The sequence below is a fragment of the Salmo salar genome, chromosome ssa10 (assembly GCF_905237065.1).
Source record: "Salmo salar chromosome ssa10, Ssal_v3.1, whole genome shotgun sequence".
Classification (NCBI taxonomy): Eukaryota; Metazoa; Chordata; class Actinopteri; order Salmoniformes; family Salmonidae; genus Salmo; species Salmo salar.
Genome location: NC_059451.1, coordinates 112,234,855 through 112,502,760, shown reverse-complemented (window position 1 = coordinate 112,502,760; position 267,906 = coordinate 112,234,855). Strand labels below are relative to the sequence as shown.

The 267,906-nt window shown below is 44.4% G+C and overlaps 6 protein-coding genes across 12 annotated transcripts; 2 read left to right on the top strand and 4 right to left on the bottom strand.

Annotated features, from left to right (window-relative positions):
* Positions 1-85,927: 85,927 nt before the first annotated feature.
* dusp6 (dual specificity phosphatase 6) lies at positions 85,928-90,641 on the bottom strand. The gene is made up of 3 exons (NM_001165367.1): positions 89,658-90,641; positions 89,014-89,448; positions 85,928-87,710 (listed from the first exon to the last, which is right to left on the bottom strand). The coding sequence occupies exons 1-3, from the start codon at positions 90,055-90,057 to the stop codon at positions 87,397-87,399; spliced, it is 1,149 nt and encodes a 382-aa protein (NP_001158839.1). The 5' UTR covers positions 90,058-90,641; the 3' UTR covers positions 85,928-87,396.
* Positions 90,642-129,210: 38,569 nt separating this feature from the next.
* On the bottom strand, positions 129,211-199,071 carry poc1b (POC1 centriolar protein B). Of its 2 annotated transcripts, XM_014125651.2 has the most exons (12): positions 198,789-199,071; positions 198,250-198,334; positions 197,846-198,017; positions 197,290-197,469; positions 195,727-195,834; positions 195,350-195,465; positions 195,046-195,179; positions 194,682-194,750; positions 194,043-194,195; positions 193,420-193,500; positions 129,944-130,189; positions 129,211-129,697 (listed from the first exon to the last, which is right to left on the bottom strand). In XM_014125651.2, the coding sequence occupies exons 1-12, from the start codon at positions 198,801-198,803 to the stop codon at positions 129,524-129,526; spliced, it is 1,533 nt and encodes a 510-aa protein (XP_013981126.2). In that variant the 5' UTR covers positions 198,804-199,071; the 3' UTR covers positions 129,211-129,523. The 2 variants fall into 2 exon arrangements, with proteins under 2 accessions (XP_013981126.2, XP_013981127.2); XM_014125652.2 differs by lacking the exon at positions 194,043-194,195.
* Positions 199,072-199,136: 65 nt separating this feature from the next.
* On the top strand, positions 199,137-207,066 carry cep41 (centrosomal protein 41). 2 transcript variants are annotated; one of them, XM_014125656.2, is made up of 11 exons: positions 199,137-199,403; positions 200,038-200,101; positions 200,262-200,309; positions 202,186-202,247; positions 202,384-202,453; positions 203,167-203,293; positions 203,889-204,058; positions 204,437-204,504; positions 204,675-204,789; positions 204,878-205,093; positions 205,935-207,066. In XM_014125656.2, exons 1-11 carry the CDS (start codon positions 199,371-199,373, stop codon positions 206,060-206,062), a joined length of 1,101 nt encoding a protein of 366 aa, XP_013981131.1. In that variant the 5' UTR covers positions 199,137-199,370; the 3' UTR covers positions 206,063-207,066. The 2 variants fall into 2 exon arrangements, with proteins under 2 accessions (XP_013981131.1, XP_013981132.1); XM_014125657.2 differs by having other exon boundaries at positions 199,232-199,392.
* On the bottom strand, positions 207,067-212,337 carry LOC106561558 (carboxypeptidase A1). 2 transcript variants are annotated; one of them, XM_014125653.2, is made up of 13 exons: positions 212,171-212,337; positions 211,590-211,654; positions 210,903-210,972; positions 210,545-210,626; positions 210,015-210,149; positions 209,718-209,822; positions 209,456-209,557; positions 209,256-209,357; positions 208,741-208,851; positions 208,487-208,577; positions 207,915-208,114; positions 207,578-207,662; positions 207,067-207,476 (listed from the first exon to the last, which is right to left on the bottom strand). In XM_014125653.2, exons 3-13 carry the CDS (start codon positions 210,965-210,967, stop codon positions 207,289-207,291), a joined length of 1,266 nt encoding a protein of 421 aa, XP_013981128.2. In that variant the 5' UTR covers positions 210,968-210,972; positions 211,590-211,654; positions 212,171-212,337; the 3' UTR covers positions 207,067-207,288. The 2 variants fall into 2 exon arrangements, with proteins under 2 accessions (XP_013981128.2, XP_013981129.2); XM_014125654.2 differs by lacking the exons at positions 211,590-211,654; positions 212,171-212,337 and adding an exon at positions 210,749-210,768.
* Positions 212,338-212,611: 274 nt separating this feature from the next.
* LOC106561560 (carboxypeptidase A1) lies at positions 212,612-228,388 on the bottom strand. Of its 2 annotated transcripts, XM_045688445.1 has the most exons (9): positions 228,286-228,388; positions 226,948-227,571; positions 219,160-219,294; positions 216,795-216,896; positions 213,946-214,047; positions 213,742-213,852; positions 213,279-213,356; positions 212,866-213,065; positions 212,612-212,696 (listed from the first exon to the last, which is right to left on the bottom strand). In XM_045688445.1, exons 3-7 carry the CDS (start codon positions 219,280-219,282, stop codon positions 213,282-213,284), a joined length of 513 nt encoding a protein of 170 aa, XP_045544401.1. In that variant the 5' UTR covers positions 219,283-219,294; positions 226,948-227,571; positions 228,286-228,388; the 3' UTR covers positions 212,612-212,696; positions 212,866-213,065; positions 213,279-213,281. The 2 variants fall into 2 exon arrangements, 1 of the variants encoding a protein (XP_045544401.1); XR_006757094.1 differs by lacking the exons at positions 212,612-212,696; positions 212,866-213,065; positions 216,795-216,896; positions 219,160-219,294 and having other exon boundaries at positions 213,946-214,392.
* Positions 228,389-230,656: 2,268 nt separating this feature from the next.
* Positions 230,657-246,690, top strand: tes (testis derived transcript (3 LIM domains)). Of its 3 annotated transcripts, XM_045688444.1 has the most exons (8): positions 230,657-230,915; positions 238,581-238,666; positions 239,867-240,246; positions 240,283-240,467; positions 241,082-241,921; positions 243,117-243,332; positions 243,592-243,750; positions 245,448-246,690. In XM_045688444.1, exons 1-8 carry the CDS (start codon positions 230,889-230,891, stop codon positions 245,637-245,639), a joined length of 2,085 nt encoding a protein of 694 aa, XP_045544400.1. In that variant the 5' UTR covers positions 230,657-230,888; the 3' UTR covers positions 245,640-246,690. The 3 variants fall into 3 exon arrangements, with proteins under 3 accessions (XP_045544400.1, XP_013981124.2, XP_045544399.1); XM_014125649.2 differs by having other exon boundaries at positions 239,867-240,467; XM_045688443.1 differs by having other exon boundaries at positions 230,695-230,808; positions 239,867-240,467.
* Positions 246,691-267,906: the final 21,216 nt, after the last annotated feature.

Below are 267,906 nucleotides of genomic sequence, written 5' to 3'. Positions count from 1 at the left end.
TCAGGAGATATGGGAGTTGATCAAAATCGGGTTTGTTTTCGAATCCTTTGTGGATCTGTGTAATCTGAGGGAAATATGTGTCCCTAATATGGTCATACATTGGGCAGGAGGTTAGGAAGTGCAGCTCAGTTTCCACCTAATTTTGTGGGCAGTGTGCACATAGCCTGTCTTCTCTTGAGAGCCAGGTCTGCCTATGGTGGCCTCTCTCAATAGCAAGGCCATGCTCACTGAGTCTGTACATAGTCAAAGCTTTCCTTAAGTTTGGGTCAGTCACAGTGGTCAGGTATTCTGCCACTGTGTACTCTCTGTTTAGGGCCAAATAGCATTCTAGTTTGCTCAGTTTTTTGGTTAATTCTTTCTAATGTGTCAAGTAATTATCTTTTGGTTTTCTTGTGATTTGGTTGGATCTAATTGTGTTGCTGTCCTGGGGCTCTGTGACGTGTGTTTGTGTTTGTGAACAGAGCCCCAGGACCAGCTTGCTTAGGGGACTCTTCTCCAGGTTCATCTCTCTGTAGGTGATGGCTTTGTTATGGAAGGTTTGGGAATCGCTTCCTTTTAGGTGGTTGTAGAATTGAACGGCTCTTTTCTGGATTTTGATAATTAGCAGGTATTGGCCTAATTCTGCTCTGCATGCATTATTTGGTGTTCTATGTTGTACACAGAAGATATGTTTTGCAGAATTCTGCATGTCTCTCTCTCTCTCTCTCTCCACAGTTTTATGACTTAATGACAGGTTGTAAATTCCTTACAGAAACTCTCTTCACTGGACATGCAGTATTGAGAGAGGATTTACTCTGTAGAACAAAGTCATTCCACCCACCAAAACTTTAAAATTAAGAGGTTGAATAATGAACAATATTTCTGTATTCCAACCAGTTGGAGTGGTCCGTGGATATTTGAAGATCAATCCTCTCGAATTTGTTTATAATTTGTGATGTAACTAAAGACGATAGGACAACATAACTGTATCTCTGAATGTATATATTTCCCAGTTGTCAGGGTCACATCCAAATGTGGGGGAACATATTTGATTAAATATGAAACTATTTGTGAGAAGATGTAATGTGATGTTAGCCTTCTAAATGAGATAATTGTTTTTCATATGAAGTTTTAACCAAGTCAATGGCCACGCCCACGTGAGCACAGACATTACGTTGGCGTCATGGAATGCCCCTTTTCCCAGAAGTGCATAAAACCCACTTCTGACAAAATGTACATTAAACCAGAAAGCATGGAACTGTGGCTACAGTTCAATATAACAGTCTTCACATTAATGAGACAATGCACACCTGTATCTGGTGTGGCCACCAGCTGCATTAAGGGCCTTTGCTTGAGACAATGTACCACTGTTAATTGAAATGCATTCCAGGTGACTACCTCATGAAGCTGGTTGAGAGAATGGCAAGAGTGTGCAAAGCTGTCATCAAGGCGAAGGGTGGCAACTTTGAAAAATCTCAAATATAAAATGTACTTTGATTTGTTTAACACTTTTTTGGTTACTACATGATTCCATATGTGTTATTTCATAGTTTTGATGTCTTCACTATTTAATTTTTTTTTTTACCTTTGTTTAACCAGGTAGGCCAGTTGAGAACAAGTTCTCATTTCCAACTGCGACCTGGCCAAGATAAAGCAAAGCAGTGCGACAAAAACAACACGGAGCTACACATGGGATAAACAAGCGTACAGTCAATAACACAATAGAAACATTTGTAAACAGTGTGTGCAAATTAAGTAAGGAGGTAAGGCAATAAATAGGCCAATAGTGGCGAAGTAATTACAATTTAGCAATTTACACTGGAGTGATATATGTGCAGATGAGGATGTGCAAGTAGAAATACTGGTGTGCAAAAAAGCAGAAAAACAAACACAACTATGGGGATGAGGTAGGTAGTTGGTTGGATGGGCTATTTACAGAAGGGCTGTGTACAGCTGCAGCGATCAGTAAGCTGCTCTGACAGATGACGCTTAAAGTTAGTGAGGGAGATATAAGTCTCCAATTTCTGTGATTTTTGCAATTCGTTCCAGTCATTGGCAGCAGAGAACTGGAAGGAAAGGCGGCCAAAGGCTTTGGGGATGACCAGCAAAATATACCTGCTGGAACGCGTGCTACAGTTGGGTGTTGCTATGGTGACCAGTGAGCTGAGATAAGGCGGAGCTTTACCTAGTAAAGACTTTTAGATGACCTGGAGCAGTGGGTTTGGCGACGAAAATAGTCAAAATAAAGAAAAAAAATTGAGAAAAACCCTTGAATGAGTAGGTATGTCCAAGCTTTTGACTGGTACTAAACTCAGCAAAAAAAAGAAACATTCCTTTTTCAGGACCCTGTCTTTCAAAGATAATTCGTATATAATCCAAATATCTTCACAGATCTTCATTGTAAAGGGTTTAAATACTGTTTCCCATGCTTGTTCAATGAACCATAAACAATTAATGAACATGCACCTGTGGAATGGTCGTTAAGGCACTAACAGCTTACAGACGGTAGGCAATTAAGGTCACAGTTATGAAAACTTAGGACACTAAAGAGGCCTTTCTACCTACTCTGAAATACAAAGGAAAGATGCCCAGGGTCCCTGCTCATCTGCGTAAACGTGCCTTAGGCATGCTGCAAGGATGCATGAGGACTGCAGATGTGGCCAGGGCAATAAATTGCAATGTCTGTACTGTGAGACGCCTAAGACAGCGCTACAGGGAGACAGAACGGACAGCTGATCGTCCTCGCAGTGGCAGACCACGTGTAACAACACCTGCACAGGATTGGTACATCAGAACATCAAACCTGCGGGACAGGTACAGGAGGGCAACAACAACTGCCTGAGTTACACCAGGAACGCACAATCCCTCCATCAGTTCCCAGACTGTCCGCAATAGGCTGAGAGAGGCTGGACTGAGGGCTTGTAGGCCTGTTGTAAGGCAGGTCCTCACCAGAAACAACGTCGCCTAAGGGCACAAACCCACCATCGCTGGCCCAGAGGACTGGCAAAAAGTGCTCTTCACTGACGAGTCGCAGTTTTGTCTCACCAGGGGTGATGGTCGGATTCGCGTTTATTGTCGAGGGAATGAGCGTTACACCGAGGCCTGTACTCTGGAGCGGGATCGATTTGGAGGTGCAGGGTCCGTCATGGTCTGGGATGGTGTGTCACAGCATCATCGGACTGAGCTTGTTGTCATTGCAGGCAATCTCAACTCTGTGCGTTACAGGGAAGACATCCTCCTCCCTCATGTGGTACCATTCCTGCAGGCTCATCCTGACACAACCCTCCAGCATGACAATGCCACCAGCCATACTGCTCGTTCTGTGTGTGATTTCCTGCAAGACAGGAATGTCAGTGTTCTGCCATGTCCAGCGAAGAGCCCGGACCTCAATCCCATTGAGCACGTCTGGGACCTGTTGGATTGCAGGGTGAAGGCTAGGGCCATTAGCCCCAGAAATGTCCGGGAACTTGCAGGTGCCTTGGTGGAAGAGTGGGGTAACATCTCACAGCAAGAGCTGGCAAATCTGGTGCAGTCCATGAGGAGGAGATACACTGCAGTACTTAATGCAGCTGGTGGCCACACCAGATACTTACTGTTACTTTTGACCCCCCACTTTGTTCAGGGACACATTATTCCATTTCTGTTAGGCACATGTCTGTGGAAGTTGTTCAGTTTATGTCTTCTATTTTTAAACTGTGCTGTGATGTTTCACAAAATTTCTGAAACTTTCTATTCTCATAGATTCTACATATTGTAATTTAAAGATAAACCTTTTTGCTAAGAGTATTATTATATTATTGATCGATTGACTATGACTTTCTAAATCACCTAGCAGTGCTTTTTGTAGAGTTAGCTCCAGGTAAATGTTGGGCGTGTTACTTTCGGCATGTGTTACTTTGGTCCAGGTTCTCCCCTACTAGTGTGACTTTGTCCTCGTGATTCTTGGCCAGTTGTATTGTTTTGTTCACACGCTAGGTTGTTTTTCAATGTTTTTCAACTGTCTGCTGCTAGGATGACATCGCAATCTGAGATTTTTTTTCATCACTGACAAGCAAGTGCCCAAGTTACCACAGTATTGGCCAGTCCCTTAAAGGGGCAGCTGAACATTTTTGTCTCACGTAATTATTGCGCTTGATTGAGCATGGATCACTCCTAAAATATTTTATTCATTAACTTTTAGTAATTTATTATCATTAAGACACTCAAATACTTTAATTGTTATTCTAGATTTATGTGTGCTCCTACATTTCCACTTAGAAGCACTTCATGTAGGCCTACTCTTTATAAAAAATGTCAGTATAGAGCTCTGAACTACTATAATTAAAAAATACTACACGGGGGGGTGTGGTATATGGCCAATATTTACCTGCCACGGTGGCTGGTGGACGAAAAAGTACATTTCCCAAACTGAACTCCATGGTTGTGGGTTTTGATTCCCACAGGGGAAACATACAAAAATGTATGAACTCACTACTGAGTTCGCTCTGGGTTAGAGCATCTGCTAAATAAATTCTAAACAAGTTATGAAAGCAAACAAATTCCAGGCATTCTACAGGTCACAATAAAACAGAATGTTAATACTTATCCAATCAGATAACCTGCCAGTGCAATAAAGACCCTTTCCCAAGCCCCATCCCTCAGCTTTATACCAAACCAAGCGGTGGGGCTGCTGTTTGGCTGAACCACAAACTCAGGATTAGCTTTACTGACCATCAATGAACTAAAATCATCTGATTTCCCAAGCATAACACTTCCCACACACGATGTGTGTGAACAGTGCGTACCTTACTGTACAGTGTTCTTGCCTGGCTGGTGTTGAACCTGAAAGTACTCACACAGTCTGTATCAGGGGTCTCCAACCTTTTCTAGCATGAGAGCTACTTTTAAAAAACAAAACATGTCGTGAGCTACACATTTTTTTCTAGCTTGTCAAATAGACACATTCTTCTCTTCTCCTCTCCTCTGCAACTCTTCCCCATTGGAGGAAAAGTAAACTTATACGAACAACAACTTACAGACACACAAGCAATGATTACATCTCATCTGCCCAGACCCGCATGCTCACACCCCCATCCCTAGTCTGCGTTATTTTTGGCCACTTGGTCTTAAATTGTACCAATTTGTTTTTCTCGGTCTCCCATGCTATTTTAATAATAAACCATTAGATTTTTAAATTGTTTCAATGATGGTGGATTGATTGACTTCCAAGTTTTTAGTATAGGTTTTATCAAGAAAATAATCATCCAGCCCACATGCCATGTCTTGAAATGTGCAAACAGGCGGATTAAAAGTACATTTACATTGTAATACTTTTGACAGCTGACTTTCTAGCTCCGCCCACAACTTCTGGACTTCTAGGGGAGCTCCCAAATGGCTCAGTGGTCTAAGGCCCTGCATCGTAGTGCTAGCTGTGCCACTAGAGATCCTGGTTTGAGTCCAGGCTCTGTCTCGGTGGTCTAAGGCCCTGCATCGCAGTGCTAGCTGTGTCACTAGAGATCCTGGTTTGAGTCCAGGCTCTGTCTCGGTGGTCTAAGGCCCTGCATCGCAGTGCTAGCTGTGCCACTAGAGATCCTGGTTTGAGTCCAGGCTCTGTCTCGGTGGTCTAAGGCCCTGCATCGCAGTGCTAGCTGTGCCACTAGAGATCCTGGTTTGAGTCCAGGCTCTGTCTCGGTGGTCTAAGGCCCTGCATCGCAGTGCTAGCTGTGTCACTAGAGATCCTGGTTTGAGTCCAGGCTCTGTCTCGGTGGTCTAAGGCCCTGCATCGTAGTGCTAGCTGTGCCACTAGTGATCCTGGTTTGAGTCCAGGCTCTGTCTCGGTGGTCTAAGGCCCTGCATCGTAGTGCTAGCTGTGCCACTAGTGATCCTGGTTTGAGTCCAGGCTCTGTCTCGGTGGTCTAAGGCCCTGCATCGTAGTGCTAGCTGTGCCACTAGAGATCCTGGTTTGAGTCCAGGCTCTGTCTCGGTGGTCTAAGGCCCTGCATCGTAGTGCTAGCTGTGCCACTAGTGATCCTGGTTTGAGTCCAGGCTCTGTCTCGGTGGTCTAAGGCCCTGCATCGCAGTGCTAGCTGTGCCACTAGAGATCCTGGTTTGAGTCCAGGCTCTGTCTCGGTGGTCTAAGGCCCTGCATCGCAGTGCTAGCTGTGTCACTAGAGATCCTGGTTTGAGTCCAGGCTCTGTCTCGGTGGTCTAAGGCACTGCATTGCAGTGCTAGCTGTGTCACTAGAGATCCTGGTTTGAGTCCAGGCTCTGTCTCGGTGGTCTAAGGCACTGCATTGCAGTGCTAGCTGTGCCACTAGAGATCCTGGTTTGAGTCCAGGCTGTGTCGCAGCCGGCCACGATCAGAAGACCCATGGGGTGGTGCACAATTGGCCCAGCGTTGTCCGGGTTAGGGGAGGGTTTGGCTGACAGGGAAGTTCTTGTCTCACCGTACTCTAGCGACTCCTGTGGTGGGCCAGGTGCAACGCACGCTGACAAGGTCGCCAGGTGTACAGTGTTTCCTCTGACACATTGGTGCGGCTGGCTTCCAGGTTAAGCGGGCATTGCAGCTTGGCTGGGTTGTGTTTCGGAGGACACACGGCTCTCGACCTTCGCCTTTCCTGAGTCCATACGGGAGTTGCTGCGATGAGACAAGACTGTAACTACCAATTGGATACCATGAAAAAGGGGTAAAAGTATACAAAAATAAACTTCTGGACTTCTTAAGCATTCCCAGAAAGCATGGATTATTGAGTCATCATTAGTTTTACACTACAGACATAACTTTACCGTTGTACTGTAGAATTTGTGAATTTTGTCTCTTGTATAAGAAATTCTATACATTAGTTTATACTGGATTAAGCGTACATTTTAGTTAACTGTAATTTTGTTAGTTATGCTCCAACTTTCCCTCCATCTTGTGCCAATATCAGTTCATTTTAAATATTGGTTTCAATAGCTTATATTTGCTTATATTTGCTCTCTGCAAGGTCTTTAGTGTACAGGGAAAAGTAGTGCACTATGTTTTCTGTGAATATACCTGGTAAAATAATGGTTAATAAACAACTCTAAGGGGGCTCTATAAAATCAGTGATTTTTTTCTCCAAAATTATGTTTTATATTTTCCAAAATTATTTATTTTTCCTGGTTTTAGATTTTGTTGTTTTTCACTCTCAAAATTACAATTGTTCATAGATACAAAACACAATTGGATGTTCTGAGCCCATGTCAAAGATTCATTCACATCAGAAGACCATTTGTTTTATGTCTGGAACAAAAATGGTGTAATTCCCCTTTAATTGCGCATCTGTACCTTTAATTATGTGTCTATTAAGTGAGGAATGTAAATGATGAATGTGCCGTCTAACGTGCCGGTCTAGCAACTGTTCTGTCCAGCTGCTGCTCATTTCATGTCAAAGTTAGCAAATAACAGATGCAAATGATATACTTACTCACAGTGCTTGACTTGGGCTGAAGCTGTCCAGAACACCTTACTGGCGCTTCAAATGGGGAATGGTGTACCAGCTCCTCTATCGCTGGCCCAGATTCACATACCGAGGCAAAAAAGGTTGATCAAAGCAGAATAAAGGCAGATTCTTCATTGAATCGCAAGGAGAGTGGGCATTAATTTGCTGATTCTGCTTTGTTCAAATGTATTTGCCGCTAGTCTGTGAATCTGTAAATGACAGTAGGAAAGTGTGACAGCCTGAATGGCATGATGCACTGTTCCAAGTTGTCAAATGAGGGTTTGTAAGTTCATGAAAAGTCATGAGATTTGTTTCATAATTGTTGTTAATGTAATTCATGAAAGCAGACTTTTAAAGATGATCAATCAATTCAAAAACTACATGTCAGCCAATATCGGAATGACCCTTCAGTGTATGTCTGTGGTGCTGTGTGTGTACCAGTGCGAGTGGGCCATTGCCCAAGGAGAGAGAGCAACATTTATGCAGCATGTATAAAATAATGACAGACACGACTAACCAGGGGCGGAGCCAGAGGGGTGTCCGGGGTGGCACTGGACACCCCTGACATCTGATTGGCCACCCCAGGTGCCACCCAAAAATGTAATTTGCTATTGGCAGTTTGATGCTGATCTCATTTCACCTCTTGTTGAAAGAAGCATTTATTTTGACGTTTTCAAATCGAGGATGAGGAAGAGAGAATATTAACGTTGGTTGCAAGATACAGAAGAATAAGAAGAACATACAGAAGAAGAAGAGAGAATATTTCCACAGCTCCACGAGCTCTTTTCGCGATTGGCGAAAGCATCATATTTTGAAGTAAGTTTTAAGGTTTAGCATCGGGTTTAGGTTTCCTGAACAACTTTTATGAAAGTTGAGTCGCTGTGTAAGTTAACGTTAGACCTTTGGCTTCATTAACAGACAGTTCATCAGATAAGAGAGATGGGTTCCCAATTTAGCCTAACATTATGTTTACATCTGTGCTAGCAATACACGCATATACAGTGCAGTGTCGTAAGTTACAGGATACAAATGTTTAGCTAATGTGGGGTAACTAGTAGGCTACAGCTGTCAGTGTTCAGCAAGTTAACATTCAGCAATTTGAAATCTATTAACTCAGTTAGATTTTCGTACTTGAACTCAAAACGAACAATTGTTATTATCAATCCATTAACGTTACTCAAAATACAATTTGCAGATAGCCTGTTTGCTATGGTAAAGGTGTAAGAAATTATAGCAAGCTAAGTTACTTACTGCAGAGTAGGGCTAGCCATGATCTAACGAGTAACTTAGGCTGGTAGATGATTTTAAGGTACAGTTATGATAATGGAGATTTGTAATCAAGATTGAGATTGGACTAAAATGTGGGTAATTGGATGCTTAGATGTAACCATAGACTGTCTTATTTTTGCTTAGTGTCAATTAAACATGAAAAGAAAGGGAGAGATATCAGACTTATTTTTAAAGAAGCACAAACAGGCAGATCAGGTGCAAACAGACCCCAGCCCTTGCATCACCACCGGACCCCAGAGCAGCTCCCTACCTGAGGCTAGTCAGAGTCTGTGTGGTCAGACTCTGACTAGCATTATGGCCTTTCTCTTGCATTTCAAAGATGAAGATACAAAACAATACAAAAAAAATACAAAAAATTGTATTATCTTTTACCATATCTAATGTGTTATATTCTCCTACATTAATTTCACAATACCACAAACTTCAAAGTGTAGCCTTTCAAATGGTATCAAGAGTATGCATATCCTTGCTTCAGGTGCTGAGCTACAGGCAGTTAGATTTGGGTATGTCATTTCAGGCGACAATTGAAAAAAAGGGGCGGATCTTAAAGAAACAGTAGCCATGTAATTGCAACAGTGTAAAAAATATTCTAAGAATAGCCTAATTGACAAATAACTTGCTGTGCATAGATCTCCCCAGAAACATGAATAGTTGGGCCTTCTATATTAACATGTCTAGTTAGATACCTTGCTTTGAAGTAGCCCACCTCATCCATTTGATCCCTGATTTATTGAAGGAGGGAATAATTGTATGTTGACAACATGTGACTAACACTTTAGTTCTATGTGGGGGGCTAAGTGCCTTGATCAAGGGCACAACGGCAGGAGATGGTAGCAATTTTCCAGTGTCAATAATGGTTACTTTTCGTGTAAGCTATAATAATAGTCATGAAAATTTGGTTAAAAGTCATGAAGAAGTAATGGAATAAGTGTATAAATCATAAACCGTGAATAATCAGAGGTCTCTATTTTATAATGTCATTTGTGAATTTTGGTTAACATAATGTAGTCTAATGGACCGACTTGGAAAAAGACAGCTCCTGCTTTTCTTCCATCCCAAGTCAAGCACTGCTCGTTATATACTTCTGTCAGGTAAGTCTACTCTGCGGTTAACATTTAATTAAGAAGGTTTAAGGGAAAGTATTTCAGTCAACCCAGAAGTCGTTTATAACATCAACTGGCTACACACAGAGTGATAGACAAACACACGTGCCACATACAGACAGGGGCAATACTGCTGGAAATGAATTGCTAGATTTTGTGTTATGTTTGGCTTTTTAAACCAATTGTGGCTAACCAGGGTTGGGATAATGTGAACGTTGCGTTGATTAGATAGTAGCTGTGAGCTTGCGGAATCTGATGCCTGTGAGATTTGTTTATGGCAGTTTGTGGTAGAACATGTGAAAATTGCATGTACTTTCAGAATTGTTTGGCGAGCTACTCATAGGTGGGCTGTGAGCTACTGGTAGCTGGCGATCGACCTGTTGGAGACCCTTGGTCTATATAAACCCCATCTTCAAGGAAAATAAACACGCAAAATGCTTCGAAAGTAGTGAGCTGTTTAATCATTTAATCAGGCCAAGGACGGTCCATTGACATATATACAAAAAATGGCCAAAAGTATGTGAACACCTGCTCATTGAACATCTCATTCCAAAATCATGGGCATTAATATGGAGTTGGTCCCCCCCTTTGCTGCAATAACAGCCTCCACTCTTCTGGGAAGACTTTCCACTAGATGTTGGAACATTGCTGCGGGGACTTGCTTCCATTCAGCCTCAAGAGCATTAGCGAGGTTGGGCACTGATGTTGGGCGATTAGGCCTGGCTCACTGTCGGCATTCCAATTCATCCCAAAGGTGTTCCATGGGGTTGAGGTCAGGGCTCTGTGCAGGCCAGTCAAGTTCTTCCACACCGATCTCGACAAATCATTTCTGTATGGACCTTGCTTTGAGCACCGGGGCATTGTCATGCTGAAACAGAAAAGGCCTTCCCCAAACTGTTGCCACAAAGTTGGAAGCACAGAATCGTCTAGAATGTCATTGTATGCTGAAGCGTTAAGATTTCCCTTCACTGAAACTAAGGGACCTATCCCGAATAATGAAAAGCAGCCCAAGACCATTAATCCTCTTCCACTAAACTTTACAGTTGGCACTATGCATTGAGGCAGATAGCATTCTTCTGGCATCCGTCAAAGCCAGATTAGTCCGTCGGACTGCCAGATGGTGAAGCGTGATTCATCACTCCAGAGAACACATTTACATTACATTTACATTACATTTAAGTCATTTAGCAGACGCTCTTATCCAGAGCGACTTACAAAATGGTGCATTCACCTTATGATATCCAGTGGAACAACCACTTTACAATAGTGCATCTAAATCTTTTAAGGGGGGGGGTTAGAAGGATTACTTTATCCTATCCTAGGTATTCCTTGAAGAGGTGTGGTTTCAGGTGTCTCCGGAAGGTGGTGATTGACTCCGCTGTCCTGGCGTCGTGAGGGAGCTTGTTCCACCATTGGGGTGCCAGAGCAGCGAACAGTTTTGACTGGGCTGAGCGGGAACTGTGCTTCCTCAGAGTTAGGGGGGCCAGCAGGCCAGTGGTGGATGAACGCAGTGCCCTTGTTTGGGTGTAGGGCCTGATCAGAGCCTGAAGGTATGGAGGTGCCGTTCCCTTCACAGCTCCGTAGGCAATCACCATGGTCTTGTAGCGGATGCGAGCTTCAACTGGAAGCCAGTGGAGAGAGCGGAGGAGCGGGGTGACGTGAGAGAACTTGGGAAGGTTGAACACCAGACGGGCTGCGGCGTTCTGGATGAGTTGTAGGGGTTTAATGGCACAGGCAGGGAGCCCAGCCAACAGCGAGTTGCAGTAATCCAGACGGGAGATGACAAGTGCCTGGATTAGGACCTGCGCCGCTTCCTGTGTGAGGCAGGGTCGTACTCTGCGAATGTTGTAGAGCATGAACCTACAGGATCGGGTCACTGCCTTGATGTTAGTGGAGAACGACAGGGTGTTGTCCAGGATCACGCCAAGGTTCTTAGCACTCTGGGAGGAGGACACAAGGGAGTTGCACGTTTGCACTACTCCAGAGTCCAATGGCGGCGAGCTTTACACCACTCCAGCCGACGCTTGGCATTGGCTCCTCAGTAAGGCCATTCTACTGCCAATGTTTGTCTATGGAGATTACATGGCTTTGTGCTCAATTTTGTACACCTGTCAGTAACGGGTATGGCTGAAGTAGCCGAATCCACTAATTTGAAAGAGTGTCCACATACTTTTGAATATTCAGTGTATCAAAGAAAAAAGGAATGTCCGCAACTCTGCCATGCTCCCATGGTGATTTAATCAGATGCACAAAAAAGACAACGATCTTCATCAGGTCAAAATCACAAAGGGACTATATTTAGGTTTTAAACACACATGCTCACTTACTGCTGAAAAAGCCACTAGTTTCTACAGAACCTCTGAGGACCACTAGTATCACCATAGAATAATAAAATAAGGTGCTACCATATCTCCATTCCTCTAGATGGCAACATAGCCTAAATCCTGAAGTGAAACGTGGACTCAGTCTTCTATTTTTCACACCAGTGATGAGAAACCAGCTCATATAGAGGACGGCCATTTATAACAAATGCTATGTTTCTGTGGGTGAAATCACACAAAACATGTACAAAACTCACTTTCAGTTATGTCATTGTTTGCTCATTAGACTACTTGATTCCTGTTAGTGAAGGTTTCAGAACAAATTAATTTTTAAGAAGAAGATGACTGTATTTAAATGTTATATTCATGACACGCACTTTATAGAGAGAATACACTCTGACCTGTTAATTCTCCATGTCTATGACATTGGAGGAAGGCCAATAAGGTTGTGACAGACCAATTATGCCACACTAAAGGAACAGATAAGGACAAGTTTCAGATTGACGCTTACATTCTGTCTGGTTCCCAAATGGCACCCTGTTCCCTATTTAGAGCACTACTTTTGACCATGGCCCATAGGATTTAGGGTGCCATTTGGAATTGAGCCTTTCTACGCCTTTCATCAGCAGAGATGAACATAGTGTCCAAGCCTGGCCCTCTGTTGGAAAGTGGGTGGTATTGATTAGAAACTCAGTTCAGGGCTGGTCCTGTCTGCTTGAGCAGCTGAGGTCTGTCTCCTGTCTGGTCTCCTAGTGGACAACGTTATTAATAGCCATAGCACTCATCAGAAAGATGGATGTTCTTGAACGCTATGGGTATGGGTGAAAACACACAAACTGTCCACAGTCAATGATTTGTGTCACGAATGTTGTTGAAAAGACAAAGAAACATGCGTGCAGTACACACACACACACACACACACACACACACACACACACACAAGATTCTGAAAACAGAATATCCTCAGCTGTACACTATGCACTCAGAAAACACCCACACAAACTGGAAAGAGTTACTAATTTCGCAAGACACTTAGCTACAATTGCTATCACTAGAAATGTTATTTTCCAATATTTAGGATCTTTGAAATCATGTCTTAGATGGATATTGTTAACAAGGAACCTTATAGACTCATGTTTGTCTTGGCCCATGATGTGAAATGTAGTAATGTAATTGAATTAATCTTTAACATCACATTTCTCACTGCTGGACATTACAGACATGTTGTTAAAGACCTTATTGGACTAGCTAAAAACCCTAATCCATAAGAGTAAGAATGTAAAGTAAAACTCTTTCAACAAATATCTCTGTATGTGACATGCTATTGCAGTACTTAGGCCTAACTCAATGTAATCCACCCCTAGTCTACCAGATTTACTGTACAGATTTACTGGCCCCCAGATAATTATGTTATGTCATTGAGAAAAGTAGGGTACCACTTTCACAGTGGCCCTTGTACATGATTCCTCCACGTGGGTACACTCTTAGAATTTGTTTTGCTATCTAGAACCTAAAAGGGTTCTTCGGTTGTCACCATAGGATAACCCTTTGAATAACTATATTGGGCTCCAGGTAGAACCCTTTTGAGTTCCATGTAGAACCCTTTCCACAGAGGGATCTACCTTGAACCCTAAAAAAGAATTCTCACATGGAGACAGCCAAACAACCCTTTTGGAACCCTTTTTTCTACAAGTGTCACTAGGCAAACATGCGCAGTGATGAATTGTAAAAGAAATATGAGGAGAGGAAGACGGAGGAGGCAGCAGAAGGAGGGGGGAGAAGGAAGATGGGAATAAGGTGGGCTGATAATGGAAATAGCAGATTGTTTCTGAAGGATTATGTGGTAGGACTGTGAGAGGATATAGAAAGGCAGAAAGGGTTCTATGGTAAATCACGGATAGACCAGGTTTTACCATCTTGGGTTTTACCAATTTTTTGATGGGATTGATGCCATACTGTCCCAATTCAGTCAATTACAGGAGATGAAATGATACCCTAACCCTTACCTTTGCTTCATGTCCACACCCCGGTTAAATCCTAACCCAAGCCTTAGCCCTAACCTTAATCCTAACCCTAACCCTAATCCAATGAAAAACTTGAAAGGGTCTATTTACAGGACGACTCTCAAGGGTACACCTGCATACCAATGAAACAGAACAGATAACAAAGAGACATGTACACTTTTGATTTATGAAGAGGACAATAATCCTGCAGCAACAGGAAAAATGAATTATTATGTGGATTATAATTAATGGACATTATTGCTGTGGATGATACATATTTCTCTAGGGCAAATCAAGTCGGAAATACGCTACAATTTGCATTTCCTGCTGCAAAAATTGTATGCTTCAAGAGAGTGATCAAATTAAGATAGCAGATCTGTACCATAAAGATTCTGCAAATATCAAACCTTTAAATCATTCTACCTCCACATGCACCTGCTACCCATTTGAAAACGGGTTCTATGTAGCATAGTACTACATAGAACCGAGACAGACACTCAGCATGATAGAAAAAGTAAACAGGCCAAATATATGTCCAGTAAATATCAAACAGATGTAGCTTACTAAGGCTATGTTTACACAGGCAGACCAATTCTAATCTTTTTTCCACTAAATGGTCCTTGACCAATCACATCAGATCTTTTTCAGAGCTGATTTGATTGGTCAATAGACCAATTAGTGAAAATAAGATCAGAATTTGGCTGCCTGTGTAAAACACCCATATTAAGTATGTGTGTGTTATTTGAGCTTTTCTCAGGCTCCACAAGCACAGGAAGTAAAGAGGTGATTGAATGTCAGATCCCCTGTGGACATGCAGTCTTACAGGCATCATGGTGCGTGACTGTTTTGGTTTGTAATTTCGTAATTTTGACAGCTGTCACGAATCCCACCGAAGGTGGCTCCCCTGCCTGCTCAGGCGGCGCTCGGCGGTTGTCGTCGCCGGCCTACTAGCCGCCGCTGATCCCTTTTTCCTTTTCGGTTGGTATGTCTTATTGTTTGCACCTGTTCCTTATTTGTGTATCTTGATTTGTGGTTATTTAAGCCTGTTTAGCCCGCCCAGGTTTGTGCGGGATTATTTTCGTCAGTGTGCTTTTTTTGGATGTGCTGGCGATCTGCTTGAGTTATTTTCTTTCCGAACTGTGGACCCGTTGTGTATGGGTTGGGCACTTAGTTCTCACGCCTGTTGTGTTGGCGTCGACCGTTGTCAAACCAGAGAAAAATAAAACTCATTTTTCTTACCTCTGCTCTCTGCGCCTGACTCCTACCACCACTCCTAGCAATCGTGACAGAATCCCGCACCCGATTATGGAGTCAGCAGAAGCAGCCGCACCTCCTCTCCCATCAATGGAGAAAAGGGTCCTCCATCATACCAGCATTCTCCACCGGATCGGTTCAGCGATGGATCAGATGATGGAGAGGATGGACCGATGGGAGAGGAGTGGCCTCCCTACCGCATCCCCAGCACCTCTTCCCCCTCCACCTGCTACCCCTCCTCCGGCGTCCGGACCCGGGGCCCTACGCCTGGCTCTCCCCAGGGAGTACGATGGAGCGGCGGCTGGGTGCCAGGGGTTCCTGCTGCAGCTGGAGTTGTACCTGGCTACCGTTCGTCCGACTCCCTCGGGAGAGGAGAGCGTGAGCATCCTCGTCTCTTGCTTAACGGGTCGTGCCCTGGAGTGGGCCAACGCAGTGTGGTATGGCCCAGACTCAGCAAGGGATCACTACCCCGAGTTCACCCGCCGTTTCCGGGCCGTGTTCGACCACCCACCAGAAGGCCGGGCGGCGGGTGAACGGCTGTTCCACCTGCGGCAGGAGACGAGGAGCGCACAGGACTTTGCTCTGGAGTTCCGGACCTTGGCTGCTGGAGCGGGGTGGAACGACAGGGCCCTGATGGACCACTATCGGTGTAGTCTCCGGGAGGACGTCCGCCGGGAGCTAGCCTGTCGGGACACTACCCTCTCCCTGGATGAACTTATCAACATGTCCATTTGTCTCGACAACCTGCTGGCTGCCCGCAGGCGTCCAGACCGGGCCCTGTTGGTTCCACCTCCAGGCCCTCCAGCTCCCATCCCTATGGAGCTAAGGGGGGCCGCATCGAGGGGAACCGGAGGAGGAGGCTCCTCCTGTACCCGGTGTGGTCGGAGAGGACACACTGCCGACCGGTGCTGGAGTAGCCCCTTCGGGAAATCGGGATGGCAGGCAGGGCACTCCTCGTTCACCCCAGGTGAGTAAGCACCAACCTCACCCAGAGCTCCCTGTTGGTCATATGTTTGTACTTGTAACTTTCCCTAAGTTTTCTCCCTCTTTCCAGCATAAGGCGCTAGTCGATTCAGGCGCAGCTGGAAACTTTATGGATCGTGGGCTCGTCTTAAGGCTAGGGATTCCCCTGGTGTCGTTGGACCAACCTTTCCCCTTGCACTCCTTAGATAGCCGACCATTAGGGTCAGGGCTGGTCAGGGAGGCCACGGTGCCACTGGACATGGTAACGCAGGGGGATCATGGGGAACGGATTAGTCTCTTCCTCATTGATTCGCCAGCGTTTCCGGTGGTGCTGGGGATTCCCTGGCTGGCCAATCACAATCCTGATATTTCGTGGAAACAGGGGGCTCTCAGAGGGTGGTCAGAGGAGTGTTCAGGCAGGTGTAAAGGAGTTTCCATCGGTGCGACGACGGTGGAGAGTCCAGACCAGGTTTCCACTGTGCGCATTCCCTCTGAATATGCCGATTTGGCTATCGCCTTCTGTAAAAAGAGGGCGACCCGATTACCACCTCATCGACGAGGGGATTGCGTGATAAACCTCCAGGTAAACGCTACACTTCCCAGGAGTCACGTGTACCCATTGTCACAAGAGGAAACGCTGGCTATGGAGACATATGTCACGGAATCTCTGAGACAGGGATACATTCGGCCCTCCATGTCACCCGTCTCCTCGAGTTTCTTTTTCGTTAAGAAAAAGGATGGAGGTCTGCGTCCGTGCATTGATTATCGAGGTCTAAATTCCATCACAGTAGGGTTTAGTTACCCGCTACCTCTCATCGCTACGGCGGTGGAATCATTTCACGGAGCGCGTTTTTTCACGAAACTGGATCTCAGGAGCACGTACAATTTGGTGCGTATCTGGGGAGGAGACGAGTGGAAAACCGCGTTTAGTACCACATCGGGCCACTATGAGTACCTCGTCATGCCGTATGGGTTAAAGAATGCTCCAGCCGTGTTTCAATTCTTTGTCGACGAGATTCTCAGGGACCTGCACGGGCAAGGTGTGGTGGTGTATATTGATGACATCCTGATCTATTCTGCCTCATGCGCCGCGCATGTCTCCCTGGTGCGCAAGGTGCTTGGGCGACTGCTGGAGCATGACCTGTACGTTAAGGCTGAGAAATGTGTGTTTTCCAAACGAGCCGTTTCCTTCCTGGGGTATCGCATTTCCACCTCGGGGGTGGTGATGGAGTGTGACCGCGTTAAAGCCGTGCGTAATTGGCCGACTCCGACCACAGTAAAGGAGGTGCAGCGGTTCTTAGGGTTTGCCAATTACTACCGGAGGTTTATCCGGGGCTTTGGTCAGGTGGCTGCTCCCATTACCTCACTGCTGAAGGGGGGTCCGGCGCGCTTGCGCTGGTCAGCAGAGGCGAACAGAGCGTTCAGTCGTCTGAAGGAGCTGTTTACCGACGCTCCCGTGCTGGCTCATCCGGACCCCTCTTTGGCATTCATAGTGGAGGTGGACGCGTCCAAGATGGGGTGGGGGCCGTGCTATCACAGCGCTCGGGCACGCCACTCAAACTCCGCCCCTGCACTTTCTTTTCGAGGAAGCTCGGTCCGGCGGAGCAGAACTATGACGTGGGGGACCGGGAGTTGTTAGCTGTAGTCAGGGCTCTGAAAGTGTAGAGACATTGACTTGAGGGGGCTAAGCACCCTTTCCTCATCTGGACTGACCACCGTAATCTCGAGTACATCCGGGCAGCTAGGAGACTGAATCCACGTCAGGCTAGGTGGGCCATGTTCTTTACCCGTTTCCGGTTCACAATCTCCTATCGGCCAGGTTCACTTAACACGAAGGCCGACGCACTGTCCCGCCTATATGACACCGAGGAGAGGGCCATCGATCCAACTCCCATCCTCCCAGCATCGTGCTTGGTAGCACCGGTGGTATGGGAGGTGGACGCGGAGATTGAGCGGGCGTTACGGTTGGAACCTACACCATCTCAGTGTCCAGCAGGTGTTCAGTACGTGCCGCTTGGTGTCCGTGATCGATTGATTCGATGGGCCCATAATCTCCCCTCTTCGGGTCACCCTGGGATCGAGAGGACAGTGCGGAACCTGAGGGGAAAGTACTGGTGGCCCACCTTGGAAAAGGACGTGCGGTTTTATGTCTCCTCCTGCTCGGTGTGCACTCAGAGCAAGGCTCCTCGACACCTGCCTAGAGGGAAATTACAGCCCCTCCCCGTTCCACAGCGGCCATGGTCGCACTTGTCAGTGGACTTCCTCACCGACCTTCCCTTATCTCAGGGGAACACCACAATCCTGGTCGTTGTGGATCGGTTCTCGAAGTCCTGCCGTCTCATCCCTTTGCCCGGTCTCCCTACGGCTCTGCAGACTGCGGAGGCCCTGTTTACCCATGTCTTTCGGCACTACGGGGTGCCCGAGGACATAGTTTCTGATCGGGGTCCCCAGTTCACGTCCAGAGTTTGGAGGGCGTTCATGGAATGGTTGGGGGTCTCGGTCAGCCTGACCTCGGGTTTCCACCCCGAAAGGAATGGGCAGGTGGAGAGAGTGAACCAAGAAGTGGGTAGGTTTCTAAGGACGTATTGCCGGGACCGGCCCAGGGAGTGAGCGAGATACGTCCCATGGGCAGAGGTAGCCCAAAACTCCCTCTGTCACTCATCAACCAATATGTCACCGTTTCAGTGCGTGTTGGGCTACCAGCCGGTCCTGGCTCCATGGCACCAGAGCCAGACCGAGGCTCCTGCGGTGGAGGAGTGGGTGCAGCGCTCGAAGGACACTTGGAGAGGCGTCCAAGACGCACTCACTAAGGCGAGTGGACGGCAGAAGAAGAGCGCTGACCAGCACCGTAGTGAGACCCCTGTGTTTGCACCAGGGGATCGAGTCTGGCTCTCGGCTCGAAACCTACCCCTCTGCTTGCCCTGCCGGAAGCTGGGCCCGCAGTGTGTAGGGCCGTTTAAAGTCCTGAGGAGGATAAACGAGGTGTGTTACCGGTTACAACTTCCATCTTACTACCGTATTAACCCCTCGTTTCATGTGTCTCTCCTCAGGCCGGTGGTGGCTGGTCCCATGCAGGAAGGTGAGGTGCCGGAGGTCCCTCCACCCCCTCTGGACATTGGGGGGTCCCGGGCGTATACGATACGCGTCATTCTGGACTCCAGACGTCGGGTGGGGGGCCTACAGTACCTCGTCGACTGGGAGGGGTACGGAGCGGAGGAGAGGTGCTGGGTACCAAGGAAGGACATTTTGAACCCCTCACTACTGAGGGATTTCCACCGCCTTCATGGGGATCGCCCTGCGCCTCGTCCTCCGGGTCGCCCTCGAGGCCGGTGGCGGCGCGCTGCGGGAGCCGCGCGTCAGGAGGGGGGTACTGTCACGAATCCCACCGAAGGTGGCTCCCCTGCCTGCTCGGGCGGCGCTCGGCGGTCGTCGTAGCTGGCCTACTAGCCGCCGCTGATCCCTTTTTCCTTTTCGGTTGGTATGTCTTATTGTTTGCACCTGTAACTTATTTGTGTATCTTGATTTGTGGTTATTTAAGCCTGTTTAGCCCGCCCAGGTTTGTGCGGGATTATTTTCGTCAGTGTGCTTTTTTTGGATGTGCTGGCGATCTGCTTGAGTTATTTTCTTTCCGAACTGTGGACCCGTTGTGTATGGGTTGGGCACTTAGTTGTCACGCCTGTTGTGTTGGCGTCGACCGTTGTCAAACCAGAGAAAAATAAAACTCATTTTTCTTACCTCTGCTCTCTGCGCCTGACTCCTACCACCACTCCTAGCAATCGTGACAACAGCCTTATTTTCAGAAAATTGTGTAGAAAGCCAGGCATTGTGTAGACCTACTGCGTAGACATACTTTGAAGACTTTGTAGACCAGTGCTGACATGTTCACTCTAACAAACCAGGTCGATCAGCTTCCTGCAGAGCCCAGTCAATAGACACACAAAGACAGACAGACAGACAGACAGACAGACAGACAGACAGACAGACAGACAGACAGACACGCAGACACGCTGACACGCTGACACGCTGACATAGACACACAATCAATGCCCACTGTGCTCTGACAATCTCTCTCTCGCAATTCATTTACATTACATTTTACATTTACGTAATTTAGCAGACGCTCTTATCCAGAGTGACTTACAAATTGGTGCATTCACCTTCTGATATCCAGTGGAACAATTCAATTCAATTCATATCAGTTCAATTCAATGGGCTTTATTGGCATGGGAAACATATGTTTACATTGCCAAAGCAAGTGAAATGGATAAACAAAAGTGAGAAAAAAATATATTACACTCACACAAGTTCCAAAATAATGTCTATATACAGTGCATGCAATGTGCAAATAAAAGGGAAAGCAAATAAATATGGGTTGTATTTACAATGGTCTTTGTTCTTCACTGGTTGCCCTTTTCTTGTCACAAATCCTGCTGTTGTGATTGCACACTGTGGTATTTCACCCAATAGATATTGGAGTTTATTAAAATTGAATTTGTTTTCGAATTACTTGTGGGTCTGTGTAAGCTGAGGGAAATATGTGTCTCTAATATGGCAGGAGGTTAGGAAGTGCAGCTCAGTTTCCACCTCATTTTGTGGGCAGTGTGCACATAACCTGTCTTCTCTTGAGAGCCAGGTCTGCTTACAGCAACCTTTCTCAATAGTAAGGCTATGCTCACTGAGTCTGTACATAGTCAAAGCTTTCCTTCATTTTGGGTCAGTCACAGTGGTCAGGTATTTTGCCACTGTGTACTTTCTGTTTAGGGCCAAGTAGCATTCTAGTTTCCTACATTTTTTGGTTAATTCTTTCTAATGTGTCAAGTAATTATCTTTTTGTTTTCTCGTGATTTGGTTGGATCTAATTGTGTTGCTGTCCTAGGGCTCTGTGGGGTCCGTTTTTGTTTGCATGCAGAGCAGAATTAGGCCGATACCCGCTAATGATCAAAATCTAGAAAAGAGACGTTAAATTTTACAACCACCTAAAAGGAAAAGATTCCCAAATCTTCCATAACCAAGCCATCACCTACAGAGAGATGAACCTGGAGAAGAGTCCCCTAAGCAAGCTGGTCCTGGGGCTCTGTTCACATTATTTTGTACACAAAGGATATTTTTGCAGAATTCTGCATGCAGAGTCTAAATTTGGTGTGTTTCCCATTTTGTGAATTCTTGGTTGGTAAGCGGACCCCAGACCTCACAACCATAAAAGGCAATGGGTTCCATAAGTGATTCAAGTTATCAGGAATCAAGGTAAGACCCAGATGCAGACCGTGTCGAAGTAACAATGTTTATTACAGCAACAGGGGCAAAGGAACAGGGCAGCAGGCAGGCTCAGGGTCAGGTCAGGCAGAGGTTGGTATCCAGAGGTGGGGCAAAGGTACAGGACGACAGGCAGGCTCAGGGTCAGGTCAGGCAGAGGTTGGTATCCAGAGGTGGGGCAAAGGTACAGGACGACAGGCAGGCTCAGGGGCAGGCAGAGTGGTCAGGCGGGTGGGTACAGGGTCAGGACAGGCAAGGGTCAAAAACCAGGAGGACGAGAAAAGAAAGACTGGGGAAAAAGCAGAGCTGACACAAAAACCCTGGTTGGCTTAACAAACAAGAAGAACTGGCAACAGACAAACAGAGAACACAGGTATGAATACACAGGGGATGATGGGGAAGATGGGCGACACCTCGAGGGGGGTGGAGACAATCACAAAGACAGGTAAAACAGATCAGGGTGTAACACAAGTCACAATTAGTCAGATCCTAATTGGTATGTCCAGTTTTATGTTCCTTAGATGGCATAGAAGGCCCTTCTCGCCTTGTTTGTCAGACCGTTCACAGCTTTATGGAAGTTACCTGTGGTGCTCATGTTTAGGCCAAGGTATGTATCGTTTTTTGTGTGCTCTAGGGCAACTGTGTCTAGATGGAATTTGTAATTGTGGTCCTGGCAATTTTTGTCTTACTGAGATTTAGTGTCAGGGCCCAGGTCTGACTAAATCTATGCAGAAGATCTAGGTGCTGCTGTAGGGCCTCCTTGGTTGGGGAGAGAAGCACCAGATCATCTGCAAACAGTAGACATTTGATTTCAGATTCTAGTAGGGTGAAGCCGGGTGCTGAAGGCTGTTCTTGTGCCCTCGCTAATTCGTTGATATATACATTACCAGCTAAATGTTTGGACACACCTACTCATTCAAGGGTTTTTCTTTATTTTACGATTTTCTACATTGTAGAACACATCTACATTGTTCATTAGTGAAGACATCAAAACTGTTAAATAAAACTGTTAAATAGACATCAAAACTGTTAAATAACACAAAAAAGTGTTAAACAAATCAAAATATATTTTATATTTTAGAATCTTCAAAGTAGCTACCCTTTGCCTTGACAAAAGCTTTGCACACTCTTGGCATTCTCTCAACCAGCTCCATGAGGTAGTCACCTGGAATGCATTTCAATTAACAGGTGTGCCTTAAAAGTGAATTTGTCGAATTTCTTTCCTTCTTAATGCGTTTGAGTTGTGACAAGGTAGGGATGGTATACAGAAGATAGCCCTATTTGGTAAAAGACCAAGTCCATATTATGGCAAGAACAGCTCAAATAAGCAAAGAGAAACGACAGTCCATCATTACTTGAAGACATGAAGGTCAACCAATACAGAACATTTCAAGAACTTTGAAAGTTTCTTCAAGTGCAGTCGCAAAAAAAATCAAGCGCTATGATGAAACTGCCTCTCACGATGACCACCACAGGAAAGGAAGACCCAGTGTACCTCTGCTGCACAGGATTAGCTCATTAGAGTTACCAGCCTCAGACATTTCAGCCCAAATAAATGCTTCATGGAGTTCAAGTAACAGACACATCTCAACATCAACTGTTCAGAGGAGACTGTATGAATCAGGCCTTCATGGTCGAATTGCTACAAAGAAACCACTACTAAATGACACCAATAATAAGAAGAGACTTTCTTAGAAACATGAGCAATGGACATTAGACCTGTCCTTTGGTCTGATGAGTCCAAATTTGAGATTTTTGGTTCCAACAGCCATGTCTTTGTGAGATGCAGAGTATGTTCCCACCGTGAAGCATGGAGGAGGAGATGTGATGGTGTCGGGGTGCTTTGCTAGTGACACTGTCAGTGATGTATTTCGAATTCAAGGCACACTTAACCAGCATGGATACCACAGCATTCTGCAGCAATATGCCATCCCATCTGATTTGCGCCTAGTGGGACTATCATTTGTTTCTACACCAATTTCCCTCCAGCTATAGCATTTTTTTATATTGTGCAGTTTCTTTGGCTTTGATGCCTCATGATTGAGTATTTCACTGTTCAGGTAGACTGACTTTGCTGTGATCTGATAGGGGTGTTAATGGGCTGCCTGTGAACGCTCTGAGAGACTCTGGATTGAGGTCAGTGATAAAGTAATCTACAGTACTACTGCCAAGTGATTCTCACTCACCCACCCACTCACTCACTCACTCACTCACTCACTCACTCACTCACTCACTCACTCACTCACTCACTCACTCACTCACTCACTCACTCACTCACTCACTCACTCACTCACTCACTCACTCACTCACTCTCACACTTACCCACTTTCAGTGACCTACTATTACCGTGGGTATGTGACAAAGAAAACAACAAAAACTAAATCCTATCCATCCAAATTGCTCTAATAAGATCCGGTAGTATTCAAACTTTTTCCACAGGGACCCCATTTATTCCACCAGAATTTCTGAGGACTTTTTGTTATTTGTTTATTTTTTATTTGCCTATCGCACTGCAAGAACAAAAGAGTGATCAAATTAAGATCCTACATCTGTAAGAAAACAGGCCACTGGAAGATACCATTATATTATAGGGGAATCCTTCCTCTAATAGTTTACTGGTAGAAATCATTATTTCAGTGCTGTGTGCTATACGAAGTGTATATTATATTTATATCCACAAATATTCCACATTTTGGTTCAGTCATTTGGTCTGTGTTCTCCCAGTTTCACACTCCTCCGAGCCATTTATTGTACTGTATAGCTATTGTGTATTTCTAGACCATATTGCACAGGAAGTGATGATAAGGATGAAAGTCTATTTCCCTCTAGTTCTACAGATTCTCTCTTCTCATTTCCATCTTGCAACCCGCATAGTCTTTTCATAACAAGCAACTGCAAAGGAAAAATGCATTGCATCCACTTATTCAAGCATATTGCCATAAATGTGCAAGCCTCTTTCTCTCTCTATGATGACTGATTTTTTAATGAGCGTATGAGCACATTAACTCAGACAAAGCATTTCTCTGTTTATCCTGAGTCCTGGTGTCGCTCTTACTCTTTCCCGTCTGGTTTTTCGTCAATGAACACGTGAGTCCATTCATTTTAATAGCATAGAAGAGAATGGCATTTCATTTGAATATCATAGAAGAGACTGACAATCTATTTCTGCCCTCTTCTACATCTCCCTCTCCTTTCTCCTCCTTCGCTCCTCCTTTTGTCACCTCTTTCTCAGTTGATATGAACACCTTCAAATGCATTTCACAGACATAAGAAATATTTATCCTCTGCACATCTCTGTGCATGTACCTTTGCAACTTGTTTACAGAAAATGATCTCCCTCTCTTTCTCTGTCTATATACTCTATATTTCTCTCCCTCTTTCTCTCCCTCTTTCTTTCCCTCTCGCTCTCTTCGGTCATCCTTCCTCCCACCCGGCTGATGTTTTGCTGAATGAACGCTGACATCGTGTGAATCCTGACCTTACCCGGTGGTGCCACAGCTGTATCCCTCACTCCCCTGATAGAGGGATGATGATGTTATGGAGGGGAAGTTGGGAGGATGACAGAGGAGAGAGAGGTGGGGTGAGGGGGGTTTGGTCATTACCGTTGTCATGTCATGAGCCAGCCAGAAACATCCGGATCGCTCTGTCTCACACACACACACACACTCACGCACACACACTACCAAGGGATTACAGCCCATAATCTGCACGGCAACAGCCCCCGCACCGCTCCATACTGATCTGATGGGAGAAAAGAGGGGAGGGGGAGGTAAAGAGAGAGCGAACATGGGGGAGGGAGTGAGGAGAGGCAGAGAGAGACAACATTAAGAATGGCTGCAGATTCATTCAGATCCCCTGTCAGCCAGCGGGCAGCAAGATCACCCTGTTACGTGAGTGAGGGTATGAATGAACGAGGGAGGGAGAAGAAATACGCTATGGTCTCCGCTAGCCTTCTTCCGTCCATCATCACACAGTACAGCCAGTCACTGTGGTCACTTTACACTGTGCCCGATGATGATGGTGATGATGGTGTCATGGGATGCAGAGAGGGATGCAGGGAGGCAGGAGGCTGGAGATGAGAGTGTGGTGCGCTGCGTTGCGTTGCAGAAAAAGAACGCCATGTCCATTTTGACTCAGACTTACACAGCCATACCATGATAGAACGCAGTAGTCCAAATGGGTAACACTGCTAAAATATATCTCTATATTTGTATTAGGCATTCAGTTAAACACAGAATCAATCATTTGATATTGTAATGCACACTATATTATTTTATTATGCATTCGAAATAGAATAACAATAATAATGCTAATATTAATAATAAATAATTCTGATTGTGGACCTGCATTCTGCCATCAATGGTAGTCATATTCATTATCAGTAGAGGTTTTCCAGGAAATACCCCTTTTTACCCGTTTCTTTGTTTTAAAGATGCAATCCGGCAATTTATTTACTTTTCCGGTTGAAAAACAATATCCAAAGTATAAATACAATAATGTACACACACGAAAGAGTTAAACAAATACATATTGAGAAAAATAGTAGGCCATTAATAGTAGGCCATTCAAGGAGTTGGTCTGGAGGTCTGATGTCATCGGCCTCCCTGCTTGCTTGCGGGAAACAATAGAGGCACAATATAATGTCAATAGAGGAACTGTCACGCTCTGACCTAGGAGAGCTGTGTTCTCTGTTTAGCTAGGACAGGGTGTGATAGGTGGGTGGGCATTCTATGTTTTGGCCGGGTATGGTTTCCAATCAGAGGCAGGTGTCTATCGTTGTCTCTGATTGGAAGCCATACTTAGGCAGCCTGTTTTTTGTGGGTAGTTGTTTTCCGTTTAGTTTGTCAGAGTGTACCTTACGGAACTGTTGTCAGTCGTTTTATTGTTTTGGTTCAAGTGTCTTCATTAAAAGTTTAAAGATGAGCACTATACACGCTGCGCCTTGGTCTACTCATTTTGACGCCTGTGACAGAACTACCCACCACAAGAGGACCAAGCAGCGTGCACTCTCCAGGAGGAGGAGCGGGACCAAGCAGTATGGCTCAGAGGAGTGGACCTGGGAGGAGATCCTAGATGGGGCAGGACCCTGGATAAGGCCTGGGGAGTATCGCCGTCCGCAATGGGAGATAGAGGCAGCAAAGGTGGAATGACGATACTGGGAGGAACGGCGAGGCAAGCAACAGGAGGCCGAGAGGCAGCGAGTGACCAAGCAAGCACCGTGTCATGCGGTGATACGCACTGTGTCGCCAGTGCGTACTCACATGCCGGTGCGCTCGGTGCAAGCTCCTCACCGCTGCCGTGCTAAAGTTGGCCAGCAGCCAGGGAGAAGTGCACCGGCTAAACGTATCTGGTCTCCAGTGCGTCTCTTCGGCCCAGGTTATCCTGCGCCTGCTCTACGCACGGTACCCCTCATTCACCAGCACAACCCAGTTCGTCCTGTACAAGCACTCCGCCCTTGCCGGGCTAAAGTCAACATCGAGCCAGGACGGGTTGTGCCAGCCCTGAGCTCCAGACCTCTGGTGCGCCTCCACGGCCCAGTGTGCCCTGTGCCTGCTCTACGCACCCAGTCTCCTGTGTGTCTCCCCAGTCTGGTGAGACCGGTTCCAGCTCCCCGTAGGAAGCCTCCAGTGATGATCAATGGTCCGAAGCCTCCAGTGATAATCCATGGCACGAAGCCTCCAGTGATGATCCATGGCCCGGAACCTGTAGTGATAATCCATGGCCCGGAGCCTGTAGGGATGATCCATGGCACGAAGCCTCCAGTGATGATCCATGGCCCGGAGCCTGTAAGGATGATCCATGGCACAAAGCCTCCAGTAATAATCCATGGCCCGGAGCCTCCAGTGATGATCCATGGCACAAAGCCTCCAGTGATGATCCATGGCGCGGAACCAGTAGTGATGATCCATGGCACGGAGCCTGCAGCGAAGGTCCCCAGTCCAGAACCTACAGAGACGCTCTCCAGTCCGGAGCCTCCAGCGACGCTCTCTAGTCCAGAGTCTTCAGCGTCGGTCTGCAGCGACGGTCTGCAGCCCAGAGTCTTCAGCGACGGTCTGCAGCCCCGAGTCTTCAGCGACGGTCTGCAGCCCCGAGTCTTCAGCGACGGTCTGCAGCCCGGAGTCTTCAGCGACGCTCCTCAGCCCGGAGCCTCCAGCGACGCTCCTCAGCCCGGAGCCCCCAGCGACGATCCCCAGCCCGGAGCCCCCAGCGACGCTCCCCAGTCCGGAGCCTCCAGCGACGCTCCGCAGCCCAGAGTCTTCAGCGACGGTCCGCAGCCCAGTCTTCAGCGACGGTCCGCAGCCCAGAGTCTTCAGCGACGGTCCGCAGCCCAGAGTCTTCAGTGACCGTCCGCAGCCCAGAGTCTTCAGCGACCGTCCGCAGCCCAGAGTCTTCAGCGACCGTCCCCAGCCCAGAGTCTTCAGCGACCGTCCCCAGCCCAGAGCCTCCAGCGACGGTCCGCAGCCCAGAGTCTTCAGCGACGGTCCGCAGCCCAGAGTCTTCAGCGACGGTCCGCAGCCCAGAGTCTTCAGCGACGGTCCGCAGCCCAGAGTCTTCAGTGACCGTCCGCAGCCCAGAGTCTTCAGCGACCGTCCGCAGCCCAGAGTCTTCAGCGACCGTCCCCAGCCCAGAGTCTTCAGCGACCGTCCCCAGCCCAGAGTCTTCAGCGACGGTCCGCAGCCCCGAGTCTTCAGCGACGGTCCGCAGCCCCGAGTCTTCAGCGACGGTCCGCAGCCCAGAGTCTTCAGTGACGGTCTGCAGCCCAGAGTCTTCAGCGACAGTCTGCAGCCCAGAGTCTTCAGCAGCGGCCTGCAGCCCAGAGTCTTCAGCAGCGGTCGGCAGTTCAGAGCCTCCGGCGCTGATGCATGGTCTGGTTCCTCCGGCGACACAGAAGTGGGGGGATCAGCGGGTGGTGTGGGGGCTACACCCCGAACCAGAGCCACCGCCAATTATAGATGCCCACCCAGACCCTTTTTTGTGGGTAGTTGTTTTCCGTTTAGTTTGTCAGAGTGTACCTTATGGAACTGTTGTCTGTCGTTTTATTGTTTTGGTTCAAGTGTCTTCATTAAAAGTTTAAAGATGAGCACTATACACGCTGCGCCTTGGTCTACTCATTTTGACGCCTGTGACAGGAACAATATAATGACAATAGAGGAACAATATAATGACAATAGAGGAACAATGTAATGTCAATAGAGGAAAATAGAGGAACAATATAATGTCAACAGAGGAACAATATAATGTCAACAGAGGAACAATATAATGTCAACAGAGGAACAATATAATGTCAACAGAGGAACAATATAATGTCAATAGAGGAACAATATAATGTCAATAGAGGAACAATATAATGACAATAGAGGAACAGTATAATGACAATAGAGGAACAGTATAATGACAATAGAGGAACAATATAATGACAATAGAGGAACAATATAATGACAATAGAGGAACAATAGAGGAACTATAGAATAACAATAGAGGAACAATATAAAGACAATAGAGGAACAATATAAAGACAATAGAGGAACAATATAAAGACAATAGAGGAACAATATAATGACAATAGAGGAACAATATAATGACAATAGAGGAACAATATAACGACAATAGAGGAACAATATAACGACAATAGAGGAACAATATAACGACAATAGAGGAACAATAGAGGAACAATATAATAACAATAGAGGAACAATATAAAGACAACAGAGGAACAATAGAGGAACAATATAATAACAATAGAGGAACAATATAATGACAATAGAGGAATAATATAATGACAATAGAGGAACAATATAATAACAATAGAGGAACAATATAATGACAATAGAGGAATAATATAATGACAATAGAGTAGTAATAGAGGAACAATATAATGACAATAGAGGAGTAATAGAGGAACAATATAATAACAATAGAGGAGTAATAGAGGAATAATAGAGGCCAAAATTGATTGCCCTGCCTTCTCCAGCATATCATCCCCACAGATATACTTGCACTGACGTCATGAGAGATGTGTGTGTGTGTGTGTGTGTGTGTGTGTGTGTGTGTGTGTGTGTGTTTTGACTGTTCCTAGGCCTAGCGGGTTCAATCCCTGCTCTACATGTACAGGAAGTAAAGTGAGCCCCATTTTCTAACTGGGCCATCAGAGAGGAACATGACAGGAGTGTCACCGTTGAGAGAATAGGGGGTGACACTTGTGACGTGTGTGTCAAATCAAATCAAAATACAATTGTATTTGTCACATGCTTCGTAAATAACAAGTGTGGACTAACAGTGAAATGCTTACTTATGGGCCCTTCCCGACAACTCAGAGAGAAAAAAGAGAAATAATAGAAAAATGATAACACAAGCAATAATTACACAATGAGCAGTGATAACTTGTCTATATACACGGGTACCAGTACAGAGTTGATGTGCAGGTGATTGAGGTAATTGAGGTAGATATGAACATATACTGTAGGTAGGGGTAAAGTGACTAGTCAACAGGAGAGATAGTAAACAGTAGCAGCAGCGTATATGATGAGTCAAAAGAGTTATTGCAAAAAGGGGCAATGCGGATAATCCGGGTAGCTATTTGGTTAACTATTTACTGTAGCTTGGGGGTAGAAACTGTTCAGGGTCCTGTTCCAGACTTGGTGCATTGGTACCGCTTGCTGTGTGGTAACAGAGAGAACAGTCTATGACTAGGGTGGCTGGAGTCTTTGACAATTTTTAGGGCCTTCGTCTGACACCGCCTGGTATAGAGATCCTGGACGGCAAGGAGCTTGGCCCCAGTGATGTACTGGGCTGTACGCACTACCCTCTGTAGCGCCTTGCGGTCAGATGCCAAACAGTTGCTGTACCAAGTGGTGATGCAGCCAGTCAAGATGCTCTCAATGGTGCAGCTGTAGAACTTTTTGAAGATCTGAGGTGCCAATTTTTTCAGCCTCCTAAGGGGGAAGAGGCGTTGTCGTGTCTTTCTCATGACTGTGTTGGTCTGTGTGGACCATGATAGATCCTAAGTGATGTGGACACCGAGGAACTTGAAGCTCTCGACCCGCTCCACTACAACCCCGTAGATGTGAATAGGGGCATGCTCGGCCCTCTGTTTCCTGTAGTACATGATCAGCTCCTTCGTCTTGCTGATGTTGAGGGAGGGTGTGTGTATGTGTGTGTGTGTGTGTGTGTGTGTGTGTGTGTGAGTGTGTGTTTGTGTTCGTGTGTGTACAGTATGTGTGTGTGTGTGTAGGTGTGTGTGTTTGTGTGTGTGTTTGTGTGTGTGTCTCTAGGTCGAGAGGAATGCCTACCTGTTTTTGCTTTGAGGCGATGATGGGGAATCTGAATGTCAGCGTTCGCCCACTCTGTGTGTGAGTGTGTGTGTGCGTGCGTGCGTGCGTGCCTGTGTGTGTGTGTGTGAGAGAGTGTTCCTCTATTGATTGGGTTCAATCCCTGCTCTACATGTACAGGAAGTAAAGTGAGCCCCATTTTCTAACTGGGCCATCAGAGAGGAATATGACAGGGGTGTCACCATTGAGAGAATAGGGGATGACACTTGTGACGTGTGTGTGTGTGGGCGGTGGGACGGGGGGGGGTGTTTCCTTGAGTGTTGCAATACATTGCAGGGTTCCGTCCTATTTCGGGCTGGCATCCTACTTGCCTTTCGTGATTCCTCTTCTTACTTTCCTCTCTCTTTTTTTTCCTGCGTCATCAGGAGGACTCTGCTCGTGTTCCAATGTTCCCTGCTGATGCATTGAGTTGTTTCCATCCCCCATCATCCACCAAAATACATTGTCTCAGTACTTCCCTTCACCTCATCCCTCCATCCTCCACCAAAATACATTGTCTCAGTACTCCCCTCCACCTCATCCCCCATCCCAATACATTGTCTCAGTACTCCCCTCCAACTCGTCCCCCATCCTCCAACCCAATACATTGCCTCAGTACTCCCCTCCACCTCATCCCTCCATATTCCTCCCCCGTATCACTTGCGCACTATTACATCTTTCAAATGGTGTCTCTTATCTTCTTTCTTAAATGTTCTTATTTATTTAGGGCATTTCTTCCTCCGCGTATGGCTTGTCCTCGTTCTCTCTCCTGTGCTCCCTTTATCTCTCACTCTCGTTCTGAGATTGTTTTGCACGTTCTGTACTTTTCCAGTCCCTGTGAGTTCTATTCAGGCTGCATGGGACAATGAAAATGTCTCTCAAGGTCTGAATTTGTATCGGTTATAGAATTTATACAAACTAATGAAACTAGACGGAACTGAATGTACACAGTGATCCACAAAACCTTAATTAGTATTTCAACAAAACGGCAACCCCATTTGGTTTGCTGTGGTTTTTCCAGGAGACAGAAAATATATATATATATATCTTCACCTTTATTTAACCAGGTAGGCCAGTTGAGAACATGTTCTCATTTATATCTGCGACCTGGCCAAGATAAAGCAAAGCAGTGTGACACAAACAACACAGAGTTACACATGGAATAAACAAATGTACAGTCAATAACACAATAGAGAAAGTCTATATACAGTGTGTGCAAATGGCGTGAAGAGGTAAGGCAATAAATAGGCCATAGTAGCAAAGTAATTACAATTTAGCAAATTAACACTGGAGTGATAGATGGGCAGATGATGATGTGCAACTAGAAATACTGGTGTGCAAAAGAGCAAAAAAGTAAATAAAAACAATATGGGGATGAGGTAGGTAGAGTGGGTGGGCTATTTACAGATGGGCTGTGTACAGATGGGCTGTGTACTTCAGCGATTTTTGCAATTCGTTCCAGTCATTGGCAGCAGAGAACTGGAAGGAATGGTGGCCAAAGGAGGTGTTGGCTTTGGGGATGACCAGTGAGATATACCTGCTGGAGCGCGTGCTATTGGCGGGTGTTATCGTGACCAGTGAGCTGAGATAAGGCGGAGCTTTACCTTGCAAAGACTTATAGATGACCTGGAGCCAGTGGGTCTGGCGACGAATATGTAGCGAGGGCCAGCCGACGAGACCATACAGGTCGCAGATGATGGGTGGTATATAGGGCTTTGATGACAAAAGGATGGCACTGTGATAGGCTGCATCCAATTTGTTGAGTAGAGTGTTGGAGGCTATTTTGTAAATGACATAGCCGAAGTCGAGGATCGGTAGGATAGTCAGTTTTACGAGGGTATGTTTGGCAGCGTGAGTGAAGGAGGCTTTGTTGACAAATAGGAAGCCGATTCTAGATTTAATTTTGGATTGAAGATGCTTAATATGAGTGGAAGGAGAGTTTACAATCTAGCCAGACACCTAGGTATTTGTAGTTGTTCACATATTCTAAGTCAGAACCGTCCAGAGTAGTGATGCTGGACGGGCGGGCGGGTGAGAGCAGCTATCGGTTGAAAAGCATGCATTTGGTTTTACTAGCATTTAAGAGCAGTTGGAGGCCACGGAAGGAGTGTTGTATGGCATTGAAGCTCGTTTGGAGGTAGATGTATATAAAGTTATGTTCTTCAAGAATAAATGCATATCTCCAATGCACCTGCAAACAACCTACTTGGAATGTGCCACTGCATTTCTCTTGCGTCTGTACCTGTAGAGACCTATGGGCCCTGGTCAAAAGTAGTGCACCATATAGGGAATAGGGTGCAATTTAGGACACAACTAGTCTGTTTCTTGCTCAGGAAGCTTCTCAGCACACACAGTGGAATGTGTTTGATATAACTGCTGGTGTGCTACAGAGACAGATTTTTCTTAGGTACAACTAGGTGCAACTGGCAGAGGATACATTTTTTCAGAAAGCAAGAGGAAAATGAGTCACTGATATGGTATGCTGGTCTTCTGAGATGAGGTCTCACGAGACACTGATATGATATGCTGGTCTTCTGAGATGAGGTCTCACTAGTCACTGATATGGTATGCTGGTCTTCTGAGATGAGGTCTCACGAGTCACTGATATGGTATGCTGGTCTTCTCAGATGAGGTCTCACGAGTCACTGATATGGTATGCTGGTCTTCTGAGATGAGGTCTCACGAGTCACTGATATGGTATGCTGGTCTTCTCAGATGAGGTCTCACGAGTCACTGATATGGTATGCTGGTCTTCTGAGATGAGGTCTCACGAGTCACTGATATGGTATGCTGGTCTTCTGAGATGAGGTCTCACGAGTCACTGATATGGTATGTTGGTCGTCTGAGATGAGGTCTCACGAGTCACTGGTATAGTTTGTTGGTCGTCTGAGATGAGCGTGCACTGCTATTAATGGAGAGACGAGCGTCAATCTATGGTAAATTACCTCATGTGATCCCATAGTCTTGGCCTGAATTCCATCGTTATAGGTACTTACAGTATGTAGAAAGGATGTTTAGTATTAACAACCCAGTAAGAGTAAACCATTGTCCACCAAAACTGAATCTGAGGACTTTAGCCTACCTATAACGCTAACAAAACTTGCCACAATCATATTTATGCTTTAAAAGTATCCCAACCCCCAGTACATTTCCACAGCTTGTTTTTGCCCGTCCTTTTAACAGAACCCCAAACACTCTCAAATGTACAGCCATGTTGTCCACACACAATAAAGTGGCAGCATTCTCACCCCCGCCCCCACTTTTCATGCCCCACCACCAGAAATCACATGTATGGGCGAAGTGACTGGCAGGCAGGCGGCGGGCGGCGGGCTCCGCTCAGAGACCCTGCCAGAAAAACTGCAGGAACACTGACAGGGGAGCTAAGAATAACGCTTCGCTCCTCCAGTGCCATCTCACACCCAACCCCCGGAGTTACTGGGAGCTGGGAGAAGAATGCCGCTCAGAGTGTTGGGAAACGAGCGCTGCATCCCATATGATACCCTATTCTCTAAATAGTGCACTACTTTTGACCAGATCCATATGGGCCCTGGGCGAAAGTAGTGCACTATACAGGGTTTAGGGCGCTATTTGGGGACGCAACCTGAGAGTGTTGGTTGAATAAAGAAACAACTGAGCTCCTGCTCCCTCAATTAAATTCAAAGGGCTTTATTGGCATGAGAAACATATGTTTACATTGCCAAAGCAAGTGTAATAGATCATTAAAAAAGGTGGAATAAACAACCAGAAATGAATATTAAATGTTACACTCACAAAAGTTTCCAAAGAATAGTGACATTTCAAGTGTTATATTATCTCACTCAGAAAGTGTTCTGGCTTCCTGTTTTTTTACCCTGGAGGTGCCGTTTTGGACAGCTCTGAGGCTCAGCGGCCCACTTACCGGCAGCTTTGGGCCTCACAGGTCACACTGATACAAATTCTGGTTGGAAGGCATGTTATTGTTTCACACAATGAGGGATTGGCACTTCACCCACTCTTGAATGTTACACCTCTTTCGCTTGTGGGATTTAATATGTGGACTGATGAAGATCACTGAACACACTTGAGAATGTCTTACAAATTAAATATTGCTATTTCCTGTGTCATAATATGCAATGTTAGCAGAATTACAAATGACTTGTGGTTGACTTCCAATGAAGTCACCTTTTCATGCTCAATAGATCCTCATCAAATCAAGTCAAATTTTATTGGTTACATACACATATTTAGCAGATGTTATTGTGGGTGTAATGCTTGTGTTCCTAGCTCCAACAGCGCAGTAGTATCTAACAATTCACAACAATACACACAAATCTAGTGTAAAAGAATGGAGTAGATGGAATAGATAGAGCAATGTCGGAGTGGCAATGCCTAAAATACAGTAGAATAGAATATAGTATATACATACGAGATGAGTAAAGCAGTGTGTAAACATTATTTAAACATTATTAAAGTGGCCAGTGATTCCATGTCTATGTATATAGGGTAGCAGCCTCTAAGATGCAGGATTGTAAACGGGAGCTGGCTAGTGACGGCTGTTTAACAGTCTGATGGCCTTGAGATTGAAGCTGTTTTTCAGTCTCTTGGTCCCAGCTTTAATGCACCTGTACTGACCTTGCCTTCTGGATGGTAGCGTGGTGAACAGGCCATAGCTCGGGTGGTTGATGTCCTTGGGCAGACCGCACCACCCTCTGGAGAGCCCTGCGGTTGCGGGTGGTGCAGTTGCTGTCAGATCGTCAGTGATGTGTACACCGAGGAACTTGAAGCTTCACACTTTCTCCACTGTGGTCCCGTCGATATGGATAGGGGCTCTGCTGTTTCCTGAAGTCCACGATCAGCTCCTTTGTTTTGTTGACGTTGAGTGAGAGGTTATCTTCCTGGCACTACTCTCCCAGGGCCCTCACCTCCTCCCTGTAGGCTGTTTCATAATTGTTGGTAATCAGGTCTACTACTGTTGTGTTGTCTGCAAACTTGATGATTGAGTTAGAGGTGTGTGTGGCCACGCAGTCATGGGTGAACAGGGAATACGTGAGGGGGCTGAGCATGCACCCTTGTGGGGCCCCTGTGTTGAGGTTCTTTCAGTGTGTTCATATCATTAAAGATGCCGTCTCTGTGAGGCTTTGAACACACGTTTGTCTCTGTGGACACTATATAAATAATTAATTAAATATGTTATTGTACGTATCTGCAGTATAGTATGATTAGTATTCATGTGGTCATGGTTATTATTGGCATTGGCCTTGACCGTGACCTTTCCCCTTTGATGATGTCTATCACAGTGCCATCCGTTTTGTCACCAAAGCCCCATATACTACCCACCACTGCGACCTGTACGCTCTCGTTGGCTGGCCCTCGCTTCATACTCGTCGCCAAACCACTGGCTCCAGGTCATGTACATGTCTTTGCTAGGTAAAGCCCCGCCTTATCTCAGCTCACTGGTCACCATAGCAGAACCCACCCGTAGCACGCGCTCCAGCAGGTATATCTCTCTGGTCACCCCCAAAGTCAATTTCCCCTTTGGCCGCCTTTCCTTCCAGTTCTCTGCTGCCAATGACTGGAACGAACTGAAAAAAAAAAATCACTGAAGCTGGAGATACATATCTCCCTCACTAGCTTTAAGCACCAGCTGTCACAGCAGCTCACAGATTACTGCACCTGTACATAGCCCATCTGTAAATAGCCCATCCAACTACCTCATCCCCATACTGTATTTATGTATTCATCTTGCTCTTTTGTACCACAGTATCTCTACTTGCACATCTACGATTCCAGTGTTTACTTGCTATATTGTAATTACTTCGCCACCATGGCCTATTTATTGCCTTACCTCCCTTATCTTACCTCACTTGCACACAATGTATATAGACTTATTTTTCTACTGTATTACTGACTGTATGTTTGTTTATTCCATGTGTAACTCTGTTGTTGTATGTGTCAAACTTCTTTGCTTTATCTTGGCCAGGTCGCAGTTGTAAATGAGAACTTGTTCTCAACTAGCCTACCTGATTAAATAAAGATGAAATATATACATATTTTTAAATGTCATCACCCAGAGTTGTACCTGTTCAATGCGACTACCACAGGTTGAGTGGGCTGTATCACTTTGCTGTGTTTGTACTGTTTGTACATAGCTGTTCACATTTTATTTGTTAGGTTGAAAGTAAAGGAAAGTAATATTGAATTGCATGTAGGCATTCCTTGTCAAGTTACTACAGTCTCCAATGCCAATGAGCTCAGACTGTGGAATGGAAGGAAGCTACCTTACACAAGACCCTCAAGAAAACTCTCATAATGTGTAGCTAATTAGGCTATACTTAGAACCACACACACACACAAACACACATGTGCACGCCACACACACAGTACTGGTAAAGTATTTATGAGAAAATGAGTAAATATTGATATACAAACTGAGTCACGTTGAAAGTGCAGCCGACCAAAGCCAGAACATTACTTATTTACAACATTGTTTGCTTATTCTGAAGGCTTATGTCAACCTGAATGATGTAATGACAACCTATTTACTTCCTGTATGAAGGTAATATGCTAACCAATGTTCTGCTCAAAGGAAGAGGATTATTTCTCATGTGAACAGGAACCAAATCCTACATTAAAGTACCTTTGGGCGACAGAACCATCAACCCACGGAACCCACGGATTCCATCTCCATAGATCTTGACTGACAGTCAATAATATGAGCTCTGGGAAATCCTTTGAGGGTGTGTTGCCAGACCTCTCTGCAGGAGGCTCGGTCCTTTATGTGGGCTACTGAGAATGGTCTCCAACAAGCTGGTCTCCACCCTTTCCCTCTACACCACACCAAACCAAACCACACCGAAGGACTGACACATCTGCTCTGTCTGTGATGCGGGTTCAGTGTGAAGTATTGGCAACTTCCTATCTAATCAGCGAACATCCTACACCATTGTGGTGAGATATTTACCATGATGTATCCACTTATCCCTCACCAACACACCATACCCTCATCATACAGGTATACCATACTTTACTGGACACTCTCATAAGCTGGAATCATCAAGGTAATAATTATGTTATATCAACTTGTGATGTTTAAAGATGATCAAATGTTTAATTCAAAGATAACTGTTGTGACATTGTGACACTGTATATCAGTTTTCTAGTGTTCAGAATGATGACTTTCTTATGTCCGTTGGGAAATTCTTTGTCTCATACAAATATGACATCTGTCAAGGTAAATAAAATGTTGGCATAGACAGATGGACATTAGAGCAAGGCTTTATGATGAAGATCTATAACACAGTGTCCTCCTGCCAGGTCCTGATCCCCCAGGAATCCCCTCTGTTTGCACTCACTTTACTGAACAGGATAGGAAGCTGTTTACACAGCCTATGCCGAGCTATCATATCAGTCAAACCAATGATGTCAGGTTAGACTCAATGGTACATGAATACATACAATATACATGAATACATACAATATCTTCCTATTGGATCCCTCTAAGACCTGACCTTCCCATGGGTGAAGCCTTTGACAAATTTGAAATGTATCTGTCTACTGGTTAATCTTCATCAGGATTGGTTGAATGATAGTTATGAAGTTTGGGTTATGTAGATGATAGTTATGAAGGGTGGGTCATGTAGATGATAGTTATGAAGGGTGGGTCATGTAGATGATAGTTATGAAGGGTGGGTCATGAAGATGATAGTTATGAAGGGTGGGTCATGAAGATGATAGTTATGAAGGGTGGGTCATGAAGATGATAGTTATGAAGGGTGGGTCATGAAGATGATAGTTATGAAGGGTGGGTCATGAAGATGATAGTTATGAAGGGTGGGTCATGAAGATGATAGTTATGAAGGGTGGGTAATGAAGATGATAGTTATGAAGGGTGGGTTATGAAGGGTGGGTTATGCAGATCATAGTTATGAAGGGTGGGTTATGCAGATCATAGTTATGAAGGGTGGGTTATGCAGATCATAGTTATGAAGGGTGGGTTATGGGCGGGTTATGAAGATGCTGGTGACCCAGATAATACAGGGTCCTGTTCAGTGGGGAGTACATGTTTCAAAACAGGGAACATGTCAACAAAAAAAACAAAGACTTTCATTGTCTGTTGCAAAATGGACAATGGTTTCGAAAACAAGTTAGGGGGTTTGCAGTTGATGTCATTTGGATATTGCAGGGATTTTGGAGTTACTGGAGTTACTGTCAATGATAGACCAATGACTCTTCAACTATAACACTTTAAAGTGGTTAGGGTTACTGTCAATGATAGTTGAAGGGTCATTGGTCTATAACCTTTCTGAGCTGACAACAAAAGGCATCTTAAGTTTAAGCTTTTGAGTGGCTGAGGAAACCCTACAATGTTAGAGGGAAACGCCCATGACTAAACTGATATTGGAATCTGAAGTAGTAGCAAAACAACTACAGAGGATTAACACCGCATGCACACACACACACACGCACACACACACAGAGTGAACTTAACGCCGCTAAGTCTTACAACTGAGAACACAGCAGGCAACAGACACACACAGTATGTTAGCTCATCTCGAAGTCTTACTGCTGACTGCTGAAGCAGCAGAACAACAAGCAGCATCACGTCAGCTCTCGTTCTTTGTGCTCTCTGTTCTCCAACTAAGCACTCCGGAGGAGACACACTCACAGTGAACACTCACAAACCGCACACCTAGACACACAATCACACACACCTCTACATGCACACACACGTACACACTACTCAATAAAACATCAAGCTCATTAAGTAACCAGCCTAGCACAGCATGTAGCCACAGCACCTCCGCTCTGAAACAAAGCACCGGATCATTAAAGATCCATGAGAGCTTTTGACGGTAGTTAGAGAATGACTGGCAGACCTTTCCTTCCCTTGGCAACCAGGGTTAATATAGCATGTCTCCGTGGGTGCCTGAAGATGACATGATCCAGGGGAGTCCTTGGGAAGAAGCCCTTGGACATGCTGCTAATGTGTTCATGTCCCATACTGGGAGAGTTCTGTCTGTGCTACAATGGTCTTCTACCATTAGTTTAGTTATATTTTCATTTGTTTAACACTTTTTGGTTACTACATGATTCCATAGGTGTTATTTCATAGTTTTGATGTCTTCCCTATTATTCTGCAATGTTGAAAATAGTAAAAAAGAAAAACCCTTGAATGAGTAGGTGTCCAAACTTTTGACTGGTACTGTATATATGTGTCACTGTCCCAATACTTTGATAGACGGAAGGTTGTAGGCCAAGCAGAGATTGGATATTGTGAGTAATTGGGGACTCGTAAAACTAGTTAGTTTTTTTCCAACTGCTTACATGTTTTCAAAACTGGTCTCCTTTTTTCAAAACTCTACACACAATTCCCAAAACTGCACACAAAATGCAAAATGCCTCACATCTCATTCAAAATGTTATACTGCATTCAAAATGCCATAAACATGTCAGAATGAAGCATTTGCATCAAATGGCAAACACTGATTTCATAATAGTACATTTTTGGATATACCATGTAAACACTGTTCTAAATCTAAAGCTCTTTGGTCTTTCATAGGCTTATATCTACATTTCAATACAATGTTCTACAGTGAAAGTAATCTGCTGAGAGGGGTAACAAGCACTGTAAACACCAATGCAATGTAGAAACAGAAAATATTTATTAGGACAAACATTAATGTTGTATACAACAAAACCATAAACATATGTAAACCAAAAGTATATTCTTTAGAATACAGTAAAGAACACAATTGTGTGTGTTGGGGTCCCGGGGGGGGCAGTCCAGGAATTGGTGGGGGGAGGGGGGGGGGGGCAGTCACCAGTGCTAAGCTACGCTTCATCTCTTCTCCGGGCTAGGTCTGGCCACAATACTTAGTCCACGTCACAAGATATGTTTTCTCTTGCCAAACATCAAGGGAAGCATCTCCTAGCATGGCGTATCCAACCTTGGACAGAGGCAACCTCTATGTCCCCACATGCATCCTCCATTGCCTGGAGAAGCGGCATGCGGGCATAGGGTTGGCGATCATACACTTTCCAGCGCCAGGCTGAGAAGAATTCCTCTATGGGATTTAGAAAAGGTGAATATGGGGGTAGGTACAAAACTACAAATTGTGGATGGGTGGCAAACTCGTTTTGGAGCAGAACAGCCCGGTGAAAACTAACATTGTCCCATAAAACCACAAATCTAGCAGACTCCTGATCTGGATCAGGGACAAGCATTGTGTAAATTGCATCCAGAAAAGTGAGCATATGGCCGGTGTTGTACGGACCCAGTGTGGCATTGTGATGAGGACCCCGTTTTGAGTGATGGCAGCACACATAGTTATATTACCCCTACGCTGTCCAGGGACATTGGTAATTTCCCTCTGTCCTATTACATTTCTTCCACGGTGCCTGGTTTTGGTGAGGTTGACGCCAACCTCATCCACATAAATAAATTCATGGCGAATTACATGGGCATCCACTCTAACAGACAAAAGTATATACAGATGAGTAAGTATGGTATGTCTGAAGTACTGGAAGTAGTGTTGCATACATACCGCTACAAAGTAATGTCGCATATTCTTGACTCTGTCAGAGTTTCTCTCAAATGGCACCTTGTAAAGTTGTTTCATCGTCACTTGGTGCCGTTGGAGGATGCGTTGTATGGTCGACAGGCTTACAGCATTGATGTTGTTAAATATGGTGTCATTATTCAAGATATGCTCTCTTACCTCTCGAATCCTAATTGCATTGTTGGCCAAAACCATATTATAATTGCAGTCTCTTGTACATCTGTAAACAAGCGTCCACGTCCTCCATGATTTCTTTGCCTTTCCACTCTGTACAGAATTCAAACACAGTATGTGTTCAGCATAGGAACTGTAAACAATGTGCAAAAAAAGGTAGTACAGCATGATAACCAACCTCATTCATTCAATGCAGTGCAGTATATGGATGGCTTAGAGTTACAAATGTTTATGGAATACTATGCAGTCACACATATTTTACAGTACATTACTGTAATGCTAAAATAGTCAGTTGCATACCTGTTCTCATTTCTGAAGGTTCAAATTATGGGTGCCACTGTAAATCGACTCAAGTTGGGCTGGACTCTCAGTCCAGCCTCTCATGGTCAAACCGTGGTTGATCACATGATCAACAAGTGTTGCCGTAATCTCATCAGAGATGGCTCTCCTTCCTTCTCTTCTTTGCCCTCGTCCTATTCTTCCTCTTACTCCTCCAACTCTTCGTCTTTGAATGTGTCCTCGTTGTTGTCCCCTGCCTCTCCCTCCTACTCCTCTTGCTCTCTGTCCATTGTTGGCATCCATTGTTCAAAACAGGTAATCTGACCTTTGACCTATTTATAGGCCTATACTACAGTAAAGCAGTGATTGGTTAGTGATCAGTTAAGCAATTAGTGTTTGCACATGTGAGGAGTGTGTGTGTGACTTGGTGAATTAGTGTAGCATTTTGATTGGTTGTGTTTGGAAAAGGAAAGCAAGTCACTTCCTGTTAGATTTTTGTGTTTTAGGTAGAGAATTGTGTGTAGTGTTTTGAAAAAGTGTTTTATGCAATTGACAACTGAGTCAAAGGCTGAGAAATAGCTTCTGGTTTTGGATATGTGGTGTGTAGTTTTGCACTTTGAGTGAGAGGTTTCAAAAATCGTGTGACATGAAAAGATTTTGTGTGTAAGCAGTTGGAAAAACTGTAAGAAGGAAAGAAATTCCACAAATTAACTTTCATATTTTGATTTGTTTAACACTTTTTTGGTTACTACATGATTCCATATGTGCTATTTCATAGTTTTGATGTCTTCACTATTATTCTACAATGCAAATTTATTTTTTTTAAATAAAGAAAAACCCTGGAATGAGTAGGTGTGTACAAACTTTTGACTGGTACTGTATCTTTTTTGGCTCTGTACTCCAGCACTTTGAATTTTAAATGGAGCAATTCAAAATAATAATAATTGAACCTTTATTTAACTAGGTGTGTCAGTTAAAACAAATTATTATTTACAATGACAGCCTACCCCAGCTACACCTGGGACTCCCAATTACAGCCAGATGTGATACAGGCTGGATTTGAACCAGGGACTGTAGTGATGACTCTTGTGGTGAGTTGCAGCGCCTTAGACCACTGCGCCACTCGGAAGCCCATGGCTATAAGATTAAAGTGCAGCTGTCAGCTTTAATGTGGGGTATTTTCATCCATATCGGGTGAAGCGTTTAGTAATTACAGCGCTCTTTGTCATTTTTTTGTAACCCCCAATTTTATGAGACAAATGCACTTATATGTCTATTAAAGTAGTCCTTTGCTGTTTGTTTTGTTTGTGTTTCAGGGTATTTTGTGCCCAATTGAAATTATTGGTAAATAATGTATTGTGTCATTTTGGAGTCACTTTTATAGTAAATAAGAATAGAATATGTTTCTAAACACTTCTACATTAATGTGGATGCTAGCATGATTAAGGATGAGTGAGAAAGTTACAGACGTACAAATATTGTAATGCTGAGAGGTTAGCATTTCTTGGGGGTATAATATGTGTGCTTCTGTAACTTCCTCACTCATCCTTATTCACGATTCTTTCAGGATTATCTGTAATCATGCTAGCATCTACATTAATGTAGAAGTGTTAAGAAACATATTCTATTCTTATTTACTATAAAAGTGACTGGGATGTACTATAGACAGAGAGTGGCAAAACTAGGCAAAACTAGGCCCCTTCTCTAGAGGGGTGTTTGTTGTGTTTGAGTTAAATGAATGGGGGACAAATGTTTCCTGACAGACAATACCATGATGCTGCCACATGGTGTCATGAATTAAGTGAGAGTTCCTCCGTCCCTTTGGGTGTCATCCCTCTCTGTCAGGCTGTCATCCTCAGTCTGACCCCTGGTCCAACAACATGACCTCCTCACTGTCATGTTCTCCTACTACAGATATCAATGGAAGTATCAAGAGACCGGGCAGGTGAGCATTCTCAACCAAACCCATTAAGGCAGGCTAGTTTGTGTGACTCCACATCTGTCATCGCTTCAATTTGAGTGATTTTAGTGGATATGGTGCCTGGCGAATAAATACCATTTAGTTTATGTGAAACGAATTGGGGTGAATAAAGCTGAACACACACACACATGCTCTCTCTCTCGCACACACACACACACACACACATGCTCTCTCTCTCGCACACACACACACACACACACACACACACACACACACACACACACTCTCTCTCTCTCTCTGTCTCTCTCTCTTTTCCTCTACACAAGAAAATGTGCTGTTAAAGAGGTCATGCCTATTTTCAAAGCATCAATATTTAACTCCCTCTCTTTCCTCCTGACTGTGTATGTTCTAGTACTGTACGTTGTAGCTTCGGAGGTGATGTTAGCATACTGTAGCAGTAGGTTGTTCAACTTTAATAAAGTCTTCCATCATTCATTCTACATGGGGGAAATAAGGAATACGTTAGCTGTAATGCTAACTCATGCTCAACACAAAACAAATGAGCTCATATGAACTCCAGGAAGTAGCGTTTGATGACACAGCAGTGACAGATTGCATGGTTTTCTTGCTCGTAAAAAGGAACACAGATGAATTCTCCCTCCGGGTATATAGAGTGACGAGATATACTGTAGCTCAGTTGGTAGAGCATGGTGTTTGCAACACCAGGGTTGTGGGTTCGATTCCCACGGGGGGCCAGCACAGAAAAAAAAAAAAAAAATGTATGAAATTGTATGAATTGTATGAAATGTATGCATTCACTACTGTAAGTCGCTCTGGATAAGAGCGTCTGCTAAATGACTAAAAATGTAAAATGTAAATGTCTGTAAAACCTATGTATGGTATCCTGTCATCACAGAGTCATATCCTTTATCTTACAGCCCTCATCAAAGTCCACATGGCGAGTGATAATATTACCACATAGAGTGGCCACCATTTTGTTTCCTCCTGCCTCATGCTTGGACGAAAGGTTAAAAGGGAATTCAGTATAGCCTGCAATACCCCCGGGGATGAGGCAATGGGGTAATCTACTCCTTATCATGTGTGTGAAAGTCGAGTGCTCCCACCCTACCCATGGCAACCTTTTGAACTTCCTGTGGGAGAGGGTTGGAAGTACCATAAACACACACTCACTCAGACATGCACACACACACACACATTCCAGTGTTTGTCAGGATGCTCTGGAATCTTTACAACATGGCAGGTCTGGTCTGTTGGGAGTTCCACAAGTGGTCCTCTTCAAATAGGATGCTGTTCTGCGCTAAAGCGCCAAATAGGCTGCTGACCTCTTGCCCAGGGTTCAAGTAAATAAAGCTTAACGACAGGCACGCAGGACAACAGAGCCCTGCGACCAAAGGAAAAGGATGACCAATGATGATTGAGGCCTTTGACCCCTTTTCAATGAAAGTGCATTTAGTTCAAATGAATTAAGTCTTTCATCTTGTTATTTTGGTTTAATGAAATTTGTAGTGATTGAAATTAACCGAAATAAATGTTTAGTGTGGTCACATCAGGTGTATTTAAATAAAGCTTAAATCAGGACTAATATCAGAAGACACTAACAAATCAAAAACAAAAAACATGTATTGATTATATGATGAGGATAAAAACGTGCAGATAATTTTCCTCTTTCATTAACCTTCAGATACAGGGGTGAATGCGATGAGTCACGAAACAATGCCATATAAGGGCAAATGGCCAGATGGGTTGCCTTCACTAGTGACCAAAATACACCAGAGGGGTATAGCCTACTACAAAGCAGGATCAAGGAGTTGGCTAGCTAACTTGCCTTAACATTTAACTTTTTTAGAAAGAAAAGTTTGGAACAGGCATGGTCTAAATGACTCAACAACTAAAACCACATATGTAAGTTTAGCTTTCTTAATTAGCCGAAAAAGGAAAGTAATTTCTGGTTGTTTATCAAAGTTAGCTGGCTAAATCATTGAACCTCCTTTTTAGTATATCCCTCTGATGTATCTTCTAGGCTGGAGGTCAACTAGACAGATTCATCTGTTTCCCAACACTTAACCTTTTGTCAAAACTTCTGACATTTCAATGAGAAGATTTTAAAAGGTAAGATGAGACAAGGCACACGCACACACAATTATGAGTGATACGGTCTGGTATTGCCTTCCGTTTGGGAGTGCATGAATGAATGGCGGCGTTTGTTTAGTGGTCATGTGAACTGTCGTGGTTATATTTGTTTTCCTTTTAGCATCCCATGACATCCTTTGAGGGCAGCGATGCGAGGGGGGAGATGGGGAGGGCGGGAGGAAGGGATGGATGGAGGAGGCCGGAGGGGGGAAAGAGGGAGGGAGGGAGGTAGAAGAGGAGAGGAGAGGGAGCGGAAAACTGAAGTGCTACAGGGCAGGCCTGATGATAGCAGGGAGGGAGGTACTGGACATCTGGTTGAGTGCAAATTGCTGCTAGCTGAACCCAGAGAGTATGGGACTAGTTGAGTTGACGGGAGTTCAGATATCCTGTTGGGGATCCATATAGACACTCGAACAACATGGACAGGAAATAACTATTCACAACGGACACAAACGAGTTCTCCTCTGACACAAACAAGAAAATGCACACTGCTATCCTCACACAGACATTAACATGCAGACACACACATGCTGACAAACGACCACCAGGCCCTACACACACACTCGCCCAATCAGAATGCCAAATGCCCTAACGTGCACACACACATCGCCAAATACCCTGATACATACACACACAACCCCATACACACTGATACATACATATCCCCATACACACTCATACACAGTGATACACACACACACACACACATCCCCAAACACACTGATACACACACAAATTAATAAAGTAGACAGACAACAAATGAAAATATTTGCACTGCCAAAACTACTCTCCCAGCTTCTCTCTATTTTCTTGCTCTCTCTTTCTCTCACTATCTGTCTCTCTCTCTCTATTGCACTCTCTCTCTCTGACTTCCTGTGTTTTTGTTCATAGCAGATGACTCAGTGTCATAGGACTGAGGTCATGCTGTTCGTTACCTGTAAAGAAGCTCTATGTGCAATGTGACACCAGCAGCCGGGGGGGGGGGAGTAATGAAAGTGCAATGGTATGTAACAATGGATTAGTAAAAGGCAGAAAGCTTAAATTATTGTTAATCTAACCACACTGTCCAGTTTACAATAGCTTTTACAGTGGAAAAAAAATACAATTGTATTGTTTGAGGAGAGTGCACAACAACAAAACCTTTCATGGGAACTGGTTTGATACATTCACCTCCGAAGGTAAATAATGTACTTACATTCAGTAATCTTGCTCTGATTTGTCATCCTGAGGGTCCCAGAGATCAAATGTAGCATAGTTTTGTTTGATAAAATCCATTTTTATATTAAAATGTAGGAACTTGGTTCTACAGTTTGAACCCCTGCTGTGCCTGAAAAAAAGGGTCCGATCCTTAATAGGATAAAGTGTTATCTAAATATTGATGATTCCTTATGAATCAAACTATTGTGTGTCACTTTTGGACAAATGCAAGAGGTCAATGATCAGATTCAGATTTGGAGCACCTTGACTAAAAGAGACTTTTCAGTTTAACATACCCAACTGTTGTTATTGATACCTAAACTACGTTGCTAAGTTATTTAACACGTATACATACAGTACCGTGTGTTCCATCCTGTGTGGTTGCAGATGAGTGGTTAGGCTCCCTTGGCCCAGCCCTGGCATTCTCTAGTTACCCAGTCTGTGGGGTCGTGGATAGGGTAACTGGGCCTTGTCTGGCATATCTCTTACTTTGTGCTGAGGCAGGCAGAGACAGGCAGGAAGTTCCAGTCGACATTAATTAACCCGCCCTTTAATGATGCAGGAGACATGAACGAACCTGCCCTTTAATGATGCAGGAGAGACAAATCGTTCTCTCTCTCTCTCTCTCTCTCTCTCTCTCTCTCTCTCTCTCAATTCGATTCAATTTAATTCAAAGAGGCTTTATTGGCATGGGAAACATGTAAAGATTGCCAAAGCAAGTGAAATAAACAATCACAAATTAACAGTTAGCATTAAACACAAAAGTTTCAGAAGTGAAAGAAATGTTAAATTATTAACTATGTAAGAAAACAAACACCAAAACAAGTGTATCAATACGAACCTGTACAGGCCATCGGTCAATACGCTCTAAATAAAACATCTTATATAAAATTGCCTATAATAAAATAGCTCACAGACTAATTGAACTAATCGCACCTTACACAACTTGTCTCCACTAGGGCCCGCTAAGCAAGCTGGTGAGTGTGCAAAAAGTAGAAGTACAAATGGTAAATGGCAAGGGAAATGAAATAAACAAATAAAAATAGTCTTAGGTTTTATTTACTTTGGTGTTTGTTTTCCACTGGTCACCATTTTCGATAGCAAGTCTATGCTCACTGAGTCTGTACAGTGTCAAAAGAAAATCTCTCTCTCTCTCTCTCTCTCTCTCTCTCTCTCTCTCTCTCTCTCTCTCTCTCTCTCTCTCTCTCTCTCTCTCTCTCTCTCTCTCTCTCTCTCTCTCTCTCTCTCTCTCTCTCTCTCTCTCTCTCTCTCTCTCTCTCTGGACCATTACCTCAGCACCTGTCTGTTTAGACTTGTCTGTTGTGAGTGTGTAGATAAATGATAACACTTAAAACATGGTGCCTTTCTTTTTTCCCCTGTAGGGTCTCTTTTTCATTACCCCAAATGCATCCCTGCCACACCAGGCCATTCCAGTTAGTCTTGTAGAACTTATAAGCGCTGAAAATCCCTCATTAAACAGTAGACAACACCTCTGACAGTACCACCAACATTCCAGTTAAGCCATAAAAGAAAAAAGAAAAAACAAGTTGTTTGGGACCACTCTCTTTGAAGTCCTCTTCCTCCGCAGCTCTCAACCATTATCCAACCTCACACACACACACATCTGGCGCACCCAGGCCCCACCACTTCATTACCCCCACTCCACGCCACGACCGTCATATCTGAGGACAGAAAGTGTGTGTGTGTTATGGGAGGGGAGAGGGAATGGGGAGGCACACCAACACAGCCTCCCTCGCCTGGATTAGCCAGCCTCCTCTGATCGTGACTGGCTGTATCGCCGCCTGGTATGGCAACTACAGCCATCCAGGACATTTACACCAGGTGGTGTCTGTGGAAGGGATGGAAAATATCATTGATTTTGTGCTCTTTTTTTAGATTCTATTCTGGATTTTATACTTCTTTACTTTGATATTGAATAATTGTTGAGGAAGAGCTTGCAAGTAAGCAATTCACTGTACTGTTAACACCAGTTGTATCCTGTTGTCACGCCCTGACCTTGGAGAGCCTTTCTATTTCTCTATTTTGTTAGGTCAGGGTGTGATTTGGGTGGGCAATCTAGTTTTCTTATTTCTTTGTTGGGAACCATACCAGGCCAAATCAGAGGCAGCTGTTTATCGTTGTCTCTGATTGGGGATCATACTTAGGCAGCCTTTTCCCCACCTGTGTTTGTGGGTAATGATTTATTTCTGTGAGTGCCACGGTTGCGTCACGGTCTGATTCTGTTTGTCTGTGTAAGGTTTCACTTCGTTTAAAGGATGTGGAATTACATGCACGCTGTGCCTTGGCTTATTTATGATAGGGAGTTTGAAGACAGTGAACGTGACACCTGTGCACGTGACAAATAAACTTTGATTTGATGTTCTCTCTTTTAAATGTCTTTGTCACACAAACGTATAGAAATGAGTAAGGTGGATTAGGAAGGATTTCATGCACACATCAACTGAATAGCCATTAATTCACATCCAATACACATTCAACTTGTTTTGACAAGATGTTTTGGGGAATTTTTTTTACTTATTGTTCTTGTTGGCTTATAAACAAACAAACAAAAATGTATAATTGAAAAATGTGAGCCTCATGCAAAATAAAATTTTCTGTCGGATGCCAATTCGAAAGACAGTAAAGCTTTTAGAACTTTTAATATAAACTCCTAACAAACCTAAATTCCCCGTTTACAGTAAATAGATTACCACTTCAGGAAGTCAGGGTTCTGCTGTTCTGTATGACACCTTTACAGTAAATAGATTACCACTTCAGGAAGTCAGGGTGCTGCTGTTCTGTATGACACCTTTACAGTAAATAGATAACCACTTCAGGAAGTCAGGGTGCTGCTGTTCTGTATGACACCTTTACAGTAAATAGATGACCACTTCAGGAAGTCAGGGTGCTGCTGTTCTGTATGACACCTTTACAGTAAATAGATTACCACTTCAGGAAGTCAGGGTGCTGCTGTTCTGTATGACACCTTTACAGTAAATAGATTACCACTTCAGGAAGTCAGGGTGCTGCTGTTCTGTATGACACCTTTACAGTAAATAGAGTACCACTTCAGGAAGTCAGGGTGCTGCTGTTCTGTATGACACCTTTACAGTAAATAGAGTACCACTTCAGGAAGTCAGGGTGCTGCTGTTCTGTATGACACCTTTACAGTAAATAGATTACCACTTCAGGAAGTCAGGGTGCTGCTGGTCTATTTACAGAACAGCAGTACCCTGACTTCCTGAAGTGGTCATCTATTTACTGTAAAGGTGTCATACAGAACAGCAGCACCCTTACTTCCTGAAGTGGTTATCTATTTACTGTGAGGCTGTCATTCAGAACAGCAGCACCCTGACTTCCTGAAGTGGTAATCTATTACTGTAAGGCTGTCATACATAGCAGAGCCTTGACCCTCAACTGACCCTTAGGTCCTATTCCCACTACGCGATATGAAGGAGAGTCTGAGGAACAGAGTGGCGAAAGAGATTTCTACCTTTCGTTGTGGCTGGCAACATAACATTCTTGGCCCGCAGCTCAAAGTGACCATAAATATCACAGTAGCCACTAGCCAGTAAGCACAAGCTATTCAACAATGACAAAAACATTTATTCTAAACCATATTACACTAGGCTATTGAATAATGCAACCAAACCATATTACACTCTTGAATAATGCAACCAAACCATATTATACTCTTGAATAATGCAACCAAACCATATTATACTCTTGAATAATGCAACCAAACCATATTATACTCTTGAATAATGCAACAATTTACAAGCATGTGCTGACTGTTAAAGGAATAATTTTCTCGTCTTAAAGGAATTATTTTCTCGTCTGTAGTCTACACTTATTACATTTTAGCTTCAAGACAGAAGCACAGCGTTGCTAAAAGCATGTCTTCATCAAGTAACGTTATCCAATCAAAAATGTACGATTAACCCTCTCATTTAACCCTCTCATACCAATATATAAAGTAGGGAGGGCGACTCTGGCTGCGCCCGGCTGGCGGGCGACTCTGGCTGCGCCCGGCTGGCGGGCGACTCTGGCTGCGCCCGGCTGGCGGGCGACTCTGGCTGCGCCCGGCTGGCGGGCGACTCTGGCTGCGCCCGGCTGGCGGGCGACTCTGGCTGCGCCGGGCGACTCTGGCAGCCAGCCGGGCGCAGCCAGAGTCGCCCTCCAGTCCGGGGCCCGCTGCGAGGGTCCCCAGTCCGTGGTCGGCGGCAAGAGACCACGCTCTAGGGGAGCCATTAAAGTGGGGTGAGCCAGCGGTAGAGCGGGGTCTGCATCCTGCTCCTGAGCCGCCACCATGGGTAGATGCCCACCCGGACCCTCCCCTATAGGTTTAGGTTTTGCGGCCGGAGTCCACACCTTTGGTCACGCCCTGACCTTAGAGATCCTTTTATGTCTCTATTTTGGTTGGTCAGGGCGTGAGTTGGGGTGGGCATTCTATGTCCTTTTTTCTATGTTTGGTATTTCTTTGTTTTGGCCGGGTATGGCTCTCAATCAGGGACAGCTGTATATCGTTGTTGCTGATTGGCAGCCATACTTAGGCAGCCTGTTTTCCTTTGGGTTTTGTGGGTGGTTATTTTCTGTTTAGTCATTTGTTACCTGACAGAACTGTTTGGCTGTTGTCTTTTGTTTATTTGTAAAGTGTTCTCTTTTTCCATTAAATTACAAAGATGAGCACTAACCACACTTTGCCTTGGTCTACTCCATTCAACAGCCGTTACAGTGTAAAGGCTTTTAATGTTTTCATCCTCCCTGGGGCCAGGAGGTTTCCAGGAGTTTTCTTTTTAAACCAAATGACCTGATTAGAAAAATAATGGGGTCCCATCGTAGCCCACATCATAGCCATATTGTAGCCCACATCATAGCCATATCATAGCCCACATAATAGCTCATATGTCTTTTTTAATAATTTTTTTACAGCTGATATATTAATTTGACAAATGCTACAACTAGGGTCCGGAGTTGGTTCGTTTAGCTTACTACCAGATCAAAAAAAAAAATCTCCCCATCACTCTGGGACTTCTGCTACCTCTGAAATCTCAATATTAGAAAACATGTCGTATTTGAATGATCTACATTTGACGTTTTTGGTGGTGGAGATGGACTTCCATAGTTTTGTGATTCGGGGCAGCTATTGAGTCAATTTCAGAATGTAACAGGCTGTTACTGCAATTTCAGGTAAAAACTATAAAACAAGCCTCAAATATTAGGAAAATGTCTATACATTTCAGCTGTTTCAAAAACATTGCTCTACTACTCCAATATATACTGTAAGAGTGTTGGCTCAACGAGACAATTCTGTTTACACTGCCCTGCTTCAAGGGGGGGTAACTGTCAGGCGAGCCTCGTGCTCAACCTCAGAACGTAGCGGTGGAGACGTAACAAGTATGCACATTTACATTTGAGTAATCTGTGTAGCCAAAGTGTGACGAGGCTCTTACAAAAGGAATTGTTGGTTGGCTGCTGCCCTAAACAAACAAACTGTGTGTATGTCTCTGTCATACGGAGGGTGTACTCTCTACTCCACGTCAGGATGGAGTGTCTCCGCATGCGTGCCTGTGTGTCAGTCAGGGTGAGAGCCAGGGAGTGGCGGGGTGGGGAGGGTGTACTCTCTACTCCACTCTTCAACACCTCTAAACTCTGCCCTAGGAGTGAACTCCAGATAGTGAGATATGATTCTTGGCAGCTGGCATACCTTTCAGCAGAGCATCAACAACCTGTCTGTCCACCTACGCTCTGAACATTCCTTCTCCTAACCCCCATCAACCTCCTCTTCACCACTTTTTCATCTTCTCTTCCCCTCTTCCCCCTCCTCCGCCTTTCCCCCTCTATCACTCATAGATATGTCTGTACTCACACAAAACCTGTTTAAGCAGAGAAAGCACAAGTCACACAAACATACTAGCACATTGACATACTGTACATTAGCTGACTTCTGACCCCACATCACCCCATAACTTCCCTATCCTCTTAGAATTTTTTCTCGGCCTCACCTAGCCACCTTAGCATCCTCATTTGATCTTTATAATTGCACATTGTACATAATATATAGAAATATAGAGTGAGTTAATCCTGAATATGATGTGCCAGATGATCTTGTTCAATCGAAAGGACAACCTTAATATTTGCTGTTAGTGTGTTGTTTTCCTCCGGCCTCGACACACATTCACAGTAGCACTAATCTAACTCTAGACTCTACAACATGTGTGTTATGCAAGGGAAAGCTTTCCCCTGTCGGCTAATCCGGTCAAGAATGCAGACAGAGGAAAAGATTGTACTCGTCTGAGGAGTTATAGATATGCTGAATGAGGACAGAGGTTGGGCATGGTTTATGTAAAACACAGACACAGTGTAGGCCTTTAGCGTGGGGGGACGGGTTGGGCACGAAATGGCTGGAGGGCTGAGTCAAAAATGGCGCCGACAGAGAGGGCTGCCATGCTTCTAGCGCTTAGGAAACTTTGCAGTATTTTGTTTTTTTATGTATTATTTCTTACATTATTAGCCCAGAAAAATGTGTGTGCTATTACATACAGCCAGGAAGAACTATTGGATATCAGAGCGGCGGTAACTCACCAGCACTACCACTATTACGACCAGGAATATGACTTTCCCGAAGCGGATCCTTTGTTCGCCCCCCCGGGCAATTGAACGGATTCCAGAGGCCGACCCAAAACACAGCCGGCGGAGGAGAGGTACTCTGAGTGCTCTTCTTGTCCGACTTAGGAGGCGAGTACACCACCCACCGCTTCCAAGTATATTACTCGCTAATGTTCAGTCTCTGGATATTAAAGTTGACGAGCTCAGGGCGAGGGTTTCTTTCCAGAGAGACATCAGGGATTGTAACATACTCTTTTTCACGGAAACATGGCTCTCTCGGGATATACTGTCTGAGTCCATCCAGCCAGCTGGTTTCACAGTAATAAATATCGGGGGTGTATGTTTCATGATTAACGACTCATGGTGTGATTGTGATAACATACAGGAACTCAAGTCCTAGAATACCTCACAATCAAATGTTGACCGTATTATCTCCCAAGATAATTCTCTTTGGTTATAGTCACAGCCGTGTATAACCCCCCTCAAGCCGATACCATGACGGCCCTCAAAGAACTTCACTGGACTTTATGCAAACTGGAAACCACATATCCTGAGGCCGCATGTATTGTAGCTAGGGATTTTAACAAAGAACATTTGAGGAAAAGGCTGCCGAAGTTCTATCAACACATTGACTGAAGTACTCGCGCTATTAAAACACTCGACCACTGCTACTCCAACTTCTGGAATGCTTACAAGGCCCTCCCCCGCCCTCCTTTCGGCAAATCTGACCACAACTGCATTTTGCTCCTCCCTTCCTATAGGCAGAAACTCAAACAGGAAGTACCCGTGCTAAGGATTAGTCATCGCTGGTCTGACCAATCGGAATCCACGCTTCAAAATGTTTTTGATCACGCGGACTGGGATATGGTCCGAGTAGCTTCCGAGAATAATATTGACAAATAAACTGATACGTTGACTGAGTTTATCAGGAAGTGTATAGGAGATGTTGTACCCACTGTGACTATTAAAACCGACCCTAACCAAAAACCGTGGATAGATGGCACCATTTGCTTAAACTGAAAGCGAGGAACCCCTGCATTTAACCATGGTAAGGTGACTGGGAATATGGCAGAATACAAACAGTGTAGATATTCCCTCCGCAAGGCATTCTAACAGGCAAAACGTCAGTATAGAGGCAAAGTGGAGTCGCAATTCATCGGCTCAGACATGAGACAAATGTGGCAGGGTCTACAGACAATCACGGACTACAAAGGGAAACCAGCCACATCGCGGACACCGACATATTGCTTCCGGACAAGCCAAACACCTTCTTCACCCGCTTTCAGGATAACACAGTGCCACTGACTCGGCCCGCTACCAAGGACTGTGGGCTCTCCTTCTCCATGGCCGATGTGGGTAAGACATTTAATTAAGCGTGTTAACACTCGCAAGGCTGCCGGCCCAGACGACAGCCCTAGCCGTGTCCTCAGAGCATGCCCAGACCAGCTGGCTGGTGTGTTTATGGACATTTTCAATCTCTCCCTATCCCAGTCTGCTGTCCCCACATGCTTCAAGATGGCCACCAATGTTCCTGTACCCAAGAAAGCAAAGGTGACTGAACTAAATGACTATCGCCCCATAGCACTCACTTCTGTCATTATGAAGTGCTTTGAGAGACTAGTCAAGGATCATATCACCTCTACCTTACCTGTCACACTAGACCCACTTCAACTTGCTTACCGCCCCAATAGATCCATAGACAATGCAATCGCCATTGCACTGCACACTGTCCTATCCAATCTGGACAAGAGGAATACCTATGTAAGAATGCTCTTCATTGACTATAGCTCAGCATTCAACACCATAGTACCCTCCAAGCTCATCATTAAGCTCGAGGCCCTGGGTCTGAACCCCGCCCTCTGCAACTGGGTCCTGGACTTCCTGACGGGCCGCCCCCAGGTGATGAAGGTAGGAAACAACACCTCCACTTCACTGATCCTCAACACTGGGGCCCCACAAGGGTTCGTGCTCCGCACCCTCCTGTAATCCCTGTTCACCCATGACTGTGTGGCCACGCACGCCTCCAACTCAATCATCAGGTTTGCAGACAACACAACAGTAGTAGGCTTGATTACCAACAATGACGAGACAGCCTACAGGGAGGAGGTGAGGGCTCTCGGAGTGTGGTGCCAGGAAAATAACCTTGGCACCTAAAACCCTCACAAACTTTTACAGATGCACAATTGAGAGCATCCTGTCGGGCTGTATCACCACCTGGTACTTTAACTGCACCGCCTGTAACCGCAAGGCTCTCCAGAAGGAGGTGCGGTCTGCCCAACACATCTCCGGTGGCAAACTACTTTCCCTCCAGGACACCTACAGCATCCGATATAACAGGAGGGCCAAAAAGATCATCAAGGACAACAACCACCCGAGCCACTGCGTGATCACTCCGCTATCATCCAGAAGGCGAGGTCAGTACAGGTGCATCAAAGCTGGGACCGAGAGACTGAAAAACAGCTTCTATCTCAAGGCCATCAGACTGTTAAATAGCCATCTCTAGCACATTAGAGGCTGCTATATACATAGACGTGAAATCACTAGTCACTTTAATGAATGGAACACTAGTCACTTTAATAATGTTTACATATTTTGCATTACTCATCTCATACATATATACTGTATTCTATCCTATTCTACTGTATCTTAGTCTATGTCGCTCTGACATTGCTCATCCAAATATTTATATATTCTTAATTCCATTCCTTTACTTAGATTTGTGTGTATTGGGTATATGTTGTGAAATTGTTAGATATTACTTGTTAGGTATTACTGCACTGTCGGAGCTAGAAACACAAGCATTTCCCTAAACCTGCACTAACATCTGCTATACACGTGTACTGTATGTGACCAATAAAATTTGATTTGAAGCCTGAGGTTGAGAGGGTTGGATCAGGGGTGGGGGGAGGGCACAGAAGGGTTGGGGCTAAGGCGTAAGGGGCAGGACGTTTGGACCTGTGTGTGGCGTGGTGTGCATGCATTGGTGTGTGTGCATGTGCGTCTGCATGTGTTGAGGAAAGTTTAGATAAAAGTTTCAAAGGTGTCCATTTCCTCCGTGTCATAAACTGCTCTTGACTGGCCACCGTCCTCTTTTCCAATTACGTTATCCTTCCCTGTAGCTCAGTTGGTAGAGCATGGTGTTTGCAACGCAAGAGTTGTGGGTTCGATTCCCACGGGGGGCCAGCACAGAAAAAAAAAATTGTATGAAATGTATGCATTCACTACTGTAAGTCGCTCTGGATAAGAGCATCTGCTAAAATATAAATGTATTTGTTTCAAGGCTATCAACAACAACAGAGGGTTGACCACATTTATCTTTCCCTCCTCTCTCTCTTTCTTTCACACACTCCACAACTTTCCCCACTCTATCTCTCTCTCTCTGTCTGTCACATTAAAGGTGGTGACCACTCTGTTCCACCAGCAGCAGGGTGAATGGGGACGAGAGCAGAAACACCCTTTACATCCTGCAGGAATCCCTTACCCCTGACCCCCACGTCCTTTTATGACCCCTCCACAGCCACCCAGCTTTCCACACCTTTTCCCACACACGCAGAAGCAGACGAGCATGCACACACACACACACACACACACACACACACACACACACACACACACACACACACACAAACACTCCACCATCCTTATATACTGTATTGGCCGTAACCCAGGCCTAGTGGCCTATCAGATCGGAACTGAGGGTAACCCCATACTTTCCCCATGAGCACCCTACATGATAGTCCTAGAGGGCCACTACAATACATTTAATACCCTTTATATTGTTCTCCACTTAGCCCTCCATACACCCACTTTCCAGGGCTTAAACACACATCACCCCATAACTTCCCTACCCTTGTCCTGCTCTCTAGCCCTCTATCTATTATCTACATCCACCTAACATACAGTTACATATGACAAACAGGACAAATAGGTAGGAGAAAGCAACAGCCCCCTTAGGGAATAGGATTTTGGTGGTGGGAAAGTGAGAGAAGGGGGATGGAAAAAAGGGATTACTGCCCCCTTTGTCCACCACTAATCCCACCACCGCCTCAACACCACCATCACCTCACCACCATCACCGCCTCACTGCCAACACCGCCTCACCACCAACACCGCCTCACCACCAACACCAACACATTTCAATGACGGGTCCACCCCCTCCTATACCCCTCAGACACATTCAATGTACTCCCTCCCTCCTTCCCTTCCCATCTCAGACAGCGTGAAATCTGCCCCCTAAAACGAGATGCGGGCACTCGTCCGTTACTACCCCCCACTCCTCTCTTCCTCCTTTCATCCATTCTCTCCATTCTCCATGGGTCCGAACTGTTCCTGGGCCCCATAAACCCTTTGTGCAGATCGATAGCCTGCGGCTGGAGCCTAGCCAGACCTAAGAGCAGCAAGGGTGGGTTAGTGAGAGTGAACCAACCACCAACCCCCCCCCTCTGATGACAAAATGAACCCAGGTTGCTCCGTTCCTGTTACCCAACATGCCCAAGTTCATAGAAGCCAAGTTCCCATCCCGAACTGACTTACTCTAGATGGCCCCTAGTATTAGTCATTGAATGTTTTTACTCAAGCAGATACTGTATGTTCTGTTTAATTGGCTAGTAAGCCATCTACACAAACACATCAGTATGTTCTTGTGCCTTGTGACATGGCTGTGTCCAGGACTGGATGGTTGGGGGGGCTGACTTGTCCTCCGGCCACAGGTACAACAACATTGACCTGCTGACCTCTCTCACAAACTGTCCCCTGTGCTCATTTGGAAGGAATTGATCTTCTCCTCCTTCCTTTCGTCATCCCTTTCTCCATTGGCACAATCCAACCTCCAGGGGCAGTTAAAATGCAGCTGTCTCTCACAGTTCAGTGTTACCCGCCGCGAGGGGAAGGAGGGAGGGATTTACGGTGCTGCAGGCGAGAGGAGTGAAACAAGGAATGTATAGGGCAATATAATTTCTTTTTGGGGAAAGGGCGTCGTTGGATCCCTAAAACAGGTGTTTTCCATACCTCTATCCCTCCCTCCCTCTCTCTCTATCCCTCACTCCCTCCTTCTCTATCCCTCACTCCCTCCCTGTCTCTCTATCCCTCTCTCTCTGTCTCTCTATCCCTCGCTCCCTCTCTCTCTGTCTCTCTATCCCTCCCTCCCCCTCACTCTCTGTCTCTCTATCCCTCCCTCCCACCCTCTTTATCCCTCCCTCCCCCCTCCCCCCTCTTTCTCTGTCTCTCCCTCCCTCTCTCTCTATCCCTTCCTCCCTACCCCTCTCTCTCTGTCTCTCTATCCCTCCCTCCCTGCTTCTCTTTCTCTCTCTCTATCATTCTCTCCTTCACTCTCTCTCTGTCTCTCTATCCCTCCCTCCCTTTCTGTCTCTCTATCCCTTCTTCCCCTCCCTCCCTCCCTCCCCTCCCTCCCTCCCTCCCTCCCTCCCTCCCTCCCTCCCTCCCTCCCTCCCTCCCTCTCTCTCTATCTGTATCCAATTTGTAAAACCCTATGGATGGAGTTGATCAAATGCATTTGAAAAAGACATTAAAAACCCAAATAGAACTGATAAAAAGGTAATTTAAAGAAAATGTACAAGCTCTTGGTGATAGTTGTAGCAGTTCCAAGACATCACAACAGGGGCATTATAAAAAGGATGACTTTGGAAGTGGTTTCAAATATATATATTTTTCCTAAAGGCCATTGTCACAGCAGTGCAGCACGGCAGGAGTGAGAGAACAGCCCCCCACAGCAAGATAGAGCACCACAGACCCCGCAGTGACCTCAAACGAGCACAACCAAAAAGTGGAGAGCAAAATAAATAAATAAGAGGGAGGGAGAAATTACATTTGTACTATGTCTTGCAAGCAAATCAATTTTCAGGCTCAGCTTGAGGTCTGGTTCTCTCTCATTGTTTTCCTTTCTTGGAGGAAGCAGGTTTGAATGTGAAAGCTGAGGAGGCCAGCCCACCATAAAGCATCAGCAGGCTAATGTGGCAAATGCTAGGCTAATACTAGCTCCTCTAAGGCCAGCCGACCATAAAGCAACAGCAGGCTAACATGGCTAGTGCTAGGCTAATGCTAGCTCCACTGAGGCGAGCCCACCATTTTATTTTTAATTTTACCTTTATTTAACTAGGCAAGTCAGTGAAGAACATATTCTTATTTTACAATGACGGCCTCCCATAAAGCAGAAACAGCAAGCTAACGTAGTTAACACTGCTAGGCCCTTTGCTTCTTCACCTCTCCCGCCGGGAAAACAATGGAAACTCAACTCTATCCATCGCCACCATATCCAGCTAACTCCTCAGAGTCCATTTGGGGTGGGTTGAACAAAGCGTCAAGGCAATTTAACACCAATGTATTGTGAGAGGGTGGGGATGGAAGGGGTGGTGGGCAGGGGTCATGACTGTGCAGGTGGTGGTCAATTTAGCAGGGGCCGTCTGCATTCCAGGGGTGAAAGAGGACATGGGAAAGGGGGGGGCAGAGTATGTCACTGGTCAAAATCAGCACAAAGAGGGATGAAAGGTATGGCGAGAGGTAAGGGTAGATGAAGGAGTGAGGGAGTCTACACAGGCATTACTTTCAGTCTCCAGGGCCAAAGGAGGGGAAGTGGGGGAGAGGGCGTAAAGAGGGCGTAGAAAGGATTGGGAAATAATATGGCCTAGGTTGGGTTTCATGGTGACCAGAACAGCAATACCCAGGGATTGTTTTGTGCAGCGATCCTAGAGCCTACAGCATGGAGTTTGTTCGTCCCTTAGTTTGAGTGGTTCTCTTCGGAAACACTGACTGTAGCAAGATTTTTGACTCCATTAACTTCACTGAAAAACAGTTTGATAATAGCAGGTGGCATTTTAGTAGTTGAACAGAAAATCATCAGTTATAAAAGTTAAATTCAATCAGGATATTGTATTATCCATCCAGCACATAAAAAAAATAAGTAAATAAAATCTTGCTTAGAGCAACAGATGGATCAGCCCACATATTTCCTTTTACCGGATGTGATTTGATAGTGTCATCTGGAAAATATGTACTAGCATTTAACTCTATTTCAATATCCCCCTGACTCGATCTATAGTGAAATGAAACGTTTCTTCACACAATACAGGCTTGGACATGTACCCTGGCATCAATAATCCCTGTCAAAAAGAGATCCCTATGAATAAACCAATGCTTCTCTTTCATGTCACTGTAACCCACATGTTATCCGAGAGAGAACTTTTTCTGTCTGTCAGCGTTTAGCCGTTGGATGCAAAACCTTCGCTAGCAGTTTAACATGTCTGGATTCAGGCGGAAGAGAGAGAGAGGCGAACGCTTGACACAATGGCGATATTGATTTCAGGACGCTTCCTGTTCTTAGCTTTCACCTCTGTGTCAATCCCATACAGAGAACCCAGAGGACCACAGAGGAGTTGAGTCTGAAATTGCATCCTATTCCATGTACACCTTCCTAATATTGAGTTGCACCCCCCCCCCCCTTGCCCTCAGAATAGCCTCAATTCATCAAGACATGCTCTAGCGTTTCACAAGGATGCTGGCCCATGTTGACTCCAATGCTTCCCAAAGTTGTGTCAAGTTGGATGGATGTCCTTTGGGTGGTGGATCATTTTTGATACACACAGGAAACTGTTGAGCGTGAAAAACCCAGCAGCATTGCAGTTCTTGACACAAACTGGTACACCTGGCTCCTACTACCATACACATTTCAAAGGCACTTAAATCTGTTGGCTTGCCCATTCAGCCTCTGAATGGCATACACACACCATCCATGTCTCAATTGTCACAAGGCTTAAAAATCCTTATTTAACCTGTCTCCACTGATTGAAGTGGATCTAACAAGTGACATCAATAAGGAATCAAAGCTTTCATCTGGATTCACCTGGTCAGTCTATGTCATGGAAAGGTGTTCTTAATGTTTTGTATACTCATTGGGCTCTGGTCAGTGCACTGTATAGGAAATTGGATGCCATTTGCCATTAGGGATGCACACAGGAATTCCAAGCCTAACTTTCACATGTCACACCATACCCTTTTTACTTTACATTGCAAATATGTTGTTCAAAGTTTATTTGTTTTTCCCAAAGTTGTTTCCGTTCTGTAGGAGGAACAGCATCTCGCCATCTACGAATCTAGTGCTAAGGAATTTTGGAAGTGAATATTGGATGGGTGAAATGCTGCTTTTTGAGCATAAGTCATCCATTTTTTTTCCTCAACTTCCTTTGCGAAGTACCCTCCATCCTTCATCCATCGCTTGGTGGACTGGAGTGGACTAGAAAGTATCAAGGCTTTGGTTAAACCAAACTTTGCTTTCACAGCCTTTTCTCTACTGATCTAAAACTTTGCTTTCATAAACAAAACAAAACACGACGTGTCAGAGCAGGAGGGGAATGAGAGTGAGAAAGAGAGAGAATTAAATCATGCACCACCACGCTCATGCGTACCAGCCTGTAAGAAAAAAACTGACATTTGAGAGGATAAAAAAAATACAAAATAAAAGAGAGAGAGAATGAGAGAGAGAGAAAGGGTAAAAGTATGAGAGAGGTGAGAGGGCGTCTGTTCTCAGACCCAGCTCTACAGAGAAAGTGAGAAAACATTACATTACAGACACTGAAATATTTAAAAGGCTCCATCAGCTCCCTGTCCTTATCAACCTCCTCTGTCCAGCATCCAGAGTGGCCCCACTATTCATTAACGGGACTTCATATAACTGAGGCTGCCTTTCCTCAGCTCTCAGCTCTCGCCTTACAGGGAATTGTACTGTGTAAGGCAGCCTTATTCATGTGAGTACATGTGAGGATATGTGGGGGTGGAAGGAGGGCTAAGGATGTTACTGTGTTGTAACTTGAGAGCAGATATTCATCAGAAAAACATAGGTAATCATCAAATCCCTGGTGTGCACACATTAAGAATTCTAATTTGATGTTTGTTTCTTTACTGTTGGCATAGCAACTACACAGTGTGGTGAGTCAAAATATTGCAGCAAAACATATTATTTTCCTAAGGCTGCGCTCCAAACGTGAAGTAGACAGCCCTCAGCCCTAAACCATCAGCCCTTGAATTACGTTTTACATCGTCACATCTGAGTGTACCTTAAATGTCCCTTGTCAAAGCGAGGGATAGTGAGCCTAATTTGAGCCTAAAAACAACCAACCTAAAGCTATTGATGTACCTAGCAAGGTAACATAGCTAGCTCTCCTGTCAGATAGCTAGCTACAGTTACCCATATCTGGCTAGCTAGTTTTATAGTTTGGTCATTTATTCCAATACATTTCAGAATTATAAAAAATATGTTTATGAAGCTAGCTAGCTACATTTTATAGGCTCCTCACTATGAGTCTGAGCGTCATTCCTATTTGCCAATGGTAAAATCAACGTCATCTATACATATTGTTTAGCTAACTAGAAAGCAAGTGTCGTAATTTTGCCTCAAATGCCAAAAATGCAGCCTTGTTGATTAAATTTGACACTTCGCAGCCACCGGAGTTGGACACGTGACTACAGTTTGAATTGTTCACTCGTTCCCTCTAAATAAATCAAGGGCTGAGGTGGCAATGTTTGTGAATTGGACCACCACTTAAGATGGCAATCAAACTGCATCCGGTTTCGACTGGGATTCCCCCGACGGAAAGTGGCTAGCGTGAGGGCTAGGGGTGTAAAAATATTGCATTTAGACCGCACCTGAGTCTGACTGCCCTAACCACTTACTTCCTGTTCCTGTTCATCACCATGCCAACGGCCTGGAGTGGGCAGACTGAGATGACAGATAGACACACAGAAAGAAAGACAGACTGACAAAGACAGACAAATTATGACACTGAAATTGGCACCAGCATGGATTTCTATCAAAATAGCATATGAAGAGATAAAGAAAGAGAAAGATGGAGGAAAGGATAGAAAGATTGAGGGTGGGAAAGATAAATGGATTGCTGAAGACGGAGAAAATATGGGAAGACATATATGGCACTGTAGATGGAAACAGAGAGGCATTGGAAGAGACAAGATAAGACAGAAACGCAGAGAGAGATACACACACACACACACACACACATGGAGGGAGAGAGACAGACAGAGAGAGACAGACAGCGAGAGAGAGAAGTGAAAATAAAAAAGGAGAGAATGAGAGCGTTAGTTACATTGGTGACTAAGAGGCCGGTCTAACACCAGATTTGTTGAAGGGTGTGTGGGCGCTACTTCGCTGTGATGTTTTCTCATCACTTCTTCTCCACAGTGTTATTTATAACCCACTTTTAAAATGGAGATGATAATGGCTATTTAAACTCCTGTTCAGCCAAGCTCTCCGCGTGGGACTAATAGAGACACAGGAGGTGATTCACAATCACATCACAGGCGTTGGACCACCGCTACCTCTCTTCCCTGCCTCTTTCTCCACTTCTCTCCAAATCTGTTCTCTTCCCCTGCCTCTCTCCATGTAAAAAAAAAAAGGATTGTCCTAGGCAGCTCAGGGATGCTTCATAGTGACTCAGGTAGAGATGTTAATCCAAGGTGTTTGCAGGCTGTTTCTTTGAGCCAAAATTAAGTATTGTTTTGTTAATCATAGTAGATTACTAACCTTTACATTTTAATCATTTAGCAGATGCTCTTATCCAGAGCGACTTACAGTTAGTGCATTCCAGTGGTGACCCGTCATTCAGGGCAGGTGGGGAAGAGCCGTGTTACATATCAGTTTGCAAACAATGTATATTTATATATATAAAAATATAAAATACATTTGTATGAGTTAATAAAGCCACATACAAACATGGTCTCTTTTTTGCTTTCTTGAGTAAGGCAGCTCCAAAATGCAGGTGTTTCAGCCTAGCTCAGTGCTTTTTGTGGTGGTGGGGCTAGCCAGCAGAAAATACAGAGCGTTGCGCCTGATTGGCTCAGTTTTCTGTCATGATTGGCTGTTTTCTGTCACTCATGGGACAGTACGTCAACCCTAATTTTAAGGTTAGAGACTGAAAAATGTTGTCCCTTGGGTTCTGCCATAGAGTTATATTAGAAGTGTCCATCCAGGAAGGCTCAAGGTCATTGTCCACAGATAGAATGACAAGTTATCACGTTATATCTACAGTAGCTTTGATTGGACTGGTCATGTCAACATCTTACTTTCAAAGTCTTAGCTAGCAGTCGTTATCATAAATCAAGTCGACAATCTATTGGCAAATTATTTTTAATCCTTGTCATATGAAGAGAAGTAATGAAGAGAAATTATAGATAAAACGTAACGGTGCTCATTGTCCATTGGACATAAAGATTACACAACAAGTTGGAAATCGCAAATTCAACAATGAGTCTTTTGGAAGGAATCAGTGGCTAACTGCAAGCAGTGCAAAGAAATCCGTAACAGTAGCCTGCTATTCAATCGAGCGGCTTGGTGTTTTTTTCCGAGTTCCCACCATAAATCCAGAGAATCCCAAACTTTGATGACAAAGTTTGATGACAAAACCGCTGCACCACCTTCATGTTTAAGTAAGCACATCACAAGCCAAGGTGAGTCCAAAAATGTACTGTATGCCACTGCATAAATGATGTAATAAGCAAGGGAGATATGTATACTGTAGCTGAGAAAGTAATACTAAGTGTATGTTGTGTAATAAGCTGTTAGTAGCCCATGTGCCTCACCCTAATAATTTAGTCTATTTCCACCAACGCGATATTGTAAACACATTGTTCATGGCCGGAGTGTGCTTGTTTGCCTTTAACCTGTTTTAGAGAAATGTAATCATTTAATATTGTAAGAGCTTTCATTGTCTGTTTATATGTAATGGCCCCTGTTCTGAATTCTGCCGCTGTACATTTCAAGGGTGCTGAACAAATAGTTATACTGACTATGTGGCGGCAGGTAGCCTAGTGGTTAGAGTGATGGGCCAGTAACCGAAAGGTTGCTGGATTGAATCCCCGAGCTGAGAAGGTAAACATCTGTCATTTTGCCCCTGAGCAAGGCACTTAACCCACTGTTCCCGGGCACCGAAGACGTGGATGTCGATTATGGCAGCCCCCCGCACCTCTCTTACTCTGGTTTCAGTTGAATGCATTCAGTTGTACAACTGACTAGGTATCCCCCTTTCCCTTACGTCCATCGTCTCTTGCTCATTAATGTCTTAATCGAAATTACGGATGACCTCTTATCCACTTCTCGTCCCTTTATGCCATAGTATGTACATCTCAATTGTCAGGAGGAAACACATTTGTTTAAGCACGTCAATCATATCAGCTATGTTTTTTTTAAAGGCAGTAAATGAGGCTGAATTAACAGTAGCAGTGGTAAGGTGTTGTGACTGCTGTTGGGACTCTGCTGTTGGGATTGATTTATGTAGGCCCTAACAGTTTGTGGGCACCGTTTGTCACCGATATAGTGCAGTTAATGTATTGTTTAGTGTTGTGTTGTGGCTTTGCTGGCATGCATCCCACATTTTTTGGGTTTGCCCCACCAAGATTTACATGCTACAATCGCAACTGGTGCATTCATCTTAAGCTAGCTAAGTGGGACGACCCCATATCACAGGCATAGAAGGTACATTTGTCCTCAATATCATAGCTATCAGTACCGTCAGAGCTAAAAGAGAGACCTGAGGTGGCAGAACGGAGTGCTCGGGTTGGGTTGTAGGGTTTGAGCATAGCCTGAAGGTAGAGAGGGGCAGTTCCTCTTGCTGTTCCGTAGTTAACTATCCACGGTCTTGTAGTGGATGCAAGGTTTGACTGGAAGCCAGCTGAGTGTGCAGAGGAGCAGGGTGACATGAGAGAACTTGGGAAGGTTGAAAACCAGGTGGGCTGCAGCATTCTGGATAAGTTGCATGAGTTTGATGGCACAAGCGGGCAGCCCAGCCAACAGCGAGTTGCAATAGTCCAGACACGAGAAGAAAAAGTGCCTGGATTTGGACCTGCGCCGCTTTCTGTGTGAGGTATAGTTCTGCTCCTCAATGTTGTAGAGATTGAACCTGCAGGACCGGGTCACTGCTTCGATGTTTGCAGAGAACAACAGGGTGATGCAAAGGTTCTTTGCACTCTGGGAAGGCAACACTGTGGAGTTCACAACCATGATGGGGAGGTCTTTGAGCGGGCAGGCCTTGCCTGAGAGGAAGATTAGTTCCATCTTGTTGAGGTTGAGCTTGAGGTGGTGGGCCAACATGCAAGTTGAGATATCTCCCAGGCACACAGCGATGCTTGTTGCCACTTGGGTGTCAGAAGGGGGGAAGGATAAAAGTAGTTGAGTGTCATCCACATAGCAATGATAGGAGAGACCATGTGAGGATATGACAGAGCCGAGTGACTTGGTGTATAGGGAGAAGAGGAGAGGACCTAGAACCGAGCCCTGGGGGACACCAGTAGTGAGAGTATGTGGTGCAGACACAGATCCTCTTCACATCACCTGGTAGGAGCCGCCTGCCAGGTAGAATGCAATCCATGAGTGTGCAGAGCCTGAAACGCCCAGCCCTGAAAGGATGGAAAGGAGGATCTGATGGTTCACGGTGTCGAAGGCAGCAGATAGATCTAGGAGGATGAGAACAGAGGGGAGAGAGTCAGCTTTGGCAGTGCAAAGAGCCTCCGTGACACAGAGAAGAGCAGTCTCGGTTGAGTGACCCATCTTGAAGCCTGACTAGTTAGGATCATGAAGATTGTTCTGTGAGAGATTGAAAGGGGACAGTGCGAGTCATAGGAAAGGGGGGAGAGTAGGGATGAAGAGGCAGAATCAGGAGACAGGGGGGAGAAGGATTTAGCAGAATGGAGAGATGGTAGTATAGAAGAGGAGAGAGTAGTGGGAGAGAGAGAGTGAACATTGCGACATTGGACAACCATCTGGGTAGGGGCTGAGTGGTTAGGGTTGGAGGAAAGGGAGACAGAAAAAGACACAAAGTAGTGATCAGAGACCTGGAGGGGTGTTGCAGTGATATTAGTAGGCGAGCAACCTCTAGTAAAGATGAGGTCAAGCGTATTGCCTGCCTTGTAAATTGGAGGAGATTGGGAAAGGGTGAGGTCAAAAGAGACAAGGAGGGGAAAGAGAGAGTTGGAAAGAAATTAATCGAAGGCAGATGTCGGGAGGTTGAAGTTGCCAAGTACAAAGAGCGGTGAGCCATCGTCAGGAAATTAGCTTATCAAGGTGTCAAGCACATTGAGGAACTCTCCAAGGGCACCTGGTCAGCGATAGATGACAATAATGTTAAGCTGGAGTGGACAAGTGACAGTGACACAATGGAATTCTATTGAGGAGAAATTAGTAGACCTGTGCCACCACCGCGACAACCAAATGCTCTCTGACTATGAAAGAAAACATATTCAGATGAAGAAAGAGCAGCTGGAGTAGCAGTGTTCTCTGGGGTGATCCATGTCTCTGTCAGTGCCAAAAAGTCAAGGGACTGAAGGGCAGCATAGGCTGAGATGAACTTGGCGTTCTTGACTTCAGATCGGTAGTTCCATACACTGCCAGAGACCCGGAATTCCATATGGGTTGTGCGCACAGGGTACACTAAATTAGAAGGATTACAGCCAAGGGGTGGGGAGCATCTGTAAGGGCTACAGGGAGAGGTGCGAACAGGTATAGAAAGCACACACATACTTGACAAAGCTACAAAAGAGGAAAATAATATAATCTGTAAATAACTAGGTAAGATACTCAAGTGAGAGAGTGATGTGGAGCCTTCCTCGCCTTCCTTCCTCGAACAACTTTGCAGAACAACTTCGGCGACAATATTAGTTTTGTGACAAAACTGCCACTGACACGACTGCCACTTACAGCTGTCATTAAGAAACCTGGAGAGGCTAAAGAACTAACACTAGTTGCTAATTGCCTAGCAGAGGTGGAGAGCACACCTCCCTGTAATAATTGCCGGGAAGACAGGCAGCACTTGAAGTACAGTCGGAAGTTCACATACACTTAGGTTGGAGTCATTAAAACTCGTTTTTCAACCACTCCACACATTTCTTGTTAACAAACTATTGTTTTGGCAAGTCGGTTAGGAGATCTACTTTGTAGGCATGACACAAGACAGACAGATTATTTCACTTATAATTCACTGTATGACAATTCCAGTGGATCAGAAATTTACATACACTAAGTTGACTGTGCTTTTAAATACCTTGGAAAATTCCAGAAAATGTTGTCATGACTTTAGACATTTCAGATAGGCTAATTGACATCATTTGAGTCAATTGGAGGCGTACCTGTGGATGTATTTAAAGGCCTACCTTCAAACTCATTGTAGACCTCCACAAGTCTGGTTCATCCTTGGGAGCAATTTCCAAACGCTTGAAGTTACCACATTCATCTGTACAAACAATAGTACACAAGTATAAACACCATGGGACCACGCAGCCGTCATACCACTCAGAAAGGAGACACGTTCTGTCTCCTAGAGATGAACGTACTTTGGTGCGAAAAGTGCAAATCAAACCCAGAACAACAGCAAAGGACCTTGTGACGATGCTGGAGGAAACAGGTACAAAAATATCTATATCCACAGTAAAACGAGTCCTATATCGACATAACCTGAAAGACCGCTCAGCAAGGAAGAAGCCACTGCTCCAGAACAGCCATAAAAAAGCCAGACTACGGTTTGCAACTGCACATGGGGACAAAGATCGTACTTTTTGGAGAAATGTCCTCTGGTCTGATGAAACAAAAATAGAACTGTTTGACCATCGTTATGTTTGTAGGAAAAAGGGGGATGCTTGAAAGCTGAAGAACACCCTCCCAACCGTGAAGCATGGGGGTGGCAGCATCTTGTTGTGGGGGTGCTTTGCTGCAGGAGGGACTGGTGCACTTCATAAAATATATGGCATTATGAGGAAGGAAAATTATGTGGATATATTGAAGCAACATCTCAAGACATCAGTCAGGAAGTTAAAGCTTGGTCGCAAATGGGTCATCCAAATAGACAATGACCCCAAGCATACTTCCAAAGTTGTGGCAAAATGGCCTTAAACCTCTGGGCTAGGCGTGCCTCAAGCGACCGACCTCGACAACACCATGCCGTCGCCGTAAAGACTTTTTGAAATGTGACAACGCAGCTGGATTAACAAGAAGTTGATATTTGAAATGATGTATGACACTTGTATTTTCATGAAAGTTTAATACTACGATTTCTGTCATTTTAATTTGGCGCTCTGCAATTTCACCAGATGTTGTCGAGGTGGGTCGCTTGAGGCACGCCTAGCCCAGAGGTTTAAGGCCATCTGAGGACAGCGCCTCGCATACAAAAGCATTAAAAACATTTTCGAGCCAAGCAGATGCATCGTGAAAGTCAGAAATAGCGATAAAATAAATCCCGTACCTTTGAAGATCTTCATCTGGTTGCAATCACAAGAGTCCCTGTTACATAACAAAGGGTCCTTTTGTTCGATGATGTCCTTCTTTATATCCCAAAAAAGTATGTTTCTTTGGCACGCTTCATTCAATAATCCACCGGTTTGCCCTCATTCAAAATACATACAAAATGAATCCCAAACGTTACCAATAAACTTGGTCCAAACATTACATTTACGTCATTTAGCAGATGCTCTTATCCAGAGCGACTTACAAATTGGTGCATTCACCTTATGATATCCAGTGGAACAACCACTTTACAATAGTACATCTATATATTTTTGGGGGGGAGGGTAGGGGGGGGAGTGTTAGAAGGATTACTTTATCCTATCCCAGGTATTCCTTAAAGAGGTGGGGTTTCAGGTGTCTCCGGAAGGTGGTGATTGACACCGCTGTCCTGGCGTCGTGAGGGAGCTTGTTCCACCATGTCAGAGCAGCGAACAGTTTTGACTGGGCTGAGCGGGAACTGTGCTTCCGCAGAGGTAGGGAGGCGAGCAGGCCAGAGGTGGATGAACGCAGTGCCCTTCTTTGGGTGTAGGGACTGATCAGAGCCTGAAGGTCGTTCCCCTCCCAGCTCCGTAGGCAAGCACCATGGTCTTGTAGCAGATGCGAGCTTCAACTGGAAGCCAGTGGAGTGTGCGGAGGAGCGGGGTGACGTGAGAGAACTTGGGAAGGTTGAACACCAGACGGGCTGCGGCGTTCTGGATGAGTTGTAGGTGTTTAATGGCACAGGCAGGGAGCCCTGCCAACAGCGAGTTGCAGTAATCCAGACGGGAGATGACAAGTGCCTGGATTAGGACCTGTGCCGCTTCCTGTGTAAGGCAGGGTCGTACTCTGCGAATGTTGTAGAGCATGAACCTACAGGATCGGGTCACCGCCTTAATGTTAGCGGAGAACGACAAGGTGTTGTCCAGGGTCACGCCAAGGCTCTTAGCACTCTGGGAGGAGGACACAATGGACTTGTCAACCGTGATGGCGAGATCATGGAACGGGCAGTCCTTCCCCGGGAGGAAGAGCAGCTCCGTCTTGCTGAGGTTCAGCTTGAGGTGGTGATCCGTCATCCACACTGATATGTCTGCCAGACATGCAGAGATGCGATTCGCCACCTGGTTATCAGAAGGGGGAAAGGAGAAGATTAATTGTGTGTCATCTGCGTAGCAATGATAGGAGAGACCATGTGAGGATATGACAGAGCCAAGTGACTTGGTGTATAGCGAGAATAGGAGAGGGCCTAGAACTGAGCCCTGGGGGACACCAGTGGTGAGAGCACGTGGTGCGGAGACGGATTCTCGCCACGCCACCTGATAGGAGCGACCTGTCAGGAAGGACGCAATCCAAGAGTGAGCCGCGCCGGAGATGCCCAACTTGGAGAGGGTGGAGAGGAGGATCTGATGGTTCACAGTATCAAAGGCAGCAGATAGGTCTAGAAGGATGAGAGCAGAGGAGAGAGAGTTAGCTTTAGCAGTGCGGAGAGCCTCCGTGACACAGAGAAGAGCAGTCTCAGTTGAATGACCAGTCTTGAAACCTGACTGATTTGGATCAAGAAGGTCATTCTGAGAGAGATAGCAAGAGAGCTGGCCAAGGACGGCATGCTCAAGAGTTTTGGAGAGAAAAGAAAGAAGGGATACTGGTTTGTAGTTGTTGACATCGGAGGGATCGAGTGTAGGTTTTTTGAGAAGGGGTGCAACTCTCGCTCTCTCGCTCTCATGTTAAACAACGTTCCTAATCAATCCTCAGGTACCCTAATATGTAAATAAACTATAAAAATGTAAGATGAAAAATAGTATATTCAATACCGGAGATAAATAGCCAAGTGCGCGTCCTCACCGGAGCGCGTCACAATCATTTTCCAACCAAGCAGATGCATCACGAAAGTCAGAAATAGCGATAAAATAAATCGCTTACTTTTGAATATATTCATCTTTTTGCAATCCCAAATGTCCCAGTTACACAATGAATGGTCGTTTTGTTCGATAAAATCCTTCTTTATATCCTAACAATGTCTGTTTATTTGGCGCATTTGATTCAGAAATACACCTGTTCCAACATGCCTACAAAGCAATATAAAAGGTAACCTGTAAACTTGGTCCAAACATTTCAAACAACGTTTCTAATCCAACCTCGGGTACCTTAATATGTAAATAATCAATCAAATGTAAGACGGAATAAACTGTTTCCAATACCGGAGAAAAACAACGAGCAGCGCGCCGTCATTCACGCGCACCAAAATACTAGAGTCCTTCTGAGTGACACTTAGAAAGAATACGAATACAAAACAAAACATTGAACAATTTCTCAAGACTGTTGGCATCTAGTGGAAGCCATAGGAACTGCAATCTGGGTCCTAATAATTCGGCTTTCCCATAGAAAATCATTGGAAAGTCGAATGACCTCAACAACAACAAAAATTTCTGGATGGATTGTCCTCAGGGCTTCGCCTGCCAAATCAGTTCTGTTATACTCACAAACATTATTTTAACAGTTTTAGAAACTTTAGCGTGTTTTCTATACAATACTTCCATGCATATGCATATCCTAGCTTCTGGGCCTGAGTAACAGGCAGTTTACTTTGGGCACCTCAGTCATCCAAACTTCCGAATACTGCCCCCATCCCTAAAAAGTTAAGGACAACAAAGTCAAGTTATTGGAGTGGCCATCACAAAGCCCTGACCTCAATCCCATAGAAAATTTGTGGGCAGAACTGAAAAGCATGTGCGAGCAAGAAGGCCTACAAACCTGACCCAGAACCTGACACCAGCTCTTTCAGGAGGAATGGACCAAAATGTACCCAAATTATTGTGCAAAGCTTGTGGAAGGCTAACCGACACTTTTGACCCATGTTAAACAATTTAAAGGCAATGCTGCCAAATACTAATTGAGTGTATGTAAACTTCTGACCCACTGGGAATTTGATGAAAGAAATAAAAGCTGAAATAAATCATTCTCTCTACTATTATTCTGACATTTTACATTCTTAAAATAAAGTGGTGATCCTAACTGACCTAAGACAGGGAATTTTTACTAGGATTAAATGTCAGAAATGGTGAAAAACTGAGTTTAAATGTATTTGGCGCCGGAAGAAATGGCAGCAGTTTTACGGGCGCCCAACCAATTGTGCTATTATGTGGGGGTTTTTCGCATTATTTGTAACTTATTTTGTACATAATGTTTCTGCAACCATATCTTACGGGAAAAAAATAGCTTCTGGATATCAGGACAGCGATGACTCACCTCGGATTAGACAAAGATTTTTTCTTCAACAAACAAGACGCACAAGACATTCTCCAAACACCCGGCAGGGCGAACATCCCCGTTATTTGCAAGAGGAAGCGACCCAGGTACAGAGTGTTAAAGTTGCGTCAATTCGTTTCTGGTATCAGAACAAAATAGTCAGCACATAGTAACTTCAGATTTATGTGTACTTTAATTAATGCAAACACGTGTGTGGTAAATGGGTGGTTCGTATATATACGGTCTCGCTGTTATACCTCGCAGGGCAAACAGAGAAGAGAACGACACATCCTATTGTTCTCGCTTTTATACTCTGACAGAGAAAGTTCCCGCTCAATGCTGGCCTGTCAGAGGGAGGAGGAGCGTGGTTTAAACTTGCTCCTCCTAACGTCGGCGTGCAGGCAGGTCCCAGCCTAGTGACGCACTTCCTGTCGCAGGGTGTCGTTCTTCCTGTCTTCAGCAGTTGATTTATCCGTAGTTTATATACTTAATATTGTAGCATAGCTTCCCCGGTATAATATAAAGTTATGCAAACAAATAGCCAGTTCAACCCTAACAAGAGGACAAAGAGCCGGATGCCTGGTCAGGACCCGGAAAAGGCGAGTGGGAAAGCTGCAGTTACCGTCAATACTACTCGCCAACGTGTAATCATTGGACAATAAACTAGACGAGCTACGATCACGAATATCGTACCAACGATACATCAAAAACTGTAATATCCTGTTTCACGGAATCGTGGCTGAATGACGACATGGATATTCAGCTAGTGGGATTCACGCTGCACCGGCAAGATAGAACAGCCACTCCGGTAAGACGAGGGGGGCGGTCTGTGCATATCTGTAAACAACAGCTGGTGCATGAAATCTAAGGAAGTTTTTAGATTTTGCTCGCCTGAAGTAGAGTATATTGTGATAAATTGCAGGCCACACTACTTGCCTAGAGAGTTTTCAGCTATACTTTCGTGGCTGTTTATTTACCACCACAGACAGATGCTGGCACTAAGACCGCACTCAGTCAGCTGTATAAGGAAATAAGCAAACAGGAAACCACTCACCCAGAGACGAAGCTCCTAGTGGCAGGGGACTTTAATGCAGGGAAACTGAAATCAGTTCTACCAAATTTCCATCAACACGTTAAATGTGCAACCAGAAGGAAAAAAAATCTAGATCACCTGTACTTCACACACAGAGACTCGTACAAAGCTCTCCCTCGCCCTCCATTTGGTAAATCCGACCACAACTCTATCCTCCTGATTCCTGCTTACAAGCAAAAATTAAAGTAGGAAGCACCAGTGACTCGGTCTATAAAAAAGTGGTCAGATGAAGCAGATGCTAAACTACAGGATTGTTTTGCTATCACAGACTGGAACATGTTCCGCGATTCTTCCGATGGCATTGAGGAGTACACCACATCAGTCACTGGCTTTATCAATAAGTGCATCGGGGACGTCGTCCCCACAGTGACTGTACGTACATACCCCAACCAGAAGCCATGGATTACAGGCAACTTTCGCACTGAGCTAAAGGATAGAGCTGCTGCTTTCAAGGTGCTGGACTCTAACCCGGAAGCTTACAAGAAATCCTGCGATGCCCTGCGACGAACCATCAAACAGGCAAAGCATCAATACAGGGCTAAGATTGAATCATACTACACCGGCTCTGACGCTCGTCTTATGTGGCAGGGCTTGCAAACAATTGCAGACTACAAAGGGAAGCACAGCCGCGAGCTGCCCAGTGACACGAGCCTACCAGACGAGCTAAGTGAGGCATACATGAGAGCATCAGCTGTTTCGGACGACTGTGTGATCACGCTCTCCGTAGCCGACATGAGTAAGACCTTTAAACAGGTCAACATTCACAAGGCTGCAGGGCCAGACGGATTACCAGGACGTGTGCTCCGGGCATGTGCTGACCAACTGGCAGGTGTCTTCACCAACATTTTCAGCATGTCCCTGATTAAGTCTGTAATACCAACATGTTTCAAGCAGACCACCATAGTCCCTGTGCCCAAGAACACAAAGGCAACCTGCCTAAATGACAACAGACCCGTAGCACTCACGTCCGTAGCCATGAAGTGCTTTGAAATGTTGGTAATGTCTCACATCAACACCATTATCCCAGAAACCCTAGACCCACTCCAATTTGCATACCGCGCAAACAGATCCACAGATGATGCAATCTCTATTGCACTCCACACTGCCCTTTCCCACCTGGACAAAAGGAACACTTATGTGAGAATACTATTCATTGACTACAGCTCAGCTTTCAACACCATAGTACCCTCAAAGCTCATCACTAAGCTAAGGATCCTGGGACTAAACACCTCCCTCTGCAACTGGATCCTGGACTTCCTGATGGGCCGCCCCCAGGTGGTGACGGTAGGTAGCAACACATCTGCCACGCTGATCCTCAACACTGGAGCACCACAAGTGTGCGTGCTCAGTCCCCTCCTGTACTTCCTGTTCACCCACGACTGCATGGCCAGGCATGACTCCAACACCATCATTAAGTTTGCAGACGACACAACAGTGGTAGGCCTGATCACCGACAATGACGAGATAGCCTATAGGGAGGAGGTCAGAGACCTGGCCGGGGGGTGCCAGAATAACAACCTATCCTTCACCGTAACCAACACTAAGTAGATGATTGTGGACTACAGGAAAAGGAGGACCGAGCACGCCCCCATTCTCATCGACGGGGCTATAGTGGAGCAGGTTGAGAGCTTCAAGTTCCTTGGTGTCCACATCAACAACAAACTAGAATCGTCCAAACACACCAAGACAGTCGTGAAGAGGGCACGACAAAGCCTATTCCCCCTCAGGAAACTAAAAAGATTTGGCATGGGTCCTGAGATCCTCAAAAGGTTCTACAGCTGCAACATCGAAAGCATCCTGACTGGTTGCATCACTGCCTGGTACGGCAATTGCTCGGTCTCTGACTGCAAGGCACTACAGAGGGTAGTGCGTATGGCCCAGTACATCACTGGGGCTAAGCTGCCTGCCATCCAGGACCTCTACACCAGGCGGTGTCAGAGGAAGGCCCTAAAAATTGTAAAGACCCCAGCCACCCCAGTCATAGACTGTTCTCTCTACTACCGCATGGCAAGCAGTACTTCAGTGCCAAGTCTAGGACAAAAAGGCTTCTCAACAGTTTTTACCCCCCAAGCCATAAGACTCCTGAACAGATAATCAAATGGCTACCCGGACTATTAGCATTGTGTGCCCCCCCCCAACCCCCCTTTTTTACGCTGCTGCTACTCTCTGTTTACAATACATGCATAGTCACTTTAACTATACATTCATGTACATACTACCTCAATTGGGCTGACCAAGCAGTGCTCCCCCACATTGGCTAACCGGGCTATCTGCATTGTATCCCATGCACCACCCGCCAACCCCTCTTTTACGCTACTGCTACTCTCTGTTCATCATATATGCAAAGTCACTTTAACCATATCTACATGTACATACTACCTCAATCAGCCTGACTAACCGGTGTCTGTATGTAGCCTCACTACTTTTATAGCCTCGCTACTGTATATAGCCTGTCTTTTTACTGTTGTTTTATTTCTTTACCTACCTATTGTTCACCTAATACCTTTTTTGCACTATTAGTTAGAGCCTGTAAGTAAGCACTTCACTGTAAGGTCTACACCTGTTGTATTCAGCGCACGTGACAAATAAACTTTGATTTGATTTGATGTAAACTTCCAACTTCAACTGTAGATGGCCCTAGCTAACAAAAAGACAGTGCTAGACCACAACAGATAAAGAGAAAAAATATTTTTTTATCACTCCTGGAGATGTCAGGAGTCCTCGGGCTATAGAATGAAGCACTAACATGAATCATGTGTATGTAGACTTATGTAATGTTCCAATAGACTCCATTTCCTTAATTTTCTTTCCTTCACGAAACCTGATCTGAAAGGAAAGGAGGGTGCTGAGAGAAATGGGACAGCCCTTAGGTAGGGTAAATCCCAATACCCGACATTACCTCCTTCTGTGAAGAAAGTGTGAAATTGTCTTTCCACAGGTGTATATATTTCTGTCACAAGAGCAAACCCAGAGTCAGTCAGTCAGTCAGACAGACAGACAGACAGACAGGTTGAGTCTGTTCATCTGTCAGACAGCCAAGTGACAGGGGACATCTCTGTACCACAGAGTCTCAGGAAACACTACACTTAAAGGCTACCGTGGCTAGGTATTAAACAGTACATCTACTTCCTCTTCCAAATGCAACCCGACAGACTTCTTGAGTAAGTAAACTTTTCAGGAAAGTAACAAGTTATTTTCAGTGCCACGGGCCAGAGTTATTGGGGTAAATAGTGCTAAGGGCGTCACTACAGACCCTGGTCCGATCCTGGGCTGTATCACAACCAGTCATGATTGGGAGTCCCATAGAAATGCTAACCTCTCAGCATTACAATATTTGATATTTGTACATCTGTAACGTTGTCACTAATCATTATTCACAAATTAATTCAAAATTCTAAAAATACCCTCAAACTAAAGCTGACAGCTGCACTTTAATCTCATAGTCATGGGCTCCCGAGTGGCGCAGTGGTCTAAGGTGCTTCAAGAGGCATCACTACAGTCCCTGGTTCAAATCCAGGCTGTATCACATCTGGCTGTGATTGGGAGTCCTGTAGGGTTGTGCACAATTCGCCCAGTGCTGCTGGGGTAGGCTGTCATTTTAAATAACAATTTGTTCTTAACTGACTTGCCTAGTTAAATAAAGGTATGAGAATAATACATTTGAATTCAATCACTTTTTGACAGCACCCCTTTCGAATTGAACAAAACCTTCTATACATATTTGCCCATTGTAGGAGTGCTCAGAAAGCGACTTTTTGGAACTGATTACAAAAATATTCAAGAGGTAAAGGTGTTAAAAGTTAATCCCTTTTGCATACCCCACCATACCAAGAGACATCAATGCGAAAGCGGGCACAACACAAGAACCTCAGAGGTTGTGAAATAAGGTGTGAGCTACAACTTACGCAAATATGAAGAAAACTTTTTTTTAGATAATTGATGGGAAAAAATTATAATTAATATTATTATTTTTTCTTTCAAGAAATAATCAAATTGTTTGACAACACTGTTTGTAAGCTTTTAAATGATATCAAACTCAACCATTCATATTTTCCAGTGATGAAGACATGGATGTCTCATGTTATGGTGGGGTATGCAAAATGGGTCAACTTTGAGCACATTTATCTCCTGAATGTTTTAGCATTCAGGTCCTGTTTTGTTTAAATCAAAAGGGATGCTATCAAAAACGGATTTAATTCAAATGGAATTACCAATAAGTGAAAATAGACTAACATTTTGAATCAACAATATTTCGCTAAAGCTGGCACTGACAAATACAGTCAACAGGGCTCTTCTGACACAAAATGTCTGCTGTGCTGTGAAAAGTGAGTGGGCTGTAATATAGAAACCAGAGTACTCCACAACAAGTCCGAACCAGTGACCATGGAGAGCAACAACCAACAAACGACTGAGTTCTTGTACTTTCTGACCTCATTCCCACATAGAACTCTAGAGACATTACATCCCAGCACTCCACAGTTCCAGTAGGTGGGGTCAGGGGTCAGTCAACAGAGCATGTGATGGTTTTAACAGTGTCACTTAGAGGCTGTACGTTAATGAAACACACACACACACACACACACTCATTTCTTTGACAGAGTATTGACAGTGTTCCTAGCATTGATACAACTCTTACAGTGAGCTTCTCTAGGTAATAAAGAGAGAACCAGACAGACATTTCCCTTGTTGCCACAAGAATAGGGCAACCAGATGAGTGTAAACAACATTACAACCTATATTTATCTGGTTCTATATTTCCCTTTCATACTTCAACTATTGGCACGTTGTTACAACACTCTACATACCCAATAATAACATTTGAACTGTCTGTATTATTTAAAAATGTGTAATGTTTACTGTTAATTTCCCTTGTTAATTTCCCTTTTGTTTATTGTCTATTTCACTTGCTTTGGCAATGTAAACATTTGTTTCCCACACCAATAAAGCTTTTGAATTTAATTGAATTGAGAGACAGACAATGAAATAATGGCACAATATATATAGATAGAGAGAGAGAGAGAGAGAGAGAGAGAGAGAGAGAGAGAGAGAGAGGCATACTCAGACAGAAAGAAAGCCAGGCACAGACAGAGTACAGGAGGTAAAGAGATTATTAGTTCTGGTGGAGGTAGTGAGTTCTGGCTGGCCCGGCGGCAGCGGAAGCTCTCTCTCTGTCCATGTGGGTGATTCTGGAAAGAGGAGGGGAGGAGATGCAGAGAGGAAAGGCACTGATAGCTTTGTATGATAGCAGCCCTCTCAGTACCCATAAAACAGTTGTTCACTCCACAACCACAACCCTCTATGTCTGGTTAGGACATGATGAAAGAGCTGAGAGGTGGAAAACAAGTCCCTATAGATCAGGTTCTACTGTCAAATTGATTATCTTAGCAGTCCTCCTCCTGTCTGTCATCACCTCTCTGTCTGAAGGTTTGATTTCGTCTGGTTGTTGCTAGTTCACTAAAATAATACGAAAATGTATGCCACATGATTGTAAGTCGCTTTGGATAAAAGTGTCTGCTAAATGGCATATATAATGAATGAATGAATGAATGCTCGCCCACTTGCGCTGCAGATTAAAGGGAAAAATAAAAACCTGTGTGAGCCTTTTAATTAGCAGTCTGGCTGTTGCTCAATTAGGAAACATTTACAGCTGTGCCAAGACACACACACAACCACCCCTCACATACCCACACATGCACACACACACACACGCACGCACGCACGCGCACACACACACACACTTAAATTACTGCCATGTTCGCAGATGTGCTAGTGTGTGTCACCCCGCCACCCTGCCACCCCTTCCCTCACCCTTTTCATATCACCACCACCTCATTATACGATAACAAGCCCTGGAGTGGGGCCAGGACACTATTAGAAGAGGGGGTACATACATGAGGGATGTGTGTGTGTGTGTGTGTGTGTGTGTGTGTGTGTGTGTGTGTGTGTGTGTGTGTGTGTGTGTGTGTGTGTGTGTGTGTGTGTGTGTGTGTGTGTGTGCGTGCGTGCGTGCGTGCGTGCGTGCGTGCGTGCGTGCGTGCGTGCGTGCGTGCGTGTGTGTGTGTGTGTGTGCGTGCGTGTGTGTGCGTGTGTGTGTAGAATCCTGAGACAGGAAGTTGACAGCCAACCCGTCCGTTGTGCACACAAGGGGAGCGAGGGGGAGAAAGAGAGAGAGAGAGAGAGGGAGAGAGAGAGAGAGAATGAGAGAGAGAGAGAGAGAGAGAGAGAGGAAGGGTGCAGTGGACAGGAGAGCATGGTAAGGACAGTGTGTGTGCATGCGTGTCCGTGCATGTGTTAGTATATATGTGGAGGCAACCGATGAGAAACATGATCTGCACTAGAACACTAGAACAGTAAATTGCTGGAATGGCAGAGCGGGGACGGGGGGCGAGGGGTAAAGGGTGTGTGGGGAGATGTCAGTGTACTATCACTGGAGGGTGACAGGGACAGGAACCGTTAGGGCAGGATTAGCACTGGGGGCCAAGTTTAGCCACAACCTGCTGGGTTTATTTTCACTGCTCAAAGAGCCTTTAAAACGGGGACCGAGGCCAGTGTGAAATGGGGCAGCTATGGCTGGAAGCATCCATGTCTGGATCCGGAATGTTGAGGTGTCAAAGAACCTGGCTGTCAGATATTCTATTTCATCTAATCTCATCCCACAAAGGAACTGGAGGACCATGACCAGATCCAGAACTAGAGGCCCCGTACAGTATGTGTCTGTCCACATTCCCTTGCCTATGGGAGGTTGACCTTCAAATAGATTCAAGTTTTATTAGTCGTATGTACGGGATACGCATGGTATACATTGTCCAACGAAATGCTTACTTGCAGGTTCCTTCTCGACAACGCAGCAACAATAAGAAATAATTAAATATTAGAATATGAACATAAAGTAAATGTCTCAATAGAATAGAATAATACATGTTGGCATAAATATAATACACGAAGGCAATTTATAGTCCAATATTTACTTGTGCTTTGAGGAAGGGGGGGGGATGAGGGCTAGTGTATAAACTCAGCAGTATAATAAGAGTCTGGTAGCAACAGTTGTGATGTGTGTGTAGCATGAATGTACACTGAGTGTACAAAACATTAAGAACACCTTCCTAATATTGAGTTGCACCCCCCTTTTTGCCATCAGAACAGCTTCAATTCATTGATGCATGGACTCTACAAGGTGTCGAAAGGGTTCCACAGAGATACTGGCCCATGTTGACTACAACGCTTCTCACAGTTGTGTCAACTTGGATGGATGTTCTTTGGGCGGTGGACTATTCTTGATACACACGGGAAACTGTTGAGCGTAAGAAAAAAAAACAGCAGCGTTGCAGTTCTTGACACAAACCGGTGCGCCTGGCACCTACTACCATACCCCATTCAAAGACACTTTAATCTTTTGTCTTGCCCATTCACCCTCTGAATGGCACATATACAGTTGAAGTCGGAAGTTTACATACACCTTAGGCAAATACATTTAAACTCAGTTTTTCACAATTCCTGACATTTAATCCTAGTAAAAATTCCCTGTCTTAGGTCAGTTAGGATCACCATTTTATTTTACTTCAGCTTTTATTTCTTTCATCACATTCCCAGTGGCTCAGAAGTTTACATTCACTCAATTAGTATTTGGTAGCATTGCCTTTAAATTGTTTCACTTGGATCAAACGTTTTGGGTAGCCTTCCACAAGCTTCCCACAATAAGTTGGATGAAATTTGGCCTATTCCTCTTGAGAGAGCTGGTGTAACTGAGTCAAGTTTGTAGGCCTCCTTGCTCACAAACGCATTTTCAGTTCTGCCCACAAATTTTCAATGGGATTGAGGTCAGGGCTTTGTGATGGTCACTCCAATACCTTGACTTTGTTGTCCTTAAACCATTTTGCCACAACTTCGGAAGTATGCTTGTGGTCATTGTCCATTTGGAAGAACCATTTGCGACCAAGCTTTAACTTCCTGACCGATGTCTTGAGATGTTGCTTCAATATATCCACATAATTTTCCTACCTCATGATGCCATCTATTTTGTGAAGAGCACCAGTCCATCCTGCAGCAAAGCACCCCCACAACCTGATGCTACCACCCCCGTGCTTCACGGTTGGGATGGTGTTCTTCGGCTTGCAAGTCTCCCCCTTTTTCCTCCAAACATAACGATGGTCATTATGGCCAAACAGTTCTATTTTTATTTCATCAAAACAAAGGACATTTCTACAAAAAGTACGATCTTTGTACCCATGTGCAGTTGCAAACCGTAGTCTGGCTTTTTTATGGCAGTTTTGGAGAAGTGGCTTCTTCCTTGATGAGGGGCCTTTCAGGTTATGTCGATATTGGACTCGTTTTACTGTGGATATAGATACTTGTATACTGGTTTCCACCAGCATCTTCACAGTGTCTTCACTTTGTCACTATGAGGAATTGTGTGTAGAAAAAAATGGGTGAGAAAAAAAATCTATTTCATCCATTTTGAATTCAAGCTGTAACACAACAAAATGTGGAATAAGTCAAAGGGTATGATGAATACTTTCTTAAGGCACTGTACTTAACTACCAACCACCCTCATCCTGCACCCTCACCCCCTCCAGAGTCCTGTATGGCTTGTCATGTCACAACAGAGGTGCCAAATGTGAGAGCAAGGGTGAAGGGTCAGGTTGCCAGTCCCCATCCCCATACGCATACCCTTCTATATATAGAGAGGTAGTTTCCTGTGCCCTGTAATGCGGGGCATTAAAACAGTAAAGGCCAGCGGACAGGAAGAGCCAGCATGAGGCCCAGAGAGCCTGGCGTACTACACATTCCCCCTAGCTGTCAATCATCAGACCAACCCATCATGACGTCAGAGTGATACTAACTATAGTATAGTCACTCTAGTATGGTGTCACCACTATATTCTCTCTGGTACGCTGTTGGATCCAGTATTATTGAGAAATGATTTGAATGTGCTAAGTTTGTGATGGTGTGGAGTAAAAACATTTGTGTAAAGCTCTTTAATATTCTTAAATCATTATGTTCTGTAGTTTCACATTTTAGTGATGTTGGAAATGCATTGTTTGTAGATTCAGATCATAGCACATGGAAATCCTAGGTCCTCCATCTTAAAATAATTAGCTAATCTACAGAGTTATATAGTTGAGCTGACTAAACTCAACGATTTACCATGGAGTTGAACGCCGACTAGCATGGACGGACTGGAGCTCTGACTGAATTCAACAAAAAAATAACATTGTTCTGTGTAATTGCGGGATATTCTTTGGGTGATGAAACAAGTAGTTTTTTTATAAAAACATAATTTTATGTGACGTCAGAGCGCCGGTCCGCCCACACTAGTTGCCGCTCAACTCCATCATAAATCATGGAGTTGAGTTTAATTGGCTACCTATAGCTATGCATAGAGAGTCCTGCTTCCTCTCCACATCACAGCATTAACACACTCCAGTATCCTATATCTGCTAATAGGTGTGTGTATGTGTGTGGCTGTGCGTGCGTGCGTGACACAGTCACTCCACTGACATGTCATGATTTGAAGATGTGAACTGCAGTTGGTGTTGCGTGAGAAAATGATCTCCTGCTTAGCTGTGAGGATCGTCTCTATGCTCTCCAGGTCTTGACAGGTACGCACCACACCACGCCATCCAGTGCCAGGTAACATTATGTTTAGGGACTTTGTTCCCTTTGATGGGCTGCTTTGCTCAAAGGCCATCGCCTTCAGGAAGTGCCTTCGGGAATGTATGTGTGTGTGTACCAAAAAGCCCTAACCTGGGTATACCTGGAAAAAACTGTCGTTCAGTGAGTCAGTCAATCATTCAGTCAGTCAGTGTGACCGGAATCACTGTGTGTACTTCTATGTACATGTTCAGTCACATTTTGGACTTAACCAAAAGAACATAATGTGGCAGACAGAGACATGTCATACAACTCTGTGGGTGTGACAATGTGTTAAGTGCTATTTGTATTGGACAACTGCTGCATTTGAGGGACTAGATGTCCCAACCTTTGTGGTTAAAGGACAGCCATATGTTTGTGAATGGCTCCTTCTGGCTGATAATTGTCATGAACACACACACACACACACACACACACACACACACACACACACACACACACACACACACACACACACACACACACACACACACACACACACACACACACACACACACACTGTATGTCAGATGGTTAAAGTGGAACTGGTCTAACCGAGGAGTTGGAAGTACACTTACGTAAATATGTCACTGTGTGACCTGACCACTGTTTGAACACTGTGTGACCTGACCACTGTTTGAACACTGTGACCTGACCACTGTTTGAACACTGTGTGACCTGACCACTATTTGAACACTGTGACCTGACCACTGTTTGAACACTGTGACCTGACCACTGTTTGAACACTGTGACCTGACCACTGTTTGAACACTGTGTGACCTGACCACTATTTGAACACTGTGACCTGACCACTGTTTGAACACTGTGACCTGACCACTGTTTGAACACTGTGTGACCTGACCACTATTTGAACACTGTGACCTGACCACTGTTTGAACACTGTGACCTGACCACTGTTTGAACACTGTGTGACCTGACCACTGTTTGAACACTGTGACCTGAGCACTGTTTGAACACTGTGTGACCTGACCACTGTTTGAGCACTGTTTGACCACCTGACCACTGTTTGAACACTGTGACCTGACCACTGTTTGAACACTGTGTGACCTGACCACTGTGTGACCTGAACACTGTTTGAACACTGTGTGACCTGACCACTGTTTGAACACTGTGACCTGAGCACTGTTTGAACACTGTGTGACCTGACCACTGTTTGAACACTGTGACCTGACCACCGTTTGAACACTGTGTGACCTGACCACTGTTTGAACACTGTGACCTGACCACTGTGTGACCTGACCACTGTTTGAACACTGTGACCTGACCACTGTGTGACCTGACCACTGTTTGAACACTGTGACCTGACCACTGTTTGAACACTGTGACCTGACCGTTTGAACACTGTGACCTGACCGTTTGAACACTGTGACCTGACCACTGTTTGAACACTGTGACCTGACCACTGTTTGAACACTGTGACCTGACCACCGTTTGAACACTGTGTGACCTGACCACTGTTTGAACACTGTGACCTGACCACTGTGTGACCTGACCACTGTTTGAACACTGTGACCTGACCACTGTTTGAACACTGTGACCTGACCACTGTTTGAACACTGTGTGACTTGACCACTGTTTGAACACTGTGACCTGACCACTGTGTGACCTGACCACTGTTTGAACACTGTGACCTGACCGTTTGAACACTGTGACCTGACCACTGTTTGAACACTGTGACCTGACCACTGTTTGAACACTGTGTGACCTGACCACTGTTTGAACACTGTGTGACCTGACCACTGTTTGAACACTGTGACCTGACCACTGTTTGAACACTGTGTGACCTGACCACTGTTTGAACACTGTGTGACCTGACCACTGTTTGAACACTGTGTGAAAAACTTCTACAAACTGTCGAGAAATTAAGAAAGACATTGTTAGAAGGAAGTAGACAAAATAGTAATTTATTAATAACTTATCATTTCTTTACATTCGTAAGACAGGAGTGTGGACTTGAGGAGTGGTGAGGGTTGAAACCAAGATGGCTTCTCCCACAGACAGTTCTTCTCTCAGGAACGAGAGAAAGCCAAATCCACCCATAATTTTGATTATTTTCTAAAACAACAAAAAACTGCATTTCACAGAATTTCCCTGAAGAGGCAAGGCCTCCTTTTTTGTCAACATCTCCCAGACTTTGTAAGCCTTGAACACAGATAAGCATTCATTTGCATTAACCCTAATTGTTCCTCACTAAACAACAACAGAAAGTCGCCATCTCAAATTGGCTTCATTAAAGGTATTTCCACCAAACTTAACAAATTTACAACTCACATTTCTTAACATAGGCATGCACTGACAGTTTCAGCGATTTGATGTAGAATTATTTTGCTATGGTTCAATTCGGGTAGAATTGTGATAGGAGGTGAAAGCATAGCTCGGGGAAAGCCCTTTGAGGGTTAATGCACAATAACACATCTATGTACAGAACTAAGGCATACAACCAAGGTGACTGATTTGTGTGAGGGTGGGGGCAAAAAAGGCCTGTCGGCTGAAATTACATATAAAGCGAATATGATATATATATACATACACAATTTTACGATTCTTGGAAAACCTACTACATTTTTTGGCATAATAAACTTAGATACTGATCAATATACAGTTTGTTTGCTTACATAAAATAAGATTTCAAAAAAAGAATAATCAGTACCCACTTGTTGCAAAGGGTATATACTAGACAAGAACAAGGCTTTACTGTATTGTCTTTTATATTAAGATATATACACTTGTATAAATGATTAAAATGACTCCACACATGTAAAATCGAGTTCAATATACTGTGCCGTCTAACCGGGGATGTTTCAACCCCGAACAGGCAAGTCTTCACTGAAGACAAGTAATATGCACCCCAACAAAAATTATGAAGGTACAAGTGCTAGCCCAAAAAACAAAAAAGTATTTATAATCATATATATGTTCAGATAGAACAATCATGTTTCTTTGGCACACCAGCCTTTCGTCGTGAAGCTAAACATACACCAGACCATCAGACCACTTAACATCTCTTTCAAAGCATTGACAGAATTTTTGGGGGGCAAAAACCTCATCGAGTCCAATAGCAATATAGGGTTCTAGAAAGTTCATGTGCTTTGTCTTTCTTCGCTTCCCCTCTTTTCTCTTTCTTTCTTTATCTGTTCCCATTTTTGCAGCAGCTGCTTGTGAGCCCTCGGGCAGATCAACCACGTGCCCCCTTCAGAGTCCATGCTTGGCAGCTGTCACCTCAAGCCAACTGTGTCAACAACGGCATGATGTCACCGTGTCACAACAGGTGATGGAAATAAAGTAGAGAAACATTTCAGCGTTTCAGGAGGTTTCATTACACCTCTGAGCCAGTAAGGGGGTGATGGTGGCGCTGCCTCACGTGGACTCCAGTGGGTCCAGCTGGAAGACGTTGTGGTTGGTGGGGGTGGTGAAGTACAGAGGTTGTGTGGGGGTCACCACCCGGTTATCGCAGGGGCTCTTCAGGCCCAGGGTGCGCTCAAAGTCCAGGAGTTGGCCCATGAAGTTGAAGTTGGGCGAGATGTTGGACTTCTTCATCTTGACGATGTCGTAGGCGTCGTTCATGGACAGGTTGAGCTTCTGCATGAGGTAGGCTACGGTTACCGTCACAGAACGGCTGATGCCGGCCAGACAGTGGACCAGGACGCCACATTTTTGACCGCGGGCCTCATCTGAGAAGGAGAGGAACAAAGAGGAAGAACAAGTTACAGACTTTTGTCAGATATTCATAATTTGTATTTAGAGAAAACACAGCAAGACAAAAACAGATAGATATTCTGAAAATGAGAAATGCCTACTGTGAAGGGACTAGTGTAAGGGAAACCAGATAAAACAATGCCTGTTGTGACAAAACAACAGTCACATTCAAGTAGTAGACTCTACACTACAGTTAATGCTGTAGTGCTAAATGCTAATCGGTTGTAGTCAACATTGACTGGGCCAGTTCCACGGTTAAGCAGCAGAAGTCTGAAATGATCGTAACAGTCTCCCGCACACGTCAATCAACAAACGGCTGCGGTCTGGTACTCTGCGTACTCTGCGCATAAACAGAGCCGACATTCTTTAATTTGGTCAGGAGTACCACGACTTGGAAATGTACTATTAACGCTCTATCAAGTCATTCTTCAGCCTGCCCGGTTACTTGACAATGGTGCCATTTGGGCGTGTAAACGTAGGAGTCATGAGGGCACCCTGTCAGGGCTTACAGGATGTCAACAGAGCCTGTAAATGGCTCTCTTTGTGAAAGGAAAACATCGCAGCACTGTCCTAGATTACTTTCAATGGCCGTTTCCTTCCTGTTGTGTTCAAATTACCCCCCTCCTTCCCCCTCTCCAATTTCCACACAGGCCTTTGTATTACAATTACACAAGGCTGGGGGTAAGCTAGGCCCCGGCTGCAGACAAAAAAGCAGACAGGAAGTATTCCATTGAAGTTTAATCATTGTAATTGGGAGCAGTTTATAGTAAGGACCATACAGCTAGAATAGTATTTATCTGCTTGGCACAATGGCATGAATCTTGTTCCCTCTGTAAATCCCTCCTTAACTGACTTAATAAGAAAGTACCCATTTTTTTTACATTTACATTTTAGTCATTTAGCAGACGCTCTTATCCAGAGCGACTTACAGTAGTGAATGCATACATTTCATACATTTTTTTTTCCCGTACCCAAGGACACCTATAATCCAAATTTCACAACAATAACTAAATAACTTCCTGGTGATATGAAGATATCTTACTAATAAGATGCCTGTACTGTGGGCCTGTGGCTTTCTTTCACTTGTTAGGCCAATCATTGCTATATAGGCGTAAATATACAACTACATTTATTACCCTCAATTCATTCTGTGGTGATGTAAAATAAGCCTGCTTTATATATATATATATATTAACCGTGCATCTTAAAATCAATTGTTGTGTGTAAAATATAATTTGAGAGCTATCAGTGTGCTTGAATAGACGTTATTGTGCTTACCTATGAAGCCAATGGCCTCTGGGAAGAACTGTGACAGATTCTGGCTCCAGTGATCTGAGATGGGGATCTGCTTGTACTTGAATTCCCCTGCGTTCTCGAACATGTTGGGCAGGTTGGGAGTCACGTTCAGAATGTACTTGATGCCAAACTCTTCCAGAATATCCAGGTTGGTGGAATCCTTGGCGCAGCCCAGGTAGAGGTGCGGGAGGATCTCCACTGGGAAGGAGGGCTGAGGGTTGGAGAGGGGACTGCCGTCTGAGTCTGTGGCGCTGCTCGGGTCTCGGTCGATGTCGGACTCGATATCCGAGGAGTCTGAGCTTATCCGCAGCCCCCCGAGGCCGAGCACCTGGGCCGTAGGAGAACTGCTGTTGAAAGAGCCGACCAGATTGGTCTCGCACTGGGCAGGGAACTCGGCTTGGAATTTGCTGAAACCACCTGTAAGGTGAATGAAATAATAGTGTTAGACAAATCCATTGATAAAAACAGGCCTCGGCTACTCTATGTTGTGACCTAACACACTTGCATTATCCTATGCGTTTTTGCGCAAAATGCATCCAAAATATCACTTATTCATTATTATTCACCAAATTAGGCCTACATTTTAGTGTGAAATGTGTGCTTCTGGAAAGAATAACAAAACTCACCCTCAAGGTAAAAAGCTTTGTAGCCCTCGTCTTTCATCCTCTTCAGGAGCAAGCCCAGCACCGAGCCCCCGTTGACATTTTCGTTCCATTCCCTGCTGTATTCGTCATATAGCACAATGGTATCCGTCTTGCACCTCCGCGCAAATCTCTCCCGGTCCTCGCCGTTTGAGAGCAAGGACTTGATGGAAAGATTGCCCTTCTTCAGCCGCCGGAGCATCAGACTCGGGATGGCCACGTTAATCGCCGTTTCGACGTGCGAGGACTCGTATAGCTCCTGCGCTCTGCAGTCCATTACCAATAGGCAGTCTTTGCGCGTCTTGAGGTGCTCCTGCAGCCACTCCACGGTCTTGCTGATAGCCATTACCGATTCGAACTGAACGGGCTTGAGCTTGTCAAGCATTTAGCAACAAAAAACAATTGTCACTTCACTGCAGGAAAATTATGTGCTTGGTCCCTTTAGGCTACCGCAAAAAAACGTCCACAACAACAGAACGTTATGAGGACTGGATCATTGAAGAAATGGCAACGCAGACTGATCGAGATAAAATATATTCTGGAATAATTTAAGAAATTAAAAAGGATATATTGTATTTCTCACGACCTTGGCGGTTTTGTAGGCCTAGTTTGAAACGAAATCAACAAAACAAGATTGTTTCTTAAATATCCGACTGTAGATTGCCTATAGGCCTACACTAGCAGTAACACTCATTCATGCAGCTGCGTGAAGAATGTCCCATGTATTTATCAATGACTCACTGGCCAGCACTGACGTTGTCTTCGTGTTATATAACTGCCGCTTTCGCATAGAAAATATTATTCTTCTGTAAAAATCTAAATAAGAGGGATTGATTGCAGTTCAGTTACAGATGCAAAGCACTTGAATTTCCAATAATTATTTCTGTTGTCGTCTATTCCCAACGTTCTCGTTGTGAATAAGCGTATTTTGTTGTTGTCGACACTGGGTCGTCGATGTGCTCTCTGCAGCGCCAAACTAGTGAATGGTTACAAACCCGAGGCGTTTCAATGGATACATTATATCCGCCAGCCAATCAGAGGGTGCCGAGCAGTCGTCGCCCTGGAAACGGGGCCGGTTGGAACGGACTGTGGTGATGAATTGTTAATAACTTTGTCATTCACAAAAAAAAAAAAGGCTAAGAATTTCCGCTCCGGATAAAGTGAGTGCAAACAAACAGAAGCGGCACTGCAGGGGGAAGGAAGGAGAGGGTATTACTTTAGTGCGTAGAGGGGGATCCTACCTTGTGCTCAGATTTCTTAATGCCGAAGTTGCGCTATGACAGGTTTATTGCACGGTGAGGCGGAGTTTTAGAGACGATTTATTTGGGGACAGGAGGCATGATTGAATTTTGGAACCCCAGTGAATGTATTTATTTTTTATTGTTGTAATTTTTGTCAATTAAATAAACTATTTTTATGATTCCATAAAATGTTAAAGGATGTAATTATTTAATTCATATATTGCAATTCATTTGGTCTTCTAATTTAACATGCTTTGTAAAGTAGATTCCAATGTAGGCCTATTGGGCGCGAAAGGCTGTTCATAACGCATGCTTCATTCCAGTATCCGTGCCAAAAATGCACCTGCAGTATGTAGGCCTATATGCTAGCCTAGGATACACAGGCTGCGTTTACACAGGCAGCCCAATTCTGATATTTTTCCCAACTAATTGGTCTTTTGACCAATCACATCATATATTTTCACATAAGCTCTTTTTCAGATCTGATCTGATTAGTCAAAAGACCAATTATTAAAACCAATCAGAATTGTCTGCCTGTGTAAACGCAGCCACAGATGATTAATAAATATGTTGGTTTTCTGAAACAGAAGTGCGTGGGTTGGATGCTATAGCACCTCTCGTCTGGGTCTATTTTTATCCGTTCGTTACACTACTCCTTCGGCTCCAGAGCTTTGTGTGGGTGCAATTTCCATTTTATTATGAAAATCTCTATTTTTCTCTCGATCTCTCTCTCTGATAAAACAAACATACAATTAAAAGACTACATCAAAACCACATAATTTCACTACAGTCAACCGGATCTACAGCATTATAACATACACATGTGGTTTTGACTCAGTAATAACGAAACCAACGTTTACTGTGTCATCAAAAGCAACTGTTCGATCCTTTGGACCCGCTAATGGCCGTGCTAAATCTAAATGATGTCCCATTAATAAACACTAGAAGGCCAATCAGCGGTGGAATCGGGCATTCCAACGGACTTTCCTACACATGATTACCTCAATGAATACATATTTCTTTGCTACTTAGTACGGAATTTTAACTTCCACGCCAAGTTTGTGTAGGCATAAATACATTGCCAATAAGATTGCACAAATGAATGTGGTTACTCCAATGAACCATAGCTGCTGATTATTTGATCATCTAAAATCCTCCCAACTAATCCAAAAACGGAACAACAAAACAGACGCCATATGCAGGGAGGGAATTTTAATACCTAAGAATGTTTCTATATTAATTATACAACATTTAAACTTTTTTGTAAGTGAACAATAGAGGGAGAGTTCCCTAAATTCAAACATAAATCAAAACATTTTGACTTGTTAAATGTTGACTTAAGTTGTTAAAAAGCCTTCATAACAATGTCATTACAAAACATAACATGCCAGGTTATGGTGACAATAGTGATAATCTTTTGCCTTAGCTGTCTGTATCTGATATACAGAATTGAACAAAATAATCTTATTTTTAGAGTAAATAGTGCACAGGGCTATCCACACACACACACACACACACACACACACACACACACACACACACACACACACACACACACACACACACACACACACACACACACACACACACACACACACACACACACACACACACACACACACACACACACACATATACCGGATCCTCTCAGGCAGAGGCATGTGTGTACATTTTCAGAGCAGTTAACATACGAAATGTGAAGCAGCAGACCTTTGCCCTTCCCCCTGTCACATTCAAATAGTCCCCTAGTAGACAGTGCTCTGGCTGAATGGAGCCAAGCTATTTCCTTTCAGGTTCAAATACATTCTCTCTTTCAGGAACAAATGCCCCCTGCCCCCTTTTCTCCATCCACCCTCTCTCCCTTCCCTCTTTCTCTATAGCCTCCATTTTTTGATCTCCCCCAAACTGCTTTCTCTCTCCCTTCTCTCGCTCTCCCTATTTTCCTCCCTTTCTCCATTCACCTCCCTCCCTCCCTCCCTCCCTCCCTCCCTCCCTCCCTCCCTCCCTCCCTCCCTCCCTCCCTCCCTCCCTCCTGTTAATCTACTTGCCCTCCTCCTTGTTTCTCAGCCACTGGGTGCTTGTTGACTGACCAGGAAATCCTTTGTTCGTTCACAAAAGCTCCCTGTATCTAGGAGTTGTGGGGTCTGGACTGGAGCTGTGACGCTGTACAGATGGGGTTGGAGAGGGAGGGTCTGTGTCTGTGTGTGTGTCTGTGTGTGTGATATTGTGTCTTGGTTGAACAGTGCAGCGGCTTATCTTTCTCTAACTATGAGCTGTTCCTGATATTTAACTTCTTGTAAGTTCCTTGGTGGGCCACTAATGGAGAGAAAGTTCCAGACACCCCAGAAAAGATAACACAGAGACCTGTCAGACTACTGTCACTGATAACAACAGAGACCTGTCAGACTACTGTCACTGATAACAACAGAGACCTGTCAGACTACTGTCACTGGTTGATAACAACAGAGACCTGTCAGACTACTGTCACTGGTTGATAACAACAGAGACCTGTCAGACTACTGTCACTGGTTGATAACAACAGAGACCTGTCAGACTACTGTCACTGATAACAACAGAGACCTGTCAGACTACTGTCACTGATAACAACAGAGACCTGTCAGACTACTGTCACTGATAACAACAGAGACCTGTCAGACTACTGTCACTGATAACAACAGAGACCTGTCAGACTACTGTCACTGATAACAACAGAGACCTGTCAGACTACTGTCACTGATAACAACAGAGACCTGTCAGACTACTGTCACTGATAACAACAGAGACCTGTCAGACTACTGTCACTGGTTGATAACAACTGAGACCTGTCAGACTACTGTCACTGATAACAACAGAGACCTGTCAGACTACTGTCACTGGTTGATAACAACAGAGACCTGTCAGACTACTGTCACTGGTTGATAACAACAGAGACCTGTCAGACTACTGTCACTGGTTGATAACAACAGAGACCTGTCAGACTACTGTCACCGATAACAACAGAGACCTGTCAGACTACTGTCACTGATAACAACAGAGACCTGTCAGACTACTGTCACTGGTTGATAACACAGAGACCTGTCAGACTACTGTCACTGATAACAACAGAGACCTGTCAGACTACTGTCACTGGTTGATAACAACAGAGACCTGTCAGACTACTGTCACTGATAACAACAGAGACCTGTCAGACTACTGTCACTGATAACAACAGAGACCTGTCAGACTACTGTCACTGATAACAACAGACACCTGTCAGACTACTGTCACTGATAACAACAGAGACCTGTCAGACTACTGTCACTGATAACAACAGAGACCTGTCAGACTACTGTCACTGATAACAACAGAGACCTGTCAGACTACTGTCACTGGTTGATAACAACAGAGACCTGTCAGACTACTGTCACTGATAACAACAGAGACCTGTCAGACTACTGTCACTGATAACAACAGAGACCTGTCAGACTACTGTCACTGATAACAACAGAGACCTGTCAGACTACTGTCACTGATAACAACAGAGATCTGTCAGACTACTGTCACTGGTTGATAACAACAGAGACCTGTCAGACTACTGTCACTGATAACAACAGAGACCTGTCAGACTACTGTCACTGATAACAACAGAGACCTGTCAGACTACTGTCACTGATAACAACAGAGATCTGTCAGACTACTGTCACTGGTTGATAACAACAGAGACCTGTCAGACTACTGTCACTGATAACAACAGAGACCTGTCAGACTACTGTCACTGGTTGATAACAACAGAGACCTGTCAGACTACTGTCACTGATAACAACAGAGACCTGTCAGACTACTGTCACTGATAACAACAGAGACCTGTCAGACTACTGTCACTGGTTGATAACAACAGAGACCTGTCAGACTACTGTCACTGATAACAACAGAGACCTGTCAGACTACTGTCACTGATAACACAGAGACCTGTCAGACTACTGTCACTGGTTGATAACAACAGAGACCTGTCAGACTACTGTCACTGGTTGATAACAACAGAGACCTGTCAGACTACTGTCACTGGTTGATAACAACAAAGACCTGTCAGACTACTGTCACTGGTTGATAACAACAGAGACCTGTCAGACTACTGTCACTGATAACAACAGAGACCTGTCAGACTACTGTCACTGATAACAACAGAGACCTGTCAGACTACTGTCACTGGTTGATAACAACTGCAGTCTATCTCCTGTTATAACATCAATGATGTAATCTGCAGTAGCCTACCCAAATAGACAGACACACATTGTCGTGCAAATACACACACACACACACAAATATGTACGTTACTCACATACAAACAGAAAAATCCTCAAAAAGTTCTACAGCTGCACCATCGAGAGCATCCTGACTGGTTGCATCACCTCCTGGTATGGCAACTGCTCAGCCTCCGACCGCAGGGCGCTACAAAGGGCAGTGCGTACGGCCCAGTACATCAATGGGGCCAAGCTCCCTGCCATCCAGGACCTCTATACCAGGTGGTGTCAGAGGAAGGCCATAAAAATTGCTAAAGACTCCAGCCACCCTAGTCTTAGACTGTTCTCTCTGCTATGGCACGGCAAGCGCTACCGGAGCGCCAAGTAAAGGTCCAAAAGGCTTCTTACCAGCTTCTACCACCAAGCAATAAGGCTGCTGAACAGCTAATCAAATAGGCTACCCAGACTATTTGCATTTTACGCTACTGCTATTCACTGTTTATTATCTATGCATAGTCACTTTACCCCTACCTACATGTACATATTATCTCAATTACCTCGACTAATCGGTGCCCCGCACATTGACTCTGTACCGGTACCCCCTGTATATAGCCTTGTTGTTGCTCTTTTATTGTTGCGCTTTTATTTTTTACGTTAGTTTATTTAGTAAATATTTTCTTAACTCTTATTTGTCTTAAAATCTCATTGTTGGTTAAGGGGTTGTAAGTAAACATTTCACGGTAAGGTTGTGACCTGTTGTGACAAATACAATTTGATTGGATTTTGATTTGATAATATGCACTTACTTCAGTGACAACTCATACATTTCAGATAACAATATCTTTGACCCAAGCAAGGTGAATAGGGCACCATTTTCCATGTGCCCAAATGAGCAGCAGGTTACATTCCGGTTGGAGCCTGAGATGCTGGTGATGGGACTGAGATCAAGGCTCTGATTGATAGTGGAGACGGGCCCTGTCGCACGCTCTCTCCACATCTATTGAAATGGAAATACAGGGGCCTTCATATTGACAACAGGAACAAATGGGGTCTGGAGAACCACAGGGCAGCACACACACCAGACACACTTCCTGTAATGGGATGGAATGAGGATCTGTCCCCCTGACAATCTCACACACACGCACACACCACTCTGCTTTCCTGCGGCTCTAAGGCAGAGGTGGGGTGACCAATGTGGTTTCGTGAGAGGCCACACACACACACACACACCCTAGTCTAGGCACTCCGGAGACAATGGCGTCTCTACTCTTATCAGTTGGCCCCATCACTCTGTCTCTGCACTGCGTCGGGGCCCTCTGTTGTTGCGCCGGTGTGTGTGTGTGTATATGTGTAAAACAGGAGCATAGCTCTCACAAAGACCCAGTAGGTCAAGGGTCATGCACAGTGGGGGTGGGCCAGAACGAGTGTGTGTATGCGTTGCGTGTGTGTGTATGTGTGTATGTGTGGAGAAAGAGAGCAAGATTTCCACTTTGCTGGGAGTCCACATCCTCTTCCTTTGATCCACTTCTGTCAGTCTCACTGTCCTCCCCGGTTTCTAACCTTCACATCCTTACTCCAGCGTTGAGAAACATCCTCTGTGTGTTCAACACATTTTGGCATAACTTTCCATTGCATAGGCATTATTTCAGCGTAAGTGGAGGGGAATCATGTAAATATGGGTTAATAAGGGAGTATGTAACTTTCAATGTAACAAGTATGTACAGTTGAGGTCAGAAGTTTACATACACTCAGGTTGGAGTCATTAAAACTCGCTTTTCAACCACTCCACACATTTCTTGTTAACAAACTATAGTTTTGGCAAGTCGGTTAGGACATCTACTTTGTGCATGACAAGTAATTTTTCCCACAATTGTTTACAGACAGATTATTTCACTTATAATTCACTGTATCACAATTCCAGTGGGTCAGACGTTTACATTACATACACTAAGTTGACTGTGCCTTTAAACAGCTTGGAAAATTCCAGAAAACTATGTCATGGCTTTAGAAGCTTCTGATAGGCTAATTGGCATCATTTGAGTCAATTGGAGGTGCACCTGTGGATGTATTTCAAGGCCTACCTTCAAACTCAGTGCCTCTTTGCTTGACATCATGGGAAAATCAAAAGAAATCAGCCAAGACCTCAGAAAAAAAATTGTAGACCTCCACAAGTCTGGTTCATCCTTGGGAGCAAATTCCAAACGCCTGAAGGTACAACGTTCATCTGTACAAACAATAGTACGCAAGTATAAACACCAAGGGACCACGCAGCCATCATATCGTTCAGGAAGGAGACACGTTCTGTCTCCTAGAGATGATCGTACTTTGGTGCGAAAAGTGCAAATCAAACCCAGAACAACAGCAAAGGACCTTGTGAAGATGCTGAAGGAAACAGGTACAAAAGTATCTATATCCACAGTAAAACAAGTCCTATATCAACATAACCTGAAAGACCTCTCAGCAAGGAAGAAGCCACTGCTCCAAAACTGCCATAAAAAAGCCAGACTATGGTTTGCAACTGCACATGGGGACAAAGATCGTACTTTTTGGAGAAATTTCCTCTGGTCTGATGAAACAAAAATAGAACTGTTTGGCCATAATGACCATCGTTATGTTTGGAGGAGAAAGGGGGATGCTTGCAAACCGAAGAACACCATCCCAACCGTGAAGCACGGGGGTGGCAGCATCAGGTTGTGGGGTGCGTTGCTGCAGGAGGGACTGGTGCACTTCACAAAATAGATGGCATCATGAGGATCGAAAATGATGTGGATATATTGAAGCAACATCTCAAGACATCATTCAGGAAGTTAAAGCTTGGTCACAAATGGGTCTTCCAAATGGACAATGACCCCAAGCATACTTCCAAAGTTGTGGCAAAATGGCTTAAGGACAACAAAGTCAAGGTTTTGGAATGGCCATCACAAAGCCCTGACCTCAATCCTATGGAAAAATTTGTGGGCAGAACTGAAAAAGTGTGTGCGAGCAAGGAGGCCTACAAACCTAACTCAGTTACACCAGCTTTGTCAGGAGGAATGGGCCAAAATTGACCCAACTTATTGTGGGAAGCTTGTGGAAGGCTACCCGAAACGTTTGACCCAAGTTAAACAATTTAAAGGCAATGATTCCAAATACTAATTGAGTGTATGTAAACTTCTGACCCACTGGGTATGTGATGAAAGAAATAAAAACTGAAATAAATCATTCTCTCTACTATTATTTTGACATTTCACATTCTTAAAATGAAGTGGTGATCCTAACTGACCTAAAACAGGCAATTTTTACTAGGACTAAATGTCAGGAATTGTGAAAAACTGAGTTTAAATGTATTTGGCTAATGTGTATGTAAACTTCCGACTTCAACTGTAAGTACTAACAGTTACATGCATAACTTATTCTGGTTTACAAGTAAAGATGCATGTAATGCTGTTATTACAGTACTTACTAGGTATTTACTCAGGTTTTAAACCCATGTAATGTACTGTGTAGTGTGGTTCCCATTTCCCTTTTGGGGCCAGAATGGAATGGTAGAATGGAAAAGATATATATGAAAAGAAGCAGCCTAAGCAGGTGGCCATGCCAATGTTATGGTCATAATGCTGGAACTATTGACACTAGGATAAACAAAGAACCACTGCAAAAATAGGTGTGTGTGTGCATATTTTAATCAAATCAAAATATGCCGAATACAACCGTTGTAGATCTTACAGTGAAATGCTTACTTACAAGTACCTAAACCAACAATTCAGTTAAGAAAAATAAGTGTTAAGAAAGTATTTACTAAAATAAACTGAAAAAATATATAAAATACAAAAATAAAACAAAATACAAATATAACAAATAATTAAACAGCAACTATAAAATAATAGTAGCGAGGTTATATACAAGGGGTACCGGTAGAGAGTCAATGTGCAGGGTCACACGTTAGTCAAGGTAATTGGGGTAATATGTACATTACCGATCAAAAGTTTGGGGTGACTTGTGACTTGTCCTTGTTTTTGAAAGGAAAGCACATTTATTTGTCCATTAAAATAACATCAAATTGATCAGAAATACAGTGTAGACATTGTTAATTTTGTAAATGACTATTGTAGCTGGAAACGGCAGATTTCTTTTATGGAATATCTGCGTAGGTGTACAGAGGCCCATTATCAGCAACCATCACTCCTGTGTTCCAATGGCACGTTGTGTTAGCTTATCCAAGTTTAACATTTTAAAAGGCTAATTGATCATTAGAAAACCTTTTTGCAATTATGTTAGCACAGCTGAAAACTGTTGTACTGATTAAAGAAGCAATAAAACTGGCCTTCTTTAGACTAGTTGAGTATCTGGAGCATCAGCATTTGTGGGTTCGATTACAGGCTCAAAATGGCCAGAAACAAAGCACTTTCTTCTGAAACTCGTCAGTCTCTTCTTGTTCTGAGAAATGAATGCTATTCTTTGTGAAAATTGCCAAGAAACTGAAGATCCCGTACAACGCTGTGTTCTACTCCCTATACAGAAAAGCGCAAACTGGCTTTAACCAGAATAGAAAGAGGAGTGGGATGCCCCGGTGCATAACTGAGCAAGAGGACAAGTACATCAGAGTGTCTAGTTTGAGAAACAGACGCCTAACAAGTCCCCAACTGGCAGCTTCATTAAATAGTACTGGCAAAACACCAGTCTCAACATCAACAGTGAAGAGGCGACTGGGATGCTGGCCTTCTAGGTAAATTTGCAAAGAAAAAGCCATATCTCAGACTGGCCAATAAAAATAAAAGATTCAAATGGGCAAAATAACACAGACACTGGATGGGGGGGGGTCAATGCAAATAGTCTGAGTAGCCATTTGATTAGCTGTTCATGGCTTGGGGGTGGAAGCTGTTAAGAAGCCTTTTGGACCTAGACTTAGCGCTCCGGTACCACTTGCCGAACCATAGCAGAGAGAACAGTCCTTGACTAAGGTGGCTAGAGTCTTTGGTAATTTTTAGGGCTTCCTCTGACACTGCCTGGTATAGAGGTCCTGGATGGCAGGAAGCCTGGCTCCAGTGATGTACTGGGATGTATGCACTACCCTCTGTAGTGCCTTGCGGTCAGAGGTCAAGCAGTTACCATACTAGGTGGTGATGCAACCAGTCAGGATGCTCTCGATGGTACAGCTGTAGAATTTTTTTAGGATCTGAGGACCTATGCCAAAACGTTTGTCTCCTGAGGGGCAATAGGCGTTGTCTTGCCCTCTTCACAACTGTCTTGGTGTGCTTGGACCATGATAGTTTGTTGGTGATGTAGACACCAAGGAACTTGAAGCTCTCAACCTGCTCCACTACAGCCCCATCGATGAGAATGGGTGTGTGCTCAGTCAGCCTTTTACTGTAGTCCACAATCATCTCCTTTGTCTTGATCACATGAGGGAGAGGTTGTTATCCTGGCACCACACTGCTAGGTCTCTGACCTCCTCTCTATAGGCTGTCTCATCGTTGTCAGTGATCAGGCCTACTACTGTTGTGTCATTGACAAACTTAATGATGGTGTTGGAGTCGTGCTTGGCCATACAGTCATGGGTGAACAGGGAGTACAGGAGGGCACTTAGCACGCACCCCTGAGGAGCCCCCGTGTTGAGGATTGGTGTGGCAGATGTGTTGTTACCTACCCTTACCACCTGGAGTTGGAAGTGAAGTGCAGTATCCAGTTGCAGAGGGAGGTGTTTAGTCCCAGGGTCCTTAGCTTAGTGATGAGCTTTGAGGGCACTATGGTGATTAATACAGCAATACAGCAGTTAAAATATATGTTTTGGACCATCAGGGCACTGCAGGGGGAAACATTGCTACTCAGCACTCTCTCGCTCTCGCTGGCTTAATAAAAAACTGGAAGTGGTGTTGTGTTGAAAGGCCTCCCCTGAGAGCAGCTGTAAACAAACAGGCCCGCTGGAACCCTCTACAACACAGCACCATGCAGAGAAAACAGGAAGTGAGATCTGCCACAGTGGGGAGCGCACCATAGGACTGACGTCTAGGAGTAGTGTGTGTGTAAGCATGTATGACGGTGGAATTTAGGAACAAGTAGTTCCCTAAGCCCCATCAACCTTCTTCTTTGGGCCCATTACAGGAAGTTAAAGGATAAGTAGCATAAACGCAGAGGTGGAAAAAGTATTAAATTGTCATATGAGTAAAAGTAAAAATACCTTAATATAAAATGACTCAAGTAAAAGTAACCCAGTAAAATACTACTTGAGTAAAAGTCTAAAAGTATAAGATTTTAAATGTACTTAAGTACAGTGGTGGAAAAAGTACTCATACTTGAGTAAAAGTACAAAGTAAAAGTAAATGCTACACATCAAATACCTTATATTTAGCAAACCAGACAGCAACAATTTCCTTTTTTAAAACTTTTTTTGACAGCCATGGGCACACTCCAACACTCAGACATAATTTACAAAGGAAGCATTTATGTTTAGTGAGTCCACCAGTTCAGAGGCAGTAGGGATGACCAGGGACGTTATCTTGATAAGTGTGTGAATTGGACCATTTTCCTTTACTGCTAAGCATTCAAATTGTAACTAGTACTTTGTGTGTCAGCGAAAATGTATGGAGTAAAAAGTACATCATTTTCTTTAGGAATGTAGTGAAGCAAAAGTAAAAGTAGTCAAATATATAAATAGTAAAGTACAGATACTCCAAAAAACTATTTAAGTAGTACTTTAAAGTATTTTTACTTAAGTACTTCACACCATTTTTACTTAAGTACTTTACACCACTGCATAAACAAAAACACATGATTTGCATTCGTATGCGCATCAAAACTCCCAATGCAAAGTTACACTTCCCTTTTGTATTTTTTGTGTTATTACATAAAACGAATCAGAATGCCGAACTCATGCCGGAAATTGTTTTTGCGGGGTGTGACGTAATATGGAAGACCCGGCATGCCAGCCTATACCCTATAACGTAAACTCCAACATAAATAACTTCAAATGTGTAATTTCAAATTAAACCAAATCGTTTGAACTAAGGATGCACGATATATCGGTGAACATATCGGAATCGGACGATATTAGCTAAAAATGCCAACATCGGTATCGGCCGATGTCTAGTTTAACAGCGATGTTAAAAACCGATGTCAAAGCTACCGTGCATACCTATATAACGTAGGTATATGACATAAAGACGCAACGTAAAATGTTGCGCTACACATGTGTAGCGTGGTTCGTTCTGCGTTGTGTGATTTAATTAGGACACTGCCACAACTGGAGGTCTGCTTGTTGGATATTTATTTGCCCTGCACACGAAGAGACAACACACAATATGTTAGCCCTTGGCGCAGTCACAGCTCTCAGGCACCTCGCTAGCTGAAGGTCAGGCAAAAGAGAGAACCAAAAATAAATAACAGGTGCTGCGTGCACACATTCAGTGCACAACAGCACACCATACAATACAAGTAAAGTGATATACAACATAATTCGGACAAAATAAAAGACATACCTGCACACGAAGAGACAACACACAATATGTTAGTCCTTGGCGCAGTCACAGCTCTCAGGCACCTGCGCGAGCACATGGAAACTCACTCAAACACTGTCCCAAGTACCCACAAGTTACAATAGGTACCCTAGTTATAGAGCTTGGTGAATCTTGTTAACATAAATCTTTATATTGTCCGCATTGTAACAAAACAGCATAACAGCACATTGTGTAACACTACCAAAAATTGCAGAGCCAAGGACAACATACCTCGCTAGCTGAAGGTCAGACAATAAGGGTGTACGGAAAAATAACCCGCGATGGACCAAACCAGATAACACAGATAACAGATAACCCGTGATGGACCAAACCAAAATAAACAAAACTTTTACAATCAAGTGTATTTACAATATAGATATGAAAAAGTGTTTGTACACTAAAAAATAATCTTAGCTATGCAGCTGTAATTAAATTTAAAAAACACACTGAATTATTATTATTATTATCAAATGATTAACATCCCCTCTTGACCTGGCCTATTCGAACTGGTCCTTGTGTGCAACTTGGTGCATAATCTAGGGGAACAACATCACACTGCTACACATGCAACATAGCATTGCTAACCTAGCCCCAATGTCTGCTGTGTGGATCGAGCAGTCAACAACTCGAGCAGTCATTTGAAAGAGTAAGAAAACTTCAGCGAGACAACTCAAAGTCGAAATCCATTGAAGCCAAGCCAGTCAACCGCTCTCTGTCGTGGGTGATGTTGGCTTTCGCCAACTGGTCGAGCACTGGTACACACTACCAACTGCGCTATTTTTCAGATGTTGCCCTATCGGAGTTACACAGTAATAGCGTCACTACTATTAGCTTCACGACATACATACATCTTTGCGTGTCAAAAAAGTCTGCAAACAAGCAAACACCGGCAACAAACAATGTGTTTACAATTTCCCGTTGGTAATAAAGCATCATTTGTTCGACCGCAACTTCTGGGGTAGCTTTGGTACCTAGCTAGCACCAATACAACCAGCCTGAAAACAATGACCAGTAGAAACTACAGTCATTTAAATTATTTTTAGCAATGATTTAGGAATCCTTGTGAGTATGTATTAGATGGGTTGCCACTTGTTGTTTGCCTAATGAATTTGAACTTCAGTTCATGAAAATAAATAGCTAGCTAGCTATCTATAGCTACTGAAACAGATGTCGTTTTGCTATGTTTTTGGGGAAGAACATTGTTTGCTTCCATGAGCTAGCACTGTAGGTGCGCGAGACAACTTTACCAGCATAATAGCATATGTATCCATGAATCATTGTGACATATGAAATAGAAGTGATAGTGGAATCAATGTGTAATAACTACGTAACGTGTTAAATAATTATGTGAAGTGCAGTCATATTCAGGTCCTGATTGGTCAATAAGCTTATTTAACACTCAAATAGTGCTATTTGACGTGTATCTTTTTAGACACGCAAAGACCCAAACAGCGTTCCATAGAAATCCTGATTAAGAATGAAATGACTGAACAAATGAACAGCAAGTACGTGAAAGCAATAGGTTTTGATGATGTTTTACTGGTAATGGGGACATACGTAAACGCCAACAAAATAACTGGAACTGCCGGTCTGCGGCCAACAAGGCAGAGTTCATCTCAGCCTATGCTACCCTCCAGTCCCTCGACTTCTTGGCGCTGACGGAAACATGGATTACCACAGATAACACTGCTACTCCTACTGCTCTCTCCTCGTCTGCCCACGTGTTCTCGCATACCCGAGAGCATCTGGCCAGCGGGGTGGTGGCACTGGAATCCTCATCTCTCCCAAGTGGACATTCTCTCTTTCTCCCCTGACCCATCTGTCTATCTCCTCATTTGAATTCCATGCTGTCACAGTTACCAGCCCTTTCAAGCTTAACATCCTTATCATTTATCGCCCTCCAGGTTCCCTTGGAGAGTTCATCAATGAGCTTGACGCCTTGATAAGTTCCTTTCCTGAGGATGGCTCACCTCTCACAGTTCTGGGTGACTTTAACCTCCCCACGTCTACCTTTGACTCATTCCTCTCTGCCTCCTTCTTTCCACTCCTCTCCTCTTTTGACCTCACCCTCTCACCTTCCCCCCCTACTCACAAGGCAGGCAATACGCTTGACCTCATCTTTACTAGATGCTGTTCTTCCACTAATCTTATTGCAACTCCCCTCCAAGTCTCCGACCACTACCTTGTATCCTTTTCCCTCTCGCTCTCATCCAACACTTCTCACTCTGCCCCTACTCGGATGGTATTGCGCCGTCCCAACCTTCGCTCTCTCTCTCCCGCTACTCTCTCCTCTTCATCCTATCATCTCTTCCCTCTGCACAAACCATCTCCAACCTATCTCCTGATTCTGCCTCCTCAACCCTCCTCTCCTCCCTTTCTGCATCCTTTGATTCTCTATGTCCCCTATCCTCCAGGCCGGCTCGGTCCTCCCCTCCTGCTCCGTGGCTCGACGACTCATTGTGAGCTCACAGAACAGGGCTCCGGGCAGCAGAGCGGAAATGGAGGAAAACTCGCCTCCCTGCGGACCTGGCATCCTTTCACTCCCTCCTCTCTACATTTTCCTCTTCTGTCTCTGCTGCTAAAGCCACTTTCTACCACTCTAAATTCCAAGCATCTGCCTCTAACCCTAGGAAGCTCTTTGCCACCTTCTCCTCCCTCCTGAATCCTCTTCCCCCTCCCCCCCCCCCTCCTCCCTCTCTGCGGATGACTTCGTCAACCATTTTGAAAAGAAGGTTGACGACATCCGATCCTCGTTTGCTAAGTCAAATGACACCGCTGGTCCTGCTCACACTGCCCTACCCTGTGCTTTGACCTCTTTCTCCCCTCTCTCTCCAGATGAAATCTCGCGTCTTGTGACGGCCGGCCGCCCAACAACCTGCCCGCTTGACCCTATCCCCTCCTCTCTTCTCCAGACCATTTCCGGAGACCTTCTCCCTTACCTCACCTCGCTCATCAACTCATCCTTGACCGCTGGCTACGTCCCTTCCGTCTTCAAGAGAGCGAGAGTTGCACCCCTTCTGAAAAAACCTACACTCGATCCCTCCGATGTCAACAACTACAGACCAGTATCCCTTCTTTCTTATCTCTCCAAAACTCTTGAATGTGCCGTCCTTGGCCAGCTCTCCTGCTATCTCTCTCAGAAGGACCTTCTTGATCCAAATCAGTCAGGTTTCAAGACTGGTCATTCAACTGAGACTGCTCTTCTCTGTGTCACGGAGGCTCTCCGCACTGCTAAAGCTAACTCTCTCTCCTCTGCTCTCATCCTTCTAGACCTATCTGCTGCCTTTGATACTGTGAACCAGCAGATCCTCCTCTCCACCCTCTCCGAGTTGGGCATCTCCGGCGCGGCCCACACTTGGATTGCGTCCTACCTGACAGGTCGCTCCTACCAGGTGGCGTGGCGAGAATCTGTCTCCGCACCACGTGCTCTCACCACTGGTGTCCCCCAGGGCTCTGTTCTAGGCCCTCTCCTATTCTCGCTATACACCAAGTCACTTTGCTCTGTCATATCCTCACATGGTCTCTCCTATCATTGCTATGCAGACGACACACAATTCATCTTCTCCTTTCCCCCTTCTGATAACCAGGTGGCGAATCGCATCTCTGCATGTCTGGCAGACATATCAGTGTGGATGACGGATCACCACCTCAAGCTGAACCTCGACAAGACGGAGCTACTCTTCCTCCCGGGGAAGGACTGCCCGTTCCATGATCTCGCCATCACGGTTGACAACTCCCTTGTGTCCTCCTCCCAGAGTGCTAAGGACCTTGGCGTGACCCTGGACAACACCCTGTCGTTTTCCACTAACATCAAGGCGGTGACCCGATCCTGTAGGTTCATGCTCTACAACATTCGCAGAGTACGACCCTGCCTCACACAGGAAGCGGCGCAGGTCCTAATCCAGGCACTTGTCATCTCCCGTCTGGATTACTGAAACTCGCTGTTGGCTGGGCTCCCTGCCTGTGCCATTAAACCCTACAACTCATCCAGAACGCCGCAGCCCGTCTGGTGTTCAACCTTCCCAAGTTCTCTCACGTCACCCCGCTCCTCCGCTCTCTCCACTGGCTTCCAGTTGAAGCTCGCATCCGCTACAAGACCATGGTGCTTGCCTACGGAGCTGTGAGGGGAACGGCACCTCCATACCTTCAGGCTCTGATCAGGCCCTACACCCAAACAAGGGCACTGCGTTCATCCACCTCTGGCCTGCTCGCCTCCCTACCTCTGAGGAAGCACAGTTCCCGCTCAGCCCAGTCAAAACTGTTCGCTGCTCTGGCAGCCCAATGGTGGAACAAGCTCCCTCACGACGCCAGGACAGCGGAGTCAATCACCACCTTCCGGAGACACCTGAAACCCCACCTCTTTAAGGAATACCTAGGATAGGATAAAGTAATCCTTCTAACCCCCCCTTAAAAGATTTAGATGCACTATTGTAAAGTGGTTGTTCCACTGGATATCATAAGGTGAATGCACCAATTTGTAAGTCGCTCTGGATAAGAGCGTCTACTAAATGACTTAAATGTAAATGTAAAATGGTCAGTGTGGTGTGTGTGTGTAACCTTTATTTAACTAGGCAAGTCAATTAAGAACAAATTCTTATATACAAATGGCGGCCCGGACAATGCTGGGCCACTACTGCCCCGCCCTATGGGACTCCCAATCACAGCCGAATGTGATACAGCCTGGAATCGAACCAGGGACTGTAGTTACGCCTCTTGCACTGAGATGCAGTGCCTTAGACCACTGCATCCATGTGTGTGTGTTAACTATTTAACTGTACTAGAATGCTTTGAAGGCTGCAAAAAAATGTAATAATGGCTATCGATATCGGTTTCGTTTTTTTTTGGCAAAGAAAATATCGGATATCGGTATCGGACAAAAATGTCATATTGGTGCATCGTTAGTTTGAACTCATGACTACTGGTTTCAATTTAATTTTCAGCCCAACTTACAAGCAAATACTTTATGAATTTATTGTTACAAATCAGCTTGCTATGTTGCTAGCCAACTAGCCTGCTAACGTTAGTGCCACCTACTAACGTTATCCCTACATTTGAGTCATTTAGTAGATGCTCTTATCCAGAGCAATTAGGGTTAAGTGCCTTGCTCAAGGACACAGACAGATTTTTTTCACCTAGTCACTGGCCAAACACCCTTAACCGATAGGCTACCTGCCGCCCTGCTGTTAGCACTGCATGAGTCAGCCAGTTGCTATCAATACAGTGAGGGAAAAAAGTATTTGATCCCCTGCTGATTTTGTACGTTTGCACACTGACAAAGAAATTATCGGTCTATAATTTAAATGGTAGGTTTATTTGAACAGTGAGAGACAGAATAACAACAAAAAAATCCAGAGAAACGCATGTCAAAAATGTTATAAATTGATGTGCATTTTAATGAGGGAAATAAATATTTGACCCCCTCTCAATCAGAAAGATTTCTGGCTCCCAGGTGTCTTTTATACAGGTAACGAGCTGAGATTAGGAGCACACTCTTCAAGAGAGTGCTCCTAATCTCAACTTGTTACCTGTATAAAAGACACCGGTCCACAGAAGCAATCAATCAGATTCCAAACTCTCCACCATGGCCAAGACCAAAGAGCTCTCCAAGGATGTCAGGGACAACATTGTAGACCTACACAAGGCTGGAATGGGCTACAAGACCATTGCCAAGCAGCTTGGTGAGAAGGTGACAACAGTTGGTGCGATTATTCGCGAATGGAAGAAACACAAAAGAACTGTCAATCTCCCTCGGCCTGGGGTTCCATGCAAGATCTCACCTCGTGGAGTTGCAATGATCATGAGAACGGTGAGGAATCAGCCCAGAACTACACGGGAGGATCTTGTCAATGATCTCAAGGCAGCTGGGACCATAGTCACCAAGAAAACAATTGGTAACACACTACGCCGTGAAGGACTGAAATCCTGCAGCGCCCGCAAGGTCCCCCTGCTCAAGAAAGCACATATACATGCCCGTCTGAAGTTTGCCAATGAACATCTGAATGATTCAGAGGACAACTGGGTGAAAGTGTTGTGGTCAGATGAGACCAAAATGGAGCTCTTTGGCATCAACTCAACTCGCTGTGTTCGGAGGAGGGGGAATGCTGCCTATGACCCCAAGAACACCATCCCCACTGTCAAACATGGAGGTGGAAACATTATTCTTTGGGGGTGTTTTTCTGCTAAGGGGACAGGACAACTTCACCGCATCAAAGGGACGATGGACTGGGCCATGTACCATTAACTCTTGGGTGAGAACCTCCTTCCCTCAGCGAGGGCATTGAAAATGGGTCGTGGATGGGTATTCCAGCATGACAATGACCCAAAACACACGGCCAAGGCAACAAAGGAGTGGCTCAAGAAGAAGCACATTAAGGTCAGGGAGTGGCCTAGCCAGTCTCCAGACCGTAATCCCATAGAAAATCTGTGGAGGGAGCTGAAGGTTCGAGTTGCCAAACGTCAGCCTCGAAACCTTAATGACTTGGAGAAGATCTGCAAAGAGGAGTGGGACAAAATCCCTCCTGAGATGTATGCAAACCTGGTGGCCAACTACAAGAAACGTCTGACCTCTGTGATTGCCAACAAGGGTTTTGCCATCAAGTACTAAGTCATGTTTTGCAGAGGGGTCAAATACTTATTTCCCTCATTAAAATGCAAATCCATTTATAACATTTTTGACATGCGTTTTTCTGTATTTTTTTGTTGTTATTCTGTCTCTCACTATTCAAATAAACCCACCATTAAAATTATAGACTGATCATTTCTTTGTCAGTGGGCAAACGTACAAAATCAGCAGGGGATCAAATACTTTTTTCCCTCACTGTACCTACCTTACAGCTACATTAAAGTAAACCAAGATTTTGGAAATACATAATGCCATCTAACCAGTTATCAAATAATGTTACCTGTATATGCAGTTATCTTAGCCAGCAAGCTAAAGTTAGTTATTTTAGCCTGCTAGCTAGCCTAGCCAGCTAACTAACTAGAGACTTATGGCGTCAGCATGCTTTAATTCGGATGGTGGCTAGCCGAAGCTGTTAGGTGCAGTATTTTTCAATGAAAAAATGTGCATTAAAACGAGTCATCTCTTGTTCAATGACAACAAAGACTTTATTAAAGAATCCCTACTGTTGACCAATCACCGACGAAGGGGCGTATACTTCAGCAGCGAACTTTGCCTCCAGAAAAAATGTTTTGTGACCAAACAGCCAAAATAACCCTCACGGAAGTCAAAAACAAACAAAAACAAACAAAATGTCGTCAAAATATATACACAAACTCTACCGAGCTGTTTCGGCAGCAAGCATGTGGACGTTTTTACCAATTGACGCTGAGTTAGCTACCAAAGAAGAGCCAAGGACAGAGGTGCTTCAGAGAAAGAGTCTGTTTCACCGTCCGAGGGAGAGTCAGCTAATCCAATAGCAATATAGTGAGGTAAATTCAAAGTAGATCTAGTCTAGAGGCATTGTGCACAGGAGACAAGGAGGAGACAAGGAGAAGAGTCAACAATAAGACAGCCATCGGAGGAAGGCTCCAGCAGATGGAAATGATCACAACAGCACAGTCAGTCAGCTACTGTAGCGTACTAGTTTCAAGCAAAGGTTGAAAAACTGGTAGCCTAGAAAAGTAGAAAAGTTCACTAAACAAAGTGGGGGACGAAAAACAAACGATGAACATTTTAGTCATTTAGCAGATGCTCTTATCCAGAGCGACTTACAATAGTGAATGCATACATTTAATTTTTTTTTCTTTTTCCCTACTGGTCCACCGTGGGAATCAAACCCACAACCCTGGCGTTGCAAACACCATGCTCTACCAACTGAGTCACACGGGACCCGTATTTGGACAGATGAGGTACTAAACAATTAGATCAGGCACAAATTATTTTCCACTTTAATTTTGAGCTAGCCTGCAGCTGCAGGAGAAGCCAGTGTTGCCTGGAGCAGCCGAGCAAGATCATGCAGCCCCCACATGTGGGGAATCTGATTGGTTGTTTACATCACACCTCCTCGTGATTGGTGGATTGTTGTTCACTGCCAACACTCCAGCTGCATGACTAGTGGCTAATGTTATTCAGAGTAGATTCTTCAAATGGTGTTGAGAAATAGTGCATTGTGGGTAGTTTAGAAGATATCTGTAAATAAGTTAATAAATATGTAAAAACCCCAAAACATAAACATGTTTGTAGTTATAGGTAACCAGATTGTTACTAATAAAGGTGGAAAAAAAAGTATTTTACCACACAGTGTTGTGACTTTGGTGACTTTTTCAGCTGGGAATTTTTTTCCCACCAGAATATCTGGGGACCTCATTTTTATCCCAAGAATTTCTCACAACCCCACCTCACAACAAACATAATGTCACAACCTTAAATTGGGAAAATTTAGATTTTTACATCAATAAATAACCTTCAATTCATAGGATTTTTGGTCTCTTATCAAAATGAAAAGAAACCAATAAATACATTTACTCAATAAAATGTTTTTCAAATTATCTTTCTCAAAAACTTTTGTATATTGTGATACACCTGTACTCTTAATTTTATGATTTTTTGGGGGGCGAGCCCACTGCAGTTCCCCTTTGACCCCACTACGAGTCGCGACCCCGACTTTAAATACCACTGATTTAAAGGATGTGTAGTCACTGGAGTTGTTTACCCATGTTATGGCATGATGTGTCCTTTCCGCTCTCACACAATACATAGGAAAGCAAATGTGAATTAGACTCATCCAATGTAAATAAACACACCTCACTATTCTCACTGTTTTGTTCACTATTTCCACCCCAACCAGTAGTGTTGCGCAACGTTCTCATTGTTTGTAATATGGAAAGCACTGTCCAGTGTTCTGAACTATTATCACCCAATAGGGTGTGTCTAGTCTAAGTGTTTCACACACACTCAAAGGTGCATTGTAACACCCAATCAGGTAGCATTAAACACACGTCACCACAAGAACCCCAACACATTTACCTCACAATCCAACCCAACCTCTCTCTAAGGAAATAGCTCCTTATAAAATGGGCCTCCACTTAACAATTGTGCTTCCTCAACATAACAACATATCCTGATGATGATGAAGTCTCTGCATACGTCGCATTCTGGCGCCGTGTGCTAGAACATCCATGACGGCCGCTCTGTCTATCGAAGCAGTTAGCGCATGCCAGGAAACTAATCAAGACGTACATTTTGTACAAGCTCCGACATGACCTCCTCCACTCCTCGGCAGCTGTTTTCATCCCCCTCGCCCTGCATCCCTCTCTCCACTCCTCCCCAAATGGGAGAAGTATGGGAGGAATTTAGTAAACACTGAGCGAGACGGTGGCGTGGGCGGCCCTAGAGCATCGTGGTAATGGCCCCCGGAACGGAGCTCGTGATTAGATGAGAGCAGGATGAGGGCCATTAGGTGGTTGTTAGATGGTTGTGGTTGTTAGGTAGTTGTTGTGTGACTTTGCTATACAGGGAACCCTGTAATTACACTGTAGTGTTATTATGAGCGGCCAGCCAAACGGCAGATCTAAACACCATGCTGCCGAGGCCTCCCCCTCGCCTTGCCATATCCTCCCCTACGGCAAGCCTGAACATGTCAGAAAGAAAGAGAGAGAGTGCGTGTGTGTTGGGACATGGGGGTTTATTTCAGCAGCATATTTCAGATCAAAATCTGCTTGACACAACACGCTTTTGAGGAACAAGACAAAACACTTCACTATGACCACTTCTGCTTGCTTTAGGACAAGTTTTACTAGAACACCCACTCACTTAACTTGTAAAAAACACATATTGCTCAATAGGACTAAAATGCTAACTTCACAAACAGCTAAAAACACCTCCTTCCTTTAACATAACATCAAATCTCACACAGACAATGCTGTGGTCTAGTTATTTTATGACTGGCCTCACAAGTTGCCTCACAGGCTGATATACTGTATGTAGCTCTTCACTTTGTGGTATAGAAATTCGCAGGTATTAAATGAATCCCAAAAACAAACATCATTAATGAATTATTACGATTTCTTTACTACTTTACCATGCCATTTCTTAAATAGATACCAGAGAAAACGGCACTGTTAATAGGACTGGGTGAAAATCAGGACACTCATATTCAAGTCCATTTGAGCACTGGATGTCTTTCCATTGAAGTTCCCGGGAGGTTGAACATAGACCTACATGAAGGTCTCAGACCATTTCAGTGAAGAGGGGTGGTTGGGTGCACAGCGGACCCCCTAAACCCAATCCTCCACACACAGCAGACCAGAGACTCCCAGACCACCCAGGCAGAGATATGGGCCATCCCAGACCCCAGCACAGACCACCACCCACAGCCTCCATTGTTCTCCTTTCTGATTCCTTGGAACAGGTCCAGGATCAGCAGTTCTAACCTCATTACATCCTCCTGAAACAATTCCTATGAGAATGACCTTTGAACCCACCAGAGTCTATGGGAGGGAAATGAACAGACTATAGTCTAAAAGATGGGGGAGTTGTGGTAACATAAAATGAAAGAGTCACTACAGATGCTAACTCAATTTGCTAAGTTTTCGGTCAGTAGTGAGGTAACAATCGTATAGTGTCTTTTACATTTTTATTTGGACTTCCTTGTGTGACTCTGCCAGGTGTTATTGGTGAAATGTATCATAAGGTGAATGCACCAATTTGTAAGTCGCTCTGGATAAGAGCGTCTGCTAAATGACTTAAATGTAAATGTAAAAATGTTTTTCCGCTATAGTAGACTACAGTTGACAGCTCCAAAGAAGATGTGTGGGTGTTTTATGTGGTTTTTATGTTGTTCATGACACCTTCGTATGACTTCACTTTGTTATCATGTGACTCAGTGTTTGTCATACACACTGAACAAAAATATGAACGCAACATGTAAAGTGTTGGTCACATGTCTCATGAGCCAAAATAAAAGATCACAGAAAGGTTCCATATGCACAAAAAGCTTATTTCTCTAAAATGTTGTGCACACATTTGTTTACATCCCTGTTAGTAAGCATTTTTCCTTTGCCAAGATAATCCATCCACCTGACCATGTGGCATATCAAGAAGCTGATTAAACAGCATGATCATTACACAGGTGCACCTTAAGATGGGGACAAAAAAAAGCCACTCTAAAATGTGCAGTTTTATCACAACAAATGCCACAGATGTCTCAAGTTTTGAGGGAGTGTGCAATTGGCATGCTGACTGCAGGAATGTCCACCAGAGCTGCTACCATAAGTCGCCTCCAACGTCATTTTAGAGAATTTGGCAGTACATCCAACTGGCCTCACAACCGTAGATCATGTGTAACCACGCCAGCCCAGGACCTCCACATCCGGCTTCTTCACCTGCGGGATCGTTTGAGGAAGGGGAGGGGGGTGCTGAGGAGTATTTTTGTATTTAATAAAGCCCTTTTGTGGGGAAAATCTAATTCTAATTGGCTGTCCCTGACTCCTCAGTGAGTGAACCTGGCTCCCAAGTGTGCCCTCCCAGGCCCACGCATGGCTGCGCCCCTGCCCAGTCACGTAAAATCCATAGATTAGGGCCAAATTAATTCATTTCAATTGAATGATTTCCTTCTATGAACTGTAATTTAGATAACATTTTTGAAATTGTTGCATGTTGCATTTATATTTTTGTTCAGTAGTAACATGCCTTTCTCTGGATTGCACAAAGGCAACATCATGCAGTTCCCATTCAGGCCTATTTGGAATTAATCAATTGCACCAAGTACTTCCAAATAAAGACCTTCTTGTTTCTATTACATAATTAGTGATTTATTGACCCTCCCCCCCAAAAGTCTTACTGAATTCCCAATACAAGCTATAGTCATTATTTTGTATGATTGTCACTGACTGGGACTATGGTGTAGCACACTCCACTCACAAGAAGCACATGTTGTTCACTGCGCGCCGCCATTTAAAAGTATATATCATCTCTGGCATTAAAGGCAATGTAAACCATGGAGTTTACTGCCCAGATGGAGGGTAAGCGGACAGTAATATGAATGCAGGCCTGTATACACATTACTAGCCATCGCAACCACTGTCGTGAATTTAGGGTAGACATTGCGTGGTAGACATTGTGAAAACAACCATATGCGTATACAGTATACGGTGAAGAGATTAAGGGGACAGCTTTTTGCCCGTTAACCTCTCAGCTTTGTGACAACTCTTACCTCTTAAATCAGGCTTCACATTCACCAATTATGGACCAACTGTCATGGACTCTCTGTCAAGTGCTTTCAAGATGGTGCGCGCACACACACAAAGATAGAACATACATGCACACACACATTTGACCAGGTTGTTACAGCAAAATATAAAATAAAGGTTAAAATAACAACCCCCCCCCCACACACACACATCAACCTGCCAACCCCAACACAAACCCATTACACCACACACCCTTATTTCCATTCCCACTGGACTGTAAAGCCAAACATCACTAATCCTCTATGCTGCTTGGTGTTCTCCTGTACCACCGGGGTGACTGACGTCAGGGCTTTGGAGGAGTGAGACAGGTTGCCCTCTCTCTCTCCCTTCCTCCCCACGTGCCTACCTCCCTCCTTTCATCCCTCCCATATGCGACAGTCGTGGATAGGGCCAGCTGCCAGCAGGTCTGGTGCGCAGCAGTAGCAGCATCTTAAAGGATCTCCCCGGCCCTAAAGGCTGTAAAGCCACTTAAGCGCTTCGGAGTGAGCAGAAGGCCTTAGATTAAACGTCACAGTCCTCCCGCGACTACATCTAAGTCCCTGGGCCACTAACTACAGCTAAACTCTCACCACACAGCCTGGTAGGAACGAGTGTATTACTGTACCTATGTGACCTAGTCTTGTACAGAGGTTAGGAAATGGAGACAAGGGACGGCAGCATTTTGAAACTTTGCCGTCTATTGATCTGTCTGTCTATATCGTAATTTGTATGGCTGTGTACCATGCTTTTCTAATACACACACACACATATGTGCGCGCATATTACACACACGCCAAGAGAAATCAGGTGTATCCTAGAGTGGATGCAGTCATGTGTGGGTGTAACCTTCACTGTGCTTTGTTGTTCTTGGATAAAATGTTTCACCAAAGATATTTGTGTGGTTATTGTGTGTATTTGTTTGTACATATGTGTTTTGTTTGTGTTCTATGTAGAAACAGAGCATTTATTTGCTTAATAATCCAAGCCAGAGTTATATAAAACAGAAAACAGAAGGGTAATGAAACGTTGTGTTTATGTGAAAATCTGGTTCCTGACTTCCTGGCGCCTGATTATGACATAGTCACAACAGAATGCTGCGTTCCCATGTCACCAGTCAGGAAGAGAGGCTGAGAGGGCATGAGGTCACTGAGTGTTTGGGTGAATATTCTCTGCATGACAGGCTGCCAGGACCTCAGGCAACAGCAACTCAATGACTCCATGACTAAAAGTTCAAAAGATAAAACAAAACAAGGAAACCAGTGACTACAGTAGTGTCTACGCAGTTGACTGAAATTGACATGTTACATCAACAGTCCATTGAAATAATTTATATTAATGCAGTTTGGGGGCAGAGATTAGCAAAAACCTAAGACTACGAGTAGCATGACAAATAATCATAATCAGAAAGGCAATGAGGGAAAGGGATAATATTGTATTTATCATGAGTAGACTAAACCGTTTATCAATCATTTCATTCAAAGTGGGGGATATCCTCACTTTAGTCAGAGTATTGATGAGGGAAATAGTTTCAAAACAAACCCCCATAGTGGTCTGGTTCCCCATTCACGCTCAATCGTTGATTGATCTCTAGTCCAATGAAAGCTCTTTGATGTGGGGAACAAAGAGCTCTGATTGGGTTACACAGTCTTGGATTGATGATGCATGGAAATCCAACACCAATCCAAGTCAAACCGAGGGACAGTCAAAAGGAACTAGAGGTAGGTAAGGGGATTCTCTCATCCCACATGATGATCATTCAGTCTCTAGACCTACTAGAGACAACGATAATTACACTATCAATTCAAGAAGCAAGTGACACATCTATGCAGGACTATCAGATATCATCCTCCCTTTCTTTCATCTGTCATCTTTCCCTTTCTCCCCCTCCCTCCCTCTGGTTTGGGATAGACTACCTGACAGATGGACCTAGGATATCCGGGTGTGGGGATTTAGAGGATGGGGGGAGGGAGGGAGTGAAGACGCTTAGCTAAAACAACATTGCTAGATGACAGGTACAAAATCCTCCTTATGGGCCGAGAATCTGTCTGATTACAGAGATTGAGGGATAACGGAGGGGTGGACAGGGGAGGAGAGGCGGGCGGGGTGGTGGAAAAGGATGGGTGGCGGGGAAGAGAGGGTAGGCGGGTAGAGGAGATGGGAGGGGGCAGTTTTAGGTTTGGCAGAGAGCACCTGGTGAGGATTAGAGGGGTGTAGGGGGGGTGGAGAGGGAGGATAAGGGAGGGGGGTAAACCCAGAGCTCTTGTGTTCTCTAGTGCTTTGTTGGCACTTCTGTGGATTAGACTTGAGAAACAGTGTGTGTGTGTGGAGGAACCCCCCCCCCACCCCACACACACACACACACACACACACACACACACACGCACAACCTTAAGCTTGCCCTTTCCCAAAAAGCACAGTTACCTAAGCTTGCCATTTTACAGATGCCTATTACAAAGTGTTTTCTCTTTGGTAAAAAAAAACAACACTATTTTGACACTTGAGACAGAAAATAAATGTCCCTTTAAAAGCATTACTTCAGTCAACCACTCAGGTGGTGTTCTATTGGCCAGTAGGTAAGTGGTATAAAAGCTACAGGAGATGAGTGGCTACCAAAGCTATTAGAGAGGCCAGGGATGGACAAGTTTCTCTGTGCTTCATCAAACAGTCAAGTCTGAGTGAGACTAACACACACACCACACACACACAATAATAACAGAAAAGCGAGAGAAGGCGCCTTTGACCCGAACAGACTGAGGATGAGAATGGAGAGAGCGGTAAACAAACAGTTGAGTGAAAGGCAGAGGTGTGTATGCCAATCCCATCAGAGATAAAAGGAAAGGAACAGCGGTGACTGGTGACAGGTGACAGGAGAGGACCACAGAGTGGTGAATTATGGGAGCTGACCTGGAGAGGACAAATGGCGGGGGGTGGTGATGGTTGTGATGAAATCAACTAGTGAATAAAATGAGTGTCTCAGACATAGTAGACACTCCAATTCAAAGATATCAAAGTGTGGTGATTTCTAATGATGAGTTATTCTTAGTGTTTATCAATCATTTGTGTTTATAACAATTTGTTGTGGCCTACAGTATGCATGATTCCTAACCACCTGTATTTCCCATAAAAAATGTAATTGACACATCATATTGCCAGATCTAAAACAGAAACCATATAAGTGTTAACCTGGTCTGTTATGACTATCTGTGGTATTCAATCTGGTCTCATGCTGACCCTGCCTGGCCCTGGCCCCACCCAGAGCAGTAGGGGCCAGTAGAGGACAGAACAGTAAGGGACAGTAGGGGACAGAGCATTAGGGGCCAGTAGAGGACAGGAGGACAGAACAGTAAGGGACAGTAGGGGACAGAGCATTAGGGGCCAGTAGGGGACAGGAAGACAGAACAGTAAGGGCCAGTAGGCTACAAGTGACTTTAACCAATAGAAACACCCCAAGCTAAAAAGACCATACAATATGCTAAAGATGGACAAACATTAATTACATGGCATAGAAATGTGGGTTGGGGACACGTGGAGAGTTGTCGGGGGCTGAGTGAGATGGTTTGAGTTGGGGAGGGGATGAGGGTTGAGGGAGGGAGAACGGGATATGCCAGCCACCACCCAGCTGGCACTTTCCGGAAGTCTGAGTCCCCAGCTGTCACCCACAGGCTCCAAGGGTTCAGCAGGCGCCAACACACACACAGACGCGCATAAACAAACACACACACACCACTGTCAGTGTCAAAAACAAGGCTTGTTCAAGCTCTACGCAGCCATTCAGTTTGGCAGTTGGTTGTTTATCCCTTTCTCTTTCACTCCACAGAGGATAAAAAAGAGAGAGAGAGAGAGAGAGAGAGAGAGAGAGAGAGAGAGAGAGAGAGAGAGAGAGAGAGAGAGAGAGAGAAGGGGAACAGGACAGAGTGACCAGCAGGGGTGCGTGGATAAAATCACTGAGGAAGCCAAGCCAGAAAAAAAGTACACGCTTTTAGTTTTTGTTGTCCTAGGCTACCTGGCTAAAATGCTTGCTCGCTAGCCTAACTTCCTTTCATGGACAACGATGAACCAGCTAGTTAACATTAGCCTACTACATCTAGCTACATATTGAACTTCCATCCTCTCAGGCCGGGGGCACAAAGTATGAATGTGTGGTTGGAACAGAATCGCTGTTATAATAATTGGCCAGTACGGAGAATTAAGTAAAATCACAAGTCCAAATCCCCATCTCCAGCCATGGCTAATTTAGGAAAGGGCCATTTTTTGTTAACTAGCTAGCCACCGGAGTACAACAACAAGATGCAACAATTCAAGTTCTGTCAATGACGTTTGGTATTTTGATGTGATTGGTGTGAAGCCAAATCCAAACTGGCTTCCCTTGACACTTTATTTTGGTGCGCCAGAACCATTCACAGTTGAGCTAAAAAAGTTTAGTTCAATGCTGATTGGTTATAATTTGATATATATATTTTTTTTATCAAGCAAGGCCAAAATGCTTGCTCGCTTCCCTTCTACACGGGTGGCTGGGGGGTGTTATGGGTAACAATCCTTCGTAGAAGTGCTTATATTATCACGTATAATTTTTTATAAATTAAGATATGCAAGATTTATATACAGTACCAGTCAAAAGTTTGGACACACCTACTCATTCAAGGGATTTTCTTAATTTTTTTTACTATTTTCTACATTTTAGACATCAAAGACATCAACACAACACTATGAAATAACACATATGGAATCATGTAGTAACCAAAAAAGTGTGAAACAAATCTAAATATATGTTATATTTGAGATTCTTCAAAGTAGCCACCCTTTGCCTTGATGACATCTTTGCACACTCTTGGCATTCTACTAACCAGTTTCACCTGGAAGCTTCACCTGGAATGCTTTTCCAACAGTCTTGAAGGAGTTCCCACATATGCTGAGCACTTGTTGGCTTTTCCTTCACTCTGCGGTCCAACTCATCCTAAACCATCTCAATAGGGTTGATTTTGGGTGATTGTGGAGGCCAGGTCATCTGATAAAGCACTCCATCACTCTCCTTCTTGGTCAAATAGCCCTTACACAGACTGGAGGTGTGTTGGGTCATTGTCCTGTTGAAAAACAAATGATAGTCCCACTAAGTGCAAACCAGATGGGATGCAAAATGCTGTGGTAGCCTTGCTGGTTAAGTGTGCTTTGAATTCTAAATAAATCACTGAGAGTGTCACCAGCAAAGCACCCCCACACCATCACACCCCCTCCTCTATGCTTCATGGTGGGAACTACACATGCAGAAAACATTTGTTCACCTACTCTGCATCTCACAAAGACATGGCGGTTGGAACCAGAAATCTCAAATTTGGACTCATCAGACCAAAATGAATGATTTCCACCGGTCTAATGCCCTATGCTCGTGTTTCTTGGCCCAAGGAAGTATTTTCTTCTTATTGGTGTCCTTTAGTAGTTGTTTCTTTGTAGCAATTCGAACATGAAGGCCTCGTTCATGCAGTCTCCTCTGAACAGTTGATGTTGAGATGTGTCTGCTACCTGAACTCTGTGAAGCATTTATTTGGGCTACAATTTCTGAGGCTGGTAACTCTAATGTCAATTAGCCTATCAGAAGTTTCTAAAGCCATGACATCCTTTTCTGGAATTTTCCAAGCTGTTTAAAGGCACAGTCAACTTAGTGTATGTAAACTTCTGACCCACTGGAATTGTGATGCAGTGAATGATAAGTGAAATAATCTGTCTGTAAACAATTGTTGGGAAAATCACTTGTGTCATGCACAAAGTAGATGTCCTAACTGACTTGCCAAAACTATAGTTTGTTAACAAGAAATTTGTGGAGTCGTTGAAAAAAGAGTTTTAATGACTCCAACCTAAGTGTATGCATACTTCCGACTTTACACATATATGGGGGATACAACCATCCCAGCTCTGCAGATTTAGCTGCGAAGAGACAATCATCAGGTAATTTGTTCTGGTACTGCCCACATGTAGCTTGTTTTTGGTCACAGGGTTTTTTTCTTTCTTTTTTTTCACCTTTATTTAACCAGGCAGGTTCAGGAATGGCTGAAAAATTGCAACATTTACTTGGCGCTAACTCTACAAATAGCACCGCTAGGTGATTTGAAAAGTCATAGATAATCGATCAATAATATAATAATACTCTTAGCAAAAAGGTTTATCTTTCATTTACCATCTATAGAAATAATGAGAATAGAAAGGTTCAGAACTTTTGTGAAACATCACAGCACAGTAGAAAAACAGGCTGCTAGAAATCAAAACTGGATGGTCTTCTAACTAAAGGCTGGGACTAAAAACAAAAAAAAGATAGTTTAAAATATACTGTCCATGAAATGTATATAGTATGTATAAGCTGGAAGTGGAAGCCCAAGTATTGTTGTCCATTAGTTTACTCCAATTAGGGGAAGGGTGGTAGGGTTAGGGGAAAATAATAAATTAAGAAAACATATTTCATTTGTTTACTCCAATTTGGGAAGGGGTGGTAGGGTTAGGGGAAAATAATAAAGAAGGAAAATATATAGAAATATATATCATTAAAATAATATATATATTTACAAAACAATATATGGGGGATTGGAAATGATACACACAACAACACTGGAAGAAGCCACAATCTGCAACTTTAAAGCCTGGCTTCCCTTGCCATCCATGAATACATGCCACTGAGAATGAGAGAAAGACAGAGAGAACAGATCTCCTAAACAGCTAGTGTAGTGTACTGGGGCGGAGTGGAGAGACAGGCAGGATATGTGGTTCACCAGAGTTGACCTCTGACCCATATGGAGCATGGCCACGACCCTGGACCAATCAAATGCCAGGAAGGTGGGAAGTCCACTGCTTCCTTATCACGGGGTTGGGGACAGAGTGTTCCACTGAACGGAAACAGCAAAAAAAACACAGATAGCCATGCTACCCATGAGGCTTTATGAGAAAAGGGATTGTCGTGGAGGTGGGGCATTTCTGGGAACTGTGGAAAAGTGCAGATGTTGACCATAGTAACAGTTATGATAGTCACTAGGACAAAAAAAGGTGGTTGGGTTGAATAATAATATACGAGTAATACAATGCTACATTATTGCAAAACAATACACATGTACACATACTGTGCTATCACAAGTCAAAAATATTTAACATAATTTGGAAAGAATTCAATATTATCCTTCTTATGGACTCCTCAAAAATGTCCTGTCCTCTATAAACATATGCTACGAAACCGGTGGCTTCCATTGGTTTCAGTGTGTACCATGGCACTGTGACAATGTTTAAAATGCCTGACATTGATGTGCCAAAAGCACATCTTCTTCCCACTTCCTCTACCATAACTGTAATTGCAACAGTTTACTGATGTAGGATCTTAATTTGATCTATATTGTAACAGCAAAAGTATCCTGCAGAAACATAATTTGAACATTTAGTCCATAATGTTGCTTGATTGTGGTTAGGTTATTATCTGGCCAGAAGTAGGCTATATGAAAAGTACAATACTGTTAATATAACCATGTGTTCGTATGGGTTTTCATTTAGCCCATAATGTTACTTGATTGTGGTTGGGCTATTAGCTGGCCAAAAGTAGGCTACATGAAAAGTGCAATACTGTTAGACCGTGTATAAGTGTGGGATTTCAATTAAGTTATGTAATCATGAAGCTCATCTGCATTTCCTGTGGTGAAGGAAAATTCTCAGCCACAAAAGAGTGCTAAAATTATGATCCCACATCTGTAAGTAATGCTGTTCTGAACATAGTGTATATTGGCTTACCCTATTTTCCTACTGACTCAAACAACCCACATGGTTCAGTGGGCCTAAATAGATCTTTGCTCTGTCTCGTACTGTTCAAGGTAATTACACAATTTAAAAACTAAGGATATGACCTTACTTTCCCTGTAAGACAGGAAGGAAACACTTTACAATTCCCTATAATAGTGCACTAGTTTTGACCAGAGCCCTATGAGCTCTGGTTAAAAGTGTCACGCATCACTACTTCACAGGAGCCCCATTTGAACGTAAACTTTTTTTATTTTTATTATATCAAAATGTGTTTTTGGCAGAAATGTCTTCTGGAACATGTGAACTTTCATGTGCCTAAATAACAAATGTGTATGGCATCTGTAAATATTAATACAATTGTTAAATTAGGAGCCTAGTTGGTTTCGCCACGGAAAAAGTCAGCAACCTTCCCACTAGCCATGATTGGCTAAGATAATGAGTGGGCTGGACATGCCGAGAGATGAGTTCGGATTGGTCTGCCATATAGCACGCTTCTGTCTAACATGAGCTGGTCAGTATGTGTAGGTAATCCTTTCTAACGCTGCTTTCCTGAAAGATATCACGTAGTAGAACTGCATAAGTGTTGCTCTACATTTTCTGGAAGACCGAGTTTTGAAATCAGTGGAATTAGAGTATGATAGCTAAGGAGATTCTGAGTTGAAAAGCGAAAACACAGAAGGCTGTTGTATAAAACACCTGTCTCCAGATTGCATCTTCAAACTAAGGGCAACCATGACATCCATGACAGAGAGGGAGAAGCGTCCATCCATGTATACGGGTAAGATAGTCTATCTAGTTTCATTTTTAGATATTACGTTTCTAATTTTGTCAGAAAGTCATTTTCATTTCAAGTTAAAGTGTACCGTTCGCTAGCAAGTTTACGTTAGCTGGCTGGCAAGCTAGCTAACGTTACGTGTATGATCTGTGTAGTAATATTATTTGTATCTCAGAGCCATTTGCATTGCCAGTTATAGCCTAATGTTAGCTAGCTAACATTGAACCTGGTTGGTTAGCTACCTGCAGATTCATGCAGGGTAGTAACGTTATGAGTTGGGATTATGGTTCATTGTTTAACTAGCTACATGTCTAAACAAAAGTGTCCACTATGCAAGTCACTATTTCAATATAATGTTAATGTCACTGCGACAACTGTCGATAGACGTAGCTGGTAAATCCGCTCTGGATATCTACTCTGATTTCAGAACACTCTCATCTGAGCGTGCCAGATCGCAGAATAACTGACGAATTTACGAATGCTCAACACCCGTTGAATATGGCCGTGTCAGTAAAAAAAAAAAAAAAATATATATATATATATATATATATATATATATATATTGTGTAACTAAATTGTTGCCAGCAGCACAGTTGCAGTCACCAACGCTCTGGATAACGTAAAAACAGCCTAACCCGCTCTGCTAGGGCGAGTAAAATGGTCAGTGAGATGTTCTCTGATTTGTGTCTGGAAGTAACTAGCAAGCTAGCCAACGTTAGCTAGTTAGGTTTGGTGCTTGACTGCTGTTAGGTCAATGTGAACAATGCTGAATGGGTGTAGACAAAGAAGAGCTCTCCCAGACGGGTACCAAAACATTCAAGGGCAATTTTCTCAAAAGTGAGGTTACAAGGTTATAAACTTTCAAAGCAGAATTACTTTCCCATTGTTTCTCAACTATAGTGTATGATACACCATTTTCCTGCTCTGAGTCTCTACTTTTATTCAATGTAAAAAAACACAGTTTCAAATTTTGCTACATGAGACCGAATCGAGCCAGTCGGTCACATTTGACCCTGCTTCTCACAGCATGAAAATAATCCTGCAGCAACAGGAAATGTGAATTATTATGTGTATTATAATTAATGTTCGTTGATATATTTTTCATCAGGGCAAATCAAGTCAGACATTTTAAAGTTGAAATTAAACTTTAGAAGCCTTTTAAAAAATGGAATACATTACAATTTGTATTTCCTGCTGTGCAGGAAAATTCTCTGCAGCAACAGAGTGATCAAATGAAGATAGCAGATCTGTATGTAAGAAACGACAGGCATTCATGTAGTATTTACAACAATTCGGGTTTCTAAGAAAACACTGACTAAATGTAGGTCATATGTGATAAGCACTGCATAGCTAAAACTGCTTATATGCCTATTTCAGGGCAATTACAGTAGTTAATCTGGAATCTACCAGTATGTGTCAATGGCCTACATGTATGTAATGTAAACTTTAGTCACACAGAACTTGAGAGAAGCTTGAATAAAGACCCTTGGATTGGTTCATGCAACCTGATCAAGAGGAACTAGGCTAGATTGTAAAAGGAGCTAGCTATGGCTTCATGTTCATCTCTCTCTCGTCTCTCTATATCCCCTCAAATAGAAAAAAAGGAACAAGAAAAACAACTCAGGGATCAAATGACAAACAGATCATGCAAGAGCGGAGGTCCCTTTGAACCTCTCTCTACGGAAGTAAGCTTTTCCCCCGCTCTCTCTCTCTCTCTCTTATCCCCCCTTCCCTCCCTCCTTGCACCGGAGATGGGCTTTCAACACACAAAGCCCTGGAAAAACAGACCATGAGGGCCTGAGCCCTGGCCTTGTCTGTAGAGCAGAGGTGTCACGACACTTTGTGGATCCTGTCTACACCAGGCAGTCACTGTCTCCCTGAGCCTATCCCAGGTCTCTGTACTAAAAGGGTTGTATCAATAAGATTAGCCTGCAAACTTTGATCATCGATCATGGCCACACACTCATTCACAGAAAGCTCAAATTGAATGTAAGTTACTGAGAGTATATAGTCAGTTAAACTATTTCAAGCAACGCTTTCGTATGTAGTTGTGAATATCTGCGAGTTACGTTGGGCTGCGGTCAACACACTTTGCACTCAACAACCTTCCTTCCTCCCCTCCCTGAACAACTGAGATAGTGGATAATAAAGTATTCTTTTGCTTACTTATCTAAACTGAGAAAAAAAGGTTTAGAACCTAAAAGGGTTCTTCGGCTGTCCCAACAAGAGAATCCTTTTTGGTTCCAGGTAGAATCCTTTTGGTTCCATGTAGAACCCTTTCCCCAGAGGGTTCTACATGTTTTTATTTTAATTTTATTTAACCTTTATTTAACTGTTCTACAAGTAACCCAAAAGAGTTCCACCTGGAAACCAAAAACGGTTCAAGCTGGAACCAATAACAGCCGAAGAACTATTTTGGAACCTTTTTTTTCTTCTAAGAGTGTAGTAGCTTCACATCTTCTACAGTAGAAGACGAAGAGCTGTCCATACTTGGGATTCACCCTCTGAACACTATACTGTATGTGTCTGTGCAGAACGTAGAGCAAAAACAAATAAACAGAATGGAAAACCAACTGGAACAAACAGTAAGCTAACAGTATGCAGGTGTGCCGCGGTTAACCTATCCTTTCTGTCTATTTGAACAGGTGTCACTGTGTGTGTGTGTGTGTGTGTGTGTGTGTGTGTGTGTGTGTGTGTGTGTGTGTGTGTGTGTGTGTGTGTGTGTGTGTGTGTGTGTGTGTGTGTGTGTGAATGTGTAGTACGAGTACCTGGGGATATGAACAGATCCTACTGAGTATAGGACAGAGGCCTTTCCTTGTAATCTGATCAGCGTGGCACCCCTCCTCTCCTCTTCTATACCTCGTTCCACTCCCTCCTTTGTCCCGTCCGTGTTTATCTGCTCATCCCCTGAAGGAGGTTACAGGGAATTTCCTAAAAGATAATCCCTCTGCTTTTAGCACCCGCCAACCAGGAGAGTTAAAGGAGGAGGAGGTAATGATAACCATTCTCCTCTCCTGTCTCTGTGTGTCTGAGAGAATGTCTTTACCATGTGTGCCCCCAAGTGATCATTTCTGCCTGGCTTGGGCACACACACACGTTTTTCTATCCCTGTTTCCCATTCAAAACACTATTTTCCCTAACTCTAAACCTTAAGCTTAAAATGGCCTTTGACCTCATGGGGACATGGGAAATGTCCCCATGAGGGAGAATCTTTGTTTTACTATCCTTGTGGGGATTTAGGGGATTTCAGGTCCCCACAAGAATAGAAGAGCTAGATCACACATACATGTACCTGCATGCCGCTGTTACTTTTTTTGCTTACACACACACACACACAGCCTTGTAACATTCATTCTAATAGTCAACAAGAACATCTGTGTCAAAGAGAACCCCCACCAACAACAACAGGAAGCCCTGCCTACAGGAAGTCATTAAAGGGAAGTTATGGGTTTACACTGCTAATAACACACACACACACACACACACACACACACACACACACACACACACACACACACGGGTGGGAGTGTTTTTTGCTCCAGTATAATGTTGAGGGGAAGTAAGGATTAGTAGAAATTCTCCATAAAGTTCTCCAACTGAAATGAAGCCAATCAGTGCACATGCTGAGGTGGAAGTGGGACAAAGGACCTGAGTGTGAGTGAGAGTGTGGGAGAGAGAGAGACAGAGTGAGAGAGTGTGTGAGAGAGTGCGAGAGCATGTAGTATCTGCATGACTAAACTTTGCATGAAACCCCAAATCCTCCCCAAAACACCAAAACATGTCTCCAGCCCTCTCTCTTTAAGGGCTGCACCACTTTATGTAAAAGGGAGGGCGAACCAGAGAAACGAGGAAGGATGTGGTACAGAGACCAAACAGGAGCAAGCGCAGAGCACCCCTTTGTGTGGCTTTTTACAGCTTCCACACCCGCCGGCGAGGGACCGCCTCAGTGTGAACCACATCTCGGTCACACTGGAAACGTCAACAAGAAGACGGCAACTTCACAGAGGTACTGACTAAAAACATACATGTACAGTGCATTCAGAAAGTATTCAGACCTTTTTACTTTTTCCACATTTTGTTACATTGCAGCCTTATTCTATAATGGATTAAATAAAACATTTCCTCATCAACCTACACACAATACCCCATAATGACAAAAGCTGTTCACTTTTTTTATATACAGAAATACCTGAAAGAGCGTTTGCTATGAGATTTGAAATTGAGCTCAGGTGCATCCTGTTTCCATTGATCATCCTTAAGGTGTTTCTACAACTTGGAGTCCACCTGTGGTAAATTCAATTGATTTGGAAAGGCACACCAGTCTATATAAGGTCCCACAGTTGACAGTGCATGTCAGAGCAAAAACCAAGCCATGAGGTCGAAGGAATTGTCCGTAGAGCTCTGAGACAAGATTGCGTTGAGGCACAGATCTGGGGAAGTGTCTGCAGCATTGAAGGTCCCCAAGAACACAGTGGCTTCCATCATTCTTAAATGGAAGAAGTTTGGAACCACCAAGACTCTTCCTAGAGCTGGCCGCCCGGCAAAACTGAGCAATCGGGGGAGAAGGGCCTTGGTCAGGGAGGTGACCAAGAACCCGATGGTCACTCTGACAGAGCTCAAGTTCCTTTGTGGAGAAGGGAGAACCTTCCAGAAGGACAATAATCTCTGCAGCACTCCACCAATCAGGCCTTTATGGTAGAGAGGCCAGATGGAAGCCACACCTCAGTACAAGGCACATGACAGCCAGCTTGGAGTTTATCAAAAGGCACCTGAAGGACTCTCAGACCATGAGAAACAAGATTTTCTGGTCTGATGAAACCAAGATTGAACTCTTTGGCCTGAATGCCAAGCGTCATGTCTGGAGGAAAAAGCACCGCTCATCACCTGGCCAATACCATCCCTACCGTGAAGCATGGTGGTGGCAGCATAATGTTTTTCAGCGGCAGGGACTGGGAGACTAGTCAGGATCGAGGGAAAGATGAACGGAGCAAAGTACAGAGAGGTCCTTGATGAAAACCTGCTCCAGAGCGCTCAGGACAACAGACTGGGGTGAAGGTTCACCTTCTAACAGGACAATGACCCTAAGCACACAGCCAAGACAATGCAGATGGCATCGGGACTAGTCTCTGAATGTCCTTGAGTGGCCCAACCAGAGCACAGACTTGAACCCAATCCAACATCTCTGGAGAGACCTGAAAATAGCTGTGCAGCGACGCTCCCCATCCAACCTGATAGAGCTTGAGAGGATCTGCAGAGAAGAATGGGAGAAACTCCCCAAATACAGATGTGCCAAGCTTTTAGCGTTATACCCAAGAAGACTCGAGGCTGTAATCGCTGCCAAAGGTGCTTCAACAAAGTACTGAGTAAAGGGTCTGAATTTCTTATGTAGATGTTATTTCAGTTTTCATTTTTAATACATTTGCAAAAATGTCTAAACTTGTTTTTTCTTTGTCATTATGGGGTAGTGTGTGTAAATTGATGAGGGGAAAAAAACAATCAGTTTTAAAATATGGCTGTTATGTAACAAAATGTGGAAAAAGTGAAGGGGTCTGAATACTTTCCGAATGCACTGTAGATAGATATGGAGATGAACACACATTTATTGTATTAAGTACTTATAAAGAGGGGCCGCTCCAGTGCTATCCACATCTTTGACTGTCGCTGGAAACGTCAACAAGACCACTGCCTTCACAGAGGAACTGACACGGACTGTATACTTGTAGATTCTGCTGCTACTGCTTGCCATTTGAGGTCTAGGCAAGGTTACTGTAAAGCACTTTGTGTGGAAAAGCCCATGATCTGGGTCGATGGACCATGAAACAGAGTGAGTTTTGGATACTTGTGGGCTTTTATACAGCAACTGCTGATGTAAAAATGACACATATGGAGACATGCCAGTGCAATATGTTCAATTTATTTAGTTCATAGTATGAAAAAGAATGCATGAGAAAATATGCCGTACACTATACAACAGTGGTCATACACACACAGGCGCTTCATCAGCACATGACATAATGCATAGATTCTACTAATAAATGCTAGTACAAGAACCCATAGCGGCACACACACACACACACACACACACACACACACACACACACACACACACACACACACACACACACACACACACACACACACACACACACACACACACGACCAAGTCAAAGGGAGGAGTGTGTGTCTGTGGAGAGGGAGGTGAGCGACCTTAGGCTGAGGCGACAGGGGATCCGCTCTCACCTTCCCTCTCTTCCTCCACCCTCTCTCTCCTTCGGTCCTTCTCCTCCCCTCGCACCTGCAGCAGGATCTGACTCTGGTTGAATAAACACTCCTTCAGTTTGTCCTCTGTCAGGGTGAGACGTTCTTCCAACACAGAGACAGTCTATGGGGTAGGAGAGGATCACACACCAGTTTTAGACTAAAAGTCTTTCACAACAATGTCAACACATCACTCACTTCAACTTCTGTCTACATCTAACTCTGTATCATCTGCTGTTCTTTCATAAACATTACAATTGAGTTGCCAGATTGGGATGGAAGGGGAAGTATTTTACAGTTGCCAGATGGGGTTGAAATGAAGTGGTTTAGCCAGGGCTGCCAGATTTGGATTAAGAGTTAAGGGACTGACCTGAGTGAGGACGTCAAGCTGCTGGACAATGCGTTCCAGGGTGCTGCTGAAGTTCATGGGGAGGTCTGAGCGCATCTCCAGAGGGAACGTCATCCCCTGTTCCCCCTCCTCCCTCCTGCCTCCCATCTGCCCGGACTGGGACCCAGATGTCGAACCCTGTCCACTACTGTGGCAGTCTTCATTGGGGTTGAGGCTGGTACTGGCAATCCGCGGTGCTGGCAAATTGTTTGCATGGCCGTTGACAGCCTTGAAAGAAAGAGGGGAGGGTGAATGCAACAGCTGACCAGGTTTGATTGATTTTGAAGTGAACATTAACTTTAAAGACGTTAGAACTGAATTTGAGGGAAAGCATTGCAACTTATAACTCAATAGTTTTACTTGGTGCGGGGACTTCTGACCAGAACAGGACCTCACAACAGGCAGGTCTGGTTCCGTAGGCGTCATGTGAGAGGGCTATTAACCAGGTAGAGACTGGTTTTATGAGACAACTTAATCGAGCCGGGTTCATCAACAACCCACTGACAATACGTAGACCAGAGATCATCAACTAGATTCAGCCGCGGGCAGATTTTTCATGAGCGGAGGGTCAGAACATAATTACTAATAATTTGTATACAGCAAATCTAATGCAAGAACCCAAACAGACATAATATTTGAATAAAATATAACCATTTCAAACCTTGCTTACATTTGTATACGATCATTTACATTGAGTTTACAAAACATTAGGAACACCTGCTCTTTACATGACAGACTGACCAGGTGAAAGCTATGATCCCTTATTGATGTCACTTGTTAAATCCACTTCAATCAGTGTAGATGAAAGGGGTGAACGAGCAATACAAAATATTGAAGTGCCTTTGAACCGGGTATGGTTGTAGGTGCTGGGCGCCCAGTTTGAGTGTGTCAAGAAGTGCAACGCTGCTGGGTTTTTCATACTCAACAGTTTCCCGTGTATATCAAGAATGGTCCACCACTCAAAGGACATCCAGCCAACTTGACAACTGTGGGAAGCACAGGTACAACTCAATATTAGGAAGGTGTTCCTAATATTTTGTAGACTCAGGGTCTCTCTCTCTATTATGCGGGGAATACATTGGAACAGATTTCCAAAATAAAAATAACTGATTTGCTGGTGTTTTTACAGTCTTATTTCCAACAATAAAACAATAAACAATTACAATGTAACTTTTTGCTCAGATAACTTGGGGGGGCAAATAAAAATCACCCATGGGCTGCCAGTTGGGAAGCCCTGACTCCTGCCAGTTGGGAAGCCCTGACTCCTGCCAGTTGGGAAGCCCTGACTCCTGCCAGTTGGGAAGCCCTGACTCCTGCCAGTTGGGAAGCCCTGACTCCTGCCAGTTGGGAAGCCCTGACTCCTGCCAGTTGGGAAGCCCTGACTCCTGCCAGTTGGGAAGCCCTGACTCCTGCCAGTTGGGAAGCCCTGACTCCTGCCAGTTGGGAAGCCCTGACTCCTGCCAGTTGGGAAGCCCTGACTCCTGCCAGTTGGGAAGCCCTGACTGCTGCCAGTTGGGAAGCCCTGACTCCTGCCAGTTGGGAAGCCCTGACTCCTGCCAGTTGGGAAGCCCTGACTGCTGCCAGTTGGGAAGCCCTGACTGCTGCCAGATGTGAAGCCCTGACATAGAGGAAGTGGTTACAACCGTAATGCTAATGACAAAACATGGAAAATGTGTTAGTTCATGAATCCTATAAGCTGTAAAGCCTAGCCAGTCTCTCCCCCTCACTCTCCCCTCCCACTCTACATCCCTCCCTCTGGCCAATAATGTTTTTAAAGTAGAGGAAAGGAAACGATGAGAGGAGAGAGACTGTGCCCAAGAAGGCCAAGGTAACATGTCTAAAAGACTATCACCCCCACGTAGCACTCACGTCCATAGCCATGAAATGCTTTGAAAGGCTGGTCATGGCTCACATCAACACCATCATCCCAGAAACCTGGACCCATTCCAAATCGCCCCAAGAGATCCACTCCACACTGCTCTCTCCCACCTGGACAAGAGGAACACCTACATGAGCATGTTGTTCATTGACTACAGCTCAGCGTTCAATACAATAGTGCCCTTCAAGCTCATCACCCTGGGACTGAACACCTCCCTCTGCAACTGGATCCTGGACTTCCTAATGGGCCGCCCTCAGGTGGTAAAGGTTAGCAACAACACATCCGCCATGCTGACCTTCAACACAGGGGCCTCTCGGGGTGCGTGCTTAGTCCCCTCCAGTACTCCCTGTTTACCCACGACTGCGTGGCTACGCACGACTCCAACATCATTATTAAGCTTGATGACGACACGACGGTGGTAGGCCTGATCACGGACGACGATGAGACCGCCTATAGCGATAGAGGTCAGTGACCTGGCAGTGTGGTGCCAGGACAATAACCTCTCCCTCAACAAGACAACAGAGTTGATCGTGGACTACAGGAAAGGGAGGGCTGAGCACGCCCTCAATTACCTCCTGCACATCAACTCAGTACTGGTACCTGTGTATATAGCCAAGTTATAGATACTCATTGTGTATTTATTCCTTGTGTTATTATTATTTTTCTATATTTTTATCTGCTTTGCTGGTAAGGGCCTGTAAGTAAGCATTTTGCTGTTAGTCTACAGCATGTGACAAATGACATTTTATTTGTTAACTTGAGCGGTTATGACCTGAGAGCCTTGGGGAGAAGGACTCATCGTATTGGCTTGCTCCTAAAAAAAAAACAACTGGCAAACAGTTAAAAAACAGGGTCAACGAGTTGGAGAACTTTACTACATATTCTGAGACCAAATCCATACCTCCTGAACCAAGGTAAACAATAGAAACTAGCTGCACCCCGTAGTTACAGTAAATCATTGAATTTCATAGATTTTTTTCAAAAGGAATTTCATTATTCAAAGCAGGCCGTGCAGACAGACAAGGATCAACACGATCTACAATGTTGCTCCAACACACAGACAAAGATACAGACAAGATGTGTCCCTGTGCTCCAACTGCCCCATACAATACACAGACACATACAAAAACAACGTGCTAGCGAGCTTCCTGGGCAGGGTATGGGGAGGTACAGGGGCGAGGAGATAGAGATAAAAAAAGAGAAGGAATGAGACAAGAGGAGAGGAAGGTGGTGGTGAGTGGGGGCTTAATGCATGGAGGAATCGATTCCTGCCTTGTTTCCTGTGCACTTACATCAAAGAGTCTGGGGGGGGGGGGGGGGGTGAGAAGAGGGTGGAAGGGAGAGTAAGGAGGGCTTGGTCCTGACTGAAAGTGAACAAAGCTGTCAGTGTGTGAAGACGGACTCCAACTGGACTCCTTTCTATCTCGCTTTTTCCCCTCCCTTTTTCTCCCCCCCTCTCTTGGTTTCTCTCTCTCTGACCCCCCTGGGCCGCATCTGGGCAACATCTGTTGTGTTCATTAATGCTCAGCAGACCCAGACCTGACTCCATCCATCTCTCTTTTCGCTTCCTCTTGTGTCTTTCTTTTCTCTTGCAGGAAGTTGAAGAGCAATCAGACATTAAGAGGCAACATACCATGTGTCAATCACTGTAACACACACACTGTGCTCGTTTGCCATGTCATGTGGAACGGCGAGACACGGCTCATTGCCACAGCAAGCAAGGCCATCGGTGGCATTCTGCCAGCTCGGCTGTCTGTTCGTTTGGTCGGTGGGAGAAGAGTGGGCGAACAGAAACTTTAATCAAACTACAGAACCATTCCCAGATAGATAACAGAGCTGGGGCACCGTCTGTCTGATACCACTGTAACACTTGGTCTGATACCACAGTGTTAGTATGTAATATTATGAAAACTTAAATCCTGAGGTTGGCAACTGAAGGCCGTTATCTGTTACTATTACAGAAGGGCTGGCATAATATTCTGTAACATACCCGTCGGTAAAGGGTAAGAGTACTGTTTTAATATCAGTTCCCTAAGCAAGTATCATTGACAGAGTCTATTCTCAGAAACGGATAATGTATAGCAATATTAGATACATTTTGTTTTATTAAAAGGCTTGTGATGTTTCCATTAGGAGCATCTTCAGCCCATATAAGGTCATGCCACTCTGTCTACAGTGAACACACTGTCCCAGATTTTGAAGTGGACACAGGTGGACACCCAGCGTCAGCAGCGCACCCAATTAATGCCAACGACCAATTCATTTATCCCCCTGTCCTCGCCAGCCACTAGCCAGCCTCTCCATCTCACCCAGATGATTAGAAATGAGTATGTCTAAAATGGCAGACTATTGCCTATGTACTGCACTACTTTTGATGAGTACCCTATGGGCACTGGTCTAAAGAAATGCACTATAAAGGGAATAGGGTGCCATTTGGGACTCATGGTATATTTATGAGCTACTCCAGCAGAGTGGTCTGAGAGAGAATAAACAATAGGCCAATCAGAATAATTGTTATAGGCTGTATCTGTTGTTGCCGAGGGATATATAGTACAGGAAATATACAATTATAGTGGTGTTGTTAGGGGGGGTAAGTTGATTTCTTACTTTCTCTTGTGGATTTAGACAGCTAACATGCCATGTTACCAAACTAGTTTGATTGGGTTGCTGACTAAAGTGTTGTTAGATACATTAAAAGGAAAATAGATAAACACACACACACAGACAAAATATATTTGAGATTCTTAAAAGTAGCCACCCTTTGCCTTGACAGCGTTGCACACTTGGCATTCTCTCAACCAGCTTCATGAGGTAGTCACCTGGAATGCATTTCAATTAACAGGTGTTCCTTGTTAAAAGTTAATTCGTGGAATTTCTTTCCTCAATGCATTTGAACCAATCAGTTGTGTTGTGACAAGATAGGGGTGGTTTACAGAATATAGCCCTATTTGGTAAAAGACCAAGTCCATATTACGGCAAGAACAGCTCAAATAAGCAAAGAGAAATGACAGTCCATCATTACTTTAAGACATCAAGGTCAGTCAATCCAGAAAAAGTTAAACTTTGAAAGTTTCTTCAAGTGCAGTCGCAAAAACCATCAAGCGCTTTGATGAAACTAGCTTGCATGAGGACTGCCACAGGAAAGGAAGACCCAGAGTTACCTCTGCTGCAGCAGTTAAGTTCATTAGAGTTACCAGCCTCAGAAATGTCAGCCCAAATAAATGCTTCACAGAGTTCAAGTAACAGACATCTCAACATCAACTGTTCAGAGGAGACTGCGTGAATCAGGCCTTCATGGTCAAATTTCTGCAAAGAAACAACTACTAAAGGACACCAATAAGAAGAAGAGACTTTCTTGGGCCAAGAAACACGAGCAATGGACATTAGACCGGTGGAAATCTGTCTTTTGGTCTGATGAGTCCAAATTTGGGATTTTTGGTTCCAACCGCTGTGTTTTTGTGAGACGCAGAGTAGGTGAACGGATGATCTCTGCATGTGTGGTTCCCACTGTGAAGCATGGAGGTGGTGGTGTGATGGTGCTTTGCTGGTGACACAGTCAGTGATTTAGAGTTCAAGGCAAACTTAACCAGCATGGCTACCACAGCAATACTCCATCCCATCTGGTTTGCGCTAAGTCCCTCTATCATTTGTTTTTGAACAGGACAACGACCCAACTCACCTCCAGGCTGTGTAAGGGATATTTGACCAAGAAGGAGAGTGATGGAGTGCTGCATCAGATGAACTGGCCTCCACAATCACCTGACCTCAACCCAATTGAAGTGGTTTGGGATAAGTCCATGTGTTATTTCATAGTTTTGATGTCTTCACTATTACACTACAAGGTAGAAAATAATAAAAATAAAGAAAAATCCTTGAATGAGTAGGTGTGTCCAAACTTTTGACTGGTACAGTATATCATACACAGATATTAAAAAGAGAAAATGCAAGGTTTCGTGTGTGTGTGTGTGTGCGCGCGTCCTCAGTCCACATTTCTCCATTCTGTTCCCCTATAAACACATAGGCGAGTAGAGCAGAGGGCCGCTACTCTCTGTCCGCCTGCTGATGGGGAAGAGAACATTTCCTCGTCACAGGATACCATCGTAACACCATTAGTCAGCCTCAGAGAACAAGAAAATGGGTTGTTAATTGGATTCGTTCTGACATTCTTGATTTCTTTTTTCTAGTTTTTGAATATTTATTATTTGTGCATTTGTTTGACATTTTACTGCACTGTTAAGATCTAGTAAAAAGCATTTCAATGAACCCGCTATAACATCTGCTAAACTATGTACGCGAACAACACACTTTTATTTGGATTTGAACTCCTTATGGAAATCAAAGGAGGCATTATCTCCCCTGACCCCCGCCCAGGTTCTGTCTCACACACTGCAGTCATTTTGACCATCTTCCTTCATGAGTCTTGGAGATTAAAGTGTTTGTGGGAGTTCATAGCAATGAGTACCTGGGTCAGCTAACTTTTAAACTTTTTTTTGTCACTCAAATATCACATGAATACACATTAGACATGGCAAAATGTATAGACTTACAAGAAATGTGCTTTAAAACTGCAACATTTTCTTTGCACCCCATGACAAAATGTGTAGAACTGCAGGAAATAAGCTTTAAACCTGCAAAATTCACTCCACCAACAAGATGGGTGTAAACAGCTTGTGTCATGAACAGTACTTCTGCCCATCGAAATCGACGTGGCGTGCAGGATGTTCCCCAATGCTGGAAAGGGGACCATGTGTAAAAAAAACAAGTTTCTTAACCACTGTTTTAGCCCACCTGTAGTGCTAGGTGGGCAGAGTTAGCACTTTCAGGATTTTTCTATTGGTTCCAATGCAACAGGCAAGCTCAATCAACTCCAGCTAAAGTAGTTCAAATAATATTTGAACCAAGGGCTGTTGGAGGGGAGCTGGCGGGCCAGGCTAAAAGACTCAAGTCTGCTCTCTGGCCTCAGTCAGTCTGTGTGTGTGTGTGTGTGTGTGTGTGTGTGTGTGTGTGTGTGTGAGAGAGATACGTGGGTCAGCTGTTTGTTCACCCGCAGTTGCTACAGCCCGATTCTGTGATAAAGTGAAAATCTGAGGCTGCGAACATAGAAAATACGGATGGTTTGACAGGCCTTTTTAGATAAGTCTGTTTCTGCTTATAACGTAATCTTGTCTATAATTAGGTATAGGCAGCTTCTCGTCGGTCAGTGCTTGTTGCTCTAGAAGACTAAGTAAACTCTTACGCACCAGAATAATGTAATAAATCAATAGAATTATCGGTAAAGTTTGTTTTCTCTTTTATCTCTGCTTCTCTTGCCTTTTACTAGTCTGTTCAACCTTTCTTTCGTATCATCCAAGATCCCTAAAGATTGGAAAGCTGCCGCGGTCATCCCCCTCTTCAAAGGGGGTGACACTCTAGACCCAAACTGTTATAGACCTATATCCACCCTGCCCTGCCTTCCTAAAGTCTTTGAAAGCCAAGTTAATAAACAGCTAACTGACCATTTCGAATCCTACCGTACCTTCTCTGCTGTGCAATCCGGTTTCCGAGCCGGTCATGGGTGCACCTCAGCCACGCTCAAGGTACTAAACAATATCATAACCGCCACCGATAAAAGACAGTACTGTGCAGCCGTCTTCATCGACCTGGCCAAGGCTTTCGACACTGTCAATCACCGTATTCTCATCGGCAGACTCAATAACCTTGGTTTCTCAAATTACTGCCTCACCTGGTTCACCAACTACTTCGCAGACAGAGTTCAGTGTGTCAAATCGTAGGGCCTGTTGTCCGGACCTCTGGAAGTCTCTATGGGGGTGCCACAGGGTTCAATTCTCGGGCCAACTATTTTCTCTGTATTTATCAACGATGTCGCTCTTGCTGCGAGCGATTCCCTGATCCACCTCTATGCAGACGACACCATTCTGTATACATCTGGCCCTTCTTTGGACACTGTGTTAACTAACCTCCAAACGAGCTTCAATGTCATACAACACTCCTTCCGTGGCCTCCAAGTGCTCTTAAAACGCTAGTAAAACCAAATGCATGCTTTTCAACCGTTCACTGCCCGCACCCGCCCGCCCGACTAGCATCACTACTCTGGACGGTTCTGACCTAGAATACGTGGACAACTACAAATACCTAGGTGTCTGGCTAGACTGTAAACTCTCCTTCCAGACTCATGTCAAACATCTCCAATCCAAAATCAAATCTAGAATCGACTTTCTATTTCACAACAAAGCCTCCTTCACTCACGCCGCCAAACTTACCCTCGTAAAACTGACTATCCTACCGATCCTCGACTTCGGCGATGTCATCTACAAAATAGCCTCCAACACAAATTGGATGTAGTCTATCACAGTGCTATCCGTTTTGTTACCAAAGCGCCTTATACCACCCACCACTGCGCCCTATATGCTCTAGTCGGCTGGCTGGCCCTCGCTACATTTTCGTCGCCAGACCCACTGGCTCCAGGTCATCTATAAGTCTACCACCAACCAACCGCTTTACCTAGCAAATAAAAAAAATATATAATAATAATAATAATAATCGCTGAAGCTGGAGACTTATATTTCCCTCACTAACTTTAAACATCAGCTATCTGAGCAGCTAACTGATCGCTGCAGCTGTACATAGTCCATCTGTAAATAGCCCACCCAATCTACCTACCTCATCCCCATATTGTTTTATTTACTTTGCTGCTCTTTTGCACACCAGTATCACTACTTGCACACCATCATCTGCTCATCATCATCTGCTCATCCATCACTCCAGTGTTCATCTGTTTAATTGTAATTACTTTGCTACTATGGCCTATTTATTGCCTTACCTCCTCATGCCATTTGCACACACTGTATATAGACTTTTTTTATATTGTGTTATTGACTGTACGCTTGTTTATTCCATGTGTAACTCTGTGTTGTTGTCGCACTGCTTTGCTTTATCTTGGCCAGGTCGCAGTTGTAAATGAGAACTTGTTCTCAACTAGCCTACCTGGTTAAATAAAGGTGGAAAAAAAAGCCGTTTAGGGACCGGGGAGAAAATGCTAAATAATTAAAAATAGGAAACATTTTCCATGTAAAATGTCCAAGTGACATCGGTTTGAGCGGTTTTAAGGAAATTAAAAGCTATTGAAACGACCCAACGTGATTTCTTCGGCTTAGATACATATTTTGTGTGGTTGAAATACTATCAGCGTTTATGATGCTGATAAAGATACTACCTTTACAGATGGTCCCTAAATGCACACTCATTCTCTCAAGATTACATAAATAAATCGTATTTTTTTACATTAGGTGTATAATTTGACTGCAAGAAATGCTTAATTCTGCAGGAGTTATTATAATATTAGGCTATGTGAGAGGTTATAGACCTACAGTCGGTGTCCAGATTTCAGTTAGGCTACTATTCCATTTAACCCATCTGAACGGTACAGTTCACTTAAAGTGTCATTTTGAAGACCCTGTCTTGTGACTGTCGAATTTGTATAGCGAATCACAATCATCACACAACATAGCCAGCATAGCTATCATCATCTTTTACCACTTCACCAAACATTAGACTAATGTTCTGGCCCTTCTTTCTATTTATTTTCAACTCTCCATTTCACAGCTTTTCTCTTATTGAATTAAACTCCTACATTTTCCCTTTTGCCTCAGTGGATCGACGTAAACTTTTTATGACCAAGTTCCCAAAAGCATTTGTCAATTGGTGTGTATTTGACATGCTACAGTTAGTACGTAGCCTCAGCTTTAGGGCCTACCGGCAGATAAAAATAACGAAAGAAAAAACCTCAATGTAGCAGTATACAAATTGCGCAATAATTCTACATTAACAGATTTTTAAAGCATAGTTTTTTCTTTATTTAACCTACCACCATTCAGAGACTGATCCCTCTTCTCACCCACACACTAACTTTACCATGTTTTCAGCTACCATCAGGATACACACTAACTTTACCATGTTTTCAGCTACCATCAGGATAAGATGGCCAGGGGAATAGAACCAAGTGCAACTAGGCTGCTTAGCGTGCTTTGTTCATATTAGTGCCCAACATATCCTTCATTAACTAACCTTGCTATATAATATCTGTAATGCAGTACAAAATCTCTATCTCATTTTAGCTAACACAACAACAACGCACTAAGTTTCTCTTGTCCTGCCGTTGGTGGATTTTTATTTAGACTGCATAACAAGGAAGTGGTCACCCCAGGGTGAATAAACAGCCTTATGGTCTGCATTCCCAAATGGTACCATATTCCCTACTACTTTTGACCAGAGCCCATAGGACTTTAGTCAAAAGTAGTTCACTATGTAGGGAATAGGGTGCCATTTTGAGATACAGTCATAGTTCTGGCTGGCTGCTGGGGTGATATCAAAATATGGTGTCCTGTTAAAGTAGGCCATTTCCTGTGTTGGGACAAGCCACAGCTGTCCCCTGTCACCTAGTCAGGTGAGGCTCAGAGAGCTATAAAGCTCTATTTCCTGTTGGGCTCTACATATTAACAGTCTGGGCAGCAGAGCGGATGGAGGGATCCTTTTACAGTACAGCTAGGCTACCCATTGCCCTCATCCTCTGTCATGCAAACATAAGCGCACAAATACAACCGTGTGCATATACACAGACAAATTCTCTCACACACACTTTCCTTCTCATGCACACTAAACTGTATACATTTAAATCTAGCTCCCTTATCTCAATCTCCCTCCCAAACACAAAACATCTCCAGCAGACAACTTGATATTGTGTCTGTGTTTTATGAAGTTTATTATTCTGTTGAAAAGCTTGTTTTGAAAGAAGAGGAAACCGGAGGTGGGTCTTGTGGCTGTGAAGAAGAGGCCACTTCCTCTTTATCCCTCTCTCTCTCTCCCCCTCACCCCATCCCTCCCTCTTTCAGTCTGTATCTCTTTTCTCTCCCTCCCTCTCGCCTCAGACATCTGAAATGAGTCCTCCCACACATGAGCTCAAATATCCTGTTCCACAGATGCCATAAAAATAAAAAAAAGACAGCACTGCATTTTATAAGCGACTCTGCTGTGCAACTAAGTGGTTATGTCATGTTGTGATTGTAACCAGGTCGAGGGAGGTAGCACGGGGCATGGAGGGAGAATGGGAACAGTAAACAACCGGCCCCGCTAATAAAAACAGCACTGACTGAGCCGTCAAGGTTCAATGACAGGTGGACTGGTATCGCCATCTCAGACACACGCGCACACACACACACACACACACACACACACACACACACACACACACACACACACACACACACACACACACACACACACACACACACACACACACACCTCCTCTTTAAATTGTAACCATCCTCTTTTATCTATAACAAGTATCCTTAGTATTTATCTCCATATTGCAAATAATAACAAATGCTCGAAGCTGCCCTATAGGCTACCTAAAACTCTGACAAGACAAAATGCTGTGAAGGGAACTCTGACGCCAAGGCAACATGGCGAACAGTAGAGAAAGATTGATAAAGTATTCCTGAAAAGGAGCGGCGACGTGAATAGGAAAGGAAGGAGAGAAGGGAAGAGAGAGCGAGAGGGGGAATCTTGGCAGAAGAGATGCAGACAGACAGACAAACACAAGGGAGAACAGATGAGGTGAAAACAGGCATTCTGACCCAGTTGTGGAGGAAGGAGGGATGCGATATGTCACCCCTTCCTACTGAGAGAAGACTGATGACTCATCACCAACAGGGAACAGACACTACAGATACAACACTGGAAACACAGCGAAGGCGTGGAGGAGTATGCTTCTCTGAATGTGTCTCGGTGCTTTACTGGTACCGCTGTAAGCATGTCCCATGTGTTACTGTGCTAGCAAAGCTATGGAGCAGTCCAGTAATATGAAAAGAGAGGCGGCATGATCATGTGCTACTGAAGCAACGAACTGTCCTGCAGAGAGAGAAATGCATTAACACAACCAAATATCAACCTTAATGTAACATTTATGTAGCAGTGTGGACATAATGGAGATTTGCTATGACATTGTGATCTATGCTAAATTGTTCAGCTGTTGTCATTTATATTGTGTAACAGCATAACATGCATCTGTCCTGAGACAAAGCGATACAGGCTGTTATGTTGTTACCCATTTGCAGCGTTGTTATGGTGATAGAACCGTTGTTAGTGCTACCAGGGAACGAGGTGGACTATTATTACGCTGCTCTTCTCAACATCAGAACCAACCCCTCCATTCAATTCTCTCTCTAAGATGTATGCACACTTGCGGATGAGTCCTGATGTGGATTTGAGCGCTGCTAAATAACCGTGGCAACCCACCCAGACCTCATCACAGCTCTTCAATCCAGAGCTAGTCATTTGTGTTGAATTGTAATCGTTATTGTTCAGGTTTATACAGAACATGAGCAAAAGTATGTGGACACCTGCTCTTCTAACATCTCATTCCAAAATCATGGGCATTAAATATGGAGTTTGTCCCCCCTTTGCTGCTATGCTCCACTCTTCTGGGAAGGCTTTCTACTAGATGTTGGAACATTGCTGCAGGTACTTGCTTCCATTCAGCCACAAGAGCATTAGTGAGGTTGGGCAGTGATGTTGAGCGATTGGGCCTGGCTCGCAGCCGGCAATCCAATTCATCCCAAAGATGTTTGATGGGGTTGAGGTCAGGGCTCTGTGCAGGCCAGTCAAGTTCTTCCACACCAATCTCAACAAACCATTTCTGCATGGACCTCGCTTTGTGCACGGGGGCATTGTCATGCTGAAACAGGAAAGGCCCTTCCTCAAACTGTTGCCACAAAGTTGGAAGCACAGAATCATCTAGAATGTAATTGTATGCTGTAGCATTAAGAGTTCCCTTCACTGGAACTAAGGGACCTAGCCAGAACCATGAAAAACAGCCCCAGACCATTATTCCTCCACCAAACTTTACACTTGCACTATGCAGTCGAAAGGTAGCGTTCTCCTGGCATCCGTCAAATCCGTATTTGTCCGTCGGACTGACAGATGGTGAAGCGTGATTCTTCATTCTAGAGAACACTTTACACCACTCCAGCCGACGCTTGACATTGCGCATGGTGATCTTAGGCTTGTGTGAGGCTGCTCGGCCATGGAAACCCATTTCATGAAGCTCCCGACGAACAGTTCTTGTGCAGTTTGGAACTCGGTAGTGAGTATTGCAACCGAGGACAGACGATTTTTAGGCGCTAAACTCTTCAGCACTTGGCGGACCCGTTCTGTGAGCTTGTGTGGCCTACCACTTCGCAGCAGAGCCGTTGTTGCGCCTCAACATTTCCACTTCACAATAACAGCACGTACAGCTCTAGCAGGGCAGAAATCTGAGGAACTGACTTGTTGGAAAGGTGGCATCCTATGATTGTGCCACATTGAAAGGCACTGAGCTCTTCAGCACGGGCCATTCTACTGCCAATGTTGGTATATGAACATTGCATGGCTGTGTGCTCGATTTTATACCTGTCAGCAACGGTATGGCTGAAATAGTCCAATCCACTAATTTGAAGGGGTGTCCACATACTTTTGTATATATAGTGTATCCAGTTGTCAACTGTCGGCCAGGCATGCGTCGGCCAGTCATGCGTCGGCCAGTCATGCGTCGGCCAGGCATGGTTCAAGAAGAAGGGATTGGTGCAACTAGGATTAACAGTACTGTACTGAACATGGGTTCAGTTGTATAGTTGTGTCTAAGGCTGCCATTGTTAACATGTATGATGTTAACCATACAGAGGTGCAGGTTAATAAAGGACAGGATATGGAGTGCATACCTAGAAATAGCTGCTTTCAAAACATTCACCAGGTAGCCTATTGCTTCACTTCAAATTGTAGCGGTCGTTATTGTTGATGTTTGTGTGCCGTTGACAGAGGTCGGAGTGTTAAAAGTTAATGAGACAGGTCTCTGTGCAGCAGAGACTAATCCAAGCTCATTTCAGCTCATTCATTCAATAACCTTGTTTGGTCGGAGCGGTTGTTATGGTGTTGTTGATATGCCACTGGCGGCAGAATTCAAATAGATGTTTCAGTGTGGTGGTGTACGAAACACCACTCTATTTCATATATAGTACACTACTTTGGATGGGCCCTGGTCAAATGTAGCGCACTATATAGTGAATAGCGTGCCATTTGAGACATACCCTTGGTGTTTGGTTGTGACTGTGTGTGTAGCAGGGATCCAGAGGACACCAACCCAGCATCCTGGTCTTTCTAACATAACAGTACGCCAATGACGAGTCATCGTAAAGGGAAGTGGAGGTTAAACCTCCTGCAGGGCACCACCCCCGCTCGCCAGTCTCACGCAAACACACCAGGAATATCAGAGGCTGAGTTGTCTCACACACACACACAGGTGTCATTCTGTGAGTGTATCCATCTATCTATCACCTATATGGGTTGAAACAGGGTAATAATGTAGTGACTGAAACTAGAGAGAAAGAGGTGTGTCATACTCGTTGTCAGTGACTGCTGTGCTGTTTTAATCATACCGTGGAGTGCATTTCAAATCCAACAATAATGACATAACAGCCCGTTTGCTGAGCCTCAGCCTGCTCCAAGCCTGTGATGTGTTGCATGTCAGGTTGGCTACTCTGACAGCAAAAAAATCAAGAGAGTTTTAGTGCAGATAGTATTGTATTCATTGTACATCAAGATGTTGTCATAATGCCTCAATGCTAACGTACCAAACTTGACAATAGGATGTACGTTATGCATAAAAACATTAAATAAACATTAGTGTAATAAGTGGACACTATTCCATATTAGAAGCTAACCATGATGCTTTACCTAGAATTCACAAAGCACATAGGAACAAACTGTCTCAAGCTTTTGGTAGACACCCATCTTGAGATGCTTTTCAATAACAATACCACGTCTGCCACAGCAGAAGAGAGAACGAGAGATGAGGGGGAGTGGTATTACATAAAAAGGCAAACACACACACACACACACACACACACACACACACACACACACACACACACACACACACACACACACACACACACACAGTAGATACAGTGTGTGTGGGTTGCATGTTGCAGACAGTGCTGGGTTCAGGTCAGCCTTGTAGACTAATAGTAGCTGGCGGGCTGTGGCAGATACAAATTGTGGTGTGTGTGTGTGACACAGATGAGCAAGGCGGGCGGCAGGCAGAGGGCAGGCAGCGAGCAGTGCCGTAATGCATCAGAGCAGGAAGCTATTAACATGGCATTACCAGGCGGATGAGGATGAGGGGCAGGAAATTACATTCTGCTGCTGCTGCCGCCGCCAAATCTCTCCCCAGCCTCCTCCTCTCCTCTCCCCAGCCTCCTCCTCTCCTCTCCCCAGCCTCCTCCTCTCCTCTCCCCAGCCTCCTCCTCTCCCCAGCCTCCTCCTCTCCTGTCACAGCACTCCCTCCCCACGGGTAATTGATTATTACGGCCTTCCATCGGCTCACTGTCTGAATGTGTGTGTCTGTGGCACACACACACATACACACACAGCTAGATGACTAAACCCACATTTGAGCATTCCCCCTGCTGTGAATGACGCAAAAATATTTAGAAGTACTGTAGTCAAAAATATTAGAGTCACTATAAGGCCAGCCAATGAGCTAGCTGCTGTTAGCTTGCATAACGCTGCATCCAATATCAAGGAGCTTAAGTCAATTGATAATGTTATTCCAGCAACACTTCCTATGACCTTCTACATAAGCACTTATAGCTACTCATAAGCATGCCATAACCCCATAACTCAGGCATCTAGCTGCTAGATTCTAGCATTATATAATAGGCAGTAAATTCAGACAGCCTGAATGTGTACTGTCTGAGTTTGCCAACTGGCTCCCTGACAGATTGTTTTTTGACAAATGTGAGCGTTTGTTGTGAAATGTTGTTGGTGTCTGAGTGTTTTAGTAGTGATGACTTGACATGTAACACAGGGTTTTGACTAGATTGTATACAGCTTATGTCAGAATTGACCAGAATTTACTTTTGAAAGCAGATTAGGATAAAGCAGGTTAGGATAATTATATTAAAACGAAAAGTGTTACGGTTAGCTAAAATGGAAAACACTTCAATTTTTTACATCAATTTGACATAAGCTGCATCGTATCTACCCATGACCGTAACACAGCTCCTACAGACATACAGTACTTCCTGTAGTAAATGTTCCCTGACCTGTTCCTTGGCTAGGGGTCAATCACTAATAACACTACAGGCACTTCACTGTCCCAGCTTTCTTCCAAACTGAAGAGGGCCAGGAGGTGAGACAATAGACCGTCATGTATTATTATAAACAAGCATTACATTTACATTTTAGTCATTTAGCAGACGCTCTTACGCTCTTATCCAGAGCGACTTACAGTAGTGAATGTATACATTTCATACAATTTCATAAAACATTTTTTTTTCTGTGCTGGCCCCCCGTGGGAATCGAACCCACAACCCTGGCGTTGCAAACACCATGCTCTACCAACTGAGCTACAGGGAAGGCTAAGCATGATGCCAACAAAGGCGCACAGAATGCATCAGGTGAGAAGTAGTATCATGGCAGTTGATTTTGATGCCCTAGTACATGAGGTACTACAAGCCTTGTGTGATAAGTAACATAACCCAATTGTCCCAATTTAGACAACATCAAACAATACATTTCCTACAACAGTGATTAAAACTTCTTTACGGCTCCATCATTTCCCTGACATTTAGCCTATGTGATGGTTCAACCCTCACCATATGAATGAGAGGGAGATGGAGACGGGGGGAGAGAGAGAGGGTAGATACAGGAGAGAGAGAGAGAGAGTGTAGATAGCGGAGAGAGAAAAAGGGGGTAGATAGAGGGGGAGAGGAGAGATAGGGTAGATAGAGGGGGGAAAGGGTAGATAGAGGAGAGAGAGAGGGGTAGATAGAGGGGAGGGGGTAGATAGAAAAGGTATAGGGGGATAGGGGAGATAGGAGGTAGATAGAGGGGAGAGGAGAGAGAGGGGGTAAAAAGAAGAGAGAGAGAGAGGGTAGAAAGAGGAGAGAGGGTAGAGAGAGGGTAGAAAGAGGAGAGAGAGGGTAGAAAGAGGAGAGAGAGGGTAGATAGAGGGGGTAGAAAGAGGAGAGAGAGAAAGGGGCTAGAAAGAGGAGAGAGAGGAGGGGTAGAAAAAAAAGAGAAGGGGCAGAAAGAGGAGAGAGAGGGGGCAGATAGAGGAGAGAGAGGGGAAAGGAGAGAGAGGGGGCAGATAGAGGAGAGAGAGGGAAAGGAGAGAGAGGGGGCAGATAGAGGAGAGAGAGGGGAAAGGAGAGAGAGGGGCAGATAGAGGAGAGAGAGGGGAAAGGAGAGAGAGGGGCAGATAGAGGAGAGAGAGGGGGCAGAAAGAGGAGAGAGAGGGGGGCAGATAGAGGAGGGGGCAGATAGAGGAGAGAGAGGGGGTAGATAGAGGAGAGAGAGGGGAAAGGAGAGAGAGGGGGCAGATAGAGGAGAGAGAGGGGAAAGGAGAGAGAGGGGGCAGATAGAGGAGAGAGAGGGGAAAGGAGAGAGAGGGGCAGATAGAGGAGAGAGAGGGGGCAGAAAGAGGAGAGAGAGGGGGGCAGATAGAGGAGGGGGCAGATAGAGGAGAGAGAGGGGGCAGATAGAGGAGAGAGAGGGGAAAGGAGAGAGAGGGGGCAGATAGAGGAGAGAGAGGGGGGCAGAAAGAGGAGAGAGAGGGGGGCAGATAGAGGAGGGGGCAGATAGAGGAGAGAGAGGGGGCAGATAGAGGAGAGAGAGGGGGCAGATAGAGGAGAGAGAGGGGTAGATAGAGGAGAGAGAGGGGGTAGAGAGAGGAGAGAGAGATGGGGCAGATAGAGGAAAGAAAGAGGGGGTAGAAAGAGGAGAGAAAGAAAGAGGGGGTAGATAGAGGAGAGAGAGGGGCAGATAGAGGAGAGAGAGAGGGAAAGATAGAGGAGAGAGAGAGGGGCAGATAGAGGAGAGAGAGGAGGCAGATAGAGGAGAGAGAGGGGCAGATAGAGGAGAGAGAGAGGGGCAGATAGAGGAGAGAGAGGGGGGCAGATAGAGGAGGGGGCAGATAGAGAAGAGAGAGGGGAAAGGAGAGAGAGGGGGCAGATAGAGGAGAGAGAGGGGGCAGAAAGAGGAGAGAGAGGGGGGCAGATAGAGGAGGGGGCAGATAGAGGAGAGAGAGGGGGCAGATAGAGAAGAGAGAGGGGAAAGGAGAGAGAGGGGGCAGATAGAGGAGAGAGAGGGGGGCAGAAAGAGGAGAGAGAGGGGGGCAGATAGAGGAGGGGGCAGATAGAGGAGAGAGAGGGGGCAGATAGAGGAGAGAGAGGGGTAGATAGAGGAGAGAGTGGGGGGTAGAGAGAGGAGAGAGAGAGATGGGGCAGATAGAGGAAAGAAAGAGGGGGTAGAAAGAGGAGAGAAAGAAAGAGGGGGTAGATAGAGGAGAGAGAGGGCAGATAGAGGAGAGAGAGAGGGGCAGATAGAGGAGAGAGAGAGGGGCAGATAGAGGAGAGAGAGGAGGCAGATAGAGGAGAGAGAGGGGCAGATAGAGGAGAGAGAGAGGGGCAGATAGAGGAGAGAGAGAGGGGCAGATAGAGGAGAGAGAGAGGGGCAGATAGAGGAGAGAGAGAGGGGCAGATAGAGGAGAGAGAGAGGGGCAGATAGAGGAGAGAGAGGAGGCAGATAGAGGAGAGAGAGGGGGCAGATAGAGGAGAGAGAGGGGGCAGATAGAGGAGAGAGGGGGGGTAAATAGAGGAGAGAGAGAGGGGGGGTAAATAGAGGAGAGAGAGATGGGGGTAAATAGAGGAGAGAGAGGGGGGTAGATAGCGGAGAGAGAGAGGGGTAGATAGCGGAGAGAGAGGGGGTAGAAAGAGGAGAGAGGGGGCAGATAGAGGAGAGAGAGGGGGCAGATAGAGGAGGGGGCAGATAGAGGAGAGAGAGGGGGTAGATAGAGGAGAGAGAGGGGGGTAGAGAGAGGAGGCAGATAGAGGAGAGAAAGGGGGTAGATAGAGGAGAGAGAGAAAGGGGGTAGATAGAGGAGAGAAAGAAAGAGGGGGGTAGAAAGAGGAGAGAAAGAAAGAGGGGGTAGATAGAGGAGAGAGAGAGGGCAGATAGGGGAGATAGAAGGGGTAGATAGCAGAGAGAGAGAGGGGGTAGAAAGAGGAGAGAGAGAGGGGTAGAAAGAGGAGAGAGAGAGGGGTAGAAAGAGGAGAGAGAGAGGGGTAGAGAGAGGGTAGAGAGAGGGTATATAGTGGAGAGAAAGGGGGTGGATAGAGGAGAGAAAGAGAGAGGGGGTACATAGAGGAGAGAGAGGGGCAGATAGCAGAGAGAGAGGGGTAGAAAGAGAGAGGGGTAGAAAGAGAGAGGGGTAGAAAGAGAGAGGGTAGATAGATGAGAAAGAGAGAGGGGGTAGAAAGAGGAGAGAGAGAGAGGGTAGATAGATGAGAAAGAGAGAGGGGTAGAAAGAGGAGAGAGAGAGAGGGGTAGATAGACTAGAGAGGGAGTAGAAAGAGGAGAGAGGGGGGTAGAAAGAGGAGAGAGGGGGCAGATAGAGGAGAGAGAGAGGGGCAGATAGAGGAGAGAGAGAGGGAGCAGATAGAGGAGAGAAAGAAAGAGGGGGTAGAAAGAGGAGAGAAAGAAAGAGGGGGTAGATAGAGGAGAGAGAGAGGGGCAGATAGAGGAGAGAGAGAGGGGCAGATAGAGGAGATAGAAGGGGTAGATAGCAGAGAGAGAGGGGGTAGAAAGAGGAGAGAGAGAGGGGTAGAAAGAGGAGAGAGAGAGGGGGTAGATAGAGGGGGGAGAGGGTAGATAGAGGGGGAGAGGGGTAGAAAGAGAGAGAGGGGGTAGAAAGACAGGGGGTAGATAGAGGAGAAAGAGAGAGGGGTAGAAAGAGGAGAGAGAGAGGGGGTTGAAAGAGGAGAGAGAGAGGGGTAGAAAGAGGAGAGAGAGAGGGGTAGAGAGAGGGTAGAGAGAGGGTATATAGTGGAGAGAAAGGGGGTAGATAGAGGAGAGAAAGAGAGAGGGGGTACATAGAGGAGAGAAAGAGATAGGGGGAAAATAGAGGAGAGAGAGGGGGTAGATAGCAGAGAGAGAGGGGGCAGATAGCAGAGAGAGAGGGGTAGAAAGAGAGATGGGGTAGAAAGAGAGAGGGGTAGAAAGAGAGAGGGTAGATAGATGAGAAAGAGAGAGGGGGTAGAAAGAGGAGAGAGAGAGAGGGTAGATAGATGAGAAAGAGAGAGGGGATAGAAAGAGGAGAGAGAGAGAGGGGGTAGATAGAGGAGAGAGAAATAGGGTAGATAGAGGAGTGAGAGGGTAGAAAGAGAGAGGGGTAGAAAGAGAGAGAGGGGGTAGAAAGAGAGAGGGGGTAGAGAGAGAGGGGGTAGAAAGACAGGGGGTAGATAGAGGAGAAAGAGAGAGAAGGGGTAGATAGAGGAGAGAGAGAGGGGTAGATAGAGGAGAGAGAGAGGGGTAGATAGAGGAGAGAGAGAGGGGGTAGATAGAGGAGAGAGAGAGGGGGTAGATAGAGGAGAGAGAGAGGGGGTAGATAGAGGAGAGAGAGAGGGGGTAGAAAGAGGAGAGAGAGAGGGGTAGAAAGAGGAGAGAGAGAGGGGTAGAGAGAGAGAGGGGTAGAGAGAGAGAGGGGGTAGAGAGAGAGAGGGGTAGAGAGAGGAGAGAGAGAGGGGTAGAGAGAGGAGAGAGCGAGGGGATAGAAAGAGGAGAGAGAGGGAGTATATAGTGGAGAGAAAGGGGTAGATAGAGGAGAGAAAGGGGGTAGATAGAGGAGAGAAAGAGAGAGGGGGTACATAGAGGAGAGAGAGAGAGGGGGTAAAATAGAGGAGAGAGAGGGGGTAGATAGAGGGGTGAGAGAGAGGGGTAGAAAGAGAGGGGTAGATAGAGGAGAAAGATAGAGGGCGTAGAAAGAGGAGAGAGAGAAGAGGAGAGAGAGGGGGGTAGAAAGAGGAGAGAGAGAGAGGGTAGATAGAGGAGTGAGAGGGTAGAAAGAGAGAGGGGGTAGAAAGAGAGAGAGGGTAGAAAGAGAGAGAGGGGGTAGAAAGAGAGAGAGGGGGCAGATAGAGAAGAGAGAGGGGAAAGGAGAGAGAGGGGGCAGATAGAGGAGAGAGAGGGGGCAGAAAGAGGAGAGAGAGGGGGGCAGATAGAGGAGGGGGCAGATAGAGGAGAGAGAGGGGGCAGATAGAGGAGAGAGAGGGGTAGATAGAGGAGAGAGAGGGGGTAGAGAGAGGAGAGAGAGAGATGGGGCAGATAGAGGAAAGAAAGAGGGGGTAGAAAGAGGAGAGAAAGAAAGAGGGGGTAGATAGAGGAGAAGATAGAGGAGAGAGAGGGGCAGATAGAGGAGAGAGAGAGGGGCAGATAGAGGAGAGAGAGGAGGCAGATAGAGGAGAGAGAGGGGCAGATAGAGGGAGAGAGAGGGGCAGATAGAGGAGAGAGAGAGGGGCAGATAGAGGAGAGAGAGAGGGGCAGATAGAGGAGAGAGAGAGGGGCAGATAGAGGAGAGAGAGAGGCAGATAGAGGAGAGAGAGGAGGCAGATAGAGGAGAGAGAGGGGCAGATAGAGGAGAGAGAGGGGCAGATAGAGGAGAGAGAGGGGGTAAATAGAGGAGAGAGAGAGGGGGTAAATAGAGGAGAGAGAGATGGGGGTAAATAGAGGAGAGAGAGGGGGGGTAGATAGCGGAGAGAGAGAGGGGGTAGATAGCGGAGAGAGAGGGGGTAGAAAGAGGAGAGAGGGGGCAGATAGAGGAGAGAGAGGGGCAGATAGAGGAGGGGCAGATAGAGGAGAGAGAGGGGGTAGATAGAGGAGAGAGAGGGGGGTAGAGAGAGGAGGCAGATAGAGGAGAGAAAGGGGGTAGATAGAGGAGAGAGAGAAAGGGGGTAGATAGAGGAGAGAAAGAAAGAGGGGGTAGAAAGAGGAGAGAAAGAAAGAGGGGTAGATAGAGGAGAGAGAGAGGGCAGATAGGGGAGATAGAAGGGGTAGATAGCAGAGAGAGAGAGGGGTAGAAAGAGGAGAGAGAGAGGGGTAGAAAGAGGAGAGAGAGAGGGGGTAGAAAGAGGAGAGAGAGAGGGGGTAGAGAGAGGGTAGAGAGAGGGTATATAGTGGAGAGAAAGGGGGTGGATAGAGGAGAGAAAGAGAGAGGGGGTACATAGAGGAGAGAGAGGGGGCAGATAGCAGAGAGAGAGGGGGTAGAAAGAGAGAGGGGGTAGAAAGAGAGAGGGGGTAGAAAGAGAGAGGGTAGATAGATGAGAAAGAGAGAGGGGGTAGAAAGAGGAGAGAGAGAGAGGGTAGATAGATGAGAAAGAGAGAGGGGGTAGAAAGAGGAGAGAGAGAGAGGGGGTAGATAGACTAGAGAGGGAGTAGAAAGAGGAGAGAGGGGGTAGAAAGAGGAGAGAGGGGGCAGATAGAGGAGAGAGAGAGGGGGCAGATAGAGGAGAGAGAGAGGGAGCAGATAGAGGAGAGAAAGAAAGAGGGGGTAGAAAGAGGAGAGAAAGAAAGAGGGGGTAGATAGAGGAGAGAGAGAGGGGCAGATAGAGGAGAGAGAGAGGGGCAGATAGAGGAGATAGAAGGGGTAGATAGCAGAGAGAGAGGGGGTAGAAAGAGGAGAGAGAGAGGGGTAGAAAGAGGAGAGAGAGAGGGGTAGATAGAGGGGGGAGAGGGTAGATAGAGGGGGAGAGGGTAGAAAGAGAGAGAGGGGTAGAAAGAGAGAGAGGGGGTAGAAAGACAGGGGGTAGATAGAGGAGAAAGAGAGAGGGGGTAGAAAGAGGAGAGAGAGAGGGGGTAGAAAGAGGAGAGAGAGAGGGGGTAGAAAGAGGAGAGAGAGAGGGGGTAGAGAGAGGGTAGAGAGAGGGTATATAGTGGAGAGAAAGGGGGTAGATAGAGGAGAGAAAGAGAGAGGGGGTACATAGAGGAGAGAAAGAGATAGGGGGAAAATAGAGGAGAGAGAGGGGTAGATAGCAGAGAGAGAGGGGCAGATAGCAGAGAGAGAGGGGTAGAAAGAGAGATGGGGTAGAAAGAGAGAGGGGGTAGAAAGAGAGAGGTAGATAGATGAGAAAGAGAGAGGGGGTAGAAAGAGGAGAGAGAGAGAGGGTAGATAGATGAGAAAGAGAGAGGGGATAGAAAGAGGAGAGAGAGAGAGGGGTAGATAGAGGAGAGAGAAATAGGGTAGATAGAGGAGTGAGAGGGTAGAAAGAGAGAGGGGTAGAAAGAGAGAGAGGGGGTAGAAAGAGAGAGGGGTAGAGAGAGAGGGGGTAGAAAGACAGGGGGTAGATAGAGGAGAGAGAGAGAGAAGGGGTAGATAGAGGAGAGAGAGAGGGGGTAGATAGAGGAGAGAGAGAGGGGGTAGATAGAGGAGAGAGAGAGGGGGTAGATAGAGGAGAGAGAGAGGGGGTAGATAGAGGAGAGAGAGAGGGGTAGAAAGAGGAGAGAGAGAGGGGGTAGAAAGAGGAGAGAGAGAGGGGTAGAGAGAGAGAGGGGTAGAGAGAGAGAGGGGTAGAGAGAGGAGAGAGAGAGGGGGTAGAGAGAGGAGAGAGCGAGGGGATAGAAAGAGGAGAGAGAGGGAGTATATAGTGGAGAGAAAGGGGGTAGATAGAGGAGAGAAAGGGGTAGATAGAGGAGAGAAAGAGAGAGGGGGTACATAGAGGAGAGAGAGAGAGGGGGTAAAATAGAGGAGAGAGAGGGGGTAGATAGAGGGGGTAGAGAGAGAGGGGGTAGAAAGAGAGGGGGTAGATAGAGGAGAAAGATAGAGGGCGTAGAAAGAGGAGAGAGAAAGAGGAGAGAGAGGGGGGTAGAAAGAGGAGAGAGAGAGAGGGTAGATAGAGGAGTGAGAGGGTAGAAAGAGAGAGGGGGTAGAAAGAGAGAGAGGGTAGAAAGAGAGAGAGGGGGTAGAAAGAGAGAGAGGGGTAGATAGAGGAGAGAGAGAGAAGGGGTAGATAGAGGAGAGAGAGAGGGGTAGAGAGAGGAGATAGAGGGGTAGAGAGAGGAGAGAGAGGGGGTAGAGAGAGGAGAGAGAGGGGTAGAGAGAGGAGAGAGAGGGGTAGAAAGAGGAGAGAGAGGGGTAGAAAGAGGAGAGAGAGAGAGGGTAGATAGAGGAGAGAGAGAGGGTAGATAGAGGAGAGAGAGAGGGGTAGAAAGAGGAGAGAGAGAGGGGTAGAGAGAGGAGAGAGAGGGGTAGAGAGAGGAGATAGAGAGGGGGTAGAAAAAGGAGAGAGAGAGAGGGTAGATAGAGGAGAGAGAGAGAGAGAGGGTAGATAGAGGAGAGAGAGAGGGGGTATATGGTGGAGAGAAAGGGGGTAGAAAGAGGAGAGAAAGGGGGTAGATAGAGGAGAGAGAGACGGTATATGGTGGAGAGAAAGGGGGTAGATAGAGGAGAGAAAGAGAGAGGGGTAGATAGCAGAGAGAGGAGAAAGAGAGAGGGGTTAGAAAGAGAGGGGTAGATAGAGGGGGTAGAAAGAGGAGAGAGAGAGGGGATAGAAAGAGGAGAGAGAGGGGGTAGAAAGAGGAGAGAGGGGGGTAGAAAGAGGAGAGAGGGGGGTAGAAAGAGGAGAGAGGGGGTAGAAAGAGGAGAGAGAAATAGGGTAGATAGAGGGGGGAGAGGGTAAATAGAGGAGTGAGAGGAGGGGTAGATAGACAGGGGGTAGATAGAGGGGGAGAGGAGGTAGAGAGAGGAGAGCGAGACAGGGTAGCTAGAGGGGGTAGATAGAGGAGGAGAGAGAGAGGGGTTAAAGACAGGAGAGAGAGAGAGAGAGAGGAGGGGTAGATAGAGAAGAGAGGGGGTAGAAGAGGAGAGAGAGTGAGGGGTAGATAGAGGAGAGAGAGGGGGGATAGAAAGAAGAGAAAGAGAGAGGGGGTACAAAGATAGGGGGTAGAAAGAGGAGAGAAAGAGAGAGGAGAGAGTGGGGGTAGACAAAGGAGGAGAGAGAGAGGGGTAGACATACGAGGAGAGAGAGAGGGTAGACAGAGGAGGAGAGAGAGGGGTTAGAAAGAGGAGAGAGAAATAGGGTGGGGAGAGGGTAGATAGAGGAGTGAGAGGAGGGGTAGATAGAGGGGGAGAGGAGGTAGAGAGAGGAGGAGAGAAACAGGGTAGATAGAGGGGGTAGATAGAGGAGGAGAGAGAGAGGGGTTAAAGACAGGAGAGAGAGAGGGGTAGATAGAGGAGAGAGGGGTAGAAAGAGGAGAGAGAAATAGGGTAGATAGAGGGGGAGAGGGTAAATAGAGGAGTGAGAGGAGGGGTAGATAGACAGGGGGTAGATAGAGGGGGAGAGAAGGTAGAGAGAGGAGAGCGAGACAGGGTAGCTAGAGGGGGTAGATAGAGGAGGAGAGAGAGAGAGAGGGGTTAAAGACAGGAGAGAGAGAGAGAGAGAGAGAGAGGGGGTAGATAGAGAAGAGAGGGGGTAGAAAGAGGAGAGAGAGTGAGGGGTAGATAGAGGAGAGAGAGGGGGGATAGAAAGAAGAGAAAGAGAGAGGGGGTACAAAGATAGGGGGTAGAAAGAGGAGAGAAAGAGAGAGGAGAGAGAGTGGGGGTAGACAAAGGAGGAGAGAGAGAGAGGGGTAGACATAGGAGGAGAGAGAGAGGGTAGACAGAGGAGGAAAGAGGGGGTAGAAAGAGGAGAGAGAAATAGGGTAGATAGAGGGGGGAGAGGGTAGATAGAGGAGTGAGAGGAGGGGTAGATAGACAGGGGGTAGATAGAGGGGGAGAGGAGGTAGAGAGAGGAGAGAGAGACAGGGTAGATAGAGGGGGTAGATAGAGGAGGAGAGAGAGAGGGGGTAGATAGAGGAGAGAGGGGGTAGAAAGATAGAGGGCGTAGAAAGAGGAGAGAAAGAGAGAGGAGAGAGAGAGGGGGTAGACATAGGAGGAGAGAGAGAGAGGGGGTAGACAGAGGAGGAGAGAGAGAGGGTAGACAGAGGAGGAGAGAGGGTAGACAGAGGAGGAGAGAGGGTAGACAGAGGAGGAGAGAGAGAGAGGGTAGACAGAGGAGGAGAGAGAGAGAGGGTAGACAGAGGAGGAGAGAGAGAGAGGGTAGACAGAGGAGGAGAGAGAGAGAGGGTAGATAGAGGAGAGAGAGGAGAGAGAGAGGAGAGAGAGAGAGAGAGAGTAGATAGAGGAGAGAGAGAGGGTAGATAGAGGAGAGAGAGAGTAGACAGAAGAGAGGGAGAGAGAGAGTAGACAGAAGAGAGGGAGAGAGAGAGGGTAGATAGAGGAGAGAGAGAGAGGGTAGATAGAGGAGAGAGAGAGTAGACAGAAGAGAGGGAGAGAGAGAGGGTAGATAGAGGAGAGAGAGAGAGGGTAGATAGAGGAGAGAGAGAGGGTAGATAGAGGAGAGAGAGAAGGGGTAGATAGAGGAGAGAGAGAGAGTAGATAGAGGAGAGAGAGAGGGGGTAGAAAGAGAGAGTGGGTAGAAAGAGAGTGGGTAGAAAGAGAGAGGGGGTAGAAAGAGGAGAGAGAGAGGGGGTAGAAAGAGGAGAGAGAGAGGGGGTAGAAAGAGGAGAGAGAGAGGGGGCAAACTAACCTGTCTCACGACGGTCTAATCCCAGCTCACGTTCCCTATTAGTGGGTGAACAATCCAACGCTTGGTGAATTCTGCTTCACAATGATAGGAAGAGGAGAGAGAGAGGGGGATAGATAGAGGAGAGAGAGAGGGGGTAGAAAGAGGAGAGAGAGAGAGGGGTAGAAAGAGAGAGGGGGTAGATAGAGGAGAGAGGGAGGGGGGTAGATAGAGGAGAGAGAGCGAGAGAGAGAGAGAGAGAGGGTAGATAGAGGAGAGAGAGAGGGTAGATAGAGGAGAGAGAGGGTAAATAGAGGGGAGAGGAGGTAGAAAGAGAAGAGAGAGGGGGTAGACAGAGAGGGTAGAAAGATAGGGGTAGAAAGAGAAGAGAAGAGAGAGACGGGAGTAGATGTAGGAGGAGAGAGGGTAGATGTAGGAGGAGAGAGAGAGAGGGTAGATGTAGGAGGAGAGAGAGAGAGGGTAGATGGAGGAGAGAGAGAGAGGGTAGATAGAGGAGGAGAGAGAGGGGAGAGAGAGAGAGGGGGTAGATAGAGGAGAGAGAGAGAGGGTAGATAGAGGAGAGAGAGAGGGTAGAGAGAGGGGAGAGAGAGAGAGAGAGGGGGTAGATAGAGGAGAGAGAGAGAGAGGGGGCAGATAGAGGAGAGAGAGAGGGTAGATAGAGGAGAGAGAGAGAGAGGGGGGGTAGATAGAGGAGAGAGAGAGAGAGAGAGAGGGGGTAGATAGAGGAGAGAGGGAGAGAGAGAGGGGGTAGATAGAGGAGAGAGAGAGGGTAGATAGAGGAGAGAGAGAGAGAGGGTAGATAGAGGAGAGAGAGAGAGAGCGTAGATAGAGGGGAGAGAGAATAGATGAGAGAAGAGAGAGCGTAGATAGAGAGGAGAGAGAATAGATGAGAGAAGAGAGAGCGTAGATAGAGAGGAGAGAGAATAGATGAGAGAAGAGAGAGCGTAGATAGAGAGGAGAGAGAATAGATGAGAGAAGAGAGAGCGTAGATAGAGAGGAGAGAGAATAGATGAGAGAAGAGAGAGCGTAGATAGAGAGGAGAGAGAATAGATGAGAGAAGAGAGAGCGTAGTAGATAGAGAGGAGAGAGAATAGATGAGAGAAGAGAGAGCGTAGATAGAGGGGAGAGAGAATAGATGAGAGAAGAGAGAGCGTAGATAGAGAGGAGAGAGAATAGATGAGAGAAGAGAGAGCGTAGATAGAGGGGAGAGAGAATAGATGAGAGAAGAGAGAGCGTAGATAGAGGGGAGAGAGAATAGATGAGAGAAGAGAGAGTGTAGATAGAGAGGAGAGAGAATAGATGAGAGAAGAGAGAGCGTAGATAAGGCTGTCATTATGAGCGGTTAAGGGCTGATGGAGTAGGAGAACATTGTTCTGGCCAGAGCCATATTCCACTCTGCAAACACCCAGAGAACAAACACCCTGGATCCTACACAGAATCTAACAGATGCTGATAAACACAGATTCACAACGTACCCGCAAACACACTCACACACATTTATTTTAGACAACACCTTCAGGTAGGTCTAACCTACATTTTGCAGCTTACTAAGTCCCCATATTTTATCCATTCATCTTTGTTTAACTAGCCCCACCTCTCTGTTTTCACCCCCGCTCCCCCCACCTGTTCCCCTTGGGCTGCACAATGTCCTGCCTGCTTCCGCCCTTCCCTCCACACACGCCTTGTCCTTTCTATACTTGGCACGATACTTATTACACCGCTCCATTTAGATGCTTTAGGTCATGGGCGTAGATTCATTCTTTTCTTTATTTTTGTTCATTTCTGTAACTTTCTGTTCCCCCTTCTCCAGCTCTTCCACATATTGTGCTGCAGTCAGCACTTTTGCTTCCTCCTTCTGCGCCCTCTCTCTCACACTCTCTCTGCTACTTTGTTTCTCTACCTTGCGTGCAATAGGACATTGATGTTGTTGTCAGTTTGTCTGTTAGTAACCTATATAAACTCTTCACTGCCTGTCTGGCAGGTCCAGATAGTCAGAGGAACTGGAACCAAACAGAAGGCCAACTGTGACTAAATGTCACTGAGGGGAAGTTACAGACTTAGCTCGTGTTGGCTTGGCTTATGTGCGATACATTTTACGGCCTACTCTTTTCTCATAGAAACTAGGACACAACCAAACTGCCCTGTTTCCATCACAACGTGATAACTGTGGATTAAAAGCATTTAAACAAAACCGGCATGAATCTAATCTAATATGAAATTGCATGAAGCAAAGAGTAGCATGAATGCTGATGGTTTTCAAGGCTGAAGTGCAGAGGAGTTTATGGCCATGCAATCCTGTCAGGGTTAGGAAGTGAATGAGCATCATTGTGGCTTTGCATTATCCCTTTTTAAAAGCCCCTTACAAAGATTGACCTGCATTATTCACAATTTCTGCATATTCTCACCCAAGTGCCCCACACACCGTGTACATACAGTAGCTTCTACTGAAATCATAATCTGCTTCAACAAACTATAAGACTCAAAGCAGGCTTTGCAACAGTCGGTTAATTTAATGCACACAATCAGTCATGTAAGCTAGATACAGTTCGAGAAACATATCTGAACTCCTTTAAATAGGACTGAATATTGTCATCAGAATGGCCGATGCAGAGCTGACCACTGGGGTTCAACCAGTCAGGCCACAAGATCTGAGCTGTGAGTGAGATCCAGTCTGTTATCAGTCATAACACTCTGGTCATGGGTCATGTGTCGGTTTGCAGTTGCACGGACGCAATAGGTACGCAATACAGTAGGTCTCATGGTCTGTAATGTACTGTAGGAGCAGGCAGCAAAGCAGACGTGGGGTGAGTCAGAGAATACTTTTTAATGGACAACCTTGACAACCCGACACAGAATGTGAGCGCATGTTCCAAAATGTACAATTGACTGACTTCACTGACAGAAGTGCCATGCATATGCATATATGCGTGTGCGTGTCGAATCCAAGTTTGTCACGTACACAGATTAGCAGATGTTAAAGCAGGTGCAGCGAAAGGCTTTTGTCTGTAGCTCCAGCAGTGCGGTAGACGTTTAACAGTACGATACTAAACACCCAAATTATCCCGAGAATCAAAAAAGAACCAGATGAAGGTCAGAGTCTGGAATAGAAATATAATAGTGTGTATACCTATTCCAGTTTGACTGGAGGAAGCTCCAGTGAAGTGATTGACAGGTGAAAGGGCACGCTGTGCCCCCCCCACCTGCCCTTCAGAGAGTCAGCTGGGGAGGGATGACCTTTGTCCACCATCATGAAAGACCCCACAGTGCAGCCCCTAGTCTATCATACAGGAGACACACTGGTGGCACAGTGTTGGGGTCAGAGATCCTGTAATTCATGTGTTCTGTGTGTGATTCTATGGTTGGGGTATTGTATGTGCACGTGCACTGTGTCTACTGTATGTACTGCATACGTGCAGGATAAATAGGGAAGGGCTCTGTGTGAGTGGAACAGAGGAAGAATAGTGTGTGTGTGTGCGTGTGTGTGTGTGTGTGTGTGTGTGGGGGGGGTGTAGTTGCAACGTGACATCCTCTCCCTGCACTGCTCAGACATCCTGGTCTTGAAAACCATACCCTAGACAGCTGTTAAACTGGAGCATTTGAAAACTGTGCAAGGCAACGCTGATGTCTCGAGAAAGTACAGCCACCCAGTGGCACTGGATCTGATGGACAGGGGGGAAACTGAGGATACATGGGGTGTCATGTCACCATCCTTTCTAGGTGAGCAGAGTACAGTAGCACACTAGAGCTGCAGACTGAGGGGCCCACATACAAGCAAGACTAAATGATACACAGAGCCACATGCAGGAAATAGACATTCACAAACAGAACACTGAGTTTACCCAACTCTACAGCCAATGGCATGTCAACAATCTCCCTCCTTTCCTTATCATTTCCTCTCCTGTTCTGTCGATCTATCTCCTCTAAACTCATATAGGATTTATGCTTTTTTTTGGTGGCGGGGCGGCGTCCCCATCAGCAGCTGAAGAAGCAGCAGAAGAAGCAGCAACTGCAGTTCCTGGGGTCCACACAAAACATGACAAACTGCAGAACACTAACAGATAGCTTCTTCTTTTTCTCTGATCCTTTGCTGGGGCTAGTAGTAGCAGTTCAGAGAGGTCTTCTTCCTCTCCTCTCCACTTCTCTCCCTCTGCTCTCCCTGGCCTAGGGTCAGTAGTGGTGCAGTATTCATAATGCAGATGATAGTGTTTCTAGTCTGTTTTTTTTAGCTTGGCGTTCACTGGGTACATACTGGGAACATACTAAATTATACGTCTACACATCTTGTCCACATATTCTGTTCATTGTGGCACCACCATTTCACGCAGTCAAATTCCTGTACATGGAAATGCATGTGGCGAATACAGGTGATTCTGATGCAGATGTCAGTCTACAGAGGGGCCTGGCTGAGGCTCTAAATGGGGCTGACATCCACTCCCCCATTACACAACAGGATACCCCCCTCTCGCAACAAGTAGGGCACACTACCCTGGTTCCGCAGTGTGTGAGTGTACATTGACGCACGTTCTAAACTATTCTAAATTCCAGTAAGTAATGGGTTGTAATGTTGAATTATTCTGTTTAATTCTCAATCTGTTTTAATCACAGACCCGTCTGCGTATGACCAAGCTGACACACTATGCACTTTAACAGGTGTTGCAGTAAACAAAGGAAACTACAGTTCTTTCTCATTGTGACCAAAGCTGATTAATCCAAATGCCCAAAATCCCTGATCGCCCCATTTCTCCATGACCAACATTCCCATCGCGTGCCCCCAAGCTGATTGCAGCAAACTGGGGGGGACAATCTGCTGTGTCTCCCCTCTCTCTCTTTCTCAAGACCTTCTCTGGAGAAGAGGCATCAACAACTACAGAGGAGAAGCTAAGGATTGCATTTGTACAACACTTTTCTCTAAGTTTCAATGTGCTTCACATTTGTAAGGTGGGAAAATGAAATAAATGGAACTCTCCAATGTGTAGCACCCATCTGGGTGAGGTAGTCCGGCGGCCATTTTGTGTCAGAACACTCCCCACAGCATAAAGTTTTCACACGGTGAAAGGAAGAACCAGTCGGTACTGGAACCCTGGTTCTTTCTGCCAAACAACAAGTGAGAAAGGAAGTAAGATGAAGACTGCCATCCACACCAACACCGGAACAGCAGGTATCAAATGTGGCTGCTTTTTGAAAGGGTGTATGGACCCCCCTAATTTTAGCTTCCCAACTCCTAGAGGGTGGGATCGGCTTCCCAAGACCCTCGTAAATAACTGGGAAAGTCAGCGGCCCGCCGGAAAGAAACAGCAAGAGAGGGGACTGCGCTGGAATGGCGAGGCATCCTGGGAATGTGAGGAAAACTGACTCAGCGCACATATTTTTAACAGGAGCACCACACGCTCCTGTTTCATACATGTGCACGCACACACACACACACACACACACACACACACACACACACACACACACACACACACACACACACACACACACACACACACACACACACACACACACACACACACACACACACACACACGTGAAGGGACGTGCAGCCCCTGCACCCAGTCACCCACATAGGGGTCAGGTAAGGTCAACAAGGAAGAGGAGACGAGAGGTTAAAAGGAAAGAAGAGGAGGATGAGAGGGGAAAAAAGAGACCGATGAGAGGAGGTTGATGAGAGACAGAAAGGGCTAAAAAGGTGAATGTCAGTAGAGAGAGAGAAAGGGATGTTCAAGGAGACCGAGCTAAAAAGGTGAGAGAGAGAGAGGAGAACAATAAGGAGAAGAGAACTGGGAGGTGAAAAGAACCGGGGAAATGAAAGAAAACAGAGGAGGGAGAGGAATTATCCAGAGAGTTGGAGGAGAGGCCCAGTCAAGCCTCTGAGAGGCTAGTAAAACAGGACAAACCGAGCCTTCAGTGTCCGGACTCCCGTCCACCCACCCAATCAGCTACCTCCACAAGGTCAGGGGTCAACCTGAAACAGAACTCACTAGGTGGAACACACACACAGGTCTGATTGTATTGTACAGTGATGAGCGAAGGGGAGAGTCTTGTTTGGGCCTAATGAACCCTGTAGGATTGTCTTCCGTAATATAGGCATGTGTATAATATAGGCCTATGTCAGGAATCTTGTTCTTTCCACTGTTTTTGCTGCCATCGGAAAAAGAAATCTGAAAAACACCCCATCGCACGTCATTCAGCCTTTAAACCATATGCTCGGTCAGCTATGTGAAGGTAATTTGATTTGGGGAGCTTTAATCTGATCGACATCAATCACATCAGTCTTTTTGTCTGGACCTTCCTAACTGATTTCCCTCACATGCGCCATTCCCTAAATAACTACTGCAAAAGCGTCACAAAGGCCACAGAGTGGGGAACTCTGACAATGGTCACGCAATCAATCCAGAAGTATACCACTTATTCCCTACAGAGTGAAGTTTCTAAATATAAGAGGTGACTTCATTTCATTAAGGCAGTGTTGAAATATAGCCAGTTGGTCACAAGGGGCCCAAGTCACAAAACGTATACCTTTTTGGTAGGGATGTACGATATTTTATTTTACCTTTAACTAGGCAAGTTATTTAACTAGGCAAGTCAGTTAAGAACAAATTCTTATTTTCACTGACAGCTTAGGAACAGTGGGTTAACTGCCTTGGGGATTCGATCTTGCAACCTTTCGGTTACTAGTCCAACGCTCTAACCACTATATCGGTGAACATATCAGAATATGACGATATTAGCTAAAAAATGAGAACAAGGTATCGGCCCGTTGTCTAGGTTAACTAGGATATGAAAAACCTATGTCAAAGATGACGTGCATAACTATAGAACGTCAAAACAACAGTTCTATTATAGAATGTTGTGTTCTGAATTTGCACGTGCAAACCAAGCACCACCACTACTATCAGTAGCACTGTCAAAGTTGTACAAAAAAAGTCTGCAAACAAGCAAAAACCGGCCTCGAACGATGTGTTAACAATACCGCGTTGGTAATAAAGCATTATTTGTTCGACCGTAACTTCTGGGGTAGCTAGCTAGCTTTAGCTTGGTACCTAACCTGAAACTGCTGTCATTTTCATTATTCTTAGCAATGATTTAGAAATCCTTGTAAGTATTAGCTAGGTAGTCACTTGTTGTTCGCCTATTGAAACTGAACTTCAGTTCATGAAAATAAATAGCTAGCCAGCTACTTAAACCTGTTGCCCAAAGCTAATGTTATAAGCAGCCAGCAAGCTTCATCTGGCTAGTGATGCTCGACCGGACCGGGTTATGTGTTGTGAAGCTAGCCACAATAAGGATTACGCACAATGGCGGACTTTGCGGTTTGCCTTCAAAATAAAAGTCCCTCTTTGAAAGTGATGCAGAAGGTTACAATTGGTGGAATCATGCCATATTTAGACTAGATAATGTTAAAAACAGTTGGAATGTGAAGCAATGAAATGGGGTATTAATTCACAGTTGTTTCAGAGTCCCGCAAAATGAGCTACGATGCTAATGTTCTCTGGGTGTCACTGAGTAGACTGACACCCCATGTCATTGATCCACAATCCATGAAATAAGTATGCCCCCAATGCAATTCTAGATATAGATTTTTGTCAAATTAACAAATTGTCTTTTGTTTACTTTATATACCATTCCAACCTCGTTTAGCATGATCTATTAAACTATGGCATAATTCTACTATTTGTATTCATTTGCATCACTGTCAATGATATACTTTTATTTTGAAGGCTAACGGCAAAGTCCACTATTGTGGCTAATCCTTATTGTGGCTAGCTTCACATAGATGGGTCCGACCACCATTAACCTGTTGGGGCTAGGGGGCAGTATTTTCACGGCTGGATAAAAAAACGTACCCGATTTAATCTGGTTACTAATCCTACCCAGTAACTAGAATATGCATATACTTATTATATATGGATAGAAAACACCCTAAAGTTTCTAAAACTGTTTGAATGGTGTCTGTGAGTATAACAGAACTCATTTGGCAGGCAAAACCCTGAGACATTTTCTGACAGGAAGTGGATACCTGATGTGTTGAATTACCTTTAAGCCTATGCCATTGAAACACACAGGGGTTGATTAATGTTTTGGCACTTCCTATTGCTTCCACCAGATGTCACCAGCCTTTACAAAGTGTTTTGAGTCTTTTACTGTGAGATCTGACCGAACAAGAGCCATGGAACGGTGATGGCCGATTAGACTCTGGCGCGCGAGTTAATGTTGGGTACCCTCGTTCCAATACGTTATAAAAGAGAATGCATTCGTCCACCTTGAATATTATTCATGTTCTGGTTAAAAAAGGCCCTAATGATTTATGCTATACAACGTTTGACATGTTTGAACGAACGTAAATATATTTTTTCCCCTCGTTCATGAAGTGAAGTCCGGCGGGCTTAGATCATGTGCTAACAAGACGGAGATTTTTGGACATAAATGATGAGCTTTTTTGAACAAAACTACATTCGTTATGGACCTGTGATACCTGGAAGTGACATCTGATGAAGAGAATCAAAGGTAATGGATTATTTACATAGTATTTTCGATTTTAGATCTCCCCAACATGGCGGCTAGTCTGTATCGCAACGCGTATTTTTCTGGGCGCAGTGCTCAGATTATTGCAAAGTGTGATTTCCCAGTGAGGTTATTTTTAAATCTGGCAAGTTGATTGCGTTCAAGAGATGTAAATCTATAATTCTTTAAATGACAATATAATATTTTACCAATGTTTTCTAATTTTTATTATTTAATTTGTGGTGCTGACTTGACTGCCGGTTATTGGAGGGAAACGATTTCCTCAACATCAATGCCATAGTAAAACGCTGTTTTTGGATATAAATATGAACTTGATAGAACTAAAAATGCATGCATTGTCTAACATAATGTCCTAGGAGTGTCATCTGATGGAGATTGTAAAAGGTTAGTGCATCATTTTAGCTGGTTTTATGGTTTTGGTGACCCTGTCTTTGAATTGACAAAACATTACATACAGCTATTGTCAATGTACTCTCCTAACATAATCTAACTTTATGCTTTCGCCGTAAAACCTTTTTGAAATCGGACAACGTGGTTAGATTAAGAAGATGTTTATCTTTCAAAGGGTGTAAGATAGTTGTATGTTTGAAAAATTTGAATTTTGACATTTATTTGGTTTCAAATTTGCCGCTCTTGAAATGCACCTGCTGTTGATGGAGTGCACCACGGGGGGGACGCCAGCGTCCCACCTAGCCCATAGAGGTTAATCAAATAAGAACTGTCTTATAAAGTAGGGTTATTTTAGATGATGACACCTAGCTATGTAGTTAGCTAGCTATCTATAGCTACTGAAACAGATGACGTTTTGCTCTGTTTTTGGGGAAGAACATTGTTTGCATCCATGAGCTAGCACTGTAGGTGCGCGAGACAACTTTAACAACATCATAGCATATGTATCCATTAAACGTTGTGACATATGAAATACGAGTGATAGTGGAATCAATGTGTAATTATCTACATACAAAATTAATGAACGCGTTAAATTATGTGACGTGCAGTCATATTCAGGTCCTGATTGGTCAACAAGTTTTTTTGACACGTCAAATAGTGTTGTTTGACATGTATCTTTTTTTACATAAATTCTTATTTTCAATGACGCCCTACCTGGACGACGCTGGGCCAATTGTGCGCCGCCCTATGGGACTCCCAATCACGGCCGGATGTGATACACCCTGGATTCGAACCACTGACATGCAGTGCCTTAGAATGCTGCGTCCATGTGTCTGTGTTATGTATTTAACTAGAATGCTGCGTCCATGTGTCTGTGTTACCTATTTAACTAGAATGCTGCGTCCATGTGTCTGTGTTAACGATTTAACTAGAATGTGGCGTCCATGTGTCTGTGTTAACTATTTAACTAGAATGCTGCGTCCATGTGTCTGTGTTACCTATTTAACTAGAATGCTGCGTCCATGTGTCTGTGTTACCTATTTAACTAGAATGCGGCGTCCATGTGTCTGTGTTAACTATTTAACTAGAATGCTGCGTCCATGTGTCTGTGTTAACTATTTAACTAGAATGCTGCGTCCATGTGTCTGTGTTAACTATTTAACTAGAATGCTGCGTCCATGTGTCTGTGTTAACTATTTAACTAGAATGCTGCGTCCATGTGTCTGTGTTAACTATTTAACTAGAATGCTGCGTCCATGTGTCTGTGTTAACTATTTAACTAGAATGCTGCGTCCATGTGTCTGTGTTAACTATTTAACTAGAATGCTGCGTCCATGTGTCTGTGTTAACTATTTAACTAGAATGCGGCGTCCATGTGTCTGTGTTACCTATTTAACTAGAATGCGGCGTCCATGTGTCTGTGTTACCTATTTATCTAGAATGCTGCGTCCATGTGTCTGTGTTACCTATTTAACTAGAATGCTGCGTCCATGTGTCTGTGTTAACTATTTAACTAGAATGCTGCGTCCATGTGTCTGTGTTAACTATTTAACTAGAATGCTGCGTCCATGTGTCTGTGTTACCTATTTAACTAGAATGTGGCGTCCATGTGTCTGTGTTAACTATTTAACTAGAATGTGGCGTCCATGTGTCTGTGTTAACTATTTAACTAGAATGCTGCGTCCATGTGTCTGTGTTACCTATTTAACTAGAATGCTGCGTCCATGTGTCTGTGTTAACTATTTAACTAGAATGCTGCGTCCATGTGTCTGTGTTAACTATTTAACTAGAATGCGGCGTCCATGTGTCTGTGTTACCTATTTAACTAGAATGCTGCGTCCATGTGTCTGTGTTACCTATTTAACTAGAATGCTGCGTCCATGTGTCTGTGTTAACTATTTAACTAGAATGCTGCGTCCATGTGTCTGTGTTAACTATTTAACTAGAATGCGGCGTCCATGTGTCTGTGTTACCTATTTAACTAGAATGCTGCGTCCATGTGTCTGTGTTAACTATTTAACTAGAATGTGGCGTCCATGTGTCTGTGTTAACTATTTAACTAGAATGCTGCGTCCATGTGTCTGTGTTAACTATTTAACTAGAATGCTGCGTCCATGTGTCTGTGTTAACTATTTAACTAGAATGTGGCGTCCATGTGTCTGTGTTACCTATTTAACTACGATGCTGCGTCCATGTGTCTGTGTTAATTATTTAACTAGAATGTGGCGTCCATGTGTCTGTGTTAACTATTTAACTAGAATGCTGCGTCCATGTGCCTGTGTTAACTATTTAACTAGAATGTGGCGTCCATGTGTCTGTGTTAACTATTTAACTAGAATGTGGCGTCCATGTGTCTGTGTTAACTATTTAACTAGAATGTGGCGTCCATGTGTCTGTGTTAACTATTTAACTAGAATGTGGCGTCCATGTGTCTGTGTTAACTATTTAACTAGAATGTGGCGTCCATGTGTCTGTGTTACCTATTTAACTACAATGCTGCGTCCATGTGTCTGTGTTAACTATTTATTTTTCTAAAGAAACTAAATATAGTTCTCTGCCTATGTGCTAAAATCTGGATTGAAAGGAAAGATTGAAAGGAATATGAGTCTTATTTCAGCTACTCTAACTTGATTTGAAGCCTGAAATGGCTTCTTGGTAGCTAATTATGAAGTTGGGAGATTGGGAACCTATCTGGGCTAGCTGTAGCCAACTTCATAAAATTGCTAGGTGGCTAATAGTAAAAAATAAAGTAATTTGAAACAGGAGAAATCTGAGGGGGCACATGCCCCTGTGCCCTTCTGGGCATGACACCTTAACTGTACTGTAGGTAAATCTCAAAACAAACTGCAGCAATGTTTGGTGTCAAGCAAAGCTTGGTTCTTCAGAGGGAGGGTAGCTGATGGGACATGTGAAAGACTGCGAGACACACATATATGAGATGGGATGGTGGATTGCACAAAAGGTGACCCAACATATCACTACCTGGAAAGATTTCAATCCCAAACCCTGCGAGGAACCATGCTGAAAGCTTTCACACAAAACAGAGGAAACAGAGTCACCGTTTAGACTAGTCCTCATTCATTCAATGTGCCATTGCCAGGTGCACGAGTAGAAAACAAGCAATTCACACATTCAAAGAGTATAAACATTTGGGTAAAAACATTGACTGAATACTTGGAAAAGCATCAATACACAAGAAGTTGCCAAAGGGTCGCTATGCTGGATTTGACTTGAGCCAAGCTGCCTTACAAATGCCTCATAATCCCCTTTAGCACTTGAGCTAATACCAAACGGAGTGTAAAGCACCTGTGGGAACCCACTACTCGCGGTGTAAGCCAAGAGCTAATTGCTAATTGCCCCAATGTAAAACAATGGGAGCACTAAGCTAGGCTAGCCCAGCTAATAACCCTCTCAGACCATGCTCAAGCTATTCTAACCTTTCCTGGGTTCCCACACATTGTGGGCTCACCCCCCCACAACAAACACTTAGAGGCCTAAGCGTCTTTAATTCAGGGGTAAGTTTAATGCTGATACTTACGCAGAACAACACACAAATAAAAACACAAAACAAAAAGGGCATACCATTAGTATGAAAAATACCTTGTCTCTGGGCAAAATAAACTTTTTTGGGCAAAAAACATTTTCCAGCCAAAAAGTCTCAGATGTGCCCCTTTTGAAAAGAAAGATCAAAGAAACGGGTCATTAGTCCAGATTGAAGAACTACCACAGAACAACAACCAAACCACTTTTCCTCAGGATCTCACACCAAAACATACATCCTCCATAATATCTTACTGGATGATCTGATTCTGACCTGGATCTGTAAGTGGTTTGGAGGGTCTCTGAGAGGGACGTCACAGGGGGTAGCATGTTAGCGTTAGTCACCAGGAGATCAGGATCAAACAAGTGAGGCCTGGGAGGAATGCAGAGCCTGTGAAGGGCTCTTTCACTCCACTCTCATACACTGGCTGGCCCCTAGCTTCCTCTCCGGTAGTTTCCCCATGCAGCATCAGACCACTCTGGTCACAGAGAGGAAGAACACCATTTTATAATGCATTTGAAGGGGAAGTTCTCTCTCCATTATTTTATTCTATTAAAACAGTGTGACGTTTCGGTCTAAACAGACCTTCAGACAGACATTGAAAGCCTTTGGACAGAAGGGGTTAGAGGTCATATCTTAACCCCTCAGATTTCAGACAACAGGATTAGAGATTAAAGGTCATATCCTAAGAATATATGGGCTGAAGTTGAGCCTGTGAGGTTAGGAATGGTATTCTATGAATTAAGTGATAGTTCAAGGGAATGGGGTTAGGGTTAAAGTTCATATCCTAAAGAGGGTGATAATAACATCCATCCAGCCTGTAGGGTTTGAGTTCAGGTTCATATAGACAGTGAATGGGGTGTACAGTATAAGGCATGGAGTTCAGTTTAGAGCAGTGGTATTCAAACATTTTCAGCAGGGAACCCATTTTGTTCACCAGAATTTCTGGGAACCCCATCCCAATTCTAATGATCTAACCTTAAAAATCAGTAAATGTATATTTTCACGTCAACAAATAACCTTCAACTCATTACATTTACTTAATAACAAGTGAATTTTTCATCTACTCTCTCAATAACGTCTCAATAAAATAATCAGTACTCTTCATTTTTGCTTCCCAAAAATTCCCCCTGGGGTCGTGACCCCGACTTTGAATACCACTGGCTTAGAGGATCCTCTGTCACTCGCTGCTTAGTTTGGACAGGTACTAGTCTGAGCATCATACAGCAACCTGAGTAGAGTCAAGGCACCAGTCAGACCTTAGGGAGTGGGAAGACAGAGACACTACAGGACAAAGCAGGGAGGGAAGGAGAAGGGCAGAAGACCATGAGTAAAGAAGCGAGAGAAAGTGAGGCCAACAAGATTGAGAAAAGCAAAAAAAGGAACAAGAGAAAACGGAGGAGACAGCACATCAAACAATGAAACCCACCAAACACTTGAGGGGGCCAGGGAGAGAAGGGAAGGGTGATTGGCTCTTGGCTGAGTAAGTGGGTGGGTGAATGTGAAACAGAGAGATTAATGACTTCCAAAACAGGTGGACCGTGGGTTGGCTGCCCCTCTGATGGGGGTTAACCTGGGACCCCCGTCAGTGTCGGGTGTCTGCCATACCTCCGGATGGAGCGGACGAAGCCTGTGACCTCCTAGCCCTCTCCCCTAACAGGAAAGCGGATTTGTTTTCCTATCCCTTTCCCAGTAATCCTCTCCTCTCTCACACACACACTATTGAGGAAAATAGATTTGGATATAGATATCAGGATTTGACATTCCACTCCCTTCCTGTTTGTGCATGAAATGGATTGAATTTGGATAATCACCCCAGGCGTGCGCACACACACACACACACACACACACACACACACACACACACACACACACACACACACACACACACACACACACACACACACACACACAAACCCACTCAAAATAGCATCAAAAAAATGTCCCTACATCCAAGAGCACCTAAACCACCCCTGCAACCCAACTCCCATCGACCTTGGCCTGCAGTCACAAGTCTGCAGGCAGAAACACTTCTCTACAGATGAATTAGTCTGTTCCCCCCACGCCGGAATAAACCCACTTTAAGCCGATGGCAGAGTTCTACGTTTGATCTACCCACGCAGTTCACCAGGCCACATCCTCTCCCGTCTCTCTGCCTCCACACTGGCTAGTCACAAGTAGCACAGCAGAGGTAGCCTAACTGACTTCCACAGAGAAGTCAAATAGATACATATTGCACTGATACATGGCTGGTGACAGTGATGAAAAAATATATAGAATCAATAGTTACATATTGGGATATTATTTTTGACGATATATTGTATTGTTTTGACATGCTTGTTGGCTTTGGCTGTACCTGCACCAAAACTCCAGCCTTTTTCCTTCATTGCGTGTTCCCCATCTTTTTAAATAGGGACACAATTTGTTTTCAGCACTTTTATTTCCATGACTGATCAAAACTAGTTCTCATGGCTCTCTGTTGTCCCTCTGCAGGATATATGGTGAGCAACATGCTTGGAACCTCAAATCACAAAAATAATAATCACACTATCCATTCACAATACATATAGAAACGTGAGCGTCGCAATACATAGAGTATTGGCACCTAAGTATTGTGATAATTTAGTATTGTGATTGCCCAAGCTGTTGATTAGTGTCCAACTGGTTTAGGGTCAACAGCCATGTATCAGGGAAAAGATAAAGTAGTGCCATGTAAAACCCCACAGCTGGTGAACTGCAGTGTGCTTCCGTTTTGAGGCCTGGTGTTATTTATGGATGCCAGCTATATGCCAGATGCATGGAACCCATCACACAGCTACTGTACATTATTTATTTTACCTTTATTTAACTAGGCAAGTCAGTTAAGAACAAATTCTTATTTTCAATGACGGCCCAGGAACAGTGGGTTAACTACTGTTCAGGGGCAGAACAACAGATTTGTACCTTGTCAGCTCGGGGATTCGAACTTGCAACCTTTCAGTTACTAGTCCAACACTAACCACTAGGCTACCCTGCCGCCCCAACTACTGTACATAAACATGATTCACAAATAGACTGACGAGGTCTCAAAAATACACAGACGTACTGTACAAACTGTGGTGCTTTACAGTGAATTTTATTCACACAAGGTCATGAACTACTACTAGCTATATATTGCTGACTTGAACATCTCGATGGCCTTCATATCCTCCTATACACATCATTAGAAAAATAAATGGAGAAGGAATGAAAAGGAGAAGAGGTTTCAGCCAGTGAGTCAGACAGCAACCAATAACCATGAGGAATAGCTCCACTACTTCAGTGAGCAGATTACATTACAATCAATATCTGTATCATCATCAAAATTACAACTCCTGTCCTGACTGACACCAGTTCTATTCTCATCGTCTAACCAAAGTAGTGAGAGATAAAAATCAGTCAAGAAAGACCGAGGGAGAGGAAAAACAAAGAGTGCTTCATTGGCCGTTGAGGTCCCCAGCCGACAGAATACCTTTAATAGACCTGTGGGGCTATATTTAGCCCTCCTGTGTCGACTTACTGTCAGCGCATTTCAGCAGAGGCCCCTCCGGACACAGCGTGTACCCTTGAGAGAGCAGCAGAGAGAAAGAGTGAGGAGGGAGGAGGACAGAGAGAGGGATGTATCGGAAAAAGAGCCTTGTGTAGCTGAGGTGATAGCTGATGCTATGCAAATTTGCTAGGATTTTCTAAAGCAGTGTGACAGACGTAATAAAAATAAATAAATGATATACTCGTACAGTACAGTTAAAACACATCATCTGTAGAGACCCTTCAATGAGAGGACACGAGGCAAAGGAAGGTTGAGAAGCAAATTCTGATTAGTGAGACATAGCCAAAGCACATGAGAGAGCGAGCGAGAGAGAGAAATGCAGCATACTAGGCTTTACTTTAAAGGAAAGCAAGTTTGGCTGCAAGCACTTGGCTAGGGAGGGGGAAGAAAAGCCTTGTTCAAAGAAAGGTTACGTAGTCCCAGGGCCAGCCAGTCCTGGCCGTTCTGCCGTCCTAGGTGAGACAAAAAAATGCAGCCCATCAAAGAATAGTCCCAGTAAGCAAAATGACGTTAAAAATGTCTAAATACGTATTTTTCCAGATGTTGAAGTTAGATTAAATTTAGGTTCTGAATGAAAGGTGAAAAGACTTCTTTGAAATCAGGTTCATTTTCGTTTCTGGATGAAAGTTGAAAATGTCATTTACAGTGGTTGCTCCACTAAAAGTTTTGTGATTATGCTGCGGGACTTAGAGGTAATGTGTGGTTTAGTACGGTACCCTGCGTCACCACCACTGTGTCTCTGACAATGAATGGGCGACATAAACCTAAATAGAAACTGATAATTGTGCAGGACTTCAGTATTACTTAGTAAAACTGTTGTTAAACTAAGGTTTTTAATCATTTTATTTTGGTCTTACTGTAGGCCACTCCCAACTGGGCATGTCGTACAGCGCCTGAGTGGCACAACGGTCTAAGATGCTGCATTAGCAGTGCAAGCTGTGTAGTTACAGATGCTGGTTCAATACCCGTACCCGGCCTCGACTGGGAGACCCATGAGGTTTCTCTCCCTCTAAAAACAAATTAATTATTCTAAATAGCAAACTGGCTTTATTTACAAATTAGTAACAATGTCTCACCCCATGTTCAAGAATGGCCTTTTTCCACGCTCATTTTAAGTTATTTGAAAACAAAGCGATTATTATTAATGTAGAATGATATAAAAGCCCGTTGGATATTCTCACAGATATATTATTAACCCTGTTATTAGCAGGACAATATATATTGGTCATGGCTCCTGAGTGGCGCACAATGGGATTGCCTTGCAGTTCTCCAGCTGAATCCACTGAAAGTGCACAAGGTTCAAGGCACGAGGGCAGGGGGCATGGGATGGGCCGCAGAGCCGCGCACAGAAGAGCGACCTAGCCCATGGGGAAGGGAAGAGGAGGACGGGGGAGGACCCCCACCCCACCACACTTTAAGGGGCATTGCACTAATAATGGCGCTGACAAGGGAAACGTTCTTAGTGCCAGTCTGCACGTTCAAACTAAAACAACGTAACTAATAACGGCATCTTTATGCTTTTGATAATAAAATACTCTTTCAAAATGCAGATGTTTATTTAGTTATGGATCCATAACAAATTACTATGGGAATAAATATCACTGAATTACAGAAATATCCTCCAATCCTCTATATGCAATTATTGGTGGAGAGTCGGGTCATATTTTTCGATATACTGTAGGTCTACCGTAGGTGACATGAGTCTCACTAGTGTTGAGTAATGTGCTGTTAAAAAGTGGTGTAGCTCTTATTTATTTAAAGAGCATATTGAAAGTTAGAAGCAATAGCCTACAACTATTTTAGCACCGTTTCGCGCTGCTCTGAGACAAGCATGGGGACTGGACTTGATAAATCAATGAGATTTTTTATTTTCACTGAATCTCCATTTGGGTATTGGTTAGACTAGAATTAGAAAATTAGGGTGTAGAAATGTTATGCTCTTAATGTAACGTTTATTTAACTAGGCAAGTCCGTTAAGAACAAATTCTTATTTACAAGGACAGCCTATTCCTTCCTCCATGTCGGGGATTTGAACCCCGGTCTCCCGCGTACCTGCACGACACAGGGATTCTTTAGATAAATAGCCCAGTACTGCACTCCCGACCATCACATTGTACAGCGCCATATTTTCCGTTCCATCCTAACGGAAACCCAGAGGGTTTTTCGTTTTTCTTAGAATAGAAACACCATAATATTAATCAAATTAATCCCAAACTCTAAAGTAATTGGAAAGGTAGATACATAGTGGTTACAATAAAACATGTAAACAAGATGCTGTGTTTTTATTTACAGTAGTGATGGACAGCTGGTGGCATTTTCACAACAGGTTTTCAAACACTTGTAGCCTGGCTACTGTAGGTGTGAACATCCCCCTACCTGCAATGTTTTCGATGCTAAGGTACTCTGAAGTGTTACATTTCTAACTCAAAACAGCAGTACATTATTTCTTCATCAACATCTTTATGCTTTCGTTAATAAAATAACTAGAAACAGTTACCATTCAAAAACGAGCTGTTTATCTAAAAAAAAAAGTCACTGTGACCAAAGAGAACAAATGAAATGGACATCGTTTTCATCAAGCCAGCTTCTTTCTATGGTGCTACCCGTTCAAAGGTTAGGACCATAACCACGAGTGGACTTGAAAATGAGCCGGAGCTGAGAGGATCACTATTTGGTTTCAGTGCATTTTCTTAAATAAAAAATGCATATTATACTGTGTAATAAAATCGATAATTACATTAAAAAAAATTGTGTACTAACAACATGAATGTGTTTTTGCAGAGCATACAAACATGCCAACAACCATCCATGGAGATCAGAGGACAAAGGGGCTGCACCGAAGAAAAAAAACGCATGGTTGCCAAGAAAGAGGTTAGTTGCAGCATGTGTTGGAGTCACTTTTAATTCTTAAGTGATCTACCGTTTCTATCATAGGCCACTGTAATCGATGGGGGCTCAGGGCGGTACCATTCTGCTCATCTGATGAAAGGTACACATGGATCAGATTCAGACTTTGAAGACCGAAATCGAGTCATTGAAGGCAGACCAGCAGAAAGAGAAACATTATCAGAGAGCAGAGATACGGGCGACAGCTGATGCATTGGTCCAGAGCCAGGCGGCATTGGCGGAGTCAGGCGTTGAAGAGGGCGAGGAACAAGATGGAGTCACAATCCATGCCAGGCACACGTGAGCTCTGGAACTCCACCACCGACAGGCAGAGTCAACATACCGGTCAGGTTCGTCAGTTCACCCTGACATTTCCATTCTTCTTCTGACAACAGAACTTGAGCAACTGCTCACCAGGCACAGCAAGGGCTGTCCAGACCTGTTATGCTGTTCTGCTATTCCAAGGATGTGTAACCAAAGAGAGATACCACGAGTGAGCACAGAACACCAACCGAGGCAAATGTGGCTTACCAGTGAACCTCCAGGTGTTCATCATTAATACTGTCTCTCAGAGGTTTCTGTCCATGACTGATGCAACCCGAAAAAGCATTAAAGGACAGAGTTAATGAGTACTTGAGGTCACCGAGAAAGTCTGGACATGGCCTGCTCTCCCTTATATAAGGAATATGGCACTTTGCTATGTTTACTTGTCAGACTGCACAGAAGCCTAATAAACAAATGCAGGTGGCTTATATCTTCAAAATGCATTATTATCCAAATGTACAGTGAGGGAAAAAAGTATTTGATCCCCTGCTGATTTTGTACGTTTGCCCACTGACAAAGAAATGATCAGTCTATAGTTTTAATGGTAGGTTTATTTGAACAGTGAGAGACAGAATAACAACAACAAAAAATCCAGAAAAACACATGTCAAAAATGTTATAAATTGATTTGCATTTTAATGAGGGAAATAAGAATTTGACCTCCTCTCAATCAGAAAGATTTATGGCTCCCAGGTGTCTTTTATACAGGTAACGAGCTGAGATTAGGAGCACACTCTTAAAGGGAGTGCTCCTAATCTCAGCTTGTTACCTGTATAAAAGACACCTGTCCACAGAAGCAATCAATCAATCAGATTCCAGACTCTCCTCCATGGCCAAGACCAAAGAGCTCTCCAAGGATGTCAGGGACAAGAGTGTAGACCTACACAAGGCTGGAATGGGCTACAAGACCATCGCCAAGCAGCTTGGTGAGAAGGTGACAACAGTTGGTGCGATTATTCGCAAATGGAAGAAACACAAAAGAACTGTCAATCTCCCTCGGCCTGGGGCTCCATGCAAGATCTCACCTCGTGGAGTTGCAATAATCATGAGAACAGTGAGGAATCAGCCCAGAACTACACGGGAGGATCTTGTCAATGATCTCAAGGCAGCTGGGACCATAGTCACCAAGAAAACAATTGGTAACACAATACGCCGTGAAGGACTGAAATCCTGCTCAAGAAAGCACATATACATGCCCGTCTGAAGTTTGCCAATGAACATCTGAATGATTCAGAGGACAACTGGGTTAAAGTGTTGTGGTCAGATGAGACCAAAATGGAGCTCTTTGGCATCAATTCAACTCGCCGTGTTTGGAGGAGGAGGAATGCTGCCTATGACCCCAAGAACACCAACCCCACCATCAAACATGGAGGTGGAAACATTATGCTTTGGGGGTGTTTTTCTGCTAAGGGGACAGGACAACTTCCCCACATCAAAGGGATGATGGACGGGGCCATGTACCGTCAAATCTTGGGTGAGAACCTCCTTCCCTCAGCCAGGGCATTGAAAATGGGTCGTGGATGGGTATTCCAGCATGACAATGACCCAAAACACACGGCCAAGGCAACAAAGGAGTGGCTCAAGAAGAAGCAAATTAAGGTCCTGGAGTGGCCTAGCCAGTCTCCAGACCTTAATCCCATAGAAAATCTGTGGAGGGAGCTGAAGGTTCGAGTTGCCAAACGTAAGCCTTGAAACCTTAATGACTTTGAGAAGATCTGCAAAGACTGGGACAAAATCCCTCCTGAGAAGTGTGCAAACATGGTGGCCAACTACAAGAAACGTCTGACCTCTGTGATTGGCAAAACCCTTGTTGGCACCAAGTACTAAGTCATGTTTTGCAGAGGGGTCAAATACTTATTTCCCTCATTAAAATGCAAATCAATTGATAACATTTTTGACACGCGTTTTTCTGGACTTTTTTGTTGTTATTCTGTCTCTCACTGTTCAAATAAACCTACCATTAAAATTATAGACTGATAATTTCAAATACTTTTTTCCCCTCACTGTAAAAGCATATACTGTACAGTACTGTATTTCTTCATCAGCATCTTTATGCTTTCGTTAATAAAATAATGATAAAAATACTCTTTCAAACACACACAGCCATGTTGTACAGCACCATTATGGCTATTAGCAGGGCTATAATTTGTCCTTAATGGGCGGCGCACAATTGGCCCAGCGTTTCTCTCCCTCTAAAAACAGAAATAAATGTTTTGGCCTTTACAAATATTATTTTGGCCTTTATTCAGATTACAATGGCTCACTTTTTTTTTTTTTTTAAATGAAATAACCTCAAATATTGTTATATATAATCAAGTTGATGGCACAGTCATATAGCAGCACCTGCATAAAGCTGAGTGACTCACTCATTCATGGCTTTGGATCAAAATAAGTACAAACATTCTTTCTGATAGTCCTGGACACCATGTACAGTATTATAACAACCCATTATGGGCTATTAGCAGGACAATATACCTTTACCAACACCTCTCTGTATATTGATACTTTGTGGATGGGGCCTCCCCAGTGGCGTAGCTGTTTAAGTCAATGTAAAATGCGCTGCTACAGATACCCGTGCCGGCCGCCACCAGGAGACCCATGAGGCAGCTTATGGTTTTAATTTAGAATCCTCCAATCCTCTATATGTAACTATTGGAGGAGAGTCGGGTCATATTTTTCGATATACTGTAGGCCTACCGTAGGCAACATGAGTCTCACTAGTGTTGAGTAACGTGCTGTTAAAAGTGGTGTAGGTCTTATTTAACGAGCATATTGAAGTTAGAAGCAATAGGATTTGAAGCAATAGCCTACAACTATTTTAGCACCATTTCGTGCTGCTCCGAGACAAGCATGGGTACTGGTCTTGATAAATCAATGAGATTTTTATTTCACTGAACCATAATATTAATCATATGAATTAAGCAAGTACCAGTCAAAAGTTGACACCTACACATTCCAGGGTTTTTCTATATTTTTACTATTTTCTACATTGTAGAATAATAGTGAAGACATCACAACTATGAAATAACACACATGGAATCAGTTAGGAACAAATTGTTATTTTACAAGGACAGCTTACTCCTTCCTCCCCGTGGGGGAATTAAACCCCGGTTTCCCACGTGCCTGCATTCTCTAGTACAGCCACTATTGAAAGCTATCAAATGCTTCTCAAAGATGCCCTCTGGTGGTCAAACTAGCATTAAATGGAACCAGTGGTTCACACTTAAATAACGTGCCATAGAATTCTGTGGCACCATGCAAGCTGTGCCACAGTACGCTGAAACTTTTAAAGGACAAACCACTGTATAGACATCTATGTTTGGGCCAAATCAAGGCTGGTCCAGCCTGGAACAAAACCTGAAACAAACAGACATCTATGATTTAAGATTTGATACGGATGGGACCAAAAGCCAACATCCGTGGACGTAGAAATGAAGGCCGGTCTAGATAGGACTAAAAGGCATCATTGTCGGTCCGTGCTTACAGAGTTATTGACTACAGCAGGGATGGGCAACTCCAGTCCTCGGAGGCTGGAGTGGTGTCACTTTTTCCCCATCCCTAGTCAACACAGCTGATGAAACTAATTGCATTATAAAACTAAAAATCATGATTAGTAGATTATTGGATTCAGCTGTGTTAGCTGAGGCAGGGGCAAAAGTGTGCCACCAATCTGGCCCCAGAGTACTGGAGTTGCCCATCCCTGGCCTACAGTGTCACCTGAAATGTAATCTTAGGTATGCCCATCCATGTGGTAGGCCCAACATTTGTAAAACAAGCCATTGCATTGGCTTTATTAGTCCTGATTCTTGTGACTAATCAATTTAAGCTCTGAATATCAGCTACCCAACTTTATAAGGATGACTTAACCTGAGCCTATTTGCAATGTGTTTAAATATCGGGAAATGCAGAAGTAGCACTCTTTCTTTTCGCTATGATCAGCTTGAAAAAAAAATGTAGATACAAACTTGAAACCACTGATCATGAGAATTTAGCCCACGGGATGAAAGTCCTGGACAGCAGTTGTGAGTAGCCTGATTGTCCATTCCGTGTATTTATTTTATTTAACTAGGCAAGTCAGTTAAGAACCAATTCTTATTTACAGTGACGGCCTACACCGGCCAAACCTGGACGACGCTGGGCCAATTGTGCGCCGCCCTATGGGACTCTAAATTATAGCCGGTTGTGATACAGCCTTGATTCGAAAAGGGGTGCCTGTAGTGACACCTCAAGCACTGAGATGCTGTGCCTTAGACCGCTGCGCCACTTGGGAGCATTTTGCTGTTTTTAGGATACATGACCAAGAGTATATGGACCCTTGCTCATCAAACATCTCATTCCAAAATTATGGACATTAATATGAGGTTTGCTGCTATAACATCCTCCACTCTTCTGGGAATGCTTTCCACTAGATGTTGGAACATTGGATGGAAGCAAGTCCCCGCAGCAGCCACAAGAGCATTAGCGAGGTCAAGCACTGATGTTGGGCGATCAGGCCTGGCTCACAGTCTGCAGTTTGGAACTCGGTAGTTAGTATTGCAACCAAGGACAGACAATTTTTACACGCTACTCGCTGTAGCACTCGGTGGTCCCGTTCTCTGAGCTTGTGTGGCATACCACTTTGGGGCTGAGCCGTTGTTGCTCATAGACGTTTCCACTTCACAATAACAGCACTTACAGATGACCAGGACAGCTCTAGCAGGGCAGAAATTTGACAAACGAACTTGTTGGAAAGGTGGCAACCTATGACAGTGACACATTGAAAGTCACGGAGATCTTCACGAAGACCATTCTACTGACAATGTTTGTCTATGAAGACTGCATGGCTGTGTGCTCGATTTTATACACTGGTGTGGCTGAAATTGCCAAATCCAGTCATTTGAAGGGGTGTCCACATGCTTTTGTATATATAGTGTATGTTTGTTAACATGTCGGTGCATTTGTTATTTGATTGGGCGATCATTTAGGTTAGGCTATTTGATCTGAGAAGTTATGTAAAAAGTATCTGTCTCATTATATTGTCATAGATTTTTATCTCCAGCCTGTAGACTACAGAAAAGGCCACATACTCTTTCTACTATATCCGCTACATGATTTACCGTAGATTATTTTGACTAATTGTTGGAGTGCCGCAGCGATTCGTATCTCCAACAGTACCCTGGAGAGGCGTGCTTGGAATCGACAACATAAATATTTTGCGTCCCTGCCTTTCACAAAGTGGGCACTGGTTATCATAGGGCGCCATCAGCACTCACCTGAAAAGCCCATACGCCACTGGTTGAGAGAAATTGTCATTGTTTTTGAGCAGAATTATGTAAGGTTTTCTGTGTTGTTGGAGATGGGTCTTGGTCAGTTTAGCTCAGAAAATGCCGGCCTCGTCAATCTGCCGCCATGTGCAGCCACCTAATCCTGCCTCATAAGCGGGCCGGCCTTGGGTAGTCCAAGGCAGCAGCACAGCCCCCAAGAAACAGCCTGCCTGCTTCCTCTGATTGCTCCACTGCATAAGGGGGAGATGAGGAAGAGACTGAGTGAGGGAGGGAAGGAGAGACCGAGAAAACCCTACTAAATTAGTGATCAGGCTTGCCCCGCCTGTATTTTGATGAGTGAGATCATGTTTGGCCACTCACATGATGCCAACGCCACAGCAACTGCAGTGAGGGCTGCTTGGAGGGAGGGCCGATAGAGGAATACCAGATGTATACAGTGTCTTGCGACGTTTTCCGTTTTGTCCCCTCTGTCACCAGACGATTGACTAGTTGGGAAATGTTGCGTAAACATCTCAGTTACAGGAACACCACCTCCACAATAAGTACATCACATAACAGCAAAAAGGACAATGTTGTTGATATGCAGGCCTTTGTGTTACTCAGAGGAGAGATGGTGCATTTGATCAATATCTTTACAGGACCTGAAAAGACGGAGCATTCATTGAGAGAAATCATGTTCACGTTGGCACATCAGAAGCCTTCTAAGTGCATAGAAAATACACAGAATATTTATTTTAAGCATAGTCTTCACTCCCAGGCGGTTAGGAGGAAGTCTAAGATAGAGCTTGGACAATATGGGCCATTAGAACTGGACAATTGATAGCTAAAACATTGAAAGCAGTAGTGGTAGTTTCAAGGTTAACACAAAAAAGTAAACTGGTGCACACTAATGTTGTCATGATAATTGAGTCAATTTATTGTAATACAGATGTATTTTTTTAGGGCCTATAGTTTGGTACACATTCCTCAGTGTATTTCTCTGTACGTAGAGTTCACTCTCATGCGGTTAGGAGGAAAGCTCTGGTGGAAAGTGAAACTTGTTCCCCTGGGGACTGTGTGTGTCTGTCTGTCTGTCTTAAGCCACTTCCATCATGTCTGGTCACTCATGCTCTTCTATCCACAGCACTTAAATCTGGTATCCACACCTCTGGGCCATCCAATAGCCTGTATTTCCTGTTCCTACTGCACAGGACAGAAGCTTTGGTGCTGGCAGATTCTTGTTTACACGGTAGCATGACAAAAGAAAACAAATTGTATTACATCATATTTCCATTTGCTCTGGACTAATTTCACGCCTGCCTACTTCATGTAGTTCAGTTGATGTGATATCAATTGAATGCAATTTCAGTTGACACTCAAGGTACACTCCCATTGTCTCAGCCATTAACCCAGAGAGGAGGCGGAGTGAGATGACAGACAGGCAGGCAAGGGACACAGCAGAGCAGTGGAAAAACATGAATGCACCCTTTGAGTCATCCCCAACACACACTGGGCTCCCGAGTGGCACAGCAGAAACCCTGGTTCAAATCCAGAATATCACAACTGGCCGTGATTGGGAATCCCATAGAGCGGCGCACAATTGGCCAGGCGTCATCCGGGTTTGGCCGGTGTAGGCCGTCATTGTCAATAAGAATGTTCTTAACTGATTTGCCTAGTTAAATGAAGGTTAAATAGAAAAATCTCTCGCTCTCATTCAGAAAGTATTCAGACCACTAGACTTTAAAACATTGTTCGTTACAGCCTTATTCTAAAATGGATTACACGCATACAGTTGAAGTCAGAAGTATACATACACCTTAGCCAAATACATTTTAACTCAGTTAAACAATTCCTGACATTTAATCCCAGTAAAAATTCCCTGTCTTAGGTCAGTTAGGGTCACCACTTTATTTTAAGAATGTGAAATGTCAGAATAATAGTAGAGAGAATGATTTATTTCAGCTTTTATTTCTTTCACCACATTCCCAGTGGGTCAGAGTCAGGTTTGTAGGCCTCCTTGCTCGCACTAGCATTTTCAGTTCTGCCCACAAATTTTCTATAGGATTAAGGTCCGGGCTTTGTGACAGCCACTCCAATACCTTGACTTTGTTGTCTTTAAGCCATTTTGCCACAACTTTGGAAGTATGCTTGGGGTCATTGTCCATTTGGAAGACCCATTTGCGACCAAGCTTCAACTTCCTGACTGATGTCTTGAGATGTTGCTTCAATATATCTACATCATTTTCCTTTCTCATGATGCCATCTATATTGAGAAGTGGACCAGTCCCTCCTGCGGCAACGCACACCCACAACATGATGCTGCCACCCCAGTGCGTCACGGTTGGGATGGTGTTCTTCGGCTTGCAAGCCTCCCCCTTTTTCCTCCAAACATAATGGTCATTATGGCCAAACAGCTCTATTTTTGTTTCATCAGACCAGAGGACACTTCTCCAAAAAGTATGATCTTTGTCCCCATGTGCAGTTGCAAACCATAGTCTGGCTTTTTTATGGTGGTTTTGGAGCAGTAGCTTCTTCCTTGATGTGCGGCCTTTCAGGTTATGTCGATATAGGACCCGTTTTACTGTGGATATAGATACTTTTGTACCTGTTTCCTCCAGCATCTTCACAAGGTCCTTTGCTGTTGTTTTGGGATTGATTTGCACTTTTTGCACCAAAGTACGTTCATCTCTAAGAGACAGAAAAGCGTCTCCTTCCTGAGCGGTATGACGGCTGTGTGGTCCCATGGTGTTTATACTTGTGTATTATTGTTTGTACAGATGAACGTGGTACCTTCAGGAGTTTGGAAATCGCTCCCAAGGATGACCCAGACTTGGAGGTCTATAATTTTTTCCCGAGGTCTTGGATAATTTTAGATTTTCCCATGATGTCAAGCAAAAAGTCACTGAGTTTGAAGGTAGGTCTTGAAATACATCCACAAGTACACCTCCAATTGACTCAAATTATGTCAATTAGCCTATCAGAAGCTTCCAAAGCCATGACATCCTTTTCTGTAATTTTCCAAGCTGTTTAAAAGGCACAGTCAACTTAGTGTATGTAAACTTCTGACCCACAGGAATTGTGATACAGTGAATTACAGTGAATTATAAGTGAAATATCTGTAAACAATTGTTGGAAACATTACTTGTGTCATGCACAAAGTAGATGTCCTAACGGAATTGCCAAAACTATAGTTTGTTAACAAGAAATTTGTGGAGTTGTTGAAAAACTAGTTAAGTCAATTTTCGACTTCAACTGAACATACACTTATTTTTTCCTCTCAATCTGAGTGCCCTGGGGCAGGTTTTCATCAAAGATCTCTGTACTTTGCGCCGTTCATCTTTCCCTCGATACTGACTAGTCTCCCAGTCCCTGCCGCTGAAATACATCCCCACATCCTGATGCTGCCACCACGCTTAACCGTAGGGATGGTGCCAGGTTTTCTCCAGACGTGACGCTTGGCATTCAGGCCAAAGAGTCACGTCTTGGTTTCATCAGACCTGAGAATCTTGAGTCCTTTAGGTGCCTTTTGGCAAACTCCAAGTGGGCTGTCATGTGCCATTTACTGAGGAGTGGCTTCCATCTGGCCTCTACCATAAAGGCCTGATTTGGTGGAGTGCTGCAGAGATGTTTGTCCTTCTGGAAGGTTCTCCCATCTCCACAGAGGAACTCTGGAGCTCTGTCAGAGTGACCATCGGGCTCTTAGTCACTCCCTTGATTGCTCAGTTTGGCTGGGCAGCCAGCTCTAGGAAGAGTCTTGGTGGTTCCAAACTTCTTCCATTTAAGAATGATGGAGGCCACTGTGTTCTTGGGGACCTTCAATGCTGCAGAAATGTTTAGGTACCCTTCCACAGAGCTGTGCCTTGACACAATCCTGTCTCAGAGCTCTACGGACAATTCCTTCAAACTCATGGCTTTGTTTTTGCTCTGACATGCACTGTCAACTGTGGGACCTTATATAGACAGGTGTGCGCCTTTCCAAATCAATTGAATTTACCACAGGTGGACTCCAAGTTGTAGAAACATCTTAATGATGATCAATGGAAACAGGATGCACTTGAGCTCAATTTCAAGTCTCAAAACAAAGGGTCTGAATACTAATGTAAATAAAAAGTGTTGTTTTTATTCAATAAATTAGCTAAAATGTCTAAAAACCTGTATTCACTTTGTCATAATGGGGTATTGTATGTAGATATGATGAGGAAAACATTTAATAAAATTTAGAATAAGGCTGTAACGTAACAAAATGTGGAAAAAGTCTGAATACTTTACGAATGGACTGTATGTGGTAACACGTTTCATGCCAATAAAGCCATTTGAATTTGAGAGAGAATGAGAATAAGAGCCAGAGAACAAAGGGGAAGAGAGTACAGGTCAACCGATTATGATTTTTCAACGCCGATACCGATTATTGGGGGGCCAAACAAGGCCGATACCGATTAATCAGCCGATTTTTTTTGTTGTTGATTTATTTGTAATAATGACAACTACAACAATACTGAATGAACACTTAACTTAATACATCAATAAAATAAATTTAGCCTCAAATAAATAATGAAACATGTTCAATTTGGTTTAAATAATGCAAAAACAAAAAGTGTTGGAGAAGAAAGTAAAAGTAAAAGTGCAATATGTGCCGTGTAAGAAAGCTAACATTTAAGTTCCTTGCTCAGAACATAAGAAAGCTGGTGGTTCCTTTAACATGACTCTTCAATATTCCCAGGTAAGAAGTTTTAGGTTGTAGTTATTATAGGACTATTTCTCTCTATATGGTTTGTATTTCATATACCTTTGACTATTGGATGTTCTTATAGGCACTTTAGTATTGCCAGTGTAACAGTATAGCTTCCGTCCCTCTCCTCGCTCCTACCTGGGCTCGAACCAGGAACAAATCGACAACAGCCACCCTCGAAGCAGCGTTACCCATGCAGAGCAAGTGACGTTTGAAATGCTATTAGCGTGCACCCAGCTAACTAGCTAGCCATTTCACATCGGTTACACCAGCCTAATCTCGGGAGTTGATAGGCTTGAAGTCATAAACAGCGCAATGCTTGAAGCATTGTGAAGAGCTGCTGGCAAAACGCACGATAGTGCTGTTTGAATGAATGCTTACGAGCCTGCTGGTGCCTACCATCACTCTGTCAGACAGCTCTATCAAATCATAGACTTAATTATAATAACACACAGAAATACGAACCTTTGGTCATTAATATGGTCGAATCCGGAAACTATCACGTTTATTCTTTCAGTGAAATACGGAACCGTTCCGTATCTTATCTAACGGGTGGCATCCAGAAGTCTAAATATTCCTGTTACATTGCACAACCTTCAATGTTATGTCATAATTACGTAAAATTCTGGCAAATTAGTTCGCAACGAGCCAGGCAGCCCAAAATGTTGCATATACCCTGTCTCTGCGTGCAATGAACGCAAGAGAAGTGACACAATTTCACCTGGTTAATATTGCCTGCTAACCTGGATTTCTTTTAGCTAAATATGCAGGTTTAAAAATATATACTTCTGTGTATTGATTTTAAGAAAGGCATTGATGTTTATGGTTAGGTACAGTCGTGCAGCGATTGTGCTTTTTTCGCAAATGTGCTTTTGTTAAATCATCCCCCGTTTGGCGAAGTCGGCTGTCTTTGTTAGGAAGAAATAGTCTTCACAGTTCGCAACGAGCCAGGCAGCCCAAACTGCTGCATATACCCTGACTCTGTTGCAAGAGAAGTGACACATTTTCCCTAGTTAAAAGAAATTCATGTTAGCGGGCAATATTAACTAAATATGCAGGTTTAAAAATATATACTTGTGTATTGATTTTAAGAAAGGCATTGATGTTTATGGTTAGGTACACGTTGGAGCAACGTGTACCTAAGTGATTATATGCAACGCAGGACAGGCTAGATAAACTAGTAATATCATCAACCATGTGTAGTTAACTAGTGATTATGATTGATTGATTGCTTTTTATAAGATAAGTTTAATGCTAGCTAGCAACTTACCGTGGCTTCTTACTGCATTCGCGTAACAGGCAGTCTCCTCGTGGAGTGCAATGTAAAGCAGGTGGTTAGAGCGTTGGACTACCGTAATTTCCGGACTATAAGCCGCTACTTTTTTCCCAGGCTTTGAACCTCGCGGCTTAAAACAATGACGCGGCTAATATATGGTTTTTCGGCGGCATGAAGATTTCATTAGACCAATGAAATTGCCTAACGGGTTAAGGTCAAACAACTTTTTTGTTTACTGTTTAGATTAAATCGAGCGCTCTCAAACTTCACATCATTCTGATTACAGTAGTCATTTTGTCACCCTGATTCCTGGGGGCACAACAAAGTATTTGCATCCACTCGACATCAGTGTAAATCGTGCATTTAAGGTGGCGCGCCGTGTTCAGTGGGAGGCTTGGATGACAAGTGGGGAGGAATCCTTCACTAAAACGGGCCGCATGCGAAGAGCAACTTATGGTCAAGTCTGCCAGTGGGTCCTGACAGCGTGGAGCATTGTCAAAAAATCCACTATCATCAACGGGTTTCGAAAGGCTGGACTGCTGCGTGTTGAAGAGGGCTCAGCGGGGATTTGCCTCCGGATGAAAGTGACGAGAGCGACAATGAAAACGATCCAATATCGGATGAAGCAATTCTGAGGCTATTCAACTCCGACACCGAAGGAGATGGTTTCAGTGCACAGGAGGAGGAAGATAGTGACCAATGACTTTCTTGGTAGGCTACTGTTTACTGCTAATTTTTTATTACAAGCCGTGTTTCATTAACCTGTTAGAGCTAGGGGGCAGTATTGACACGGCCGGATAAAAAACGTACCCGATTTAATCTGGTTACTACTCCTGCCCAGTAACTAGAATATGCATATAATTATTGGCTTTGGATAGAAAACACCCTAAAGTTTCTAAAACTGTTTGAATGTTGTCTGTGAGTATAACAGAACTCATATGGCAGGCAAAAACCTGAGAAGATTCCAAACAGGAAGCGCCCTCTCTGACAAGTTGTTGTTCATCTTGGCTCTTTTTATTGAAGACTGAGGATCTTTGCCGTAACGTGACATTTCCTCCGGCTCCCATAGGCTCTCAGAACCCGGGAAAAAGCTGAATGATATCGAGAGTACTCTGAGACTCACGCTCGTGCACGAGGGCACGAGATGTATTTATTTTCTCTTTTTGTATGTATACAGGCTTTCCCGGTCGGAATAGTATCGCTTTTTTACGAGAAAAATGGCATAAAAATTGATTTTAAACAGCGGTTGACATGCTTCGAAGTACGGTAATGGAATATTTAGACATTTTGTGTCACGAAATGCGCCATGCTCGCCACCCTTATTTACCCTTTCGGATAGTGTCTTGAACGCACAAACAAAACACCGCTGTTTGGATATAACAATGGATTATTTGGGAGCAAACCAACATTTGTTATTGAAGTAGCAGTCCTGGGAGTGCATTCTGACGAAGAACACCAAAGGTAATCAAACTTTTCTAATAGTAAATCGGAGTTTGGTGAAGGCTAAACTTGCTGGGTGTCTAAATAGCTAGCCCTGTGATGCCGGGCTATCTACTGAGAATATTGCAAAATGTGCTTTCACCGAAAAGCTATTTTAAAATCGGACATCGAGTGCATAGAGGAGTTCTGTATCTATAATTCTTAAAATAATTATGTTTTTTGTGAACGTTTATCGTGAGTAATTTAGTAAATTCACCGGCAGTGTTCGGTCGGAATGCTAGTCACATGCTAATGTAAAAAGCTGGTTTTTGATATAAATATGAACTTGATTGAACAAAACATGCATGTATTGTATAACATAATGTCCTAGGGTTGTCATCTGATGAAGATCAAAGGTTAGTGCTGCATTTAGCTGTGGTTTGGGTTTATGTGACATATGCTAGCTTGAAAAATGGGTGTCTATTTCTGGCTGGGTACTCTGCTGACATAATCTAATGTTTTGCTTTCGTTGTAAAGCCTTTTTGAAATCGGACAGTGTGGTTAGATTAACGAGAGTCTTGTCTTTAAAATGGTGTAAAATAGTCATATGTTTGAAAAATTGAAGTTTTTGCATTTGAGGTATTTGAATAACGCGCCACGGGATTACACTGGCTGTTGAGTAGGTGGGACGCAAGTGTCCCACCTAGCCCATGGAGGTTAAAGCCTATTTATTTTTGTTACAAGCCGTGTTTCGTTAAAGCCTGTGTAAAGTTCATTTGTTTCAATGTACCGGTAGGCACCTGCGGCTTATAGACATGTGCGGCTTATTTATGTTCAAAATAATATATATATATTTTTTTTTTATTCAGTGGGTGCGGCTTATATTCAGGTGCGCTTAAGAGTCCGGAAATTACGGTAGTTAACCATAAGGTTGCAAGATTGAATCCCCGAGCTGACAAGGTAAAAATCTGTCGTTCTGCCCCTGAACAAGGCAGTTAACTCACTGTTCCTAGGCCGTCATTGAAAATAAGAATGTGTTCTTAACTGACTTGCCTAGTTAAATAAAGGTGTAAAAAAAAAAAAAAAAAGTGTTTATAATTATAATTTTTTTAAATATAAAGCATACATGACATTGGCATGTAGCCTCATCGGCATTGGCACACTGTACCCCGCCACACACTTATGAAAGCCTACATACACACAAAAGTCTCCAAGACATAAACACATGCATACGCACAAACAGCCTATAGCATATAAAAGCATACTCACAGACGGAATCACCCTGAAATAATGACTGTCAGTGGGTAAAGACCCCCTCCAAGCAACATTCAGCCCCTCCCTCCCTCACTACACTTGTTTAGGAAGCAACATTAGGAAACACTAACCCAGGGCAGAAAGATACTGTGTGGGTTTGGAGGATATCTAGTAGTCCTCCCCGGTGATGGGAGCTGACAGGGAAGGACCAGGGGGTGAACCACCCTAGTCCTTTCATTCAGTACAGGCCTCTGTTACACACACACACTCTGTAAGCTGTGTTCGTCTGGGAGATGCCCCGAGATGCTTCTCGCTCCTTCACTTTCTCTCCCTCTCTCTGCTGGCAGGCACGGGCATCCATTCAGCCACGCTCTGGCGACTCACACAGGGAGCCAAGCCAACCTCAAACACAGAGAGAGCAAGCCAGACAGAGCTAGTGAGCGAGAGAGACAGACAGAGTGAGAAATCGAGCCTGCCAGAGTGAGCAAGCCAGACAGACAGAGTGAGAGCTCGAGCCTGCCAGAGCGAGCCAGACAGAGCGAGAGAGAGCGAGCCTGCCAGAGCGACAGAGCGAGCGAGCCTGCCAGAGCGAGCGAGAGAGCGAGCCTGCCAGAGCGAGCGAGAGAGCGAGCGAGCGAGCCTGCCAGAGCGAGCGAGAGAGCGAGCGAGCGAGCCTGCCAGAGCGAGCGAGAGAGCCTGCCAGAGCGAGCGAGAGAGCGAGCGAGAGAGCGAGCGAGCGAGCCTGCCAGAGCGAGCGAGAGAGCAAGCCGACAGAGCGAGCGAGCGAGCCGGACAGAGCGAAACGAGCCAGACAGAGCCCGAGTCGAACCCTTGTTATACGGAGAGCAACGCTCGCAGCGGGAGTTAGAGCCGACAGAGTTCGAGCTGAAATGGACAGAGCGAGCGAGGCAGGAGACGCGAGCGAGCAGAGTAAAGACAGAGCAGCCGGAGAGCGAGCGAAGTAAGCAGCGAGAAACGAGCCGGGCGAAGTGCAGACAGACGGGCGACAGACCGAGAGCGAGCCAGACAGACGGGACCAAGAGCCAGAGACTGCGCGTCGGGTCCAGACTCAGTGCGCGAGCCTCGGTTCATCGCTATTTGTTGCGCGTCCCACATCAGCTATTGTTGTAGCATCAATTCGCCTGTCGTCGCTATCTGTCGATCAAGACCGCTGAGCCCGTTCCAGCATCAAGCATTCGCCGTCGCTCGCACTGCATCACATATCTGCCTGTCGTCGCACTTGCGCTTTCTTGTTCGTTCGCATCAGAGCCTTTGCTTGCTCCAATGCTATTCCGTCTGCCCGTTCGCGCATTGCTATTCGTTCGCTCGCATCAAGATCTTGTTTGTCTCACTATCTGTTGTCTGCCTGTGTCTCATCAAATCAGAGTTGTTGTTTCACATCAAGAGCTGCACGTTTGTCTCAAGACCACATCTTGACCCGCCCTGATTGTGTGATTAAGAGCGAAATTGACTGCCCTAAAGCCTCTGTTTGTTTCCGCCCAGCGCCGATCTAATGAAAGTGACAGAGCGAGCGTGTTTGTTTGTTTGAAATGGATTGTTTGAGAATGAATTTAAAATGATTAAGAGTTTGTTTGATATGAAATGATTAAGAGTTTGTTTGCATGAATGTCGATTGTTTCGTTTGCTTTAACGAAGAGCTATGTTTGTGTGCGTATTTGTTTGCTACGAAATGATTGCAGTCTGTCTTGCTCTAAGTCGCACTAGACAGGCGAAGTTTGTTTCTAAGCACCGTTTCCTGTTTGTTTGCCCGGATCTGTTTGCGGTTCGAGCATAGATAACTGCCGTTGTTCGTTCCCATGACATTCGTTGTCACAGCATAGGCCTGTTTGTTTGAGACGAAGATCTGACTGGTTGTTGATCATTATTGAGCCTGTGTTCTAGACAGAGTTATCTGTCGCACAAGTCAATCTTTGTTGTTTGCTCGCATCAAGTATTCGTTTGCCCGCACGTTATTCGCGCTCGCACCGCTACCTGCCCTGCCGGGTTCTTGTCGTATTTGCTGCTTCGCTCACACCGCTATCTGCCGTTCGGTCAAGACGGTACGCTATTGTCTGCCCGGTCCGCACCACATGTTTCGCGCCCGCGCGGCTGCTCCGTCGTGAGCACCGCTATCTGTTTCGTGTCCGATCGTATTCGTTTCGTTCGCCGCATCGTATTTTGTCCTGTTCGCACGTGCCTGTTTCCTCGTATCTCTGCTCTCAAGCATCAAATGTTTCGACCTGCCTGTCGCGCTATGCCCCCCGTCTGCCTCCTGCTCCTCCCCTCCTGGTGCCACCGGCTCGCAGTTCCCCGCTCTTTCGCATATTGTCCCTTACCCCTCGTTTGTTTCTCCCATCGTTATTTTTCACTTTCACCATGTATTTTCTGCCGCCGACGCATCGATTTTTTTCTCGCACCGTCCCGGCCCATCTTTGTCCCTCTGCCCTCATGCATTCTATTTTATTTTTTGTCTTCTCTCTCGCACGGCTATCTGCTCTGTCCGCTCGTTTTCCCTCGCCTTCACATTTCCCCCATCGACTCTTTCAGCCAGACAGAGCGAGCGAGCCAGACAGAGCGAAAGCGAGCCAGACAGACAGCAAGCGAGCGAGCCAGAGCGGCGAAGCCAGACAGAGCGAGCGAGCGAGAGAGCCAGCCAGACAGAAGCGGCGAGAGAGCCAGCCAGACAGAGCGAGCGAGCGAGCCAGCCAGACAGACAGAGCGAGAGAGCCAGCCAGACAGACAGAGCGAGAGAGCCAGCCAGACAGACAGAGCGAGAGAGCCAGCCAGACAGACAGAGCGAGAGAGCCAGCCAGACAGACAGAGCGAGAGAGCCAGACAGAGCCAGACAGACAGAGCGAGAGAGCCAGACAGACAGAGCGAGAGAGCCAGACAGACAGAGCGAGAGAGCCAGACAGACAGAGCGAGAGAGCCAGACAGACAGAGCGAGAGAGCCAGACAGACAGAGCGAGAGAGCCAGACAGACAGAGCGAGAGAGCCAGACAGACAGAGCGAGAGAGCCAGACAGACAGAGGAGGATAGTACATGCAGCCAGACAGTACTGTTCAAGCCAAAGGCACTACTCACAGTGCAGAGACGGGGGAGGTACAGAGAAGAAGCTCTTTGCTGCCTACATGGATGAATGGGATCTGCATATTCAGTCGGCATGTTGTTCCCACATCATGTACTGGGATAACTCAACATCTACAAAGATGCTGGATTCTACCAACAATGCCATGTCAAACTGTGTCTGTCCGCAGCAGTGCACCCATTTAGGCCTATCTGACATGAATGAACACGTGAACAAACTCATAAATTAATGAATAAACTACATATTACTTTGTTCTTCTACCTTCCACAGAGAAGCCCAAGCTGCCTACAGTACAGTGTTGCTCTGTTTATCAATCTAAAATAGCTCCCTGGTATTGTGAACTCCGTTGAGTGCATTGTGGGTCAGGGCACTGCAATGGAGAGCACACACAGAGAAGGTGTTGATAATGCTGTTGTCACCAATGACACAATTAAACACTGGACTGCACCGCCACCTGGTGGACTGCACCGCCACCTGGTGGACTGCACCGCCACCTGGTGGACTGCACCGCCACCTGGTGGACTGCACCGCCACCTGGTGGACTGCACCGCCACCTGGTGGACTGCACCTGTTACACATCATGAAGTCCACCCTGGAAATGCAGACAGCGCACCATCACACACACACACACATTCTGGTGGTCAATCCAAGGACATGTTCATTAGGGCACACAGTAAAGGGAAAATTAAAACGGTTTCTTATTGGAAAAGATCATATAGTACCCGTTTCACTCCGTTTCGGACCATTTCCTTTTGTTTCATGCCTACTGAAGATGACCCAGTTCTGTTATAGCCAGATGAAACGGACATCTGACTGTGCTGATTGGCTGTGAGGGAGATAGTGCTGGTGTGTAGAAGGGTAGAAGGGTTGGGTAGAAGGGTTCTTACCGTAGTGGCTGTGTAGAGGGCCTGGCCCACCTCTATGACAGCCGGGGCAGTGGTCTGGGTGTCTGCCACCATGGGACTGATCTATGGGGAGGGAGGAGAACAATGGTCACAACAGTGTTAAGCATTAGGAATACAAACACCACCTGTATGCAATGCATTATGGATGCATTTATAGGAATACGAATTGGCTGTAGGAGCTAACATGATGTTGTGGATGCTTATAACAAGTCTATTTGAATCCATCGTCCAACTCATCTGCTCTACCTCTGATTTTCACACAGATTTTTCAGTATTAGTGCATTTAGCAGACCCTTTAACTTTTCGCTCCATTAGGCACTGTAGCTGGTAGATGAAAAAATAAAAATATAAAAAAGACAGAGACAGACATTTTCCCCCCACAGAATAGGTGGCCGGTACCGCCGACCAACTTACCCGCCAATACCAAAGTGGACCCGCATTTGGCATGTGTTAATTATACGCCCGGATATAGTCAAATGCACTTCTAGTAACAGAGTGACTCTGGATAAGAACATCTGTTAAATAACTAGAATCAAATGTGAAGTCAGTGAGACGATGAGTGTGTTTATTCATGTGTTGTTGTCATGTCTGTGTTGCCCTCTGACCTCTATAGCCCCAGACTGGGCGGAGTGGAGGTGTGGTCCTCGGGGGTAGATGTCTGTCAGGTGAGGAGGGGGGTCAGGGGTGACCCGCTGGCTGTGTCTGCTCAGGACCTCACGGTAGTCAAAATAATCAAAGTTGGTCTTCCACATTAAAACCTGGGGGTGGTAGGTAGCCTCGCGGTTAAGAGCGTTGGAAGGTCGTTGAGCCGAAAGGTCGCTGGTTCTAATCCCCAAGCAAACTAGGTTAAAAATCTGCCGATGTGCCTTTGAGCAAGGAACTTAACCCTGATTGTTCCTGTAAATCACTCTGCTAAATGACAAATGTAAAATGTTGATAGACGTGAGCCACTAGGGCAGGGAACCAGCTCATCATTGCAAATAAGTAGATTTTTTTATTTAACTAAGTCAGTTAAGAACAAATTCTTATTTACAATGACAGCCTACCCCAGCCAAACCTTCCCCTAACCCGGACAATGGGAGCATATGATAGTCTGTCCGGAGCATACAGAGATCTACTACCTGTATTTTTCCAATAAAAACACTGATCAGATTTCGATTTTAGGTAGAAAAATATTTTACTGGTGTTCCCTACTGAGCTATCTGCTTCCCTTCATACCATGAACACACAGTTAGTCCACCCACCTGAGCATCACAACCCCCTGAGGCGAAGAAGTCTCCTCCCCTGGAGAAGGCCACCGTCAGGACAGGACCCTAAGTGTCAAAATAACTCAAAATCAGACAAACTAGACCACTTCAAATCACAGACACCCACCATGCGTCATGTGCGTAATGGTCATCGAGGTCAAAAGTGTATATTTGGAGATGTGAGCACTCAGTCTGTTTGACCTGATGAAGATCCGTTTCGGATCGATACGTAGTGAATAAAGAGGTGAATTGGGAGCATAAACAGTGTACGGGCCTTCCTGTTCTTTTCAGATGGGCGTGTCCACACACTGTAGCATAAAGAACAGCCTTAGCGTGGTCCTAAATGTGGCCGAAGCATTACCTTGTGTCCGTGGAGGGTGTAGATGAGGCGTCCCTCCAGCAGGTCCAGGATCTTCACTGTGCTGTCACTGGAGCCACTGATCAGGTAGTTTCCAGACGGGTGGAAGGAAAAGCAATTGATCCCTGCACTGTGGACTGATACCAAAGACAGAGGTTTGTGTGTGCGGACATTCAACCTGGCCTCTCTAATACAGGAAGATTGGTTGCCAGGTGTGTTTCTAGTAAAGTACACTCTAAAATAGAAAAAGATTGGGCAACCAGGCTGTCATTCAGTAGAATTCTTAAGCCTTTTAAAAGCTTGTTACCTTGGTAATGCTGGAGCAGTTTGTTTGTCCGTATGTCCCAGATCTTCAGCGTGTTGTCTGCTCCAGAGGATGCTATGCAGGTGCCACTGGTGTTGAAGTCTACAAATGTTGCTGATCTAGGAAGGTGGAGGGAATAGGCTACTACTTATCAAAGGTGTCAATCATCTCAGGTGGTTCCAAATATTAACAAATGCAATACAACAGCACCACCAAGTGGTCATGTAGAAAACCCTTGAAAGTGGTTAGACTCCCCTCCCCCCGACTGACAGTCATCATGTTACATCAATATAAACTGACTATTTTATTACAAATGCACAAATAAAACAATGACAGATTGTGTATAGCCTTCAAATATATAAAATAAGAATCTTTCTTACCCTCCATACTCTGTGAAGCAGTTGATGCACTGTTTGGTGGAGGTGTCCCACAGTCGCACTGTGCGGTCGTCGCCACAGGAGGCAATTAGACGGCCGTCAGGAGAAAACCTGAATGACAAAACAGTTATAGAGCAGACAGACCAACACAATCTTTGGACGCAGTAGTGATGGAGGAAAACAAATTAAATCGAATCAGTTACATATCGGGATATTATATAGTTTGACAATATTACAATATTAATTTTGCGCTAGTTGGCTGTACCTGCACCAAAACTTGCAGTATTTGTCCTTCATAGCTTGTTCACCATATTCTTAAATAAAGAGCCAATATGTTTTCAGCACAATTACTACCATGACTGAGTATCGTGACTAGTTCTTATGGTTCTCTGTTGTCCCACTGCAGCAGACATATGGTGAGCAACATGTTTGGAACATCGAAAATGTGCAAACTGTTTCCCCCTTTAGGGACTGCAAGGTTACTGGTTCAAATCCCAGTGTGGCCGCATCACTTGCAAAGTTACATACGTAGACTTTCTGGAAGGGATGTGCATCTTTCCCTTTCAAGACGATTTGATAGGCATCTAGATGCACGGGCTCTGATACGATACAGGAACCATACGTTTCAGTTTGAAACGATGTGCTGCAGATCTGTCCGAGCTCACCTGTGTGTGAGTGTGTGTAAATTATATTTATGTATATGGTGTATGTAGGCACCCGAGCCATAAAGGAAACTGGGCAGCTACCACCCCACTAAAAGTTAGGGCAATGTTTGCTTTTTGTCTCGCACTCAACATCAACAGAACAAAGGAGATGATCGTGGACTTCAGGAAACAGCAGAGGGAGCACCCCCCAATCCACATCGATGGGATCTCAGCGGAGATGGTGTAAAGTTAAGTTCCTCAGCTTACACATCACAGACAATCTGAAATGGTCCACCTACACAGACAGTGTAGTGAAGAAGGCGCGGAAGCGCCTCTTCAACCACAGGAGGCTGAAGAAATTTGGCGTGTCACCCAAAACCCTCAAACTTTTACAGATGCACAATTGAGAGCATCCTGTCGGGCTGCATCACCGCCTGGTACGGCAACTGCACCGCCCATAAACGCAGGGCTCTCCAGAGGGTGGTGAGGTCTGCACAAGGCATCACCGGGGGCAAACTACCTGCCCTCCAAGACATCTACAGCACCCGATGTCACAGGAAGGACAAAAAGACCATCAAGGACAATAATCACCTGAGCCACTGCCTGTTCACCCCGCTAAAATCCAAAAGGCGAGGTCAGTACAGGTGCATCAAAGCTGGGACAAAGAGAGTGAAAAACAGCTTCTATCTCAAGGCTAAACACAGAGAGGCTGCTAAAAACACTTCAGTGAACCGGAAATTCACAACGTTTGAGTCGATTTTCTGACCGATGAATGCTACATTTAGGTCAGTATGGGGTCCCGCAGACCGATGCGCTCACTCACATCTTGAACCGATGCATATCGATGAATCGCTATAGCCCTACTTTATGGTGTAAACCAACCACAAACACGCACACATACAGACAGTTGTTGGTTCAGTACCTGGCGCAGCGGACCCAGTTGGTGTGCTGGTTGAGTGAGTAGACAAAACGTTGTCTGTGGACACTCCACACCTTGACAGACTTGTCGTCTGACGCAGTCACCAGCCTCTGGCCGTCGTGAGAAAAGCTGACACTGCGTACTGTAGCCGTGTGGGCTTTGAACACCATCGACTCTCCTTTACTGAAGAACACACAGGAAAGAAAGAGACAAGTGCTCAGAGGGGGAAATATGGGTAACAAACATCTAAAAGCAATGCACTAAGGTGAATCTAGCAGGTAATGTTCAATGCTTTGCGAGGAGACATTAAAGTTAGGTTGGCACTAGCTACAGAATACAATATCTCAGGTTGTTCAAATGTCAATGAAGTTGGCTAGTCTAGGCACTAGCTAAAGGTTGTTGCGATCTTAATGACAACTGCCAGAGACTGCATGAAAGTGGCATCTAAAGCCAGGTGTGGGTGTGGTCCTCTGTAGTTCAGATGGTAGAACATGGCTCTTGCAACACCAGGATAGTGAGTTCGATCCCCAGGATATTAGGTGCTTCTCTCTCCACTCACATGCTGGGCGTCCACAGCCGTACAGTCTTGTCCTGGGACGCAGAGACGACCAGATCTCCTGCAGGGGAGAACTGGACCCCTGTGATGACATCTTTGTGTCCAAAAAAACGGAACGCCCTGGCCTTAGGGTTCAGATTCCAAATCATCAGAGTCTTATCTGCAGACCCTGAGGCTGAGAGGAACATGGACAGAGACACAATGAACATGATGAGATGAGAATGAATGATATAGATTTCCAGATAGTTAAGACTAGCCTGGTCCCAGCTCTGTGTTCTTGCCAACTCATTGTGAAGCCAAACATGACAATTCAATAAGGAGCTTGTAAGGGAGCAGAAACAGACTGGTTAGTAGGCTAAGTAAAGACATGATGCAATAGGGAATCGTGGTGTGTTGTGGATCTATACCCAGCTGTTTGTGTTTGGAATTGAAGTCTGCACAGGTGACAGCATCTTTGTGGCCCTTGAAGTGTCGCTCGAGGGTGGGGTCCTCCTGCAATGACAGAGTTCACCACAGGGTCAGGTATGGCTGGCATGCCAAAGTTGCCAAGTATGAGAAACATTGAATGCCATACTATACCACTAAAATTGTGTTAGCTAAATTTACTAGTTAGGTTGCATGCTTCAGGTTTAGGGAAACTACTTTGAATGTGACTTCACTTTAATTAGCTATGCAATACAGACAATCAGTATTCTTTCGAAATGTTAGCCAAATTAATTAGCTACTGCAAGTAACTGAGTAATTTCTAATTAAAGCTCTGGATAAACTCGGCTGATGACATGACAATACTGCCTATCCAACCACCAAGATAAGATACTAGACAGCTAGTTAAATCCTATTAGCTAACTACCTTTCAGATAACTAGCTAGCATGCTTATCGGAAGGGCAGTCAAGCTTTAGTTAGCTCGCGCCACCGATAAAATACCAAAGTGAGCAGCACACTTACCATAACTGATGCCATTTAATGCATTGATTACGATAATCCTTAAATTTGCGGTGCATTTGCTTTTTGAAAGATTAGCGGGGAAAGTTGGTGCGCCCAACTCAAGACTTCCATCTGTCTGCCAGTCAAAGTGAAAAACAGTGCACGCCCACTTCCTCAGACATTGCCAGTCGAACGCCGATACGCTAATCAGCCAACTTTTATCAAAATAAAAACACGACTTTGGCTCATGCAGTTAACCTTAATCAATTCCACAGATGCCTTGGTTAAATATGAGTGAAGTGGTCGTTGTTATTAGTTAATCGCTACTAGCAACCACTGAGCTATAATAAGAACTAGCAACTGTAGATTTAAGAGAGACATGCCGCACATTTGCTAGGGCAACAGCCGCAAGAAAAAGAAAGAACCAGGGAGGAGCTAAGCGTATTCTGCTGCTAAGCAACTACATCAAACTGTGGAACGGTAGAAACCGACATCGTTAAAACAGCGTCATTGATTGGTCAATGATCGCTCTCGGCTCAATCAGCGCCAAGTTTATTAAACTTGGAACTTTGTGTTTGGTTTTTCTCTATTCCGTTTGAAAATATGTCGACCAAGAGCAGTATCGGTAAGACGGAGGTAAATATAGCTAGCTATAGTTTTAGCGAGTTGTACATGTAACAGCCCAGGTTGGTGGGTGGCAATGGTGCTGTTAGCTATCAAGGCATTGCCAAGCCAACAGTGTTTCTGTTGAGCAGTAACGTTGACCCCTTCTGCTGTTTGTAACGTTATTAGCTAGTTAAATTAGTTGATTGAGGAAAAAGTTACGTAACTATTTTTGCCATCATAGCTAGTTAACGTTAGATCTTCGGTCATCAAATTAGCTAACTACTGTAGTTAGCTAATGTTAGCATGTTAGACTTCCAAAATGTGTCTTTTTAATTAGCTAATGCTAGCTAGTTTTCTGGGTTGACTTGACAGACACCTTTCATAAACATGTACTAAACATGGAAGGGTATGACCACGGATAAAACAAGGAATATTTGGTATGACGATGACAGAACAGTTAAGCTGCTGAAAGGGCTGCTTTATCCAGTGGCAGACATTGCTAACTAGAGTCAGCTAGGCCTTTATGCAGACTCACTGGAGAAATCCTGTCTCCATGGGTAATTAATGTAATGTGCTTAATGTTTTCAACAGCTTGGTTAAAAAGGAAGTAACTACCATGACAACACAGCAAATTATAAATGTTTGTGTATTCCCCATCTCACAGTACATGAAAAGGAGAATACCTCAGAACCCCAAATATCAACATGTGAGAACAAGGCTAGACACAGGTATTATTCCACAACTCAGGTTATTCAAGTGTTATAGCATTGGCTACCAGTGCCAAAGGACTCGGAGATCATATTTATTGACATTTATCAATAGATCGTATTGATGTATACAAAATCTTTGCTTATCTTCAATGTTGTGAAACCTGTTGTCATTTGAAAGGATGCAGCCTGACGAAGTATGTGGAGAGGCTGGAGGAGATAAAGAAAAGTAAGTTACATTTCATTACAGACTTCTGAGATTGGGTCAGGGCGGTTAATAAATCTTAACTCCCGAGTGGTCCAGCGGTCTAAGGCACTACATCGCAGTGCTAGAGGTGTCACTACAGACCCTGGTTCAATCCTGGGTTGTATCACAACTGGCCGTGATCGGGAGTCCCATAGGGCGGCGCACAATTGGCACAGTGTCGTCCGAGTTAGGGGAGGGTTTGGCCGGGGTAGGTCGTCATTGTAAATAAGAATTTGTTCTTAACTGAGTTACCTAGTTAAATGAAATAAAATGTACAATTACAAGGGAGTTGAGTGTCGACAAGTGTGGGCGGACTGGAGCTCCAACTACATCGAGTCGCTGTCAGTCGATACTTGTAAACATTTAAAATCTTACCGTGTACCTATGTTTGTCCTGTGTAAAGTCGGGCCTTTCTTTGTTTCTGGAAATCCATACTTTTTTATACCAAGTTTTGGTGCCATTTAAAACCAACGGAAACGTTGAAACAGGTGATGGTTGTATTTCACCAAAGTTTTTTATTAAAAAGTTTGCATTTCAGCAAACAAAGAAAGGCCCAACTTTACACAAAACAAACATAGGTACACTGTAAGGTTTTAAGATTTTACATTTTACAAGTATCGACTGACAGCGACTCGACGTAGTCAGAGCTCCAGTCCGCCCACACTTCGCCATTCAATTCCCCACTGGGCAAAATCTGTTTGTTTTCATGTCATTTCAACAACAAAAATTCAATGTCATGATGTTGAATCAACATGGAAACTGATTGGATTTGCAAAAAGTAATCAACGTAAGGGAGTTGTCTTTTTTACAGCCAACTTTTAACCTAAATCCAATGACGTGGTGAAATGTTTTGTTCATTTTAAGTTTAATTCAAGTTAGTTGACAACTCAATCAAATGTAAATCAAAACTAGACATTTAAATTATTTCTTTGTTCAGTGGGTCTCTTGAGAGTTGAGATTTCTCAGCAAGGCCCAGGGGGACTCATTAGGCGTGTATTGGCTGAAATCTACAACATGACTGTCACAATTGGAATTTAGCTTGAGTTCAATATTGCCAAACAGGTGTACCTGCATTTTTGTCCCTATTACTAAAACAAGGAGCAGTGGACAGTGTTAGGCTACTTGAGTTGAGGGGGGGTGCAACTAAGCATTTTCTGTCTTTAAAGAACAGTTGTGGTCCACTATCACATTCTGTTTGGTGTTTTAGTTCATGCACTTTCATGGGTAAACCGGAGAAGCCATGTCCTGCTGATATTTTACAACCTGGTGACCGGGGCTATCTGAGAGAATAAGCACTTTGTCTGTTGTGGCCATTTTGTTTCTGGCTTTTCTGATTTCTCAGGGATAAGCAACACTGATTCCTTCATTCGGCAGTGGGCGATTGTGTTGTTCACAATAATTTCTCTGTCAGGGCTGATGTAGGAGGTATTAGGCTACATTGTGCGGGTGCCAACGGAGACAGAGGATGGTGTGATAGTCAGGTCACACTTTGGGTCACACTTTGGCCAATGCCAATATTAAAAGAGGGCTGAGCAGACACTATTGAGCACAGGTGTCTTACCATCTCCCCCAGAGCTGTAACGTTCTGGAGATGGACACAGTGGAGTTGAGATTTAGGGATATTTTGGGACAAGGGGAGGATGAGCAAAGGGTTGACATGCATGACCCAGGTGAGATATACTGGTGAGGGGCCTTAGATTGACTTGGTACTTGTAGGATAGTTGTAAGAGAGAATACTGGTGAGGGGCCTTAGATTGACTTGGTACTTGTAAGGATAGTTGTAAGAGAACATCCTCAGGGTTTCTCCATGTCTTTTGCTCTCATTATTTTGAGAGAAACTGAAAATGTATTTGATTAGATTACAGGTACAGAAAGGATGAACTCTTCAAAAGGCTTAAAGTTACAACATTTGCACAGTTGGTGAGTGAAACAATATTACGTCAGTGATGGCAAAGACATGTTTTTTTATTCTCAGTTGAATCTGCTTTTTTTGTTTTTGTGGAAGTAGCCTACATGTTATTCAGTCACTTGTTTATCTTATAATTTTTTAAATCAGGTAATTCAGGTAGCATCGGTTTCGGACCTGAATGAAAGTGTGAGTGATGGCGAAACACCAAGGCTGGAAGGTAAGAAGATTTGTTTTTTAACCAATAGGGCACTATTGATGTTTTGTACCATTATCGATTTGATCTGGAGCCCCAGTTTATATTTTAAATTAACTGAGAATTCCTATCAACTCTGAGTCAAATCAAAATGTTCTTCGTAAACAACATGTGTAGACTAACAGTGAAATGCTTACTTACGGGTCCTTTTTCAACAATGCAGAGTTAAATATATAAAATGGAAATAGTGACACGAGGAATAAATACACAGTGAATCATGAATAACATGGCTATATACAGGGAGTACTAGTACCAAGTCAATGTACAAGGGTACGAGGTCATTGAGGTAGCTATGCACATATAGGTAGGGTTAAAATGACTAGGCAACAGGATAGATAATAGACAGTAGTAGCAGCGGGTAACCATTTGATTAGCTCTTTAGCAGTCTGGTTTAGCAGTCTGGTTTAGCAGTCTGGTTTAGCAGTCTGGTTTAGCAGTCTGGTTTAGCAGTCTTATTTGGGGATAGAAGCTGTTCGGGGTCCTTTGGGTTCCAGACTTGTACTTGCACTGGTACCGCTTGCCATGCGGTAGCAGAGAGAACAGTCTATGACTTGGGTGGCTGGAGTCTTTGACAATTTTTAGGACCTTCCTGCAGTTGCCTTTAACGTTGATTTTAATGAACATTGAGGCAGTGCTGTAACTGTACAGCAACATCTCTGCTTTATTTCCACCTGAAGCCGACATGGAGCGTCTGTCTGAGCAGACCAACGGTTCCCCCCTGCCTACGCCCACACCCGCTCAGTTCTTCCACAACAACAATGACGTGGGGGACGCTGGCTACTCCCCCAGGTCGACACTTCAAAGGTAATTCCCAGCACCCCACTTTGAACAGCATCACACACACACCAGGATTTTCCATTTTCCCTACCAACGACACACACCTGTTCTCAATGACCTCCACTGATGTGTACTCTCACTCAAAGCCCACATACATAACCACAACCCATAACCCCAGGCACAGCTGTAACCCTCTCAGCATTCAACCGACACATCTATCTGAATATCCCAGCAGAGTTCTCTCCCCCTCGACAACCCTCCTACCCCTTCATTGTGTGCGATATTTGATAGCAGCTTTTCCCTAGGGTCCAAGCTCCGTTGCCCCCTCACTAGAACAGAAGGTTGTAACTCTATCGCCTCCCTAAAAGCAGGGCATTAGATCACCTTCACTGGCAAGCTAAACCTCCACAGACTGGCTAAAGTGACAGAGCTGGGATTTTACAGAGTTGAGCTCAGTTCCATTTGGAATACTGTAACTGATGATTGCAATGTCACAGACATTATAGAATGAAAGTTATGTCATTCTCACAATATTTTGAGTTGGAAGGTTTGATGTTTTTTCACATACAGAAAAAGTGTTCCTGACCCGTGTATACCCTGTCACTTTTAACTCTCACTACAGTGTAATAAGTGGGGTGGGAGAGCTGGACCTGGATAAGAACGGTCAGAAGACAGTGACTCTGACAACCGTGTCCAGCCCTCGGCTTCCAGATGGACCCTACCCAGACTGCCCCTACCTGCTGCTGGACGTCAGGGACAGAGAGCAGTACGACCAGTGTCACATCATCAGCGGTAGGGGGACCATAGAAGTACAATGAATAGAATTCTAATTCCAGACATAGAATGAATAGATTTCAGACACTATAAATATAATGAATGGAATTCTGAGCCTTACCCCCCAGGGGCTTTGTGAATGCATAGTATATGTGATAACATGAAAATAATATCCATCATCAGGATTGCAAATGATTGCCGTTTCATAATTTCATCTTTAGAATTGAAATGATATTGGCCAGAACTTCAAAACCAGGGTAGCAAATGATGGCAGTAGTTATGAAACTTATAGGACTGGATATTAACTGTTTGTCCTTGATGGTATTTTTTTAGGAGGCTTTTCACCCCAATGTAATACTGTACGTATTTGTGACATCTCACATTTTTTTTCCTCAGCATACAGTTACCCCATCGCAACCCTCTCAAGAACAATGAATCCCTACACCAAGGAGGTGCTGGATTATGTATCCTTCCACCAAAACAAATAACTGTATTATTCCATAACTCACATTACCAGGCAATCTGAAATGGGCCTATACACACTAGTAAAATATCCATATCCTGTACATGTTTGAATATCCATTTGTTTGCCTCACTGTTGTGCTGTGATCCCATTAATCTTGACTTGATGTAGAAAAATGTTTCTGGTAAGATCATCATCGTATATGATGAGGATGAGAGGATGGCTGCCCAGGCAGCCACTGCCATGTGTGAGCGGGGCTTCCAGAACCTCTTCATGCTATCTGGAGGTCAGTTGATGATGTATTGTGGGCAAGTAATAGCTCAAGTGGAAGCTTTGGAATCAGTGCAATGTCACACTCCACCCCCACCCCCCAGGTCTGAAGGTGATTGCGCAGAAGTTTCCAGAGGGGATGACAACAGGCACCATCCCGGTGTCGTGCCTCCCGTCTCCCAAGGCGACAGCGGACAGGAAGCGCTACACCCACAGACAGGTTTTCATGCCAGCCGATAGGAAGTGGAGGTTCACCTCGGACGACATGGCCAACATCCAGGCACACTTGGAGGAGATGCTCGTTCCCTCAGACACCAACAGTAAGGCACATTTAACAGCTAACTCCAACGGGAAGGCTATGCCAACAGCTAACTGACTCCAACAGGCAAGCATCACTCCCTGATCTGTTGCTTTGGGTAGTAACAACAACCTACCAGTAGATGGTGATAACATGTTGAAAAAGCAAACAGTTGGGATGGCCTTTTGGTAGCCCCCCCCCCCCACACACACACACACACACACACCATGTGCAACATTTTAGTGGTCCCCGTCTTGATGGTGAATAGAAATGTACAATTTAAAGATAATTTCCTGTGATTCTACACATTTAGCCATTGGGCAGAGAGAGAAAAAGTTAGTTTTGCAGGAAATTTGCTGTATTTCTATCCATTTTGCCATGGGTGGAGAGAAATTTCTTTAGTTTTGAAGCAAATTTCCTGCAATTCTACACATTTTGCCATGACTTATGCCATGTAATATGGTATATGAATGACTGACTAACAAAATCAATGGGGGGGCCCTGAGGTCAGGGCACTTACCTGTGTGCCCGGTTGGTATTCAGCCATGAATACGTTTAGATAGCTGGCTAGACTAACTACCAATCTAAAAATTGTTACTTGGCATGGCTAATTTAGTGACTGGCATAACAAGAAAAACTGCTGTATGATGCACAAACACATTCCAAAATTGCACCTGGTGTTTTCTACTATTCCTAAGCGACCGCTTGTGCCTGGAGCCAGCTGGGGTGTGCAGGTGTTTGTTCCAACCCTAAACACCCCATTAGCTCAAAGGGTTGGCCACCCTTGACAATGACGCGGAGAATCATTTCCTGAAAGCTTGTTACTTTTTATAGATGTGTGACTGTCTTTGTGTGTTTTCTAGGCCGGTTCAGCAGCCGCATGTCCACCAGCAGTGCCCAGTCCAAAGCGTCCAGTGCGCGGAGTCTACGCACTTCCTCTCTAGCCGGCTCTGAAACCGCCAGATCCCAGAGCAGCCGACCGTGGAAATAACCCTTAACCCAAATAAAGTCTTATTTCACTACCACCGCCCATGTGCCCCTCTGTGAAAGGGGCACCCACCACCCCCCCTCCCCCAGGGATACCCAGCTGTAGTCCTCAAGGGCCCAAATCTGCTTTATTGTAGGATAATAGGAATTGGTGTGTTGATTTTGAATTTGTTGCACAATGATTATAAAAAAATGTCATCAGTGATCGTAAGATGATAATTTATGGATTTGCCTTGCACTCAATTATCGTTAACTCGCAGATGTTGCTTTCCTAAAATGACTTGTGTTCAGTTTGCACTCTGGCTCTGTCTCTGTGATGCCTGTCATTGCTAAAAACCAGTCAGCCATTGATCGTGTCCATCTCCATCAACCCTCATTAACTTAAGGTCATTTCACTTGGTAGCAGGGTACTAAAATGATTTCCCATATGCTTTGTTGTACATTACAAATAACCACGAGTGATGATTGTTGTTTGAGGGCATTCTCTATTTTAAGAGATGAAATGTAATATTTTTAATGTGATATTTTCTTTAAGGGTGGAATATTGTGATATAATATGAAGTGAGAGGCTCAGAAGTTCTATATGTTTGTATCTGTTCTCATAAGATTTGGTGACGTCATGCAGCCTATGATGAAACATCATCATGGTGGAGTAGGGCATTATGGGATGGTAGTCATGGTTACACCGAGGAGAGCACCTTGATTCGTCCGATAAATGTGAAACAGTATTTGAACTTTGAGGTTGTGAACTTTGTTGTATTTTCTTCAGCGCTTTTTGAGGTGAAGATAAATTGCAGGGTCTTGTGCATTTACTGTGAAACGTGGTCTTTTGAGGAGTACAATACCTTTGAGGCTGACGTCTGGCCTGTTTGTGTATATCAGATGCAAGACACCTGTCGTTTCTACTCCTGACAATGAACACATTAACTGTCAGTCATTACACTCCATCCATTAAACTGGTTGATCTCAGTTTAGTTTTTGTATATTAAATAAAACGCACAATGTATATTCTGATGTGAACTGGTCATTTTGTTGAGCATTTTACTGACGATGTCTAGTGCACTCTTGTGGACTGGATGGTATCATCAGCTTGAGCTAGATACTGTATATCTACAACAGTACAGACAAACGTAACTTTGTTTTACACAGGCATTCACATGACTATATCAAAGAGAGCTATACAATTGGTTAATCTGTGAACAGTATACTGTAGTTGTCATGGTGACCCCACTAGTTGGTGTTGTCCTTGGTGTGCTCCATGATGGCCATCAGAGCCAGCCAAGCCTCCTTGGCAGTAGGGAGGATCTGGTTGGCTGGCAGGATGAAACCATAGTGACCGGTGTCTCTCAGCTCGAAGGTGTAGGAGTACTTGATGCCCTGGTTGTAGGACCAGTCAATACTGATGCCACTGGCTTGGTCTAGTGGAAGATAAGCACATTATTTGTATATGTTCCTGTATTAGACCTTGTGGCTGTATTGAGCCTAAGATGTAGCCTTTCATGTATTTTCAGTCACTTACATATGGTGGTCATGACGCTGCCGTATCTGAAGGAAGTTCCGTACAGGCTAGCCAGATCAGTGATGGCCTTCCTAGCCAGGTCGTGCTGAGGGTGAAATGTAAAATAACGTCAAGAGACCTGTACTGCTTTTGACAATTTATGTTCGATGGCAAAACGTTTTATTTTTGTGTATACTGAACTTGACCTTAAATTGACCTGTCAAAGGCCTTAAGCAAAACCAGTTGTACCCTGTTTGATTATATAAAAGTGCATTATTAGCTCACATACAAAAGACAAATGACTGAGACATGGCTAAGGGTCAAGGGAAGGCAGGAAGCCTGTCTCTGCCAGACTCACCAGTTCTCTCTGGTCGTTGCAAGGGGTTGCAGTGTAGCCGTAGGGGTACATGAGCCTCTGGGAGTAGCTGTGGATGTCGATGAAGGCCTTCAGGTTGCCATGAGACTTAACAAAGTCCATAATGGACTTCACCTCAGACTCTGAGTGAGCCTTGGGCCCGCGGTAAGTCTGATCGCAGGGGTTACCGCTAGAGCCAGCGGCTAGGGAAATAGAGTGGAATACAACCAACATCAGGCCAGGGACAGTCCAATCACAACATTGACACACTTCCTTTGAAACTAAGTCACAACAAATCAACAATGTATTTAAGCCTGACAAATAAGGCAGCAGCCTGGGGATCCCAAGGAGTGCACATTTAGTTTTTTGGCCCTTACACTACACAACTGTTTCAAATAATCAAAGCTTGATGATGAGTTGATCATTTGAATCAGTTGTGTTTTGCTAGGGCAAAAAACTAAATGTACACCCCTTGGACTCCCCAGGACCGGGTTTGGGGAAAGGCTGTAGTAAGGCATCCTTTTTCGTGGACAATTTGTGCAATTTTAAACAAGCCGATAGAAGACATAGCTTACTTCCAAAACCAGCATCCCAGTTTCTGTTGAGGTCAGTTCCATCACAGGAAGAGCCAGGGTTGGGCTTCCTGGTCTTACGCCACATACGGTTCTGTGGAACATAAAAGGTCAACACATTCAATGGTTTGGTAAGTATCCATGCGCATTCACTCTGACTGACACAATGAATGAATGAAGCATCATATCTGCCATTACAGAGGATTGGTGGATGGATTATTAATAATAAATACACATTTTTGCTGTTAGGAACTCACAGTTTTGTGGCTGTAGTTGTAGCCATCTGGGTTGGTCACAATCTCCAGGAAGATATCCATGTTGTCCAGAATGGCAGTGAGTGCGGCGTCACGTCCGTAGTCAGTCACAATCTGGTGGTCATTGAACCAGAAATATCTATGCACATTATCATACTGAACAGAGAATACCTGGGCTCAAGGGGGCGCCACTTTTGAAACCAATTCAGCAACCTGTGGGAGTAGGAACGTCCCAGTGGGTATTCAGAACCGGAATTGCCCGTGATGCGTATAAAGAGACTCAACTCCCTTCATGAGGCACTTATGAGCCCTGGGGTTGGATTCCTCTACATGAGTCACAAGCCAAACTCCAGTTTGCTTTTAAGCATAGCAAATATACTGTAATGACCCCTAGCCTTTATAACACTATATTTGCTATTCTTAGCAGAAAACAGGAGTTTGCATTGTGACTCATGAGCATGTGGGGAAATCCAACCCAGGGGCTCTGACTGGAAAGAATGAGACTAGAAGTTGATCACCTTCTTGGCGAACCAGGTGCCACTAGCCTGAGTGATCCATTCTCTGGAGTGGATTCCAGTGTTAATCCAGATGCCACGACGGTTGGTGCCACCAGTGCTAAACTATGTGAGAGAGAAGGGGAGTATTAACTTTATCAGGTGCAAAGAAAATCCACGATAATCTTCAAACACCTAAAAAGTATTGAAAAATGATGACTTACTTTGAGCACATTCAGAGGGCGGCCCTCATAGCTCTGACCAATCACGATCTTGCTGACCAGTTTGGGGTTCTCAGCCACCAGCATGTCCTGAAAACTGTAGATCTGTAGAGAGAGAGAAATAATCTTTCATTTGAACCAAATAGCTCTGAGGATGGGAGTTTTACAACAGGCCTGATATCAGTGTTGTAACAGTGTTATGACAGACGTTATAATAGCTAATAAGGAAGAACAGGCTGTCCTGGCTGTGTGATTGGGTACTAACCTCATCCCCGTTGTGGTAGTTGGTGTAGTCGTAGTCATCTGTGGTTCTGGGCTCAGTGGCACGTGCAGCACTCAGCCGCTGCTCATTCTCCTCGTCCAACAAAACCTGAGAGACAAGGGGCAAAAGGTTTCATACTGCTGATCACTCTCCTTGGTTCATTCAATGATGATTAGATCTCAGGGGGATAACTTTGGTGGCACCATAGTCTGTCCACTTATTACTTTAAGAATAACAATGACTGAAGAGGGGCATATGAGCTGTCATTCCTCCCCAGAGGAGAAAGGTGTCCTACTTTACCTGTAGGTCCTTGACCATGACGGAGTACGGGATGTCTTCAGTCTCCAGGAAAGCCTTGACGGTCTGCAGGCTGGTGAAGGGAACTCTGATGTCCACAGGAGTGGAGAGGTCAATGGGCTCCATCCACACATCCAACTGGGAGAGAAGAGAGGGGAGTGGGGTGAAGGAGAGATGAGAGAGGATGGAGGAGAGAAGGAAGGAAGGAGAGAGGATGGAGGAGAAAGGAGAGAGAAGGGAGGAGAGAGGATGGAGGAGAAAGGAGAGAGAAGGGAGGAGAGAGGATGGAGGAGAGAGAAGGGAGGAGAGAGGAAGGAGGAGAGAGGAGAGGTAAGGGAGGAGAGAGGAGAGAGGTAGGAGGAAAGGAACATGCAGATGAACACAAGGGAAAATAGAAAATGGACTGGTTGTACAGTTTGAGGGTTTCTGTTCTGATCATTCTACACTATGATTGTTTTCCTTTGTAATTCGTATTTATCAGAAGTACATGAATCACATTATCTCATAGGATGATCACTGTTATCATTCCCAACCTGGAGATGTTCCATCTCAGCCATGTCCTTCAGGAGAGAGTGCTGGAACTCATCCTTCCCAGTGATACGAAGCACCTGGTGCCTTTAAAGATATTACAACAACGATGTTATCATCCCTAATAATTAGAATTAAGAGAAGGGGAATCTTATAAAAAAATTGTGTTTTAATCAATTTCTGACAGTCAACACATCATATGTCATTACCCTTTGCTCAGCTACCACTGCTGTTCAAAACAAGTTGAAATCATTTAATCAGTCAATCAATCAGTCAATCAATCAAATGTATTTGTAAAGCCCTTTTTACATCAGCAGTTGTCACAAAGTGTATTCTTTTCAGTACTGTTTGGTGATCACTCACCCCTCAAAGGTCTCCTTGCCGATAATGGCCACAGACAGTGCAGCCAAGACGAGCAGCACCTTCATCGTACCTAATACAGTAAAGCCAGTCAGAGCCACACACCCTGCCCAGCACTTTGTACCTTGGTTTGTAAATGTATGTTTTCTTCAGGTGTTTTCTCCTTCTGTTCTGTTTTCCACAATGCCTCTGATGTAACACTGATGGTATGTATTTGTAGAGCAGATTCTCAGAAGTTAAATGAAAATGGATGGACCAGATTGTCTAGTTTTTATCCTCCCATTCCATTTACTTAGTTTGCCTGTGTTTGTATCCCTACACTGTAAAAGCTATGCCCCCAAGGGTCGCCGCAACCTTTGAGAACTGAGTCAGAGAGTCTATTTGAGCATATACTGTATACTCTCATGAAGAAGAAAGGAGATGAGGAATAAGTCAACAAAGGCTGCGTTTACACAGGCAGCCCAATTCAGATCTTTTCCCACTCGTAATTGGTCTTTTCACCAATGAGACCTGTTTTTTTGCCAATAATTGTGCAAAATATCAGAATTGGTCAGCCTGTGTCTCCTTTAAAGACATAAATCTGTCACCGATTATTTGTAGTTTATCTAACAAGCTAACTAATACAAACCACCATACATGTACATTCAACCAGGTGAAATGTGTTTCTGATGGGTTAATCACAACCATTACCTTTCTAAACCACATGACCTGGGCAATCCAGCTGAACTTCTTTAGGCCTTTGGTAGGCCGCAAGCCTTGGAGACAGAGAGACACCAAAACTGCTTTATATGGCACATCACTCCCTAGAAATCTCCATATTTCCCACACCCAAAGGGTGCTTATTTTCATTGGGAAAACCATAACCAGTTTTCTAGCAAGGGCACCCTATGTGAGAGATACACATAAACAACTTATGCAACCCAAAATTATACAACATATGAACTTTACATTTTTCACTGGCGGAATCACTAAGTTGTCCAGTAGCAGTTCAAGTCATCATTTGAATTGGGAATATGAAGAATACAAAAATAGTTATCCTTACTTTAAAAAGTGTAAAATGGTGAAATTGAATGCTGTACTCTCTATGGACTAGTGTTCTTTTTATTGTAATACATTATAATGACCATGTTAAGACCTTCAACCATAACAACTTTTCTCTTTGCTTCATTTCAACATCACCTCAAGTAAAATGAAATAGAAGATAAAATCAGGTATAACAGTTGACATTTATTCCACTGTTTGTGGCCTGTAAACAGCCTTAGTGGACTCACAGTGTCCAGTAGGTTGTCATGGTGACCCCACTAGTTGGTGTTGTCCTTGGTGTGCTCCATGATGGCCATCAGAGCCAGCCAAGCCTCCTTGGCAGTAGGGAGGATCTGATTGGCTGGCAGGATGAAACCATAGCGACCAGTGTCTCTCAGCTTGAAGGTGTAGGAGTACTTGATGCCCTGGTTGTAGGTCCAGTCAACAGTGGTACCACTATCCTGGTCTGGAAATGACAAGAAAGAAGGGATTAGACCATAGTTTCTGTTTTTATTTCATAGAGTATGTACGAGTATACAAACCATAAGCTAAGAATATTGTAATGACTTTAGCTAGGTTATACAGATGGGGTGTGCTCATGTTGGTAGAATGAGCTGGACTACATTGGAATGGCATGGGATGGGAGCCATTAAAGCAGTGAAAATGTTTAGCTGGTGTTTGACACTTACAGATGGTGTTGATGGTGCTGCTGCATCTGTAGGAGGTTCCGTACAGGGAAGCCAGGTCAGTGATTGTCTTCATGGCCAGGTCATGCTGTGAGAAGATAATAATATTCATGTAAAAGTACCATGCTGGCGTCACCCATCCCCCGGTGAGGCCACATATGGTGGAGAATGCTGGCAGGGCACTCCCTAGTGGAACAAATGCCACAAGTTGTTACTAGACATGTCAAAGACAACTAGTTGATGGATGCTGGACTCACCAGTTCGCTCTGGTCCTTGCAGGGGGTACTGGTGTAACCGTAGAGGTAGAGGAGCATCTGGGAGTAGGAATGGATGGACATGAAGGCCTTCAGGTTGCCGTGAGACTTTACAAAGTCCACAATGGACTTGACCTCAGACTCAGAGTGAGATTCGGGTCCGCAGTCAGTCTCAGAGCAGGGACTGCCACTGGAGCTGGACTCTACCAAAGACCAGAGAGGAGACAAAATGGTAAAGAAAGATTCGTGCCCAACTAAACATTAACAGTAAAATACTATCTCACCAAGGGCAAGGAGATACCATTTTAATTGACAAAAACTTTAGATTTGGTATCTTATTCAATTTATGACCTCTGAATCTATTGTATTTGATTATAAAGTGTTTTGCAACATTCAAGTGACAAGGAAAAGTTTACCTCCTAGTTCCTGTTGGGGTCAGTTCCAACACAGGAAGAGCCAGGGTTGGGCTTCCTGGTCTTACGCCACATACGGTTCTGTGGAAAATAAACGGTCATCGTGACTCATGGTTTGTTTGGTTTTGTCTAGTGCATAGCTGTGAGCAGCAGTTGATGATGTCAGAGCGAAGTCAAATGACAAAACAGGATACAACACTGAAACACTGTGAAAGCAATATTAGATAGATTATATTTGGTATTAGAGATTCAGATCACGCACACATATGTAATATGTAGTTAGTAATCAAAGAGGATGAGAGTGGCTGTTGTGTTCAACTCCCTAGTCTGATATGTGCCCTTCGACCTTATAAAATAATCACAGAAAAAATAAGAGGTCAATTGAAATGGAGAGATGACATTGTAATCAAAATTTGGGATCAACCTAGAAATGTAAGGGCATTTTATATTGTGATGAGAGACTCACACTATTGTGGGTGTAGTAGTAGCCATCGGGGTTGGTCACAATCTCCAGGAAGATGTCCATCTTGTCCAGGATGGCGGTGAGGGCGGCGTCACGTCCGTAGTCGGTCACAATCTGGATATGGAAACAGAAGGTTAAAGTGATACATATGTGTAGATGAAGAGAGGGGAAAGGTTTAAAACTGTGGTGGAGAAAACACTGATGAACCTTTTTGGCAAACCAGGTGCCGCTAGCCTGAGTTATCCATTCCCTGGAATGGATTCCTGTGTCAAGCCAGATACCAGGTCTGTTGATTCCACCAGTACTGAACTAGAAAAGAGAGAAGAAGTGGGGTGTAAAGAACACCTACTACAATCCTCAAATACTGTAAACTTGATACACATTTAACATACAACCATGTAACATGTAACATGTACCAAAAAATGGGGCCTCGTCCGGGATTAGGAAAAAACGACCTTCACTGACTTTAAATCTATATTTCACTTGTAAAGAGTACTAGTAAAATGACAAGGCCATAGTAGATACAACATGACACTCTCGTCAGGAACGTATCTTGAGCACAATAAGGGTACGTCCCTGGTAACTCTGGCCAATCACGATCTTGCTGACCAGATTTGGGTTCTCAGCCACTAGCATGTCCTGGAAACTATAGATCTGATGAGATAGAGAGAGACAGAGACAGAGACAGAGACAGAGACAGAGAGAGGTTGTTACCGCCAATTTGCGGTTGTTGACAAAAGCTTGTCATGAATCCTTATGTTCTGCTTTTGAATGTTGTATGAACTCCTTATGTAAGGACACTTCAAATAAGGTGTTCCCCAAAATACTGTAGGTTTCAACAACAGAAAACAGTGTCTTGCATTGCTTACAGAATTCTTAGGTAGGTCTTACGATGACAGTATTAAAGATGTCTCACTCAGTGTGAGTTCAGAGTGATCATGTGAAATGGGTCATTTCTCCTTGATACTTGTGTGATGGTGTCACGACACCAACGGATGGTGGCGCCCCTCCTCGGCCGGGCGGAGCTCGGCGGTCGTCATCGCCGGACTACTAGCTGCCATCGATCCCTTTTTGTTTCACTTTCTGTTGGTTAGGTCTAGGTAGGCACGCACCTGTTTTGGGTTAGTCATTAGTAGGGGGGGGGGGTTATTTAGTTTAGCGTAGATTGTCTGTGTTTGTGCGTGATTGTGTTTCCTGTCCGGTTCATGTGCTATAGGAACGTATGTTGGTTTTCTTCTGCCTGTGGTTGATTTAATTGTGTACACCACCGCAGAATAATTTAAGGGCTGCGTCCCTATATATTTTTTGGCGACCACCTCCAGTTTTTTCTTGAATAAAGAAGTGTGGTCAAGAACTCTCTGTCTCCTGCGCCTGACTCTACCTCTCCTGTTTTTCCGAGCCAGCCCGTGACAGATGGGTTGGTACATACAGTTGAAGTGGGAAGTTTACATACTTAGGATGGAGTCATTAAAACTCCTTTTTCAACCACTCCACGAACGTCATATTAACAAACTATAGTTATGGCAAGTCGGTTAAGACATCTACTTTGTGCATGAAACAAGTCATTTTTACAACAATTGTTCACAGACAGATTATTTCACTTATAATTCACTGTATCATAATTCCAGTGGTTCAGAAGTTTACATACAATAAGTTGACTGTGCCTTTCAACAGCTTGGAAAATTGTCATGTCATGGCTTTAGAAGCTTCTGATAGGCTAATTGACATCATTTGAGTTAATTGGAGGTGTACCTGTGGATGTATTTCAAGGCCTACCTTCAAACTCAGTGCCTCTGGGGTTGACATCATGGGAAAATCTAAATAAATCAGCCACGACCTCAGAAAAAAAATTGTAGACCTCCACAAATCTGGTTCATACTTGGGAGCAATTTCCAAATTCCTGAAGGTACCACGTTCATCTTTACAAACAATAGTACGCAAGTATAAACACCATGGGACCACGCAGCCGTCATACTGCTCAGGAAGGAGACGCGTTCTGTCTCCTAGAGATTAACGTACTTTGGTACAAAAAGTGCAAATCAATCCCAAAACAACAGCAAAGGACCTTGTGAAGATGCTGGAGGTAACAGGTACCAAAGTATCTATATCCACAGTAAAACGAGTCCTATATCGACATAACCTGAAAGGCCGCTCCGCAAAGGAAGAAGCCACTGCTCCAAAACCGCCATAAAAAAAGCCAGACTACGGTTTGCAACTACACATGGGGACAAAGATCGTACTTTTTTGAGAAATGTCCTCTGGTCTGATGATCCAAAAATAGAACTGTTTGGCCGTAATGACCATCGTTATGTTTAGAGGAAAAAAGGGGATGCTTGCAAGCCGAAGAACACCATCCCGACCGCAAAGTACGAGGGTGGCAGCATCATGTTGTGGGGGTGCGTTGCTGCAGGAGGGACTGGTGCACTTCACAAAATAGATGTCATCATGAGGGAGGAAAATGATGAGGATATATTGAAGCAACATCTCAAGACATCAGTCAGGAAGTTAAAGCTTGGTCACAAATGGGTCTTCCAAATGGACAATGACCCCAAGCATACTTCCAAAGTTGTGGCAAAATGGCTTAAAGACAACAAAGTCAAGGTATTGGAGTGGCCATCACAAAGCCCTGACCTCAATCCTACAGAAAAGTTGTGGGCAGAACTGAAAAAGTGTGTGTGAGCAAGGAGGCCTACAAACCTGACTCAGTTAAACCAGCTCTGTCAGGAGGAATGAGCCAAAATTCACCCAACTTATTGTGGGAAGCTTGTGGAAGACTACCCGAAACGTTTGACCCAAGTTAAACAATTTAAAGGCAATGCTACCAAATACTAATTGAGTGTATGTAAACTTCTGACCCACTGGGAATGTGATGAAAGCAATAAAAGCTGAAATAAATCTCTCTACTATTATTCTGACATTTCACATTCTTAAAATAAAGTGGTGATCCTAACTGACCTAAACAGGGAATTTTTACTAGGATTAAATGTCAGGAATTGTGAAACTGAGTTTAAATGTATTTGGCTAATGTGTATGTAAACTTCCGACTTCAACTGTACATCAGCAATGTCGTGGTAGTTGGAGTAGTCGTAGTCATTGGTGGTTCTGGGGGCAGGGGCACGTGCACTCAGCATCTGGTCCTGCTCCTCGTCCAACATAACCTGTGGGCAAAATGGGGGTCAAAAGGTCACTACAAGGCTTCATAACACTTTATAATGATTTATAACACTATTATGAAACAATATGTAGTTATCCCATATGACTTATCCAAATCTCTTTAGATCATTGTGAGCACAGATAAAATTGAGATGGTGCACATAATCTTATTCAAACATCTTATTTATTTACTGTAAGTCATGACATGGATATACTATTTCAAGACAAAGTAGACTGAAGTAATCTCCCTGAGCTCAGTCACTTCCTCCTCGATGTCATGTCCTGACCCTAGTATAGTAGACTAGGTCAGGGCGTGACAGGGGGTGTTTTGTGTTTTTCTATGTTTTCTATTTCTATGTTTGTATTCTATGTTTTCTATTTCTATGTTGTTGTTTTTTGTGTTGATCTCCAATTGGAGGCAGCTGGTCCTCGTTGCCTCTGATTGAAGATCATATTTAAGTAGGGGTTTTTCTTCCTGGGGTTTGGTGGGTAGTTGTTTTCCGTTTTGTATGTGTTACCTGACGGAACTGTTGGTGGTCGTTTTGTTGTTTTTGTTAAGTGTTTCATTAATAAAGTAAATATGAGCACTCTACACGCCGCGCCTTGGTCCCCTTTAGACGACCCATGTTACAGAACTACCCACCATGATTGGATCAAGCGGCGTGCCCGGGCAAAAATGGACACCTGTTCACTTCCGGAGTGGATGGAGAGGAGAAACTGGACCTGGGGCCAGGTAATCGATAGATATCGGAGCATACCTGGGAAAAACAAGAGGCAGCCCCCCCCCAAAGTAGTTTGGCTGGGCCAGGGGTGAGGCCTGAGTCAACTACCTGTGCTTTTTGTGGTAAGCATATGCCTGCCTCTCGCACTCTCTCTCCAGTGCGCCTCCATAGGACAGTACATCCTGTGCCTGCTCCTCGTGCTCTCCCTCCAGTGCGCCTCCAGAATCCAGTACGTCCTGTGCCTGTTCTTCGCACTCTCCCTCCAGTGCGCATCCATAACCCAGTACAGCCGGTGCCTGCTTTGAGCACTCGGTCCTCAGTGCGTCTCCCCAGTCTGGTGAGACCGGTTCCTGCTCCACGTACAAAGCCTCCAGTGATAATCGATGGTCCGACGCCTGTAGAGATTATCCATGGCACTAAGCCTCTAGTGATGATCCATGGCCCGGAGCCTGTAGGGATATTCCATGGCACGAAGCCTGAAGAGGTAATCCATGGCCCGGAACCTGAAGAAATAATCCTTGGCAAAAAGCCTGGAGGGATTATAAATGGTCCGGAGCCTGTAGGGATAAACCATGGCACGAAGCCTGTAGGAATAATCCATGGCCCAGCACCTGTAGAGATAATCCATGGTAAGAAGCCTCCAGTGATGATCCTTGGCGCGGAACCTGTAGAGATGATCCATGGCATGGAGCCAGCAGCAACGGTCATTAGTCCGGAACCTATTATGACGCCTCCCAGTCCGGAGCCTTCGGCGGCGGTCTGCAGCCCAGAGCCATTGGCGGCGGCCTGCAGCCCAGAACCTCCGGCGGCGGCCTGCAGCCCAGAACCTCCGGCGGCGGACTGCAGCCCAGAACCTCCGGCGGCGGCCTGCAGCCCAGAACCTCCGGCAATGATCTACAGTCCAGTTCCTTCAGCGACGATCCACGGTCAGGTGGTAATAAAGCAGAAGGATCAGCAGGTGGAGCAGGGAGTACGCCCAGAACCGGAGCCGCCTCCTATGCTGGAGGTTAAGGTTATGTGGACTGCATTTGAGCCGCCATAGACAATTATCACCCTCCCTACCCTCCCTTTTGTTTTGTGGTTTTCTTTTGTTGGTTTGTTGCATTCGGAGTCTGCACCTTTGGGGGGGGGGGGTACTGTCACGTCCTGACCCTAGTAAGATGTCATTTTCTATAGTAGAGTAGGTCAGGGCGTGACAGGGGGTGTTTTGTGTTTTTCTATGTTTTCTATTTCTATGTTTGTGTCCTAGGTTTTCTATTTCTATGTTGTTTTTTGGTTGATCTCCAATTGGAGGTAGCTGGTCCTCGTTGCCTCTGATTGGAGATCATATTTAAGTAGGGGTTTTTATTCCTGGGTTTTTGTGGGTAGTTGTTTTCCATTTTGTCAAGTGTACCTTAAGGAACTGTTGTCGGTCGTTTGTTGTTTTGTTGAAGTGTTTTTCATTAAAGAATAGAATGAGCACTATACACGCTGCGCCTTGGTCTCCTTGTTACACTCGACTCCTACACACCCCATAATTATATTGTGTGTGTCTGAATGATCCTACCTGTAGGTCCATGATCATGACGGAGTACGGGATGTCTTCAGTCTCCAGGAAAGCCTTGACAGTCTGCAGACTGGTGAAGGGAACTCTGATGTCCACAGGAGTGGAGAGGTCAATGGGCTCCATCCACACATCCAGCTGGGAGAGAGGAGGGAGAGGAGAGAGGACGGAGGAGAGAGAGGAGGAAGGAGGAGAGAGGAGGGCGGAAGACACGTTGACATGTTAAGCCAACAAAGCAAGCACTTTGAACAGCTAGTGAAAAGGAAATGCATGGTCAAGTAATTGTTTTTTATTGTTATTTTTACTTTTTTATTTGTTTATTTTTATTATTAACCCATCCATAGCTTTTTTAGTTTTTAAAGCTTTCTTGTTACATATACAGACATTTTATATATTACATTTTACATACTACATAAATGGTACTTTTATATACAGCATTCACCTGACAAAGATATATTTTACATACAGATAGTACATACATACATACATACATACATACACACATAGATATATACACATAAATGTACTGTATATACATAGACACATACTAGTGGCGGTCGGTGCCGTTTAAGATGTTTTTTATGAGCATGGCCTTTTTTCTATTACAGTATATTGGATGACTGTTACTCATATTCCATTCACACAGCTCAATGTAACATCGATAGGTTTAGGCTAGCTACTATATGATACTCAAATTTTTCCCTAAACCCATCATGAGGTTGCTACCACCTAGCCTATGAATGAAAGTTTATAACGTATGTGCACAGGTCGAGAGAAATTAGAGTAATCAAGGTGACAGACATTGACATATTCAATACCACTGTCACGTAAACTCCCTCTCCGGCCTCTAGGTCATCAGGCTGCTGATTATCGTCTCGCGCAGCTGCGCCTCATGACACTCACCTGGACTCCATCACCTCCTTGATTATCTTCCCTATATCTGTCACTCCCCTTGGTTCTTTCCTCAGGTGTTATTGACTCTGTTTCATGTCTGTGAGTTGTTTGTGTTTCGTGTTAATTGGTTTGTTTATTTATTAATTAAAACACTCATTCCCTGTACTTGCTTCCCGACTCTCAGCGCACATCTTTACAACCACCTTGCACAATCTTGCCTGCATCTAGCTGATCTAGGGTGTTATCATTAGTACAACTGTTGCAAACAAGAGTTTCTATTGGACAAATTCAGATATGTTTATCCCCGTTTCGTTCCGTTTGCTTCCGTTTAAGAAACATTTTTCAACAGAATCGGCAGAATGAATACACCCCTGATCACACGCAAACACAGTTCACTTTCATAGCAGCCACATACAAACAGCGTGATCATTTTGATCATTGGATAATTCCTTCTCGCATCTATGTGATCTCCTCCTCTCACCTTTTCCTTTCGTGCACAACACATCAGCTGTCTGTGACCAGGCGAAAAAACCTTTCCAAGCCTAACCTTCATATCATAACCATTAACCGCTACACACAGCCTATATCTTTGTCACCATATTAGCTAACGTCAAGGCAACATAGGTACTAGAACTAACGCGTTAGTAAACCGGCTACAATCATACAGTACAGTGTACAAGCAGTTTAGCAATTACACTGGTGGGCCCTAGTGGCAATAAATTAATAAAACCAAAAGCTTACCTTGAATTGGAAGATTTCCAGTGTTGGATAGCCATAGCCAGCTAGGTAACATAGCATCCCTCAATGTTTGAGCAAGGTGTTTAAGTAGGCTCAACTAGCTAGCTGCATTCGCTAGCTAAGTAACTGAAAGTGAAAAGAATAAGAAATATAGCTTGCTCTCTCTCTGTCTTCCTTCCTTGCTTTTTCTTCATTTTTGAAGAAATACATTTGTTCAAAACTGTTCAACTACTGTCTTTCTCTCTCTTTGAGTCAACTAATCAACAACTTTTTATGCACACAGTGCTAGCTAGCTGGAGCATATGCTTTCAGTACTAGATTCATTCTCCGATCCTCTGATTGGGTGGACAACATGTCAGTTCATGCTGCAAGAACTCTGAGAAGTTGTCATAATTACTGTTTAAGTCTATGGAATGGGGTGAGAACCACAAGGTTATGTATTGAAGTCAATGTATCCAGAGGAGGACGGAAAATAGCTGTCCTCCGGCTACACTATGGTGTTACCCTATAGAGTACTTTTGAGGCTACTGTAGACCTTCATTGCAAAACAGTGTGTTTAATAAATTATTTGGTGACATCAATATATTTAGCATAGTTTTATCTAAAAAGAATAACTTTCACAAAAATGAAATTCACTTAGGAGGATGGTCCTCCCCTTCCTCCTCTGAGGAGCCTCCACTGACATATATGCATACATACATTCATTAGATTTTACTATGGTATACATTATACAGTGAGGGAAAAAAGTATTTGATCCCCTGCTGATTTTGTACGTTTGCCCACTGACAAAGAAATGATCAGTCTATAATTGTAATGGTAGGTTTATTTGAACAGTGAGAGACAGAATAACAACAAAAAAATCCTGAAAAAACCATGTCAAAAATGTTATAAAATGATTTGCATTTTAATGAGGGAAATAAGTATTTGACCCCTCTGCAAAACATGACTTAGTACTTGATGGCAAAACCCTTGTTGGCAATCACAGAGGTCAGACGTCTCTTGTAGTTGGCCACCAGGTTTGCAAACATCTCAGGAGGGATTTTGTCCCACTCCTCTTTGCAGATCTTCTCCAAGTCATTAAGGTTTCGAGGCTGACGTTTGGCAACTCGAACCTTCAGCTCCCTCCACAGATTTTCTATGGGATTAAGGTCTGGAGACTGGCTAGGCCACTCCCTGACCTTAATGTGCTTCTTCTTGAGCCACTCCTTTGTTGCCTTGGCCGTGTGTTTTGGGTCATTGTCATGCTGGAATACCCATCCACGACCCATTTTCAATGCCCTGGCTGAGGGAAGGAGGTTCTCACCCAAGATTTGACGGTACATGGCCCTGTCCATTGTCCCTTTGATGGGGTGAAGTTGTCCTGTCCCCTTAGCAGAAAAACACCCCCAAAGAATAATGTTTCCACCTCCATGTTTGACGGTGGGGATGGTGTTCTTGGGGTCATAGACAGCATTCCTCCTCCTCCAAACACGGCGAGTTGAGTTGATGCCAAAGAGCTCCATTTTTGGTCTCATCTGTCCACAACACTTTCAACCAGTTGTCCTCTGAATCATTCAGATGTTCATTGGCAAACTTCAGACAGGCTGCTGATTATATGTGCTTTCTTGAGCAGGGGGACCTTGCGGGCGCTGCAGGATTTCAGTCCTTCACGGCGTAGTGTGTTACCAATTGTTTTCTTGGTGACTATGGTCCCAGCTGCCTTGAGATCATTGACAAGATCCTCCCGTGTAGTTCTGGGCTGATTCCTCACCGTTCTCATGATCATTGCAACTCCACGAGGTGAGATCTTGCATGGAACCCCAGGCCGAGGGAGATTGACAGTTCTTTTGTGTTTCTTCCATTTGCGAATAATCGCACCAACTGTTGTCACCTTCTCACCAAGCTGCTTGGCAATGGTCTTGTAGCCCATTCCAGCCTTGTGTAGGTCTACAATGTTGTCCCTGACATCCTTGGAGAGCTCTTTGGTCTTGGCCATGGTGGAGAGTTTGGAATCTGATTGATTGATTGCGTCTGTGGACAGTTGTCTTTTATACAGTTAACAGCTGAGATTAGGAGCACTCCCTTTAAGAGTGTGCTCCTAATCTCAGCTCGTTACCTGAATAAAAGACACCTGGGAGCCAGAAATCTTTCTGATTGAGAGGGGGTCAAATTCTTATTTCCCTCATTAAAATGCAAATCAATTTATAAAATTTTTGACATGTGTTTTTCTGGATTTTTGGTTGTTATTCTGTCTCTCACTGTTCAAATAAACCTACCATTGAAATTATAGACTGATCATTTCTTTGTCAGTGGGCAAACGTTGTCACGCTCGTTGTTGGAATGAGACCAAGGTGCAGCGTGGTAGGCGTACATTTTACTTTTATTAAAAATGATACCGGAAAACACAACAAAATACAAAAACGAACGTAACGCTATATGCAGTGCAGAAAGCAACTACACACAAACAACATCCCACAATCACAGGTGGGAAAAAGAGCTACCTAAGTATGATCCCCAATCAGAGACAACGATAAACAGCTGCCTCTGATTGGGAACCATACTAGGCCAACAAAGAAATAGAAACATAGATATGCCCACCCAAGTCACAACCTGACCTAACAAAATAGAGAATAAAAAAGGCTCTCTAAGGTCAGGGCGTGACAAACGTACAAAATCAGCAGGGGATCAAATACTTTTTTCCCTCACTGTATGTAGTGTTTTCAATTATACCATCACCGATCATGAGCTCTTTAATCCCACCCCTCAGCTACTGTCAGACCATCCCACCTGTCACAGACCGTGGACCACCCTTGTTTGGTTTCCATGTGTCATATATTTTTCAAATATGGTGTGATGTTTTATATAGATTTTCAACCTGTAAAAAGTCCAGGTGGCCATTTGATTAATTGTTCAGCAGTCTTATGGCTTGAGGGTAGAAGCTTTTAAGGAGCCTTTTGGACCTAGACTTGGCGCTCCGGTACCGCTTGCCGTACGGTAGCAGAGAGAACAGTCTATGACTTGGGTGACTGGAGTCTTTGACAATTTTTTGGGCCTTCCTCTGACAGCGCCTGGTATATAGGTCCTGGACAGCAGGAAGCTTGACAACAGTGATGTACTGGGCCATACGCACAACCCTCTGTAGCGCCTTGCAGTCAGATGCTGAGCAGTTGCCATACCAGGCGGTGATGCAACCAGTCAGGATGATCTCGATGGTGCAGCTGTAGAAGTTTTTGAGGATCTGGGGACCCATGGCAAATCTTTTCAGTCTCCTGAGGAAGACAAAGTGTTGTCGTGCCCTCTTCACAACTGTCTTGGTGTGTTTCGACCATGATAGTTCATTGGTGATGTGAACACCAAGGAACTTGAAAATCTCGAACCGCTTCACTACAGCCCGTCTGTTAATGGGGGCCTGTTCGGCCCTCTTTCTCCTATAGTCCACGATCAGCTCCTTAGTCTTGCTCACATTGAGGGAGAGGTTGTTGTCCTGGCACCACACTGCCAGGTCTCTGACCTCCCTGTAGGCTGTCTCATCGTTGTTGGTGACCCGCCTACCACTGTTGTGTCGTCAGCAAACTTAATGATGGTGTTGGAGTTGCGCTTGGCTACACAGTCGTGGGTGAACAGGGAGTACAGGGTGGACTAAGCACGCACTCCTGAGGGGACCCAGTGTTGAGGATCAGCGTGGTAGATGTGTTGTTGCCTACCCATACCACCTGGTAATGCGAATTGGAGTGGGTCTAGGGTTTCCGGCACGATGGTGTTGATGTGAGCCAATGCCAGCCTTTCAAAGCACTTCATGGCTACAAACGTGAGTGCTACAGTGCGGTAATCATTTAGGCAGGTTACCTTTGCTTTCTTGGGTACAGGGACTATGGTGGTCTGTTTGAAACATGTAGGTATTACAGACTCGGTCAGGGAGAGGTTGAAAATGTCAGTGAAAACACTTGCCACTTAGTCCGCGCGAGTACACGTTCTGGTAATCTGTCTGGCCCCGCAGCTTTGTGAACGTTGACCTGTTTAAAAGTCTTGCTCACATTGGCTATGGAGAGCGTGATCAAACAGTCGCCCGGAACAGCTGGCGCTCTCATGCATGCTTCAGTGTTGCTCTGCTCGAAGCGAGCATAAAAGGTTTGTGGCACTGGGCAGCTCGCAACTGGTTTTCCATTTGTAGTCCGTAACAGTTTGCAAGCCCTGCCACATCCGACGAGCATCAGAGCCGGTGTAGTAGGATTCAATCTTAGTCCTGTATTGACGCTTTGCCTGTTTGATGATTTGTCTGAGAGCATAGTGGGATTTCTTATAAGAGTCTGGATTAGTTTCCCGCTCCTGCTTTAGCTTTAAGCTCAGTGCGGATGTTGCCTGTAATCGCATAGTATCCACAGATTTTGAGCTAAAGATGAAAACCTTTCCTACTAATACTATTATATTGTTGATTGATTGACTGTGTCTTTCCAAATTGCCCAACATTGCTTTTTGAAGGGTTCATTTGAAATGAATGTTGTGATTTTTTGCCATTCCTGAACCAGTGACCAGAAACAAGCTACATAGGGGCAATATCAGAATATTGGTATCTTCACAGCTAAATCTGCAGAGCTGAGATTGTTGTATGCTCCCCCCCCCACAAACACACACACACACACACACACACATACATACATACATACATACATACATACATACATACATACATACATACATACATACATACATACATACATACATACATACATACATACATACATACATACATACATACATACATACATACATAATTTTGTATATATTGTGCCATGGAATCGGTACATCTAAAATCTCTTCCCAGCTATTTTGCAACCTGTATGGCGCAGCTGTAAACATTTTTGTCCTCAAATGTAACTGGTATATTTGTCTATTTATGCCAATCTTTTTCAGACAATTTTTGTCTTTAATATATGGCAGACAAACCAGTTCCCTACCTTCTCCCTCTTCCACTTGCCTCTTCCATTCTTATGGTAATGCTGCAATCAGTTGGTTGTAACTTTGATTTGAACAAACATTCCCATATATTTTTGCTAGCTGCATATGTAACATAACTTCATAATATTTTTTATCAACCAGAATATTTGAGTTTAACCATAATATTTGTTGTAATATTTGTTATATTTTTTTCTGGAGGATAAAATAAAAATTGTAACCAGCTTTGTATGGCTTGTTTAAGAAAGGGTGATACTTTGAACAAAGTTTCATTTTCAATTAATCTGAAATGAGAAGTTGCAAAAAGGCACATTTTTGAACAAAGGATGAGCCTTTCTTAGGTATCTACTGGAGAACCAGTTTGGGTTAAAGTATAATTTATGTATGTGTGAAGCTTTTAGTGAGAGGTCTAATGCTGTAATATTTAATCCTTTCAGCCCCCCCAAACTCAATTTGTTTGGCTTAGCGTTCCAAATAAAGTGAAATATTTTTTGCTCATATGATTTAAAAACAAATCGTCTGGAGTCGGCAGCACCATAAGTAAGTAAGTAAACTGTGATAGGACCAAAGAGTTAATCAATGTGATTTATCCATAAATAGACAGGTATTTACCTTTCCATGGATGCATCATCTTGTCTATTTTTGCTAACTTTCTATTGAAATTGGTTGTGGTAAGTTTGTTTACATCTTTAGAGATATGAATACCAAGCATGTCTACTTCACCATCAGCCCATTTTATTGGTAAACTACAAGGTACAGTAGTGTAAAAATTGTGTCATTTAACGATCCAATACTTAATATGGTACACGTATCATGATTGGGTTTTAGTCTAGAGAGGCTAGAAAAGTGATCTTCAATGAGACTGTACAGGGATCCAGATTGCGGACTTAAGAAACTTGAGTTATTGGCATACATTGACACTTTTGTTTTTTTCTAACCCCTTGATGTTCTTGTTGGATCTGATTTTAATAGCTAGCATTTCAATGGCCATAACAAATAGATATGGAGACAATGGACAGCCTTGTTTTACTCCTCTTGACAGCTCAATTCTTTCTGAGAAGTAATCATTGTTTACTATTTTACAACTGTGATTGCTATACAGTACATAACTTTAACCTCTCTACGGCTCTCTACGGTCAGGGTGTGACAGTAACCCCCCCCCCAAAAGGTGCGGACTCCGGCCGCAAAACCTGACTCAATTGGGGAGGGTCCGGGTGGGCATCTAACCTCGGTGGCGGCTCCGGTGCGGGACGTAGACCCCGCTCTGCTCGCGGATCCGTCATCCTTGGTGGTGACTCTATTTCGGGGGTTGTCACTGAAAGTTCCGGACCATGGATCATCGCCGGAGGACCCGGACCGTGGATCGTCGCCGAAGCTCCGGACCGCGGGATCATCAATAGTTCGACCAGCTTAATTAGCCAAATCTGTTTTTGTTCCAATAGCATATTTAAAAGGATCCATCTTCCTTGAGGATCTGTTTGCACAATCGGATCAAAATGATTGTTAATTAACATTATCACCCCCTTTGAGTTTCTTTGCCCATGACCATGACAAACATATTATTTATCCCTCCCAGGCCTTGGTCTAGTGAATTAATAGGAATTCATACTGTGTTCATTGCAATGTTTGTCAAACTTCGTATTGAAATGGAAATGCCAATGCAGTAGGCTATAGTGTATTGAATGAGGTGGTGGGGTTATATATATGTGGCTTCAGTGGTGGATATGATGATGATGATGATGATGATGATGATCATTGTCATGCCACAACAGGAGATGTTCCATCTCAGCCAGGTCCTTCAGGAGAGTGAGCTGGACCTCATCCTTCGCAGTGATACGAAGGACCTGGTCACTGCAAAGACAGGAGAACCATTCAGATTTGAACTATGCTTGAGTAATGGTCCGAGAGGGAGGTTGGAGTTGAGAAAGTGAGAAGTTGAGTAGCATAGACTGTGGTGAAACGTCTGCTTAGCAACACAATGACTTACAGTTGGAGTCAACCTTGACCATAAGCTTTGCTTCCTCTCAACAGTTAACATTGAGTAGCCATCTTTAATGATTAATTTGAATTTATTGAAAAGTAATAAAGCCTGACTGTCACACAGATTGAAAAAGCAACTCATGCCTACAGAATCACAGAGGCAAGCAGGACATATGTTTATATTACCCTTCCTATGGTTCAGTTAAGCAATAAGACCCGAAGGGGTGTGGTATATGGCCAATATACCACAGCTAAGGGCTGTTCTTACGCACGACGCATCGCGGAGTGCCTGGACACAACCCTTAGCCATGGTATATTGGCCATATACCACAAAACCCCAAGGTGCCTTATTGATATTATAAACTGGTTACCAACGTAATTAGACCAGTAAAAATAAATGTTGTCATACCCCGTGGTATACCGTCTGATACACCACGGCTTTCATCCAATCAGAATTCAGGGCTCGTACAACCCAGTTTATAACAATCTTTATATAGCAACTACTGGTGATATATCAAACATGACACCAAATAGAATTGGACATATTCCCCAAAATGAGTACCAACCATTGGTGTATCCACTCACCCCTCAAATGTTTCCTTGCCGAGAATGGCCACAAACAGCACAGTCAAGACCAGCAGCCCCTTCATCGTTGCCAATAGAGTAGAGACACACACCTTGGCCACCACCTTTTATGCCATGGTCCTGATCACATGACCTTGCTTAAGGGGACTTGCGTATGATGCCTGCTGCTTTGCTTCCCATGCCAGCCAGGAGATCCTGGGAAATACCAAATGGGTCGTTTCTGTACCTTTCCATTTTGCCAGCATTTTCTTTAGTTTGAGTTTTCTATAAAAATACATGTATTTATGAATAAATCTGAAACAAACATGTAAAGTGGGTATACTAGGCCTACAAGTTAAGGCATTTGACTTATGTGCTCGGTCCAGCTTTACACAAACAATACCTTTTAAGGCTTAATAAAGCCATTATAAACCCTTTCTAAGGACTATATAAATACTTCAGAAAGCATTCATAAGAAAATTCCAATGACATGTTATGAAGGGCGGCAAAAGAACCACATTTGGCAAAGCACCAGATGTAGGCTAATGCATTTGTGTAGCCTGTATTCAGGAAGTTGTGCTACAGTACTGCCTGGTTAGTGTCAGATTCTGCGACACTATAATCAGCAGAGCTAAATTAAAACAGAAAGCGCAGCATAGTGAAATGGAACTGTTTTATGATAGTTAGGCTGCAGCCTGTGTCACAGCCGGCCTTGACCGGGAGACCCATGAGGTGGCGCACAATTGGCCCAGCATCGTCCGGGTTAGGGGAGAATTTGGCTGGTCAGGATTTCATTGTCCCATTGCGCTCTAGCGACTCCTAGTGGTGGGCCGGGCGCATGCAAGCTGACTCTGGTCGCCAGCTGTACGGTGTTTCCTCCGACACATTGGTGCGGCTGGCTTCTGGGTTAAGTGAGCAGTGTATAATGGAGCCGCGACCTTCGCCTCTCCTGAGTCCGTAGGGCAGTTGCAGTGATGGGACAAGACTGTAACAACCAATTGGAAATCACGAAAAAGGGGGAAAGTACCAAAAATAAAAGATGCAGTGGCTGCTTGCTTTCAAAATATCACTTGTCAAATTATTTTTCCTCTTGGCAGATTGAATTGAAAGGTTCTATTTGGTGTCTACTGTAGGAATGCTGTAAGAGGTAGGAACATTCATTGTTTTCTGGGAAGGCAGTTGAATTATTAAGACATCATTTGACAAACTGTTAAATTACATTTAGGCTACGTGTTTGGTTGATATAGGCCCTCTCATTTGAGACTGAAACAGTATGCACTACCAGATCTCTCTGCCCTCCCTCCTCTGTGCATGTTCTAAAAAGGGTAACTGTAGTCTATTTTATGCAATCGAGCTGATAACAAGAATGACAGATTAAAGATACTGTACATGTTGGTTTTTCCATATCTAGAAGTAAATCATTAACTTACAGACAGGCACACCCACAATACATTTGTCTAAAAGACAGCAATACATTTATCAAGTAGCACTGCTCACAAAATCCTGTTAGAATGCATTTGAACCTTGACCTTATTTTGTCAAACAATATTTTGTTTTGTAGTTATTTTTTCTCTCTCACATGCAAGATTATTCTGCATACCAACTGGCAAAGACAGGGCATACAAAATCATGCCTGCATTAAAATAAATTACATTTGAATTTATCATGAGTTTGATAAATTACACAAATCATCCCCTAATGATGATTTTATGATTATTTATACAGTTACCTAGATACACATCTGTTTTGCAGTTTGTCTGTAACATGGTTACACAAGGCCACAAGCTGTGAAACACCCAAGGCCTTCTTTTAAAAAGGACAGCAAAACAGATGCACATGACGTAGGATGTCTAAACCACATCATTAACACACACTTCCTGCATCTGCATGATAAGTATGTGCAGGTTTAAGATTGGGAGGGATGACTATACAGTAAATGCAGCTGCTATCCATGACTGTGTCAAGACTCAACCAATCAACCAGAGGGTTGATGTATAATCTGTGTGGCAGACATACTATTAATCTCTGTCATAAATGTGAAATGTGTTGCACACGACAGATACATTTAATAAATGTTAATACCAAGTCGCTGCTCCTCTGTCTGGTATGTGGTCAAATATCCCCCCAAAACGATCAGCATATACTGTAAGAGGACACATTTAATTGTAAATAGTATGTACACTGAGAGTAAACACTAACAACAATAGGCTCATGACTGCCTAATATATTTGCTCCACCAGAACCAATACAGCCACACCCAACAAAACAGCTTTGAAAGGATTAACCTATAGACTACTGTAGTTTACATGTTCATTCATTTTTGTTTTATTGTTGAGGAGCCCCCCCTTGCTAAACGATGATTGGCTGTCCTGTACTTTATTGGTTGCTCACTCAATTCCAATTGGTCCAGAGTTGAAGAATTTGTAGATAGCGGAAGCTTTTCATAGTAACAAAGCAATGAACGGGACCGTTCCGGAAGAAGTGGTGGCAGAGTAAAATCGATGAACTCTCGGTTGTGTCTGTAAAGATAAGTGCCAACGTAAAGTGAGTCCAAGTTTTTGTGTGTTTACTTTGAAAGTTTACTTCGGGTCTAAACCAGCATAGCCTACAGCGGGGGACTGAAAATGGAGGTAGAAAAGGAAATCAAGAAGGTAAGTCCTCATGCCTGTGTATAGTTCCAGATAAGACATGGCAACGCCCTTAGAGGTGTATCCTACAAACTAGCAAAGTCAGCAAGGTAGATGGCTCGTTCTGTCATTAAAGCCAGTAACTTTTGTTACATAGACTACCTTTGACTGTAAAATACTAGATGTGTTAGCAATATGTAGCCAATTGCTAGAACCGTCGAACTTCTTGCTTCTGTGCAAGGTCAGTTTATCAAATATAACAAACCCGTAGTTGGCCTAATATGTATTGACATTGTTCGCATCATAACCATTGGTGACTTTCTCTTAATATCATGTTTCAATAATCTGATTCTGAAGATGAGGACGGACGTCCCGTCCTGTCTCCCACGCGCGACCACACTTCAATGATACCGGTCTGATGCAGCAGACAGCATCGTTTAGATACAACAAAGCACCTAACTACTACGTCGATTGAGTCACTCAATTGTATTTATAGCATTATAACAAAGGACCATTCTCTGTTAATTCAACTGTCAAGAGCTTAAGAGAGATTAAGGCATGAGAGTGGAGTGGGGGCTCCATGATTCCAGCCCTTATCTGTCAGCTATCATCAAGGTCCACGCGCTTGTACAAAGGGAAAGCGTCGCAGTAATGGCCTTTAAGATTCAGTAGATTACCAGCGTGAAGCCGCGATAATTACTAGATCACTAATCATAAATGTGAGTCCCCGATAATTGTGTCAAACTGCTAATGACCTTTGATCAAAGAAAACTACTTGTTTTGATTATGTCTGCTCGATTATCTTCAAAGATTCTGTCAATAATATAACTCTGTTAATGCATTCTGAAGGCATCAAGTTCTCAAGATTTATTTGGGCCCTTGCTCATAAAATCATATGACATTTGAAATTCAGATTTTCTGGACTGTGGCTACTTTCCCTTGTCAACCTGAGACACCTCATGGCAATGTGTCATTGGTCATGTTCCCTTGATCAGACTTTGCATGCATCAACCAATGGCTGCATGCTACATCATCTACGACAGATTGCTATAACATATGTCGTTAGCTTTATTTACATGTATATGGCTCTAGTCCACTCTTATCTATCTTTATTAATCAGTATCCTAAAGTGATTATCTCCCTAATGGGCTTCTGGGAAGAGAGGCTTCTAGGGTGTTCCCTAGAAGTTTAAGGAAACGTTCACAATTTATACTGAACACAAATATAAACACAACATGTAAAGTGTTGGTCCTGTGTTTCATGAGCTGAAATGAAAGATCCCTGAAATTTTCTATATGCACAAAAAGCTTATTTCTCTCAAATGTTGTGAATTATTTCTTTACATCCCTGTTAGTGAACATTTCTCCCTTGCCGAGATAATCCATCCACCTGACAGGTGTGGCATATCAAGAACCTGATTTAAAAGGCATGATCATTACATAGGTGCACCTTGTGCTGGGGACAATAAAAGGACACTCTGAAATGTGCAGTTTGGTCACACAACACAATTCTACAGATGTCTCAAGTTTTGAGGGAGTGTGAAATTGGCATGCTGACTGCAGGGATGTCCATCAGAACTGTTGCCAGATAATTGAATGTTAATTTCTCTACCGTAATCCGCCTCCAACGTTGTTTTAGAGAATTTTGCAGTATGTCCAACCGGCCTCACAACCACAGACCACGTGTAACCACGCCAGCCCAGGACCTCCACATCCGGCTTCTTCACCTGCGGGATCATCTGAGACCAGCCACCCTGACAGCTGATGAAACTGTGGGTTTGCACAACCTGAAGAATTTCTGCACAAACTGACTCCGGGAAGATCATCTGTGTGCTTGTTGTCCTCACCAGGGTCTTGACCTGACTGCAGTTTGGCGTTGTCACCGACTTCAGTGGGAAAATGTTCACCTTCGATGTCCACTGGCATGATGAAGTGTGCTCTTTACAGATTAATCCCGGTTTCAACTGTACTGGGCAGATGGCAGCGTGTATGGTGTTGTGTGGGCGAGCATTTTGCTGATGTCAACATTGTGAACAGAGTGCCCCGTGGTGGGGTTATGGTATGGGCAGGCATAAGCTATGGACAACAAACACAATTGCATTTGTGCATGGTGGTCACCAGATACTGACTGGTTTCCTGATCCACACCCCTACAGATGCATATCTGACCAACAGATGCATATCTGACCAACAGATGCATATCTGTATTCCCAGTCATATGAAATCCATAGATTAGGGCCTCATTTATTTCAGTTGTCTGATTTCCTTATGAACTGTAACTCGGTAAAATCTTTGAAATTGTTTCATGTTACTTTTTTATATATATTTCAGTTCACTTTTATTTATTTATGTTATTATTATATATATATATATATATATATATTTATCTTTTTTTTACTGCTCAAAAAAATAAAGGGAACACTTAAACAACACAATGTAACTCCAAGTCAATGACACTTCTGTGAAATCAAACTGTCCACTTAGGAAGCAACACTGATTGACAATACATTTCACATGCTGTTGTGCAAATTGAATAGACAACAGGTGGCAATTATAGGCAGTTAGCAAGACACCCCCAATAAAGGAGTGGTTCTGCAGGTGGTGACCAGACCACTTCTCAGTTCCAATGCTTCCTGGCTGATGTTTTGATCACTTTTGAATGCTGGCAGTGCTTTCACTCTAGTGGTAGCATGAGACGGAGTCTACAACCCACACAAGTGGCTCAGGTAGTGCAGCTCATCCAGGATGGCACATCAATGCGAGCTGTGGCAAGAAGGTTTGCTGTGTCTGTCAGCGTAGTGTCCAGAGCATGGAGGCGCTACCAGGAGACAGGCCAGTACATCAGGAGACGTGGAGGAGGCCGTAGGAGGGCAACAACACAGCAGCAGGACCGCTACCTCTGCCTTTGTGCAAGGAGGAGCAGGAGGAGCACTGCCAGAGCCCTGCAAAATGACCTCCAGCAGGCCACAAATGTGCATGTGTCTGCTCAAACGGTCAGAAACAGACTCCATGAGGGCCCGACGTCCACAGGTGGGGGTTGTGCTTACAGCCCAACACCGTGTAGGACGTTTGGCATTTGCCAGAGAACACCAAGATTGGCAAATTCGCCACTGGCGCCCTGTGCTCTTCACAGATGAAAGCAGGTTCACACTGAGCACATGTGACAGAGTCTGGAGACAACGTGGAGAACGTTCTGCTGCCTGCAACATCCTCCAGCATGACCGGTTTGGCGGTGGGTCAGTCATGGTGTGGGGTGGCATTTCTTTGGGGGGCTGCACAGCCCTCCATGTGCTCGCCAGAGGTAGCCTGACTGCCATTAGGTACCGAGATGAGATCCTCAGACACCTTGTGAGACCATATGCTGGTGAGGTTGGCCCTGGGTTCCTCCTAATGCAAGACAATGCTAGACCTCATGTGGCTGGAGTGTGTCAGCAGTTCCTGCAAGAGGAAGGCATTGATGCTATGGACTGGCCCGCCCGTTCCCCAGACCTGAATCCAATTGAGCACATCTGGGACATCATGTCTCGCTCTATCCACCAACGCCACGTTGCACCACAGACTGTCCAGGAGTTGGCGGATGCTTTAGTCCAGGTCTGGGAGGAGTCTCTCAGGAGACCATCCGCCACCTCATCAGGAGCATGCCCAGGCGTTGTAGGGAGGTCATACAGGCACGTGGAGGCCACACACACTACTGAGCCTCATTTTGACTTGTTTTAATGACATCAAAGTTGGATCAGCCTGTAGTGTGGTTTTCCACTTTTATTTTGAGTGTGACTCCAAATCCAGACCTCCATGGGTTGATAAATTGGATTTCCATTGATTTTTTTGGTTTGTTTTTGTTGTGATTTTTTTTATTTTTTGTAAATTTATTTATGATTATTTTTATTTTTGTCAGCACATTCAACTATGTAAAGAAAAAAGTATTTAATAAGATTATTTCATTCGTTCAGATCTAGGATGTGTTATTTTAGTGTTCCCTTTATTTTTTTGAGCAGTGTATATTCAGAAGAGATGAAGCAAGCAAGGCTGTTTGGACTTCTGAATACAGAAGATGAGATGGACACTGCAGAGCCTTACAGTTGGAAGTTTACATACACCTTAGCTAAATACATTTTAACTCAGTTTTTCACAATTCCTGACATTTAATCCTAGTAAAAATTCCCTGTCTTAGGTCAGTTAGGATCACCACTTTATTTTAAGAATGTGAAATGTCAGAATAATAGTAGTGATATTTCAGCTTTTATTTCTTTCATCACATTCCCAGTGGGTCAGAAGTTTACACACACTCAATTAGTATTTGGTAACATGACCTTTTAAATTGTTTAACTTAGGTAGATTTCCACTAGCTTCCCACAATAAGTTGGGTGAATTTTGGCCCATTCCTCCTGACATAGCAGGTGTAACTGAGTCAGGTTTGTAGGCCTCCTTGCTCGCACATGCTTTTTCAGTTTTGCCCACAAATGTTCTATGGGATTGAGGTCAGAACTTTGTGATGGCCACTCCAATACCTTGACTTTGTTGTCCTGAAGCCATTTTCCACAACTTTGGAGTATTTATTTTAATTTTATTTCACCTTTTATTCAACCAGGTAGGCAAGTTGAGAACAAGTTCTCATTTACAATTGCGACCTGGCCAAGGTAAAGCAAAGCAGTTCGACACATACAACAACACAGTTAAATGGAGTAAAACAATCATACAGTCAATAATACAGTAGAAAAATAAGTCTACATACAATGTGAGCAAATGAGGTGATATAAGGGAGGTAAAGGCAAAGTAAATACAATATAGCAAGTAAAACACTGGAATGGTAGATTTGTAGTGGAAGAAAGTGCAAAGTAGAAATAATGGGGTGCAAAGGAGCTGAATAAATAAATACAGTAGGGGAAGAGGTAGTTGTTTGGGATAAATTATAGATGGGCTATGTACAGGTGCAGTAATCTGTGAGCTGCTCTGACAGCTGGTGCTTAAAGCTAGTGAGGGAGATGAGTGTTTCCAGTTTCAGAGATTTTTGTAGTTCGTTCCAGTCATTGGCAGCAGAGAACTGGAAGGAGAGACGGCCAAAGGAGGAATTGGCTTTGGGGGTGACCAGAGAGAGATATCTGCTGGAGCGCTACATGTGGGTGCTGCTATGGTGACCAGTGAATGGACATAAGGGGGGACTTTACCTAGCAGGGTCTTGTAGATGACCTGGAGCCAGTGGGTTTGGCGACGAGTATGAAGCGAGGGCCAGCCAACGAGAGCGAGTATGCTTGAGGTCATTGTCCATTTGGAAGACCCATTTTCGACCAAGCTTTAACTTCCTGACTGATGTCTTGAGATGTTGCTTCAATATATCCACATCATTTTCCACCTCATGATGACATCTATTTTGAAGTGCACCAGTCCCTCCTGCAGCAAAGCACCCCCACAACATGATGCTGCCATCCCCGTGCTTCACGTTTGGGATGGTGTTCTTCGGCTTGCAAGCATCCCCTTTCTCCTCCAAACATAACGATGGTCATTATGGCCAAACAGTTCTATTTTTGTTTCATCAGACCAGAGGACATTTCTCCAAGAAGTACCATCTTTGACATTTACATTTAAGTCATTTAGCAGACGCTCTTATCCAGAGCGACTTACAAATTGGTGCATTCACCTTATGATATCCAGTGGAACAACCACTTTACAATAGTGCATCTAAATCTTTTAAAGGGGGGGGGGACCCCATTTGCAGTTGCAAACTGTAGTCTGTATTTTATTTTTATTCTTTTATGGCGGTTTTGGAGCAGTGGCTTCTTCCTTGCTGAAGGGCCTTTCAGGTTATGTCGATATAGGACTCGTTTTATTTGTGGATATAGATACTTTTGTACCCGTTTCCTCCAGCATCTTCACAAGGTCCTTTGCTGTTCTAGGATTGATTTGCACTTTTCACACCAAAGTATGTTAATCTCAAGGAGACAGAACGCATCGCCTTCCTGAGCAGTATGACGGCTGCGTGGTCCCATGGTGTTTATACTTGCGTACTATTGTTTGATTTCTTTTGATTTTTGTCATGATGTCAAGCAAAGAGGCACTGAGTTTGAAGGTAGGCCTTGAAATACATCCACAGGTACACCTCCAATTAGGCTAATTGACATCATTTGAGTTATCAGAAGCTTCTAAAAGCATGACATAATTTTCTGGAATTTTCCAAGCTGTTTAAAGGTAGTCAATTTAGTGTATGTAAACTTCTGACCCACTGGAATTGTGATACAGTGAATTATAAGAGAAATAATCTGTGAACAATTGTGGGAAAATTACTTGTCATGCACAACTTGCCAATACTATGGTTTGTTAACAAGAAATTTGTGGAGTGGTTGAAAAAGGAGTTTTAATGACGCCAACCTAAGTCTATGTAAACTTCTGACTTCAACTGTATGTCTGACTCACCAATAGCTAGGCTTCCCTTTCTTTATAATCATTTACTATTCTTAAAGATGCACTATGCAGAAATCTCTCCGCCATTTCCTGGTTGATAAAATTCTAATAGTTCGCCTAATTTCAGTTTGTGACAAAACAAGCAACTATAGTGTAGTATCATTGTACCATCTAAACCCCTGTGAAATATATTTTCCATAACCAAAAATATTGTATTTTCAGCTGTTTGAAGCTGGTGCACCAAACCGAAAGTAAGAGACGTATAGAAATGGCGCACAGAACAGATCTACCGCTTCTTAGACTTGCTTTCTATTAGAACAACAGACCTGTACTATAACACACATTTCTATGTGAATTTTGTCAGATCGCCCAAAAAGTGGCATATTGCAGCTTTAAGTGGAGAAAAAGGGGTGATGGTTAATGTAAATATTATCTACAGGTCATGGTCTTATAAGCTCTAGTCGGGCTTGAGCTTGGCATTCCTCTGTAGAGGCCGGCTGCTCATTCCCAAAGGCCGAGGGGGGCTCACTGCTCCACTTTCAGGGCTCCCTGAGCCAAAAACGGCCTTCATCAAACAGGGGAGTATTTTTTTGCGTCCCAAATGGCACCCTAATCCCTATGTAGTGCACTACTTTTGACCAGGGCCCATAGGGCACTGTATAGGGAAAAGGGTGCCATTTGGGATGCAACCCTGGAGAGGGGCTCTCTTTCAGCATTGTGGATTACTTGACCGTATAAGGGCTCAAACAGCAGTGACGTGCAAGACGGACAACACTGGTGTTTGAAGTAGAGAAGTTAGTCTGAGTCATACGAATGAAGGGGATTCTACAGTATGCGCTTTTGACAATAAACTCTGGAATTAGGCCTATAGCGTAGTGAGTCTTGTTTAGTTGGCAAGTAGCCTATCATCCAAAATAGGCACTGGAGGTAAATGAATCAGAACAGAAGAGAATGCATGCAGAATGGTTGAGAAAAGTAGGCTGTTGCTTGACGCATCAAATCTGGAATATATCTGAGGGGGGATTAGGGATTAACGGGACATCAGTTTCAGTTTTTTCAAATTTGTTGTTAGGCCTGTTTTATATGCAAACGTCAAGGTGACGCTGTACACCAACAGAACATTACAGATTCTGCTAACGAGGGTATTTGAAAAGGCCATCCCAAAAACAGTTAAGCCTAAATAGTGACTGCACCATATGAACTACAGTAAAAAGCCCTGGCTGGTATGAAGTCATTTCTCAAGACCGCGTGCGTCTGTTAATATAATTAATGTGCTGTGTTCTGTCTGTTGGCAGATGACCCTGGGCCACGAGATCGGCGCCGGAGCGGCGTGTCTGAAATGCAAGGACAAGTGTGAGGGCTTTGAGCTACACTTCTGGAGGTTTGTACTGTATTGTTGTCTCTGCTGTGTACTTATTATCATTTTTAATATATTGAATTCAAGATAAACCAGACGCGGTGGGGACAACAACAATGCTTATTTTCTCTTAGCTCCACAACAACAGGGAAAGCCACAGGCCCTGAAAGCATGTTGCACCCGATCATTGTTGTCTACTATTACAGTTTTTGTGCTCTTAAATTTGAATGAACTGAAATGTCCTACATTACTATGACTTCCTGTCTGAATTCTGGACTTACAATGCAGTCTTTATCTGGACCAATGCCTCATGAAAATAGTTGTCCCCCACTGTCCTCTCACGTCAAGCCAGCATTCCTGCTTCCCCCGACAATTATCCACACTCAGCTAGCTTTCCTGAAGACATCACAACAGGTGCCTACTTCAGTGGCCAGTTACTATGGCAACACCTAACTGCCACAATTCCTTCCATCTTGGTCATGGTCAGGCATGCAGGGCAAGTCCAGTCTGGAAATAAGAACGGAACAGGAAAGATATTCTGTGTTATTTGATCCTAAGGTGACGACATCACTCATCCCACCTTAGCAGAAGTTTGGTGACCTCACTTGTCCAGTATCCTGCCTCCCACAACTCCGCTTACTCACAAGCTTGTGACTGTTTCCCAAAAGTCATGAATATTTCCTATTCCTCTTCTCTTCCATGACCACTGATCTGAAAAGATGTTAAAGCAATAGGGTATCTATCTAAACGCCTGGTCCTTTGACTTGCTTTACGCTATAGGGCAGGTGTACTCAACTCTTACCCTAAGGTCCGACGCCTGCTGGTTTTCTGTTCTACCTGATAATTGCATGCACCTGGTGTCCCAGGTCTAAATCAGTCCCTGATTAGAAGGAAACCATATATATATTTTTAAAAGCAGTGGAGGTTCAGCGATGAGTTTCAGGGCTGTATGGCCTACCTACTGGCCACACGCTGGTTGAACATTGTTTTCACGTCATATCAATATAATGTTGTAAGTCGCTCTGGATAAGAGCGTCTGCTAAATGACTTAAATGTAAATGTTATTGAACCAACGTGGAATAGATATTGAATTCAAGTCTGTGCCCAGTTGGTAGAGCTTTTCCTGGTTAGATGATCATAAAGGAAACCTAGACATTTTTGAGAGTACTTAGACCCAACCATACGTGTAGTCTAACCTATTCCCCATTGACTTTCCCATCACAGAAAGATCTGCCGGAACTGTAAGTGTGGGCTTACGGACCACGATGTGCAGATGAACTCAGATGATAACAGGAAGGTGGGCAAGCTGTTCGAGGATACCAAGTACACTGGCCTCATTGCCAAGCTCAAAACCGACGGTGTACCCACGTACAAGGGCAACCAGGTCACCTTCTCCATCTCTGCCAGCCCCATATCAGGAACCGCTGTTCCATACAGTCCCCAGTCTGCCCACAATGTGCCAGCCAATGCTGGCTATGGTGATGGAGCTGGCTATGGTGCTGGAGCTGGCTGTGGGTCCGGGGCTGGAGCTGGCTATGGGGCTGGGTCCGGGGCTGGAGTTGGGGTTGGGACTGGCTATGGTGCTGGGACCGGGGCTGGCTATGGTGCTGGGACTGGGGCTGGAGTTGGGGCTGGCTATGGTGCTGGAACCGGGGCTGGAGTTGGAGCTGGGACTGGAGCTGGGGCTGGACCCGCTACCATGCCCAAACCTGGGGCAATCAGAGCCACTGCTGTGTCAGCCAATGTCGTACCAGTCAGGAAGGATGCCGTGCCCATGAAGTCTGTCACCTACGAGTGGGCTCCTCCAGGGGTGAAACAGTACATGGTAAGGGTATAACTACACTTTCTTTAGTAACATAACAGCATAACTACTGTATCATTGAATTAGAATACCTATGATAATCCCAGGGTTGAGAACACCGGTCTGGAAGAACTTTGCCAGTATTGTTTCCTTGGTTTCTGTAAGGAATGTCATCATGGCCTAGCCTAGTAAAAAACAAATGTTAGTAGGTTGTCTGATCTAATCACTAGAAACAGACTGTTCACTAGAGGTCACACTTTGTATCTCTTCATATCCCTCAACAAGTATGTGTTAAGTAGTGGTAGTTAGGGAGAGGTTGTAAGATGTCCTATAACAGCTGGCTGCCTCTCCCACTCTCTCCCTTAACAAGATCAGCACCTCAACACGGCTTAATTTTAGTCACAAGCCCAGGGAAAACTGAGTTAGATCTTCACTGCCTCTCTCTGTATCTCTATCTTTTTGTTTTCACTTTCTCTCTGTTTGTTCCTCTGACTCTTCCTCCCTCTTTCCTTTTCCTAATTTTTTTGTCCATTGTTTTCTCCATCTTCTCTCTTCATGTCTTTCCCTCGCTCTCTCTTCTACTTTCTTAATTAACAAAGTCCTAAATATCTCTCCTCTGCTCTCCAATTGACCGTCAGGCGGTCCGCTACATCGAGCTCCTGCCCCCAGAGAGGCGTCCCATAGCGGGCACGGAGGGTGCAGCCTACCGCCGGCAACAGATGGCAGTGCAGCTACCGGAGCACGACCAGGATCCGGCCAAGTGCCATGAGCTGACCCCCGCAGAGGTGAAACAGATGCAGCAGTACGTCCGCAAGTACAAAGACGAGGCCCTGGGAGTGGGAGACATCAAGCTGCCTGAGGAGATGATGGGTCAGGAGGGAGGACCAGGACAGGGAGCGCCAGGCATGGGAGCCCCTGGGCTTCCAGCTGGGCCTGGAGTTGGGGCTGGGGGATCCTTTGGGGCTGGGGGATCCTTTGGGCCTGGAGTTGGGCCTGGGGGATCCTTTGGGCCTGGGGGATCCTTTGGGGCTGGAGTTGGGCCTGGGGGATCCTTTGGGGCTGGAGTTGGGCCTGGGGGATCCGTTGGGCCTGGAGTTGGGCCTGGGGGATCCGTTGGGGCTGGGGGAGCCTTTGGTGCTGGAGGAGCCTTTGGGCCTGGAGTTGGGGCTGGAGGAGCCTTTGGGCCTGGAGTTGGGGCTGGAGGAGCCTTTGGGCCTGGAGTTGGGGCTGGAGGAGCCTTTGGGCCTGGAGTTGGGGCTGGAGGATCCGTTGGGCCTGGAGGTCCTGGTCATCGAACAAGGCCTGGGTCTGGGAGTGCACTCGAACTAGCGGGACAGGTTCAGCCTGGGATGGGGGCTGGAGGTTACCCTGGGGCAGGAGAAGGTGGACCAGGAGACATGGGCACTGCTGCCACTGCTGGGGCCATGGGTACTCCGGGAGCCCCTGGAGATCACCTGGCTGGACCCTGTGGACACTACGTAAGTATACCCTCAGATTGAAGCGTGAGAGATTGTGACCGACTGACAGTGGGTTGTTATCCTCAGATTTGGTCCCCTTCCTTCCTACTGTATGTCCTTTCTCTCTTCCTTCATCATGGCTATTAAAGAGAGCCTTTTGATTAGTCACTGTTGGTGCATTCTGGTTCCCTGAGTTTTGGTCTCTTTCCTATGCCATCTCTCCTCATGGCTTTAAAAGCCCTGGAAGCATATGACCCCCCCCTGCTGTCAGACTCGCTGTCAGACTCGCTGTCAGACTCGCTGTCAGACTCGCTGTCAGACTCGCTGTCAGACTCGCTGTCAGACTCGCTGTCAGACTCGCTGTCAGACTCGTGGCTTTGTGAAGCTACGATTAGATTAGAGAGACTAGAGAATGACTGAACAAGGTAGCGATTCTCTCCGAGGAGCCGTAGATGAACTCTGATAACAGAAGTGAAGCGTGTGTTGTCAAACTATACTTCAACTAACTTTCATATGAAGTATATGTCCCAGTCACTGATGCTAGAACAGCTTTTCATATTGTGTATATTTGTCATGGATATGGTCTCTACCTCTCTCTCATGCATGCACACTCTTTTTTTTAATTATTATTATTTTTTATTTTTTTCTCTCTGTCACTCGCTCCCATTCAATGTCCATATATTCAAGGAAAATATGCTGGAGTTGAAATGTAGAACGGTCTCACATTTTAGTTGAAATCTATATTCTCAGCAGAGAATACTGTTGACTAGTGTAGAATGAGGACAGACATTCAACTGGCCACAAGATGGAGCCAGAAGTGAAAATATGAGTGAATCATTTTGAATAGTTTTGCATATTGATTTGTTTAGTCTGGTTTTGAAGCGTGACTGAAAAATGTTTCCATCTAAACAGAGTTTTGGCTCATGCAAACCCCTACAGACTTCCTGTCTGTCTTTCTACCCGTCTCTCCCCATATGCAGTTAGTTATTCCAACTGAATTAATATTGGGATTTATGGGAGCTGTCAGGCAGTGTTTTTTAAATCATAATCATCATTATGCAGTTTAAGTAATGGCATAAAATACCAGGATGAGGCTGTGCTACAGGGCCATTGTTTTAGTGAGGGTATTGCTAACGAAGGTATTTTCTCTTGTATTCCTCCTTCCTCTTCTCACCTTCCCCTCTCTTCTCCTTCTATCCCCATTCCCCTTCTTCAGTCGTGCCACCAGTGCCAGCTGCCCATGCGTCAGGGTGAGCCTGCGGTGTACGCAGAGCGTGCTGGCTATGACAATCTGTGGCACCCAGCCTGCTTCGTGTGCTGCACCTGCTCAGAGCTCCTGGTGGACATGATCTACTTCTGGAAGAAGGGACGGTTGTACTGCGGACGCCACTACGGAGACAGTGAGAAGCCACGCTGCGGGGGCTGTGACGAGGTGAGGGGTTGGGGAGGCAGGGATGAGAGGGGTCAGGGGTGAGCTAAGAAGGGACGGCTGTACCACGGACTCCACTAAGGAGACAGCGAGAAGCCCAGCGCTGGAGGCTGTGATGAGTATATGTTTGAGATCCATTAAACACATTGTGGAGCAAGAATGTCAGAGCTGGAGTATATTTTCAAATATGAGAGGAAAACTAAAAGAATCCTTTCCCAATTCTACCTCCCCATGTTAACCTGGTCTGTCTGTGTGTCTGCAGCTGATCTTCAGTAATGAGTACACGCAGGCTGAGGACCAGAACTGGCATCTGAAGCACTTCTGCTGCTTTGACTGTGACTGTGTGCTGGCTGGAGAGACGTACGTTATGGAGAACAACAAACCTGTCTGCAAGCCCTGCTACATGAAGAGCCACGCCGCGGTAAGGACTGAGGGGGAGAGTGTGTGCGCGTGCAGTATGTGGGTGATACCCTCTACAATGTGTATTGTATTCATGAGAAACAGTTTAAGTCGGATGTTTACACACACCTTAACCAAATACATTTAAACTAAATTTTTCACAATTCCTGACATTTAATCATAGTAAAAAGTCCCTGTTTTAGGTCAGTTAGGATCACCACTTTTTTATTTTTAGAATAGAAATGTCAGAATAATAGTAGAGAATTATTTCTTTCATCACATTCCCAGTGGGTCAAAAGTTTACCCAGTTTAGTATTTGGTAGCATTGCCTTTAAATTGTTTAACTTGGGTCAAACGTTTCGGGTAGCCTTCCACAAGCTTCCCGTAATAAGTTGGGTGAATTTTGGCCCATTCCTCCTGACAGAGCTGGTGTAACTGAGTCAGGTTTATAGGCCTCCTTGCTCACACACGCTTTTTCAGTTCTGCCCACAATTTGAGGTCAGGGCTTTGTGATGGCCACTCCAATACTTTGGCTTTGTTGTCCTTAAGCCATTTTGTCACAACTTTGGAAGTATGCTTGGGGTCATTGTCTATTTGGAAGACCCATTTGCGACCAAGCTTTAACTTCCTGACTGATGTGTTGATGTTGCTTCAATATATCCACATAATTTTCCTCCCTCATGAAGCCATCTATTTTGTGAAGTGCACCAGTCCCTCCTGCAGCAACGCACCCCCACAACATGATGCTGCCACCCCCGTGCTTCACGGTTGGGATGGTGTTCTTCGGCTTGCAAGCATCCCCCTTTTTCCTCCAAACATAACGATGGTCATTATGGCCAAACAGTTCTATTTTGTTTCATCAGACGAGGACATTTCTCCAAAAAGTACGATCCTTGTGCAGTTGCAAACTGTAGTCTGGCTTTTTTTATGGCGGTTTTGGAGCAGTGGCTTCTTCCTTGCTGAGCGGCCTTTCAGGTTATGTCGATATAGGACTTGTTTTACTGTGGATATAGATACTTTTGTACCCGTTTCCTCCAGCATCTTCAAGGTCCTTTTCTGCTGTTCTGGGATTGATTTGCACTTTTCACACCAAAGTACGTTCATCTCTAAGAGACAGAACGCGTCTCCTTCCTGAGCGGTATGACTGCTGCGTGGTCCCATGGTGTTTGTGCAGATGAATGTGGTACCTTCAGGCGTTTGGAAATTGTGCCCAAGGATGAACCAGACTTGTGGAGGTCTACAATTTTAATATTTTTTTCTTCTGAGGTCTTGGCTGAGTTCTTTTGATTTTACTATGATGTCAAGCAAAGAGGCACTGAGTTTGAAGGTAGGCCTTGAAATACATCCACAGGTACTCCTCCAATTGACTCAATTTGTCAATTACCTTATCGGAAGCTTCTAAAGCCATGACATAATTTTCTGGAGTTTTCTAAGCTGTTTAAAGGCACAGTCAACTTAGTGTATGTAAACTTCTGACCCACAGGAATTGTGATACAGTGAAATAATCTGTCTGTAAACAATTGTTGGGAAAATGACGTGTCATTCACAAAGCAGATGTCCTAACCGACTTGCCAAAACTTTAGTTTGTTAAACAAGAGATTTGTGGAGTGGTTGAAAAATGAATTTTAGTGACTCCAACCTAAGTGGATGTAACCTTCCGACTTCTACTGTAACTGTGCTAGATACGTGTGTGTTTAAACAGACATCTCCTCTCTCCAGGTGTGTACGGCCTGTCAGAACCCAGTGGAGCCCGAGGCCCAGCGCGTGTCCTACGGGGAGTTCCACTGGCACGCTGAGCCTCAGTGCTTCCAGTGCTCCTGCTGTGCTAAGTGTCTAATTGGAGAGCGCTTCATGGCCATACAGGGAATGCTCTTCTGCTCTGTTGAGTGCAAGAAGAAGACCATGACCTAGAGAAGACCGTGACTGCAGTGTACCATACAGCAGCTCAACCTTCTCCGGCCTCCCAACCACAATCGTAATTTGAACTAAGCCTGGTCTAGAATACAAACAATAGTCTTAAAATGGAATTATTAATTAGCCTTGACCACAAGAGCTTAGCTAATGATTTTCAGTTTCCAAGTTCCTGATGGGATGGGGAAAATAATGCCTTAAATCTATTGATTAGTTTTGTCTTAACGGGATTCTCCTCTACATCTTCTCTTTACATGCACTGTCTTGTTCCACCTCTTTGTTTACTGAGATTCATTTGGTTGGAGTTTTGTTTCAGAACACTTTTCTTCTTCTGAGTTTAAAGCAGCTATGAATGATTGTCAACTCTGTCTACTCAAGTATTTTTTTTGGTATTGTATCAGGATCTCCATTAGCTGTTGCGAAAGCAGCAGCAGTTACTCTTCCTGGGGTCCACAGAAAACATGACATAGTACAGAACATTAGTAGACAAGAACAGTGTCCTTCCTTGGGTTGTTCTCAAATCCTGCTGCTTTCTCTCTAGAATGTACTACTGAACTCTAAGCAGTATTATGATTAACAATTGCAGTGTAATAGTATTACAATATGTGATACTTTATGTGCAGTATTTCTGTTCTGCAGGAAGCAGCCTTTCAGTGTTGTAACAGGTAGGTAACTACCTCGCTATGCAATGTGACCAACTGATTCTCTCTAACACAGTCCTGGAGAACCCCTGTGAACACAGGTTTTCACAAGTGACATTATTATGGACAACATCACTGAAATGTGAAGGCAGGTGATGTCATATCTTCAGAACATCTTAAAACCATGATAAAGGACTTTGGAGGACCAATGAAATGATCAGAATTCGTCAAGTAGTTATCTGCGCTGTGGCGTCAACTTATCTACTGCCTTCTCTCCTTCCTGCAGGCTTTTATATTAATCGGTTTCCCTCGCAGTCTTCACAATAAGTGCCATTGGCTTTCCTTTATTTCTCTTGCACTTTATATTTTCTCCTCACACTGTAACAACCTAATAAAGTTTTTTGCAATGATTAGTCTCCCGCTTGGTTCATACTGGCAGACGGGACCTTCAACAGTCAACACTGCTAGAGGTGTTAACGACACACCACTTGAACGCTTTGCGTTGTGTGTTCTTTCATGTGTGTATGTTCTTGCATGTGTGTTTCACTTTGCAACATACCTACCTAGCATACTCAATCCCCCTCAGGGACCAGTGTCGCTAGCAGGCTAATGTGGCAGCTACAATACTTCACAAGGGTGGAACAGGGAACTCTGACACGGCCCCCCCCCCCCGGAAAAAAAGGCTGAGTGCAACTCTTGTGGATGTGGTGCACAATTCAAGGACGCCCCATTTTTCTCAGGGTCCATTGTCTTTTGTGGCCGCCGGACCAAAACAATGGCTTTCCTCCCCATGCCGAAGTTTTACCTCCACTAGGCTTACAGTCAGTAGAATGGTTTATCCCTCTCCTGACCTCCTCACATATACAGCAACCTGTTGCTATATGCTTACAATAGCAGGGGAACACGATATAATGAAGTAGTCTGTGCGTGGTGAGGGGGGGGGGGGGGTTCAATCATTCCCTTTAATGTCATATTCCTATTGGAATGTGCTTTCAATATAAATGTACTTTTAATCCATCTATCTGCATATTTCAAGACATGGCATGTGAGGGTGCAGTGAGATACCCGATGGGTTGGATGATACTTTTCTCGTCAATCATCTTAAATCTTTCTTAACTGGAAATCAACCAATCCTCCATTAACACAATGGAAAGGTCAAATGCTTTAATATCTAAATATTGAAAGTTCGTGGTCCATGGACAGAAACAAAATGGTGCAGTTTGAGACCATGTGGTGGAGAGTGATGCGGGCTCTGGAGATGGGGGTGTGAGTAGCTAGGTCTGAGCAGGTATGATGTCATTGATGTTTGTGTGTGTTTGTAAACTCAGCAAAAAATGAAACGTCCTCTCACTGTCTAATGCCTTTATTTTCAGCAAACTTAACATGTGTAAATATTTGTATGAACATAAGATTCAACAACTGAGACAAACTGAAAAAGTTCCAAAGATGTGACTAACAGAAAATGAATGTGTCCCTGAACAAAGGGGGGGTCAAAAGTAACAGTATCTTGTGGCCACCAGCTGCATTAAGCATTGCAGTGCATCTCCTCATGGCCTGCACCAGATTTGCCAGTTCATTCTGTGAGATGTTACTAGCGGTCAACCGATTTATGATTTTTCAACGCCGCTACCGATTAATCCGAATTGTATTATTTTTTTATTTTTTTTGATACATTTAAAAAATATTTGTAATAATGACAATTACAACAATACTGAATGCACACTTATTTTAACTTAATACATCAATAAAATCAATTTAGCCTCATAAATAATGAAACGTGTTCAATTTGGTTTAAATAATGCAAAAACAAAGTGTTGGAGAAGAAAGTAAAAGGGCATTATGTGCCATGTAGAAAAGATAACATTTAAGTTCCTTGCTCAGAACATGAGAACAAATGAAAGCTGGTGGTTCCTTTTAACATGAGTCTTCAATATTCCCAGGTAAGAAGTTTTAGGTTGTAGTTATTATAGGAAATATAGGACTATTTCTCTCTATACGATTTGTATTTCATATACCTTTGACTATTGGATGTTCTTATAGGCACTTTAGTATTGCCAGTGTAACAGTATAGCTTCCTACCTGGGCTCGAACCAGGAACACATCGACAACAGCAACCCTCGAAGCAGCGTTACCCATGCAGAGCAAGGGGAACAACTACTCCAAGTCTCAGAGCGAGTAATGTTTGAAATGCTATTACATTTACATTTAAGTCATTTAGCAGACGCTCTTATCCAGAGCGACTTACAAATTGGTGCATTCACCTTATGATATCCAGTGGAACAACCATTTTACAAAAGTGCATCTAAATCTTTTAAGGGGGGGGGGTTAGAAGGATTACTTTATCCTATCCTAGGTATTCCTTAAAGAGGTGGGGTTTCAGGTGTCTCCGGAAGGTGGTGATTGACTCCGCTGTCCTGGCATCGTGAGGGAGCTTGTTCCACCATTGGGGTGCCAGAGCAGCGAACAGTTTTGACTGGGCTGAGCGGGAACTGTGCTTCCTCAGAGGTAGGGGGGCCAGCAGGCCAGAGGTGGATGAGCTATTAGCGCGCACCCTGCTAACTAGCTAGCCATTTCACATCAGTTACACCAGCCTAATCTCGGGAGTTGATAGGCTTGAAGTCATAAACAGCACAATGCTTGAAGCATTGCGAAGAGCTGCTGGCAAACGCACGAAAGTGCTGTTTGAATGAATGCTTACGAGCCTGCTGGTGCCTACCATCTCTGTCAAACTGCTCTATCAAATCATAGACTTAATTATAACATAACACACAGAAATACGAACCTTTGGTCATTAAAATGGTAGAATCCGGAAACTATCATTTCCAAAACAAAACGTTTATTCTTTCAGTGAAATACGGAACCGTTCCGTATTTTATCTAACGGATGGCATCCCTAAGTCTAAATATTGCTGTTACATTGTGTACAACCTTCAATGTTATGTCATAATTAATTACGGCCTTTGTTAGGAATAAATGGACTTCACACAGTTTGCAATGAGCCAGGCGGCCCAAACTGCTGCATTTACCCTGACTGCTTGCACGGAACGCAAGAGAAGTGACACAATTTCTCTAGTTATAAGAAATTCATCTTAGCAGGCAATATTAACTAAATATACAGGTTTAAAAATATATACTTGTGTATTGATTTTAAAGAAAGGCATTGATATTTATGGTTAGGTACATTGGTGCAACGACAGTGCTTTTTCGCAAATGCGCTTGTTAAATCATCACCCGTTTGTCAAAGTAGGCTGTGATTCAATGAGAAATTAACAGGCACCGCATCGATTATATGCAACACAGGACACGCTAGGTAAACTAGTTATATCATCAACCATGTGCAGTTAACTACTGACTATGTTAGGATTGATTGTTTTTTATAAGATAAGTTTAATGCTAGCTAGCAACTTAACTTGGGTTCTTGCTGCCCTCGCGTAACATGTAGTCAGCCTGCCACGTAGGCTCCTCATGGAGTGCAATGTAAGGCAGGTGGTTAGAGCGTTGGACTAGTAACCGGAAGGTTGCAAAAACGAATCCCCGAGCTGACAAGGTAAAAATCTGTCGTTCTGCCCCTGAACAAGGCAGTTAACCCACCGTTCCTAGGCCGTCATTGAAAATAAGAATGTGTTCTTAACTGACTTGCCTAGTTAAATAAAGGTATAGAAAATAATCGGCAAATCTGTGTCCAAAAATGCCGATTACCGATTGTTATGAAAACTTGAAATCGGCCTTTATTAATTGGCCATTCAGATTAATCGGTCGACCTCTAGATGTTACCCCACTCTTCCACCAAGGCACCTGCAAGTTCCCAGACATTTCTGGGGGGAATGGCCCTAGCCCTCACCCCCCGATCCAACAGGTCCCAGACATGCTCAATGGGATTGAGGTCCGGGCTCTTCGCTGGCCATCGCAGAACACTGACATCCCCGTCTTGCAGGAAATCATGCACAGAACGAGCAGTATGGCTGGTGGCATTGTCATGCTGGAGGGTCATGTCAGGATGAGCCTGCAGGAATGGTACCACATGAGGGAGGAGGATGTTTTCCCTGTAACGCACAGCGTTGAGATTGCCTGCAATGACAACAAGCTCAGTCCGATGATGCTGTGACACACCGCCCCAGACCATGATGGACCCTTCACCTCCAAATCGATCCCGCTCCAGAGTACAGGCCTTGGTGTAACGCTCATTCCTTTGACGATAAACACGAATCCGGCCAACACCCCTGGTGAGACAAAACCGCAACTCGTCAGTGAAGAGCACTTTTTGCCAGTCCTGTCTGGTCCAGCGATGGTGGGTTTGCCCATAGGCAGTGTTGTTGCCAGTGATGGCTGATGAGGACCTGCCTTACAACAGGCCTACAAGCCCTCAGTCCAGCCTCTCTCAGCCTATTGCGGACAGTCTGAGCACTGATGTTTGGGATTGTGCGTTCCTGGTCTAACTCAGGCAGTTGTTGTTGCCATCCTGTACCTGTCCCACAGGTGTGATGTTTGGATGTACCGATCCTGTGCAGGTGTTGTTACACGTGGTCTGCCACTGCGAGGACGATCAGCTGTCCATCCTGTCTCCATGTGGCGCTGTCTTAGGTGTCTCACAGTACGGACATTTTAATTTATTTCCCTGGCCACATCTGCAGTCCTCATGCCTCCTTGCAACATGCCTAAGACACGTTCACGCAGATGAGCAGGGACCCTGTGCATCTTTCTTTTGGTGTTTTTCAGAGTCAGTAGAAAAGCCTCTTTAGTGTCCTAAGCTTTCATAACTGTGACCTTAATTGCCTTCCGTCTGTAAGCTGTTAGTGTCTTAACCACCGTTCCACAGGTGCATGTTCATGAATTGTTTATGGTTCATTGAACAAGCCTGGGAAACAGTGTTTTAACCCTTTACAGTGAAGATCTGTGAAGTTATTTGGATTTTTACAAATTATCTTTGAAAGACAGGGTCCTGAAAAGGGGACATTTCTTTTTTTGCTGAGTTTAGATACAATCTAAATGAAAAGAGGCTCTTGTTTGGTTGTGAATAGCCTCTCTGTGCAGTAGTTGCTGCAAGGCAGCCAGCTTAGCTTAAACGGGAAATAGTGGTCTCTCTAAGCAAGAATAAAATGTACTGAAATTGAGTGTGATGATGCCTGATTTTGATTTAATCTCCCACGTTCTTCATGTAACGTTGACTCATCGCTATCTTACGCAAGTGGAATAGATAATCCAGTGTGCATGGCTGGCTGTCACACGCATTCATGTTCGATATGATGATCTACGGTAGACTGGGAGGCCAGCCTTCATTCTCAGAACAATCCAGAGATGTTGAAATGGAAATTTCATGATTACATACATGTGGAGTCAAAACCTCCATGGAGTTTATATATGGAAGGGGAAGATACCGTAGGCTGTTTAGCCTGGATATGTACAGTACAGTCTGCGTTTGTGTTCAGTGTGGCCTGGCGACAGGGCATACATACAGGGCAATGAGACACAGTGGACAGTGAGGGAGAAGAGCGAGGGGACAACAGTGGTACCCTGGGACATGCAGGCATCTTATGGAATGTGACAGCAATGTATTATTTTCATTTTAAGCTGTCAACTCTTCCTGACTTTCTATCAGGAGGAATCATCCATCTTCCACAGGAGAGCACCGCAGGCAGTGTGCCATGCATCTGGCTCTCATCGCAGAGGGAGACCACAGCAGTCAAATCAACAGATCATCTCTCCTCTCCCTGTCAGCACGGGGTGGAGGAAAATAACTTCTCCTCTACCTAGGACTTAGGCAGTGGTGTAAAGTACTTAAGTAAAAAATACTTAAGTACTACTTAAGTAGTTTTTGGGGGTATCTGTACTTTACTATTTATATTTTTGACAGCTTTTACTTCACTACATTCCTGAAGAAAATAAATGTACTTTTTACATTTTCCCTGTCACCCAAAATTACTCGTTACATTTCAAATGCTTAGCAGGACAGAAAATGGTCCAATTCACACACTTATCAAAAGAACATTAGTGGTAATCCCTAAGGCCTCTGACCTGGCGGACTCACTCAACACAAATGCTGGGGGGTTGCTTGGGGGTTGGAAAAGATTGTATTTTCATACAATACAAAACACAAACTCAGCAAAAAAAAGAAACGTCCCTTTTTCAGGACCCTGTTGTACAAAGAAAATTTGTAAAAATCCAAATAACTTCACAGCTCTTCATTGTAAAGGGTTTAAACACTTTTTCCCATGCTTGTTCAATGAACCATAAACAACTAATGAACATGCACCTGTGGAACGGTTGTTAAGACACTAACAGCTTGCAGACGGTAGGCAATTAAAGTCACAGTTATGAAAACTTAGGACACTAAAGAGGCTTTTCTACTGACTCGGAAAAACACCAAAAGAAAGATGCCCAGGGTCCCTGCTCATCTGCATGAACGTGCCTTAGGCATGCTGCAAGGAGGCATGAGGACTGCAGATGTGGCCAGGGTAATAAATTGCAATGTCCGTACTGTGAGACGCCTAAGACAGCGCTACAGGGAGACAGGATGGACAGCTGATTGTCCTCGCAGTGGCAGACCACGCGTAACAACACCTGCACAGGATCGGTACATCCAAACATCACACCTGCGGGACAGGTACAGGATGGCAACAACAACTGCCTGAGTTACACCAGGAACGCACAATCCCTCCATCAGTGCTCAGACTGTCCGCAATAGGCTGAGAGAGGCTGTACTGAGGGCTTGTAGGCCTGTTGTAAGGCAGGTCCTCACCAGACATCATCAGCAACAACACTGCCTATGGGCAAACCCACCGTCGCTGGACCAGATAGGACTGGCAAAAAGTGCTCTTCACTGACGAGTCGCGGTTTTGTCTCACCAGGGGTGAAGGTCGGATTCGCGTTTATCGTTGAAGGAATGAGTGTTACACCAAGGCCTGTACTCTGGAGCGGGATTGAGGTGGAGGGTCCGTCATGGTCTGGGGCGGTGTGTCACAGCATCATCGGACTGAGCTTGTTGTCATTGCAGGCAATCTCAACGCTGTGCGTTACAGGAAAGACATCCTCCTCCCTCATGTGGTACCCTTCCTGCAGGCTCATCCTGACATGACCCTCCAGCATGACAATGCCACCAGCCATACTGGTCGTTTTGTGTGTGATTTCCTGCAAGACGGGGATGTCAGTGTTCTGCCATGGCCAGCGAAGAGTCCGGATCTCAATCCTATTGAGCATGTCTGGGACCTGTTGGATCGGAGGGTGAGGGCTAGGGCCATTCCCCCCAGAAATGTCTGGGAACTTGCAGGTGCCTTGGGTAGACGAGTGGGGTAACATCTCACAGCAAGAACTGGCAAATCTGGTGCAGTCCATGAGGAGGAGATGCACTGCAGTACTTTTGATTTTAACCCCCCCTTTATTCAGGGACACATTATTCCATTTCTGTTAGTCACATGTCTGTGGAACCTTTTCAGTTTATGTCTCAGTTGTTGATTCTTATGTTCATACAAATATTTACACATGTTAAGTTTGCTGAAAATAATTGCAGTTGACAGTGAGAGGACGTTTCTTTTTTTGCTGAGTTTAGTAGCTTTGATCAGTCAGTGTGCTATGTTTTTGATCAGCCTAAGGGATGCATAAACCACAGACTCGGACCAACTGGAAATACCATGGGCTATCCCTTAATGTGCTGTGTTTTATTAGAGAGAGTGTGGCCAGTACTTTGATAAACCATTGCTCTGACATCACATTTTACGTCACTACCAACCTCATAAAACTTTTTGGGAAATGAAACTGACTTCTTGAGGGAAATTGGCAGTTGGTGGTGTATCCATGTCCCCAGTATGAAAATAAACCAGTGAAAACCCATGTGAAGGTTCTGGAGTAGTTTGTCTCAGTTCCTGCAGAGGGCACACTTTCACATTCTATGGTAATAGGTTTGTTCCAAAGCTCTAATCAGTATGGTCACAGTAGGCTGCTACAACATCCGTTTTAGTTTTTTGGGGGGCAATGGACACAGGGTCTGTATAGCTTACAGGTAGGCCTTTTTGTCTCAAAATGACTTTGGTTCTGTAAGAGAGAGTGTAATGTACTTGAACAGAACTCAGGCCAGGGCAGGGTAGAAAGGGGCCTGGTCCAGCTGTAACAAGTCAAGGTCAGAGGTATGTGAAGGTATTTAAACACTCTGAGGAGAGGAAAAACAGCAGCCATCTCTAAATAAATATCAGCTGTCTGGAACCAGATAACCCTCACCACCCACATTCCTTCACCCTGGAACGAAAGAGAGTGAGAAAGAGTGACTGAGAGAGGAAAGGAGGGGAGAGGCAAGAAGAGACTCACCTTTAAGGAATGTTGTTATGGAAGGAAGAGGCTTGGAATGATTATCTATGACCTACCTGAATATTTGAAGCAATCAGCCTATCTTCAGTGGTGATCAGTCTTCAGATATGCTAAAGTGGGGTTGTCTTGAATGTGACCTTTCTGTCGCTATATGATTTACTGTAACATTACTGTAATGTACTCTGTTCAGAGCTTGCCTTTGACCTCTATGGTTTTGTGCTCCAGTGCAAGTCATCATGATGTGGGCAAGATTGCCCCCTAAAATGCCTACCGCATGTAGTAAGAAACAACAGAGTAAGAAAAACAAGACAAAATGATAGTAAATAGTATTTCGCTCAACCTGTATACCCATGGGTGGGTGGTTAGGTGGGGTATGGGAGTGAAAGGCAACCCCTTTGATGATTATAGAGCAAGAAATCAATAGGTGAAAGGTAGTTAAATAGGTCGTCCTTAAAGATAATCATGATAGCAACAGTAACCTGTTTGAAGTAGTTTAGCCCACCCAAAGAACTCCCACTTCACCCCACTTCACCTCACAATAACAAGACGGTTTTTGTACGTCAGTCATGACTTGAAGCCATTGGTAACTTTGAAGAACAGCCCTTTCAGCACTCCCAGAACTGGTTTAGAGAGTGGCTAATTATATATTCTGATAAGAGAATGTATCATTGTATCCCTTAGAACAGTTCACATGGAATCATGCACTCAGGTAAATATTGTAATTTTTGTACAGTGCTTTTTGGCTGTGTGAAAATCTGAACGGTAATGGCCAAAGACTTTGACATGGTGAGTTCCATCTGTCCTCCTTCCTCCCTCCCCTCCGCATCCTCATTCAAAATCTGGGCTGCAGCTGACTAGCGCTAGAATACATGAGAGAACCCTGGCTCTACCTCACAGAGAGATGATTCACAATACCTTCTATTTGTTGCTTTGATATGGAGAGGATAGTATCTCTCTGTTTCTGTACTCCATCCTTTTCTCTTTTTCTTTCACTAATTCACTCCCTCGTCTCTCATCTCCTCCCACTAATCCGTCAACTTCTTAAACGTGTTCTTTCAACTCTATATTGACTTAAATTACTTTCTCATGTGTTTCTCTACCACCTCTCTCTCAAACCCTTTCTGTGGAAGATTGGCTCTGGCTGATGCCAGAGCCAATCAGAGATACCTGTTAGTTTCAGTGTTACTGTTGAGAGTTAGAATAGTGGAATACACAAGGTGTACATTTGAAACGTGGTTGTGCATCAGCAATTTCTCTCTTGTTATGTCAGTCACTGACAGTCATCCAATTAGCCCTGTCAGCTAACAATTCTTAGATTAAAAAGTTAGTCTAGCCAGTTATCTAAACTTGTAGTAATCATGGTAAATACCGACCGGGCACGTAGGGCACATTCCCAGGGGCCCTGACCTCCAGGGGGCCCCCATTGATTTTGTTAGTCACTCTCACTCAGATATCATTACCATGGTGTAAGTCATGGCAAAATGGCAAAATGGGTAGAATTGCAGGAAATTAAATTTAAAACTGCAACACTTTCTCTCTGCCCCATGGCAAAATGGGTAGAATTGCAGGAAATTAACTTTAAAACTGCAACACTTTCTCTCTGCCCCATGGTAAAATGTGTAGAACTGCAGAAAATGTACTTTAAAACTGAATGTTTCTGTCCGCTGCCCCCTAACCAAATCTCGCTTTGGGCCTCCTGCTCACATCATATCCAGATTCTTCCCACGATTTACATTCAACAAGACAACAGAGATAACCTAACCTAGGACATACTGACCTACCTAACCATTGCTTCAGGGAGGACCTGTGTCACGCCCTGGCCATAGAGAGGTTTTTGTTCTCTATTTTGGTTAGGCCAGGGTGTGACTAGGGTGGGCATTCTATGTTCCATTTTCTATGTTTTGTGTATTTCTTTGTTTTGGCCGGTATGGCTCTCAATCAGGGACAGCTGTCTATCGTTGTCTCTGATTGGGAGCCATACTTAGGTAGCCTTTTCCCACAGGGTTTTTGTGGGTAGTTGTTTTCTGTCTTGTGTTTTTCGCCTGACAGAGCTGTTGCGTTTTGTTCCACTTTGTTTTTGATTCAGTGTTTTGATTCAGTGTTTTAATAAATACCATCATGAACACGTACCACGCGCACCTTGGTCCTCTCCTTGCAACAACCGTTACCACCTGCTCCAATACTTTCTACCTGCTTTCTTTCTTTCTTTATTTCTTTCTTTCTTTCTTTCTTTCTTTCTTTCTTTCTTTCTTTCTTTCTTTCTTTCTTTCTTTCTTTCTTTCTTTCTTTCTTTCTTTCTTTCTTTCTTTCTTTCTTTCTTTCTTTCTTTCTTTCTTTCTGTCTCCCCCCTTTTCACTCTCTCTCTCTCTCTCTCTCTCTCTCTCTCTCTTTAGTTGGTGGGTCAGTAGGGATACTCTTCCCTCTGGACCCATTTAATATCCCTTCTTCCTACGTCCTCAGGGACTGTGTTGTTGACAGTTCTGGCGTCCCAACAAAACATGCACTTCGTGTCTGTGGGGCGTTTCCATTGAAAACATCCTCCTCTAACTAACCCTACCACTGCAGCCAGCAGCACCTGTTGAGTGAGGAGTCAGCGTAGACATGGAAAATAGCTGCCTGTCTGCCAGACATCACATCTCCTTAGTGGATTCCACACAACATTCTCTGTTTATACCATGTAACAGTGAAGAGTCACAGTTTACATCATCGAGAGACATATGCTCTATTTAAATTACTTTACCACAGTAGCTACCAGTGGAATAGCCTATGTAATAATCTCATTATAAGTTTTGGTTTACTTTTGAAAAAATTGTTTTACCCCTTTTTCATGGTATCCAACTGGTAGTGGTCAGCTACAACAGAGCCTGGACTGGAACTAGGATATATAGTGGCACAGCTAGCTCTGTGATGCAGTGCCTTAGACCACTGCACCACTCGGGAGGCCTTGTATTTTATTATTTTTAAAGTGTTAGGTGCTTAGTAACTGTTTACACATATCTGGTAAAAGGAGCAAATGTTATCCTTTATCTGCCCTGGAATAACAGAATCTGATACTAAGCTCTCAAAAAGTGTCTAAGGACTGTGCAAAGTCCAGGACATTTTTATTTCTGTTATCTCCTAGCTGTGATAGTGAGATATCTCTACTCTTAGCTTGAGATTAAAAGGTAATTGTCAAAAAAGATAAAAGCCATCCATTCCTTACACAAAGTAAACTCACGGTACCTGCCTCTGCTCTCCCTCCCTCCGTCCGGCAGCCAGGCAGCCTCTTTTTAACTAATGGAGCCATCATCAAGCCAGTCTACCCCACCCCAACCCCTGGGATACCTGCCTCTGAGCTCCTCTAGAGCATAAGTGATGCCTTCCTAATAATAGAGGAGTATTGAGTGACATTGTTTCGAAGAATCTTCCTGCACAGCAGGAAATGCAAACTTGTAGTGTATTTGAGATTTAAAAATACTTCTGAAGTTTGTCATTTCCATTTTGAAATGTCAGACTTAATTTGCCTTAACGAAAAATGGATCAACCACTACAAAAATCTCCATTAATTATAATCCACATAATGATTCACATTTCCTGTTGCTGCAGGTTTATTTTCCTGCTGTAGCAAATTGGCTCAAATCTGTATGTGACAGGGTCTGGTTTTTCCACATTGCAGATATAAGTTTGGGCAGTAAGGCTTAAAAAACAGAGGTGTTCACACAGGTTTGTGATGTTGTTGTTGTCGTCAGCCAAGAGACAAGGCTCTGAGAAACACTTACAGTATCCTGTACCTGATTGTACTGTGCATAGCTTCTAGGCAGCTGTGATGAGAGATGATGATAATAATTAACTGAATGTCAGTATTCGTTTATGACCCTTGTACCAGGTGATAGCATAAGGACTGTTTGTGTGGCAGCTAAATCACCTGCTCGTTTGACATCTGTCACATCGCTACTGCTACGTGTTGCCGGGGACTCAGGGATTTTCTAGAGGAACTGGGGAGAAGTCAATAGGTTCAGTACCAATAGCATTGGTCAGTCAATGGCTTATTCAAACTTTATTTATATAGCACATTTCTGACATTCCACTTCACAAGAAAAAAAAAACTATGAAAATAAAACATTAATATTTACTACACAACATACATGAGGATAAAAAAACAAAAGAATAACAATAAAAACTGAAAGACTAAAAAAGCAGCCTAAGGAAAAGCAAAGCTAAAAATTTGTGTTTTAATATCTCTTTTAAATATGTCCCTAGTTTTCGACCCCCCTTAGGTTCTCTGGCAGGCTATTCCAGAACCTGGGGGCATTCTCAAATTTCTCAGCCTATTTCTCTGTACTTAATGTTATAATAAAATGATTATCTCTCCATGCCTCTTGGTCCTAGGCTTTGGGATAGTTAAAAGGCCAGTACCAGAGGACCTGAGGGACAAGTCAGTTAAGAACAAATTCTTATTTACAATGATGGCCTACCAAAAGGCCTCCTACGGTGATGAAGGCTGGGATAAAATAATATATATATAGGACAAAAGACACATCACGACAAGAGATACAACACAACACTACATAAAGAGAGACCTAAGACAACAACATAGCAAGGCAGCAACACATGACAACACAGCATGGTAGCGACACCACATGACAACACAGCATGGTAGCAACATAACATGACAACAACATGGTAGCAGCACAACACATGGTACAAACATTATTGGGCACAAACAACAGCACAAAGGGCAAGAAGGTAGAGACAACAATACATCACGCAAAGCAGCCACAACTGTCAGTAAGAGTGTCCATGATTGAGTCTTTGAATGAAGAGATGGAGATAAAACTGTCCAGTTTGAGTGTTTGTTGCAGCTTGTTCCAGTCGCTTGCTGCAGCGAACTAAAAAGAGGAGCAACCCAGGGATGTGTGTGCTTTGGGGACCTTTAACAGAATGTGACAGGCAGAATGATTGTTGTATGTGGAGGATGAGGGCTGCATTAGATATCTCAGATGGGGGGAGTGAGGCCTAAGAGGGTTTATAAATAAGCATCGACCAGTGGGTCTTGCGAAGGGTATACAGAGATGACCAGTTTACGGAGGAGTATAGATTGCAGTGATCTGTCCTATAAGGAGCATTGGTGGCAAATCTGATGGCCAAATGTTAAAGAACATCTAGCCGCTCGAGAGCACCCTTAGCCTGCCGATCTATAAATTATGTCTCCGTAATCTATCATGGGTAGGATGGTCATCTGAATCAGGGTTAGTTTGGCAGCTGGGGGGAAAGAGGAGTGATTACGATAGAGGAAACCAATTCTAGATTTAACTTTAGCCTGCAGCTTTGATATGTGCTGAGAGAAGGACAGTGTACCGTCTAGCCATACTCCCAAGCACTTGTATGAGGTGACTACCTCAAGCTCTAAACCCTCAGAGGTAGTAATCACACGAGTGGGGAGAGGGGCATTCTTCTTACCAAACCACATGACCTTTGTTTTGGAGGTGTTCAAAACAAGGTTAATGGTAGAGAAAGCTTGTTGGACACTAAGAAAGCTTTGTTGTAGAGGGTTTAACACAAAATCTGGGGAGGGGCAAGCTGAGTATAAGACTGTATCATCTGCATATAAATGGATGAGAGAGCTTCCTACTGCCTGAGCTATAATGTTGGGGTACTCCCTTGGTGACAGCCAGTGGCTGAGACAGGAGATTTTCTGACTTTATACACTGCACTCTTTGAGCGAGGTAATTAGCAAACCAGACCAAAGACCCCTCAGAGATGCCAATACTCTTTAGCAGGCCCACAAGAATGGAATGGTCTACCGTATCAAAAGCTTTGGCCAAGTCAATAAAAATAGCAGCACAACATTGCTTAGAATCAAGGGCAATGGTGACATCATTGAGGATATTTAAGGTTGCAGTGACACATCCATAATCTGAGAGGAAACCAGAATGCATACCAGAGAGAATACTATAAACATCAAGAAAGCCAGTCAGTTGAATATTGACAAGTTTTTCCAACACTTTTGATAAACAGGGCAAAATAGTTTTCTTATTTTTTATATTTAACCTTTATTTAACCAGGTAGGCCAGTTAAGAACAAGATCTCATTTAAAACTGCAACCTGGCCAAGATAAAGCAAAGCAGTGCGACAAAAGCAACAACACAGAGTTACACATAAACAAGCGTACAGTCAATAACACAACAGAAACATGTACAGTGTGTGCAAATGTAGTAAGATTAGGGAGGCAAGGCAATAAATAGGCCATAGTGGCAAAATAATTACAATTTAGCATTAACACTGGAGTGATAGATGTGCAGATGATGATGTGCAAGTAGAGATACTGGGGTCTAAAAAGAGCAAAAATAAATAACAATATGGGGATGAGGTAGTTGGATGGGCTATTTACAGATGGGCTGCGTACAGGTGCAGTGATCGGTAAGCTGCTCTGACAGCTGATGCTTAAAGTTAGTAAGGGAGATATGAGTCTCCAGCTTCAGTGATTTATGCAATTCGTTCCAGTCATTGGCAGCAGAGAACTGGAAGGAAAGGCGGCCAAAGGAGGTGTTGGCTTTGGGGATGACCAGTGAAATATACCTGCTGGAGCGCGTACTACGGGTGGGTGCTGCTATGGTGACCAATGAGCTGAGGTAAGGTGGGGCTTTACCTAGCAAAGACTTATAGATGACATTGAGCCAGTGGGTTTGGCGACGAATATGAAGCGAGGGCCAGCCAACGGGAGCATACAGGTCGCAGTGGTTGGTAGTATATGGGGCTTTGGTGATTGGAGATGCTTGAAGTGAGTATGGAAGGAGAGTTTACAGTCTAACCAGACACCTAGATATTTGTAGTTGTCCACATATTCTAAGTCAGAACCGTCCAGAGTAGTGATGCTAGTCAGGCGGGCGGTAAAGGGAACCGATCAGTTGAAAAGCATGCATTTCGTTTTACTAGCATTTAAAAGCAGTTGGAGGCCACGGAAGGAGTGCTGTATGGCATTGAAGCTCGTCTGGAGGTTTGTTAACACAGTGTCCAAAGAAGGGCCAGAAGTATACAGAATGGTGTCGTCTGCGTAGAGGTGGATCAGAGAATCACCAGCAGCAAGAGCGACATCATTGATATATACAGAGAAAAGAGTCGGCCCGAGAATTGAACCCCGTGGCACCCCCATAGAGACTGCCAGAGGTCCGGACAACAGGCCCTCCGATTTGACACACTGAACTCTATATGAGAAGTAGTTGGTGAACCAGGAGAGGCAGTCATTTGAGAAACCAACGCTGTTGAGTCTGCCGATAAGAATGCGGGGATTGAAAGAGTCGAAAGCCTTGGCCAGGTCGATGAATACAGCTGCACGGTACTGTCTTTTATCGATGGCAGTTATGATATCGTTTAGGACCTTGAGAGTGGCTGAGGTGCACCGATGACCAGCTCGGAAACCAGATTACATAGCGGAGAAGGTACAGTGGGATTCAAAATGGTCGGTGATCTGTTTGTTAACTTGGCTTTCGAAGACTTTAGAAAGGCAGGGCAGGATGGATATAGGTCTATAACAGTTTGGGTCTAGAGTGTCACCCCCTTTGAAGAGGTGGATGACCGCGGCAGCTGTCCAATCTTTAGGGATCTCAGACGATACAAAAGAGAGGTTGAGCAGGCTAGTAATACGGCTTGCAACAATTGCGCGGATAATTTTTGAAAGAGAGGGTCCGGATTGTCTAGCCCAGCTGATTTGTAGTGGTCCAGATTTTGCAGCTCTTTCAGAATGGACTTTACAGTGTCCCAGAACTTTTTTAAATTTGTGCTACAGGATGCAAATTTCTGTTTGAAAAAGCTAGCTTTAGCTTTCCTAACTGCCTGTGTATATTGGTTCCTAACTTCCCTGAAAAGTTGCATATCGCGGGGGCTATTCGATGCTAATGCAGTACGCCACAGAATGTTTTTGTGCTGTTCAAGGGCAGTCAAGTCTGGAGTGAACCAAGGGCTATATCTGTTCTTTGTGCTACATTTTTTGAATGGGGCATGCTTATTTAAGATGGTGAGGAAAGAACTTTTAAAGAATAACCAGGCATCCTCTACTGACGGGATGAGGTCAATTTCCTTCCAGGATACCCGGGCCAGGTCGATTAGAAAGGGCTGCTTGCTGAAGCGTTTGACAGTGATGAGGGGTGGTCGTTTGACCGCGGACCCATTACTGACGCAGGTAATGAGGCAGTGATCGCTGAGAATACGGCAGAGGTGTATTTAGAATGATATCTATGAGGGTGCCCGTGTTTACGGATTTGGGGTTGTACCTGGTAGGTTCCTTGATAATTTGTGTGAGATTGAGGGCATCTAGTTTAGACTGTAGGACGACTGCGGTGTTAAGCATATCCCAGCTTAGGTCACCTAACAGAACGAACTCTGAAGATAAATGGGGGTAATCAATTCGCATATGGAGTCCAGGGCACAACTGGGGGCTTAGAGACTTATTTCTGGAAAGGTGGATTTTTAAAAGTAGAAGCTTGAACTATTTGGGCACAGACCTGGATAGCATGACAGAACTCTGCAGGCTATCTCTGCAGTAGATTGCGACCCTGCCCCCTTTGGCAGTTCTATCTTGGTGGTAAATTTGGTAGTTGGGGATGGAAATTTCAGAGTGCGCTAAACAGTGAATAAAACAAACTTAGGGAGGAGGCTTCTGATGTTAATAAGCATGAAACCATGGCTTTTATGGTTACAGAAATCAACAAATGATAGCGCCTGGGGAATAGGTCTGGTACTGGGGTCTACAGGGCCTGGGTTAACCTCTACATCACCAGAGCAACAGAGGAGGAGTAGGATAAGGGTACGGCTAAAGGCTATAAGAACTGGTTGTCTAGTGCTTTGGGAACAGAGAATAAAAGGAGCAGATTTCTGGGCGTGGTAGAATAGATTCAGGGCATAATGTACAGACGAGGGTATGGTAGGATGTGAGTACAGTGGAGGTAAACCTGGGCGTGGGGTGACGATGAGAGAGGCTTTATCTCTGGTGGGACCAGTTAAGCCAGGTGAGGTCTCCGCATGTGGGGGGGGGGGACAATAGAGCTATCTAAGGCAAGGTGAGCTATCTAGGTGAGCTATCTAAGGTTAGGATCAGCTCGATCTCCCCCGTTAAATAAATGATGAACCGTGGCTGCCTTCCAAGCAATGGGAACCTCCCCAAAAAGGAGAGACAGGTTAAAAAGGTTAGAGATAGGCTTGGCGATGATAGGGGCAGCAACCTTAAAGAAGAAAGGGTCTAAACCATCTGACCCAGATGTTTTTTTTGCGGTAAAGTTTCAGGAGCTCCTTTAGCACCTCGGACTAAGTGACTGCCTGCAGGGACAAACTTTGTAGTGGGGCAGGGGAAAGAGAGGGAGAAGCATCAGGGATAGTCGCATAAGAAGGGGTGGGAGATGAGGAAATGTAGGATGAGCAAGGAGGCATGGCTGAGTCAAATAGGAATCCTGACTTAATTAAGTGGTGATTAAAGAGCTCAGCCATGTGCTTATTGTCAGTAACAACCTCATCATCAAAATTAAGGGACATGGTCAGCTGTGAGGAGGTCTTTAACCGTTTCCAGAACTACTTGGGGTTAGACCCACAGAGATAGAACTGCTACTTAAAGTAACTATCTCTGGCCTTCCGGATAGTCTGAGTGCACTAATTTCTCGTTTGCCTGAACGAGAGAGAGTCAGCCTGAGTATGAGTGTGCCGAGCCTTTCGCCAAATAAAATTCTTGAGGTGGAGTAACTCTGCAAGTTCACGATCAAACCAGGGTCTGAACCTGTTTTTAATTCTCATTTTCTTTATGGGGGCGTGTTTGTTAACAATACCACTGATAATATAAAAAAAGAACGTCCAAGCATCTTCGACAGATGGGATCAAGCTGATTTTATACCATTTGACAGTGGCCAAGTCATGAATTAAGGCTTGCTCAGTAAAGTTTTTTAGCTGGTGTCTATGACAAATCAGGACAGGTCCTTTCACTGAGCAGCCATTACGAACACAGGCTGTAAAACAGTGAGCACTAAGGTCATTACAGAAAACACCAGATTGATACCTATCAGGATTACTTGTGAGGATAACATCGAGGAGAGTAGCCTTTTCTGGGTGTTTGGAGTCATACCTTGTGGGATTGGTAATAATCTGAGAAAGATTTAGGGGGTCCCATTGCTTTAGGACTTAGTCAGGTGGTTTAAGCATGTCCCAGTTTAGGTCACCTAGCAGGACAAATTCAGACTTAGTGTAAGGTGTGGTGTAATGTGTGCTCTCCATCTGGTCTTGGTCAGTACCCGTGCTGCAGCATTCTGTATGTTTTGCAGTTGACCAATGGCTTTCCTGGATAGACCAGACAGGAGAGCATTACAGTAGTCAAGCCTGCTTGTAATAAAAGCATGGATGAGTATCTCTGTATCAGCCTGAGAGAAATGGCTGCACCTTGGCAATGTTCGTCAGGTGGTAAAATCTAAAATGACACCTAGGTTTTTTACCTGGTGTTTTATCTTTATTGCCTGTGAATTGAAATGTGTGGCCAGATTCTCTCTCTGTGCTTTTGCGCCAATAATAACTACCTCGGTCCTAGCTGGAGGAAGTTGTGAGCCATCCAAGTATTTAAATCACTGATACAGTTGATTCATTTATCAGTGGAGCTAAAATTCTCTGGTAACACAGAAATGTAAAGTTGTGTATCGTCTGCATAGCAGTGAAAATCAATGCTGTGCTTTCTGATAACGCTGCCTAGGGCTAACATACTGTATATAAACTGAACAGTACTGGACCTAAAATAGAACCTTGTGGAACGCACAATGTGATATGTTTTTTCTCAGATTTACATTCACCAAGGGTGACAAAAAACTCTTGTCCTAAACCAATTTAGAACTGGACCGGAGAGGCCAACCCACCTCTCCAGTCTGTCCAGAAGGACATCATGGTCAACAGTGCCGAGTGCAGCACTTGAATCCAAGAGTACAAAGACAGAGAGCTATTTGGCATCTGTGTTGGGTCTAAGATCATTTACCACTTTAATGCCTCTGTGCTGTGATGGGCACAAAACCAAATTGGAATTAAAACAAAATGCAGTTGGCTCTTAAAAAATTATTTAGCTGTTGGAACACCAATTTCTCCAGAATTTTGCTTAAGAATGGAAGGTTGGAGATTGGCTGAAAATTGCTAAAAGTTGAAGAATCTAGATGACTTTTTTTCAGAAGGGTTCACCATAGCAGTTTTTAGTGCAGTGGGGAAAGTGCCTGTGAACAGGGAGTGATTAACAATAGCTGGCACTTCTTCAGATATGCAATTAAAAACTGTTTGAAGAAGGTGGTGGGTATAGGATCAAGAAGGCAGGTAGAAGGCTTAAGCTGTGATATGACTTTCTTGAGCATGTCTGTGTCAACCAAGGAAAATAACTCCATAGTGCGTTTGCGTGGTAGGCTACAGCACATATCATCAATCTTCTCATCAGGTCTTGCTTGACTGATACCCAGCCTAATGTTTGTTATCTTATCTCTGAAATATGTCGCAAACTCATCACATATACTGTAGATGTGGAGGAAATGTTATAAAAACAGATGTTATAAGAACAGATTGCTATCCTTTCCTGTTACTTGCGTGGTCCTCTGTCCAGCAACATTAGCAGCTGTACCCTGATTCTCATTACAAGTTTCCCTTTCCTGCCATTGTGCACCGCAGTGCTTCCTCTTTCCAGAGCTGGAAAAAACCTGCCTGCATTCACATCCGCACAACCTCACTCAAGCATTCACAATCACTCCCGCTCTCAAACTAGAAGAGCATGGGCCTTATAAGTGCCCCCCCCAATCACAATAAACACTGTCAGAAGTGCTTTCTGTGGACAACCCTATTACAGTAGCTCACTGCGACCTCTCTGGACAAGTGGTGGCTGATGGATGTAAAAATGGGAAGGATGGGCTCATTGAAAAGGAGCTAATCTAAACCCCAAAATACGCATTGTTACCACACTATTTCCAAATATCTATCAGGTAAATACCAGTGGAAACAGTATACCATTAAATGAAGTTCTACCCCATTTTGATTGCAGGTGGATATCCTAACCCCAGCAGTACCAGGATTGGAGGAAAGCCTGCTCTATAGTCAGTCTTATTGTTAAGCTCTCTCTCTCTTTTTTTAAATTGTTTTTATTTATCCGTTATTTTACCAGGTAAGTTGACTGAGAACATTCTCATTTACAGCAACGACCTGGGGAATAGTTTCAGGGGAGAGGAGGGGGATGAATGAGCCAATTGTAAACTGGGGATTATTAGGTGACCGTGATGGTTTGAGGGGCAGATTGGGAATTTAGCCAGGACACCAGGGTTAACACCCCTACACCCCTAAGTGCCATGGGATCTTTGATGACCTCAGAGAGTCAGGACACCTGTTTAACATCCCATCCAAAAGACAGCACCCTACACAGGGAATTGGGATATTTTTTAGACCAGAGGAAAGAGTGCCTCCTACACCACTTCCAGCAACATCTGGTCTCCCATCCAGGGACTGACCAGGACCAACCCTACTTAGCTTCAGAAGCAAGCCAGCAGTGGTATGCAGTGTGGTATGCTGCTGGTAATGCTGGCAGTTCTGTGTGGATCACATCAGACTGGAGGGTGTTAGAAGCTGTGTGTGTGTGTTCGTGCGTGCGTGCGTGCGTTAGATGCTTTAAAACCAGGTGTTAAGCCTTGCCTCCCAATCAACATAGTGTTGTGTATGCCGGTTTCCAAGGCTCAATTGGAAAGTTTGAGACCATACAGATATAACAAGGAAAGGGAGATAGCTAGTCAGTTGCACAACGGAATGCATTTAACTGAAATGTGTCTTCTGCGTTTAATCCCTCCGAATCACAGGTGCGCTGCCTTAATCGACATCCACGTCATCAGCGCCCAGGGAGAAGTTGTTGGGGGTTAAGGGATAGCCCCCTTTTTTTAAAAGTTCGCCTAAATGACATACCCAAATCTGTAGCTCAGGCCCTGAAGCAAGGATCTGCATACTCTTGGTACCATTTGAAAGGAAAACTTTGAAGCTTGTGGAAATGTGAATTGAATGTAGGAGAATATAACACAATAGATCTGGTAGAAGAAAATACAAAATAAAAAAACAATCGTTTTTTTTCTACCATCATCTTTGAAATGCAAGAGAAAAGTCACAGTTCAAGCCAATCCTTGTAAAATATTCCCTGTCTTAGGTCAGTTAGGATCATCACTTATTTTAAGAATGTGAAATGTCCGAATAATAGTACAGAGAATGTTTTATTTTAGCTTTTATTTCTTTCATCAGAAGTGGGTCAGAAGTTTATATACACTCAATTAGTATTTGGTAGCATTGCCTTTAAATTGTTTTACTTGGGTCAAACATTTCGGGAAG

Bases quoted from the DNA above. Each gene is read 5' to 3' on its own strand.
- dusp6 (NM_001165367.1), bottom strand. From the start codon at position 90,057: ATGCTTGACAAGCTCAAGCCCGTTCAGTTCGAATCGGTAATGGCTATC. The intron at 89,449-89,657 runs GTGAGTTTTGTT...TTCACCTTACAG, and splicing joins CAAAGCTTTTTACCTTGAGG to GTGGTTTCAGCAAATTCCAA. The intron at 87,711-89,013 runs GTAAGCACAATA...TCTCCTTCTCAG, and splicing joins AGAGGCCATTGGCTTCATAG to ATGAGGCCCGCGGTCAAAAA.
- poc1b (XM_014125651.2), bottom strand. The intron at 198,018-198,249 runs GTATAGATCCAC...TGTTCCTCTCAG, and splicing joins TTCCAAACACAAACAGCTGG to CCTCAGGGTCTGCAGATAAG. The intron at 195,466-195,726 runs GTAAGAAAGATT...CCACCTTCCTAG, and splicing joins TGCTTCACAGAGTATGGAGG to ATCAGCAACATTTGTAGACT.
- cep41 (XM_014125656.2), top strand. From the start codon at position 199,371: ATGTCGACCAAGAGCAGTATCGGTAAGACGGAG. The intron at 202,248-202,383 runs GTGAGTGAAACA...TTTTTAAATCAG, and splicing joins TTACAACATTTGCACAGTTG to GTAATTCAGGTAGCATCGGT. The intron at 204,505-204,674 runs GTATCCTTCCAC...GACTTGATGTAG, and splicing joins CCAAGGAGGTGCTGGATTAT to AAAAATGTTTCTGGTAAGAT.
- LOC106561558 (XM_014125653.2), bottom strand. From the start codon at position 210,967: ATGAAGGTGCTGCTCGTCTTGGCTGCACTGTCTGTGGCCATTATCGGC. The intron at 210,627-210,902 runs GTGAGTGATCAC...ATATCTTTAAAG, and splicing joins GGCAAGGAGACCTTTGAGGG to GCACCAGGTGCTTCGTATCA. The intron at 209,358-209,455 runs GTAAGTCATCAT...TCTCTCACATAG, and splicing joins GCCCTCTGAATGTGCTCAAA to TTTAGCACTGGTGGCACCAA.
- LOC106561560 (XM_045688445.1), bottom strand. From the start codon at position 219,282: ATGGAGCCCATTGACCTCTCCACTCCTGTGGACATCAGAGTTCCCTTC. The intron at 214,048-216,794 runs GTACAGTTGAAG...TCTCTTTTCTAG, and splicing joins ACTACCACGACATTGCTGAT to TTCAGTACTGGTGGAATCAA. The intron at 213,357-213,741 runs GTGAGTCTCTCA...TATTTTCCACAG, and splicing joins ACTACTACACCCACAATAGT to AACCGTATGTGGCGTAAGAC.
- tes (XM_014125649.2), top strand. From the start codon at position 230,889: ATGGAGGTAGAAAAGGAAATCAAGAAG. The intron at 230,916-238,580 runs GTAAGTCCTCAT...GTCTGTTGGCAG, and splicing joins TAGAAAAGGAAATCAAGAAG to ATGACCCTGGGCCACGAGAT. The intron at 243,751-245,447 runs GTAAGGACTGAG...TCCTCTCTCCAG, and splicing joins ACATGAAGAGCCACGCCGCG to GTGTGTACGGCCTGTCAGAA.